Source organism: Ovis aries, chromosome 1 (genome assembly GCF_016772045.2).
Source record: "Ovis aries strain OAR_USU_Benz2616 breed Rambouillet chromosome 1, ARS-UI_Ramb_v3.0, whole genome shotgun sequence".
Classification (NCBI taxonomy): domain Eukaryota; kingdom Metazoa; phylum Chordata; class Mammalia; order Artiodactyla; family Bovidae; genus Ovis; species Ovis aries.
This window is the reverse complement of record NC_056054.1, coordinates 99093364-99343386: the sequence shown is the minus strand read 5'-3', so window position 1 is coordinate 99343386 and position 250023 is coordinate 99093364. Positions and strand designations below refer to the sequence as shown.

The 250023-nt window shown below is 43.5% G+C and overlaps 13 protein-coding genes and 3 long non-coding RNA genes across 44 annotated transcripts; 10 read left to right on the top strand and 6 right to left on the bottom strand.

Moving 5' to 3' along the window:
* Positions 1-12269: 12269 nt before the first annotated feature.
* On the top strand, positions 12270-18963 carry HJV (hemojuvelin BMP co-receptor). 6 transcript variants are annotated; one of them, XM_015092214.4, is made up of 4 exons: positions 12270-12400; positions 13690-13876; positions 14289-14851; positions 15336-18963. In XM_015092214.4, exons 2-4 carry the CDS (start codon positions 13780-13782, stop codon positions 15957-15959), a joined length of 1284 nt encoding a protein of 427 aa, XP_014947700.2. In that variant the 5' UTR covers positions 12270-12400; positions 13690-13779; the 3' UTR covers positions 15960-18963. The 6 variants fall into 6 exon arrangements, with proteins under 6 accessions (XP_014947700.2, XP_014947701.2, XP_014947703.1 ...); XM_015092215.4 differs by having other exon boundaries at positions 13672-13876; XM_015092217.4 differs by lacking the exon at positions 13690-13876 and having other exon boundaries at positions 14289-14325.
* LOC132659544 (uncharacterized) lies at positions 16475-26788 on the bottom strand. Of its 2 annotated transcripts, XR_009600080.1 has the most exons (4): positions 26589-26788; positions 23853-24003; positions 21306-21420; positions 16475-19216 (listed from the first exon to the last, which is right to left on the bottom strand). It is a non-coding gene; the product is annotated as an uncharacterized LOC132659544 (long non-coding RNA). The 2 variants fall into 2 exon arrangements; XR_009600081.1 differs by lacking the exon at positions 26589-26788 and having other exon boundaries at positions 23853-24532.
* A 4328-nt stretch (positions 26789-31116) lies between these two features.
* On the top strand, positions 31117-35292 carry TXNIP (thioredoxin interacting protein). Of its 2 annotated transcripts, XM_004002420.5 has the most exons (8): positions 31117-31632; positions 32124-32196; positions 32310-32457; positions 32666-32768; positions 32902-33158; positions 33263-33419; positions 33531-33682; positions 33814-35292. In XM_004002420.5, the coding sequence occupies exons 1-8, from the start codon at positions 31383-31385 to the stop codon at positions 33847-33849; spliced, it is 1176 nt and encodes a 391-aa protein (XP_004002469.1). In that variant the 5' UTR covers positions 31117-31382; the 3' UTR covers positions 33850-35292. The 2 variants fall into 2 exon arrangements, with proteins under 2 accessions (XP_004002469.1, XP_060269694.1); XM_060413711.1 differs by having other exon boundaries at positions 33531-35292.
* POLR3GL (RNA polymerase III subunit GL) lies at positions 35145-58018 on the bottom strand. 4 transcript variants are annotated; one of them, XM_060413714.1, is made up of 9 exons: positions 57934-58018; positions 51676-51831; positions 48936-49103; positions 48466-48595; positions 47553-47621; positions 47175-47231; positions 46868-46941; positions 46625-46738; positions 35145-36175 (listed from the first exon to the last, which is right to left on the bottom strand). In XM_060413714.1, the coding sequence occupies exons 2-9, from the start codon at positions 51676-51678 to the stop codon at positions 36008-36010; spliced, it is 783 nt and encodes a 260-aa protein (XP_060269697.1). In that variant the 5' UTR covers positions 51679-51831; positions 57934-58018; the 3' UTR covers positions 35145-36007. The 4 variants fall into 4 exon arrangements, with proteins under 4 accessions (XP_060269697.1, XP_060269699.1, XP_012035438.1 ...); XM_012180048.4 differs by lacking the exon at positions 35145-36175 and adding an exon at positions 44173-46052; XM_060413716.1 differs by lacking the exon at positions 51676-51831.
* Positions 58019-60182: 2164 nt separating this feature from the next.
* Positions 60183-63345, top strand: ANKRD34A (ankyrin repeat domain 34A). Of its 2 annotated transcripts, XM_042253554.1 has the most exons (3): positions 60183-60354; positions 60457-60520; positions 60906-63345. In XM_042253554.1, the coding sequence occupies exon 3, from the start codon at positions 61022-61024 to the stop codon at positions 62504-62506; it is 1485 nt and encodes a 494-aa protein (XP_042109488.1). In that variant the 5' UTR covers positions 60183-60354; positions 60457-60520; positions 60906-61021; the 3' UTR covers positions 62507-63345. The 2 variants fall into 2 exon arrangements, with proteins under 2 accessions (XP_042109488.1, XP_027829804.1); XM_027974003.2 differs by lacking the exon at positions 60457-60520.
* A 1421-nt stretch (positions 63346-64766) lies between these two features.
* On the top strand, positions 64767-87891 carry LIX1L (limb and CNS expressed 1 like). The gene is made up of 6 exons (XM_027976361.2): positions 64767-65147; positions 74128-74291; positions 77195-77335; positions 82496-82591; positions 83152-83229; positions 83551-87891. The coding sequence occupies exons 1-6, from the start codon at positions 64856-64858 to the stop codon at positions 83791-83793; spliced, it is 1014 nt and encodes a 337-aa protein (XP_027832162.2). The 5' UTR covers positions 64767-64855; the 3' UTR covers positions 83794-87891.
* Positions 87892-89075: 1184 nt separating this feature from the next.
* Positions 89076-92863, top strand: RBM8A (RNA binding motif protein 8A). 4 transcript variants are annotated; one of them, XM_027973979.3, is made up of 6 exons: positions 89076-89200; positions 89483-89542; positions 89671-89745; positions 89932-90068; positions 90341-90477; positions 90590-92863. In XM_027973979.3, exons 1-6 carry the CDS (start codon positions 89134-89136, stop codon positions 90633-90635), a joined length of 522 nt encoding a protein of 173 aa, XP_027829780.1. In that variant the 5' UTR covers positions 89076-89133; the 3' UTR covers positions 90636-92863. The 4 variants fall into 4 exon arrangements, with proteins under 4 accessions (XP_027829780.1, XP_027829772.1, XP_042109458.1 ...); XM_027973971.3 differs by having other exon boundaries at positions 89668-89745; XM_042253524.2 differs by having other exon boundaries at positions 89076-89237.
* Positions 92864-93477: 614 nt separating this feature from the next.
* Positions 93478-96313, bottom strand: LOC114116810 (uncharacterized). Of its 2 annotated transcripts, none has more exons than XR_003590596.2 (2): positions 96223-96313; positions 93478-95358 (listed from the first exon to the last, which is right to left on the bottom strand). It is a non-coding gene; the product is annotated as an uncharacterized LOC114116810 (long non-coding RNA). The 2 variants fall into 2 exon arrangements; XR_003590598.2 differs by having other exon boundaries at positions 96228-96313.
* Positions 96314-96381: 68 nt separating this feature from the next.
* On the top strand, positions 96382-101974 carry PEX11B (peroxisomal biogenesis factor 11 beta). The gene is made up of 4 exons (XM_027973962.3): positions 96382-96464; positions 97268-97383; positions 97787-97988; positions 100771-101974. The coding sequence occupies exons 1-4, from the start codon at positions 96409-96411 to the stop codon at positions 101171-101173; spliced, it is 777 nt and encodes a 258-aa protein (XP_027829763.1). The 5' UTR covers positions 96382-96408; the 3' UTR covers positions 101174-101974.
* An 811-nt stretch (positions 101975-102785) lies between these two features.
* Positions 102786-119490, top strand: ITGA10 (integrin subunit alpha 10). Of its 6 annotated transcripts, none has more exons than XM_042253496.1 (30): positions 102786-102874; positions 104348-104459; positions 104659-104768; positions 105346-105437; positions 105652-105766; positions 106672-106799; positions 106973-107121; positions 108342-108492; positions 108642-108807; positions 108944-109017; positions 109265-109409; positions 109616-109764; positions 109991-110134; positions 110269-110472; positions 111198-111301; positions 111710-111876; positions 111962-112104; positions 112528-112641; positions 112844-112929; positions 113083-113224; positions 113383-113475; positions 113636-113712; positions 113871-113960; positions 114394-114478; positions 114647-114760; positions 115027-115107; positions 115258-115371; positions 117064-117159; positions 117436-117549; positions 117845-119490. In XM_042253496.1, the coding sequence occupies exons 1-30, from the start codon at positions 102823-102825 to the stop codon at positions 117908-117910; spliced, it is 3477 nt and encodes a 1158-aa protein (XP_042109430.1). In that variant the 5' UTR covers positions 102786-102822; the 3' UTR covers positions 117911-119490. The 6 variants fall into 6 exon arrangements, with proteins under 6 accessions (XP_042109430.1, XP_004002463.2, XP_060269683.1 ...); XM_004002414.4 differs by having other exon boundaries at positions 111171-111301; XM_060413700.1 differs by having other exon boundaries at positions 112844-113224.
* Positions 119491-122588: 3098 nt separating this feature from the next.
* ANKRD35 (ankyrin repeat domain 35) lies at positions 122589-138856 on the top strand. Of its 5 annotated transcripts, XR_006060627.2 has the most exons (15): positions 122589-122702; positions 128107-128237; positions 129300-129388; positions 129762-129826; positions 130831-130888; positions 131081-131151; positions 131456-131562; positions 132203-132387; positions 133013-133050; positions 133198-135207; positions 136833-136922; positions 137157-137222; positions 138006-138103; positions 138537-138566; positions 138653-138856. XR_006060627.2 is itself a non-coding variant. In XM_015092210.4 (14 exons), the coding sequence occupies exons 1-13, from the start codon at positions 122664-122666 to the stop codon at positions 138063-138065; spliced, it is 3009 nt and encodes a 1002-aa protein (XP_014947696.3). In that variant the 5' UTR covers positions 122589-122663; the 3' UTR covers positions 138066-138103; positions 138653-138856. The 5 variants fall into 5 exon arrangements, 3 of the variants coding, with proteins under 3 accessions (XP_014947696.3, XP_042109410.1, XP_042109412.1); XM_015092210.4 differs by lacking the exon at positions 138537-138566; XM_042253476.2 differs by having other exon boundaries at positions 138006-138856.
* On the bottom strand, positions 129964-139459 carry LOC114116806 (uncharacterized). Its single transcript, XR_003590591.3, has 3 exons — positions 139334-139459; positions 133405-133549; positions 129964-130214 (listed from the first exon to the last, which is right to left on the bottom strand). It is a non-coding gene; the product is annotated as an uncharacterized LOC114116806 (long non-coding RNA).
* Positions 139460-144392: 4933 nt separating this feature from the next.
* PIAS3 (protein inhibitor of activated STAT 3) lies at positions 144393-154564 on the top strand. Of its 3 annotated transcripts, none has more exons than XM_012179957.4 (14): positions 144393-144515; positions 147141-147558; positions 147717-147801; positions 148045-148095; positions 148337-148427; positions 149140-149274; positions 149480-149585; positions 150280-150353; positions 150488-150648; positions 151975-152108; positions 152189-152357; positions 152491-152624; positions 152821-152858; positions 153380-154564. In XM_012179957.4, exons 2-14 carry the CDS (start codon positions 147144-147146, stop codon positions 153644-153646), a joined length of 1860 nt encoding a protein of 619 aa, XP_012035347.2. In that variant the 5' UTR covers positions 144393-144515; positions 147141-147143; the 3' UTR covers positions 153647-154564. The 3 variants fall into 3 exon arrangements, with proteins under 3 accessions (XP_012035347.2, XP_027829743.1, XP_042109418.1); XM_027973942.3 differs by lacking the exon at positions 144393-144515 and adding an exon at positions 145108-145229; XM_042253484.2 differs by lacking the exon at positions 144393-144515 and adding an exon at positions 145108-145229 and having other exon boundaries at positions 147093-147558.
* On the bottom strand, positions 151424-156996 carry NUDT17 (nudix hydrolase 17). Of its 2 annotated transcripts, XM_027973947.3 has the most exons (8): positions 156786-156996; positions 156436-156622; positions 156179-156204; positions 155937-156029; positions 155586-155684; positions 155341-155477; positions 154816-154968; positions 151424-152344 (listed from the first exon to the last, which is right to left on the bottom strand). In XM_027973947.3, exons 1-8 carry the CDS (start codon positions 156975-156977, stop codon positions 152341-152343), a joined length of 891 nt encoding a protein of 296 aa, XP_027829748.1. In that variant the 5' UTR covers positions 156978-156996; the 3' UTR covers positions 151424-152340. The 2 variants fall into 2 exon arrangements, with proteins under 2 accessions (XP_027829748.1, XP_042109421.1); XM_042253487.2 differs by lacking the exon at positions 155937-156029.
* Positions 156997-158507: 1511 nt separating this feature from the next.
* On the bottom strand, positions 158508-171850 carry POLR3C (RNA polymerase III subunit C). 2 transcript variants are annotated; one of them, XM_004002411.5, is made up of 15 exons: positions 171673-171850; positions 170523-170689; positions 169665-169920; positions 169369-169554; positions 168206-168294; positions 166131-166235; positions 165906-165998; positions 164004-164084; positions 163725-163776; positions 163171-163231; positions 162591-162741; positions 161444-161545; positions 161285-161334; positions 160712-160861; positions 158508-159195 (listed from the first exon to the last, which is right to left on the bottom strand). In XM_004002411.5, exons 2-15 carry the CDS (start codon positions 170667-170669, stop codon positions 159114-159116), a joined length of 1605 nt encoding a protein of 534 aa, XP_004002460.1. In that variant the 5' UTR covers positions 170670-170689; positions 171673-171850; the 3' UTR covers positions 158508-159113. The 2 variants fall into 2 exon arrangements, with proteins under 2 accessions (XP_004002460.1, XP_060269665.1); XM_060413682.1 differs by lacking the exon at positions 158508-159195 and having other exon boundaries at positions 160788-160861; positions 161285-161363.
* Positions 171851-172026: 176 nt separating this feature from the next.
* RNF115 (ring finger protein 115) lies at positions 172027-249697 on the top strand. The gene is made up of 9 exons (XM_004002410.6): positions 172027-172273; positions 194044-194102; positions 198853-198895; positions 215512-215723; positions 238257-238307; positions 239485-239557; positions 240476-240569; positions 242689-242804; positions 243481-249697. The coding sequence occupies exons 1-9, from the start codon at positions 172172-172174 to the stop codon at positions 243610-243612; spliced, it is 882 nt and encodes a 293-aa protein (XP_004002459.2). The 5' UTR covers positions 172027-172171; the 3' UTR covers positions 243613-249697.
* The last annotated feature ends 326 nt before the right edge of the window (positions 249698-250023 follow it).

The following is a 250023-nucleotide window of genomic DNA, read 5'->3' as shown; positions in this document are numbered from 1 at the left end:
CGTTTGGAGCTTCAGAAATTTCAAATATGAAGAAGGAAGAAAGGGAGAGAGGAGAAAGAAAAGAAAACTGGAGTGCATACCTAGACTGAAGGAATCTTAAAAACCATACCCCTCAATGTATGCAAATTAGCTTTATAGGAGACAGAAAGCAAATATGGCAAAATGTTAACAGTGAATCTTGGTGAAGGGTAATTGAAATTTTATTATTTTAAATTTTCGTACGTTTGATATTTTCCAAAATAAAAATTTGAGAAAACCAAAAATGAAAGAGATAATCAAGTCTCCTCTCAGACATTTTTTGGTCCGAAGACTGCACTGTGATTAATTCTCTGCACATAAGTTCAAATATAAAGTTTAAAAACAACCTCCACAATTTAAGATCAGAAAACACTTTTGATAAGTGAAAAAGAGAACTAAAAATTGAAGCAAAAATCAGCAGGACCTGATAGAAAAAATGAATGGTAGGATGCCAGATGTTTATGGGGAGTTTATTGCTTCGTTTTGCTTTCAAAGTGTCAATATTAAAGAGTTGTGTAAGAAAAGTGTAAATCCTCTGGTCATCCAATCCACACTTTCCTAGGGAGAAGAGTAACTAAACACTAGACATTTATTTTTACAAAACCCAAGTAATCCTGGTGTCACAAGTCATCAAGGAACCCAACAAAGCCCACTTTCTTTTACTCCATCTCTGTTCCCACTGGGCAGCTACCTGTATTCAAATGCTGGGGAAAAAATCTAACTCTCAGGGCAACATTTTGGGATTGTATCAAGGCTGGGTACAAGGCAATCCAGTTTATTTTTCTGTGTCACAAAGGAAATGAGCCTCCTTATGTTTTGGTCAACTGTCTACTTTCATCAGTTATTCTGCCACCTGCTGGTAATTTTCAGTAATATGGAAAACTGGGAAGTACTGCAGTAATAGCTCTTGCTTGGAGCAAGCCTCCTTTCTCAACCTCAAAGCACCAGGAGAAATCTCATCATTCAGAATAGGATTAAGCCTCCTCTTTCCTGGCACCACACACCTAAAGATGAATGAGGGGGAGTGCAATTCATTTACTTCATTCCATGTTCTATTTTCTTTTTCCTTTTTGCAAACATTTACAGATTATGTGCCAGAGTAGGTACTGAAGATACAAAAATATACGTAAAAAGCTCACAATCTAGAGGAAAGCCAAATAAACAAGTGAATAAAAGAGAATAGATCGGAGGAGATTGAGCAGATGTATTTTCTTCTGTTCTCTCTGCTAATACCACTAAAAACCCTGGACATTTCATATAGAACAAACATATGAGACTCTGAAAAATAGAGGCAGACTAGCAAGGGGCCTCAGAGCCCAAGGAACCACACAGTGATGATTTCCTGGGTTTTCTTAGTGCCTCATATATCCCAGACTTGGAGGTGAAGAAGCTGGCAACCTGGAAATGCAATGGATGCAGCCAAATAAGACCAAACAAAACCAAAACAATAACAACAACAAAAGCCTGCTCTCTCTAGTCAAAGGACTGGGAAAGAGGTAGCCTAGCAAAATAAAAACTTTTAGATAATAACTGCTCTATTCCAGCCAAATGCCACAGAAAGAACTGTGGCCCACATCAACCCACACCAGCAAAGACTGAGTGGGATACCTAGATTTCCATTCTCAGCAGGCCTGTAAGGAAGTATTCCTCCTCTTCCTTGCCAGATTGCTATCAGAGGAAACATGGTACTTTCATGGTACTTTCACCAACATTTGCTGATAACAAATCCTGCAGTGTCAGTGGAGGCCACGTGGGAAGCTGGAACTCCTACTCCTGCCCATCAGTAATGAGGAACCCCTCTCCTCAGGTGTTAATGGAGACCAAGTGGGAACCTGGAATTCTACACGTATGTGGTTTTCACAAGACATCTCCCCCACCACTTCCTCTACCTGATGAGTATCAGAAGCAGCCAACTGAAACAGAAGGTTTAAATAAGATCCAGGGTCCCAAATGTTCAGGCTTTAATTAAAAAGCATTCATCATATCAATAAGAAAGATCTTGAACTGAATGAAAACAGACAATACCTAGATGATTGAGATGGCTGAATTAACTGACAAAGATTTTAAGGCAGTCATCATACAAATATTTCAGCAAGCAATTATGAACATGCTTGAAACAAATGAAAAATTAGAAAGTTCCAGCAAAGAAAAGTTTAACCAAAGAAATAGAAAATATAAAGAAAAACTGAACAGAAATTTTATGACTAAACCATACAACAAAAACTCTCAATGGATGGGCTCAACAGCAGAGTGGAGGGGACAGAGAAAAGAATTGGTGAACTGAAAGATAAAAAACAGGAATTACTCCATCTGAGTAATTTTTAATTCCATCCAACAGAGAAAATGGAATAAAAAAAAAAGCAGGGTCACAGGTACTTGTGGGATTATAACAAAAGATCTAACATTTGTGTCATCAGATTCCCAGAAGGAGCAGAGAAAAAGAACAGGACTAAAAAAGGTACTAAAAGAAATAATAAGTAACTCCTCAAATTTAGCAAAATTCAAACCTACAGATTCAAGAAGCTGTGCAAACCCTAAAGAATATAAACCCAAAAAAATTCATGCCAGGACATCATCATCAAATTGCTGAAAACTAAAAACAGAAAAAAATCTTGAAAGTGGTGAAAAATGACACCTTGCCTACAAGGGATAAGCAATTTTAATTACAGCAGATTTCTCTTCAAAGACCACAGAGGCCAGAAGAAGTGTCACAATTTATTTCAAGCACTGAAAGAAGACTGTCAACCCAGATTCCTATATCCAGCAAAAATATCCTTTAAGAATGAAGAGGCTACCACTCAACAATAAAAAGACAAACAACTCAATTAAAAAATGAGCAAATGATTTGAATTTAATTTCTCCAAAGAAGATATTCAAATAACCAGCAAGCATATGAAAAGATGCTCAATGCCATTAGTCATTAAGGAAATGCAAATATATCACAGTAAGATACCACTTCACACTTTCCAGAAAGGCTATAATTTTTAAAAATGGAAAATAACAAGTGTTGGTGAGGATAAGATGAAATTGAAAGCTTAATCCACTCGTGGCAGGAATATAAAATGTTGCAGCTGCTGTGGAGCACAGTTTGGCAGTTCCTCAATATGCTAAACATAGAATACAATAAAGTAATTTCTCTCCTTGGTATAGATCCCAAAGAACTGAGAGCAGGTATTCAAACAAATACTTGTACATGCACACTGATAGCAGCATGATACTGCTGCTGCTGCTGCTAAGTCGCTTCAGTCGTGTCCGACTCTTTGCGAGCCCATAGACGGTTGCCCACCAGGCTCCCCCGTCCCTGGGATTCTCCAGGCAAGAACACTGGAGTGGGTTGCCATTTCCTTCTCCAATGCATGAAAGTGAAAAGTGAAAGTGAAGTCGCTCAGTCATGTCTGATTCTTAGCGACCCCATGGACTGCAGCCTACCAGGCTCCTCCATCCATGGGATTTTCCAGACAAGAATACTGGAGTGGGGTGCCACTGCCTTCTGCAGCAGCATGATACTAGCAATAGCCAAAAGGTAGAAATAGCCCCAGTGTCCATTGATGAATAAATGGATAAACAAACTGCAGTATATACATACAATGGTATACTATTTGGACATAAGAAAGAATGAAGGGACTTTCCTGGTGGTCCAGTGGTTAAGAGTCTGCCTTCCAATGCAGAGGATGTGGGTGGGTTTGATTGCTGGTTGGGGAGCTGGGATCTCACATGCCGCGCAGCTGCTAAGCCCTGGTGCCACGACTAGAGTCCAGTGCACTGCAATGAAGGACCTGCATGATGCAGCAAGGACCCTGCAGCAAGGCCACAGCTGGGACCTGACACAGTCAAATGAATAAATATTAGACATTTAAAAAAAGAAAGAATGAAGTACTGACATGCTACTACTTTGATGAACCTCTGAAACATGCTAAATGGAATAAGCCAGACACAGAAGGTCACATATGATTTCATTTATATGAAATGTCCAGAACGGACCAGTCCATAGAGACAGAAAGCAATCAGTCATTGCCAGAAGTTGAGGAATGACTTCACAGTGGGAACAGGGCTTCTTTTGGGGTGATGAAAACGTTCTGGAACTAGATAATGGTGATGGTTGCATAACATTTCAAAGGTACTAAATGCCACAGAAATGTGCACTTTAAAATGGTTAAAATTGTGAACTTTGTGTTTTATGTATTTTGCAACAATTTAAAAGTTAGTAACAGGGAAATCCTAGCAAGATTTTTTTTGTAGCCATAGACAAAATCATTATAAAACTTATATGGAAAGGCAAAGGAACTAGAATAGCTAAAACATGTTTTGAAAAAGAATTAAGTAGGAAGAATCAGCTCATCCATTTTCAAGGTTTGTTAAAAAGCTATAGCAGTAAAGATGGTATGGTATTGGCAGAAAAATAAATATCAGATCAATGAAACAGAATAGCAAACTCAGCAGCAGACTAAAACAAATATGCCAGTTTATTTTCTTTAACAAAGGTGAAAAAGCAATTCAATGGAGAAAGAATAGCTTTTTCAATATATATTGCTGAAGAAATTGGATATCCATAGGCAAACAAATAAAGAGCAAACAAACAAAACTTTCAACCTAAGTCTCATACCTTATAAAAAAACTAACACCAAAGTGGATCAACAGTTTAAATGTGAAGCATAAAAATTTTAGAAAAAAACAGAGGAGAAATTCTTCATGATCTAAGGCTAGACAAAAATTTGACACCAAAAACATAATCTGTAAAAGGAAAAATTGAATAAGAAGATGTCATCAAAAATAAATATGTTTACTCTGCAAAAGATACTATTATGAGAATGAAAAAGACAAGCTAACTGGGAAAAAATATGTGTAAACCATATACCCAAGAAAGGATTATTGTGTAGAATATATAAGAACTCTCTAACTCAACAATACAAAAAAAAAAATACAATAAGAAAATGATCAAAAGACATGATGGAACATTTCCCCAAAGAGGATATACAGATAGCAAATAAACACATGAAAGGATGTTCAGCATCATTAGCCATTAGGGAAATATAAATTAAAACCACAACTAGATATCACAACATACCTATCAGAATGGCTAAAATTTAAAATGACAATCTCAAATGCTAGTGAGAACAATGAAGAGAAACTGGATCAGTCATACATTGCTTGTGGGAATGTAGAACAGTACAACTACTGGGGAAAACAGTTTATTTACAAAAAAAAAAAAAACCATAGTTTATTTAAAGAAAAATCCTAACTATGCAATTCTTACATGATCCAGTGTTTACACTCCTGGGCATTTATCCCAGAAAATAAAAATTAATGTTCACACAAAAAAACCTATGTGCAAATCTATTAATGAAAAGCCAAAAACTGGAAACAGCACAGATGTCCTTTAACAAGTGAATGGTGGTACATCCATAGCATGGAACAGTACTCAGCAATAAAAAGGAACAAACTATTGATAGACATACAACTTGGATGAATCTCCAGAGAATTCTGCTGTGTGATAAATGCCAATCCCCAAACGTTATATACTCTAACCTGTTTATATAGCATTTTTATAGAAATGGAGATCAGATTAGTTGTTGCTAGATATTAAGGTAGAGATGAAGATAAGAGGGAAGTGAATGTGGCTACACAGGGGATCCTTTGATAGAAATGTCCTGTATCTTGCTAAAGCAAGGATAGTCCCTATAGAGAAAAGACTTCTGCTAAACCAGTTTAGGTCATGGTAGTATGAGACCACCTAGGATTGAGAATATCTGGCAGTATTCTTCAAACAGAGTGGTACCACCTTCTGGGGGGCTTTTGGAAACATGTAGGGGAATTTAAAATTTTACATTGTCAATTTTACATTGACATTTAAAATTTTACATTTACTAAAATTTTACTTGACAGAGGAAGGGAGATAAGAATGCTAAATGTACTGCACTGGGCAGGACAGTTACACACACACACACACACAAAATTATCCCCATAATGTTAATAAGGCCCCATTAAGAAACCATGAAGGCAGTTTTATACTCAAGGTCCCTATGACACACCTCAGTATGCTTTGAGCTCTAATCTCCCTTTTTCATTACTTTCACTGCCTCTGCTCTACCCATCTCAGATTCTCAAATCCACCTTCATGATAGAGAGGATAATCCTTTTTCAGATGTTAGAAGATCCACAGTCTCCATGGAGATCAGGAGCCTCTGGACCATAAAATAAATAAACAAGTATGCTAGTGATCCAGATGCTGCATACACAACAAAAGAAACATGAAATATAAAAACACTTTACGGCAACATGACAGGATTTTCTATCCAACTAGTTAATTCTCTCCCCTATAAGACCTCAAGGTAGAAATTAATATAAACCCAAATAAACAAAACACAATCTGTGAGGGCATATACCATAGTGGATATTCTTCAGCAACTGGGGTAAGTTTTTTAGAACTACTCGATGCATACCGCTCCCCAACCCACCCCCACCATGGGGCTTTCCTGCTGGCTCAGTGGTAAAGAATCTGCATGCAATGGAGAAGATGCCAGATTGATCTTTGGGTCAGGAAGATCCCCTGGAGGAGGAAATGGCAACCCCACTCCAGTACTCTTGCCTGGAGAATCCCATGGACTGTGTAGCTTGGCTGGCTACAGTCTATAGGGTCGTCAAGAGTTGGATGCAACTGAAGGGATTTGCATACTCGCACAATAGCCATAATAGAATTGCTTCAAAGAGAATATAAAATACACTTGGAGCAGGAAAAGCACAGACATACTTGAGCATTCTCTGAGGACGGGGCTTATATCTCTCATTAGATTTTCAAGAGGAGTTTGTGATCCAAAAAAATTAAGAACTATTGATTTATAAATTCTTAATCTCATTTGGCCACCATCCTAAGCAGTTCAACGAAAGAAAACCTATCTTTTGCTCACTTGCAGTCTTTGATTTCAGCAACACTTTATTTTTGGAGCTCTCATCTTAATACAGGGAAATGCAAACACTGCATTCTTCACCTTCGCAGGAATTGATAAAAACATTAAATGTGAGGTGGCACAAAGAATACGTCTTTATATAATAGCGGCAAATGAGTAAAACAGCAACATCCCAAACCCACTGGAGTGGGTTGCCATTTCCTCCTCCAGGGGATCTTCTTGACCCAGGGATCAAGCCCACATCTCGTTCATTGCAGGTGGATTCTTTACTGCTGAGCCCCTGGGGAAGCCCCTACATCCCTCTATTCTACATCAAAAACCCTGGGTTATGGGACTTCCCTGGTGGTCTAGTGGTTGAGAATCTGCCTGCCATTGCAGGGGAAACAGGTTTGATCCATGGTCTGGGAAGTTCCCACATGCCACAGAAGAACTAAGCTCCAAGTGCCACAACGACTGAGCCAGTGCTTTAGAGCCTGTGAGCCACAATCCCTGAGCCCCAGGAGCTGCGACTACTGAAGCCCATGTGCCTAAAGTCTGTGTTCTGCAACAAGAGAAGCCACTGCAATAAGAAGCCTGCACCCTACAAGGAAGAACATTTAGCCCCACCGTCCCCAGTCACAACTAAAGTCTATGCACAGCAATGAAGACCCACCAAAACCAAAAATAAATAATTCTTAAAAAAAAAAAATCCTGGTTCACAAAGACACTAGCATTATTACTCATTTGTTTTATCCAATAGTATACCCACAGTCCTTAAGGATCACATCCTGGTTGAAGCAAAGGGGCTTGCATAATTCAATGAAGCTATGGGCCATGCTGTGCAAGGCCACTCAAGAAAGATGGATCATAGTAGACACTGACAAAATGTGGTCCACTGGAGGAGGGAATCTCAAACCACTCCAGTATTCTTGCTGTGAGAACCATGAACAATATGAAAAGGCAAAAAGATATGAAGGTGTCCAATATGCTACTGGGAAAGAGCAGAGGTCAATTACTAATAGCTCCAGAAAGAATGAGGAGACTGGGCCAAAGCAGAAACAATGCTCTGTTGTGCATGTGTCTGGTGGTCAGAGTAAAGTTTGATGCTGCAAAGAATAAAACACAGGAACCTGGAATGTTAGGTCCATGAATCATCATAAATTGGACCTGGTCAGACAGGAGATAGCAAGAGTGGACATTAACATCTTAGGAATCAGTGAACTAAAATGTATAGGAATGGGTGAATTTAATTCAGATACCATTATATCTACTACTGTGGGCAAATATCCCTTAGAAGAAATGGAGTAGCTCTCATATTCAACAACAGAGTCTGAAATGCAGTACTTGAGTGCAATTTCAAAAACGACAAAATGATGTCGGTTCATTTCCAAGGCAAACAATTCAACATCACAATAATCCAAGTCTATGCCCCAACCACTGATGCCAAAGAAGCTGAAATTTACCAGTTCTATGGAGACCTACAAGACCTTCTAGAACACCAAAAAAAGATGTCCTCTTCATCATAGGGAATTGGAATGCAAAAATAGGAAGTCAAGAGATACCTGGAATAATAGGCAAGTTTGGTCTCGGAGTACAAAATGAAGCAGGGCAAAGGTTAACAGAGTTTTGTCAAGAGAACACAGTAGTCATACCAAATTCCCCTTCCAACAACACAAGAGATGACTCTACACGTAGACATCGCCAGATGGTCAATACCGAAATCCAATTGATTGTATTCTTTGCAGCCAGAGATGGAGAAGCTCTATACAGTCAGCAAAAACAAGATTTGGAACTGACTGTGGCTCAGACCATTAGCTCCTTATTGCAAAATTCAGACTTAAGTTGAAGAAGCTAGGGAAAACTTACCTAGGCCATAAGGCCAATCCCTTATGATTGTATGGCAGAGGTGACAAATAGATTCAAGGGATTAGATCTGGAAGACAGACTGCCTGAAGAACTATGGACAGAGGCTCATGACACTGTACAGGAGGCTGTGACCAAAACCATCCCCAAGAAAAAGAAATACAAGAAGGCTAAGTGATTGTCTGAAGAGGTTTTACAAATAGCTGAGGAAAGAAGAGAAGGGAAAAGCAAGGGAGAAAGGAAAAGATATACTCAACTGAATGCAGAGTTGCAGAGATAGGAAGGAGAGATAAGAAGACCTTCTTAAATTAACAATGCAAAGTAGAGGAAAACAATAAAATGGGTAAGATTTCTTCAAGAAAACTGGAAATATCAAAGGAACATTTCATGCAAGGATGGACATGATAAAAGACAGAAACTGTAGGGACCTAACAGAGGCAGAAGAGATTAAGAAGACTGGCAAGAATACACAGAAGAACTATACAAAAAAGGTCTTAACGACCCACATAACCATGATGGTGTGATCACTCACCTAGAGCCAGACATCCTGGAGTGTGAAGTCAAGTGGGCCTAAGGAAGTGCAACAAATTCTTGCAAATTCTATTTTCATTTTTATTCTATTACAAATATTTTCTAATTTCTCTTGTTATAGCCAGTGGAGGTGATGGAATTCCAGCTGAGCTATTTTAAATCTGAAAAGATGATGCTATTAAAGTGCTGTACTCAATATGTCACCAAATTTAGAAACTCAGCAGTGGCCACAGAACTGGGAAAAGTCAGTTTTCATTCCAATCCCAAAGAAGGGCAGTGCCAAAGAATGCCCAAACAACCAGACAATTGTACTCATTTAGCATGCTAGTAAGGTTATGCTCAAAATCCTTCAAGCTAGGCTTCAGAAGTACTTGAATTGAGAACTTTCAGATATACAAGCTGAGTTTAGAAAAGGCAGAGGAACCAGAGATCAGATTGTCAGCATTCAGTGGATAATAGAGAAACCAAAGGAATTCCAGAAAATCTTCTGCTTCATTGACTACATGAAAGTCTTTATGTGGATCACAACAAACTGTGGGAAATTCTTAAAGGGAAGGAAATACCTGACCACCTTACCTGTGTCCTGAAAAATCTGTATGCAGCTCAAGAAGCAACAGTTAGAACCTTACATGAAACAACTGGCTGGTTCAAAATTGGGGAAAGAATACAACAAAACTGTGTACTGTCGCCCTGCATATTTAACTTCTATGCAGAGTCCATCATGCGAAATGCTGAGTTGGATGAATCACAAACTGGAATCAAGATTGCCAGCAGAAATATCAACAACCTCACATATGGAGATGATAACACTGGCAGAAAGCAAAGAGGAACTAGAGCCTCTTGATGAGGGTGAAAGAGGAGAGTGAAAAAGCTGGCTTAAAACTCAGCATCCAAAAAACTAAGATCATGGCATCCAGTCCCATCACTTCATGGGAAGTGAAAAAGTGGGGAAAAAGAAGGGGAAAAAGTGGAAATAGTGAAAAATAGTGGAATAGAAGGGGAAAAAGTGGAAGCAGTGACAGATTTCATTTTCTTGGACTCTAAACATCACTGTGGATGGTAACCACAGCCATGAAATTAAAAGACGCTTGCTCCCTGGAAGGAAAGATATGACAAACCTAGACAGCATATTAAAAAGCAAAGACATCACTTTGCCAACAAAAGTCTCTATAGTCAAAGCTATGGTATTTCCAGTAGTCATGTACAGATGTGAGGACTGGACCATAAAGAAGGCTGAGCAGTGAAGAATTGATCCTTCGAATTGTGGTGCTGGAGAAGGCTCTTAAAAGTCCCCTGGACTGCAAGGAAATCAAACCAGCCCATCCTAAAGAAAATCAACTCTGAATATTCATTGGAAGGTCTGATACTGAAACGGAAGCTCCAATACTTTGGCCACCTAATGTGAAGAGCTGACTCGTTGGAAAAGACCCTGATGCTGGGAAAAGATTGAAAGCAAAAGGAGAAGTGAGCAGCAGAGGATGAGATAGTTAGATAGCAACACCGACTCAATGGACACGAATTTGAGCAAACTCCGGGAGATACCGAAGGACAGGGAAGCCTGGCATTCTGCAGTCCGTGCGGTCACAAAGAGTCAGACACAACTTAGCGACTGAACAACACCACCGCCTAGAATACTTTCAGAATAACAATACCAATTTTACCACCAATAATATGACTACTTAAAATATCTTTGCACTTCTTTTTGTCCTTAAAAGTATATACCACTTGGGATGTCACAGCCAAATTATTGTTTTTAAATCACTTGGATAGTTTGGGTGGAGTCATTGTACATTTCTGTAATAAAAACCCTTGTGATATGGCTTTATGTGATAGAGAGAAAAAAATTTTCAGATCTGTATGTATAAAAAAGAGAAGAGTACTCTGTGGACTTCTGAATTCTGAATTAAATGTAGAGCAAATTAGTGCATGTGCCTTAGTGACACTATTTGAAATCAGTCCTTGTGTTAATTTCACTTGGCAAGTACTAAGAAACGATGATCCCTGATGCCTATGGCTGCAAAAATACGTGGCTAAATTCTTTGGTTGCAATCTCTTCAAAGGTCACAAGATTATGTTACTCCACAAAAGTATCTTTCTGAATCTCTTTTTCTCTCACTTTATCTCTCCAAGTTCCTCTCCCCTTCAAAAACTTGTATCCCCATTCCTTCTTTCCCTCGTTGACTTTGTTAGCCTCCTCCCTCAGAAACTCAGAAGCTTGTGTGTTTGTGTGTATACCTGCAAAGAGGAGCTGCTATATAAATAAGGTAATGAAAATGGAGGCCGTTGGGGAATAGACAGCTGCGAGGATCTGATCTGGTAGACTGAAACACACACTCATCCTAAACCACTCAGAGCTCAGATTTCTTCTCTAGACAGCTGGCTTTTTAAGTCCTTCTGAAATACTCTACAAAGATGGGGGAGGGGCTGTGAACTACCTCTGCTATGGACCTTATTTAAAGTCAGCTATCTCCTAGATATGTTCTGAAGAAACTAAATGCAATATTCAGTATGGCAAGGATGAGGGTGCTGAGCTAAAGGTATACAACTGTCTAACTGTCTAAAGGCTAGTCTAACTAGACTAAAAAATTAGTCTAATTTTTAAAGGCCAGAGGGCTTTTAAATTATTGACAGTGCTGGAGGGCTGCTTGGAGTAGGCAGTGACTAGAATCATGTAAGCTCAAACTGGATAACTGATTTGCTGGTCATATTCCTATCCCTTCTCTGCCACTTGGCACCCTATACCCCATATTCTTTCTAATCCTCCTACCCTCTCCACCCTCCCCACCTTCTCGCCAACACTCCAACACCCTACCCCCATCAACACTCCTGGAATTTTGGACTTAGCTATTTTTAAAACAGTCAACTCAGTAGCCACCTCCCTCCCCCGCTCAGCTGTCCAGTACTCCGGCCAGCCATCTAGTCCCCCTTCCCCCCACACCAGACCTTCTCTGGTTCCCTGACCTCAGTGAGACTGCAGCCTGTCTGGGGACCTAGGGGAGACATGGAGAAAGAGACGGGGGATCCCCTGGCTGGAGCTGACTGATACAGTAGACAGTCATGGCTGGAGAATTGGATAGCAGACTAATGTTTGACCTCTGGAAACAGTAAGTCAAAATTAATTGCAATTCCTTTAAAAATCTTCTAAATTGAAGTTAGAATCTCATAAAATTATGACATAAACTTGGATGTCTCTGGTGCAAATCTAGGATCTCTTCCATACCAAGGTGCCCCAGTCTCCATTTCTCCTTCTGTCTTAAGCTTTCTGGCCTCTGGCCACTAGAAGTTTAAACCTCCATCTCTCCTCTGGGAGTCTTAGCTGGCTCCTCCTATTACCTCAAGACTTCTGATGAAGTCTCCTTCTTTAGTAGAAGTTTCCTACACCTCCTATTCTGTGGTTTTCTCACCAAGGCCAAATTTAGCTTCAGATGATTAGTCACTGATACCCTCTATCTTGTTCCTATTTATCAGTGCCCTTCACATTGGGCTTCCGAGGGTGAGGCTTACTCCTTGTTGTACATGATTTCTGCCTACAACTCTAGCCCCATCATCTTGTTCTCCTTCCTGCATGACTCTCCCTCAATCATATCCCTAACTCCAGAGAGACTAGTTTGGCAAGAGGGAGTTAGCCCCTCCCCAAGCCTTGTCCTCATCAAAAGACTGACTTCCAAACTTGCAAAGTTAAGATCGATGGAAAGGTAAGATCAATGGAAAGGGTGGTTCTTCAGTCAGATTTGAAGAAAAGTTGACTCATGAAGAAGAAATGTTGACTCATAACAAATATTGATTTGCATGCTTGGTTTGCATCCATTGTTCCATGAGACAGAGGGATAATTTTAGCTCTCTACAGTAGATGAAAGAGACTGGTTCCCTTTTCATTTGAATACTGATTCCAGAGATGGGATGTGTATCCCACCCTTACTCCTCCTTACTGAAAATTCTGACACAAAGGAGGAAAATCAATGAATGACCTCTGGAGGGTGTCCCCTCCTGATGGGGAAGGGTGAATAAGCGGTAGTCTCTGATGTATTTTCAGATCCTAATTCTGTTGGGGAGCCCACTGGTATGACTGAGATCTGATCTATCCACATGGTTCCTCTTTTTGACATTCCTGCTGTTTGATAGCTCAGAATGGGGCAATACAGTGGACTCTGCCCTCCGAGTCCACTCAACCTTTCTTCCACCCCCACCTAGGGGTATTGCATAAGGGGCCTGAAAGTGGTCACAAAAGCAGGGCACAGAGGCTCAACAGCCTCGTGTTTAGTTCAGGGAGACCCATTTCCCCTAAACTCCAGTTAGCTCATTCTTTTCTTGATCTTCCCAGATTCTCTTCACATCATTCTGAACAATCTTCAACTCTTCTCTTCCCCATGCCCAGCCACATTTCTTTTTTCAGTCCCTTACAGGACGTCCGGTCAAAATTCACTAGGTAGGAGGGTCATCAGCTGGAAAGAACCGGAACCTGGGGGGACCTGGCTGGATAGGTATGGGGGATCCAGGCCAGTCCCCTAGTCCCTGGTCCCCCCATGGCAGTCCCCCAACTCTAAGCATTCTCACTCTCCTGCTGCTCCTCTGTGGACATGGTAAGGAAGGGTTAGGTAAGGCTTTGGGGGATCTAGGGGGTAGGCTGCTATGTAGGGGTGGGCATGTGAGCTTGGGTGAATGAGATGAGATGGGTGCTGAGGGGTCCCAGTCACTCGCCCCACTCTCAAATAGGTATATTTTATTCACCATTCAACTTGGGAAAGGGCACTGGGAAAGCCCTTGATCCACAGGCGGGAGAGATCTAGCAGGGCTTACCCATCTTTAGCAAGACTGAATGAGGACAAGACTAGGAAGCTGGGGGCTGGCGGCTGGGGACTGGGAATTGGGGGAGGCTCTCAGTTGGGTTTTAGGATCCGCTGCTATCCCCCCATGAGACCTGGGAGAATTATGGTTGAGGTTGCGCGGGGATCCGGGGACCAGCTCACACTCCTCTCTCCCTTCCGCCCTCAGCTTATTCTCAATGCAAGATCCTCCGCTGCAATGCTGAGTATGTATCTTCCACTCTGAGCCTTAGAGGTGGGGGTTCACCAGGAGCCCTTCGAGGAGGAGGCCGAGGTGGAGGGGTGGGCTCCAGCGGTCTCTGCCGAGCCCTCCGCTCCTACGCGCTCTGCACTCGGCGCACAGCCCGCACCTGCCGCGGGGACCTCGCCTTCCATTCTGCTGTGCACGGCATCGAAGACCTGATGATTCAGCACAACTGCTCCCGCCAGGGCCCCACGGCCCCTCCCCCACCCCGAGGCCCCGTCTTTCCGGGCGCAGGCCCGATCCGCGCCTCTGGCTCCCCAGCCCCGGACCCCTGTGACTATGAAGGCCGGTTTTCCCGGCTGCACCGACAACCCCCAGGCTTCTTGCACTGCGCCTCCTTCGGGGACCCTCACGTGCGCACCTTCCATCACCACTTTCACACGTGCCGTGTCCAAGGAGCTTGGCCCTTGCTGGATAATGACTTCCTCTTTGTCCAGGCCACCAGCTCCCCTGTGGCACTGGGGGCCAACGCCACCACCACCCGGAAGGTCAGGGACTCAACTGCTCCTCCATGGTCACCCCAGGGTTCCACTCCCATGCCAACCCTACTAGTTTTCAGCAATGCAGCTCTATTCCCTTTCCTCCTGAACCACTCTCACATCTTGAATCACTCCCTCCTACCGAACACTTGCTCCTGTAAATCACTTTCCCTCCGTGGGAATTTCACTCCAATGCAGAAAAGAGCTGGGGAGAGGAAAGTTGAGAAGCTCTGGGTTGAGAAGTTACAGAAAGGAAACTTCCTTCTCCTATGGGAGCAGCTGAAGTTGAGCCCAAACAGGAAGGAAAGGGATTGCGCAGGGATGAAATAGTATTGGAACATAAAGACAGGATCAAGGAGTGAGGACTGTGATAAGCCTTGCATCTCTGCTGGGATCAGATCCCTGATTATGTACAATAATGAGGCCTAGCTGATGGAAGAGGGGAGGGTTGCACTGAGCCCCAAATAAACCGTTTTCCCTCTTGCCCTTACAGCTTACCATTATATTTAAGAACATGCAGGAATGCATTGATCAGAAGGTCTACCAAGCTGAGGTGGACAACCTTCCCGCGGCCTTTGAAGATGGTTCTATCAATGGAGGTGATCGACCTGGGGGCTCAAGTTTGTCCATTCAAACTGCTAACCCTGGGAGCCATGTGGAGATCCGAGCTGCCTACATTGGCACAACTATAATCATTCGGCAGACAGCTGGGCAGCTCTCCTTCTCCATCAGAGTAGCAGAGGATGTGGCCAGGGCCTTCTCAGCTGAGCAGGACCTGCAGCTCTGTGTTGGGGGATGCCCTCCAAGTCAGCGACTCTCACGCTCAGTGCGTAGTCGTCGGGGAACTATAACCATAGATACTGCCCGACAGCTGTGCAAGGAAGGGCTGCCGGTTGAAGACGCTTACTTTCATTCCTGTGTCTTTGATGTTTTAATCTCCGGTGACCCTAACTTTACTGTGGCAGCTCAGGCAGCTCTGGAGGACGCCCGAGCCTTCCTGCCAGACTTGGAAAAACTACACCTCTTCCCCTCAGATGCTGGGGTTCCTCTTTCCCCAGCAACCTTCCCAGCTCCACTTCTTTCTGGGCTCTTCGTTCTATGGCTTTGCATTCAGTAACCAGGCCAGCATTCAGTAACCATGATGGGTCTAGAAGTGATTTGCGGAGAGAGATTGGCAAGGGAGAACGTAAGAATCATTGAAGGGAAACAATGAGGGTAAGAAACACATGAAACAATAACTTTTTTCCAGAGTGAGAGAAGGCTGCAGTCTAGGGTTGAAATGATCACAGCATAAGGATTTTGGGCAAGGTTTCTGCATTCCAGACTTCAGTAGGGGCTCTTCACTAATTTTCCAAGTCTTGTTAACAGGAAACAAATTGTTCTAGTCCATCTCCTCCTGAAATCACCCCTACAAGCTTAGAGGTTATGGGGTCCTGAGGATCAGTAGAAAAATCAGTAGAAAACTTAAGGGTTGAGACTTTTAATAGAGAAGAACTGAAAGAGGAAGACATGATCATCACCCATCAGAAACTCAAAATCGAATGATATTTTCTCTTGGAAGGTAGAAAGAGGAGGAAATGATGAGGAAAAGAATCTATTTGATAAGTATAATGTGGGTAAGATGTGTTCTGCTTTCTTGGTTCATAAATGAATTGGGAGTTGTTTGGATTTTGGGTGAAGAGAATCTCTGTCTTTGGAGAATGACACAGGTAGGAAAGAAGCTATCATCCCCAACCCTAACTAATCTGATATTAAAGCTATGGAGTCTTCACATTGTTGTCTATGTTGAATCTCTTTATAGATGCTTAAGATGGCATGAAGTCAATGTGTTCACTCCACCGAAAGAGGGCTCAAAACCGTGAGATATTGTTCTGCCTTCAGGAAGTTTACAGGCTATTAGGGAGACAAACTGACTTACATGAAGGAGTGATGAGTGTGTAATTATTCACTAAATTCCATGATACTGTGAATTCAAATGGGAAGATGATTGAGAAGAACTCAAGAAATAATAAATAATAAGAGGTAATAGAGTAGATGAGATCGGAAGTGATCTTTGAAGACTGGGTAAGATTGGATTTGAATTAAGGATCTTCCAGGCAGGGGAAACCATCTAGACATTCAGATTCATGATTCAGTGAAGAAACCAGCAAAACTCAAATGAAGTAGATGAGAAGTAAGGGCTAGATGGATAGAAGCCAGATTATGAAGTGCCTTGAAAGTGGGGCCAAGGAGTTTAAATTCAATTAACAGCTAACAGTTATTGAGAGCTTAAAACCTGCCAGGCCATTTTCTAAACAATTTAAAATTATTAATTCATCTAATACTCACAACTCTCTAAGGGAGGTAACTTTCTTATCTCTACTGTTATATAAGGAAAATGAGGTACAGGAAGACTAAGCAATTTTTCCATAGTAACGCAGCTTACAGATGGTAGAGCTAGAAACTGAACCCAGAGAATTTGGCTTCGGAGACTTAACTTAATCTCAACACTACACTGTTCTGTCAAGGAAACAGCCACTGAAGATTTTAATTGTGGATGAGGCAGGGAAAGGGAGCTGCAGGCAGTGGCTGCCATCACAAAAACTATTTTCTTCTTTTGTCATATGAAACCCAAAAGGGAGAGCTGGAAAGTAGGGGGAAGCCCCAAATAGAAGGAATCTAATTTGTAGAAGAAAAGAAAATAGAAGCTGTTCTAGTCCAGGATGTTCTAAAGTAACAGTGCTTTACTCTTCCCTCTTCTCTCAGTTTCACCCATCTAACCTTTATATTGGTTAACTCCCCAGGACACACATACACACCAGCCAGTGCTTACCAGACAGAGCGTCCTTTTGGTCTGCTCTTTTAAATTTCTTTTGCAATTCTTTATCTTCTATTCCTGACTCACTATCTTCTCTAAAGACCGCAGCCACTCTGCCATTCCCACAAAGCACAGTCTCTTTACTTTAAAGGTGACCTGCTTCCCTGGTGGCTCAGATGGTAAAGAATCTGCCTGTAAGATACGGGTTTAATCCCTGGGTCAGGAAGATGCCCTGGAGGAGGAAATGGCAACCCACTCCAGTATTCTTGCTTGGAGAATTCCATGGACAGAGGAGCCTGGTGGGTTACAGTCCGTGGGGTCACAGAGAGTCGAATGTGACTAAAACACTTAGATAATCCAGAAAACAATCTGTTCTAATGGAAGAAAATTAGAGGAAATATATCCATTGCTGTTCTCACTTACAGATAACTTAGGCATTTTAATTCAAAACATCTTTTTGAGAAACTGCTCTTTATATTGGTTAACTCAAAAGAGTACATAACTTCATTTCTCAAAATTCCCTTGTGGGAATTTCAAGTAGGTTAAGAAGAATTTCATAGCCAACTGGGGAGTGAGATTCTTTTATGGCACCTGTCATTTGCCCAAACTCAGGGTTAACCCTATTATCAATGGAGTATTTGAAAATGAGTAGTTCAAAATAAGTACATGAAAAAATGTTCAACATCATTACTTATCATGGAAATGCAAATCGAATTTGAAAAACAAGGAGAAAACGCTACATAACCACTGGAATGGTTCAAATTAAAAAGACTGATCATATCAAGTGTTGGCAAATCGTGAAGCTCTGACATGCTATTGGTGAGAATGTAAATTAGTACTACTACTTTGTAAAATTTTTGGCAGTTTCTTCACAAGTTAAGCATAAACTTACCACACACTCTAAACAGTCCACCTCTAAGTATTTATCCAAGAGAAAGGATAAAGACTTATATACAATACCACACAGCAATAAAGTGAAATAAACTACTGATACACACAATAATAGGATGAATCTCAAAATAAGAATGTAAGCGAAAGAAGCCAAACAACAACAAAAAAAAGAGTACATACTGTATGTTTCCATTTGTATAAAATTATAAAAAGTGTAAACCAATATATACTGAGAGAAAAAAGATCAGTGGTTGCCTGTGAATGGTCAGGGGAGGGAGAGAGGGATGGTTTACAAAGACACATGAGGAAATTGGAATAGAATGTTCATTATCTTGATTGTGGCAAAGATTTCAAAAATCATGAAACTATACACTTCAAATATGTGCTGTTTATCAAACATTAGTACATCTAATAAACGTGTAAGTAAAATAAATAGGTAGCTGATCTTTCCTTCTTCCTTTGGTGGGTCAGTCAAAGGAAAGACTATTGTATGAAAAGGAAGATTATAACAGAATTTCCTTCTTCTAGGAAAACACAGGAAAGAAGAGGATGACAAGGCAAAGAAAGAGAGCATTTAGGGACTTCCCTGCTGGTCCAGTGGTTACGACTTCGCCTTCTAGTCCAGGGGGTGTGGGTTTGATCCCTGATCTGGGAACAAAGATTCCACATCCCTTGGGGCCAAAACACTAAAACATAAAACAGAAGCAATATTTTAACAACAAAACATAAAACAGAAGCAATATTGTAACAAATCCAATAGAGACTTTAAAAATGGTTCACATAAAAAAAGAAGGAAAGAGAATATTTAAATATTCTATACTCTCTCTTCTAGCATAAGGACCATATTCCTTCCTCCAGATTCTCAAGGTCAGGGATCATGGAAAGGACATTTTGTGGTTTAAAAACAAACTGGTGCTTCATTTTTGTCTTTCCCCTCCACTAAGTCAGCAGATGGCGCTGATGACTAAAAAGAATTACCCAGTGGGGCTGGAGCAAGTCTTTAGGAAAAAGAAAATGAATTTCTTAGATTGTCTAATATGTTGACCAAATGAGAGAAAATATTAATAAGTATTTGACAGAATTGGCATTTCAGAAATAAACTTAATGGAGGCAGGTTCAAGAGGGAGTGGACATATGTATATACTTATGGCTGACTCACGTTGCTGTACGGCAGAAACCAACACAACACTATAAAGCAATTACCCTCCAATTAAAAATAAATTAAAAAAAGAAATAAACTAAATGTAGGTGCATAATAAACTAAATAAATTGCTTAAATAATTATGGGTTCATAACAAATAAAGGGTTGTTCAAGACATGAAACAGTCAAAATATACTACTTGACTCCACAATTGATGTTATTTATAGTGATAATATATAATTAATATAGTCGTAATTGAATTGTGGTGCTGGGGAAGACTCCTGGGAGTCCCTTGGACTGCAAGGAGACCAAGACAGTCAATCCTAAAGGAAATCCACCCTGAATATTTATTGCAAGGACTGATGGTAAAGCCCTAATACTTCAGCCACCTGATGCAAAGAGCCAACTCACTGGAAAAGATCTTGATGCTGGGAAAGATTGAAGGCAAAAGGAGAAGAGGGTGGCAGAGGATGAAATAGTTAGATAACATCACCAACTCAATGGACATGAATTTAAGCAAACTCTGGGAGATAGTGAAGGATAGGGAAGCCTGGCGTGCTGCAGTCTGTGGGGTCACAAAGAATTGGACACTTAGTGACTAAACAACAACAATAGTGATAATAATGTAAATATTGACTACTGATTTGGCCAAAATTGTGATATAACTCTATCAGGAGGATGAGGTAGGAGGAATGGGAAGGTAGGGATAGGGAGTATGGTGTAAGATACTTAAAATTTCAAATACTGTAGCAAAAAGACAGTATGATATGTCTAATATTGGGCTGCCCTGGTGACTCAGATGGTAAAGAGTCTGCATGCAACGCAGGAGATCCGAGTTCTCTCCCTGGGTGGGTAAGATCCCCTGGAGAAGGGAATGGTTATGCACTCCAGTATTCTTGCCTGGAGAATCCTATGGACAGAGGAGCCTGGGGGCTACAGACCAAGGGTCGCAGAGTTGAACATGACTGAGCTACTGACCCTGTGGACTGCAGCACGCCAGGCTTCCCTGTCCTTCACTATCTCCCAGAGTTTGCTCAAATTCGTGTCAATTATTTATAAATTAAGAAATAAAAGAAGAAATATATAATTTAGAAATATGAGAGGCTTCCCTGGTGGTCCAGTGGTTAAGAATCTGCCTTGCAATGCAGGGAACGCTGGTTCGAACTCTGGTCTGGGAAGATCCCACATGCCAAGCAACAACTAAGCCTGTGTACCACAACTACTAAAACCCGTGCACCTAGAGCCTGTGCTCCTGTGCTGCCACTGCAACAAGAAGGCGGTGCACTGCAGCTAGAGAAAGCCCTGTAGCAATGAAGACCCAGCACAGCCAAAATCAACAAATTAATTATTAATTAATTCATAAAAAAGAAATATGAAGTATATACCAGATGAAAAAGTTGAAATAATGGAAAGATAAATAATTAGAGTGAACTGAGAACTGCTGTTTTTTTGTGTGTAAGAATTAAAATTATGGGATTTTTGACTAAGTTATATTACATTATTTTGATTTTAAAAAAGAGACCGCATTTCTACCTTGGCCAGTCCTGAGTATTTCCCCTTAACTTCTTATACTTGTGGACACTTCCATCATTCTTCAAACCCACCCAACCCCCTTCCTACCCACTTCACCTTACCTTGTATACTTCATGGCAAGTTCCTTCCCACATTTCTTCTCAAGGAAGCAGAGATCATTTCCATGGTCCAGTAATGGCAGGTTCTCCAAATCAGTGCCAAGAAACTGCAGCAGCACTAAGGAAAGGAAGGAAGGCAGAACATTAGAAAATAATAGGACTTCCTCAGTTTTCCTGCCTACACCCAAACCAAATTATTCATCATCCCCCTAATAGTTATTAGGAAGAAATAAGTCACATATGTTTCCTGAGATATAATCTATTCGTGCTTGAAGGGTGGGCTTTGAGAAAGTGAAAGAGAAATCAGGAAATATAATTGGATTCTGCCCCTACTGCAGGGTTACTGTGGAATCATTCTTTGCTACTGGTTCCAAAAGAATCAATCTTTTGAATATCAAGGGTTTTGTGGACTTCCCTGGTGGTATAGCAGATAAGAATCCACCTGCCAATGCATGGGACACAGCTTCCATCCCTGGTCTGGGAAGATTCCACAAGCCTCAGAGCAACTAAGCCTGTGGGTCTTCACTGTAGAGCCCACAAGCCACAACAACTGAAGCCCATATTCCTAGAGGCTGTGCTCTAAAACAAGAGAAGCCAAAGGTAATGAGAAGCCTCTGCACTGCAATGAAGAGTGGTCCCTGCTTTCCACAACTAGAGAAAGCCCTTGCACAGCAACAAAGGCCCAATAAAAACTGTGATTGGTCTTTGATACAGCACTCTTCTTTTACTTCTACCTATGAGGAACTATTAAGTTGAATTTTAAAAAAAATTAGTCTTTCATCCTGCCTTCCAACCTCACTCCAGCAAAGAATCAAAAAGTCCTTCGCTGAAAGTGTAGCGCCTGAAACAGAAAATGTTCTGCCATGGTTTAATTTTCTCTTTATGGAGGTCACTGCCCTGCATCTTGGAGAAGGCAATGGCAACCCACTCCAGTACTCTTGCCTGGAAACTCCCATGGACAGAGGAGCCTAGTAGGCTGCAGTCCATGGGGTTGCTAAGAGTTGGACACGACTGAGTGATTTCACTTTCACTTTTCACTTTCACGCATTGGAGAGGGAAATGGCAACCCACTCCAGTGTTCTTGCCTGGAGAATCCCAGGGATGGGGGAGCCTGGTGGGCTGCCGTCTATGGGGTCGCACAGAGTCGGACATGACTGAAGCGACTTAGCAGCAGCAGCAGCCCTGCATCTACCACGACCAAGCCTACAGGGAGAATACCATCATTGCTGGAGAAGAAACCAAAACCAGAAGGATAGGCAATGGGATGGGCTAAATATGCGACATATTAGCTGATCAGGCTAAAATAATCCTACGGATTGACTTTGACGCTTATTTAGAATTTTTGGAACACCTAAATTATGCCAGGCCATAAGACAACATGGCTCCTATCTTTGGGGAACTCAGTTTAGTAGGGAGGAACAAATAAACAGATATATGATTAACATTTATAATACAGAGAAATACATCCAATATGCTATTGAGAACACAAAGAAAGTGACAAATCTGCTTGTAGAAATCAGAGACATCTTTACAAAGGAGGTGACTTTTTTTTTTTTTAAGGATCAGAGATGTGCTAGGCAAGATTTTCAAACCATAAATTAGATGAATTTCATCCTAGTTCTGTGAATTAAGCAAGCCTCTTGAGCTCTCTATATTGCAATATTCCTTTCTGCAAAAATATCTGCCTATCCGGTAAGAATCAAATGTTTGTGTAATTGCTTTATAACACACATGTGTATTTAGCTGTATGTACACTTTAAAATGCATTAACACAGAAAGTTCTCTGAAATGGATGAAAAACAGAAAACTGTTTTAATATGTAATTCCTTCCTTTCAGTCATAAACACCTTCCTCTGCTCCTTCTCGAGATCAAAAAATCATCTTCCTCACTCAGGGAGCTGTCTGGTCAAGTTTCTAGTCTCAGAAACGCTTCTGTGTGGACTAAGGATCTCGATTTTGTTGTTGTTGTTCAGTTCGCTCAGTCGTGTCCAACTCTTTGAGACGCCATGGACTGCAGCACTCCAGGCTTCCCTGTCCTTCATCATCTCCCAGAGTTTGTTCAAACTCATGTCACTGAGTCAGTGATGCCATCCAACCATCTCGTCCTCTGTCGTCCCCTCCCCCTCCTGCCTTCAATTTTTCCCAGCATCAGGGTCTTTTCTAATAAGTCAGCTCTTTGCATCAGGTAGCCAAAGTATTGGAGCTTCAGCATGAGTCCTTCCAATGAATATTCAAGATTGATTTCCTTTAGGATTGACTGGTTTGATCTCCTTGCAGTCCAAGGGACTCTCAAGAGTCTTCTTCAACACCACAGTTCAAAAGCATCATTTCAATTCTATGCCACTTAGGTTTGTCATAGCTTTTCTTCCAAGGAGCAAGCCTCTTTTAATTTCATGGCTGCAGTCACCATCTGCAGTGATTCTGGAGCCCAAGAAAATAGTCTGTCACTGTTTGCACTGTTCCTCTATCTATTTGCCATGAAGTGATGGGACCAGATACCATGATCCTAGCTTTTTGAATGCTGAGTTTTAAGACAGCTGTTTTACTCACCTCTTTCACCTTCATCAAGAGGCTCTTTAGTTCCTCTTCGCTTTCTGCCATAGGGTGGTGTCATTTGCATATCTGAGGTTGTTGATATTTCTCCCAGCAATCTTGATTCTGGCTTGTGCTTCATCCAGCCCGGGATTTCTCATGAGGTACTCTGCGTATAAGATTAAATAACCAGGGTGACAATATACAGCCTTGACGTACTCCTTTCTCAATTTGGAACCAGTCCATTGTCCCATGTCTGGTTTTAATTGTTGCTTCTTGACCTGCATACAGGTTTCTCAGGAGGCAGGTAAGCTGGTCTGGTATTCCCAACTCTTTAAGAATTCTACAGTTTGTGGGACTTCCCTGGCGGTCAAGTGGTTAAGACTCTGTGCTTCCACTGCAAGGGGTGCAGGTTCAATCCCTGGTCAGGGAACTAAGATCCCACATGCCATGCAGCAAGGCCAAAAAATAAATAAAAATAATTAAAAAAAAAAAAAAGAATTCTACAGTTTGTCCTGATCCATACAAAGACTTTAGCATAGCCAGTGAAACAGACGATCTCGATAGTACTTTATCCACTGGGTGGCAGGGCTGAGCCAACTGGATTACAGAATTGTGTAAGAAAGAACTTCTCAGAAAAGGGGAAGTTGGGTTAAGGACAAAATGTCCCATCTCCCTCATTTTTATAAACATCAGTACAGTCCAACTTTCCCTCATAGGAAAACAAACCATCACCTCTCACCGCCTCACCACCCTTGCTCTATACATAACTGGGCCATAGGCTTTGAGGAAGAGGGACTGGTTATGTTCAAGTGTAGCAGAAGGAACCGAGATTAGGTTTCTTATTGTTAATAAGATACAGTACTAGGTTCTGAATTAGTGGCATATTCTATTGCAAAGATATATCCCAATCTATCAATTTAATTTATATTTAATAACCTATTTTCTCTATGAAATGTACTTTTCTAGATGCTATGAAGAATAAACATATTTAAAAGGACACAGATCCTGCTCTCTAGGAATTCATTCCATAGGACAGAAAAGAAACTTTACATGTAAGTTCCATATAAGAAATAGTTTAAAAATATGGAATGGAGTATTCAAAGAGAATGGAATTCTATTTGGTTATAAGGTGAGAGATAAAGGGATTTGGGAATCAGGAAAGGTTTCATAGAGGAAAAGTTATTTGGCTGTCTACTGAAGAGTGGGTTCAGTTCAGTTCAGTTCAGTCGCTCAGTCGTATCCGACTCTTTGCGACCCCATGAATCGCAGCACACCAGGCCTCCCTGTCCATCACCATCTCCCAGAGTTCACTCAGACTCACGTCCATCGAGTCCATGATGCCATCCAGCCATCTCATCCTCTGTCATCCCCTTCTCCCCTGCCCCCAATCCCTCCCAGCATCAGAGTCTTTTCCAATGAGTCAACTCTTCACATGAGGTGTCCGAAGTAGGATTTAAAAAAGTAGAGATGGGGAGGAAAGTCGGGCATTCCAGGTAGAGAGAAAAGTATAAGCAAATGCAGAGAAGGATATATTAAGGGAACGCGGTGTACTCAGGTTTGGCTGAGTAGAATACATTTCTGAGGAAGTAGTGGGAAATGAGACTGGAAAGTTTAGTTGAGGTCACTTTGTGAAGGCTTTAAATACTAGGTTGAAGTATTTTAATTTGATTCAGTAAGCAGAGGGTTTGGGAACATCACAGAACAGATAGGAACTCAACTGTGTAAGATTAATCTAGTTGAGGTTTATGGATTACAGCAGAAAGATCAGTTTAAAACTATCAAAAATAACTTATGCAAAAGTGTTAATAACAAGGATATGAATCAGAGTGATGGCAATAGAGTAAGAAATAACAGCTTCTAGAAAAACAATGGAATGATGGCCTCTTCAGAATCTGGCAATTGACTGAATGTGAGGAATGTCAGAAAAGAAGGAATTGAAGACAGTTTTTAGATTTTATGCCTCGATATCTAGGGGAACATATAATGGTCCCATTAAAAGAAACAAGAGTAAGAAGCGAACTTGAGCACAGGGAGAAGATTATGAATTCTACTAGACAAGTTGAGTTTGATGCCAACTAGAACTTTCAAGACAGGCCAGACGTTTCCATGAGTGATGTACAGATGGGCAAACTGAACAGCAAAGACTGAAGACAGAAAAGGAGAGAGCCAAGCAGAAAAGCTTTCAGTAGGGGAGAGAAGAAAGGAACTGCTGACAAGGGAGAAAAGGATAAAGTCCAAAAGAACATTTAAATTTACAAAGATGGCAGTTTTAAAATTATATAGAAGTCAAGGGGAATATGGCCTAAAAAATCACCATGGTTTCCTCTGGAAACTTAAGGAAAACCATTTTAGTGACAGAAGAAGCCAGGCTACAAAGGGACAAGTTTAGCCAACAGATAAAGTTGGTATAAGTTACTCTCTTAAGAAATTTAACAGTAAACAAGAGAAAACATGGGTGACAGCATGAAAAGGGAAAAAAATCTTTTGTATCATAAGGCTACCTTAAGAAATATCTTAAAGGCGTCTGCAGTAGCTTTGAACAAATTAATTCACCTCCTCTCTCTATCTTTCCCTGAAGTTGGACAACTCTCAGATCTTCTTTCCTTCCTCAACATAGTAGAAAAATAGAGACACCAATAAACATAAAATATGGACTTCAAGATGAGATGATTTCTTTTTCTTTAATGGCTGTTCTGGGTCTTCTAAACTGCTGGGGCTTATCTTTAGTCGAGGCAAGTTGGGGCTACTTACTAGTTGCAGCGCTCAGACTTCTCACTGGAGTGGCTTCTTTTGTTGCAGAATACAGGCTTCAGTAGTTGCAGCTCCTGGGCTCTAGCACACAGGCTCAACAGTGGCCCACAGGCTTAGTTGCTGCAAAGCATGTGGGATCTTCTCAGATCAGGGATTGAACTTGAGTCTATAACATTGGCAGGCTGATTCTTTCCCACTGAACCACCAGGGAAGACCCAAGATGAGTGTTTTTTAAATTTAGGTATGATTGACATACAACATTATATTAGTTTCAAGTGTACAATCTAATGATTGACATTTAGATATGTTGCAAAATGATCACCACAATAAGCCTAGTTAACATCTGTGATCATATTTAATTACAGGATTTTTTTCTCGTGATGAGAACTTTTAAGATCTACTCTCTTAGTAACTTTCACATAAGCAATATAGCATTATTAACTATAGTCACCATGCTGTGCATTACATCTCTATGACATTTATTTTATGACTGTTAAGTTTATACCTTTTGACTCTCTTCACCCACTTCACCTACTCCCTAACCCAGTCAACCAGCAATCTGTTCAAATGAAGTGGTTTTTTGTTGTTGTTGTTGTTGTTTTAATAATTAAACTGAGAAACAAGAATCTTCAGAAAACAAACTAGAGACAAGATTCTAGAAAGTGTTAAGAATCCTGAGTTTGGAGAGTGGCTCCACCAGTTACTAGCTATACATCCTAGAGCAAGTCTGCTGCTGCTGCTAAGTTGCTTCAGTCCTGTCCATCTCTGTGTGACCCCATAGACGGCAGCCCACCAGGCTCCCCTGTCGCTGGGATTCTCCAGGCAAGAACACTGGAGTGGGTTGCCATTTCCTTCTCCAAGAGCAAGTCTACTTAACTAAAATAAGAAAGTACCTCTCTTAAAAAAAAAAAAGACTGGTAGAGTCCCCTTTAACTTTAATATTTTATGGAAGTAACTCTCTAACAAAAAAAATGACTGGTAGAGTCCCCTTTAATTTTAATATTTTATGAGTCTTATCCTAAACCCTTTACAGTGAAGATCAAACAAGAAACCATGTGTTAAAGCACTGAGAAGCAGGACAACACATTAGAAAGAGTACCTACTTAATTTATTTATTTTGGCCACACTCAAGGCATCTTAGTCCCTGACCAGAGTCTAAATCCATACCCTCTGCAGTGGAAGCAGGGATACTTAATAGTTGGGCTGCCAAGAAGTCCTCAGGAGTACCTACTTTAGATCAGACAAACCTGGGTTCAAGATTTTGCTCTACTTACAAATCGGTGACTGCAGGCAAATTACTTAACCCTCTGAGCCTGACTTAACCCTGAGTCACAGAGTTATTGTGAGAATTAAATGAAATAATCTAACCTTAAATCCTTCTAGAACAAGGTGACAGATGAATTTATAAATAAAATATTACTGAGATAATTATGTAAAGGACCTGGTCTATTACAGGTGCTCAGTGACTTGGAGGAATACCTGACGTTGATCAGCCTCAAATGCCACACTCTCTTTTAAACTTTTATTTGTCTCTAAATTAATATTCCCTAGAGGAAAATGGGAAAGATAAAAGGGAAATTTTCAGAGTGGAAATGAAAGTAGTGATTAAAAGGATAAAAAAGGGGGCTATTAGGAACCTTGAGTCTTTAGAGTCCTAGATGTTTATCAGAGCATAAGTTAAGGAAAAGAGAAATGCAAGCAGCTCCTTGTATTTAATTGGAACTGAGGGTAGAGGGCACTTCCCTCCCTAGAAGCTTTGGCTTTGCTCAACCACCTCCTGTAAAGCAAACAATTACCGCTTGGTTTCCTATTGATACTGGGATTGAAGAGGGTGGGGAAGGAACAGGTAAAGATGATCTAATCTGCAAAACTCTTGGATTTAGCCCTCCTTTGCTGTTCCTTACTGGACCTGCTGTCTTCCTCCCTTGCACCCCACAAATGTTTGTACTCTGTTTTCAGGACAGAAGTTTGTAAGATTTTTTTCTTCTTTGGCACAGGAACTGAGAAAAAGAATCAGAAGGCACGTTTTTATCAGAATACCAGGTTATAAGGTGAAAGGTTGTAAACAACTCTGTCCAGGACAACTCCATTTCAGAACATGTCTTGGCTACAGGCCTGGTAGGCAGCAGCTGCCAAAGTGAAATCTTTTTCTGGCATTTAAGGGAACCCAGGCACAAAACAGCACAAACAAGTGGTCTGCACCAAGTTTTGCAAAACGGGAAAGAAAGAAGAAACTGGAGCCCAAGAGAGGGACTTAAAGCAAAAGAGAATGGTATTAAGATTTTTTTAAAAAAAGCAAGTCAGTACTCCATAGCTGTGACCAAGTAAATACTGGCATTCCCCTTTCTCTAAGATGTTCCAAATATATACCACCCTGGTCTGTCACATTCACCTCTCCTGCCTGCCCCTCAACATTTATGCAGTTACACATCACACACTGTTTAATAATATTGTCATTATGTATTTATTTGTCAACATTTTGGTATTTCAGATTTACATACACTTCCACATCTATCAACCTAAAAATTCTCTCAGAAGCTACAATTAAACATTTTACAATTACTTTAGTGAGAGTCTCACCTTCCCTGCTCTACCTACTTCAACCAATATTGCTGACCAACTAAAAACAACTCAGGCCTTATTGGTTAACTTTCTTAAACAGGGTGCCGCCTCAAAACCACACACCCTAAGGATCAACATGTTCCCCTTTTTGTTCTGGGGGTTGGTCCTGTGGGTGTGTGTTTTCCAGTAGTCTTGATGCCTGATTCTTGAGCTTGCTTAATAGTGCAGTTGGGTTGTAACTTGTTAGCCTTAGGGTGTCAACCCAGTTAGGGTGTGCAAGAACAAGTAAGAAGGATCCTTCACAGCAGTGAATAGCCATCTTCTTGCTAAGAGGGCAGGATCTCTACATATTCTAATGCTTCTTGTTTACTTCCCCATCTCAGTCTTGGGAACACTGTCTTCCTCTCTCTAGCACAAGAAATGAGATAATAATCTCCTGATTTTCCAACCCATGGGGAGGAACTCAGGAATCAAAGAAAAGGGAGAAGAATTCCTGTATCTGTGCACACAAGTCTTTCTTACTGCATCTCTGAAAAATTTCTCAGGAGTCAGCTCCTAAGGCACCTCACGGCCAGCTAGGGAAAAACCCATCTGACAGAGAGCCAAATAACACAGGATGAAGAGTCAGGGTTTCTTTTAGCTTTAACATACAGTGTGCTAACGATCCTTCTGTCTTTTCTTCCCTTTCTTACCTATTTCTAAACAGTTTAGGGGGGAAAAAAAAAACTTTCCAAAGACTGCAGAATGGTTCCCTCAAACAGAAATACGGCCATCTTTCCCTGACACTTTCCCTCTGACGATTGACAACTTTCCTGCTTTTAACTAATTTGAAGGCTGTGAGGAGTGTGGGCAGCAGATTTAGAGGTGTACCTCTGATTTAGTAAGTTGGAAGGGGGAGGAAGACGAGACAGTTAAAATAACTCAGGAAAAAGATGACTAGAGTGAAGCCTTTTTTTTTTTTTTTTTTTAATTACTTTCCTGGAGAAGCAGGGAGTGAGATACTCAGAGCCCAAAGAACACACTTTAACGAAGAGGTAATGAGGTAACTGAGAGACCATAAATAAAGTGTTCCCTAACTCTGCAGATCAGGGACTGAAGAGATGACGGGATAAGTGGCAGGATGTGGATACGCCCGTACTGTACCAGTCCAGAGAACAGAGAGAACCGAGTGGAGGACGCAGGGGCAGAGGCACACGGACCGGAGCCCCCAGCCTCCAGCCCAGGGGGCTAGAAAGGGAGTGGGGGATGGCTAATCAGTCCCATATATTCACTTTGCTGTGACCGCTGAAGAGAGGTTAAAAATTTGTGACAAGTTCTCTTTTCCTTCCCACACAGCCGGGATTTTTTATGGGGGGAGCGGGGAGGAGCAGGGGGTTGTTTGTTGATTTTTGAGAGATGCGGGGCAAGAGAAGGACAAAGCGGATCTTCCTCAACAGTAACGACTGCACTCCCTGTCCTCCGCCCCATCCTCAAGTATTCTTGGAGCTCTGGGATTGTTTTTCACACGACTTGCGATTTGTGAGCCGGGAATAAACAGTCACCTCTAAATTAATTACATTGGCTGAGGTTAGGCATGGAATTCCATCATAAGCACATTTTCCTTTTACCTCAAAATAATAGCTACCACTCCAAAAGCATCCACACCCGCCCTTCGAAGACCACTGGCCTCGGATAGATTTTGGGGTCAGTGAAGCATTCCTTCCTTGGGCACACGGGAAGCCGCCCCATAGCCCCTCCGCCCCCTCCTCCCAGCCCCGCAGCGATGCACAACAACCGTTTTCCCCGCCAGGAGCACACTGTGTCCACGCGCTGCTGCGACCTCGCTGATTGGTAGGGCTCCTGGTAAACAAGGAGCGGGCAGCCAATGGGAGAGCTGTGCACGAGGGGAGCACGAGCCTCCAGGCCAGCGTTCGCGTGGACCTGCCTGCCGGGCTACTATATAAACCAGTTTCCGGCTCTCAGTTGCAAACTATCGTTTCGTTTTCTGAGGTGGAACGCGTTAAGCCTTCCCGCCGAGATCCGGAGCTGTCCTCCAGCTGTTAGAAAGAAAGAGCTTATTTTTCTTTTGCAATCTCTTGATACAACTCGCGGCTTACATTTTTGGGTGGACGTGTTTTCGAAAATTCAGTAGAGAACTGAAAAGTGAAAAAGTTTTAACTTACAGCAAAAGGTCCTTTGATTGAGAGTTTTGTTTTGTCCTCATTTTTAACTCTTAAGCAGACCCAGCCCAACATGGTGATGTTCAAGAAGATCAAGTCTTTCGAGGTAGTTTTTAACGACCCCGAAAAGGTGTACGGCAGTGGGGAGAAGGTGGCTGGCCGGGTGATAGTGGAAGTGTGTGAAGTCACTCGAGTCAAAGCTGTCAGGATCCTGGCTTGCGGAGTGGCCAAAGTCCTGTGGATGCAGGGATCCCAGCAGTGCAAGCAGACGTTGGACTACTTACGCTACGAAGACACGCTTCTCCTGGACGACCAACCAGCTGGTAAGTGACCCAACTGTTTGCTGGAGGGTGAGAGCGGATTCAAGAAGAGAATTGATACGGATAAAGCCCACACTGTAGATCCTAAATTGCTCGGGTTGTGGGGTTTGAATTTTGTGTGGCTTCTTTATCTTTTTTAGCTTTAACTTGCTAACCCCTACCCCCACCCCCAAAAAAGGGTGATTTGTGCAACTTCTCAGGGTGCTGTGTTCTGTGGGTGATTCTGAGGGATGTTGACATAGCTATTGAAAGGTTTTTATGTCTTAATAAATTGCTTGTTCTTTGCTTGCTTCTTGTTTGAGATGATGATAGGTTGAGTCTTTCAGCACTGCAGGGCTTTGCAACTTTTTGCTCAGCGAATGCATCAGAATCTCATTTAAGAACATAAGGGGTTCTGCATTACTCTTGCACGCTGCCCAAGAATTCCTTATTGCATAGAGGCATTTTAAGTATAACAAGAAACCTAGAAGCTTCTCCTTTTTCTCTTCCTTCAGGTGAGAATGAGATGGTGATCATGAGACCTGGAAACAAATATGAATACAAGTTCGGCTTTGAGCTTCCTCAGGGGTAGGTAACTAAATGCATCTGTGATCTTATCTGTCTGTAAAAATCTTTCCCTCTTTTGATCAGTTACTCTTCTTGGAGAGCATTTTAAAATTGTTTCCTTTTTCTTGATAAAGGCCTCTGGGAACATCTTTCAAAGGAAAATATGGGTGTGTGGACTATTGGGTGAAGGCTTTTCTTGATCGTCCCAGCCAGCCAACTCAAGAGACAAAGAAAAACTTTGAAGTGATGGATCTAGTGGATGTCAATACTCCTGATTTACTGGTGAGATTCATTTTAAAAGTCTCTTCTTCTGGGTTTCAGAGATAAGTAGTTAGGTTTTTAGGGCATTAAAGTGAAGCCCGTCAGGGAATCAAGTCCTTAAGTCATCAAGGTGGGAGAGAAAACTACCTACTTTAAGCAGTGGAAAGAGAAGCAGAGAAAGGATCTCTAGAAATTCTCAAAACGTCTTTTTCCACTTCATTCTATATAGGAACCTGTGTCAGCTAAAAAGGAGAAGAAAGTTTCCTGCATGTTCATACCTGATGGGCGGGTGTCTGTCTCTGCACGAATTGACAGAAAAGGATTCTGTGAAGGTAAAAATCTAGTGCAGAAAATGAGAGACCCTTAAAACAGGAACTGTGGGTTTGGGAGTAAGGGCAGGAGGCAGGGACAGATTAAAAGTCATGGATTGCACTGAGCATCAGTTTTCATCTTTCTCATTGCCAGGTGATGAGATTAACATCCATGCTGATTTTGAGAATACGTGTTCCCGCATTGTGATCCCCAAAGCTGCCATTGTGGCCCGCCACACTTATCTTGCCAATGGCCAGACCAAGGTGCTGACGCAGAAGTTATCATCAGTCAGAGGCAATCATATTATCTCCGGAACCTGTGCATCATGGCGTGGCAAGAGCCTTCGAGTGCAGAAGATCAGGCCTTCTATCTTGGGCTGCAATATCCTGCGAGTTGAATACTCCTTACTGGTGAGTGGGTGGATGGGGTTGGAGAAAGAAATTGTTCATTGGTCTAAACGATAGTGGTGTTTCTCCAGATTTCTAGCCTAACAAACTGATGTCTTCCTTTCTAGATCTACGTTAGCGTCCCTGGCTCCAAGAAAGTCATTCTTGACCTGCCCCTGGTTATTGGCAGCAGGTCAGGCCTCAGCAGCCGGACGTCCAGCATGGCCAGCCAAACCAGCTCCGAGATGAGTTGGGTAGACCTGAACATCCCAGATACCCCAGAAGGTGAGCCAGACACCTGATCTCATTTTTTTCCCTCTGGCCTGGGTGGGTTTGTAAAATTGTGGTTAGGCTTTTCTTGGCTGGGCTTCTTATCTCCATGCTTTCTCTCTCTAGCTCCTCCTTGCTATATGGATAGCATTGCTGAAGATCACCGGTTGGAGAGCCCCACTACTCCTCTGCTAGATGACACAGATGGTTCTCAAGACAGCCCTATTTTTATGTATGCTCCTGAGTTCAGGTTCATGCCACCACCTACTTACTCTGAGGTGAGAATTGTCATTTACCACTACATTTGTCCTAAGCCTTTTATAGGAAGTTAATTTCTTGGGATTGCCAGACTGGATTGTTGTGTTTTTTCTTACCCAAACTAAAATACTCTTTCTTTTCTTCCTCCCAGGTTGATCCCTGCATCCTGAACAACAATGTGCAGTGAGCATGTGGAAGAAAAGAAGCAGTTATACCTACCTGTTTCTTTTCATCTCTCTTCCTGGACTCTTTGATTTTTTTAGAGACTCAACAGTCTCCACAGTGGGGTACAGGTCCACCCCAGCCTCTGACTCTCCAGTGTAGGAGGTGATCAGCAGGCAATCTCCTGGGCCTTAAAGGGTGCATATTCGTCCTCAGCCAGCGAGATGATGTGATACAGAGTTTTTTGCTAGATGGGTTTAAAAACACATTAGAAAAAAAACTAAGGCCCATCCCATTTTCTTGAATCTCTTCGAAAATTGAGGCATTTTCAGTAGTTTTGAGTAAGGGGTAGAAATGGCATCCTGGAATGGTGTTCCCACGGTAAAATTGAGGGGATTATATAATAGAGATACTGTTATAACAATAGATCTTGAACCTCTGCCATGTGGAGGAGAGCCAATTTAGCAAACTAAGTTAGTGAAAAGAAAAAATGGTCATGGCCAAAACTTTGGGAAAAGGATATTCTTAAAATCATTGTTCCCCACTGTTTGTACACTTACAGAAAAAGAAAAGCCCTCCAGAATTGATTGGGTTTGGACTCTGGAGCAAGCTTCCCATGTGAATTAAAGGGGAGGAGCTTTAAGTTTCATTGTTTAGAAAGTAGTTTTAATCAGTCATAAAGCAGTAGTAACTGTGCCCCACCAGAGGTCTTAAAAGCCATTTTTAGAGCTTGTTGCACTGTGTTCTCCTGTTGGCAAACATTTTTATGTGGGAGAATGTTTTTTTCTTTTCTCGTGTGACTCCTTGGAATTGATTCTGAGGCAATGTCCTTAGCACTTTAGTTTGTGTCAAATTTGGGGTTTTTTCCTTTCTCAGATGTAAGCTAAAACTGGTCTACTATGTCTCTAGGGGTAAGCACAATGACAGGGAAAAAAAAAAGTGTTCCTGCTTTTGAGACTTTGTCCCAGTGTACAGAATTCTGCATTTCTGACACTGATCACATGAGAAGGGTTGCTGCTATCAGCCTTGCCCACTGTGACTTCTCCAAACCCAAGGAGGAACCCTAGATAAAATGCCCCAGCACTGTGATGAGAGCATCCAGATGTTGCCATGAGAAACCAGAAGGCAGATCTTCACAGAAGCCCCAAGGGCTCACTTCCTGCCCAGTGTTAGGAGACAGGGTTGTTGACAGCCCCTGTCTCACTGCAGCCTCTAGCACTTGGTCAGTCACTCTCCGCCTTAGCACTTTGTTCACTGTCCTGTGTCAGAGCTCTGAGCTCTATCTACCCTTTTCTGAAAAAGTATGTGGGCTGAAGGTGGTTTCATTTTTTGTTTTTTAATTGTATATCTTTTTGTATGAGAAAAACTATATTTTGTACTTAACCAGATATATTTTTCACCCCAGGTGGGGGTATTCTTTGTAAAAAAAAAAAAAAAGAAAATAAAAAGTTTTTTAATGGCAAAAAAATGTTTCTCTTCTTGTCTGTAAGATAATATTGAAGTTATTAGAAAGAAAATGTGCCTAAAGGAGCTTTCCCCCTTACTTCACAACTCAGATTGTTGAAAACCCTATAGAGAAACCATTTCTTATTGATCCTAAGGACTATGGTCAGAATGGGGGTGAGGAGGGAAGGAATTTGAGCTACATTGTCTTTTGTCCGATTCACTGAAGAACTTCAGTGAATAGTGGGGTCTTCTGGTGGTCTGATCTGGTTTTCTACATCTTTAGTTAATCATTACTAAATTTCTTCAGCTTTGGAGTATATAAGGCTTTTTTTGTTTGTTTATTTGTTTAATGAGCTCCTAAAATACAGAGAAATGAATTTTGTAAGGGCATTTGGGAGGAAAGTGTTATGGTACTTTTATTTCTTATTTTGGTTTCATCATAGTTTCTTGCCAGTAAAAATGTGGTTTATATGTAGGAAGACAAAACAGGACTAAAGGATTTTTACAGTTAATGAATATCAACTTTTTTGAAGACAGCTACCATTTTTTTTTAAATCTCTGCAGCTCCTAGAACAATTCCTATTCAGGCACATGATCATAACTCAGTAAATGTTTGCTGAACATTCAAATCCACCTTCCTCGTTAGGGTATGGTTTACAGTTCCTGTTACTTCTTTGTAGAGTAATAACAACAGATTGATACCACAACTCCACCTCTAATTGAAATGATTATTATTCCTAAAGGAGTGACTTACATTGATAAACCCTGAGATGGCAGAAGTTAACATACTTTCTGATTTCTGTTTCATTTAAACTTCTGCAGACAAATTTAGTCTTAGCCTTTATTGGGAGAGGGGTGTTGGCTTTTCTGTGGATCTCCACGTAGTAATTCCCAACTTCAGACTCCTAAAAGTTCATTAAAAATGAAAGTGTTAGTTCAGTTGTGTCTGACTCTTTATGACCCCATGGGTTGTAGCCCACCAGGGTCCTCTCTCTCGAATTCTCCAGGCAAGAATATTGGAGTGGGTAGCCCTTCCGGACCCAGGGATTGAACCTGGGCTCTGCATTGCAGGCAGATTCTTTACCGTCTGAGCCAACAGCGTTCATAAAATCAATGTAAATTGAACAGAAAGTGAGATTGAAAAGATTCTTTTGCAGTTGTCTTTGTGTCTAGCTTTCATTCTCAGTAGTTGTTTTGCGCCTCCTGTTTTTTCTTTATCAAGGCATCAGGTTCTAGCTCTGTTGCCATGGTGACTGTCACCTTCACTCTCACCTTTGCCTCCTCCATTTCTTACCTGTTCACGAATTTAGAGCCTCCTCCCTCTTTCAAATCTGTGGCCAGATTTGAAACCAGGTCAAAGTTGATGGAAAATTTTTCTGGAGCTTGTTTTCCAGGGACTGGAGGGGTGGGGCAAGGACAAGAGCTGGCCAGAGGGCAGGACAAAGAGAAGGGGAGACCATGGAGCACACAACTCTGGTTGTGTACACAGCCTGGCTACTGGAGTGTGATACAAGGGGATGGAGAGGGTAGATAACTTACAGCCAAGGTCTGATAGAGACTTGAGCCTTGAAGGGCCAGAACATATGCACCCTCTCCTGATAGCATAATAGCTCAAATCCAGCACAGTCCAACAGAACTTCTGTAATGATGGAAAGGTGGTACATTTGCACTAATACAATAGGCACTATTCACACGTGACAAGTGCTCTGAAATGTGTGGCTGCTTTTACTGACAAACTGAATTTTTATTTTTGTTTGTTTTAAATTTAGTTAGCTCTATGTGACTAGTAACTGGCACAGAAAAATCTGAGGAAGGAAGGAACCAGCTATAGCTCTTCACCCAGAGGAAATACATCCCTCCCTTAAAGCACAAAAGTCTCTACTGGACTTCCTTTTGACTTTGATACACAACTCCTACTTCACCTCAGGACATCTGCATATGGGCTCACTTAAGTAGTCTTCCTTGGGTCCTAGCCCAGCTGTTTCTCCATTTAAGTGGGTGGATATTTTGGGTCTTCCTTTCCCATACTCTTCTCTTATGTCTATTAATTTTTAAGGAACTATAACCTACATATACACCCATTAAAGGAGATCCAGTTCTTAGTATCATTTATTCATTAGGTCTAATCTGGTATTGGAAGATTTAAAAGAAGACAGAAAACTAAAGAGAGAAAATAGAGAAAGTAAAATTAATAAGAAAAGAACTGATACTTCTACAATCAGGATCCTGGACCATCTTGATAACTCTGAACACACTGGAAAAAAACAAAGATATAATTTGGGAGGGAAAAGTATGGAGATCTGACCAAGCACCTGGTCAATAAAAAAATCACACAAGAGCTAAAGGTTATGAAGTGGGCTGAAGAAGTGACTTTTGCCCAGTTTTTTCACTACTATATAGACCTTTTCCTAGAATTCCTTCCATGGACTATCTCTAGGTGACAGAATGCATAAGATGGATAAGGAAAATGTTTTGCTGACCCTCCAGTAGCCCAGCCCTTGTCTCAAGCATCCTGAACTCAGTAGTTCTGGAGTGGAAAAAAAAACAAAGCAACTTTTGTCTCAGTTTCTGTTCTGTCCCTACATCCATCTCCATTTCCTAAGCTGAAAAACTCCCTCTCAGAGATAGCTACAGATCCAGGGCTGCGGTCCTGGAATAGGTGAGTCTATAGCCTAGAAAAAGTTCAAGACTAGCCTTCTTATTTAAGGAGAAATAGTATAGTGTGGTAATTAAGCACATGTACCCTGGAGTCAAGCTATCTAAATTCAAATCCTACTTCTACCACTTAACAAACTGTATGACCTTGCAATTTGTTTAACCTGTGCTACAGTTTATCTGTAAAATGGAAAATAATAACAGTATCTACCTTAGAAGATTGCTGTAAGGATTTTAAAAATCTATGGGAAGTGTTTCAACAATGGCAAACAAGTGCTTTTTTAAAATTTTAAATATTTATTTTGCTGTGCTAGGTCTTCATTCTTCCATGGGCTTTCTCTAATTGCAGAGAGCAGGGCCTACTCTCTAGTTCTGGCACACAGGCTTCTCATTGTGGTGGCTTCTCATGTTGCAGAGCATGAGCTTTAGGCGCACCGGCTTCCATAGTTTCAGCTTGTGGGCTCTAGAGTTAGGGTTCAGTGGTTGTGGCAAATGGGCTTAGTTGCCCTAAGGAAGATGTGGAGTCTTCCTGCACCAGAGATTGAACCTGTGTCCCCTGCATTGGCAGGTGGATTCCTATCCACTGTACTACCCGTAAAGTCTAGAAACAAGTGCTCATTATCTAAGATATTGCGAAGGCATATTCTCCACCACCACCTTGATTAGCTCAGTCCCAGGCATGTCCCCAGAACTGTCTTCCTCTGAACTGTCATAAATAACACCATTCTCTCTTTATTCCTCTGAATTCCCTTCCTGTGTTAGGGGAACAAAAGAGTCTGAGAAGAGGTCAGGGTACAGAAGCTGACTCCACCTTAGTTAATTTGGTGGTGGGAGAAAGGTGGCCCATTATTGGGACTCTCAACCACTGGGCCAGGACAGGCCCTCTGCACACCCTCATGGTATAGTTCTTTCATACTCCTGCGTGCTTCACAGGCCTCTGGAGTAACTCTGTTACTCCACCTTCTAGAAATTAGTTAATTGAGCTCTCAACTTTTCAGTACTATGGGACTGCCAGAGTCGGACAGGACTCAGTAACTAAACAACAACAAACTTTTCAGTACACAATTTCAGGGGAAAGATTCCCACCATTTGAAGTGATCAGCAGAGAAAGAGGGAGTGATGGACATATAATGTGACCCTACAAAGAACTCTCAGACTCCTCATTTGAAGGCATTGCATTTCATTTATTTCCCTAAGGTAAATGCATGACTGAGTAGCACAAAAACCAGTGGTGGTGAGCTCCACTGATGAAGCCCAATTTAGCCAATTTAGGCTATTCCTGTCTTGTCTTGACCCTTCCCTTGGTGTGACCCTGTTGTGTCCCCTAGGGAGCCTGTTATGTAAGGAGAAAAGAATGGACAGGTTCTGAAGGCTGGGGTTTTTCTGACTACCAATTGGTTGGTCATCTTCAGGTAATAGAGTGATGGGAGAAGGAAGAGGAGAGGAAGAACATGGGGATGTAACTGTGAAACCCACAGGCTTTGAGTCCTGAGATGTCACTCAGGGTCCATTCTTATTCCTTGTTGAGTGATGGAGCTGCTGACCACCTCTCCAAGTCAATCAAACAGTCAGTAAACAGGTTCTTGGAAATGTCTGGCTGGGTACCCAGCTCAGATATTTTTAACCTCTTGGATAGATGGACAGTGGAAGGATTTAGTTGCTAGGAGGAGAGGTGGGGTTCAGGACTGTGAGAACTGTGTTTCCCTTGTATGGTTCTGTGGCTAAAGCCCCTCCCTCTCCAGTCCACCTGTCTATATTCCAACTTCCTCCTTCGCCTATCCAGGCTCAGTTTCCTTCCTTCCTTTGTCTCCTGTTCTCCCATTTCTCTCTCTGTTTCATCTTTCATGCTTGCCTCACCTTCCAGCTCTGAGGAATCTTTGATTTCTGTTTCAGATCCCAGTATGTTTTAAGCTCCATATCCCTGAAGATCAGGGGAAAGGTGGTTGGGTGGTGACCAATGGCTCCTTTGCTTTTGCTGGAGAAAATGTTGCCTGCCACTGGGTACCCAAAGGCTTCTCCTTAGTTCTACTTCCTGAGCTGTCCTGTAGGAGAGCTCCATTCTCTCTTGCAGCCTCATAAACCTTACTGCCCCCAGCTCTTGGGAACAGAATTGGAGGTCTTGGAAGGCCAGGTTTGGGCCACACATACCTTTGGAAAGTAGAAGAAATGTTGGTAGAGGTCAGAGGCAGCAAACCATGGGCCCATAGGTGGAATCAGCTTGTAAGCATTTAGACATTTCTATAGTTTCTTCTTAAATATCAATATTTGAAAAAAAAAATCAATATTTGAATTAGTTGTAAACATTAAACACCCTGGAGGAGGGCATGGCAACTCACTCCAGTATTCTTCCCTGGAGAATCCCAATGGACAGAGGAGCCTGGTGGGCTACAGTTCATGGGGTTGCAAACAGATGGGACACGACTGAGCAACCAAGCACAGCACAAACATTAAACAATCAGATGTCAGTAAAATCTATTGTCTAGCTCCCCTTAAAAAGTAACCATCTTTGGTAACACTGAGACCACATTCCTTGATGGCATCAACCCGCTGGAGCTAAAAAAGTTAGGCAGAATCATATTTACCAGTTCTCGCCATCCCCTATTGCATTCCACTCACCTGCTTCACTTCTTTATACCCATCTGGTGTTAAGGTTTGTCTTAGGTTGTTACCTCTGGTCTAAGTAGGGCTTCTCTAGTATTTCCTCTGAAGGACCTCCAAGATTACAGAGACTGAATTTCCCCCCCAGGGTTCCAGAACCATCCAAAGTAACCTGTCCCAAGCCAGATATGTCTTTGAAGTACCTGTTTTATGTTTAAAAACTACAAGTTTTGATTTAAATGGCATATTTGTGTCATTTTAGTATAAGAATAGTGTACCTTCCCCCACCAAATCTTAAAAGTAAAATTGACATTCTGGAAGATGTGCCATGTGTAGTCTGTGGCTCCAAATATATTCACCATATCACCCGTTGGTAAACTAATTGCAGTAGCACGATGCTAAAGACATGAGGCAAAAAGAGACACGGAAATAAAGACGTGGCTAGAGAGTCAGAAAAGGAAAGGAATCTGAAAGACAATGAGTTGGAGGGACAAGTTGCTTTCTGGCTCTTAGCCACCCCTCCTGACCTAGCCCAGCCCAGCTCCTGAGAAGTTTGTAGACATCCCTGATACCTCTGGACAGGTGTAGAGTGGTGGCTCAGGGTGAAAACCTAGTGTCAAAGCAGGGGCCAAGCATGGGAGAGGTGAGGGGCCAAGACCAGCCAAGTGTGGTCGGACAGGAAACATTGTCCAGGGGCCAAGGAAGAGGCTTGCAGACAGGAAGTGGAGGGCTGAGAAAAGGACTGGTCAGCATTTGTCCTTTCTCTCACTGAGCCCATCTTTGTTTCACATCCTCTTACCCCACCCCTGCCCAAGAAAAAATGAGGCAAAGAGTTAACTTGACCTCCTGAGAGGTAGGAATTTCTTCTCTGGAATGGCTGTTTCTCTGGCCACAGAAGAATATAAGGAGGATGAGCACTGGGACTCCTTTCCCCGTCCACATGGGATGTCATCTATTCTCTCCAAGATAGGAAATACCCCAGATCTGTGTCCCTGACTCAGCTTAGTTTGTTTCCTCCACTTCTTTGGTGGTAAAGACAGGTCTAACCTCCCTCCTATTCTAGCACTATTAATGCTGTTGTGGTTGTGGTTTAGTCATTAAGTCGTGTCCAACTCTTTGCGAACCCATGGACTGTAGCCCGCTAGGCTCCCCTGTCCATGGGATTCTCCATGTAAGAACACTGGAGTGGCTTGCCATTTCCTTCTCCAGGGGATCTTCTAGACCCAGGGACTGAACCCACGTCTCCCATGTTAGCAGTCAGATTCTGTACTTCTGAGCCACCAAGGAAGTCCACTATTAATGCTACCCTGACTGCAACAGAGACTGGTAGAGACACAATTTGGATATTTCTCCTTGTCCATTTTATATTAAGGGAAATGGAATTACAGGGTGGAGAAGATTCAAGGAGAGGCAGGGGTTCAAGTTTTGGGAACTCCTAGTCCACAACTGAGACTCCCAGGAGGAGAAGTTTGAGAATGGAGAACAGTCCCAGAATCAGAGGTCACTGGGGCACACCACCCCCTGCATTGGTCAGGACTGGATTGAGGAATCCCTGGATTCCTTTCCCAAAAGTCTTGGTGCCCAGGCTGCTCACACGTAGCCTCTCATGTCCTACAGTTAGGGTTGGATCACCCTCTTTCCACTGACTCCCATTAGAGTTGCAGAGGGAACCTCCTTTCCCTCCAGAATACAAAATGGCAAATTAAGTCCTGTTGGGGATAAGGCAAAGCCCTTTTTGAGGTGATTCTAAGAAACTAGAGCTTCTTATTTCCAGCTTTCTAGTCCCAAATGATCTTGGGGAAAAAGTAAGTCTCAGTAGGGGAAAGGTCAGTGAAGAAGAGGTCACCACTGTTCTGGCCGGATTAGCTAAGCGAGCTATTTCTGTTTAGCTCATTTCTCCTCTTTATCCTCTGGCCAGACATGCTACTTGAGGGGGATAGAGGAGACCTGCCCCATAGGCCCCTTCCTCATCAGTCAGAAATTCCCTAGGAGTCTCCTTGAGTCCAGGCTTGCTGGTTGTGACCTTGAACTCTTCTTCCTTGCTAGTTAATGGAATTACTGATCCTCCGGCTATTTGGGCTGAAGCAGTTTCGTGGAAAGGACTGCTAGATGCCTGAGGTATCTTAAGCATGTCCAGCTGAAAATGAGGTGGGGAAACCCAGCGGATGGAATGAGTTCAGCAAAAGTTGGACCCATCTTCACCTTTGTTCTCAGGAACATTTATTTGGATACTTGCAGCGGATCAACAACAACTTGAAAGATTCCTTGTGGATGTCTAAATTCTAATACATGAAGAATTTGAGACTCGTAGACTGAATATGTGGAGAAGGAAATGGCAACCGACTTCCCCAAGGGCACAAAGCTATGAAATGGTGAAACTAGGACCACAAATCAGTGCTTTGCCCAGCTGAAATGGCAGCTTTCCCCCTTGGCTTAGTTCTTAAACTAGCCTACACCTACAAGCCACCCTTCCTTCCTTTCAAAGTTCAACAGCAATAAAAATGAATTGAGGGGACTTCCCTGGCGGGCCAGTGGTTAAGACTTCTCCTTCCAAGGTGGGGGTGGTTGCTGGGCTTGATCCCTGGTTGGGGAGCTAAGATCTCAGATGCCTGGTGGCCAAAAAATAAAACAGAAGCTATATTGTAACAAATTCAACAAAGACTTTTAAAAAATGGTCCATATTAAAAAAAATCTTTAAAAAATGAATTGAGGAAAATATGTGTCCTTTCCTCACCAAATCATGGGTGTTCTGGGCATCCAATATTTGAGCCTCTAATTTTCTTCAGTTTCCACTCCGTATCTTCTAAACTGCATGTTGCATCTCCCATTCAGCACTCCTTCAAATCACCTGAGTCCCTGAGCCTAAACCTGCAGACCCCAATCTCAAGCTTCTGGCCCAAGATGGGAGGGGAACAATAGGCTATGGCACATAGGGTAGGGAAGGATACTATTCTTGCCCAAGAATCTACCCTGCCTGGGACCAGTGCGGCCTAGATCATGGGCATGGGAACAATCTGTTCAACACAGGCAAACACGTAATACAGGGCTGAGCAAGAACAGTGTGAGGCCTCTCTAAGTGTTTGTAAGCTGTGTCTTGACTTCAGCCCCTTCAGATGGTCCTCCAGAGGACTAGCAGCCCCCCATGCCATGTACTGAGCCTTAGGCTTCAGCTTCAGCCTGTCCAACAGGGTCTATGGAAAGTAGGGGAAAGGTCAATGGAAACAGTCTAGCTCATTCCTGGAACCGTTCCGGAATCTGGGGAAGCTGCTGGGTCCCTTGTCTCTGGCTTTGTTCAGCAAGGTCACCTGCCAGGAAGGACAGGAGGCCAGATAGGAAAGAGTCCAAGAATGGACTGATCTCTCTTGACACTTGGTCTTTGAGGCAGTAGAGCAGATTCCCCAGAGGCCACTCTAATCTTTATCCTTTCCCCTATTTCATGGGAAAAGGATGTACGTGTATAGAGGCAGACGGAGGTGTGTGTTCAGTCTCTCATCTAGAATTCTTCTTTGTTCCCACTCTTTTGAAAGTACACATGCTGGTATTAGGTGGGATTTAGGAGGCCAGCTGTGCCCCCTACAAAGACACAGATCTAGTTAACCAGATAAGGTCTGGTGTGTGTGTATATGCAAGTGAGTTAGGCAAAAGGAGATTTTCTTCAGGGTCTTTTATTTTTGTTTCTTGCTGATTTCTTCCTAGCCACAATCATTGTGTATGTCTATGGAAAACCCCTGAGACAGGTCCCTTAGCCCCTCCCTCCAACACAGTCACACAATACCTCAGAGAATTAGAAAAGGAAACACACCAATCATCACAAATTGCTCAATAACTCTGGAATGTTCTATTTCAGTTTCCTTCTCTGTTCTCGTGGCTGCTTCTTCCTATCACACTTACTACCTAACACTTACTACCACACCCAAACCTGGCTTTTAAGGTGCTTTCCCTCAATGGAGTCACAGCCCCTGTTCCTTCTTTACAATGGGGTCAAAAATATCTAAGAGTAGATTGCCAGTCTCTATCACTTGATGCCGCAGGGAATTCAATCTGCCTGCCTAAATATGGCTGGGGACTTTCTTGAAGTTTCTCCCGCCTCCCATCTTTATGGCTTTCAAATGTTTAGTAAGGTCGCTATGACAGCATCCACAGCTCTGTGCCTATCTCCTTATCCAGTCCCTATTCTGGACACGCAGCTCGCCCGTGACTGTTGCATGTCAAGTGGCTGGAACCAATCAGTACGTCTAAGGCTTCCTCAGAAGCCAATCAGAGCCTAGGGAAGTGACCTCACCCAACGGGAGGACTGTGTGGGCGAAAAAGCACCTCCTAGAGCTGAGTGTCCCTAAGTCACTCCCTTCCTCCGCACCCTCCTTACTTCCTGTAAAGCAGTACTGCCTACCCCATCCCCCTCCACACCAAGTGAGTGAGAGAAAGGCTAACTAAATTCCACAGAAGAGAAACTGCAACTCAGCCACACAGCAGCTTCTGCAAGTGGAGAATAAGATATTAAGTAAGCTCCGTCTTCACAACACACCCTTCAAAGTGGGGTTCCCAGGGTCTGGAAGAGGGTGAGTGAGTGCGCTAAAGAACAATCAGCACCTCCTCCCTCCCCACACCTGGTTTTCTTGACTCCACAAAAATAGCTGTAATCATTCCTTGTAAACAAGGACAAGATCAAGGTCAAGTGTGGGAACGTGAGAGCCTGTGTCCCATGAACACATGTGAACAGAGACAATCACGTCCGCATTGCCTGAGGACCAGAAGCTCAGAAACCAGCTGGTCTTCAGGGCATGGGCTGTTTACAGCTCACTCCGTGTTGCCCTGCAGATGAGTTCCGAATGTTCCTTGGCAGAGCTATGTTGGGACTAGGTGTTCCACCATGGGGGTAGAAGGGAAGGGGCAAAGAACAGGAAGGCTGTAGTGCCCAGTGTGTTACACTGGACTCTCAACAGGTAAGGAGAGAAGAAAGGTTTACTAGGCATCCCCTTCATTCCTCCAGCCCTCTCCCAACTAGGCCTCACCCTGGACAGAGAGACAGATAAAAACATTTTATTGAAACTGTAAAACTGCCCTTATTCCTCTTAACTGCTCACACCCAGAAAGAACTATAAAAAATAGTAGGGGCATGTGTACAGCTACCTCAGCTCTAACAATTCCAGTCCTCGTTTTGACCCTCCTTTTTTCCTTTCATACAACTAAGACACTGGTCCTTTGCCCTTTTCCCCAAGATATCAGAGGAGATACCACACCACAGGAGAGAGGGAGGGTAAGTGCAGAAAAGAGAGCTATCTACTGTCACTCTCCATTTCTGTCTCCAGGGACCAAACAGGTTAGCTGGATTCTAAGCAAAGGATTTGCTTGTCCACAAAACCAAATAATAGGGGCCAGTTAGTCTCTGTGTCCTAAATCAAGAAAGATATGAAGGTCCAGGGTATTGTTTAGAGCCTGTCTTCAGTATATAGCCTCATCCATATTGTCATCACTGTCACCCCCAAAGTCCTCCCCATTGTCAAAATATGACATGATGTAATCAGTTTCCTGAAAGAGAAAAAAAGGAAGGGAGGAAGAAAGGTTAGGTCAGGCATGCTTTCAGCGTTCTCCTTTCTCCCTAGGTACCAGTTTCCTCTCCTCCCAATCACAGCACTCCAGGCTTGGGAGGTCCCTGCAAGCTATCGTTCACTTTTAAGAAGAGCTTAAAGTTGAAACTCCAGTACTTCGGCCACCTCATGCGAAGAGTTGACTCATTGGAAAAGACTGATGCTGGGAGGGATTGGGGACAGGAGGAGAAGGGGACAACAGAGGACGAGATGGCTGGATGGCATCACTGACTCGATGGACGTGAGTCTGAGTGAACTCCGGGAGTTGGTGATGGACAGGGAGGCCTGGCGTTCTGTGATTCATGGGGTCGCAAAGAGTCAGACACAACTGAGCGACTGAACTGAACTGAACTGAAAGGACAGATAAAGCGGCGGGTACTATCCTTTGTGGGCAGTATCTCCTTTGGCCCTCCAGCCCTCTGAGGAGAACATCCCTGGTCGACAGAGTTGAGATCCCTAGAGCTTATGAGTGGAAAAGACGGCGGTCTGAGAATGAAAGGTGGTTCCCTTTACCTCTTCATGTTCTTCTTCATCATATTCCTCTTCTTCTTCCTCTTCCTTCTCTTCTTCTTCTTCTTTCTCCTCATCTTCCTCTGAAGTCACTTCTTCCTCCTTCTTCTCCAGAGTCTTATGTGAGGATGAAAAGAAGATAAACCAGACTCAGCTCACAGAACGGGGAGAACTGAGGCACCCATGGGCCAAAGCAGAGGAATGAATCTGGGGCCCAGATGGCCTCTACTCATACTTCATCCTTACCTCTAGTTTCTGTATTGTTTCCTCCTTATCTTCTGTGGTCTTAGGGGGTCTCTTGGGGAGTATAATGGTGGTCCCTGGTGAGAGGATCACAAGGTGAACCATGAGAGAGCAAGCTTCCTTCTTGGCTGTCACCTCTTGCATAGACCATGTCACTTTGCTGCCCTCCCGTGGCCACCAGAGCACCCAGCAGCCATACTGGGTAGATGGGGTAGGTAGGCATCGGAGAGCAGGCAAGACCACCCGCAGCCTTGGCCCTCCAGTTGATGAAGGAAATCTCGACTTTCCCTCCTTTTCCAGATACACTCACGTTCCTTCTGTAGCTTCCGCACTCGGATCTTTAGCTCCCGGGGCAGACGTCGCCAATCTAGAAACAGCAGGAATGTAAAAATCAGCCAGACTCTGCCTGGGGTCTGCTATGAATGGTGACTCTTTTAAAGGAGATAAGGATCAAGGTAAGGGCGAGGAAGGAAAAGTTTGGGTCAAAGTTGCTTGGAACAGAACTATGGTTTGGATACCTCCAGAGGAGTAGGGGACATTTACCAGGTTTTTAGATAGAGTCTGTGAATACGCTGGAGCACATGTAAGTCTTCTGAATAGGGTGGAGGTTGGGGACAGAGGAGGGTGGATAGGGTGGTGGCTCAAGCATTTGAAAGAAAAGAAGTCAGTGAAAGGGCCCATCACCTACCAGGGTTCCAATCGATGGCATTGTCAATCGGCCCTGACATCTGATATTTGTCTGAGTAACGCTCCACATCTGAGGGATCAGAGGTCAAGGGTCAAAGTTTTATCCTATCAGAACCCTCGGGTTCTTCCTGAGGGTCTAGCCCTCTCAAAACTCAGAAATTGTCTTCCTCACCCCAAACCTAGAGCCCAGGGAGGGCAGCTTCAGTGAAGACCTTCAATACTCTTTTAACCTGTCTTTTCACCACCCCAAATTGCAATGTTTTTGCTATCTCTCTTAACCCCAAGGCATGGCTATATTGACTGGGAGTGTGTTACAGTGGAAAGCATACTAGAGCAAGAAAATAGGGTTTCTGTCTTCCCTCTACTCCTTGTTCACGGGACTAACTTGGGCAAGTCTTTTAACTGTCTGAACTTCAGCTTCTAGAGCTTTAGGAGGAAAGTACCAGTTGTCAATACACTGAAATACTATACTTCCACACCAACTGGTAACTACCCACTATCCCAGGCCTCCCTAGTATGCCCCCTTCTCCAGTTCCTCCTGGCTTCATGACCTCTCCATGAGCCACAAACCAAAGGGCTAATATTTTAATTTGCAGGGCTTCTCAGAGACCCCTTCTCAACTCCTTCTGACTGGTTAGTGCCTGTAATATCCAGATTGTTAAAAATTTTTAATACACCTCCCCATGTATATCTGTAAAATGGGAACCTTAATACTTAAGCTCTTACTGTCTAAGATTATTGTGAAACTCAAAACAAACCATGGATACCATAATGCATTTCAAATGCAGGGGTAATTACTATGATCTCCCCAGCTAGCCAGTGAGCTTTCTGTGTCTCTTCTGACCTCTCTGGGGCCCCAGTGGTGCTAAGTACAGGGCACTACTCATGAAAGGCACTCAGAACATTCAACTGACCTCTCTTGGGGACAGCAGGCCGGATGAAGTAGGGGAGCTGTCGCATGGCCCCTCGAAGCTCCTGCTTCAGGGCCAGGACATATTCCCCTTCCTCTCCTGAGGGCAGAGGCACTGGGCGGAACTCCAAGGGCTAAGAAGGCAGAGGCAATGGTCAGTTCAGAGAAAAAAATGCTGGAGTATAAATCTAGGAGGGCCTCTCCTCTCCCCACACTTCTACCCAATGCTCCCACTGAGCAGGGGACCAAAGGCAAATGCTGGGAGCAACACAGCATTTTGAAAGCTGGGGAGCAGAGGGTATAAAAAGTAAGGGCAGACACTTCCTAGTCTGGAAAACATCCCATGTAAGTTGCAAGTACAGAGACAGGGAGGGGCCAGATGAGGATGATTTTGATGACCCAGGAGGAATCCAGGATCACATACAGTCAGTCAAGGGCATAAGGGAGTCTTGGGAAAGGGGGGTAGACACTCACAGGGAAGAGCGGAGAAGGCTGCAGGGTGGGTGGGGGCAAAGCATCCCCCTTCCCAATGCCCACAGCCTCCACGTTGAAGGTCAACTGGCCCCGGCCACAACCCCGGCCCCCACCCCGGCTGGCCATGATGGAGGGGGCCTGGGGATTCAGACATCCAATGGGAAAAACCTGATAAAGACAAAAACAAAGAGAAAAAGTACAGTAGAATGGACAGGAAACCAGGGAGGTACAAGACACTCAAATCATTTCTCCCAGAGACCTGAAAAGCCAGTTTAATTCAATGAATTTTGAGAAGGCATGGTGCCAGGCAAAGTATTTCTGAAAATATAAATAAGGATGAGACATGGTCCCAACAGGACAGATAACTGCAACATGGTGTAACTGGTGTAACTGAAGCACAAGGAGGAAAGTGACTAGACACTTGGATAAAATTTCCCTATGTTCCCAAGTTAACTGGATGTTTATCATCAGCTGCATATCTACATATGATTTTTGAATTCTTTCTCTCCCTCACTTTCCAAACCTAACTAGGCCCCAATTCAATCTAATGCAATGCATTTCAGCAAAACATTTATTAAGCATCTACCATGAAAAAGGTAGTGTGCCAGACACTGTGAGGGAACAGAAATGAGTCATCAGTCTCACTGTCAATTGGTTGGGGGTGGGGTGGGGGGCTGTGTGAGAAGAAATATTACACTCAAACAGATCTTTTTAAACACCACTTGGAAACACAGAATCTTAGAACTGGAAAGACATGTGGAGTCTTCTGGCTCAATAATCCTCCCAGTACAGTACTACCTTCTGTAAACTGTCAGTCACTCAGCTTCTGGTGGCATTTTCCTAAAGAGATGGTGTCCATTTTCCCCCAAGGCAGCCCTTCCATGTGATCAACAGTGATGAATTGAAAGTTCTTCCTGCTACTGTAACTGAACTCTGTCTCTTAACATCATTTTTGAAAAACCAGGCAAGATAGGATGGGGAATAAAGAAAGTCATCAAATGAAAAAGAAATTTGAAAGAAATTATATGTCATAGCAGGGAAGATACCTAGCACCCAGATCTTGGCTTCTCATACCACTCTCCAGCAAAAGGAACCAGGGCTTCTTGGAGAAATGCAGCTTCTCCAATGGGGCAGGAAATACACAAGATGAGATTGAAGTATCTTGTAGTGCCAGAAAGTAAGAAAGTGCTCAAAAAAACAACACACACATTGATGGGGCTCTGTCAAAGGTACATAAGAGGCAAATGAAAGAGCTCCCAATGGCCAAAGTCTGAATAAGTTGAACCACAAAATAAAGCAGCATTGGAATGCAATATCAAAGTATAAGATAAATATAAAGAGACTATACTGATATAAACATTTGAACAAATTAATACATGGGAGAGAAAAAAAATCCCACGTGCAGAATTCTAAAGAAATCATGTAGAAAGAAAGTGTTAGTTGTGTAGTTGTGCCTGACTCTAAAATCTCGTGAACTGTAGCCCACCAGGCTCCTCTGTCCGTGGAATTCTCCAGGCAAGAATACTGGAGTAGGTTGCCATTCCCTTCTCCAGGGGATCTTCCCAACCCAGTGATCAAACCTAAGTCTCCTGCATTGCAGGGAGATGCTTTACCATCTGAACCACCAGGGATTATACCCTAAAAGGGGAAAGTGTAATTCCTCACTGCTTAAGTATGGCCTGTGCATAGGGAATTTTGTCCAAATCAATTTTGGAAAGGTGTGGGGGGGGTGGTAACTTTATGGTATAGAAATTGGACAAGCATTACTTCAGTCAGGTGACCAAAGTCAACATGAACAACTTTAAATCATATCATTAGTATGTACCCTTGTGTGCTCAGTCATGTCCAACTCTTTGTGGCCCCTTGGACTGTAGTTCACCAGGCTCCTCTGGCCATGGAATTTTCCAGGCAAGAATACCGGAATGGGTTGCCATTCGTTCTCTAGAGGATCTTCCCGACCCAGAGATTGAACCTGTGTCCCTAGCGTCTCCTGCATTGGCAGGCAGATCCTTTACCACTAGCAGATGTGATATCTTCCTCCCCGAAACTGATACCCCAGTCTATAAACAGGAGGAAAAAAGCAGATACATTCCAATGGAGAAGCATCTTATGATATACATGACCAGTACTCTTCAAAACTGTCAGGGTCATCAAAAACAAGAAAAGTTCACACTTCCATTGTAAAAGAGAGCTGTCCTAGTGGTAGCATTCTTAAAAAAAAAAAAAAATTCCTTTTGTTTTCTAATTACAGAAGTAACAGTAAGTAAAGTCGCTCAGTTGTGTCTGACCCTTTGTGACCCCATGGACTGTAGCCTACCAGGCTTCTCCGTCCATGGGATTTTCCAGGCAAGAATACTGGAGTGGGTTGCCATTTCCTTCTCCAGGAGATCTTTCCAACCCAGGGACTGAACCCAGGTCTCCCACACTGTAGGCAGAGAAAAATGGCACCCCACTCCAGTACTCTTGCCTGGAAAGTCCCATGGACGGAGGAGCCTGGTAGGCTGCAGTCCATGGGGTCGCTAGGAGTCGGACACGACTGAACGACTTCACTTTCATGCATTGGAGGAGGAAATGGCAACCCACTCTAGTGTTCTTGCCTAGAGAATCCCAGGGACAGAGGAGCCTGGCAGGAGGCCGTCTATGGGGTCACACAGAGTCGGACATGACTGAAGCGACTTAGCAGCAGCAGCAGCAAACTTGAAAAGATACAAATGAGGTATAAAGAAAAATATCTACTAACCATGATGTAGTAATAATCATTACGAACATCTGCATATGCATCCTTTCAATTCCACTTCTGTATTATATATACAGTTTTGTGCATTATAAGTGTCTATATATATAGACATAATAAGGCCATGATAACTAATTGTACTGTGGTATCCTGGACAGGATCCTGGAACAGAAAAAGAGCCTTAGGTAAAACTAAGGAACACCAAATCAAGCATAGACTTTACATAATTACAATGTATCAATATTTATTCATTAATTATAACAAATATACCATATTAATATATTATGTTAATAATAGGGGAAACTGGTGCCAGGGTGTATGGAAACTTTTTGTACTACCTGCTCAGTTTTTCTGTAAATCTCAAAGTGTTTTAAGAAATAAAATCTATTAATAAAGAAAGAAACATGAGTATCAATTCAAAATTCACAGTTCTCTGACCTTCCTTGGTTTTCATTACCCTGACAATTTTATTAAAGATTACTGGTCAAATATATTATAGGATGTTCCTCTATTGGAATTTTTCTGAGGTTTTTCTCTTGATTAGACTGGGGTTGTGGATTCGGAGGAGGATGATCAATAAGATAAAGCGACATTTTCATCACATCATATAAGCGTACATACTAATAACATGTTAGTTACGGAACAATAAGAGACAATATAATACATAATCATGACCTCTCAAATTAGTGGTTCATAATAAAATTGTTCCCACAGTCCAGAGAAGAGAGGAAGCTAAGAGGACTAGGATGGTGAGGGGAGGCTTTAGGAATCACAAGGTCCCAAGTTTGGATCAGACCTTAGAAATCGTTTCCTTTCTTTCTTTCAACAAATATTTATTGAGCATCTACTGTAATCTACTGTAACTTGTAGCTCAGTTGGTAAAGAATTTGCCTACAATGCAGGAGACCCAGGTTTGATTCCCGGGTCAGGAAGATCCCCTGGAGAAGGCAATGGTAACCCACTACAGTATTCTTGCCTGGAGAATCCCATAGACAGAGGAGCCTGGCAGGCTACAGTCCATGGGGTCGCAAGAGTCAGACACGATTTAGCAACTAAACCACAACCACTACCACTATAAGCCAGACATAATGCTAGACAATGGAGATCATGGTGAATCCTTTACTTTAGACATTCAGCTTTCCTTTGATAAACCATATCTAGTAAGCTGTTATCCAGCTTCAATTTAAACTTTTTAGCAAATCTTTTTATCTCACTTTACAAGTCATTCCATTTTGGGATATTTGTTCTTTAATCAAAATCAAAAAAATAAAACAAGAAATATATGACTCAACAAAATGCACTCCACAAAAGATTAGTCAGGGAAAAAAAGATTTTAAAATATATTCAAGGTAATCTATTTTGTCAGACTTATACACACCCATACATATAAGTAAAAAAGTTGTTCTTTTTCAAAAAATTAATTTATTTTTAATTGAAGGATTAACTGCTTTACAGAAAAGTTTTTCTTAAAGGGTATACAACAAGAATTAACATTGGTTAATTTAAGGTGATGGGTTTTGGAGATTTTTTGGTAATATACATTTTAAGCATTGTTTTTCCTCTGTACCAAAAAGGTATTACTTTTATAATAAGAGGAAAATATTCATTAGAAAATTAAAAATATAGAACTGAATAGTAGATGAGATTAACAATATGTAGCAGGAAGGAGAGGGTAGGGAAATGCTTGCTTAAGAAATCTGGAAAGCTTCAAGTCTAACTGCCATGAAAAATGTGAGGAAAAGACAGCTGTTAATGAGGTACCACCTCATATTAGTCAGAATGGCCATCATCAAAAAGTCTACAAACAATAAATGCTGGAGAGGGTGCGGAGAAAAGGGAACCCTCCTACACTGTTGGTGGGAATGTAAACTGGTACAGACAATATGGGGAACAGCATGAAGATTCCTTTAAAAACTAAAATTAGAACTACCATATGACCCAGAAATCTCACTCCTAGGTGCATACTTGGAGAAAACCATAATTCAAAAAGATACATGCACCCCAATGTTCACTGCAGCACTTTCTTCGATAGCCATGATATGGAGGCAACCTAAATGTACATTGACAGATAAACAGATAGAGACGGTGTGATACATACAATACAATACAATGGAATATTACTCAGGCATAAAAGTAATGAAATTCTGCCATCTGCAGAGACTTGGATGGACCTAGAGACTGCCATATGGAGTGAAGTAAGTCAGAAAGAGAAAAATCAATATCATACATTAACACATATATGTGCAATCTAGAAAAATGGTGTAGATGATCTTATTTGCAAAGCAAAAATAGAGACAGACATAGAAAACAAACATAGATACCAAGGGGTAAGAGGGTGGGTGGGATGAATTGGGAGACTGGGATCAACATATATACACTGTTGATACTATGTATACAATAGAGAACTAATGAGAACCTACTGTACAGCACAGGGAACTTTACTCAATGCTCTATGGTGATCTAAATGGGAAGGAAATCTAAAAAAGAGAGGATATATGTATACATACAGCTGATTGACTTTGCTGTGCAGCAGAAACTAACACATTGTAAAGTCCAATAAGAAGTAATAAATAAACAAAAAACAGCTGTTAGTTAACAGATTAAACTGTGATCTGATTTAAAGAACACATTAGGTAAGAGATCCTGTCTTATAGATGTGAGAGAGGGAGCAAGAATTTGCCATTGTGTTTTCAGGCCCTTTCAAGGGAAAACACTCTTAACTAGCCGGCTTAGGTATTCCTGCATCTGATAGATACAGTTCTATCAGTGGAGACAGGAGCTGTTTTGCTGCAAAGCAGTGAGGTGTTAAGAAAAGGCCATGAGCTTTGAGGTGAGACAAATCTAACTCCATTTCCACATACTGACCAAGTGACCCTCAAGAAATGTGGGGTAAAAAGAAGACAAAACTTTAATTAAAGCATTAAACTGGTGGTTAGGAAACTGTAAACCACCCATCTGTACCCTACTCAGCTTAGGAATCTACAAGGCTCTTCTATGTAAGATTATGATGAAGTGATTGTGATTCTTGAAGATGTTCAAGGTTTCCTATAATCTGGTCCCAAACTACCCCTCCATAAACATCACACATTCTCCTTCCCCCACAAACAACATCCCACATATATTATACTCATTCCCAACTGTGCCATAACTGTTTTAATATGGTAGAAGTTACTAAAAAGCCTTTCTTAAATTTGATGTTATTGCTTTTCTGTATTTTTCTTTTTTTTGAAAACTGCTTCTTAGTAACTTCTACTACATTACACAGTTCGGCACAGTTGGGAATGAGTATAATATATGTGAGATCCTGTTGTTTGTGGGGGAAGGGGAGTACAAGAGTGAATAATAGGGAGGGTTGATGTTTCCTTATCTGTAAAATGGAAATAATAATAAAAACCATCTTAATTCATTCAACGAATATTTACTCAGTTCTTATTCAGTGTCAGGCACTGTTCCAAATGCTAGAGACGTAGCAGTGAACAAAATGGACAAAAACTGCTGCACGCATGGAGTTTAAAAGGAGCTTGCATTGTAATGGAGGTCTCAGTATACAGATGGTTCAAGTCATGAGACTAGGAGAGATTCCTAAAGGAGTGGATGTGAAGAGAGAAAAGAAGAGATCCAGGGACTGAGGCTTGGAGCCCTCTAACATTTAGAATTTGCTATATTTGTAATAAATAAGACAAAGATTTAACACTCTTATTATATTAGAACTCATGGAAATGAAGAAAAATCCCAATAGAATAAATATGCAAAGAACATGAATAGGCAATTAACAAAAGAATGGTTAATCAAACTATTTTTTAATCTATAAAATTGGCAAAGATTTAAAAATCAGGCTTCCATGAATTTTTTTGAAGTGGACACTCTCATACCTCACTGGAAGAATTATAAATACAATATTTTGGGTGAGCAATTTGACTCTTTGGATCTACAGCCTTTTAAAAGTTAATATCCTTAATCCAGTAATCCCACTTTTAAAACTTATCCAAAGAAATCATCAGGGAGGGGGTTCAGGATGGGGAACACATGTACACCCATGGCGGATTCATGTTGATGTATGGCAAAACCAATACAATATTGTAAAGTTTTTTTAAAAAAATTTTAATAAGTAAATAATAAAATTATATGTCAAAAAAAAGAGAGAAATCATCAGATACATAGTCAGAGATATAAAAGCATGTTTATCAAAGAGCTATCCATAGTAGCACAAATTCTGAAATAACCTAAATAGTCCAACAAAAAATGAATGGTTGGGGCTTTCTCACTGGAGAAGGAAATGGCAACCTACTCCAGTATTCCTGCCTGGAGAATCCCGTGGACAGAGGAGCCTGGTGGGCTGCTGTCTATGGGGTCGCACAGGGTCAGACATGACTGAAGCGACTTAGCAGAAGCAACAACAGCAGCAGCAGCAGCAGCAGCAGCAGCAGCAGCAGCAGCAGCAGCAGCAGCAGCAGCAGCAGCAGCAGCAGCAGCAGCAGCAGCGGCGGCTTCCTCAGTGGTCCAGTGGTTAAGAATCTGCCTTGCAACACAAGGGACACTGGTTCAGTCCCTGGTCCTTAAGATCCCACATGCCATGGAGCAACTAAGCCCATCTGCCACAACTACCGAGCCCAGGCATTGCAACTTCTGAAAGCCATGCGCTTAGATCCTGTGCTCCTCAACAAAAGAAGCCACTGCAATGAGAAGCCCACACACCGCAACAAAGAGTAGCCCCCACTTGCCATAACTAGACACAACTAGAGAAAGTCTACTTGAAGCAACAAAGGCCCATCACAGCCAATAAATAAATAAATCTTAAACAACAAAAAAAGACCTAATGACCAACTTCAATAAGTGGGCTTTATTTTTAAAAAGATGAACGGCTAAAAAAAAATCAAATATCTATGTTAGACTATTATGTATACATAATAAAAATTTCAAATAATATTTAAAGGCAGAAAAATGTTCACAATATGATATAAAGTGGAGAAAGCATGATAAAAGGTTGTATTTGTTGTATGGCCCTATGTGTGTAATACACACACACACACACATATATATATATACATATGTATACACGCAGGAAATAAATTGAAGGGATTCATTGTCATGATGTAATAGACATTTTATGGTTTTCTAGGATAAATGTATATTACTTCTATAAACAGAAAACAAAGAGAAGATTTTCTTTATCTTTAAGAATGTTACCATTAGGACAGTTCTGTCTCTTTTACAGTGAAAATGTGGAATACATTTTGTTGAGCCATATATTTCTTGTTGTATTTGTTGGATATTGATTGAACAGCAAAGTGAGATAGGAAGTTCTCTTACTAAAAAGTTTAAACAGAAGCTGGATAATAATTTACTAAATATGGTTTATCAGAGGAAGGATGCATATCTAAAGTAAAGGATTAACTATGATCCCCATTCTCCAGCATTATGTCTGACATATAGTAGATGCTCAATAAATATTTGCTGAAAGAATGAATACATGACTCCTAAGGTCTTTTCCAAACTTGAGACCTTGTGATTCCTAAAGGCTCCCTTCACCATCCCAGTCCTATTAGCTTTCTCCCTTCTCTGGACTTTGGGACCAATTACATTATGAACCACCAACTTAAGAGGTCATAATGATATACTGTATTGTATTTTACTTCGTGTTTTATTAATTGCTCCCTAATTACATCAGAAGTTTAAATTCTTCCTTTCCAATCAATTCCATCCAATTAACTTTTCCTGGGCACTGTGCATTTAATACATAATACATTGTATTGTATTAAATACTAGAACTTGCCCTATAAAACTTTATATTGAAACATTAAAGAGGGAGAGGGCACTAAGGCTCCAGTAAAAGTACACATAAAATGCTATCATCAGACTGAGGAACAATTAATCCTGAAGAAAAAAAAAAAAATTGGTCCAGGAAAGCTACAGGTAGGAAGTAATATTTCATCAGAGTTTTGATAGACAACGGGAGTCTGTCAAGCTCTTAGTACTAATAGATTTAGGGGAAGCTGGTTCACAGTAAAGAGTCAGAGGTACCAGAGAGTCTTCCACTTTCTTCTTTAATATATCTCCCCTCTGCGCGAAGGAAAACTACAGTGCTCCAGTGTATAATCAACACAGCAAAGGGAGCCCACAGGGAGAGGGTGCGGAACTAGAAGGGGGCAGATCCAACAGGCTGCCGGAAAGCGTTGTCTCTCTAGCTAGCAGCTGGTCCCTGGTGAAGTAGTTCGGGAGGTGCGGGATGGAACCAGGTCAGAGCCACCAAGTCGGGGGCCTTACCTGCTGCCCCTCCCCCACGCGGAAAACACGCCGCAGCCAACTTGAAATTTGCTTGTCTTCCTCTAGCTGGTGGCGTTCTAGGTCCGCCTCCCAGAGCTCCCCATTGGTGAGTTCTCCCAGCCAATCTAGGGGAAGCCGAGGAGGTCCGCCCTCTTGAAGCTGAGGAGGGGAGGGAGGGAGAGAGTTAGCCGGAACTCAGGCTAGCCAAGCTGGGTGAGTAGAAAGATGGGGGTGCAGAACCAACCCGGGGGTCAGTCATTTCAGACCTCATCTCAGATGGAGGACCCCTTGGCCTGGCGACGGTTCACAGAGGGAAGCTGATCCTTAGATTTCACCGAGGGACTCTATAGAAAGAGCTTCCACAGAGAAATAAAACTCCCTTAGGGATCATTCTTTTTGTGGCTTCACACTTGGCCTCTGCTCCATTCCTCCAGTCTTCCCTTCAGTTCTGCGCTGCTTCCCTCCAGCACCACCCATGAGTATTTCTTTTCTAGAAAAATGTTTTCCTGTAGGTTGCTGCCATGTCTGTGAGAAGATGGAAAGAGGCTTTGGGAAAGGAAGGATTAGGAAATCAGATAACCAGAGTTGGGGAGACAGGGAAGGGAGTCCAGTGTTTACCCCATTTTCCACCTCCTTCCAGCTCCTCCTAGCCTTTGGTTAAAGAGGGTGGGGTTGGGAGGAGGGGTCCCACTTTTACACACGCACACAAAAACAGAAACAATGGGGAAAGAGATCAGAGTAGAGATAGAATCTAGAAGTTAGTCAAGAACAATAATCCTGATGTCAGAGAAAATGGCCCTGGGAGTGAAGCCTCTGGACTGGGAAGGCTGTTGGTGGAGTGGCAAGCACCCATTCTCTGGAATAGGACAGAAACAGAGCTGTGAAGCTTTGGAGAACTGCTTAATTTTACTAAGTCATAGTTTGTTTATAACAAGAAAATAATTCCTACCTTATAGCATTGTTGTGAATTGGCACATAGTTGGTTTCCAGTAAATGGTGTGTGCATGCTAAGTTGCTGCAGTTGTGTCCAACTCTTTGTGACCCTGTGGACTGCACCCTGCCAGGCTCTTCTGTTCATGGGATTCTCCAGGCAGGAATCCTGGGGTGGGTTGCCATTTCCTTCTCCAGGGGATCTTCCCGACCCAGAGGTCGAAACATGGTACCTAGTAAAAATGGGTAGCTTCCCTGCAAATATTTCTCTCTCCCCCCTTTTCAGGAACATTATATCTTGTGTCTGGTGGCCTCCAGCCTCTGAATTATCTCAAGTGAGTTTTCCAAATCCTTAGGACTTTTTCCTCACCGCCTCCCACCCCCCACACACTTTCCCTGATGCCTTCCAGCTGGACACAAACTCATTCCTAAAATATGCAGATGGAAGCTATGGTAACCATGGAGACAGGGCAGGTGGTGAGGAGAGGCAGAGACAGACACTGAGAGAAACCGACTGCTACAGATAGGGAGAAAGAAGACTTTAAGGAACGATTCTAACAGAGACCTTCAAACAAGATGGGAAAACGAGCCTAAGCAAGACCGAGAATAAACAGATGCAATGACAGAGAATGTGTTACAAAGTTCACTCTTCTCTGCCCCTTTTCTCTCTCCCTTCCATCCCTCCAAAAATATGGGGAGGAGGCATCTGGGAATAACCCCTTGCTGTATCTAAAAACGACCCCAACCTCCGCATACTTATCTAAGTCTGTATAAGGGAGCTGAGGTCCAAGTTTATTTGTGATGCATGTTCCGGTTGCGGGGAGGTGTAATGAAGATGTATCGCTGTGTCTGACTCCAGCTCCCCCTGACATTTAAACTAGGAAAAGGCAGCCAGATCTCTTGCCTCCCTTCTGTACAGTAAGGACTCCAGCTGTGGATCCCATCGCCTCTCTCTTCACCTCTCTATATAGTGTACCGTGTACCGTGTGGCAGGTCAGACCTGGCGCACAGGCGCGCATCAATGCACGAAGAGCGGAGAATGGGGATCTGCTGAAGCTAGACGAAGAATTGGGATGGTCCCAGTCTGGGTCGCGGAGGAGTCTCTTGAGGAACATTTAGGTTTGTTGTGACTGAGGGGCTAAGAAAGGGAAGTCAGGATTGGAGCCTCTAGCTTTTGAGGGTTTATGTGTGCATGGGTGGGGTAATGGTTTGGTGCCTGACGCCCCCACCCGCAGAGACTAGGCTATAAATAGAGAACCATAGCTCCGCCCCCCCCCCCCCAAGCTTCTCTCCTCCGGAGCCGGCGCTGTGCCCGGGGCGCACAGGGAGGAGGGACCAGGATTCTGTGCCCGGGCGCAGATACTGACACCAAGGGAATCCGAGTGCCCACCCCCACGCCATGTGGGCCCCCAGGAACCCGGCTCCGCCACCCCAGCTGCCCCGTGGCCCTGGCCTCAGCCCTGGCCGGGAGGAGATTCTGCGGACTTACAGGTATCTATTTGGGTGCACAACCTGGGAGGGGAAAGAGCAAGGAGTGATGAGGAATATAGCAGGAGCAAAAGAACCCCCCAATTCTCCCCCCACCCTTTTTAGGTCCCAAACGCAAGCTGCCTCCCTCCCCCCATTCAGTTTGTGGGGCTGTGGCAACCTAAAAGAGGTTAGGAATGGGACTGTGTGTGTGAATGTATGGGTGCATGTGTGTGGGTGGGTGGCGTTCAACATCTTAGAAAGGGGGATTCCAAGTGCGGATAAGAAAAGGGGGATGCTGGAAAGGTCTGATAAGCCGTGGGGTGAGGGTGGGGGTGCGGATATCCCTGCGCGTGCACGTACGCGTTTGCACGCGTGCTCGTCCTTCAGTGCGGGTGCACCCTTCTCATCTCCTCAGGCATGCGCTGGGGGGATGAGGGCGGCTCAGAGGCATGAGTTAGAAGAAGGACTGTGTACCATGCCGTGGAGATCTCCCCCATCCCACGCGGGTCCTTCCACCTGTGCCTCAGTTTCCCTGCCTGAATCAGTAAATAAGATCTTTCTCTTTTTTGCAGGGATTGGCTTCGCCCCTGAGCCCGCAGGCCTCTACCAGCCACTACCCTCACCCCCCTAGGCGTCCTCGGCAGGTCCCAATCCCGGCTCCAACGGTGCTTTCTCCCCAGCGGCAGCTATGCTGCACACCGAGGGCCACGCTCTTCTTCGGGCCGTGGGTCAGGGTAAGCTACGCTTGGCCCGTTTGCTTCTGGAGGGGGGCGCCTACGTGAATGAGGGTGATGCTCAAGGGGAGACTGCGCTAATGGCGGCCTGTCGGGCCCGGTACGACGACCCCCAGAACAAGGCACGCATGGTACGCTACCTTCTGGAGCAAGGCGCGGACCCCAACATCGCAGATCGCCTAGGGCGCACGGCGCTCATGCACGCTTGCGCGGGCGGCGGGGGCGCCGCGGTGGCCTCCCTGCTCCTTGCCCATGGCGCGGACCCCTCAGTCCGAGATCACGCCGGCGCCTCGGCGCTTGTCCACGCCCTGGACCGCGGGGACCGAGAGACCCTTGCCACGCTGCTGGACGCCTGCAAGGCCAAGGGCACGGAGGTCATCATCATCACCACTGACACCTCTCCCTCCGGCACCAAGAAGACCCGCCAGTATCTCAATTCCCCACCGTCCCCGGGGGTGGAGGACCCCGCTCCCGCTCCTCCTAGCCCCGGGGTCTGCACGTCGCCTTCGGAAATCCAACTGCAGACTTCAGGAGCGGGAGGACGAGGATTGTTATCCCCTCGCGCCCAGGAAGAAGAGGAGAAGAGGGACGTATTTGAATTCCCTCTTCCTAAGCCCCCAGATGACCCCTCCCCTTCCGAGCCACTCCCCAAACCACCCCGCCATCCTCCAAAACCCCTCAAAAGGCTCAACTCGGAGCCCTGGGGCCTAGTGGCCCCTCCTCAACCTGTCCCGCCTGCCGAAGGGAGGCCGGGGTTCGAGCGCCTGACCGCGGAATTCAACGGCCTGACCCTGACAGGTCGACCGCGTCTTTCCCGACGTCACAGCACCGAAGGCCCAGAGGACCCGCCCCCGTGGGCGGAGAAAGTGACGGGTGGGGGTCCTCTCTCTCGCAGAAACACAGCGCCAGAAGCTCAGGAGTCTGGCCCCTCTTCAGGGCTGAGGCAGAAACTGAGCCGCATGGAGTCGGTGGAGCTCGATACTCCCGGAAATCTTTGCCCCGACTCGCCCGAGTGCAGCCGCCCGTCCCTGGAGCGCCGCAGATACAGCGCCTCCCCGCTGACCCTCCCTCCAGCGGGCTCGGTTTCCTCCCCGCGCCAGTCCCAGGAGAGTCTTCCTGGGGCTGTATCTCCGCTGAGCGGGCGGAGGCGGAGTCCCGGGTTGCTGGAGCGGAGGGGCTCGGGGACGTTGCTTCTGGACCACATCTCACAAACGCGGCCAGGTTTCCTGCCCCCGCTCAATGTCAGCCCCCATCCTCCCATCCCCGACATTCGCCCGGGAGGTCGGGCGCCTTCGCTGCCCGCCCCTCCCCAGGCGGGGGCGCCAGGCTCTCCCAGGACCAAGCGCAAGTTGGTGAGACGCCACTCCATGCAGACTGAGCAGATCCGCCTGCTAGGGGGCTTCCAGAGTCTAGGCGGGCCAGGGGAGCCTGGGCGCTGAGAGGAGTGAGAGGAGCCAAGGTGGGTGGGGATCAGGACCTTGGGACGGGTGGGAAAACCAGTTCACACACACACACTATGGACATAGAGGTCTCTTGCATGTGCTCATGGGCACGGTGCACACATACATGGGTAAACGTGTCCACAAGCACAGTACTCGTATTTACAGAGAAGGGTAAGTACTCTATTTATTGGGCATATAGACTCATGCATTCATGCCCTGGTCACTTCACAGTGCATATGGGAATTTCTCGTGCCCTTGGACACAGCGCACACAGGACCACTTGTGCTAGGGCCCCCAGCGGGTCCCAAACTCAACTTGCATTTGTTCAGAAGCATTAGGGAGCCCCTACTTATGGGTAATCTCCAATCTCTGCCCTCCTGCAACAGTAATCCCTTGCTTTCCATGTATGCCCTGCAACACAGCCTGCTCATGATTTCGGACACGCTACCCTCTTCGTGAATATCCCAATCCATTCTGCAGGTCTTGCTTTTCAATCCAGGCCTGGCTCCTTGTTCACACCCTGCTTCCAGCCCTAACCACTTTTCAGGATAGCTTCTTTACTCCCCTTGGGAATATCCTGCAGCAATCCCCAGCCTCAGTTCTGCTGCTGCCCTCCCTGCTCTCAGCTTTACTTCTCAGCTTCCAGCTTTTTCTTCCCAGCCCATCCCCCTAACCAAAACACCAGGTTGTTTCATTTTCCCAGGAGGTGGGTCATGGGCTCTAAGCTGCTCTTCGGTCCATCTGAGCTTATGAACACCCCAACAGGTTGACATGGGGAGTAACCCTAAATCATTCCTCTCTCCAGTTGATATATCAAATAAATGTGTTCAGAAGTCTCTGTTTTGTCACTTCTGCTGGGAGTGGAGGGTGTGGGGGAATGAGGACTAGGGAGGGAGGGTGATGCTAACTATAGCTAGCTATAAAGATCGAGGGGATACTTCAAGGCTCCATCCACCTTCTTTCCAGGAAACCAACTGTGGTTGTAGAAGAAGAGGCAAGGGTCCCATGTCTTGAAGATTTTAAGGCATCTGATAGGTTTTCATTTCCCTCAGTCTCCCCTATGTCCATCCTTAAATTCTTTAAGATTCCTACAAAGAATTTGCCCCCTCCACCATCAGCAACTATATTACAATAGATTAACTGTCCCTCTTTCAAGCTTCCTGCTTCTTGACCACTCATAGTTTTTCCTTGGTGGGGGGCTATCTTTCATGTCACCAACTGCATTTCATCCATTTTTTTTTTCTATTTCTGTTTCCCCATCCTTGATTTCTGAGGCCCTGTTGGGTGGAGAGGGAGGGAGAAAGAGAAATAGTATAATTTCCACCTAAGTAAAAATGGTGATATTCAACAGACAAAGGGTGGGTGTATGTGTGTGCATGTGTGTAGTGTGTGTGTAAGAGTAACAATAATTGGAGGAACCCAGCCTGAAAGGTTCTATGAACCAAGGTACCTGTCTTAATTTGCCCCCTGGACCTTTCAGCTTGCTGGTTTTCTTCCTATACTCTAACTCCTCCTTGCTCTAATGATAGGTAAGGGAGCAATTCTACTGTTTCTTCCTTCAACATAGAATTGGTGAAATCAGAAAATTACCCAATGGTGCGATATAACAAAAAGATTAAAATATTGGAAATCAGAAGACCTATTGCCTAAACCAACTTTTGCTACATCCTGGCTATTTAATTTTGAACAATATATCTAGCCTGTCAATTTGCTTATCCATAAAATAATAAAATCTAGTTAGTGATTGCAATTATTAGATAAGACAGTCCACTAAAGTACATTGTATAGTGTCTGACGTACAGTAAGTATGTGCTCATTAAATGTCAGTATCTTTCCTTCCTTTAGCTCTACTATAAATTGCATATGATCTTGAACAAGTCATATCACTTCTCTGAGTCAGTTTCCTCACCTACATCTATGAAATGAAATGATTGGACCAAGACTAAGAATCTTGTCATTCTGTCTACAGTTCTCCCCAGTCATGCATCCAGGCCCCGCTTTTTTCCCCCTCTAGCCTCGCCCTAGGAGTCTGGCCCGCTTTCTAGTACTAGCAAAGATGCGCCGGAGCTAAGCTTCTCCAGGGTTAGAGGTATCGCTTTTTCTCTTTGTAATTGGTTGCTCAGAACCTCCGCCCTCAATAATTTGCCTATGGTGGAGGGGCAGCAGGCCAGCTCCCGCCCCATCTCTGGTGATTGGCATAGGACTTGGCTCGTCCCCGCCCCCGTTTGACTGACGGCTGGGCTCCAGCACCTCCTTCAGTCCCTGGGCGCTCGCTGGCGGGGGCGGCTGGGACCGTTAGCTCGCCAGGCTGGCAGGCTCCGGGCCGCTACTCCACTAGCGGCTGGGATGGAGACCTTGCGAACGCAGCGACTGCAGCCTGGAGTGGGCACGAGCGGGAGGGGCACTCTGCGAGCGCTTCGGCCCGGAGTGACTGGGGCCGCGGCTGCCACCGCCACACCCCCAGCGGGCCCCCCGCCGGCCCCGCCGCCCCCCGCACCGCCCCCGCCGCCTCTGCTTCTGTCCGGGGCCGCCGGGCTGCCGCTGCCCCCCGGCGCCGCAGGCAGCCCTGTGGTACTGCGGGAGGCCGTGGAGGCCGTGGTGAGAAGCTTCGCCAAACACACGCAGGGCTATGGCCGAGGTGAGTCTGCGGGGTCTGGCCTCCTCCGGGACACCCTCTCTGTAAGGGAGCTTTGCTCCCACAGTCCTCTGGATCGCTTTTCCTGGCTCAGAGCCCTCACATGCATTTCCTTTTGGGGAGTTTCCTTCAGAGCTGCACACACAGAGACATGCACACGCACAGACGCGCATATTCATACACACGTTTAAGCCTCTCACCCCTCCCCTTTATTGAGTTACTACTATATTCTCCAGGGACCCGTTTTTACAGATGTAGCCTTCTTTTCTTCCCAATCTTTTCCTCTTTAGAAATTGACTTTCTCCTGTAGCTTAGTGCTTTAACATCTCTCTGCCTTTACAGACCAGTCCCCATTGTGTGGGATCCTATCCTTTATCTCAGAACCAAGACATTTCTCAGCCACATCCTCTCAGTCTTTCTTCTGTGATCTCAGCAATTCCTGGGCTCCGGCTAATTTACTCTATCTCCTTAACCTTGACTTTTAAATTCTTTTCTTACTTATGTCACTCTGAGATTTCCAGTTCAACTTCAGATTTACTGGGAAATTAGGCAGGGCTTTCACAAGTCACCTGTAAATTGTGCTTTTAAATTTGGACCCCTGCCAGCTTCCTGTGACTTAGTGCCCTGCTTCGGTGTCTTTTTAAGTATGGAGCCTCACAATTCCAGCCTCTCTGTCTGTCTGGCTCTGTTTTCCTGGCCCTTGCCCAGGAACTGAGGATAAATCCCAGGTCTTGGCTCTCTCAATGTTAAATTCAGTGGAAATGAGCCAGACAGAAACCCTATTTCCTTTAGAAATCTTCATCTTAAACATGCCTAATTTCCCAGGTTTCTGAAAAGGGGGATATGAGGATTTTCTTTGTTGTTTGTGTTTAACCAGTGCAGGATATCATGCGTTTGAGTTCCAAGATTTATAGTGTAAAAAGAAATATATAGTAAGGGATGTGGGGTACAGAATTCACGTCTGAAATTTCTGAGACATCACTTTTCTCTGCATGGTTAAGTCCTGCTTGACCTGGAAGTGACTGTGTCTCTAACTTTCTAGTTTGTCTCTTTAGGACAGAGAGAGGTTGCAGGGCTTTCTCGTAATGACTTTTTTTTCTTCCTGAGAAAGTGCAGTGAGAGGAGCATACACAAAGGCTTTGGAGTCAGACAAGTCTGGATTAAATCCCAGATTAAATCTCTGTCACTTGCCAGCTATGTCTCTGTGGAAGAGACTTAACTTCACTGAGCTTTGATTTCCTTTGGGATTATTGTCTCAATAAATGATATATTGCACCTGACAGATATAATGTGTACTTTAAAAATGATAAATATCCTCTCAAGCTTATTGGTTCATTTCTTTGGAAAGAATACATATTTTCTCTCACTGTTAAATCCTAACAGTATAAAACCAATGATTCCTATAAAAACATTTTAAGATCCATTTTGCTTTATTTGCACAATGATACATTTCCCATCAGTTTCCCTTTGTTCTTTAACATTTTAAACTGCTACCAAGGGGCTGGCACTCTCCTAGATGCTGGGAATACAGATGCATATTATCTTGAAATTCATCATGAGGGAATTTAATTGTTTTTTTCTAGTTTAACACCTGGATTTAACAGGGCAATGAAATTGCCATTAGCTATTGTCCTGTTACTTCATGCCTCTTTTAAATTGAGACCAAAGGAAGGTCTTTGCTTCTGAGCATAGGAATAGCAACCCTAAATCTGAAGCCTTCTTCCTAGAATCTTATAGGTGTTTATTAAAATTGTAGAGGAGTGACTTTTTTTTTTTTTTTTTTGGTCTGTGTTACCTCAAGAGGCTATGGTTTAAACTGAGCATCCTGTAAAAACTTTTTCATTTCCTTAGAAAGGATGAGGGTGAGAATACAAGGGAATTATACTGACAAAGAGCAACTGGTTAGCACTCAGACTCTCTAGCAGTTCAGTCCTCCAGCTTGCCTACCTCCCACCACAGTCCTCATTATTTTTCAGTTTCTCATTTCCAGTCTGGGTGTCCAGCCAGTACTTTGGGAAAGTTTGGCAGATAGTTCAGCTTCAGGCAAGCAGAATCTCTGCCGATTTGGCTCAGAAGACTTTCACCACATGGAATCACTTACTCTGTTTCAATTAATAGGCAAAACTGCCACTGGCCTGTGTCCACACACCCTTGTGACTGATGGCATGATATTTGGGGGCTGGCTCTATTCCCCTGCATAAAATTTACTTTAGTCTTTGCCCAGACCAGTCCTCAATCCAGCAATGCTTTACTCGATTATCTTCAATTCAGATCTTTCATCTTCCTCCTGACTGCTCCAAATTCACCTTTTCCAGGCATGGTCTTTAGATTTACCTTCACTCCTGTAGGCTCTCAGCACTAGATTCTTCTGTTATCTCACTTATTTGTCCTGTATCTCTCCCTGCAGTCCCCACTCAAGATGCACACCTAGCTCAGTATGCTGTAGGATCTTAATCAGTTTAGTGCACAGGATTTGGAATCAGAATCTGGCCCTGTCAAATAGTGGCTGTGTAATCTTGGATATGGCAACCCACTCCAGTACTCTTGCCTAGAAAATTCCATGGATGGAGGAGCCTGGTGGGCTACAGTCCATGGAGTCATAAAGAGTCGGACATGACTGAGCGACTTCACTGTACTTCACTTTTAATCTTGGATAAATTACTTTCTCTCTCTAGGCCTCACCTTTTCCATTCATTCAGTTAATGAATATTTATTGATCACCGGGGTGAACAAGAAACTCAGTCCCTATCTTCATGGCGCTCAGAGTCCACTTTATAGAGCATATATGAGAATTAATGATGCAATAAAACAGGACAGTACAGCAGAAAGAGGACTGGTTTGGGAGGCAAACAAACATTGGTTCTAAATTCTGGTTCTACCACTGTGGTCTGTTTCCAAACTTGTTCACCATTTGTTCAGTGGGTATTACAATGCCTATCTTAATAGTTCTGTGTGGATTAAATGAATGCATCCAGCAGCTAGTTAGTACTTAATGGGTGGTTCCTATTATTATGCATGTGGAAATGCTTTGAAAGCTGTGCATTTGATAGGTGCTGTTAGCATTACCATTTCATTTACCCCCTTTCCACATGGCATAGACCCCTTCTTCTAATGACTCACAGCTGGTAATCTCTAAGCTGGCGCAATTGCCTGAACAACCAAGTTGCTTTCCTTGTTCTGTAACTTCTGTGTTACCCTCTTCAAACCTATTTTTAAAAAAATTATTGCTGTCCCATGGGACTTTCCTGGTGGTCCAGTGGCTAAGACTTCTCACTTCCAATGCAGGGAACCAGGTTTTGATCCCTGGTCAGGGAATTAGATTCCCACATGCTGCAACTAAAGATCCTCTGCAGCCAAATAAATAAAATTATTGCTATCCTTTTATATCACATATGGTTACATGATTGGAAATTCAGCCCAGCTACTCCACTAGGTTGAACAAATGAATCTTATGTGGTATTTTCTGTTTAGTTGTTCCTTTTCCTCAGAATCACAGGCAGCTTCTTTGTTCTAAGTGACAATGTAGTTATTAATGAAATGATTGGTCTGGATATTTCCAATGTTTGAAATGTAGGATTAGACCCTGTATTCGTTTCCTGTGGCTGCTCTAACAAATTATCACACACTTAGCTTAAAACAGAAGAAATTTATTCTCTCATAGTTCTAAAGCCCAGAAGTTAAAAATCAGTATCATTGGGCCACAGTCAAGGTGTCACATCGGGCCTGTGTTCCCTCCAGAGGCTCTAGGGGGGAATCTGTTTCTTTGCCTCTTCCAGCTTCTGGTGCTACCAGAATTCCCTGGTTTGTGACAGCATCATTCTAATCCCTGCCTCCATGTTCCTGCTGCTTTCTCCTCTTCTGTTTTTCATCAAGTCTTCTTCCCTAAGGACCCCTGGGATTACATTTAGGACCCACCAAGGTAATCCATAATAATTTCTCCATCTCAGATCCCTAACTTAATCACATCTGCAAAATCTTTGCCACATAAGGTAACATTCACAGGTTCCAAGGATTAGGACACGAACGCCTTGGCAGGGTGCATAATTCCACTTACCATAGTCCTCTCCCAAAGTCACTGTCACTTTTCAGTCCCTCCCTTCTGGAGACTGTGCAGTGTGGGCTATTCAGGGGTACCTTCTACAAACTGAAATAGGAAGTCAGATGAAATATTGTTAACCAGTTTCCCTATCTTCATAGTAACGTGAATTAAGCCAGGTCACACTATTCTTACAAATAGCTGTGAAAAGAAGAGAAGCAAAAGCAAAGGAGAAAAGGAAAGATATAAGCATCTGAATGCAGAGTTCCAAAGAATAGCAAGGAGAGATAAGAAAGCCTTCCTCAGCGATCAATGCAAAGAAATAGAGGAAAACAACAGAATGGGAAAGACTAGAGATCACTTCAAGAAAATTAGAGATACCAAGGGAACATTTCATGCAAAGATGGGCTCGATAAAGGACAGAAATGGTATGGACCTAACAGAAGCAGAGGATATTAAGAAGAGGTGGCAAGAATACACAGAACTGTACAAAAAAGCTCTTCACAACCAAGATAATCACGATGGTGTGATCACTCACCTAGAGCCAGACATCCTGGAATGTAAAGTTAAGTGGGCCTTAGAAAGCATCACTACAAACAAAGCTAGTGGAAGTGATGGAATTCCAGTTGAGCTATTTCAAATCCTAAAAGATGATGCTGTAAAAGTGCTGCACTCAATATGTAAGCAAATTTGGAAAACTCAGCAGTGGCCACAGGGCTGGAAAAGGTCTGTTTTCATTCCAATCCCAAAGAAAGGCAGTGCCAAAGAATGCTCAAACTACTGCACAATTGTACTCATCTCACACGCTAGTAAAGTAATGCTCAAAATTCTCCAAGCCAGGCTTCACCATGGAAGTGATCTGTGAATTTCCAGATGTTCAAGGTGGTTTTAGAAAAGGCAGAGGAACCAGAGATAAAATTGCCAACATCTGCTGGATCATGGAAAAAGCAAGAGAGTTCCAGAAAAACGTCTATTTCTGCTTTATTGACTATGCCAAAGCCTTTGACTGTGTGGATCACAACAAACTGGAAAATTCTGAAAGAGATGGGAATACCAGACCACCTGACCTGCCTCTTGAGAAACCTATATGCAGGTCAGGAAGCAACAGTTAGAAGTGGACATGGAACAACAGACTGGTTCCAAATAGGAAAAGGAGTACATCAAGGCTGTATATTGTCACCCTGCTTATTTAACTTCTATGCAGAGTACATCATGAGAAACGCTGGGCTGGAAGAAGCACAAGCTGGAATAAAGATTGCCAGGAGAAATATCAATAACCTCAGATATGCAGATGACACCACCCTTATGGCAGAAAGTGAAGAGGAGCTAAAGAGCCTCTTGATGAAAGTGAAAGAGGAGAGTGAAAAAGTTGGCTTAAAGCTCAACATTCAGAAAACGAAGATCATGGCATCTGGTCCCATCACTTCATGGGAAGTGGATGGGGAAACAGTGGAAGCAGTGTCAGACTTTATTTTTTGGGCTCCAAAATCACTGCAGATGGTGATTGTAGCCATGAAATTAAAAGACACTTACTCCTTGGAAGGAAAGTTATGACCAAACTAGATAGCATATTCAAAGGCAGAGACATCACTTTGCCAACAAAGGTCCGTCTAGTCAAGGCTATGGTTTTCCAGTAGTCTTGTATGGATGTGAGAGTTGGACTGTGAAGAAAGCTGAGCGCTGAAGAACTGATGCTTTTGAACTGTGGTGTTGGAGAAGACTCTTGAGAGTCCCTTGGACTACAAGGAGATCCAACCAGTCCATCCTAAAGGAGATCAGTCCTGGGTGTTCATTGGAAGGACTGATGGTATAGCTGAAACTCCAATACTTTGGCCACCTCATGCGAAGAGGTGACTCATTGGAAAAGACTCTGATGCTGGGAGGGATTGGGGACAGGAGGAGAAGGGGACAACAGAGGATTAGATGGCTGGATGGCATCACCAACCCAATGGACATGAGTTTGAGTGAACTCCAGGAGCTGGTAATGGACAGGGAGGCCTGGTGTACTGAGATTCATGGGGTTGCAAAGAGTCGGACACGACTGAGTGACTGAACTGACTAACTGACTGACTGACACTATTCTTACCATCTTGTATGATCAGAGAGAACCTTCTCACTCACTTAATTTCATTATCTATTTATCCATGCTGCCCCACTATAAAATTGTTTATTTTTATAAAATTTTTTATTATAGTTTCATGTGTTGTTTTAGTATTTTTACTCTGGTGTGTGTGCACTCTCTCTTACCACTTAGACATTCATCTAATATTTTATCTCCTAAGGGAAAAACCAAAAGTATTCTCTTTCATGTTTTGTTCAAAATTATGGTACAAGCACTTAAATATTCCTCACTACCTTGGTCTTTCCTGTCCCTTTTAGCCCAGAATCTATCAGTGACCTCCAAATACCAATTGTAGCTGTCAGATGTGTATGTCTCAGTGATTGCTACCCTTCTACCTCACTGACCTTTAGCCATCCTTATGCAAGCCATTATATCCATGGTTTGTCACTGAAAATCTGATAAAAACTATGAGCATTCTCCTACCATGCGCATGCACACACACGCACACACAGAGACATGCTTAATTTTACTTAGAGTTTTGAAGGTCTTGTGAACCCCTATGAAGTTCAACCACCGAGTGGACTTTGGACCCTGGGTTAAGATTCCCAAGTTGGAAAAAACATTGGCATCAGGTTCTGCTACAGCTGTGTGACCTCAACAAATCACTTACCCTTCCTTAGCCTGAGATAGACTAGATAACCTCTCAAGTCCCTTTTAGCTCTAGAAATGAATGGGCCTCATGGGCTTCCCTGGTGGTTCAGACGGTAAAGAATCTGCTTGCGATGCCGGAGACCCAGGTTTGATTCCTAGCCAGGGAAGATGCCCTAGAGAAGGAAATGGCAGGGAAGATTCAATATTCTTGCCTGGAGAATTTCATGGACAGAGGAGCCTGGTGGGCTACAGTCCACGGGATCGATCGCAAAGGGCTGGACACAACTGAGCAACTAACACTTATGAGCATTTTCAAATGCAGATCACAATTCATTGCCTTTTTCCCTGATCATTTGCCCAATTTCTCATTTCATACTCACATTTCTGAAATAAGACTCCCTATTTCATTTGGCTTTGAGTAATTTTTTTTTAAGCCCTATACTCTATGCCAAAAGGGATTTAACTGGATAGAGAATGGTCATGTGCTTTTTAATAGGACCTTCCCCATTATAGCAGTCTTCTCCCCTTCCTCTTTATTTCAGTATTCTCCTTGTTGTTTGCATGTCATAGGACCTGTCACCCAGCACATTGTGCTAGATTGCCTCAAAGAGGGAACTGAGCCTGAAAAGATCTCAATGAAAAGAACAAAGGTGGCTAAGCTTTCTGGGCAGCAGTGACCTTTGAAGAGTCCCTGCTAAAACTAAGGGTGGGAAAGAGAAAGTTTCCTTTTCATGCTGTGTTTTAATGGAAGAATGAACATTTTAAAAAGTCAGTTAAATATAGGGTATTAGTTAAGAGCTTATGCTGCTTTTCAAACCCTGGTTGGTACATGGAGTGCTTGCTTCAGTTGCAGAGCAGTAAGATAAGTTATTATTGTCCATTTTGAACACCTTCATGGCAAGAAACGTGTGTTACTCGTCTTGGCATCTCTAATGTCTGGAATAGAGCTGTGCATCTATTGAGTGCTCAACATTTTGCTCAGTGTGTAGGTGGCAGCCATGAAAATGTGCTGGTTAATATCTGGTGCTGCAGGGAGCATAATTGACTGACAGCCTTAAACTGCTGTCCCCTCTGAGTTCATCACCAGGTTTGCATTGAGGCCATACACCCTGTCGGCTGCTCTGTCAGTGGCTGAGCGCAGCAGGGGTGCTAACTCAGGCACGTCCTGAGATGTGGGATTCCTTTGGTTTGAGTACCTGGCCAGACCTTTCTTGGAACTGTGCTGCAGTCTGAGACTCTCATATCCACACTTCCTGCCTTGCCTCTCTTCTTCCACAGGTGTCAGACCGTGAACCTGGTCTGAAGGCTCTCCCTTCTTCTTCCTCCCCAACAAATTTCTTGCATGTCTGACTCATCTTGGTGTCTTCTCCTTGTCAGACCTTAACTCACATAATATAGTAGAATTAACAAGTCCGTGTTGTAACAAAGAGTGGAGAGTGGTCATGGAAGACATTGGTGAATGTGTGTGATCATTTATTGCTATGAGGCTTTTAGTTAAAGTCATTTGAAATTTTGGCACTCTCGAGTCAAAGAGATCCTTTCCAAAGGCAAACTGATTTTATCCTGCCATCCATTTAAAAACCCTTCAGTAGCTTCCCATTGCTCCAGGATAAAGCCAGTATTCTAACATGACCCATCACATCTGACCTGATCTGGCCCTGGCTTTTTTTTTTTTTCTCTTGCAACCTCATCTTGCATTATATTACCCCTCACTGTCTCTTTTCTGGCCATACTAGTCCCCTTACTCATTGTACTTCCTGCTGCTACAAAGCCATTGTCCATGCTATTTCTTCTGTTCAGAGCACTTTTCTCTGACCTTTTTGCCTAGTGATACTTATATCCGAGCTTAAATACTACCTTGTCAGTGTAATATTTAATATTTATTCTTAGCCAGCTGACTAATTGTGGAATAATCTACTTGTACTTCGTCAGGTAGTAATGGTATGCTGACCTTGGAAACTCTGGCCTCCAATATTTATGCTATTCTCTTTTGGTGTCTAAGACTAACCAAAATGTGAACTAGAGAGGTGAGGGAAGTATATTCTGGTCTTCCTATACAAATGAACTCAATTACAGCCTTGGCTTATTGATTTAAATGCTTTTAAATGGTGATAGGTGGGGATCTAGGAAGGAGTAGTCTCTTAACCTAAGTACGGGTTACAGATAGTGTATTGAAGCAGAGCACCATGTGGAAGCATTCTTATTGCTGAACTGAACTACTTCTCTTTTTATAGTGAATGTGGTGGAGGCACTTCAGGAATTCTGGCAGATGAAACAGTCACGAGGGGCTGACTTGAAGAATGGGGCCCTAGTGGTTTATGAGATGGTTCCCGCCAACAGTCCTCCCTATGTCTGTTATGTCACCCTGCCTGGGGGAAGTTGCTTTGGGAGTTTCCAGGTAAGAGCTGGGAGGCAAATGTAGCAGAGATAAATCCGTAGGTGCTAGTGGTGGCTTTCTCTATCACTTTGGTCATTAAATCTCGGTCCAAAGTCACCTATTTGAGGACTTGGACCAGTTCTGGGTAAATCATTCTAATGAGTATCTGAGGCTCATTTGATCAGAAAACAACCTTGGTAGCATGCTTTTCTTTTTAGTGTGTGCGCTAAGTCGCGTCAATCGTGCCTGACTCTTTGAGATCCTATGGAGCCTGCCAAGCTCTGCTATTCATGGGATTCTCCAGATAAGAATACTGGAGTGGGTTGTCATGCCCTCCACCACTGGGTTTGAGGTTTTTTTAAATTTATTTATTTTTTAATTGAAAGATAATTGCTTTATAGGATTTTGTTGTTTTTGTCAAATGGGTTTGAATTTTTGAAAGCTGAAAGAGAAGCAAACTACTGGCACCTAACTCGTGTTCTGATCTGGCTTCCAGGTTCCTGCTCTCTCTTTTTGAGGACATAGGATAATATCCATCGCCCGCACTACTTCTTCATAGGCTGTGGCCAAGGAAAGCAGTGTTTGAGTTCTCTAAGAAATCAAAGGAGAAGGACTATGTATGGTGGAAATAGTACTCATCTAAGAGTTAGCAGATCCAAATTCTCATTCCCCTGACTGCTAGCAGGGCAAGTCAAGTAATTTCTATGGGCCTTGGTTTCTCCATCTATAACATGAAGGAGACAGAGTAGATTATTTCTAGCCAGTATTTCTGGTACTAACATTCTACAATTATATAAAAGACTTGTATATGATGATGAAAAGAGTTGATGCTATTGTAGGGTAACAAGAAATTTGACCAGTGTGAATATTATCATCAAAGACGAATTTTTCACATTGTAGACAGGAAAGTAGCTTCCTGAAATGTCAACTTAGAGCCTGAATAGGAATTTAGGGAGGAGACTAGACACTTTTGCTCTGTTTTCCGTATGGCTTGAATAACCCTTAGACAAAGTTATACCCTCTGCTATGTGCTTCCATAGCACCTTGAACTTCCCCTGTCAAATTACTTACCACAACATATCGTTATTGAGTGTTTCTCTCTCCTAGTGGACTATGCTCTATGGTGGCAGAGACAGTGTCTGTCTTCTGTCTTCTTTCTTATTCAGTTTTAAATCTCTACCGTCCAACTCAGTGCCCAGCACAGAATAGACATTCAATAAATCTGTTGCACGAATGAGTGCCATTGTAGCTCAGTTGCAGTTTCAAATAGAAACTGTCCAAAGGGAGCTTCATTTCAAATCGGGTGACTAAATGTTTCTCTCAGAACCCCAGCCATTTCAGAGAAATAAATATGTGCCCAAGATAACTAATTTTTATCTTTTGCTTCTAGAAAATAAGATCTTTCCTTCATACCGTTGAATAAAGATTTAATAATCTTATGGTGATGCCACAAGTGAGTGGAAGTCACTCAGTCGTGTCCAACTCTTTGAGACCCCATAGACTATAGTCCATGGAATTCTCCAGGGCAGAATACTGGAGTGGGTAGCCTTTCCTTTCTCCAGGATGCCCCAAACTGGGGCATTCAATTTCTGTTATTTCCTGAAAGAGTAGAATTATCTCTCTTGGCCTCTTTTAGCTTATATCTTTTATATCCACTTTGGCAGGTGAGATTTCTCCTGCTGGTTTTCTTCATAGATGATTTTTTGGAAAGAGCACCATACAGTAGGATGGGCAGCAGACTAATAAATAGTGAGAGAAGCGGAAACAGAAACTGCATGAGCAAGAAGCTGTAGGGTTAATGTACCAAACTCCGTATGTTGTCTCAGAGAGACCTGTCAGCCAAAAGAAATTGGGAATTACTGAAATTAAGGATGGCTAAGTAGCAAACATAAAATGGTCTACTTTTAAAAATTACATCACGTTCTTTACTCTAATCCTAATCATAAATGACAAAGGCCACAGAGGCCTTTGAAACAGCCAGTAAAAATGAATTTTAAAGGTGGCTAGGGATGGCAGCCCATTCCAGTATTCTTGCCTGGAGAATCCCAGGGACGTGGGAGCCTGGTGGGCTGCCGTCTATGGGGTCACACAGAGTTGGACACGACTGAAGCCACTTAGCAGCAGCAGCAGGGATCTGAAGTTGAGTGATTCAAGACTTTTGAAAATCAGACTTTCTTTTTGATACATATGTTGGATACAGTGTAAAAACATGAGTTAATTTTTAATTTATTCTTGTTTTCCTCGAGTCAGCTTTCCTTTCCCTAGCTACCTCTCTTCTCTTTGCCTCCACTAGGAGGGGGTGGAGGAGAGACTATAAAATCCTTCCTCAGACCTTAGACTCCATTCAGGGATAGTTAGTTCCCTGGCTCACTGCATTAGTGGGGAAACTGCCTGCACATAGCTAAGGGTAAAGTCCAAGAATCCTAAATGGGTCCTTCGGATAGAGACTAGAGGGCTCCTCTGCAGAAGCAGCCTAGATACAGCTTTGTTCTAATCTTAGGTTATCTAGAGGGATAAAAAAAAATCTTGCCCATCTCGTCTACAGAATAAAAGTACACGATACAGATTTCTAACAGACTGGCCAGAATCTGGCTTTTGAGTAATTAATTCGGTTGACAGCTTAAACAGAGGTACTTTTCGTATCCAGTGATTATATGCTGACTTCAGCAATCTTCTCCATCCTGCCTTCAATTTGGTATGAGCTACAGCTGTCTCCAGTTCCTTAATGACTCCAGGATGTTGAATCAAACTTATGCTTCCAAGTGCCCCGACCATTTTACAATAAAAACTTTGGAGGGTGTGTAGAACAAACTGACTTTTGCAAAGAGTATCCAAGTGTTGTCTGTGCCAAGTGTTTCCCTCCACTTCTTCCTTCCTCTCTCTCAGATACACATATACACATATTTTCTCTGTTTACTGCCTAGTTTTGTCCCACAAAAGCTGAAGCCCGGCGGAGTGCTGCAAAGATTGCACTAATGAACTCTGTGTTTAATGAACATCCTTCCAGAAGAATCACTGATGAGTTCATTGAGAAGAGTGTCTCTGAGGCCCTGGCATCTTTCAATGTAAGTTACTTGGAGTTGGAAAGGAGGAGAGTGGGGGATGGGAGAATTGGCTGATTGTGAAATCTTGTGTATTACTAGGAAACAGGGCATGAATTCTTAGTTTTCTTTCCTGTCTAAATTTCTGTTCTGTTTATTTTCTGTCAGTCTTTTGTATTACATGCTCCAAATGCTTCAGTCTCTAAATCTGTGTATGTCTTTGTTATTTTGTCTCTTTCATTATGCCTCTGGTATCTAGAAATATTTATTTCAAGATGTATGGACTTTTAGAGATATTATAAAATAAAAATTGAACCAGAATTTCACTTTTCCCAATTTTGGTTTAAGACCTTACTCCCTTTTTCCTTCACTCTTTTTTTATACAACTGTTTTTATTGTCACTTGTTTCCTGCCTCCATTACTTCATCTTGTTAATAAAGAACATGTTACAGTATAAGTGTCTTGTCTTTTCATGTTTCTAGGAATGTGGAGGATAATTTATTTACTCTCTTTAAAAAGAACATCTTTTCTTTCAAATGATAATGACAATGATGATAACCATAGCAAATGGTTAACTACTGAGTACTTATTTTGTACCAGGGACTATTCTAGGGGATTTATATGTAGTTTATCTCATTTCATCGTCACAACAGTCCTATGAGGTATGGTGGTGGTGGTGGTGGTTTAATCGCTAAGTTGTGCCTGACTCTTGCGACCTGGTGGACTGTAGCCTGCCAGGCTCCTTTGCCCATGGGATCCTCCAGGCAAGAATACTGGAGTGGGTTGCCATTTCCTTCTCTCAGGGCATCTTCCCAACCCAGGAAATGAACCTGGGTCTCCTGCATTGCAGGCAGATTCTTTACCAACTGAGCTATGAGGGAAGCCCTCCCTATGAGGTATAAGTACTATTGATACCCCTCTTTTACAGATGAGGAAATTATAAACACAGAAGTGAAGTTTTGCCTAAAGTAATATAGCTTGTAGATGGTAGAACCAAGACTAGAACCCAAGTCAGCTTACAAACTTTTCTAGCTTAGAGGTACATCTTTAAAATTAGCACTGCTTTCATCCTTCCTCTCAAAAGACCATTGATAGGGAGATAAAGTCAGATCAATTTTCTGTTTCTGTTTTCTTTACATTTAAGATGTAATTACATATACTAAACTGCTTCACTTATCTGTTTCGGAGATTAGTGTTGAACACTTTGACTCATAATCCTTCTGTTACCTAGGACCCATCTGTTTTTCTCCTGTTACCCTGTCAAGCAGTGTCTGCAGGGAATAAAACATTTTATATTAATCAAATCAGTTAAAGCACATTTTTCAGTCTTAAATCATCTAATGTATTGACATTATAAAATGAAACAGTTTGGATTATAGAAAACAGTGCTTATGAGCATGGGCTCTGAATTTATTTTGAAATTTTGCTTCTACTTGTTATGTGACTTTGAACAAGTTAGTCTTTTCCAGTTTCCTCATCTGTAAAATAGGATAACAGTTATACCTTTCACATAGGATTCTTGGATAAAAGAGATTATGCTCCAGCATTTAGCACATGCTATCTGTTTAGGTGCCTTTGGATGCAAATAATAGAAAAATCTCATTTCAAATTGACTTAATAAATAAAGGAAGGAAATTTATTACCTAACATGATAAGAAGTCTAGAAGCAGGGCAGATTCTAGGACTGGATGATTCCATGGATTAAGAATGTCATCATTTAGGACAGCAGCTCCAACCTGGACTTCAAGCCTGAAGACCAGTCCCATTTTGACATAAAGGACAAGTTCTGTTGTCCCATCTGCAGGAGCACACTCTTGGGAGGTTGAAGTGGGGAGATACTCAGGTGTAAAATTTCCTGCAAAATAGCCGTCTGGGAGTCTTGATCACCAGATCTGAATGAAGCAGACGGGTTTTTTTGGTCTGTACTGGGTCTTCATTGTTGTGCACAGGCTTTCTGTAGTTGTGGCAAGTCTGGGCTACTCTCTAGTTGTGGCGCGTGGGCTCTTGGCAGGTTAGCTCAGTAGTTATGGTACATGGGCCCTAGAGCATATGGGCCTCAGTGGTTGTGGAGCACAGGCTTAGTTGCTCCTTGGCATGTGGGATCTTCCTGGACCAGTGATCCAACTGAGCCCCTGCATTGGCTAGCAGATTCTCAACACCTGGACCACCAGGGAAGTCCAAAGCAGGCTTTAAAGCCATTTTATTTATTTATTTATTTACTTTTGGCTGTGCTGGCTCTTTGTTGCTACACAGGCTTTTCTCTAGTTGCAGTGAGTAGGGGCTACTCTCTGGTTATGGTGTGCGGGCTTCCCCCTGGGGTGTTTTCTCTTGTTGCAGAGTACAGTCTCTAGGGAGAGCTGGGCTTCAGTAGTTGCAGCTCCCAGGCTCTAGAGCACAGTCTCAATAGTTGTGCTTTGTTGCTTTGTGGCATGTGGGATCGTCCCGGATCAGGGATCAAACCTGTGTCTTCTGTATTGGCAGGCGGATTCTTTAGCACTGAGCCACGAGGGAAGCATCAAAACAGACTTCTAACCTGGAGGAAAAAAAGAAAAGAGTATCATCTACTGGCCAAAATTCTTTCCATCTTTCTACTCAGCCATCTTCTAGATATTGGCTTTGCCCTTGGGCTGACTCCCCTCAGGGTACAAGACAGAGACAGAGTTCCATTTATCAAATACAGAGAAAACTACATTCAGAGACAGAAAGAGACTGTCTTTTCTAGTATCTCCTTAGTAGTAAGGACTCTATTCCCAGAGGCTCTCCAGCAGACCTTCCCTCTATCACCCATGCCCAAATCAGTTACAGGCAAAGGAGATTAGGGTTTACCCACTTGGAGTTAGGATAAAATCACTCTTCCCTGAGGTAATTGGGAGATGCATAGGCCCTGTAGTATGGAAGGAAATAGACATTGGGTAGGTCACCCACAGTATCTGCTACAAAGTGTTTAAGAAATGTAAACTATTATTATTTTCTTGCCACTATTCTTTTTTTTTTTAATTAACCTCTCAAATTGAGAACTTAGTGGATGTCTCATTAATATCCCAGGGAATTCCCCTTCTCCCAAAAAAATAATTTTCATTTGGTCTTAGCCATGGGTAAAGAGTGATGTCCCCATTTTTTGCTTTTAACTTTTGTCCTTTAAAAGTCCTGAATCTGACACTACATTCTGTCTTTTGACAAATCACCTAGCCTCTGTGGTTTTGAATTTCCTCATTTGTAAAATAAGTAGATTAAATTAAATTAATTCTAATTCCTTTCCAATTATATTCTGATGTTCCTATCACTAATCAAGTGTTCTGTGATTAAATGTTTATTGAATAAATGGAGTTCATTTATAACCTTGTTAGGTATAGAAGTATCCTATGAGACGGAACTTGCCAATGTTGGGTCATGCCATTTGGTATACTCCAGATAGTTTACAGATGTGCCATGATACTGATCCCCTCAACTCTCAGGGAAACTGAGAAAGGCATGAGGCAGATGGACTCCTCTGCCCCGCAGCCTCTGCTGGTAGCTGTTCTGTGCTGTATCATGGAGGCACGGAATAAGGTATTGCAGTGAACAATTCTAGATAAGAACGAAGATGCTTGCTTCAGAGCCCTAAATGCTAATAATGAAAATCACCACCTTTTCCCTCCCTTCCTCTAGATTTTCACTTCTAAATCCAAAGTTTATGATCTTTGTTTCACCACAAAGATTTAACCACGCATGACATGATTATTTCTCATGAGCCACAAAACAAAGTGGGTTGATTTTGAGTAGTTCTGACTTCTTGTTGATTCTAGTACAGTGAAAGCAAAGAATGATAATAAACTAGCACTTATGGTATGCTTACTAAGTGCCTGACATTATTTAAGGTGTGATACATATACAGTAAAACCCCATGATAAAGTATCCCACAATAAACTGAATTTGGATATAACTTAATTGGCTCCTGACCTCCACCTGATCCCTTTGCTCAAAAAGAGCAGAATAAAGTTCATATCTTGGGAGTTTGGGGATGTATGTGTGGAAATGGCTAGAAAGAGCAGGAAACCTCTTAGGAAGCAAGAGGAGAAAGCTGGATCCCTGTGTTCCCAGTAGTCTCCTGGCCTAATGTTTCTAGATCAGGGTGACAAAAAGGATCACTAGTAAACCAGGAGATGCCTTCATTTTGGAAGTCCCTGCAAGACCCTGGAGCTAGAATTATCTTCAATAATACGAAACCACCAACCAAATAGCACAAACCAGAGCCTGTACCAGAATGGATTTGGATTGTGTAACTGGATACCAGGTCCAATATGATAATGCACCTACATGATATGCTTAGAATTGGTAGACTAAATTTATCTTTTTTTAATTTAAAGTTTTAAAAGAATATCTGTAATCCTTAAAATAATCCTGTAAGATAGATCTTTGATTATCCTCATTTTACAAATAAGGTAGCTGGGGAACAGAGAGGTTAAATGACTTCACCAAGACCATAAGAGTAGTCCAGTCCATGCTCTTAACTTCTATACTGTATTGTTTTTCATACACTCTAGGCTTACAGGTAGGTCAATGTATCTTAACTCCACCCTGGCAGGGTCATGTTGCCAGTAGAAGACACACGAGGCAAATGTCCAGGAGGCCAAACTGCTACCCAGAATTTGCCATGCTTATGATTTTTACAGTCACTCTTTAAAATGCATTTGCTAATTGTCCTCTAGGTTAGTCCAGTCTTATATGCTGAACTCACTCTGTTATTTTAGCTAAATCAAGACTCTCCTCTATGTTTCAGTGCTCTCCCTTTTCTAAAATAGGGAAAATCAGATTGGCTTGTCTCTATCACTTAAGTTAAAATGTGTGATGGCTCCAGAGGCCTCTAGGATTGCGCTGAGCAGCAGAATAGCCACTAGCCACATGTAGCTATTGAGCACTTGAATTGAGATATGCTGTAAGATGAAACAGACACCAAATTTTGAAAACTTAGCATAAGGAAAACAATGTTTCATTAATAAATTTTATACTAATTATAGTTGACATAATATTTTAAGTATATTAGGTTAAATAAAATATGCTATTAAAATTAATACTATTTGTTTTTACTGTAATATGGCAACTAAATTAAACACATGACTTGCATTATATTTCTCCTGGACAGTGCTGCTCGAGGTGATAATCCTGACTGAAAATCTATTGTCTTTTCTTTTCCTCTGTTACCAGGGCAACAGGGAGGAAGCTGACAACCCCAATACAGGGATTGGTGCTTTTCGATTTATGTTGGAATCCAACAAGGGCAAGTCAATGTTGGAATTTCAGGTACTATACTATTCCACCTACTTCCCTAGCTCTGATAACATGGATTAGACTGTACACACACACAGACACACACATACACACACACACGCCTCATACTAAGACTCAGTTGGAAAGGAAAGGAGAAAAGGTTATAGAATGTTTTTCAAAATATAAATATCTTCCTTCCCCCAAGGTCCCAAGGACATAGCAGAGTTGGTATAAGGCATGCTCCCACAAATACATTTTGTGAAAGTTTCCCCATTTAATTATTTTTTAAAAAATCAACATTTAATTGTGTATTTGGGTGCCTCAGGTCTTAGTTGCACCATGCCGGATTTTCATTATGTCATGTAGGATCTTTTGTTGGGGTGCGTGGACTCTCTAGTTGTGGTGACCAGGCTTAGTTGCTCTGTTGCATGTGGGATCTTAGTTCCCTGACCAGGGATTGAACCTGCATCCCCGGCATTGCAAGGCAGATTCTTAACCACTGGACCACCAGGGAAGTACTCCCCGCCCCATATTTAATTCTTATGCAACCTCCATATACCACTGTCCTGGCACTTCATATTTTCTTCCTCCAGGAGCTAATGACAGTTTTTCAGCTGCTGCACTGGAATGGCAGCCTTAAGGCCATGAGGGAAAGACAGTGCTCTCGGCAGGTAAGAGTTCCTGTGGATGAGGGGAGACTGGCAGAAGGGCTGTTTTGAGGTGGCTGTTGTGTTATAAATAAGCAGGCCTACCAGGTTGTGAGTCTTGAAAAGCTTACGTAAAGTGTCCACTTCATTCCTATAATCTTAACTGTGATTCTTTTACTCGCCTTGCTTCTCCCACCAGGAGGTTTTCCTGTAAGACTCTCCTCAGAGGACACCAGTGCTGACTTTGGTTAGGACTCAAAGGCTGAGAGTTCCTAGTCCCAGTTGGGTTAATGAGGAATGAACCTTTACTTTGTCCGTGACTTTCACATTCCTCTCCCCCTCCAGGAAGTGTTGGCTCATTATTCACACCGAGCCCTAGATGATGATATTCGCCACCAAATGGCATTGGACTGGGTGAGCCGGGAGCAGAGTGTGCCAGGGGCACTGTCTAGAGAGCTGGCCTCTACTGAGCGGGAGCTGGATGAAGCCCGGCTGGCAGGCAAGGAGCTGCGCTTCCACAAGGAGAAGAAAGATATTCTCATGCTGGCTGCTGGGCAGTTGGGCAATATGCATTCCTCCAACTGCTAGGCATCTACCCACATGCTCGCATCATCTCCAGGCCTGTTTTTTATATGTCCTTTCTAAGACGTAGTGTGATTTCTGTACATACTTTCTCAATTTTATACTTTAAAATATAGATATATATATGTGTGTATGTATAAATTCTACACCTAGATTCCTATTTGCTAAGATATCCCTTTTCTTACTTCTAGTTTTTGGATGTAGTTGCTTTTGAAACATATCCACACTGCTTTACAAGAAGAGCAGGCTGTCTTCAGAGCTTTGTGGGCTCTTACACTGCCAGTAACTCTGTGTAGTCATTTCAGTTGCACAAAATGACTTACTAGGTGTTCATGTCTCCTTTTAAAATAACAAGGAGCTTGAATAAGGACTGTGAGCCCCACCCTTACCTTCATTCCTACTTTCTCTTGGACCAAACAGAGCATGCAAATGAAAGCTTTGGCTTTGGTTTCATCTTGAGCTGGGCCTACTTGGTACCAAGTTGTTCCCTCAGCAACTAGGTTATTTCATAACCTACACCACACCACTCTACCACCTTACTTCTCTTCTGCCTCCAAACAGTACTTCATTTTAGGGCTTCCTCACTTTATTATTTGAAAGGGAAGTGGAGAGCTGGTGGTTTCTTAATTTTAAAATCATTGCTGAGAAACTTCCCAGGAAGAAGAGAGGAATTATAAACACAGCCTGCAGGGGTTTATCACCTGTTTTGCTTCTGGGGCATAGATGCCATACCATACCAGAATCTATTGAATGGGTAAGGGTTGAAGTTATCTTTCAATATTCTCTTTTCACTCCTCCCCTGCTCACCAAGCTTAGTTAAACCCTGTCTATAGATCTTTCTGCTGCAAAGATTGGTAGAAGGTAAAACATATTTCCCTTTCTTAAAAACCTCCTCCTATCATTTTGGTTTTTGGAAACATCTGTCCAATTTGGTGAGGGCTATGTTCCTCCTACTCCCATGAAGTGGCTACTGTTTATGACCTTAGATGTATATAACTAGATTCACATTGGTGTTCCTCTTTTCTTTCCTTTTCCTCCACAATGATTATTAGAGCATGAGCTGATCAGGAAAATTAGAAGATACTTTGGCATAATGGCACTTCCTAATAGGAACCATGAGAAATTTCAGGAAGGGAAAAAGAATCAATGATCAGCTACTTATGTTTTTAATATGAATACTATTCTCTTCCCTTACCTCTTTTCTGGGTAAAATAGGAGAAAGATGATCTGGAGTATAGCTAAAGCATTCCCCTTTGGGAGAATTTTTTGTACATCTCTCTAAGATATATTTTCTTCTTGTTTCTGTAATCACCTTTATACTTTACTATAGCTCAGTGCACTTCCTAAACTGAGTTTGGGAAATTTAATATTCCTGTAATTACACTTTCCGTTTAACAGTTATACACTTTGCTTTTAGAAATAGGTTAGGAAACAGGCTACAATTTGCACATTTGGATCAGATAGGGAAAAGATGAAAGTCTGCTTTCTTGCTTTTGAAATCATCTTAGTGACCAGTATATATGGGATCAGAGGTAAGGAATCTAACAACAGTTGTATTAGTACTTGAAAGGGATTTCCTTGAATTCTCCAAGCCCCATCTCTGTATTCCATGAAACACATGTAAGGTTGGAGCAGAGGCTCACTGCTTTTAAATAATAGGTGTGTCTATTCAGTTTGTATTTATGTTTATAATCCAGAAATCACAAACCCTCATTTCTCCTTTGCTGATTTCTCTGGGAAGGGGTGTGAATTATGGAAAGAACTTGTCTTTGCATCTCCTTGATTATTTTTCTCAAATACCAACCAGTAAGGTCCCAAAGAACTTGGAGAAAAATTCTTCCCTGATATGTCCACTTTTGGTGTTAAATTTTTACTTACCTTTTTAGTACTCTCTATGTATTTTATATGTATAATTTTATATAATTAAAAATAGATTTTTGTCTAGTGAGCCATATCGACTCTTTCTTGAGACCCATGTATCAGAGAAGTTCTAAAATGACCCTCTTTAAAAAAGTTCAAAAAAGAACTTTTCTTAGTATTTTTAGGGTGGAAGAAATAAGATTGTACTGCTGGGAGAAGGCATCTGCCTCCCCTTCTCCAGAAATTTGAGGAGCCTGAATTTGGTTCTTGACCCTTTCTCCTCAAGTTCTGCCCTTTTCCACTAGCAGTCACACCCACTGTGGTGGCTTAAACTCTATCATACACACAGTTCTCAAACCTGTTCCTTCCACCCCAACTTCTTTTGAGCTTTTACATCTGTATTTCCACACATTGCACATTACCACCTGAATGACACAAGCTCTTTGAACTTACTTACCTAAAATAAAACCCATTTCTCCATACATGCTCCTCTTTGACTCCCCACGTTACTGAAATTACTGCCTAGGAATCTAACCTAGAACTTCAATTCTCCTTGAGATCCTTCAATTCCTCTTTGCCATCATCTAGTCAATCACTTACTGTTGAGTTTACCCCTATATAAACTTCTAATCTGTTTTGTCCATATATACTGAATTGGTTCATTCCTTTAGCATCTCAGGGCTGGACCACTGCAATTATCTCTACCTTCATTCTTCATGTCCTCTACATTACTATCGGATTTCTTTCTAAAATACTTATCACTGTACCACTCCCTTGCTTAAACTATCATCTAGCTATCTTTACCTTTAGCAGAACTTCCCAAAGTTTTATATGTGAACCCTTGGCATTATCTGACAAGATTTTAGGTGGTAGATGGCCAAACATTTTTCATTTTTACTAGTTATGCTTTTATCTGAATTTGTAATAGAAAAATATGGTCTCCACTGATGGCAGTGATATTTAAACAGTATAAATTTGTTTGGGGCTTCCCTGATAGCTTAATGGTAAAGAATCCTACCTGCAATGTGGAAGACCCAGGTTCAATTCCTGGGTTGGGAAGATCCCCTGGAAGAGGGCATGGCAACCCACTCCAGTACTCTTGCCTGGAGAATTCCATGGACAGAGGAGCCTGGCAGGCTACAGTCCATGGGGTTGCAAAGAGGTGGACATGGCTGAGCAACTAAGCACAGCAGAGCACATAAATTTAAAATGCCAGTCTATTTAAGGAAAAAGTCAAAAATAGTATGAGGGCTACTTGCAAATGTTAAAAATTATGAATACTAAAATATTGAATTAAAAAAATTTCTTGCCTATAGGGTAAGTTCCAAATTTTTAGCATGACATACAGTTTGACCCTAAACTATATTTCCAACTTTGTTTTCTAATTAGACAGCATCAGGCATAAAAAATTTCTTGCCCTCCTGATATTCATTGGATATGTATTTAGCAATTGTCTGCTATGGATCAGGCACTGGTCTGAACTTTGAGGATATAGTTGTAAATAAGAATCTCTGCCAATGCGAAAGACAGTAAACAAACTAGAAAGTAAACAAAGTAATTCAAGATTTGATTTTAAGTTCTGTGAAGGAAATAAGAGTGAAGGATAGAATAGAGAAGACTCCTTTGAGTGACAGCAGGATTTCAGGGAGACCTACAGGATGGGGTTGAACCAGCCATGTGAAAAGCTGGAGGAAGCTCATCAGGGGCAGAAAGTTACAAAATGTCCAGAGATGAGAAAGTGTACAACACAATTGAGTATAGGGAGTAAACATAGTTGAGAAAAGTATAGTAAAGTAATAGGTGAGAGGGAAGAATGGTGGTGAAACAGTCTGGAGACATAGGCAGATCAGGCTGTGAGTCGGAATTTTATTCTAAGTGCAAAAATAAGTAAGGGGGATTTCAGTAGAGATGTGACTTTTTTTTTAAAGATCATACTATGTACTGTAGAGAATGGATTAATGTATCTTAGTTTCAATACAGCTGTTTTGCCTGGAAAGCAAAACAGCCTTACAAGCACAGTTTAAATGGAAGCCCTCCCTTAAATGCACTCTCCTTAATTCCAGTCCTATTAGAAACTTGTATTGCTGTAGTACCTTGTAATAGCAATGATCACTTTCATAATATTATTATAAAGTGATTGTTGATGCTGTACTTCCCCTTGTATTGCTAGCACCTCTACTATTAGACACACATATAGGCATTCACAACTGATTTTAAAATTAATAAATGACTACTTATCCACTACTGTTTTTTAAGGCCTATGTCGGATTCCAGAATGTGGGGGCAATATTCTTTTTCCTCAACTCCTGGGTTTTTAAACGTGAAATATCTGTACTATCCTCAAAGAAGCTAAAGCCTCTGTTTTCTTTAAAATCACTTTTTCTTAATTCCCAGAAGCGGTGGGTAGAATTTAAGAGACTATTTTTAATTTGGGGGGCGGGTGCGTGACCCCGGGTTTGCAGGATTTTAGTTCCCCCACCATAAACTGAACGGGGCCCCCGAAGTAAAAATGCGGAGCCGCCAGGGAATTTCCTGAGACATTATTAAATAAAAAAAGAAAAGTTGATACGTGTCTCATCAATAGTATTTCACGGGAAACCAGGTCGGCTGATTTTCTTGAGAGAAAGCCGATGCTGGGAGGGATTGGGGGCAGGAGGAGAAGGGGAAGAGAGGATGAGATGGCTGGATGGCATCACGGACTCGATGGACGTGAGTCTGAGTTAACTCCGGGAGTTGGTAATGGACCCGGAGGCCTGGCGTGCTGCGATTCATGGGGTCGCAAAGAGTCGGACACGACTGAGCGACTGAACTGAACTGAACTGAACAGTACGTTCCAGACGCAGCTTTTTGAGGTAGCATTGCTGACTTAACTTTTTTTTTTAGTGCTTCCATCAGAGATCCGGCTGCTCTTCGGTACAGTACAGGCCTGCAAGTTTTTAGAGAAAAAACTTTCTTCAGCTTCCAGTTCCTGGTATGGAAAGAAAAGAGACGAAAAGCAACCCGCTAATAAAAATTTGGCTGGGCTTCACAAGGAAATGGCAACCCCTTCCAGTATTCTTGCCTGGAGAACTCCATGGACAGAGGAGCCTGGCGGGCTACAGCCCATGGGATCGCAAAGAAGTGACACGACTTAGCGACTAACACTTTCACTTTTCACGTCAGTAGTTACTTTTCGATGCTTAGTGTTAGGCGCTCAGTCATGTCCGAAGCTCTGGTTAAGAGGAACTCACTAGCCCCACCCACCCCCTACCTCGCCGCCCACGGGCGCCGCGGTCTGCTCTTGACCCGCTCAAGATGGCTACAGTAACACTTCCGTTATCTTCCCTAACTAGGCCCGCCTCCATTGCGTATTTTTACCGCGCAGAGGGCGGGACCTAGTGTTAGTTTTTGATTGGTCAACTTGATTGATGACCTTTTCCTTCCGCGACAGTTTCCCGAGGAGCCAAGTGCCTGAGCGGCACGGACGAGAGTTGGAGGGAAGGAAAGATGGCGGACGTACTTGATCTTCATGAGGCTGGGGGCGAGGATTTCGCCATGGATGAGGATGGGGACGGTGAGGACAGTGGAGGCGGCTGCGGGAAGCGGGGAAGGTGCGAGAGAAGGACGTTTTAGGAAAATATAATCTTTGTCCCCAGTAGGGAGGAGACGAGCCAGGGACGAGCCAGGGAACCGGGTTCTGTTGGTTGGAGACTCCGCCCCCTTTGGGAGGAAGAGGGGCGGGCCGGGAGGGACAGCCTGGAGGTGGTGGGGTTTGCTTTCAGATAATGTCTTGCAGAGAGAATATTGTAAACAACTGTTACCTTTCTCACTTATTCCTTTTCTTCTGGGGCTCCAGAGAGCATCCACAAACTGAAAGAAAAAGCGAAGAAACGGAAGGGCCGTGGCTTTGGCTCCGGTGAGTGTTTGTGGGTGGAATGGGGTCGAATGGAGAGAGCTACGAGTTTTGGAATCCCCATTCAGACCTACGGTGAACAGTAGGAGAAGGGGGATTTCCGGTGATCTGCTGTGTGTTTCTAATAGAAGAGGGTTCTCGAGCGCGGATGCGTGAGGATTATGACAGCGTGGAGCAGGATGGCGATGAACCCGGACCACAACGCTGTAAGTAAATGGAACCTGTAGGGATCTGTCTGTACAGAGTTAGGGACCAATGAAGTAAAACCCAGTAGGCATGGAGTCAGAGGTCGCTTAACCAATCTCTGTGGAGCCTGCACACACACTACTTATGTGATCTCGCTGAAGTGTTTGTTGTGCTCAAACAACTTTCCTCTGTTCCCCTACCTACAGCTGTTGAAGGTTGGATTCTCTTTGTCACTGGAGTCCATGAGGAAGCCACAGAAGAAGACATCCATGATAAATTTGCAGAGTATGGAGAAATAAAAAATATCCACCTCAATCTGGACAGACGTACAGGATATCTAAAGGTATCCTGAGCCATACTCCATTGCTTCTCTTCATCCATAACCCTTAGACAGCATTGGTAGTTCTCCCACGTTGGCTGTGGTTGGCCAAGAGTTGAAATAAAATGAGATTGGGAATTGATTGTTAGACATAGCAAAGAGGCAGAAACAGACAGACAAGTTGTATGTATAATAGGGATGTGACGTGCATTTGTTGTTTAAGGTTGATAGATTTTCCTAGTTGAGTAGAAAAGAGCTTGATGGAGTTTTGATGATCTGTTTTTTTCCTGTTCTAGGGGTATACTCTAGTTGAGTATGAAACATACAAGGAGGCCCAGGCTGCTATGGAGGGACTCAATGGCCAGGATTTGATGGGACAGCCAATCAGCGTGGACTGGTGTTTTGTTCGGGGTCCACCCAAGGGCAAGAGGAGGTAAAGTGCAGAGGGCAAAACATTATCTTAGTGGAAGGAATATGAGCAAAGCAGAATAAGGACATAGTATTATGTTCCTCTCATGGACCCTGCCCCTTTTCCTTCTTTCTAGAGGTGGTCGGAGACGCAGCAGGAGTCCAGACCGGAGACGTCGCTGACCCATCCTCTGTTGTTCAGGTGTTCTCTCCAGAGATTCCATTTGACCATGCAACCTTGGAGAAATACAGCTGGGGTGGAACTCACTGTGTTTATATTTAATCTGTTACACTGTTTAGTGTTTCTTTTGAATTATGAATAAATGTACAATTTTTGTTTTCTAATTACTTTCCTTTTCTAATATTGCAAGCTCTGGAGTACTATTTACAGTGAGACAGTATGGGTCACTGTGAAGATATTTCTCCCAGGGACTGAATTCTGTGTGAGTTTCTACGTTAGATACAGTCTCCAGTGTCAGGGTCAAGTAGAGACACTGCTCAGTATTTCTTTTTCTTTGAAGCTAAGAGAGCAAGGGTAGAAGTAAGATGTTCTCATGACAGTAAGGAATAATCATTCATTCTGTTCCTATATATGCTGTCCTGAGCAAGTGGTATCATAGAGATGTCTCTTTTTTCTCTCCTGCCTTTCTTGTTGCTACATTTGTTTGTACTTCCATCTGTCTCAGAGCTTGAATCTCCTGTTGGGGCACTCTTCCAGAACCTCCTTCCCTGGAGGAGTCTATACTATGTTCTTGATGCCGTCTTTGGCGCCCAAAGGTGAAGGCCCCACAGAAGAGAGGATCCAGAGGAGCACTGAGGAGGCCAAAGAGGAAAAGGATGTGGCTGAAGCTAGGAGGCACTTCAGTTAGCATGGTGGGAGAGAACCAGTACCAAAGACCCAGAAGGTAGTAAGGTGTCCAGCAGAAGATGAAGGTCAGCAGGACAAGTAGGGCCAGTAGTAGGGCCCGATGACGAACATGGGAGTGATTGTCTAAGGAGCGGCAGACGGCAAATTCACCTGCAGGGGCTGGGAATTTAGAAAATACACTCGAATTCAGAACCACTTAGCTTCTAAATTGATAGGCAGAAATTGTGAGATAGAGCTCTTCCCTCTATAAGAGAATGCTGCAAGCCCTCCTCCCCTTCCCAGCCTGGGACTATATGCTCCCTTCCCATCAGAGATTATGACAGACAAGCTGGAAAAAAGGTTTCAATTGAGGTGCTGTGGTACATGAAGCTACAAAGTCTGTTTGAAGTGTTGGTGTCCAAGAGCAAAGGAAAATACTGATCTCCCTTCTCCTTAATTCTTGCCTAGCTAACTCAACTTCAGAGAGTGATGGCTAGTGGCTGGTTAGAATTGAAAGCATTCAATGAAGTTAGTGTGGCTTTAGCTGCTAGAGATACAGTTTGTTGTTAGTCGCTAAGTTGCATTGGATTCTTTTGTGACCCCACAGGCTAAAACCCACCAGGCTCCTCTGTCCATGGGATTTCCCAGTCAAGAATACTGGAATGGGCTGCCATTTCCTTTTCCAGGCGATCTTCCCAACCCAGGGATTGAACTTGAGTGTTCTGCAGTGCAGGCAGATTATTTACCACTAAGCCACTGGGCAAGCTCCTTGGTTTGATAGATAGCTATCGTATTAATGAGGCTAGACAATAGTTTTAGGGTATGGGTTAGGGCCTGGGGGTTGGAGTCTCACTGTGGTTCCCCTTCCTTGTCTGAGGAGTGGACACACTGCAGACAATGCGGCTATAGCAGATGGTCATTGCAGTCAGTGGCCTCAGAAAGAGGCAGCAGAAGGTGAAGAGGTTATAGATGATCTCTTGCCATAGAGACTTGGACAGTGTGGAACAGGAACAGCTAGATTGGAGTCGAGGACTATTAGAACTGGTCTCCCTTCTCCCCTGCCAAGCTACCTACCGATTTAACACTATCTCCTCCTGATTCATTCATTCGTTTTTGTGTGTGTGATTGTTAAGAAATTTGGGAGCTAATACAGTGTATAATCTCAATCCATTCTTAATTCCCTTCAGTGCTGAGTAATGGTACATCTGTGGTGTCATATTTAAAAGGTTAGAAATGTATCTTGAAAATCCCTATTTTCCTCTTAGGCTATGCTTATTAAATCCAGGACTTAAAAGAATCCTGTCTTTTGAGTACTATCTACCATTTATAAGAGGATATCTCTACCACCTCACCAACATTTTTTTTCCCTCACCGTTTTTAGCTGAAATTATTTTCCTGATGTGTCTGTGATTAATTCTGTGGGAAAAATAAATCTTGTATAAAATGGGAGGTGCTAGAGTTGCAGGCTATTTTGCAGTCACTCTCTAAAGTGACTTTAGTTATAGTCCTATGTACAATAATTATAATGGTAAAATAACATTAATAAAATTTAACATTTTCCAAATGCTGTTGGCTGCCCCTCCTTTTTTTGGTAAACTAGTTTTTGGTTTGAATCAGTAAAGAGCATTTTTCAATTGAGAGCTTCAGGGTTTGTACCTTAGTTCAGGTAAGGTAGATTGAGTCAGTATTAGTTTGATAAAAGGCAAACTTAGTAGGTATCAAATTCCTAGATATGAGGCCTTTCAGAAAGGGATTTCAGCTGGCATGAGGGACTTTTAGGAAAAGTGAATAGTATTAGTCGGAGACATGATTTTATGAACTGCTTGGAGTTATGACCAGGCTGTTCTACTTGGGGAGTGGTCTTTCCTTTACCCCTATCTTGAGTCCATGTATTCCTGGATGGGTTTTTGTTTTTTTTTCTTTTGGTGGTGGGGCTTCGTAGCAGGCAGGGAGAGTGGTGTGGTGAGGGTGGTGTGTGTGCATGGCTTGGCACTATGCCTAGAAAACATCTGACTTGTGAGAAGAAGGTTTAAAAACAGGCAAGGTTCAGGGACTTATATTTTAGTCCAGCCTCTTGACTATTTTATATGCATTTCATATTTTACTACCTACTATAGAAACCTTTACTTCTGATACTTGGAAATGAGTCTATGAAAATAATTTCTACCTACACCAATATTCCCTTGACCATGCTAACAATTTTTAATTGACATTTTAAATGCAACATATGGGCACTGCAGAATTTATACAAGAGGTTGATAATTTTTTTTTAAAGAGGTTGATAATTTGGAACCCAAAATAACACCTTTTGCACCTGAATCATGTTACCATCAGTTTGCAATTGAAGCAAATAGAAATTGCATTGTTGGACTGTCAGGCTCCAAGGAAGGATGAAATTCATCTATTCCATAATCTTGTGGTCTGTGCATTTCAAGTGATTTAGCCAAAGTTATCCAGTTAGTTAGTGGTAGAGCCTAGACTCAGAAAAAACAGAGCAAATTAATACAAACAACAAAAACAGTCCTAATTCTAATTCCCAGTCCACTTCTAAAATTAATTTCATATAAACCTAATTAATTTCTTTTGCACTGAGGCAACAGGCAAAGGGGTCCTGTTTACAACATACTGTTGGAAGCAGTATTTTTTGTTTGTCTTAGAACTGCAGTCAGACTAATTTTGGTAGTTACATTTCTAATATTTGAGGATTTAAGAATCCAATCTTAAATGTGACTACAATGCATTATTCCAGAGACTGAAATGTTAACCCCTCTCCCTGACATAATCCCAACCATAGGCTCAGAGATGCTGCTTTACACCCTTTCCCCAGATGGTGTTAGTGGTTTTGTTTTGAAGGAATTGCTCCATATTTAGCTTTTTTTTTTCTTCTTCTAGATTTATAGTTTGTTTTCAATACTGAGATTTGATTAATTGGTACTCAAGTTCAGATGCACCTTTTTGTTTCAGTTTTGACACAATAAAGCTAGAGTAAAAAATACAAATCTGATTATGTTACCCTCTGCCTTTTACTTTAGTGTTTCCCCACTGCCCTTAGGATAAAGTACAAGCTTAATATTTGTGAAGTTGGCTCTTCCTTCCCCTCCAGGCTCATTACTTGCCATTTTCTAGCCCTCAACTTTAACTGTGATTACTTTTGAGATTTTCTACCCTCCACCTTCTCCAGCATTCCTCCTGCTTTGTCCTAACACCTATCTTTCAAGAATGAAATTTTGATATCTCTGGGAAGTCAGGAAGCTTTCCCTGAATGACCAAAAGTGGGTCAGACACCCCTCATTGTTCCTTAGCTCCTATGCTTAGCTTTAGCATAACACTTAACTGGACATTATATTGTAATTGCCTACTTATTTGACTCTGCACTCCTCTATAAATTTCTTGAAGGACTTTGTTGCTCTATCCTTAATAGAGCATTTAATGCACTTGGGGGAACTGCATTATTTTTTTTTTAATTGATGAATGAAGGTATCACAAAGTTTTACCCAAAGTCCCGGATTTCACTCTTTTTTTTTTTTTTTTTTTAGTTTTCTTGTCACTGTCTTCTTAATGTCTTCCCTTGGAGGAAACTCCATGCTCTGAAGCTTTCCTGCAATAATCTGAAGAAGGTTGGGACTACGATGATGCAAAGAGGTGGAAGCCAAGTGTAGTAAAAACAGACTCAATAGAAATACAAATTAACATGCAATGATCGTAACTTGCAAAAGAGCAGAGGCTCCCACCCTGAGGATTAATGTTGACTATGGCCAAGCACACCCCTTGAATCCGAAGGCTCATGTTATGTACTCAAATTCTTGTCCAGTCTAACCCTGAGTCCCAAGTCACTCACCTGGGGCAAGGTGAGCAGGAAGCTGAGTCCCCAGGCTACCCCAAGAAGTTTCCTACCAGCTGAGCGCAGTCCAAACGGGTGGAGTACGGCTGCTTGGTGGTCGAGCCCAATAATTACAGGCAGGAAAGCTGCGGCCTACATGGCTACTAGTTTCAGGAACGTGAGTGTACGACATGCAAAGTCCCCGGCCAGCCATTGAACAGTGATATTCCAGGTCGCAACTTGGGGCATAACCACAAAAGTGACCAGTAAGTCGGCAACTGCTAAATGGGCGAACAGTCGTACCGGAGAGGGACGGAGCTGGCTGGGTTGCGGCCGTGTCCCTGACCACACCACGGCCAGGTTCCCTCCAGCCGAAGAAACAAACAGCACGACAGTCACTCCCACTCGCACCTTGGCGGCAACTGAGAAGGTGGGCAGCTCTGCGCCCTCCACCTCTACTCCTGATCCTACCCAGACCTCCTCCCCCGCCGCTGATGACCCCCAAGGGGTGACGTTGCCTGCAGACATTGTGACCTGGAAAGAAAAGGGGCGGGGCGATGAAGTGTGGGTCTGAAGAGGTGAGCTGCGTCCAGTTTCTTCTTCCTCCTTAGGATCTGAGATGGTTATTTTGCGAATTTCGTCCACTAAAGCCTCTATCTCTGGAGACTCCGTCTGTAATCTGGAGGTCACCTGTCCAACTGTCAGGGGCTTGTAGGGACTAGGAATCTGGTGCTGGTTTCTACTTCCGCAGACTCCTTTAGCCCCCTGGAGCCCTGAATTCGATAGAAGCGTGAGAGTGAGTGTGTGTGTGTGTGTGTGTGTGTGTGTGTGTGTGTGTGTGTGGCGAGTGTTCCGCTGTAAGCACCCCTGGGTCAGGGGCAACCCCATCCTAGTGGTCCTGGAGAGAGCACTGCGGCGCCTTCTCGCTCCGCCCCGACTCCTGCAAGCCTCGCCCTTGGTCCAGAATATTTAAAGAAGACTGTGCCTCTGGAGGCTTGCTCATGAAATAGAGATCTTGTGATTAGAGAACGAGACGACGGAGACCACGCACACAGACACACACCCCTCCACCTCCCCCAATCCCCCCTGCCAAACACACAAACCATACAGATGTAGGCCCAGAGACAAGTGCTTCTCGTTCTGAAATTCCGTTTCAGGGGCCGGTTCCACTCGCTTCAGTTTCTGATGATGTTTGTCCCTCGTGCGGCACCGTTGGGTCGTTCGGGAGGCGTGACTAGGGGCGGGAAGCGAGGCGGGAGCGGAGCTGCAGAACGGGTGCCGCCGCTGTCATGGACGCCTGGGTCCGCTTCAGCGCCCAGAGCCAGGCCCGGGAGCGACTGTGTAGGTGCGGCCCGAATAGGAAAGGGGGACGGGCGGGCGGGCAGAGGAAGAGCCTCGTGAGGCGAGGTCAGTTCACACTACGGGGGTCAAAAAGGGTCAACTCGGGCTACGGGGGCCCGGACGGACCGCGAGGGGCTGATTTGAGCCGGCCGCGAGGCCTTGATTCGTTCCTGCTCGTGAGAAAGATGGGGAAACTGAGGCACGAGTGGGCCAGCGGGCAGGCGGCTCAGGGTTGTGTGTTCACAAAAGACCAATACTTTCCTCCCTGGGCGACGGTGGGACGAGGAGCGTTCTCCCCGTGACAGATAGAGATCTGGACTGTGTCCTCAGAGCTAAGGAGGCACTCCTGAGTTCCTGTTATCCCCTTTACCCTCCGCCCTCCACCTCCGCCCTGCCTTCTAGTCTTCATTCATCTCAAGGGCCTTGAAGATCTCTTAGTTCACCTATTTTGAAGACTAACCTGTTCTCCAGCCATCTCCCGGCCCTTCACAGGACATTGCACACTCACTGAGGTGCTTGTGGTCTTGCGATGGTCCTCCTGCCTTCTTCACTCTCCTCTTCAGGCTGCATCATTGTTAAATCTCATTTCCTCAATTCGAAGTAGTGTTCCCCAGCCCCTACTAGGCTCTGTTGTATCCTCAATGCCTTTCTCTTCCCTTGGCCTGGGGGAGAAACTAAGATATAGGCCTGAAGAGGAGGAAAGGGAACGGTCTCAAACTGGGAAGGGGGTGATCCATGGTTGCCTTTTGGAGGACATTTTTGAGGGGGAGATAAAGGAGGTCTCTACCTTACCTCTCTCTCCTCCAGGGCTGCCCAATATGCTTGCTCTCTTCTTGGCCATGCACTGCAGAAACATGGGGCCAGTCCTGAGTTACAGAAACAGATTCGACAACTGGAAGGTCATCTGAGCCTAGGAAGAAAGCGTAAGTAACTAGGCCTTTCCTTTTATTAGTCCAATACTTCTTCCATCCCCAGCCATTATTCCTTAGTCCCTCCTTCCTATTTTTGACCAGTGCCAATGCATCGTGGTTTGCCTCTGTACTTATCCTGTGCAGGCCTCCCAGCTGAGATAAGACAGCAGGGATAAGGTCAGTGAGGGATTGGAGAGAATGAGGCAGATTTGAGAAAGCTAAACTGGGACACAAATTAATAAAAAATTTGAACTAAAAAAGATTAAACTTTCTGCTGTTTTTTAAAAAGTTGTTTATTATTGTTTCTATCACTTGCCTGACTTTCATTCTCTTGCTTTCCCTCTTTCTCTGTATCTTGTTCTGTGTCTGCCTTTCTACTTTCAAATCCTTGCTTTCCGTTGCTAATCTCCACAAGTTCTACGCCTTGGTAACTCAGCAGATGCCCTTGAGTCAGCCAAACGAGCTGTGCACCTATCAGATGTTGTCCTGAGATTCTGCATCACTGTTAGTCATCTCAATAGAGCCTTGTACTTCGCCTGTGACAATGTCCTGTGGGCTGGGAAGTCTGGACTCGCTCCCCGTGTGGATCAGGAGAAGTGGGCCCAGCGTTCTTTCAGGTTTGATATTCTTTTATCCTACAAGGTCTATCTATTCTTCATACTGCCTACCTTGCCTTTCATGAGAGAACAATCTTTTAAGGTCTTCCCAGAATATACACGTCTGAATCACTTGGCTTCAGATCTTCATTTAGATCTTATACCATCAGAGAATAATGAATGGGGGCAGATGGAAGAGGGATGCTCTTTCATGGCGAATGACTAAGATTGGACAAGACTAGATATTAATTATATTGCTTTAATTCTTCTTCTGTCTATACCACAGATTTATGCCCCTCATTGTCTACACATTCATTCATTCTAAAAATACTTAGTAGCTGCTTACTGTGAGCCAGGGAATAAAGCAAAGAGCTAAGTAGATATGGTTCCTGCTCTCATGAAGCTTCTAGTTTAGTAGGGGAGTCTGATATTAAAACAAATAATCACCAAACCAAATATTTGTGGGAAAGTATAGGATGTTAGCCCCTGGAGGAGGGCATGGCAACCCACTCCAGTATTCTTGCCTGGAGGATTCCATAGACAGAGGAGCCTGGCGAGATACAGTCCATAGGGTCAGAGTCGGACACAACTGAAGCGACTTAGCACATACGTAGGATATTAGAGCTTTATAACGGGGGTGCTAATATAGATATAAAGGTCAGGGAAAAGAGAACCCTTTGAGAAAATGAACTTTTATTTCAGACCTGAAGTCTGAGTAGAAGTTATACAAAGCAAGCAGTATAAAGAAGAAACAGCAAATGACTTATTCTAAGGCTTTGAGGCAAGAAAGACTTCTTAGAATTAGAGCGGTGGAAAGAAAGCCAGTGTGGTTGACAGTACTGAGGAAGGGCACAAGTTCAAACTGGAGAGGTAGACCAGGGCCAGATCATTCATGCAAGGTCGTCTAGGTGATGGTAGGATTTTTTTCATTTAGTTTTGTTTAAATTTTATCCTAAGTCCAGTGGTTCTGAGCAGGGATGTGACATGATTCAAACTGCATTTAGAAGATCTGTCTTTCTGTACTGTGGAAAATGGATTGCAGTAGAACTAAAGAGGAGAAGATTCTTTAATGTGACCATGAAATGATGTTGGCTTGGATTAAAGAGCAGGCTGGTAGTGAAGGTGGAAAGGAATATGATTTGAGAATAAAATTTTCTGTCTATATATCACCTATATTTGTTTTTTGCTTCCCTATGATTTGCTTTGTTATTTTACATTATATTGCTTCTTTCCATCTCTGCTTATGTCTTGCTTTTCATCTTTCTCAGTGATTTACAATTATAACAAGGCTTATGGTATATGAAGGATGGGGGCAGAGGCATGGATAGAATGGTGTGAAAAAGCAACTCTCTAGAAGAGTTTCTATGCCGTGTCTACTCTTTCATTCCATAAATATTTCTTCAGCTCTTACTATGTGCTAGGCGTAAGTCTAGACACAAAGATGCAGTGGTAAAGACAAACAAGAGCCTTGCTCCTATGGAGCTTACATTGTAATGGGAAGGGACAAAGACACAGTAAATAAGAAAAACGTCAGAGAGTGGTAAATGCTGTGCAGGAAATTAAAGTAGGGTCAAGTGATAAGATGGTAAATGGCTTGCTACTTTAGAATGGGCGGTCAGAGAAGACCTTCCTGAAGGGGTGACATTTAAGCTCAGACATGAAGTGCAAGGAAGAGCCAGCCATGTGAAGGTTTTGGAGGGAGAATATTCCAGATCGAGGGACTAGGTAATGTAAAGGTCCTAAAGCAGGAATCAGCTGAATGGGATCAAAATATAAAAAGAAACCAGTATGGTTGGAGCCTAGTGGTTGAGGGAAAGAATGGTACAAGATAGAGTTAGAGAGGCAGAGTCACTTGTTGAGTTCTGTAGTATTTTATTCTAAATGTGATAGGAAGGAAACCATCGAGAGTTTTAAGAAGGGGTATAATGTGATTTACATTTATGTCAGCTGCTGTATGAAATTAGATTGTTAGGTGTGGTGGGCAAGAGTGACCATGGGGAAACCAGTTAAAAGACTAAAGTAGTAGTTCAAGCAAGAGATGATGGTTGGTTAGACTAGTGGTCCCCAATCTTCTTGGCACCAGGAATCAGTTTTATGGAAAATTTTTCCACAGAACAAGGGGGTGCAAGCAATAGAGAGGGGCTGTAAATACAGATGAAGCTTCGCTGGCTTACCTGCCACTCACCTCCTGCTGTACTGCCTGGTTCCAGGGATTGGGGACCCCTGGCTTAGACTATGGTCTAAGTATAATAGATAGATGTGATTGGATTCAGGGTCTATATTAGAGGTAGGACAGTTATACTGAATACAGACCACTATTTTCAGAATGGATTTTAAAAAATTTTTTGATGTAGGCTGTTCTTAAGGAATTTATAATTAAAACATTTGGCAAGCTTGGCTTCTTTTTTTTTCTCCCCTTTAACAAAAGGATTGGATTTAAATTATGTGTGTGAATCTTTGAAACAACTGAAGCTGTTCTTCTAAAAAAAAAAAGTTGCATTATTGTAGTTCAGGTTCAATGCATGTGTGCTAATGGGTTGCCAAGTGGAAGAGTGAAATTTGAGGTTAATCTTGAACTATTTCATGATCTTCATTACTTTTAAACCAGGATCTTAAGGTACACATACATAAACACATTAGTTACAGAAAGGTGAAAGGACATTTCTAATGGTAATAATATTTACTTCTGATATTCTAATGTATAATCTATTTGCACTATGAGGGAAAAAAGTTTAAGTGTTCTGTTGGATTTGCTAGGTGGGTATATGTACCCGTCCTGACCCTTCTTCCCTGTGTATCCCAGGTACTATCTGTTTTCCCTCATCATGAATTTGAGCCGTGATGCTTATGAGATCCGCCTACTGATGGAACAAGAGTCTTCAGCTTGTAGCCGGCGACTGAAGGGTTCTGGAGGAGTCCCAGGAGGAATTGAAACTGGAGGACCTGGGGGTCCAGGGGTTCCAGGAGGAGGTCTGCCCCAGGTGGCTCTGAAGCTTCGGCTCCGGGTCCTGCTGCTGGCTCGGGTCCTTCGGGGTCATCCCCCTCTCCTGCTGGATGTAGTCAGAAATGCCTGTGATCTCTTCATCCCACTGGACAAACTAGGCCTCTGGCGCTGTGGCCCTGGGATTGTGGGGCTTTGTGGCCTCGTGTCCTCCATCTTGTCTATTCTCACCCTAATCTGCCCTTGGCTACGACTCAAGCCCTGATATGCTGGTACAGGATAAGGAGGGGACCTGAATTGGTGAGATGGAATTTTATAGATCATCCCTGTGTCCCAGCGTCATTCTAACTCCACTCCTTGGTTAAAGTTAAAAATCCAGAGATTTGGGAATAAAAGGAAGGAGCTTTGGGGAAGATGAGATGAGAAAAGGTGAATTGTGAAATCAACTGGATGATTCAGACGTTCAGATCTGCTCCAGCTTTTGTTCTTTTCCTCCTTCATTGCACTGTCTGTGTCTCTCCTGACTCTTCTTACTGCCTCTTAAGTCTGTTTAAGATTCTGTCTCTGTATCCCTTTTGTACCTTCTCAGCCCCCTGTCATAGGAATTTAATCAGCAGAGTTACTTTTTGGTATGGGAAGTAGAAGTTATGGTCTGTAAGATTCTAATTGTCTTCTTCCTTTTCCTCACAAAAGTGACTTGTGGCAGTTATTTTTGCCTCCAGACTCCAGATCATAATTTTAAAGGCTTTGCGTCCCAGTGGGCTCTTCCCACACGCACCAGAAGTAGTTTCATGCTTCCTTTTCCTCGCTCATGTCTACCTCACTACCTTCCCTCATGATTTGCCATTCCCCTTCTTTCTACTCACACTGCAAGTTTCTGCTTACACTTTGATTTCATGGCTTTGTTCTAGCCTTTCCATACCCCTTCTTTGCCTATCCAGAATGATGCTATGTTTAGCATCTTGTAAATATTGTACAATGATTCTGTGTAAATAGTTGAGGCCTAAGCCCATGATGGACAGCAAGCCTTCCAGGTTAGCAGATTAAAGATCAATTTGCTCATTGATATTTGGTCTGGTCCTGTGTGTTCTGGTCATCTGAGGCCCCTATTTCTGTTACTTTGGTTTGGGTTTTCCATGGGATCAGCCACTGGCATCATTACCTGCAGACTTTTATTGAGTATCTACAGTATGTAGGCCATAATACTAAGTGGTAAAGATATAAAAAGCTAAGAGGCACCATGGTCCCAACTGCAGAAGTTTATAACCTAGCTGCGGAGATGAGGGTATAATGGTAAAGTAATTATATTGGTTCCACAAAACATACCCTATACCAATTTATGGTTTATATTTCCTCCAAAAGCTATAATACCATAGGTAGCATAGGCCAAGAGTCACAAGCAGAACTAAATGGAGTGGGTGAGTCTTGGTTTGTGGGTGGGCTGTGTCTTCACTTGTTCGAACTCTTTGAGTAGGTGGGGAAATGGTATCACTGTTATCAACTCTTTCATTTTCCATATTCCAGATTGAGATAAGTAAGGTTAGGAAGTAAAAAGAATCTATTTCCCAGTCCTATCTTCTATTCCAAACTCGGGGAAAGCATTATTGCTTCCAACAACAAAGGACAGAAAAAAAGGAATAGAAAGAAATGACAGAAAGAGTTATGGTCCCTTTGGAAACTGAGATGATGCCTCCAGGGGGCAGCACCAAGGCAGAGAAATACACTAAAATCTCATTCCTCCTTTCCTTGGGCTAGGGCTCCCCACAGTTCCCCACCATCACTCCTCCCATTCCTTCCAACTTTATTTTTAGCTGCCAGTGGGAGGGGGCAGGATGGGAGGGAAAGTAAAGAAAACAGAGAAGGAGAGGGACAGAGGCATAGAGGACTTCTCACACGGACAGAGAACATCAAGGCATGGAATTCCCCCTCATCCCTCACCTGTTCTTGCCCCTGACGTTCCTGACAGGTGAGGGAGGTTAACTTCTTGGTTTCTGGTGGGAATGGAAGATACACAGATTTTTGGCCTTGGGACCTTTATGGTTAAAATTCTTTGGGAGTTAGGTGGTGAGGTTAACTGGTTCTATGTTGTGTGTGTGTGTGTGTGTACATGTGTACATGCATGCGCATGCATGCATGGGTTTGCATTCTTATGTCCACACATGACTGCCTGGCAAAGGCTGAGGCTGTCCACTGCCTTGTGTAATATTTGTGTCCAATTATATAAAACTTTGTCCTTAACCTTGGATTCGACCAAAACGAAACATGATGTGAACTTCCACGTGGCTCGTCTGATTACTATTACCTGCCCCCACCCCTCCCTAATTTCTGTCCTTGGTGGTCTCTGGGCTCCTGAGGCATAACTAACTAGCAGTGTGGTCAGAACTCTGGGTTTATCTAACCAATGAGCTACAGTTACTGGTCATGCAGCCCTACCAGCTTCCCAGATGCAATAAGGCTCACATACAAAACACCTTTCTGAAAATGAGCATGTTTGAGACAGAGCAATCGCCATTGGTGAAAGTGGTGGTGGGGTGGCCTGAGAGGGGCCACTTGAAGGAGCAAGTTGCAGGGAAAGAAGCATGGGAGGGACAAGAGGCCTGGAATTTTTCCTCATCAGTGCCCTATAATCTTTGTTTCCTAAAATACCAGCTCTGATTTTAAGCGGGTTGGGGTTGGGAGGGAAGAGTCAGCCAGGACATGATTGCGGGGGTCTTCAGAGTGGGCTGAGAGTTAAGGAAGAAATGCAAGCAGGCAGGGGGTGTCAGGAGGGGGATGAGTTAGGAAGCAGATGGTGAGAAACTTTGGGAGTGATGGGACCCTTGGAAAGGATGGATGGCAAACCATGTGTGTAGGCAGGCAAGTGGCTCCACCCAGTTAATTGCCACTGAGGTTTTCCAGGGCTGGAATCAACCAGAGACCTAGACACTGGAGAAAGAGTGTGAAAGAGTAACAGTGATACTGGGAGTCAAGAAGAAACGAGACCCAAACATGCAGTGTTCTCTAACTTTCTCTTGTTCTCCCTATGGTCCTGGATTTGGGTAGAGTTTGGAAAGAATAGTTTTTCTGGGGCTGCAGAAAGGCAACCCTCACTTGGCCTGGAGAGGAGGATGTGTAGGAGGAATGATGTAGAAAAGAGGAAGTTGCCTCTTCCAGGCATGTCTGTGAATGAGATTTCAAGGATAGGAATGGAAATACAGCTGTGCAACAGCATGGCAGAGGGCCACAGCTTAGACATCTCTACCCAAACACAGGAAGGAAATCATCCTTGCTTGGAGCTCTGAGTGCATGACATTGATGGAGTCCAGGGCAGCTTGTAAGACGAAGGGAGTTAGGCTGAGATCAGTATGTTCCCTTTGCGGCTTCTCGCTAGCTTTTCCTCTGTGTACTCATTAGCCTTTCTGACTGCTTCCTGCTAACCGTATGATCCTGGCCCCACCAGGTCTCTGCCTCCCCTTTAACCTGGATGTGCATCGCCCACGCCTATTTCTAGGCCCACCGGAGGCTGAATTTGGATACAGCGTCTTACAACATGTTGGGGGTGGACGACAATGGTGAGGAGGAAACTAGAGGGCCGAGGGATTGGGACTGGAGTAGAGCTGTTAAAGGGGAGGCAAAGTTGCTGGAAATATAAACAACCATGGTTCTTTGGAAGTGACTGGGGCTCTAGACTTGCCATCACCACGCCCCTTCCCTCTGGCCTATCTTAAGTGTCATATTCACACTGTGCTTGTATTCATTTCCTCTCCCCAGGATGCTGGTGGGTGCCCCCTGGGATGGGCCTTCAGGTGACCGAAGGGGGGACGTTTATCGCTGCCTTGTAGGGGGCTCCCACAGTGCCCCATGTGCCAAGGGCCACTTGGGTAAGAAGATGCCTCACTCTCCTAACCTCTAACCTTAATATACTAGTGGCTTTGATCCCTTACATCTCACTTCTTTTTAAAAAAATTTTTTTGGATTATAATTAATTTACAATGTTGTGTTATTTTCAAGTGTACAGCAAAATGGTTCAGTTATACATACACATGTATCCATTCTTTTTCAGATTCTTTTCTCATATAGGTTATTACAGAATGTTGAGTAGAGTTCCCTGTGCTATACAGTAGGTCCTTGTTGGTTATCCATTTTATATTAAGTGTGTGTATGTTAATCTCAAGCTCCTAATTTATCCCCCACCCTACATTTCCCCTTTGGTAACCATAAATGTGTTTTCTAAGTCTGTAAGTCTGTTTCTGTTTTGTAAACCAGTTCATTTATATAGTTAAAAATATTAGATTCCACATATGAGTAATATCACACCTCATTCACCTCCATATCCCACACACTCCTCGTTCCTGACTTGATCCTGACCCCTTCTCATCCTCTTCCAAAATCACCTTGAACTCAGTCACCCCATCTGTGACCTCGTGACCTCATGTTGTTCCACTCCCCTTCAACCAGGTGACCATCCACTGGGAAATTCATCTCGTCCTGCTGTGAATATGCACCTGGGGATGTCTCTGTTAGAGACAGATGGCAATGGGGGATTCATGGTAAGCTAAGGAAAGAGTCTCTGAAGGTTCGTGGTAGAGAAAAGGGCAGTCTGGCAAGGGAAACTGGTCTATGGGGAGAAGTCAAGGAGTTAAAAACCTAGAAAGCAAGAAGGGAAATCTCGAGGAGTGGCCTCACTGCCTCCTTTGACGAGGAGCATATTCTGAGGGTGCCCTCGCAAGCCTTGGAGTAACTGTTTGCCTTCCCAATCCCCAGGCTTGCGCCCCTCTCTGGTCTCGCGCTTGCGGCTCATCTGTCTTCAGTTCTGGAATATGTGCCCGTGTAGATGCTTCGTTCCGGCCCCAGGGAAGCCTGGCACCCACCGCACAACGTGAGCCAGGAGAAGGGCCCAAGTCCCCAGAATAGGGGGTGCAGGGTGGGAAAAAGATAGGGCCTCAGTGTATGATGCTTGACCAGGGACCTACATGGCTATCCTCACTGCGACCTAACGTGTGTGAAGGCTCCATGTTTCCTAACAGATTAGAATTCAGACTCTTTACCAGGGTATGAAGACTCCATGAACTGATTTAGTTCAGTCACTCAGTTGTGTCCGAACTGATTTAACCAACTTCAGAACTCAACTCTCACTATATTCCTCCATACCCTACACCTTAGCTATAGCCTTCACTTCACTTTTCTTGTATATGCCATCTCCTTTTATTTAAAGTGTTCTCCACCCAAATGCCTTTCCTTATATTCTCCTCAAACATCTCCAGTCTTCAATATCTTCTCAGCTGCTGCCTCCTTTTATTCCCCACCATCAGAACTGATCCTCTATTGTTCTCTCACAACATAAAATGGTGCTAAGTTTCTACTTGCGCTTAATTACATCTTCGTTGTTTTTGAGTCAAATGTATGTATTCCCATCTTCCCTTTTATTCAGTTCTATATTTACCTAGGACTGGGTAATCTTCCTTGTATGTAAGAAGTGCCTGATAGTTTGAATTAAATGTGCCCTCATGTGACACAGAGGTAAAGAACCTTGCCAGTGCAGGAGACGTGGGTTCAATCCCTGGGTCAGGAAGATCCTCTGGAAAAGGAAATGGCAACCCATTCCAGTATTCTTGCCTGGGAAATCCCATGGACAAAGAAGCCTGGTGGGCTATAGTCTATGGGGTCATAAAGAGTCAGACACGATTGAACGATTAACACTTTCCTGTGACCTCTTTCCTTGTTGCCCCCATGCCCAGTATCCTTTGCCCCTCTGTTTCCCATCACCATTACCCCTTCTCCTAGGCTGCCCCACATACATGGATGTCGTCATTGTCTTGGATGGCTCCAACAGCATCTACCCTTGGTCTGAAGTTCAGACCTTCCTACGAAGACTGGTAGGGAGATTGTTTATTGACCCGGAACAGATACAGGTAAGAGAAGGTAGGATGGATGGGCATGGAGGGAAGAATCGGGGAGAGAGAAGATAACTGTAGGCAGTATCTTCAGTAGTATCCAGGTGCTCATCTCCCCTCCCTCACATGCTTTCTTCTCCCTCCCCATGCCCATTACACACACTCCCTTAGAGTGCACACTTTATTCTCAGGTGGGGCTGGTACAGTATGGAGAGAGCTCTGTCCACGAGTGGTCCCTGGGAGATTTCCGAACCAAGGGAGAAGTGGTGAGAGCAGCAAGGAACCTGAGCCGGCGAGAGGGACGAGAAACAAAGACTGCTCAAGCAATAATGATGGCCTGGTGAGACACTGGGAAGGGGAGTTTGGGCGGCCAGAAGGGGTAGGGGAAGGTTTGGAGTGCAGTGTGTACATCCTGACATGTGTTGCTTGCTTATGTTTGTTTGCATGCTAATGGTAGGTGGGGTGAGTCTAAATTGCCCATCATTGCATTCCTCATTGCCTTTCTACGAAGTGTCTGTCTGTGTCTCTCCATGATTCTGCTTTACGTCTGCAGATGGAATTCTGTCTGTATACCTCCACTCCCCCTTTTTTAAAAAAAAGATTTATTTGTTATTTTTTAATTTATTGATTGACTGATTGATTTTTGGCTGCTCTGGGTCTTTGTTGCCACATGCAGGCTTTCTCTAGTTGCAGCGAGCAGGCACTACTCTTCGTTGCAGTGCACAGGCTTCTCACTGTGGTTACTTCTCTTGCGGAGCACGGGCTGTAGGGCTTTTGGGCTTTGGTAGTTGCAGCTCTAGAGCTCTGGAGTGCAGGCTCAGTAGTTGTGGCTCATGGGCTTAGCTGCTTTGTGGCATGTGGAACCTTCCTGGACTAGGAATCAAACCTGTGTCCCTTGCATTGGCAGGCGGATTCTCAACCACTGAGCCACCAGCGATGCCCCTTCACTCCCACTTTGATGTTGGCCCTTGGGTTCTCCACCACTCATGTCCTCACCCATTTTCCAAACTCGCCAAAACTCATCTCTGGGAAGACTCCCCTGACCTGACCATTCTTTATTCTACGTACTGGTGGCTCAGCTGGTAAAGAATCTGCCTGCAGTGCAGGAGACCTGGGCTCATTCCTTGGGTTGGGAAGATCCCCTGGAGAAGGGAATGGCAACCCACTCCAGTATTCTTGCTTGGAGAATTCCATGCACAGAGGAGCCTGGCAGGCAGGCTACATGTTCCATGGAGTCCAAAGATTTGGTTGTGACTAACACTTTCACTTTTTTCCCTCACCCTTAATATTTATCCCCCTAAATACAATATTTGCTGAATGAATCTGTGAGTGGATGGATTTTACACTTATGTGCACTAATGATATGCTGCTCTGTATGTTATAGGACACCCCGACACTTGAGCTTTTATTACTGTGTGCCAATCTATTCTAGACAGTTGGGGAAATGGGCTAAAAGGCAAAAGGTCTGACCTCAGTGAACGGCTGACAGTGTTAAGTACTGGATATGTGTATCTATCTGCACACATCTGATTACAGCTCACTCCTTGTTTCTCTTCTCAGCACGGAAGGATTCAGTCAGTCCCACGGGGGCCGACCAGAGGCTGCCAGGCTACTGGTGGTTGTCACTGATGGAGAGTCCCATGATGGAGAAGAGCTTCCCACAGCACTACAGGCCTGTGAGGCTGGAAGAGTGACACGCTATGGGATTGCTGTGAGAATCAACTCTGGATCTGGAAGGATGGAAGGGGGTGGGGATGGTAACACTGAGGACTGGGAACTTAAGGAAAATGGATATTGATAACTTCCCAGACCAGTCACAACATACAACTAACAGACTCTACCTTTATCTCCTGACCCCAGGTCCTTGGTCACTACCTCCGGCGGCAGCGAGACCCCAGTTCTTTTCTGCGAGAAATCAGAGCTATTGCCAGTGATCCAGATGAGAAATTCTTCTTCAATGTCACGGATGAAGCGGCACTGACTGACATTGTGGATGCGTTAGGGGACCGGATTTTTGGCCTTGAGGGTAATGATTACCCTGGAGAAAAAGAGGACAGGGCAGGGGGAGTTCTGGGGTATAGGTGGGGTTCTGGAAAAAGTTTATTAGGTTGAAGGGGGAACCATCTTCCCTTATATTGCCTCAATGTTTTCTTACACTCCAGGGTCCCATGGAGAAAATGAAAGCTCCTTTGGGCTGGAAATGTCTCAGATTGGTTTCTCTACTCATCAGCTAAAGGTTGGACAGACTCTGACCTCCCCCACCCATGACCCTTCTCAACATCTGACTCCTTCCAGCCTCTAACTCAGACAACTTCAATCCCAGTGCTCTTCTACGCTGCACCTTTAACTAATGTCCATGCTGACCTTCCCATGCCTTTCCAACCGACCCCAGTCTTCCCTCAGGGACCCTCTCACTCCTGCAGAGTTTTTTCTTCTTATTCCCCACTGTCTTTTCAGCGACCCCATCTGGTTCTGCCCTACAGGATGGGATTCTCTTTGGAATGGTGGGGGCTTATGACTGGGGGGGCTCAGTGTTATGGCTTGAAGAAGGTCGCCGCCTCTTCCCACCACGGACAGCCCTGGAAGATGAATTTCCCCCTGCATTGCAGAACCATGCAGCCTACCTGGGTGAGTAGCAGAGAGCTGCAAAGGATTAGAGGGTGGCGGGGAAAAATGCTTCCCCAGTGGGGGCTATCAGGTACTTACTGCTAACTCATGCAGTTTCTCACTGATCTGCTACTTTTCTTGGGACCCCCTTCTGTGCCTTTAGGGAACCCTCCTACTCTGACCCCATTTTCTTTCCCTTTCACCCCTAATTCCTTGTCCACTTCTAGGTTACTCTGTTTCCTCCATGTTTTTGCGGGGTGGTCGCCGCCTCTTTCTCTCAGGGGCTCCTCGGTTTAGTCATCGAGGAAAGGTCATCGCCTTCCAACTTAAGAAAGATGGGGCTGTGAGGGTCGCCCAGAGCCTCCAGGGGGAGCAGGTAGGGCATCCAAGGTGAGGGATGAGGCCCGTGGGTCCCCAGGGACTCCAGACTGTTGGGGGAGGGACTCCAGGCTGTGAGGTGAAGGGGCAAGAGAGGGGCCTTAGAAATGTGTGATGAATTCTGGTTGTCAGGGGTGTGAGGACCAGATCGGCAGGTGCTTCCCACTTGTCCATAATCTTGCCTTCCCTTCCCCCTGGGATCACCACTGCCCACCACTCTCCAGATTGGCTCGTACTTTGGCAGCGAACTCTGCCCACTGGACATCGATGGGGATGGAACAACTGATGTCTTACTTGTGGCTGCCCCCATGTTCCTGGGGCCTCAGAACAAGGAGACAGGACGTGTTTATGTGTATCTGGTGGGCCAGGTGAGATGTGCTGGGATGCCCTAGAACTTGTCTGTGGGGGGTAGAGGGGGAGAGGAGGCACACACATTTGAGGGCTGGCCGACAGGTCAGGACTCTCTGATCAGCACTGTCGGTCTTCTCCTCACTGCCACCAGCCGTCCTTGCTGACGCTCCAGAGAACACTTCAGCCAGAATCCCCCCAGGATGCTCGGTTTGGCTTTGCCATGGGTGCTCTTCCTGATTTGAACCAAGATGGTTTTGCTGATGTGGCTGTGGGGGCGCCGCTGGAGGATGGGCACCGTGGAGCCCTGTACCTCTATCACGGGGCCCAGAGAGGAGTCAGGCCACGTCCTGCGCAGGTCAGAAGAGCCCCGATGAAGCAGGGTGTGGTGAGGGGAAGGGGGTACACACCCTTTTCTTATCATTGTTCTCCTGGGCTTGAGACCCAAACTGAACAAGTGCCTTTTTTGATTGTTTATTTTTATTTATTTATTTTTGGCTGGGCTGAGTCTTTGTTGCTTTTGTAAGGGCTTTCTCTAGTTGTGGTGAGTGGGGGCTACTCTTTGTTTAGGTGCTCGGCCTTCTGACTGCGGTGGCTTCTCTTGTTGCGGAGCACGGGCTCTAGGCTCTCAGGCTCAGTAGCTGTGGCTCACAGGTCCGAGTGTGCGGGCTTCAGTAGCTGCAGCACGAGGGCTCAGTACTTGTGACTCTCGGGCTGTAGAGCGCAGGCTCAGTAGTTGTGGCACATGGGGTTAGTTGCCCTGCAGCATGTGGAATCTTCCCGGACTAGGGATTGAACCCGTGTCCCCTGTACTGGCAGGTGGAGTCTTATCCACCTGGGAAGTCCAACAAGTGCCTTTTTTTTTTTTTTAATCAGTAGTCAAAAAGGTGAGGTGATGGGGGCAGGAAACATATCGCTATACTAGAGACTCCCGAACACACTCAAGTTTTTCTCCTTCCTCCTCATGCTTGAGGGGAGAATTAGAAAAAGCCAGATAGGAGGCCTCAGAAACCAGGTATGTGAGTCCCTGTTCAGTCTCTCCTCTCTCCCTCTCAGCGGATTGCTGCTGTCTCCATGCCGCAGGCCCTCAGCTACTTTGGCCGAAGTGTGGATGGCCGGCTGGATCTAGATGGTGATGACCTGGTCGATGTGGCTGTGGGTGCCCAAGGGGCAGCCATCCTGCTCAGGTGAGCAGTTGCAGCTCAGGCAGCAGTGGACAACATGGCACAGCTGTTAAAAGCAAGGGCTTTGGAGTCACAGACTTATATCTGGCTTCTTGATCAACCTACTCTGCACCTCCATTCTCCTAGTTTATAAAATAGGAATAATACCTATACCTGCCTTATAGGTTTGTGGTGAGGATTAAATGTGATAATCCGTACAAAGATCTAAACACCATGCCTAGAGCACATGGCAAGTGCTTATTGAATATCAGCTATTAGCTTACTTGTGTCCAAAGGTTCAGGGGAGGCTGGCTCATGTGTCGCCCAGCTCCTTATTCTTTCCTTTGACCTCAGGGAGGCAAATACTGGGGATCGCCTTTCTCTAAGGGCTTTCCTCCCATAGCTAGACTTTCTTTACCACCCTGTTCCCAGCTCCCGGCCCATTGTCCGCCTGGCCCCTTCACTAGATGTGACCCCGCCGGCCATCAGTGTGGTTCAGAGGGACTGTAAGAGGCGAGGCCAGGAGGCAACCTGCCTGTCTGCAGCCCTTTGCTTCCAAGTGACCTCCCGCACTCCTGGCCGCTGGGATCGCCGATTCCGTGAGTGACTGGGCAGCAGTCCAACCCCCTCCCTGCCCTAGTCTTGGGACCCCTCTCCACCTGCACTCTTGCCCACCCCATTCAGATGTGCGGTTCACAGCATCGCTGGACGAGTGGACAACCGCAGCCCGGGCAGCATTTGACGGCTCTGGCCAGAGGCTGTCCCCTCGGCGGCTCCGGCTCAGTGTGGGGAACATCACTTGTGAGCAACTGCACTTCCATGTGCTGGTGAGGAGAGGGCAGGAACTGCTTGCTGTCAGGGCCTGGGAGTGAGAGAAAGGCTGCATCAGAGGAGGAGATTCTGTTGGATCAGCAAGAAATCTGAAGTGGGAGAAGTGAGAGAGTTCAGACTTTGGAGGCAGGCTGATCTGGGTTTGAATCCTGCTCTGCCATTTAGCACCTGTGCATTCTGGCAAGTCACATCACCTACAAACCTTAGTTTCCTTGCCTGAAAAGGGGAGATTAATAATAACAATGTTATAGGAGTTGTCTTAGAATTAAATGTAATAGTATTGATAAAACCTTAGGACAGTACCTAGCACACAGGAAGTACTCAGTAAATGATCAGTGTAATTATCACATTCTACCAAGATTCCTGGGTCGTCTCCCTTACCCTGGTTCCCCATGAGCCTTCACTCTGGTTTCTCTCAGGATACGTCAGATTACCTCCGGCCGGTGTCCTTGACTGTGACCTTTGCTTTGGACAATACCACAAAGCCAGGGCCTGTGCTGGATGAGGGCTCACCCACCTCCATCCGAAAGCTGGTCAGCAGTGCCAAGCCCTGCCCTGCCCCCGCGTTGCCACACTGCGCTTCTCAGTGAATTCAAGAGAAAGGGGTGGGGGCAGACATGAGATCACAGTGGGATCTGACCTAGGCACCCACTCTTCTCTTTTCACTTGTCCTCCAATCCCATCCCTTTTTCCCATGCCTTCCTCTCAGTCCTCAGCCCCTTCTCTCTTCTCTAGGTCCCCTTCTCCAAGGACTGTGGCCCTGACAATGAATGTGTCACAGATTTGGTACTTCAAGCTAATATGGACATCAGAGGCTCCAGGTGGGATGGACATGAACGGCCAAACCGGGCTGACTTGAGGCAGACCAGAAGGGACTTGAAGGGAGATGGAGGGCTGTTTCTTGCCCAGGAAAACAGAAATGAGGCTTCTGGCTCTCCTTCAACTCTGGGCTGCCCTTTATCCACCACTCCTAGGAAGGACCCGTTCGTGGTTCGAGGGGGTCGGCGGAAAGTGCTGGTGTCAGCAACTCTGGAGAACAAGAAGGAGAATGCCTACAACACTAGCCTGAGTCTCAGCTTCTCCAGAAACCTCCACCTGTCCAGTTTCACTCCTCAGGTGCCCTTGGGGAAGGGAGTTCAGGGGAATCAGGGAAGGAGGAGGACAGCTGGAGTGCTGGCTATGAGGGCTTCTGGGAAAGGTTGTGTTTAGAGGCTGCAGGCAAGAGGGCAGTCGCAGCCCCAGCACAGCCTTCACCCTGCTTCCTCTGTTCTCAGAGCAACAGCCCAGTGAAGGTGGAGTGTGCAGCCCCCGCCCCGCATGCCCGGCTCTGCAGCGTGGGGCATCCTGTCTTCCAGATGGGAGCCAAGGTGAGTCAGGGCCCAGGATGAGAAGGGGGCTTTGAGAGATCAGGGGCTGGAATCTGTGGGGCCTGGGAGTTTAGGGAAGGAGGCTCACAGATGGGCTCCCATTCCTCTGCAGTTGTCCCATGAAGAGAAACCTACCATGTCCCCATGTCCCCGCCCCTAGGTGACCTTCCTGCTAGAGTTTGAGTTTAGCTGCTCCTTCCTCCTGAGCCAGGTCCTTGTGAGGCTGACGGCCACCAGGTGAGAGGAGTGGGCATCTCCTCCCAGCCCTCTCCTGTTAGGTCTTGATGGGGGTGGTGTGGGAGTGAGGGTGCCGGTGGAAGCAGCATGACTCCCTCTCTCCAGAGAAAGGGGGTCTGAGACAGGGCCGGGATGTGAGCCTCCCCTTGACCCTACAGCAATAGCCTGGAGAGAAACGGAACGCTTCGTGATAACACAGCCCAGACCTCCGCCTACATTCAGTATGAGCCTCACCTCCTATTCTCCAGGTATGGCTCAGCTCCTCACTGGGACCCCATTCGGACCCCAGACTCGTCCTCTTTATGTTCGCTCCCTCTCCCTCCATGTGCTTCAGTGTTTCCGAACACCAAACCCCTGGGGTTGCCCCATCTTTTTGGCCTTAATCCCACTCATGCTAAACCTTCTCTTTAAAGCATTTCTCTTTCCTAGGTATGGGTATACCTATACATCCTAGTTGTAGGGCTTTGCTGGGCCCTGGGGGGTGGAGCTGGGGTAGTGGGATGTGGCCATAAAGTTTATGCCACGTCCGTGTCATATTTCATTGCTGTCTTCGCTGTGTATCCCCGTATCTTTATCCATGTGCTGGCCCTTCCTACCTCGAATCTGTCCGTGTGCTGATCGTGTGCCGGGTTTCTGTGTCATGGCTGTGACCGTGCACTTCCTGACTTGGTGTTCACGCAGTGAGTCCACTCTGCACCGCTATGAGGTCCACCCATATGGAACCCTCCCAGTGGGCCCTGGCCCCGAATTCAAAACCACTCTTAGGGTGAGAAGCCAGAGGGGCCTTGGCATGAGCAGAGGGATGGAGAGGAGTCCTGGGAAAAGGATGGGAAGGGTCTCTCTTAGATTTCAGTGGCATCGAGGGTAAAGCGGAACAGGTGAGGAAGGGTTTTTCTCTGTCTCTCACCTCTTCCTTTTCCAATCCTCCTTTTAGGTTCAGAACCTTGGCTGCTATGTGGTCAGCGGCCTCATCATCTCAGCCCTCCTTCCAGCTGTGGCCTATGGAGGCAATTACTTCCTGTCACTGTCTCAAGTCATCACTAACAATGTGAGTCTGGCCTGGGGGCCTATGGAACCCTGCCACCTTTATCTGGTGGACTCACCCAGCTCCTCATCTGCTGGGTCTCTGCTCTCAGAGATCCTCCCTCTCTGGGGGAGGAAGGGGCTTTCTTTTCCATATGTACCTTCTTTGAGAAGAAAGAAAGGGGTTACCCAGGGAAGAACTTCAAGAGTGTGGATGGTGTGCTCCTGCTCAGCCTGGAGGGGCCGGCCTCTCGCCATCCAGGGGATCCCTCAAGTTGGCTCTTCCTCTAGGCAAGCTGCACAGTACAGAACCTGACCAAACCCCCAGGGCCCCCTGTGCATCCAGAGGAGCTTCAGCACACAAGCAGGCTGGTATGAGTCACAGGGGGGTGAAGAAGGTGTCCAGAGCAGGAATGCAGAGGAACAGTGGAGTTCAGAGCTTTGGGTGGAAGGTAGAGCCCGGTGTGGGGCATGGGGATTGTTCCCCCTCCAGGGTCCTGATCTGTCTTTCTCTTCCGATAGAATGAGAGCAATACCCACTGCCAGGTTGTGAGGTGCCACCTTGGGCGGCTGGCAAAGGGGACCGAGATCTCTGTTGGACTACTGAGGCTGGTTCACAATGAATTTTTCCGGAGGGTAAATATTTCCTTTTCTACTACTCTCCCCTGCTGCTGCTATCTGGGACTTTAGCATAGGCATTTCGGAGATAGACTCATGTTCAGGTTTGAGCTTCTCCTCCTACTGGCAAAGTTATTTGATTTTTCTAACCTTCTTTCTCCTCATCTCTAAAATAAGGAAGAAAATATCTACTTCATGAGGTTGTTGTAAAGAACAAACTAATGAGATGCACTCACTCAAAGCTAGTTACTGTTTTTGTATTTTCCTCCATTTATCATCTCTTAGTGTTATTATCACTAAGGTATATAGGATACCTAAATTCAATCAATCCATCAAATGCCTACGATATAAAAGGTCCTGTTTTATATATAAATTCCCCTGTGACTAAGGAGAATATCCCCAACATTTAGCATCATGGCTTCCCAGATGACACTAGTAAAAGGTTCCCAGGTAAAGAACCTGCCTGCCAATGCAGGAGATGTAATATATGCGGGTTTGATCCCTGGGTTGAGAAGATCTCCTGGAAATGGAAATGGCAACCCATTCCAGTATCCTTGCCTGGAAAATTCCATGGACAGAGGAGCCTGGCAGGCTACAGTCCATGGAGTTGCAAAAAGTCAGACATGACTGAGCATGTCTAGTTAACTCATTATAGTGATTTAATATATTTTTATTAAATGAACCAGTAAAGAGTTGATATTACATGTAGGATGTGCATGGAGGGTAGTGGGAAGTGATATTGTATAGTGAAAGGGATCTAAATCATGAAAATTCTTTAAAGCTGAGGAGTTGAATTTAACATGATAGGCAGTCAGGAGTCAGTGTGAGTTCCTTAGCAGAGCAATGACATCTTAATTATAACAGCTGTTTAGTACTAGGGGTTTATATTGTACTTTCCTGTGTGCCGTCTACTTTGAATAATATAAGATCCCTGGGATGTGGGCATTTTCCAGGACAGTTAAGTCTGACAGACCATCCTTCCCTAAGTCCAGTTCTCTCTTTATCTCTCTTTGGTATCCTTTTTTCATTCACTTATTTACTCTTTTAACAAAGGTTTATTGAGAAGTTGTGCTAGGCACTAGGGACACATAAGTTACTAACACTTGACCTCAAGGATTTTATAGTTCAACAGACATGAAAGAGAAATAAACAGAATATTATAACCTAGTCCAGGGTGATGGGGGTTAGGAGGAAACACTTTTCTACTTCCCAGAGGGGATGACATCTAAACTTCAACCTGAAGGAAGGGTAGGAGTTAGCCAAAAAAAGAGGGGTTGAATGCATTTCAAGAGGAGTAGAGCATGCAGAGTCCATGAAGGGCCACAGGCTTTCCATCTGTTACCTTTCTTCTCTTTCGCTATTGCTCTCCAACTGTTTCCTCTGGTCTTGAGGGTCCTGGAAGTTATCCCCCCAGCCTCATCTTTGCCATTAGGGTTCTGAGACCTGTTCCACCTGATGATGTTGTAGTTGTTAGTCACTAAGTCGTGTCTGATTTTTTTGCAACCCCATGGACTATAGCCCATCAGGTTCCTCTGTCCATGGGATTTCCCAGGCAAGACTACTAGAGTGGGTTACCTTTTTCTTCTCTAGGGGATCTTCCTGAACCAGGGATCGAACCTCACTCTCCTGCATTGGCAGGCGGATTCTTTACCATTGAGCCACCAGGGAAGCCCAATCATGGCTCACTTTAAATCTCTTTGCATTCCACAGGCCAAATTCAAGTCTCTGACAGTGGTCAGCACCTTCGAACTAAGCACTGAGGAGGGCAGCGTCCTACTGCTGACTGAAGCCTCCCGGAGGAGTGAGGTGGGGTTGGAGACTGAGTTTAAGAGCTGTGAAACTAGCAAGGGTGGCAATAGCATCAGGGCACCCGTGAGCTTGTTCACAACAGGGGTGTCTTCATTAGGCAGCATTCAGGGAGTCAGAAGTGATCAGTCAGACTGGTGGATCCCCCTGCCTCCATTCTGACCTCAGTTTCTTCCCTTTTATTCTTCTGTTTGGGGGCTGAGTTTGCTACAGTGTGGGGTGAAGCTAACTGGGCAAAAGGGTGCAAGTAAAAACCAGCTGTCCTCTCTATGGCAGAGCCTCCTGGAGGTGATTCAGTCCCGCCCTGTCCTCATCTCTCTGTGGATCCTCATTGGCAGTGTCCTGGGAGGGCTGCTCCTGCTTGCTCTCCTTGTTTTCTGCCTTTGGAAGGTAAGCACTGCTAAAGTGGACAGTATGGGGCATAGTGCCCATGAGTTAAGGTAGCCTTCATTATAGCAGGGAAAACTGGGTTTGTGCTGGGCAACTAAGCAGGCTGTGGGTGTCTCCAGATCTCCTTCACTGTCCTCCAGGAATCTTAGCTGAATTAAACCAAAGCCAAATAAAATAAATTTGAATCTCATTTTTGGAAGCAGAACAAAACTGAAGGCTTCAGATACCTCTAAGGGCCTTTGGCAGGGTCTCTAGGCAGGGCATTTGGTGATGACTCTTATCTCTTTCCCTACAGCTTGGCTTCTTTGCCCGGAAGAAAATCCCCAAGGAAGAAAAGAGAGAAGAGAAATTGGTGCAATGAACGTAGAATAAAGTCCATAAAGACCTCTCTTGCAGCTTCTCCAAAAGACTTGCCTAAGAGCAGAAGTTTGGGGGCTCAGATGGTGCAAGAGGAAGAAAGCCTCTGGACTGTCTCCCCAGACCTGCAGCCTGACTTGACTTTTGAGTCATGAGGATGCTGCTGGCAAGAGATGACAAGAAGGGCTGGCACTAAAACCAGGAACATTCCCACCCTGTGCTTCCCTCCTAGTGATCCTGGCTCCAGAGCTTACACTGGGGCCTTAGTGTAGGGCCCCTTTTTTCCCCTGTCCCTGGGAATCAGCATTGTTTTGCTTAGGTCCCTGACTTCTTTCAGACTCCGCCACTACATCCTCCCTCACAGTTTGGAAAGGACTAGGGTTATCTTCCACCATTCCCCTACCTCTCACCTTCCTGCCTTCTCCCCACTCCACAGGAGAGCGCTGACGTTGGCTTGCACGAAGTAAAGTCAACATCTGCTGCTTTCCTGTGGAGTCTGGTGATTCAGAGGGCCGGATGGGGAGAGTCAACAGGAAAAAAGGAGGGAGGAGGAAAAGCCACAAGAGACATTCTGTACAATTCCAAGAAACAGAGAAGCCTTTAGACAGGCAACTGCCATTCCCCCTGAAACCTGAGACTTTCGTGGTGCACTCGCCTGCGCTTGCCCGCCCTCAGGTGCTAGTGAAAGGGAACTGCTCCAGGCCTGCTGGGCAAGGGTTTCCCAGCTCTGCAGCCTTCCCTGGGAGCAAAGCCAGAGCTGGGTGCCACATTCTCTAGAGCCAGGGGCCCCCATGTGGCTAGAGCTGGAATAACAGGGAAGACTGGATGCCCTAGGCAGTTTTTTCTTCTTAGGCCACACACCCTCTTGAGCCCTCCTTGGAGCCTCCTTATAGAAACTAGAGAGAAGGGACAGGGTTGCTGCTTGATGGTAGGAAACCCTTTCACCTTACTAGATTTGGGAGGCAGCAGTGCCAAGGAGTCTGAACAAGTAGGGTCTGAATTAAGGAAGAAGCTGAAGAAGGTGGCAAGAGGTCTCTGGGAAGCTAGCCCTTACTGGTTTGGCACTGGTTATATAGCACAAATAGCTCCTAGGAAATATTTCTGGGGCATCTCCAGCCATACCTTGTGAGGCTTCTCTGGTGGCATCAGTTTACCAGCCCTGCTTGAAGTTTACTGGAAATTCCCAAGTTAATTTCTATCTCTGAACAACCCCTACCCTCCACCCCCCGACCCCCAACTTTTTGGTCATGGCCAGTAAAGAGAAGTGGATTCTCCTTGACAACTGGGTAACTTGCAGTTCTTTGTAACCAAGACTCTGAATACCAAAGTCAGATATTGGGTTCCAGAGAGCAGCTCTGACAGCCACTTGAAGAATCAACACCCATTTACAGCCCAGGAGAGAGGGGACCTGACCGGGCAGTTGACTAGCAGCCACAGATTCTCCTCCAGGGCTATTCTTGAGATCTGGTGAGAGGGTTTATTTTGACTTATCTCTGACCTTTTACAGACAGCATTGTCTCTGTTTCCTAATAAGGTGGACAGTTTATTAGATGGTCAGAACAAATAAAGTTCAGTATCAAATGACTTCTGATTCTTCTTGAGTTCCCTGGGATATAGACTGCTCACAAATTGTGAGAGGTGGAGCCTTGATTCACCTGAGACCCTACACAGTAAAGTCCCTGGAAGATGAAGTTATGAAGGATTTGAAGTGATTTCTGTGACTCTCCTACTGGAGATGTGCCCTAGCCTCCTGCAATCCTCACCTGCTTACGTGAGCATACAGTGTAAAATGTGTAGGTTTGGTTTGGTAAGCACATAGGCCTAGATTGAAATCCCAGGTCTGCCATTTATGAGCTATATGGCCTTGAGCAAGCCATGACTAGCCTGAGGTTCAGATAAGAGGCTGTATAGAACAGTGGTTAAGAATGAAGACAGACTTGAGTTTAGGCTATACCACTTGAAGGGCTTCCCTGGTGGCTCAGTGGCAAAGAACTCATCTGCGAATGCAGGAGATGCAGGCTCGATCCCTGGTCCAGAATGATCCCCTGCAGAAGGAAATGGTAACCTGCTCCAGTATTCTTGCCCGAGAAATCCCATGGATAGAGGAGCCTGGCGGGCTACTACAGTACATGGGGTTGCAAGAGAGTTGGACATGACTTATCGACTAAACAACATACCACATAAAACCTATTGGACATTGAACAGATTTAACTTCTCCAAGTCTTGACTTTCTTGACTTTAAACTTATTAAGGTTCAGACTTCCCTGGTGGTCCAGTGTCTAAGACGCCATACTCTCATTGCAGGGAGCCAGGGTTCAATCCCTGGTTAGGGAATTAGATCCCACATGCTACAAGTAAAGATCCCACATGCTGCTACGAGGACTGAAGATCCTGCAAGTCAGTTAAGACACGGCTCAGCCAAACAAATATTTTAAAATAAATGTATTAGGATTGTGAGAACTAAATGAGGTGATTCAAGTAAAGTGAACATATATAGTAAGTACTCAATAAATCGTAACTACTGTTATAAAAATAATTTGTTATAAGATAACCTACCCTACATAACCTGCATTGTGAGGACTGAGGAGGTATATGGAAGCACCAAGTGATGCTCATGATCTGGTGACTTGCCTTCTCTTCACAGACTCTCAAGATTTGTTTTCCTATGTGTTATTATCTCCTGCCACTAAATCTTACCCTATGCCTCATCCCCTTTGAAATAAGCCCTCAGGTCCAGAAAGATGATAATTAGGTGATTAACTTAAGGTTCTAAAGGTAGAAATCCGATTGATTAGATTTCTTTAGACACCCAGGGTTCTTCTGTTATCCTCATGGTACATGGGTTCTTCAGCAATGGGCTTCTAGAGACCATGTCTCTGTCTTTGTTGCCTAACCCTGAGAATAGTGGCCATTCTAGCTTATTAGGCAGGGACAATCATTCTGTGGCAAGCTGGTGTAATTTTGTAGCTGGAGGATCCACGGTGGCCCTCAGCACATAGGCTATCGTTTCATCAACCTTTATGGAGCACACTTTCTGGGTCAGGGACTGAGGCCATGGTTATGTTGACAGATTCCCCCTCCTTATCCTGAGTCAGCCCACAAAGGGAGTTGGATATCCTCAAAGACTGGTTCATCTCATTCTCTCTCCACATGATTAATATTTTTCTCCACCTAGAGATCCCTCTCCTCTCTACTGCTCAGCTCCAGGATGGGACTTTCTCTAACTCCAATCTATTCTTCTATAAGCCTGTTACCTCTTCCTTTGAAGCACAGCCAGTTTGAGAAGCATCTGTAGAACAACAGGCTTGCCTCAGACACACAGAAAGGTGTTGCTTTCTTCTCATTGTTGCTCCTTTGTGCCTTCATTCATTACTTTGTTTATTCACTCATAAGACGTTAAGCACCTAATATGTGCTAGGCAATGAGAATAATATAAAATGCAGCCTCTACCATCAAAGAGCCCAGTCTAGTAGGGGAAACAAGCATGTAAACAAATAATGGCAAATACAGAGAGCTTGTTGCTAGACAATAGTCGCACACAAGGAGTGTGTCACATACAAGAAGCATACTTTTTTTAGGTGGGGTTGGCAGGACTTTAAAAGTTTACAGAAAAAAAATTTTTGTGTCTTGAGGGGCCAGCAAATGTGAAGGGCCACCAAGTGTGAGAGGAGATAATCCAGGGAGGATTAATCACCAGTTAAAAAGGGAACTGTAGTAGATTAGAACAGCCTCAACATTAGGTTATTTGTGAAAGTAGTGAGAGATGAGACTTGAGAAGGTAGGGTGAGGCTCCTAATAAACCTTGTAAATCACACTGAGAACTCAGCTTTATTCTGTAGGCTTTCCTATGCACTTGAGTGTGCTTTCTTTGGATGAAGGAGAAGAGACAGGTAGACTGGTTGCAACTGACCAAGCACAAACTGCTGAGAATCTGAATTTAAAGGGCAGTGGAAACAGTGAAGACAGTTTTGTGAGTATTTTTGTGGAACGGGATGCTGAGACAACAACAACAACAAAAAACTCCTTCCTTTCCCTATGCCTTTTTCTAATTTAGAGATGTGTTAGGATATTAAGCCTGGTCCCCCGTCTTCAGGTTGCGGTGGGTCATCCTGCTCAGTCCTTGGCTCGTACCACAATCTCCTGCCCTTTCCAAAACGCTCTCTTCAAAACCTTTTTTGTGCCTGGGTTTTGGGCCGGGGAAAGGAGGGAGGAAGCAAAGGTAACTATGTTGGCAAAGGTCTCTGGATAGAATCAAATCGTCGTCACGAGCGGTTAAATGCGACAGTTGCTAAGATCCAAGCAGACGCGGAGAACCGTGAGTTGGTGCTCGGAAGGGCGGGCCCTAGGCAGGGCTTGAGGGCGGGCCCGCAGCGTGGAACTGCGGGGAGGGGCGGAGCCAGGGGAGGAGATTTAGCTGGAGCCCGTGGCGTCCCTTTTGGGATTGAGCAAGTCAGAGCTGGGAGCGGGTTCGGTTTGGGAGAGCGAGGTTTGAGACCAGGCCCACTTCTCGGGCGGAGACTGCAGGACTTCGGCCTCCGCAAAGACCGAGCAGACCTGGGCGAGGGGCGGAGTTTTAAGCCCAGCCCTCGGGTTCTAGTCTCTGATTGAACGCGGTAGGTCTTGGGGCGGGTCTGGGGCGGATCCCGTTCTGCATTTGACAGCTCTCTAACACAGCTGCCGCCGAGTCCTGTGGGTTCAGGAACCCGTGGCCCGGCTCTCCGCGCGTCCCCGTTCCCCCCGTGGCCCCGGCCCCGGCCATGAAGCGCATCTTCTCCTGCTCCAGCTCACAGGTGGCGGTATGTGCTAAAATGTCTGGGAGGCTGGGCATGGGGCTGGGGTCCAAGCCCTATGGTGACAGAGTCCTGAGTCCCGACTCCACGCATCATGGCCTTTTATCTCTATCCGTCTTTCTAGCTCTTCCACTCCCATAGTGCAGCCCTCCAGCCCTGCCTTCCTCAAAACCCTGTCCCTTAACCTCTGACTTGCCTTCCTAACCTCTGCCCTCCCCAAGGTTCTTTCCCTTGACCCTTTCTTTCCCTCCTAGAATCTACGCCCCAACTTCTGATATGTTCCCTGCAGCCCCTGGTTCTCTCGTAAAGGCGCTGTTTTCTACTTCTACCCTGTTTCCCAGTATTGAACTGCCATCAGGCATTTGTCCTATCCCCAGCCTGGGCTCAGCCCCAATCTCCCCTCACGACCCTGCTCTCCTCTGTGGTCCTATCCTTGCTCTCAGTCCAGCAAGTACTTGCAGCCCTGTGCCTTCCCTAGACCTTCTTCATAGTGTTCTCTGTCCTTGTCCCCATCTTACCCCATAACCACTTCCACTTCCATTCTCTCATCGCCACCACTGGCTCTCAGACAACACTCCAAACCTCTTTCCAGCTGGGACTCCCATAGCAGCAGCCTTCTCCTGTTCTCCCCCTTCAACCTCTGCCCAGCTCTGTCCAGTGGTGGTTCAGCTCCCCGATCTCTTTGTACCTGCTCTCTGTGGGTTAATCTTGCAGTCCAGTCTGGCCACACTGAGAGGCACTGCCAGAGGAGGCACAGTTGCCTGGCTGCTCCCCAAGGAATGGGTAAATTGTCCGCAGATTCCACTCTGGCCAGTTCACTGCAGTGCCTGGTCATCAGACGGGTTCTTGGGTCAGTCAAGGCCTTTTGCCTGCTTCTCCCCAGAATCTTCCTTCATTCTAAACCCTCACCCAGTTGTTGGTAGGGCTTGTATTCTGCTTCCTTTGACTCAGCTGGGGAACGGTGATGGTAAGAGAAGAAGAGAATAAAGTGGATTCACTCTGAGAGTTCCTAGAAGTCAATCCCCTCCCTTGACTCCCAGAACAAAGGTTCTCCCAGAACAGGACACAGGGAGAAAGTCTACAGAAGGGAGTGGCTAAGGGAGGGTATAGGTGCTTCTTTTTCTGAAGATCTCTTACAGACAGACCTCCTATCAGGGGATGAAATTTTCTGTGGACCCTGAGATGGTGGCTCATTTAGAAATAATGTTGCCAACTACCTGTAGTAACATTGCTTAGCCTAACTTGACTTAGTGTTGTCACTCATTGAGCAAACGTGAAAAATGCTCAGCTTCTTCTGCAGGTCACAGAAATCTGAAAGCAAGCTATGAGGCAAGAGTAGGTACTCTGTTGAGGCCTGTTCTCATCCCACTTATGTTTGCTTCCCCATTAGTTTCCATGCATTAATCAACCAATCAAAAGGCATTATTGAATCACTATTAAAGGTACCAGAAACTGAGGCAACCCAGAGTGTCTTAACTCATGATGATTTTCTTATTCACATGGACTCTTCTTTAGTTACTGAAAGTCCTCCACATTGCCCTTCCCTTTCAGGTTTGTGGACCCTGCCTATCCTTAGGAATGGGGAAACTGTTTCATTCTTCCTGATTCTCTAGTTGTTGGTCCATGCCTCCTTTTCAGGAAGCTGGGGTGAACAATGGGGTGAATATTGAAATTGGAAAGCATCCCTCTGTCCTTCTTCATCCCAGCTATACAGAGGTTTGGCCATGAAGAATTTCTACCCATTCTAAACTCTTCTTAGTACAACAAGATTATAGGTAGCAAATTAGATGGATTTAGAACTACTTAGCTGAAAAGAAAACTGTTTCCTCAGTCAGGGTAGGGATCCAATAAGATTGAAAATAGACTAGTTTAAGCTGTAAATTGTTTCCTCATGAAACTTCCCCACACTTCTCATGATAAATTCCTCCACTCCCTGGGTGGCTAACCACTCTGAACCAGTTTGTCAGAGAAGTAGTGTCACAGCCTTCCTGACCACTCCCAAAGCCTAGCTTCCTAGTCATGGCAGAAGATTGCCCCTTTCCATCCTCTCTCCAACCCCTGGGTTCAGTGTACCCTCAGACTGAGATGAGAACTGAAGGATCAATGCTCATTTAAAAATTAATCTAAGTCATCCAGAATACATATAGGAAGTTCAAGAAACAAACAAAAACTTAACTCCGATGATCTCATTTTGTTTTAGTCCCAAGGAGTGTCTTCCATGTTAGTGTTGTAGGCGATAAACCAGAAAATAGCTTTAAATCGTAGGCACTGAATCAAGTTAGAGAAATATCAGTTGCATTTTATTTAAAAAAACTATTTATTTACTTATTTGGCTGCATCGAGCCTTTGTTGCAGCATATGGAGTCTTTGATCTTTGTTGAGGTGTGCAGGTTCTTAGTTGTGGCATGTGAACTCTTCGTTGTCATATGGGATCTAGTTCCCTGACCAGGGATCAAACCTGGGCCCCCTGCATTGGGAGCACAGAGTCTCAGCCACTGGACCACCAGGGAAGTCCCTCAATTGCATTTTAAAAATTGAGGGTCAACTCCTGGTTTCTACAGGGCAGCAAAACCATTTCCTTTCACCCATCCTACACAGCGGTAGCCATTCTCTCTACTGTTGGCGTGTTTCATCTTCATAGGACGTTCATGGGCACACAGCCAGAGATAAGAAGAGGCTGCAATTACTTCTACAAAGGCACCCCTAGTCTTGGCTACAGAAATACAAAGCGTATCCTTGTTTTCAAGTCTACTAATTAATTTGGTGATTGCTCCCTTGAGGCCTTGATGGTTATTCAGTGCCTCTTTCCCAAGGTGCTGGGGTGAAACATAGACTAGATCTTGCAATTCAGATTCAGAAGCATCTTTCTGTGTGTGTGTGTGTGTGTGTGTGTGTGTGTGTGTGTGTTTTGCCACACCATGCAGCCATATGGGATCTTGCTTCCCCAACCAGGGATTGAACCCATGCCCCCTGCATCGGAAATGCTGAGTCTTAACCACTGGACAGCCAGGGAGGTCCCTCTCTGTTCTTCTTCACGCTAGCTCTGCAGAGGTTTGGCCATGAAGAATTTCTACCTATTTTAAATTCTCTTGGTATAACAAGATTATAGAAAGTAAATGGGGGTAGATTTTAAAACTATCTAGCTGGAAAGAGAATTATCTACATTGCTAAGAAATGCCATTACCATCTATACAGCTTGACTATTGGCCAGTAGGAGCAAGAGTCCTTCCTCCCACTCCCCTGGATGGAGAATTCTGAGCCCAGGAATATCCAAAATGTGCCCAGCAAGTTTGAGAAGGACAGTGATTAGGACTAATATTTATTGTGTACCTCCTATGTGACAGACAGAGCTAGGTGCTTTATATAGTGTTATTTTATTAGGAAACTGTGGTTCAGAGAAGTTGTTACATGCCTTAGTTCACAAGGATAGAAAGTGTTAGAATTATAATTTTAAACAGAGAACTTCAGATATGAGGTCAGCTAATGATGGTGTCCTGTGGTGGAGGTGTAGTTCTAGCTCTCTGCCTTTTCTGAGGGTGCCATAGCCCCCAGGGGACGTTGGATAATATGTTATTACATCTCAGTCTGTTGAGCAGTCATTTTGCTTATTTTGTCCTTTGAGAATTAACCTGTTTGGAGACTCTTCCTCTTGCAAGGATTAGTGTCTGAACGTGGGTGGCTTTACCCTGGAGGCGGTCTTAGACTGTTTATTTGAAAATAAATAAACCTTCCATAGCTCTGTATTAATATGACCTGGTGGTGAGAACTAAGATAGGGCATCCGGTGGCCTGGGTTCTAATCTCAATTTTACCACTATTCTGTGGTGTGCCCCTGGACAGTTATCTAACCTCAGTGCACTTCAGTTTCTTTTCTGTCAACTAGATACAATTTATCAGCCCTAACTACTTTCCAGGAACATTGAGAGGCTAATTGAAATAGCACTTAAAAGGGCTACAAGGAATTACCTCAGGAGTGTTACCTCAGAAGCCACTTACCTTAGATAATTTTATGGTGTCAGCATTTAAAATCTTTCCTGTTCTTGATTAATAATTTGCCCTGGCTATGTAAACAGTATTTGAAACTGAGCTGGCTTCCAGAGACTCTATTTTTCCCCACCGCCTCCTATAGCTTCTTTCTTGTTTCGATCACACCTCGTAAAATGCAATGTGCCACCACCAATCCCCCACCACTTCCTGTTTTTTTTTAAAATAAGGATGCCATATACTTGTAAGGCTTTTTACAGTTTACAAACAGATTTTATATATATTAGCTCATTTCATACAACATGATGAAGCAGTAATTAGTTTCCACATTTTATAGATAAGGAAACAGGTTAGAGGGGTTCAATGGCTTACTCTAGGTCACATAGCTGAGGAAGTGGTCGAACCAGGCCCTGAACTTAGGCCTGCTGACAAATATTCGCCTAGGGCTCTTGTCACCATTCCACAGATTTCTGTATCCTTTCCTCCTTTCCTTTCTCTTCTCCGGAGCAAACAAGGCTTTTCTAGGCTTTCGGCTCTGGGTGCTTATACACAGCTCTTTCATGCCCTGTAATACTTCAATTATTGTAATTACCCCACCACCTGAAAGAGTCAAGCTGGCATAGTAGAACAATGCATGCCCAGGTGTGGCTCTTGTCTGGAACAGCTGCTCTCTGCCAGGAAAATGAGGAGGGATGGCAGGGTGGAGGAGGCCAACTGTCTCTTCTGCCTCCTCCATAGCTGGAGACCTATCTTGGCCTTTTGGTTGGTGTTGCCAGGGAAGGGGAAGAGGGACTAGCCAAAGGGCCTGGGTATGAGAAGGGAAAATGGAAACTTTGTGCGTCTCTTCCAAGTTTTGCACCCCAAAGCCAATGGGTAGAGATGGTATGGCTAGGTATTTAGACTCCTAACTGTGACCCAAAGCTAGGTGCCTTGGTTTCTCAAATATCTGAGAACAAAAAACAAAGCTGCACAGGGGATTGAGAGGCAAAGTGAACCCAAGTGTGGAATGGTCAGTTTGGTTCAGTTTGCTCCAGCAAGACCTAACGACCAAAAGGGAAGGAGTCAAGGCTAGGACTGCTCAGGAGGTTGTGCATCTAAAAATAATCAAAATGCTGATTAAAAAAAAAAAAAGACATTTGAAATACTAGCATTCAGGACTCAAACAATGATTTTTAATTCAGTACTCCAAGCCCCTTTTGGTCCAGAGCAGGCAGTAACTGGCAGTAGTCCCCAGTGGCATGTGAGTTGGTGAGTATTGAACTGGCCCAACTATGAAGCATTCAGTGACCTAGGGTGAGTGACTTGTGGAACACTGAAAGGACCTCAGGGATGTCCCTTTTCCCTTGCTTGGCCTCCTAACCATCTTTTTTTCTTCCTCAGCTCTATCCCCACCTCTTAGATTCTCACAATGTGTTGCTCTGGTCCAGGTGGAGAGATGGAACCGCCGTGATCAGAAGCTGCTGGAGGCGGTGCAACGGGGGGACGTGGGACGCGTGGCTGCCCTGGCCTCCAGGAAATCTGCCCGACCCACTAAGCTAGACTCGAACGGCCAGTCCCCGTAAGTCAGTCCTCTTGATCCCCACCTTGGTATGTGTGTCATGTTCAGCTGCTAAGTCGTGTCTGACCCTTTGTGACCCCATTGACTGTAGCCCTCCAGGCTCCTCTGTCCATGGGATTTCCCAGGGAAGAATACTGGAGTGGGTTGCCATTGCTTTCTCCCCCTTGGTATGCAGTTCTCTTTAAAAACCTCAAACCTGAATATGATGTAAGACTAGGAAACATCTATAACTTCAGAGCCCTTTTTTTGGTCTTAATTAGCAAGTATATCAATAAATCTTCACTACTTCTCAAGTGCTGCACAAAGTGAGAGAAGAAGAGATTGTCCTTGAGGTCCTTACACCACATGACCCACATCAGCAAAACTGACCGAGAGAGGAATAAAGCCATGAAATAAATGGAAAACTGAAACATACACTAAGTAGGGTATTTCTTCATTGCACAAGTTGGAGGGCATGTATGCTTGAGGCGCTAGGAGTACCGTGGTGGCCATGAGCATCATGTGGCTGGAAGAGGTGATTAGTACAAGAGGGATAGTATTCCTTGTCTTTGCCCAAGTCAGCCTGCAAATGTCCAGCCCTCTGCTCTGGCCAACTCTTTCTGTGACATTTCCAGACTGCTAAGGGTATTGGGCTCAGAGTGACAGATAATTGTGTGTTCCCTGGACACCCTGAGATACTCAGATTGCTCAAGACCCATAGCTCTTCTTTCTACCTTTGCTTCTAGCCTCCTCTGATGTTATAACAGTAGGCCATTTAAATAAGCTTCTCTTTTTCAGAAAGTCAGGCTAAGGGAGCTTTCCTTTCTGCCTTTGGAATTGGCTTTGGGTTGATGGAGCATAGCAGGCAGGGCTTAGAAGATTCTCCCAGGTGGGGAAGATCCCCCGGAGAAATGAATGGCAACCCACTCCAGTATTTGTGCCTGGAGTATCCCATGGACAGAGGAGCTGACAGGCTACAGTACATGGGGTCACAAAGAATTGGACATGACTGACTGAGTAAAACCATTCCTCATCTTTATGAGGTCCCTTTATCTTTCTGCCTCCTGGCCTTGACTCTGGCAGGTTTCATCTGGCCGCCTCCAAAGGCCTGACAGAATGTCTGACTATACTACTTGCCAATGGGGCTGACATCAACAGCAAGAATGAGGACGGTGAGTTACACTGAGCCCTGGGTCATGCTGCTTGCTTTTCCCTTTATAGCAGCAGTGAGGGGCTGGGGTGTGGCAGTGCTGGGCCCTGCTGGGCATTCAAACTGTAGTCCTCCCTGCTTCTCTCCTTGTAAGTCCCAGCCAGCCTGCTTTCAGGGGTTCCCCTCCTTGCAAGCTGGGCCTACCTCACTCTCACTCCCACCTCCACTGTGGGTACCAGGCACTTGGGGAACAGGAATTTCTGGCCCCATGTGGCTGAGAGTTTCTCTCTCTAATCTCCCTCTGATTATCTGTGCGTCTCTCGCCTTCCCTCCCTGTGAGTCATCAGCATCCATGGGGCCACCTACCCGCTTTCCCTGCTTCTTTCTGTTTCTAGGCAGCACCGCCCTGCACTTGGCCACCATTTCTTGCCAGCCACAATGTGTCAAGGTCCTGCTGCAGGTAAGAGAGACCCCTGATACTACTCCTATGAAAGGAAGAAGTGGACCCAGAGACTCCTGACTTTGTCTTGTACTCACCAGCAACATTTGGTCAAATGTACCCCTCACATCCCCAGTAAGAGAGCTGGTAAACTCTCATTCATTAATTCGTCAGTATTTATTTAATATCTGCTATGTGCAGGCACCCAGCTTAATGTTGCCCTCCAGGGCAATCAAAAAGCAGCATTGCTAGGGACTGACATCCAGTCAGTCAATATGTGTGTATCGAGTTTCACCATTGGCAGAGCCACTGCGGAGACTGACTGCTGTGATGATGGGCGGGTGGAAGGATGGCAGAGGCGTTCATGTTAAACCCCAAATCTGCTGTCAGTTCTTGAGGAGTTTGTAGTCTAGGAGTACAAAGAGAGATATACATGTGAAATGACATGTGGACAGTTCAGAGATAAGCTTCTCAAAGTTCAAAAGGCCCAGTTCAACCAGGCCATTGTGCCAATGGATATTCTGCTTTGTTCTTCCTAGCTCTTTCCAAGATTCTCATTTAGGATCCTAAAGTACCAGACATGGACTCAGGCATTATTGTCCTTAATGTGTTTATTTACCTATAATCTGATTTTTCTTAGGCCCTAGGTTTATCAACCAGGGCTGAAATTCAAGGCTGCCTATAGTCTGCAAGGAATAAACTGGACTTGCCTAGTAGTTGGGCTTCCCTGGTGGCTCAGAGGTTAAAGCGTCTGCCTCCAATGCGGGAGACCCGGGTTCAATCCCTGAGTTGGGAAGATCCCCTGGAGAAGGAAATGGTAACCCACTCCAGTATTCTTGCCTGGAGAATCCCATGGACGGAGAAGCCTGGTAGGCTACAGTCCACGGGGTAGTTGGCCATAGCCATGATCCCTCTGCCCCTCCCTATAGTACGATGAAAGCTGGTTTTACAACAGATACAACAGGGTGGGAGATGACAGTGTTAACACCATGCTCCATGCTGATTCCCTTTGTGACTGTTTGCAGCATGGTGCCAATGAAGACGCTGTAGATGCAGAAAATCGTAGTCCATTGCACTGGGCAGGTGTGTGCCAGGGTACTAGTGGGAAACGGGGCTGCTGGGACCAGAAGGAGGGGAGGGAGGGGAGGATAACGTTTTGGAGGGAAGGGCAGGCCAGAGTTGACTGCTGAAAGGGTTGGAGAGGATCCTGCATCATGGTCTGAGAGGTGTCCTTCAGGCTTCTGCTTAACCCAATCATCCTGTAACCCTCCGTAGCCTCCTCTGGCTGTGCCTCAAGTGTGCTCCTTTTGTGTGATCATGAAGCCTTCCTGGATGTCCTGGATAATGTAAGTGTTGGCAGGGCCCTATATGGGGAGGCTGCTGCTTTCTTTGAGGTTAATTAGCCAAGTTCCATGACCCGGGGTTGTGGGGCACCACCTCTTCTTCCTTCTCCCTCTGCCCCTCCTCCTTTGCCACACAGAGAGGTTAAGGCTTATCTTCTGGAGAGTTTCCAACCCTCTGAGAAGGAGTATTTAGCTCCAGGATTGGCGCTTTTTCCTGGAGAGGTGTGGCAACAGGGGAGTTGGTAGGACGTGCCGAAGCCCTGGTTCCCCTGTCTCCTCACGAACCCCGTTCCCACAATCTGTGCAGGATGGACGTACACCCCTGATGATTGCCTCACTGGGCGGTCATGCAGCTATCTGCTCACAGCTACTGCAGAGAGGTGCCCGGGTCAATGTCACCGACAAGAATGACAAGTGAGCCCTCTATCATCCCATCCTGTAACCCAACCCTGACAATCTAAAAAGGAGCCACTGGGCAAAGTGTGTGTGTGTGTGTGTGTGTGAGAGAGAGAGATGGAGAGACTGGTCTCTGTTTTCTTGGGAACCTCCTTCCTTCCCAGTGGTGGTTCAGAAGAGCCCTGCTTGGGCTTCACTGTTTTCCTCTTGGTGAGTTAAGAATGTTTTCCTTATGCTTTCTTATTCTGCTGCTGCCAGCCCCATCCTTCTAGTGTAGATGACTCTGGAATTAGAATTAATATTCCTGGAACCACTATTTTAATTGACTGGCTTTCAAACTATGTTCTAAGACATAGAATCTGTTTACCCAGTAAAGAACTTATATGGAACCTCAACATATAAAGCAGATGAAAACGGAGCCCCTCAGATGGGCTCCCCGCTTCTGATGTCACAGCTCCTGGAGTGACATCTGAACAGGTCTGGTCTGGCCTGATGCTTTGTCACTGACTGGTGACGATCTGTGGTTCTCCTGACCACAGTGAGTGAGAGCTGACCTTGCAAGTGGATTTTTTTTTTGTTTTTTGTTTTTTTTTTTTTGAAACCAGGACTCCAGGATGTCATGAGAAAAGCCTATGCTCAGATTTGTCTCACCCCACAGATCGGCTCTGATCCTGGCCTGTGAAAAAGGCAGTGCTGAGGTGGCTGAACTGCTCCTGAGCCATGGAGCAGATGCGGGGGCAGTGGACGGCACGGGGCATGATGCTTTGCATTATGCCCTACGAACACAAGACAGGACACTGTGGAGGCTGCTGCGGCAGGCCCTGAACCGGCAGGGCAGAGGGGGTAAAGCCAATCCGCTTTTGTGACTCCAAGATGCTCCTTGACAGCCTTAGCATCCAAGAAGCTTCTTAGAATCCCGTTTGTTTCCATGGAAACAATCCATGTGATAAATAACTGTCACTTTAGTGGAGAATTTACTTATTGCTTTTGCTATGAGATGACTCCCACTTCCCAAAAGCAAGGTCACAAAATTCTTTAATGCAACCTTGTCTCTCCCTGAAGGCAACTCTGGCTAGCACTGTTGCTAGCATTTATAGTTGTAATTGTTCATCTATTTGTGTGATTCGATGGTCAATCTGTCTCTTGCCCCTACTATACTGTAACCCCCTCAGATAACCTCCTCTGTTTTGCTCACCATTGGCTCCTGGTTTCTATCTATAACAGTGCTTATTGGCACAGTGTCCAATACATAAGTGAGTGAAAGAAATAAATGAGCCAACATATCTCTGGGACAGGGAACCAACATTGCTGGCTACTTAGGGATTCATCAAATAGAGGTGGCTTCTGTCACCAGAAACACACGTGTGGTTAAGGATGAACACGGAAGGGCCACTCCTTTCAGAGAAAGTCTGAAGCCAGAGTGTGGGCCCTGTCTCCTCTCTCATTTCCCCCATGTCTTTTCATGTAGGTCAGGGGCCAGTTCAACACCTGAATCCTGCATCCCAGGTAAGACCCTAAGTACCTCCTCCTTTTGCTTCTGACCCACCCCAGTCTTTCCCGCTGGGATGTCTGGGATCATTGGGGCATCAAGACAGCCTAAGAGAAGAAAGGCTAGCTGCCTGGGTTGATGTCACTGTTCCTTTTTCTACATAGGCCTCTCCCTCTGAGTCTCAGGTGGGTGCTTCACCTAAGAGCCCATGGAGGGCAGAGCCTGAGGAGGAGCAAGAGGAAGAAGAGGATGAGGATCCATGTTCAGAGGAGTGGAAGTGGAAGTATGAAGAGGAGAAGAGAAAAGTTTCTCAGTTGGAGCAGGAACTGCTGCAAAAGATGGAAGAGTGCAAGGCTCAAGCTACAGCTTACCTGAGCCTGGAGAATCAGATTCAAGAACACGTGCGGGAGCTGGGGCTCCTCCTGTCCCAAGAGCCCAGAGCTCCAGGGGACCAGGGCTCTAGTCTCCGGCCTGGAGGAGACGGCATGGAACAGGGTTGTGCTCTCAACCTGCTGGCTAAGCACATACAAGAGCTGAAGAAGCATCAGCAGGCCACAGCTGCAGCGGCAGCCAACCCAGTATTAGCTTCCAAGAAGGCTGATGATTCAGTCTCAGGGGAGATCCAGTATGAAGCCCAGGGAAGGTCCCAACCAGAACAGGAGCCACCCCAGAGCCCAAAGTCTGAAACTGTAGGGGAAACTACAGGACAGCAACTGACCAACAGTGATGGGCAGGCCCTTTGCCTTGATCATACTGACCAGCTGTTTGCTGGCCAGAAGGAGAGGCCCCAGGCTCCAGGGTCTGAACCCACAAGCACAGTGGCTGAGCCAGTGGGCACAGCAGCCATGAATCAGCTCCTGCTACAGCTGAGGGAGGAGCTGGCTGCGGTGTGGCGAGAAAAGGATGCAGCCCGGGGGGCTTTATCAAGACCCGTCTTGGAGGGAGCTCTGGGGACACCCCGGGCTGAGGCTGCAGCAGCTGCCTGGGAGAAGATGGAGGCCAGGTTGGAGCAGGTGCTGGTGAGACTGGATCGAGCAAAAGCAGGATTGCAGATGAAACCCCAGGCCCCTGCCCAGGAGCCCAGAGAGGAAGCACCCAAGGCACTGCCAGGGACCATCACCCAAGAGGATGAAGAAAAGGAGAAAAGGGTCCCCGGAGCCCGGGGAGAACCTCTAGGGGCTCCTGGAGGGGATCAGATGGCAGGAGGAGGCCAGGCCGGGGGACAGCTGGAGAAGGAGGTGTCCGCCCTGAGACTGAGCAACAGTAACTTGCTGGAGGAGCTGGGGCAGCTGGGCCGGGAGCGGCAGCGGTTGCAGGGGGAGCTGCAGTCCCTGAGCCAGCGGCTACAGCGGGAGTTTGTGCCCAGGCCGGAGGCGCAAGTCCAGCTACAGCAGTTGCGGAGGAGTGTGGAGCTGCTGACAGATGAACTGGCCCTGGAGAAGGAGGCCACCGAGAAGCTGCGGAAGCGCCTGGCCTCCCAGAACAGAGGCCTCCAGGGGCTGTGGGACTGCCTGCCCCCAGACCTGGTAGGCCAGGGGAGTGCACGGGGCACAGCCGAGCCCCTCGAAGACCTGCAGGCCTGCATCAGTGCCTTGGTGGCCAGGCACCGCGAGGCCCAGCAGGGGCTGGCTCGGCTGGAAGAGGAAAACCAGCAGCTACGGGGCTCCCCTTCCCGCCGTGGGGAGCCAGGCGTCTCCACGAAGGGCTCGGCCTCCCCTCAGGTGGCGGCTCTGGAGCAAGACCTGGGGAAGCTGGAGGAAGAGCTGCGGGCAGTTCAGGCCACAATGAGCGGGAAGAGCCAGGAGATCGGGAAGCTGAAGCAGCTGCTCTACCAAGCCACTGAGGAAGTGGAGGAGCTGAGGGCCCGGGAGGCGGCCAGCCTGCGGCAGCACGAGAAAACTCGGGGCTCCCTGGTGGCCCAGGCCCAGGCTTGGGGCCAGGAGCTGAAGGCTCTGCTGGAAAAGTACAACACTGCCTGCCGGGAGATGGGTAGGCTGCGGGAGGCGGCGGCCGAGGAGCGGCGCCGGAGCGGGGACCTGGCCACGCGCGCAGCGGAGCACGAGCGCCAGGCCAGCGAGATGCGCGGACGCTCGGAACAGTTCGAAAAGACGGCGGAGCTGCTCAAGGAGAAGGTGGAGCATCTCATCGGGGCTTGCCGGGACAAGGAGGCCAAGGTGAGCAGGCCAGACAGCCAACCGAAGGGAGTGTCAGGGACGGTTTCTGCGTGCTTAGGGTCTGCAGCCCTGAAACTGGAACTTCCCCGGTGGCTCAGCGGTAACGAATCCGCCTGCAGTTCAGGAGCCTCAGGAGGCCCCACGGTTCGATCCCTGGGTCAGGAAGGTCACCTTGAGGTAGGCATGGCAACCCACTCCAGTAGTCTTGCCTGGAGAATTCCACGGACAGAGGAGCCTGGCGAGCTCCAGTCCACGGGTCGCAGAGTCGGACATGACTGACGACTTGGCAGGCACGCACAACCTGAAACTATCTTTGGCCAATCAGATTAATAGCCGAAGCTGAACCAGTCAATTGCAAGGACCACACAATGCTCTCCTGGGTCTGAGGGGGTTTGGGGTTGAAGCTCACTTCAATCAGAGTAGGTTTTACAAAAGAGTTTCATTGGCAAAGAGGGTGCCATGCAGAGGAAAAAATTTGAAAACCATTGTGTTAGATACTCGAGTTTCCTAATGATTGCTCCAAAAGTGAATATGTCTATATATTTCTAAAAGACATGTTTTTATGAATTCTAAAAACATCAATTTACAAATGAATTTAGTAATTCTGGAACTACTTGTGCAATGAGTGAGTTCAGACTTATTAAAATTTGTGTACATGATCAAATTTAGAAAGATTAAAAACTATAGGGAGTTACATTTGACAGAATATAATGTACATAAATGTAGAAGGAATGTTAGATAGAATAGGAATCAGTGTGGGGTGGGGCTAATTAAAGAAGGAATTTTATGTTGGTGTTGAAGATGATTAGACAAATGAGCAAAAGAAAATAGTGTAGTGGGCTCTTAATTGAGATTGCCTTCATTTGAATTTCAATTTCAAAACTAACTGATTGAGGGGCTTCCCTGGCAGGCCAGTGGTTAAGAACTGGAGCTTCCACTGCAAGGGGCACAGGTTCAACCCCTAGCCTAGGAACTAGGATCCTGTATGCCATGAGCGGCCAAACAAACAAAAAACGTGAACTGATTGACCTCGGGTGAGTTATCTAAGCCTCAGTTTTCTCATATATAAAATGAAGATAATAGCAGTTGTTATGAAGATTACATTAAATAAGATATTACAAATAATTTTGGCAAATGGCTAATACCCAGTAAAAGTTAGCTACTCCTGCATTCCTGCCACCATTCCTATTACAGCTGGTTATCATTAACTGCATTTGTGTCTCAACCTCACGAACCACAAAAACTCATCTCCATTTCCTTCAGTGATCAGCAGCCAGAAGTCGGTCAGGATTCAGTAAGGAGCTAAGAGTGTGGACAATGAATTCAGAGAAATCTTGATTCAAAATAAAATCTTGATTTCATCACTTATCAGCTGTGTGATTTTGACAAATTACTTAACTCTGGCTCCTTATCTACAAAATGTGAATGATAATACTTCCCTCAGAGAAGTATTGTTTTTCTTAGAACAGATGAGTTGTTTTGAGGATTAAATGAGACAATGTGTGTAAAAGCACATGGCAGATATTAAATACCCAATAAATGGCAACTGACCTTGACTTTGAGTGGTCCTGGGGTGGGAAATGACTGGGGCCTCATTGATTCCCTTCATTTCCTTTTGGCCTCAGATCAAGGAATTGTTGAAGAAGCTGGAGCAGCTTTCGGAGGAGGTTCTAGCTGTTCGGGGAGATAACGCTCGCCTTGCTCTACAGCTGCAGGTATGTTTGGTCCTCGGGAGATGGGCACTGCTAGAGAGGAGCGTGCAGAGTGGCAGTGATGTATTTGTGGGAGAGATTCTGGGGATCCAGAGGCCTGGCCAGGCAGTGGTCTAGGCTGAGGCGCTCAGGGGCCAAGGGAGCCCACCTGCCGCAGCCGACCACTTCCCTTTGTTGTTCCTCATGCTTGGGGGAGGAGGGTGAGTCACATGACCTCCCACTGATGCTCACTCCTAGGATTCCCAGAAGAACCATGAAGAGATCATCTCTACCTATAGGAAGCATCTGCTGAATGCTGCTCAGGTGAGCCTGGGGGGAGGTAGAGGCAGAGAGCTAGCCAGGGGGCGTTGCATTTGCGCCTCTTCTCTTAACTGCAAAGACATCATCTCTCAGAAAGCTGGACTTTAAATGTTCTAGTATCAGGTTTCTGGACCTCATGAGGCAGATCAAGAGTATGAATGTGAAGGGAAGAGGTGTTTGCCCCTCCTTTCCAATTCCCTGACTGAAAGGCTTTTTCCTGTCCCTATGCCCTTTCTTGGGGAGTTTCCCAGGTGGCGCTAGTGGTAAGAACCTGCCTGCCAATGCAGGAGATGTAAGAGATGAGGGCTTGACCCCTGGGTTGGGAAGATCCCCTGGAGGAGGATATGGCAAGCCGCTCCAGTATTCTTTCCTGGAGAATCCCATGGACAGAGGAGCCTGGTGGGCTACAGTCCATGGGGTCACAAGAGTCAGACACGACTGAAGCAACTTGGTACACAGAACATGCCCTTTCAGTTTCCTCCCGAGCCAGCTTATCCCTCACCAAGGAAGAAGAGGTGGGTGGCTTGCTCCTTTATTAGGAACAATAATAACTACAAAGAATCGAACCCTTAGTTTTGTACCCGGTGCTTTGCTCCACCATATTCACAATTGTAACCCTCACAGCAGTCCTGAAAAGTTGATGTTATTATCTTCCTTGTAAAGATTAGGAAACAGCTATGGAGAAGTACTACTAAGTGAGGGCACATAGTAAGTTGCATTCTACCGCAGAAACTCTCCCTTTCATGTTCTGTTCATCTCCTTTTGTTTCTTTCCTGCTACCTACAGGGCTACATGGAACAGGACGTGTATAATATCCTCCTGCGAATCCTCAGCATACAGGAGTGAAGCAACCCGTGCCCTAAAGAATATGGGATCTCTCTGTTGTGAGTTATGGGCTCAGGTTGATGAGGGAAGGAGCCTGGGAGAAAGGGGGCTTAAGGATAGGAATTGGAGTCTCCTTTTGCCCCAGGTGATAGCTGACACTGGGGAGATAGAGTGGGACATATCTTGTGGGGGCATAGACTGTTTGAGGTGAGGTCACTTGAGAAGACATGATATGGGGAATTGCTGGGTGGAGTCAGGAGTCAGCAAGCAGATAGACTGAAGGGGCCTAACTTACGGGGTAAGAGATGGGAAAGAGGAGTTGAGTGACTTTCCTAGGGTCTGGGGTGGAGAGAAGCCAGTGAAAGATGAGTGATGGTGGGCCAGCGACGCACAGTTGTTTCCTAGAGTGGCATTCTGCAGATTCCGGAATCTCCTTCCCTCCCCACCCTTATTCAAAGTGTAGTCATCCTCTCTCTTCCTCCTGACCCCCAGGCAGCTGGCTATCTTCTCCAGTCCGGATAGGTGAGGATCATTAGCCTCTTGGCATGGTGGGAGGAGACTGAAGGTATAGAAGTGTGTGCATTTCATCCTTGAATTTCCTCTTTCAGGGAACAGAGCATCCTGGTTGGCAGAGGCTCCATCAGGCTGTGGTGGGTGGTTGGTTGGCCACTGGGGGTGGTGTGGGTGGAGCTTCACCTGACATTATGGACCCCCAGATCTGAAAACCTGGACCCTGGAATGAGCATGGATGAGATCAGAGGAGGTGTGGGTGGAAGCCAGGTCTATGGAGAATAAAGCGGGAGGCAGGATGGTGTTGGGTGTCATTGTTCCTTCTAAAGGGGGCATGGGAAAGGAATCTTTTCATTCTTTTTTGATCACAAATGGCCCTGTAAATTAGCTGCTTTCAAACTTTGATTATGATCCAAAGTAAGAAATACATTTTACATCCTGTGTGTACATACCTGAAATAATATTTACCCTTATTATTTCTATTCTATTCTATATTCCATCAAAACATATTGGTTACATCCACTAATGAGTCAAGACCCAGTTTGAAAAACAGCATTCTCACAGTTGGAAAAACAGCCCTCTGTAAAAATGGATATCGACACTCCTTTCTCTAACATCTGTTTCTTACTGACTGAACAGCTCTAATCTTTCTCTCTACTTTGGGACTTCTCAGTTCACTATCTTTTTAAAGAAGAGATTGAGAGGCCTAGATTTACTTCAGTATGTACAGTCTAAAATATTCTATCATATGTTAAACTAGGTGTCTAGATTTGAGGTACCTGGTCTCATGAAGTCACTGTTCTTTGCCCGAGGTGCGGAGGGTTGAAAAGTCTGATTCCTGGAAAAGGGATGAAAGGATACTCAGCTTTGGCTTCTTCCCTCCAGTTCTGTCCTCAGACTGATACAAATGTATCTCTGGGTCACTTTCCCTGGGTCTCCGCCCCTTCCCACCCCTCCACCAGTCAGACTGCTAGGTGAGAAGGAGGCGGTCAGTTACTCAAATATCTGGAACTGCGGTTCGGTAGCCCCCACATTGATCCCTCCCAATTCCTTCTCTCAGCCCGCCCCCTGCTGGGTTACGCTGGGTCAGGCAGCAGCGGTTTGGCAGTAAAGAGACTGACTGGGTTGAGAGAAGGGTGGGGAGGGGCTGTCGTGGAAGACAAGGGGCCACGCAGGGGTGCAGAGCCTGTCTCCAGGGTTTGGCCAGGAAAAGGGCAGCTATGTAGATTAGGTCCTAGAGAAGATGAGGTCAGTTTCAGGGTTTATGCGGATGGGCACAGGACTGCTTTAAGCTTGGGAGAATGAAGAGAGGAGGAATTGATGGGAAAAAGAAGAGCATCAGAAGGTCAAAGTCATTTCTATTAAGGGGAACAGAACTTCTTTTCCTTCCTGCCCTTCCAGTTACCACAGAATAGAAAAGGAATATTACATTCCTTATTGTATATGCAGTGTGGGGTGGGAAGGATGAAGAGACTGCTGAGAGAAAGGTCCAGAGACCGAGAGATCATTTTGCTAAGTTCAAGTCAGGAAACAGTTCTGGTAATGGAAGTCACGCCTTTGGGTTCCTCTGGGGTTCCTGGAAGCTGATCCCAGGATGGCTGAGCTGTTAGAATGATCAATGATGTTAAAACACAGAAGTAGAAACTTCTCCAGCCATGGGTCTTCCTAAGCAGTCTCCCTTTATACAACCCCATAAACTGTTACCCCAACAACTCAAGCCCTGAAATTTTCCTGGATTTCATAAATAAATCTTTCTTTCTCAAAGTAACCCTAGTCTTAATGTTCCCATCTTTCTTCCTGGACTGTCTCTTTAGTAGAACTTCAGTAGGGACTTAACTATTCCTGCTTCACTTCTCTCTCCTTCTCCAGATGGGGTGTACACATGAGAGGAGGTGAAGCTTGGTGAGCCCTGATGGAGTTTGAACCCCAGACCATGTTTTTTGAATGCCCTCGATCTGAAACTTGGTTCTGATGTGCAGTTCACCTCCTTTGTCTGGTCACATAACTTTATTACACTGATGTGAAGAGGGTCTACTAAGTGCCAGGCACTGGGGATAGAGAGAGCTTGCAGGCAAGATCAGACCCAGGAGCCCTGGTTCCTAGTTCTATGTTATCCTATAGGGATGCTAGAACTTAAAACGGCAATGAACTTTTTTTTCTCCCCTTGTGAATTTGTTTTTCTTGAGATATAAGGGATGGGTTGGGGAATATCTCCATGAGTTATGCCCCATCAGGGAAATGTCCATTCTAATCTCCTTGGGATAGCTTTTGGAACATTTTCTTGGAGCTGCTGCTCTTGCTACTGTTACGGAGTCCAAGTTCACTCTCCCTCATGACAGGCCAAGGACTCTGAGACAAAATGTTGAGGCAAGGAATTTTATTTGGAAAGCTGGTTGATCCAGAAGATGGCAACATCTCAAAATAACATCATGTTCTGGGTCTGGATACCAGGTTCTTATGGATCAGAGATGGGGGGCGGTGGTAGGTGAGGAAACAAAGTAAAAAAAAGGCCATTAATCTTGCAAATATCTCCTAGAATGGCAAGCCTCAGGCAAGGGGATGTGTTAAATTTCTTTCTTCTTGCAATTCACAGGTGGACAGGGTTATGAACAGAGGCACTTTCCCTTAACAGTGAGGTAAGGGCAGAATTCTCTGAAGTAGGGCTTTATGTATGATTATAATAACAAAAACAATGGAAGGCAAGTGAAAGAAACAGTTCCAACATGGAGTCAGAATTGACTTCTCCCTGCAACACTACCAGCAACCTCTTCAAGTCCATTGCTGAGCAGCTCCTCCTTGGAAGAGCGTTTCCTCTTTTTCTTGGGGATTCAAATTAACTATTATAGGAGATCCCGCCTTTATTAAATTACTAGCAATCTGATTCTCCTTGCTCCGCTAGATCTAGCTCTTCTTTCACTGTTCTCTTTGAGCCTCGAGTTATATGTGCCTTGTGCTCATTTCTTGCTATGCCTGCCTCTCTTCTTTTTCTCTTTGAACTGTCACCCGTTCCCCTTGTTGGTTTGACATTTCACCTTTTCTGATACTGGCTACCCTTCTGCTGTTTCTACCCTTTATCTTGCATATTTCTCTTTTCTACATATTCTTTGTGCCTTTCTCTGGCCATTTTCTCTTTTTTCCCCATGCTTTGTGTGCCCCAGTGTCTCTTTGTTCTTTGTGGTTTTCAGTTTCAGCATTCATCTCTGTTCTCTTGGTTCTTCTCTCCTTTTGCCTTTCTATTCACTTTTGAGTATTTCTTGAGATTATGTCTTCCTCTCTTTGATTTCATGCAATTCTGTCTCCTTGCATTTTTTTTTGTGCGTGTGTGTGTGCTCTTTTGCCTGTTTGTAAAGGCGCCTCCTAACCCCTTCCAGTAGGTGCAGAGTGTCAGCTATCAAAATAAGCATTGCAGAGCTGTTCCTTATGCCAGGCCCCCCTGTGAGATGATCCCAAACCAACAGAAGATCCAAGGGTCTAGACTGGAGTTGGATAGAAGACTCAAGTCTCAGTGAGACAGAAGGCCAAAGACCCAGGATGGGATTAAAAAACCTTATCTTGAAGACCTGTGACCCAAAAGATGGAAGTGCCCTAGCACACATAAAGACCCAGGACTCAAACCTATCTATATAAGACAGAAGGCCCAAGAGAGACAGATATTCAAGACTAAATTAGATGGGAAACTGGAGGTTCATGACAGAGATAACCAGGAAAGAAAGAAGCCCCAGGACCAAAGGAAATTCCAAGATGAGAATCTTAAACACCAGCTCTTTTCTATTGCTCTTTTCCCTACTCTTGGACATTTTCAGTTCTCCCTTCCTTCCTTCTCATGTCTCCATTTATATCTACTTCTTTTGAGATGTCCTTTTTGATGTTGCTGTTACCTTTAAAAAAACCGTATCTTTAGATCAGTAAAAAAAAAAAAATTACTAGCAATCAAGGTGAGGTTGCCTTTTTTCCTTTATATTTTTACAGCTTTATTGAGGTATAACTGACATACAAGAAGCTGCATGTAAAGTGTACAGTTTGATCAATTTTGACATATTTATATACCCATAAGGGGCTTCCCTGGTAGCTCAGCCACTAATGAATTCACCTGCAATGCTGGAGACCCCAATTTGATTCCTGGGTCAGGAGGATCCCCTGGAGAAGGGATAGGCTACCCACTCCAGTATTCTTGGGCTTCCCTGGTGGCTCAGACAGTAAAGAATCTACCTGCAATTCGGGAGACCTGGGTTTGATCCCTGGGTTGGGAAGATCCCCTGGAGGGCATGGCAACCCACTCCAGTATTCTTGCCTAGAGAAACCACATAGACAGAGGAGCCTGGTGGGCTATAGTCCATGGGGTCATAAAGAGTTGGACACAACTGAGCGACTAAGCACAGCACATACACCCATAAAACCATCACACCAAGATGATGAACATACCCGTCAAAGACTTTCAAAAAGACTTCCCCCATCTCTCTCTCTCTTTTAATCTTTCCTATTCTCCTTCCCCTGAAACCAGTGAAAATTCTAGATGATATAAACTAGTCCATAGTAACTTTTGATTTGTTGCTGTTGTTCAGTTGCTCAGTCCTATCCAACTCTTTGCGACCCCATGGACTGCAGCAGGCCAGGTTTCCATGTCCTGCACCATCTCCTGGTGCTTGCTCAAACTCATGTCCATTGAGTCGGTGATGCCATCCAACCATCTCATTCCCTGTTGTCCTCTTCTCCTCCTTTGATATAGAGGACTTAACAAAAAAATGAGCTCAGAGCCTGATGAAGGCTGAAGTGTTAGAGGGAGCAGCTGGGATTTAGAACCAAATATTTGAGATTGAGGTTCCACTACTGCCAGCAGCAGAGCAGCAAGGAAAGAACCTGAATGTCTGGAGAGGGCAGACATCCTCCCTACGGACAAAACCCAAAGTAGTTGGGCATGGTCCAGTTCAGCAGGTACCTGGGGGTGTTGGTAGGCTGGCACCTTCAATCTTACAGTTTTGGGGTTTCATGGGAAGGGTTATATTGAAAGTAAGCAAAATAAGATTATTCATATTATTTACTAAAGTACTCTTTCTGTATGCCAGTTATTGGTTTAACCATCTGGCTGCTGCTAGGCTGGAAGCTCCTGCAAGGATTTTATGTCCTCACCACCTAACAATCTTTGAACAGTAATCAAATATTTATTGAACAAATGACATTATCACTTAGGTCCCAACCAAGTGCAAAATGCTGTGTATTTTTCCAATACCTAGTTTGGGTAAACTGCTCTCAAGTTGGTATTTTCAAGGGAACTGGGTCTATGGCTTTGGAGGAAGGAGAGTAGGCAGTTCAGAGAGAGGCAGAAAAATTGCCCTTTCTCGGTGAGAAAACCTCCCCTCCATTCACCTTCAACTACATTAAAGCTCTTAAGTCTCTGGTGACAGTCTGTGTATTTGAGGTAGGGAGTAGGGGACCACAGGTGGAAGTAGGGTTTAGGTACACTTCGGATTTTAGCAGTTCATGTTTTCTTTCCCGTAGGGAGAGACTCACTGTAAGTAGCTACCTCTTTAAGCGATCGGATTTCTGGTCCACACCGTCTTATTTGCAGCTTACTTCCACTCAAAACACATAGAAGGGTTTGCTTGCAGGGAGTCAGAACAGTAGTGAGAATGGTGAAATCAAAGAACGTCTCTCCCATCCACTCCCTAGAGGAGTTAATTTCTCCTCCGCAGGCTCAGAGTCCCGCCCTCTCCCGTCTCAGACTCCGCCCCTCCCCACTTCTCCGCTGTCCTGGCGGGCTCATCCAGGAGGGGGCGGCCCCAACCCTAGCGCTGGGCCGGGCCGAGCTCCCGCCCGGGCGGAGCTGCGGCTGCAACGTCCAGCTGCCGGACCGACCTCCAGCCGTGCAGACCTTGGGAGCAGCGCCGGGCCCCCTCCCCCCCATCTCCCCAGCCCACCCTCTGAGCGTCCCGAGTCCCCTCCCCGCTCCCTGCAACTGTGCTGGTAAGTCCCACTCTCGGCACGAAACTTTTTTGCTGGCGAATTTGAGCCCTGCCGCGGGACCATGAAATACAATGTAACCGGGGCGGGGGGAGGGGGTGAAGAATTGAGAATAGCCGTCTTGAAATAAACTATTTACGACTCCTTGGCGTCCCTAAAATGGATCAGGTCTCACCCATTTCCCGAGTTGGTGGAACTCTTGAATTTGGCTGGTTAAACTTGTAGATAGGGAAACGAGGGGGTTTGCTCCAACTTCGCTTCCCCCTCCCCCATTTCTCTGAGATTAAGCCCTTCTCGAGACTTTTCCCTCCATATCCCAAATATCTTTGGCTTTCTCAAAGCTCATCCCTTCCCGACTCCGGCGTGGCAAGGCCCCCCTCCCCCATGTACTTCGGGTTCACCTCCTCTCCCATGCCACCGGGGACCCCGCGATCCTTCGGGCGGCACACTCCCTCCGGGTCTACGGGTCTGGCACCGCGGCCAAAGACGTGCAGCGGCTGGGTCCGGCTGTGGAGGGAGGGGCTGAGGCCGGGGTTCGTCCGAAACCCGGCGGGCGGGGCCGGGAAGGGGAGGTGTAGGGGGCCGGACGGGGCGGAGCAGGCGGCATTTGCGGCCGGCGCCGGGGTGGAGAGTTGTGCGCCGGTCCCTGGGCCTGAGCTCCGGCTCGGGCTCGGGCGCCTGCGATGTCTCAAGATGGCGGAGCTGGGCGAATTAAAGGTACCGGCCCCCTCCCCCATCCCCATCTGGACTGAGCCGGGCTGTACGCCGAGTCTGGGAAGCGACCGAGACTGGGTGCTGAGGGCTCGGGTGGGGGCTGGAGACGTGGTGGGGACTGGCTGCTGGGGATGGAGAGAAGTGGCTGTGGCGAGGAAGGGGCTGCGTGGGGCTCCGGGGGCGGGGCCGCGGGGCAGATGTAGGGGTGGGGCCGAGGGGAATTGCAGCTGTTGGGGGCCGAGGCTCAGGGGGCGGGGACGCGGGGTAGAAGTCGAATTTGGTAGTAGGGGCAGATGTAGGGGTAGGGCGGGGAGGAAAAGCTGCTGTGGAGGCACAGCGGGCGAGTCGATCGAGGCCTAGAGAGGTGACAGTAGGGGGCAGGTGATGGGAATGGGGCTGGGGGGCCGATTACCGGGAGGCTCCTGGGGGAAAGGCGCTGAGAGGATAGTGACTTTGGGGCTGCTGTTGGGATCTGAGCCTTGGGAAGTACCAGTAGGTGGCTGAGATCTAGGGGGCGGGGCTGTACGGGGATAGATCGAAGGGGTGGGGCAGAAGCATCCTGGAGGCTGAGAGGAAGGTCCTGCCTTAGTGAGTCGGTATCTCTGGGCAGAGAGAGAGAAGTGTTAGACTATGGGATTGAAAAGAATTTCTTGACAAAGCTAATGGAGAAATAAAGACAGGACCGAGGAGATAAGGATGAGGGTAAAGGTAGAGGAGCAAGTTTTTAATTATATTCCTCAAAAGGGGCCCAAAGCCATAATGCCTCCATAAGAATTGCAGATGATTAGCAAGATTGGCCCGTGGCAGGGTCTCCTGGAGATTCACAGAAGTGAGTTCTTTAAGCGGAGAGCTTACCACTACCAGAATCTTGAGGATAAATAACCATCTTGCAGAACCTTTAAAAACCATGGGGTTCACCCCCTTGCTCCTGGCTTTATTCTGCCTTTTGAAATGGAACCAGAGTCATGGGAAGGCCTGAGGTCTAGTCACTGGTTCCAGTTTCCTAGGAGAGCATGCAGTTCTGCAGTCTGGCTCAGGGGCTGATCACCTCCCTATTCTTCCAGGGGCTCTCTTTAGAGCTTTCCCCTCGTTTCTTCCACCCCTGTGGAGGAAGGGAAGAATCACTTACTTTCTCTGGGTAGGAGAGAAGCAGGTTATTAGTTCCTGGCAGATGGAGTAAACAGGTAAACAGGAAGGATACCTGGACTCCACAATTCACTGTTAACCCCTCACCCCAAGTTTTACTCCTGTTTCTCTCCCAGAAAAAATAGGACTGAGGGATGAGTAGTTATGTAAATAACACCAAGGAAAGGTTTGGGAAGTTATAAGCATTGAACCCTGACCTGGCCACAAAAGCTTGGGGAAAATAGCTGAGGTAGATTGAGGGGTGGAAAGGAGTTGATTTTGAGGCACAGTCCTCCAGCCACCTGGCCCCTTTCTTCTCTGTGGGGCTGTCTGGCCTGAATCCTCTTCTCCCCTTCCTCCCCGTCTCCTGTCCCCTTCCCAGGAGGCTAGGATGGGTCTGAGAGTCTGCGAAAGAGCAGGAGAGGAGATAAGCAGCTTAAAGGAGAGTCCAGGCTCAAGGCAGGGTGGTGGGAGGAGGCTGTAGTGGACTCAGAGGTGTGCTGTAGGGTGGCAGGCACCCTGCGCCCACATGGTCAGCTGATAAGATGGGGAGACAGGATTGTTCAAGCCTGGGGGGGTAGTGGAGAGGTGACCTGAGGGTTGCTAGGATGGGAGCTAGATGTCCTTTTGGCTAGGTGGGCAGTTTGGCAGCAATCCACTGGCTGCAAAGCATCTTTCAGATCAGTGCTGGAGGGAAAGCACATTCCCCACCTAATAGCTCAGCCCTGGTGTCTTTGGCAGGACAGGCCTGTGCAAGGTAGGATCCTCAAGCTTCTCTGATCTCCACAGCACATGGTGATGAGTTTCCGGGTGTCTGAGCTCCAGGTGCTCCTCGGCTTTGCTGGCCGGAACAAGAGCGGACGGAAGCACGAGCTGCTGGCCAAGGCCCTACACCTCCTCAAGTCCAGCTGTGCCCCCAGCGTCCAGATGAAGATCAAAGAGCTTTACCGCCGACGCTTTCCCCGCAAGACCCTGGGGCCCTCTGATCTTTCTCTGCTCTCCTTGCCCCCTGGAACCCCTCCTGTAGGCTCTCCTGGTCCTCTGGCTCCCATTCCCCCGGCCCTCTTGGCCCCTGGCACCCTGCTGGGCCCCAAGCGTGAAGTGGACATGCACCCTCCTCTGCCCCAGCCTGTGCACCCTGACGTTACCATGAAACCATTGCCCTTCTATGAAATCTACGGGGAGCTCATCCGGCCCACCACCCTAGGTATGGCTCTTTGTGGTCCCTGGGTCTTCCTGGCCTCCCTGCTTCTTCCTCAAGCCTTTCTTAGGCTTTGTCCTGTGGGCTCAGCAAACTGGAATAGGGGCCACTTCTGTGGCCCCCTGGGCACGGGCTTGGGAATAACTGCCCCTTTGTGTCCTCAGCATCCACTTCTAGCCAGCGGTTTGAGGAAGCGCACTTCACCTTTGCCCTCACCCCCCAGCAAGTGCAGCAGATTCTTACTTCCAGGTTTGTCTCTTTGAGTCCTCCTGCCTCATCCTTGGGTGGTTACCCTGAGACTCCGCTCTCTGACTTTCTTCTTTTCTTTTTTGCCCTCCTTCTCACCATTCTCCTGCACCTGCTCTGTCCCTCATTCTCTTGTGTGTCTCGTCTCTATCCCCTGGACATCTAACTCTCTGTTTCTCTGTTCACCCCTGCGCTACCCGCCAGGGGCCATACACTGACATGTCTCTCTCTCCCTCCCTGTTTCAGAGAGGTTCTGCCAGGAGCCAAATGCGATTATACCATACAGGTGCAGTTAAGGTGAGTTGATGCTGTCTCCCAGCAGGACTCCCACTGAGGGTGGGAACGAAGTGAGGGTGTGAGCGCTCCTATTGGGAGACACCCCTGCTCCGTGACACCCGCCCTAGCCCTGGAATTCTTGTTTGGAAGCTAAAGGCTACAGATACCCTTGACTGATTTTCTGAGATTGCCTACCTCTCTTTGTCAGATTTTGTTCCAGAAACTGCCTCCCACACTTTCATCTTCTCTTATCTGTTACCAGGTTCTGTCTCTGTGAGACCAGCTGCCCCCAGGAAGATTACTTCCCCCCCAACCTCTTTGTCAAGGTCAATGGGAAACTATGCCCCCTGCCGGTAAATGCTCTTCTTCTGACAGTCACCCTTTCTTTGTTTCAGTTCTTCAATGTTAGCTACACATCTGTTATGAAAGAGACGTGCCTAGCACAGTGCCTGACACATAGTAGGTGCTCAGTTTACTGCCTGAATCGATATAGTCTAGCGAGAACTAGGATAGGGCTGAACGAAAGTTCTCTTAGAACCCAGAGGAGGGACATTGTTGTTGTTCAGTCGCTAAGTTGTGTCCAACTCTTCGCGACCCCAGGGACTACAGCATGGAAGCCCTTAGTGTCCTTCACCATCTCCCGGAGTTCACCCAGGTTCATGTCCATTGAGTCATTGTTGCCATCCAACTGTCTCATCCTCTGCTGCCCTTTTCTCCTTTTGCCTTCAGTCTTTCCCAGCATCAGGAGGAATATTAGTTCAACCCAAAGACTCAGAGAAGATTCTCAGAAGTGATGATCCTAGAGTTGAGGGTTAGAAGAAATCGGGTATCCCTACTCTTCCTTTTTAAGAAGGCAGTGAGCAGGTTCCTTTATCTTTGGTCAGTGAATAAGCTCTCCTTTTCCCCCAGGAATGAACCTCACTCCCAACCCTAGATAGTGCCCCAGTTTTTTGAATCACTGAATGGGCCCCCATCTCCTTGGTCAGAGAGTGAGCTGACCTTTTCTCCAGAAAGTGAGTAACCTAAGACAAGATGTGTTGACCAGTCTGCCCCTCCGTCCTCCAGGGTTACCTTCCCCCTACCAAGAACGGGGCTGAGCCCAAGAGACCCAGCCGCCCCATCAACATCACACCCCTGGCTCGTCTCTCGGCCACTGTTCCCAACACCATTGTGGTCAACTGGTCGTCTGAGTTTGGACGGGTGAGCATGGTTGAGGCAGGGAACCTGGAGAAGCCTGCAGGGAATGAGAGGGGACCACCAAGTGTCTTGGGCTGGGGAAACATATATCTCTTTGTGGGTCTCTCTCCCTCAACTTGCTGCCTCTGGCCCTTGTGTGACAAAGTGGAGACGGCGGTAGTGGTGGTGTACAGTGCAGAGGCTAATTGTTTCCCCTACCTCCAAGTAGAATTACTCCTTGTCCGTGTACCTGGTGAGGCAGCTGACGGCAGGGACCCTGCTACAAAAACTCAGAGCAAAGGGCATCCGGAACCCAGACCACTCCCGGGCACTGAGTGAGTAACATCTTGCCCCTCTTCCCTCGACCCAGATGCAGTTTTTCCTGGCCCTCTGGCCTTTATAGTTAAACTTATACCCTTCTTGTGACAACTTACCTTGTTACCTTTTACATGAACCCTAAAACCCTTGCGGTACCCCTCTTACCAGTCTTTGTGGTTGAAAAGTGGGGCCACTCCAGGCGTTGAGTGACACTCTTGCATTCCCAGTTATACATCTGCTTTGTACCTCACAGACCCTAACTGTTGGAATATCGGTTCTCCAGACCAGAAAGTCTTTTTTAAACTTAAAATTTTAATTTATTTATGGCATGCAGGTTTGGTTCCCTGACCAGGGATTGAACCTGTGCCCCTTGCAATGGAAAAATGAAGTATTAACCACTGACCATCAGGGAAGTCCCTAGAAAGAGTCTTAAGTATTGTCTACTCCAACTGTCTTGGCGATGCTTCAATTCCCTCTAGGTCGTCTCTGCCAAAGATGCTGAAGATTAAGCATCTTTAGGGACTGGCAGATCCCCTTCCCCCACCTTCATAATGCAGGTCCCAAGCCACTCCCATATGCTATCCCATAGGCTCCCAAAGCCTCTCTCCCCAGCTGCCTCTCAGCCAGGGTCATCTGCTTCTGGCTTCAGCATCTCCTGGGTCTCTCTCCAGCCTTGCTGACCCCGTGGCTCTGGCCCCACTCTTGTTTCAGTCAAGGAGAAGTTGACTGCTGACCCGGACAGTGAGGTGGCTACTACGAGTCTCCGGGTGTCACTCATGTGCCCGGTGGGTACCAGGGAGAGGAGAAGGGGGAGGAGGGGTGGGATGAACTTCTGGACGCAGATGAGGGTTCTTAGGGAGGTTGGCATAAAGCTTTCTGGGATATGGGGACTCTGACCAGAGAACTTGTCTCTCCTCAGCTGGGGAAGATGCGCTTGACTGTCCCTTGCCGTGCCCTCACCTGCGCCCACCTGCAGAGCTTCGATGCTGCCCTTTATCTACAGATGAACGAGAAGAAGCCAACGTGGACATGTCCTGTGTGTGACAAGAAAGCTCCCTATGAATCTCTTATCATTGATGGGTAGGACCATTCTGCATTCCGCTTCCTTTTACTGAGGATGTCTGCTAGGACTGCCCCTCTCCTATATATAAATCCATATCTATAACTTACTTCCCCTCCCTTGAACCCGCTTACCTGTCTATTTTATATAAATATTATCTATCTTCCCACATTGAGGACTCACTACACATTGTGCTGAGAACTTTGCATGCCTTATCTCATTGAAACCTGTGAGATGCCAATAACCCTGTGAGATGGGTACTGTCGTCATAGGTGAGGGAAGCTGAAGCCTAGAAAGATGCAGTATCTTGCTCAAAAGTTATACTGTAAATAAGTGGCAGAGCCAAGTATACGAACTGTTACATAGAACAATTACCTGACCTCTTACTGTACATAGCAGTCAGGTTCTTTTGAGGGCCTGGATGTGCTGATCTAGCGAGTCTTAACTCTCTTCCAGATACTCTGTTTTGGTTCTTGTTCCCAGTGCCTTTTTTGACGTGGTTTATAGCAGCAGCAGCATAGAGTTCTGTATAGCGGGCTTTCCTGGTGGCTCAGTGGTAAAGAATCTGCCTGCAATGCAGGACACCCGGGTTCAATCCCTGGTCGAGGAGATCCCCTGGAGAAGGGAATGGCTATCCACCCCAGTATTCTTGCCTGGGAAATCCCATGGACAGAGGAGCCTGGCGGGCTACAGTCCACGGGGTCACAGAGAGTGGGACACGACTGAGCGACTGACGCTTTCATAGTGTTCTGTACCTCTGCTTGTTCTGTCTTGTCCCTAGTACCACACGAAACAGATTTTTTAGCAGGTATTTATTTTAAAACTTAGCATTTAAAGTTTTTGCAGCTCTTTTATATACCTTGCGCTTCCCTCATAGCTCAGTTGGTAAAGAATCTGCCTGCAATGCAGGAGACCCCGGTTCGATTCCTGGGTTGGGAAGATCCCCTGGAGAAGGGATAGGCTACCCACTCCACTATTCTTGGGCTTCCCTTGTGGCTCAGCTGGTAAAGAATCTGCCTGCAATGTGGAAGACCTGGGTTTAATCCCTGGGTTTGGAAGATTCCCTGGAGAAAGGAAAGGTTACCCACTCCAGTATTCTGGCCTGGAGAATTCCATGGACTCTAGTCCATGGGGTCGGAAAGAGTCAGACATGACTGAGCAACTTCACTTTCACTTTCTTTGTACACATTACTTTGATTCCAACAACCCAGAGAGGTCAGGAAGGTGGATAACAGCCCTAATTTACAGATGAGGAAACAGGTTCAGGAAGGTGAGTCCCAGAACTCTGTGGCCACTGTTCCAGCCACCTCCCAGCCACGTGAATTCCCATCTTTCCTCTCCCCCAGTTTATTCATGGAGATTCTTAATTCCTGCTCGGATTGTGATGAGATCCAGTTCATGGAAGATGGATCCTGGTGCCCAATGAAACCCAAGAAGGAGGCATCTGAGGTTTGCCCCCCGCCAGGGTATGGGCTGGATGGTGAGTGACCCCTTGTCCCCCAGTTGAGCTAAATCTTGTGTGGCTTCTTCTCTGAGACACAGCCTTCTTACCGCCCACAGGCCTCCAGTATAGCCCAGTCCAAGAGGGCAATCCATCGGAGAGTAAGAAGAAGGTTGAAGTTATTGACTTGACAGTAGAAAGCTCATCAGATGAGGAGGACCTGCCCCCGACGAAGAAGCACTGTCCTGTCACCTCAGCTGCCATCCCGGCTCTACCTGGAAGCAAAGGGTATGAAGAAACAGGCTGAATCTACAGCACAGGGCACAGAGGGAAAAATCAGGAATGGGCAAAGCCTGGGCAGAGAGGGGACTTGGGATGCTGAACTGGGTGAGGGCACCTGATTCCATCTCTTTTCCCACAGAGTCCTGACATCTGGTCACCAGCCATCTTCGGTGCTGCGGAGCCCTGCTATGGGCACGCTGGGCGGGGATTTCCTGTCCAGTCTCCCACTACACGAGTACCCACCCGCCTTCCCCCTCGGGGCTGATATCCAAGGTATGACATGGATCACAACATGGGGCCCTGGCCTGCCACGTCCACTCCCAAACCAGTTCAGAACCCTTGCTCCTCTTCAAAGCGTTTTGGCTGTTTTGCAAAGGGCTACAATCTAGGGAACTTCTTTGAGTTTGTGTGTTGTGTGTGATGAAGTGTTCAGATACGAGGTTGATTTTAATTTTTCTTTTCCTACCAGGTTTAGATTTATTTTCTTTCCTTCAGACTGAGAGTCAGGTAAGTGGTCCCTTCTCCACCTCAGATCTCTGAAGCTTCCTCTCTAGGAACTGACGGGGCCCCTCAATTTTCCCAAGAGACCTAAATCGGCTTCTTCATGAAGGGCGGGGCAGTACGGGCAGTTTATTTCCCTCTGAGGCCCTGCCTGGGACTTCCTCAGATTCTCACCCGAGTTTTCCTCTGTCCCATTACTGTTTGTCTCTAGTTTTTAGTGTAGTTCTGCTCTTGTCTGCTCACCCCCCACCCTGCCCCCAACCCACGTGCACTTGAGTGCCGTGGCTGCCCTAGCCGGACATTCCACACATTTCAGACGCCCACAGGGCCAAGCTGGTGGGGCTGTCTCAGGGCAGGGAAGAGGGCTGGGGTGTAGGGGAAGGAATCAGAGGAGAGTTCTCCTGCTTCTTAGAGAACTCTTTGGGATTCTGACGGGTTGATTTATCCCATATGGTATTTGTGAGATGAGGGAGGCGGGTAAGGAAGGTCCGGATAAAATCTTACACCGCACTCTTGCTTCCTCCTAGCACTATGGTCCCTCCGTCATCACCTCACTAGATGAACAGGATGCCCTGGGCCACTTCTTCCAGTACCGAGGGACCCCTTCCCACTTCCTGGGCCCGCTCACCCCCACGTTGGGGAGCTCTCACCGCAGCGCCACGCCGGCACCCCCTCCTGGCCGTGTTAGTAGCATTGTGGCCCCTGGGGGGACCTTAAGGGAAGGGCATGGAGGACCCCTGCCCTCAGGTCCCTCTTTGACTGGCTGTCGGTCAGACATCATTTCCCTGGACTGAGTCTCCCAACACTGAACAAGTATGCTGTGGAGTCTAGACTCCTGGTCGCTCTGACCCCTTGGGGCGGGGGCAGGGGAGCTTTGGTCAAAGGCCAGAAATACCTTCATGGACACCGGTTTTTTGGCCTCATCTCTGCCTGACGAGGCTAGCACCCAAAGGGTTAATATTTAACCTCTTTAAGGACATTTGGGGTCTGTTTTTGGAAACGTTCTTTGACATCCAGCACATTCCTTTGGGTCTGTTAACCTAGGCAGTGGGAGGCAGATGGGATGGGATGCGAGTTGGGGAAAGGGCTGAGTAGTCCTCAGCCTTGACTGTCTAGGGCCTCGTGGGGAGGGGGCTTTTCTTGTGTCCCCCAGATGCCCTCTCTTCCCAGCCCCCACAGCCGGCTCTGCTCCTTCCCCGCATCCATCATCTCTTCGTGTCCATTCCGTGTCCATTCCGTTTTCTTTGGCCAAACAGACAGGTGGAGTGACTGAGATAGGCAGACACATGGACGGAGAATTCTATTTTGGGTTGCAGATTTTTTGTGCATAAACAAGAAAAACCAAAATATTCCAAAGATGACCTTCCTTGCCTCCTACTGCCCAGTATGACTGAGGAGGAGATAAGGCCTTAGCCCGGATCCCCAGGCGTTTGGGAGAAGGGCCTGGCTGACTGCCTGGGTCTCTATTTATATATTTAAGTTCACAACGTTGCTTACGCTGACCAGCCTGGGGCCTGAGCTTCCACAGGCTGGTGGCCCTGGGGTTAGGTCTGGTTCATTCTGCACCTTTCCTGGGAGGTGGGAGCATCCTTGTGCTCTCTCCTGTCTCCCTTTTCAGGCTCCTCTGGGGCCCAGGATCTATGTTGTAATTTTACTTTTTATTTTCACAGTTGTAGCAAAGTTCTTACCCATAATAAAGGTTGTGAATGTTCTGTGAGTGTCACGGAGGTGGGCTGGGAGGTGATTAAGCACTCGGCTTTCTAGATCCCTAGTGTGGGGAGGTGGGGAGGGAGGTCCACACTCTGTTCTTCCTTGCTGGCCCTGGGTCCAAGTGAGCGCTGGGTGTTACACTGAGGACTTGCCAGGGCAGTTGTTCTTTTTCCCTTTCTTTGCCCCAAGCCCATAAGCCACTGGCCGCTTCACCCCAACACCGTGGAGCCCTTATGTCCTTCCTCATCCTTACCTGCCCAGATGTTGCAGCCAGAGCGTGAGGGCGAACTTGGTGCCAGTGCTGACCCTCTCTCTGCTGTCTGCCGTGGCTGGGGTTGTCCGCAGCAGGGTGGATGTGGGCAAGGCCAGAGGCTGGACTCCTCCATTCTCTTTTAGTTCCACTGCACTGCAGAATGACAGCTCCTGTCTGGGCTGTGCCTTGTGGCTTAGCCCCACTTCCATATCCATTAGGTCATATGATCCTCCCAACAACCACAGGAGAGGGGTGGGTGGGGGGATTAACCTCATTTTACAGAAAGGAGGGTAAAATGACTTGCCCCAGTGAGAGTGTGGGGCTGAAACCCAGGCAGCCTGTTAGACAGGAACCCTTAGGAGTATCATAGGCAGTGTCTTTAAGCTATGTGCTCTCTTCATTATCAGTTGACCCATTCCCTCCCTAAATCTCCCCCACAACACATATCTTCCCCTGAGGAGGAAGGCAGAAGGTGAACTTCTCAATGTCTATGTGTTGGAGGGACAGGGAGAAGTTCCTACTTACGGGACAGAAGATGGTAGGTCCTGGGGAAGATGTTTGGGGGTCTCTGTCCCATCCTCTGTGGCAGCCACTGCAGCTGCTATGTCTGGTCCCAGCCACATGAAGGCACTCACCTCTCCTGCATTTGGTTGAATCCGGGCCTGGGGCCAGACATGTTGATCCTTTAGTTCCCCCCACCTAAGTCATCGTTAGAACCAGTCTGTCTGGGCCTCCTCAGCCACATTTCCTTTCTTGACTGCCAGCCCTACCTGGAGCTGCTGCTGTGACTCCTGGGAGATGACAAGTATGTAGAGAACGATGTGATGGTATTTGGGGAGACCCCAGCTCAGCTTAGGGGGGTAGGCAGACTAAGAAGAAAAAAAGAGAACTTCCTGTCCCTTTTTGAGACTTTGAAAATGCAGCTGAGGAAGGGGAGAGTATAAATGGTGTAGGAAGGACGTGGGTAACAGTCATGGGATTGGGGACTCCAAACCACCCACACCCCATCAGTTCCCCAGTGGTCAAGGCAAGTAAGGCTGTTCTGTGGGCTTTGGTGGGTTAGTAGTTATTAAGTGCTCTTGGTTAGGTAGGAAGGAACCTCTCCCAGGCCCCTGTCTCACCTCCCATAACCCCAGAGGGACCCAGGAGAACTGGCCCTGGGGCAGCTGGAGTCCACTCTCCTCCCAAAGCTCTCGAAGCCCCCCATCCAGCAGCTGGGGGTGAGAGGATAGGAGGTCAGAGAGGCCAATGCCTGGCTCCTACAAGTCCTGTGTTTGGCCTTCCCCCAGCCCACACCCCACATGGTCCCAGACAGGGTCTCTCCTTTGGCAGAGGGTGCAGTTTGGCTCAGTTGATTGGTTACCTCTTCATCAGGTTCCACATGCCCACCTGCAACAACAGTGGGGCCAGTTGGTGAAAGGTAGTGTTCCTGTCCAGGGACCCCCACTCACTATGCTTGCCCCCTCCTCCAGTGGACACAGGTGCAGTTGTAGCCCCTTGTGATTCTGGGACCTACCATACGTCTGGGCCTACTTCTGTCATTCTGAGACTGGGAAAAGCGCTGTAGGGTAGAGGCAGATTTCTTTCCTGGACATTGGGCCTTGTCCTCAGTTCACTCACCTGGGGGTACCCAGAGGTTGGGCGAAACGTTGAGGGTGCTTGTCCTTCGCGTCAACAAGACAGTCTGATCGCTGGACTGCAGAATGACCGCCACACCCAGATCCACACCTCGACCATTCGGGGGCAGCTCGACCCCCGGAGCCCTGGGCTGTTGGTCCAGGGCCGCAAAAGGGCAGAAAGGGGGTCGCTGGCGGGAGGGAGCCACTGGGGTTAACATCGCAGAAGAGACAAGGAACTGGAGGAGCCCGAGGCAGGTGACCAGCCCAGGCCTCTCGCTTCCAGCTCCCACCCTCTCCCGGTTCCTTCCTTCGGTCCTTCAGCCGCCCTATCGCGTCCCCTCCTCTCCCCACCTGGAGCGGAAGCCTGGCCGACGCGCCTGGGAAAGGCTTGTCCGAGAGGACCAGTTGTCCCCGCTTCAGGCCGCAGTGCGTGGGCCACGGCCCGAGCCCCGACCCGGCGCCCAGGAGGCCGCACACACTCTGCGCGAAGCTCACCGACTCCGGGCGCCCGGAGAGGAGTAGCAGCACCCGTGCCGCCGCCATCACGGGCTCCGGCGCACTTGGCGCCCTCTGGTGGCCCAGCAGCGCTTCCCTTCCGAGCCTTCCGCTGCCTCGGAAGGAAACCGGGCTTCCGGAACGTCCCAGGGGGAAACTTAGGGAAGAACCTTGGGGATGATCCAGCAGGCTATAAGTAAATGACAAAGCGGAACGCCTCTAGATCCTCAGCTCCTCTTGTCCTCCCATCTTCTGTTTAGGAAAATGATCCCTAGACTGAGAGTGATTTCTGGACTCGTGTGTCATTTCCCACCAGGCATGGGTGGAACTATGTAAGCAACCCTCAGGGCACTCTGCACACCTGTGCTAGCAGGTAACACCTCGGATTAATTACATCTATCTCTTAGCCAGACACCCAGGAAACATTCTTGACACCTTCTCTTTCTTTTCACTCAAATGGCAGCCAAGTCCACCAGATTCTACCTCCTTAAATGTTCTCAAATCCGTGTCTTAATCTCCAGCTTCCAGTGCCCTAGTTCAAGTCTTCCTCATATTCTACCTGAGATATTACTACATATCTGTACGTAGTCCATCCTAAAAGAAATCAGTCTTGAATATTCATTGGAAGGACTTAATGTTGAAGCTGACACTCCAATACTTTGGCCACCTGATGCAAAGAACTGACTCATCTGAAAAGACCCTGATGCTGGGAAAGATTGCAGACAGAAGGAAAAGGGGATGACAGAGGTTGAGATGGTTGGATGTCATCACCAACTCAATGGACATGAGTTTGAGTAAACCCTGGGAATTGGTGATGGACAGGGAGGCCTGGTGTGCAGCAGTCCATGGGATCACAGAGTCGGACACAACTGAGTGACTGTACTGAAATAGTCCTGCCCCCGCCAATTCATTCTCTACAGTTCAGAGTGATCTTTCCAAAATACAAGTCTGCTCATTTTGCTTCTCCGTGCTCTCAGGATAAGCTAAGCTACTTACCACAGCACAGCAAGGACCCACCAGTTCTTGCTCCTGCCTGTCAATTCTGGTAGGATTTATGCCGTTTTCTAGTCATATCATATTTGTGGTTCCCCTAAGAAACAGGGTCTGCTTCCCTCTGGGGTCTTTCCCCCTTTCACCTGGTAAATCCCTATCTTTCAAAATACAGATTGTGTCACTTCTCTTTGCCTCCTTTCTTGCCTGACCCTTTCCCCCTTCACTTCTATACTACAGCCCCCCAACACATCCTTGTACTTATTTGTCTCCTTTCATTACGTTTGTGCTAGAGGGTATTCATCTTTGCATTCTAGTACTAACTTGTGCTCAAAAATGGCGGTGTCTTGAAGGCAGAGATGGTATTGTATTAAGAGTTATCTTTGTGTATTGTCTCTACAGTTAATTGGCATTCCAATGTTTAATGAATTAGGACTAACACTTGGTAGGAGCAAACTGAACTGATTATGAAATAGGACCTAACTGCTTTAAATGAAATGAAGCTGCTGGGACAAATTATACCAACTAGTCATCTATCCACAGTACTGAGAGAGGGAAGTTACAATTGCCAGTTTTTAGGAATAGTGGTGACGAGAAAGGCAGTGATTTATTGAGTGCTTACCATATGCCAAGCACTGTGCTAAGTTTCACACACATAATTTCAGATGTGTTAGAAGCCCAGAGCTGGCAAATGTGCCATTTATCCATAGATTCTAGTATGACTGCTTGGGCCAATCCACCTGCTAGCCCTAAAAATAGCTTTTATCCCCCTCTCGTGGTAGTCTTTCACATTCTCTACACTGTGTGTGTGTTTAATATTACAGTTTAACAAAGTAAAGAACAGGTGCAGCTTTTTGAAAATGGGATAAAAAGCTTAGGAAGAAGTTTTTCTCATTGTCAGGGATGTTCAAACACAGCTTTAGCTGACTTCTCGGTGGGAACTGATGCATCTAATAGGTGATTAATCTAGTTGATTTAAGGTTCTTTCTCCTGGCAGGATTTGATGAGGGTAGAATATAAAGATGGTTCTAAAACAGGATCAGCAAACTTAAAAAAAAAGACAGGTCACACTCTTTCTGGTGTACTCCGGGTGGTAGGGAGAGGGAATGTCAGCACAGAATCTGGATCTTCTCCTACTCCTTTATTCTTCCTTCCAATCCCCTCAGATCTTTGGAGGAAGACTTTTCTTCTGGGTCACTGTCTCTTCATGGTGCTCTCGATGTATGACTCCAGCAGGAAGATGGTTTCATCCACCTGGATCTCACAGGCATCCAACCTGAGTGAAATAAATGAGAGCATTTGTCCAGACTGAACATTTATCAGCACATTTAAGATTAGAGGCTGGACTGGTTATCCTCGAAAGTACTGGGCAGAAAGCAAGAGAACTAATAGCTCATTCTCCCATTGACCAAGCATCTTGTGTGTGCTAGGCACTGTGGAAATTGATGAGGATTCAAAAAACACCACCTCTGTCCCAGGAGAAGTTATAGTCTAATTTGCAAGGAGGAAAAAGCACACAGCAAAGGCACAGGTGTAAAAGGACCTAGTGTATTTTAAAATAGAAGCTGAGAGTGGCTGAGGCTGAAAGTGATTAGGAATAGAAGGGAATACCACTTCTACTGATAATACTGATAAAAATCATCTATGAAAAACCCATACTGAGCATCATACTTAGTGGAGAACAACTGAAAACTTTCCCTCTATGATTAGGAACAAGACAAGGATGCCTGCTTTTTACTTCCATTCAACATTTCACTGGAAGTTCTAGTCTGGAAATTAGGCAAGAAAAACAAACAAAAGGCATTTAGATTGAAAAGAAAGAAGTAAAGCTCTTTCTAATTCACAGATGACATAATCCTATAGACAGAAAAAACTCAAAGGATCCACAAAAAACTTACCACATCTAGTACATGAATAGGCAAAATTGCAGGATATAAAATCAAAACACAAAAATCAGTTCTATTTCTATATATTGGCAATAAACAATTCAAAAATGAAATTTAAGAAAACACTAAAACAGCATCAACAAAGAATAAACAGGAATAAATTTAACAAAAAAAACTATAAGACTTGAATACTGAAAACATCAATGAAAGAGATTAAGGAAGAACTAAGTAAATGGAAAGACCTTTCATATTCATGGGTTGGAAGATTTAGTATCATTAAGATGGCAATCTTCCCCAGATTCAAAGCAATCTCTATGAAGGCCTATGGTGACGAGTGAAAGGAAATGAGGAAGAAGGGACAGGCTAGTAGGAGACCATGAAAGGACTTGTATGTTACACCAAGGAGGCTGGTCTTTACGCTGTAAATAAGAAGTCAATAAAGCATTTAAAGTAGAAGAGTGCTACTATCAATCCCTTTAAAGAAACTAACTTTGAAAGCATTATAAGAAATGGTTTGAAGGGGGAGGTGACTGCAAAGGTCTTGGAAAAAGGTGAGAAGGGCATGCATGGAGAGCAAGATGAAAGGCCAAATTTGGGACACCTCTGCTGAAGTAACATCAAGAGTTGCGGTGAACATGAGACAGAGAGAGAGAGAGAGAGAGGAGAGAGAGGAAAGAGAGGAAAGAGGAGAGGAGAGAGAGAGGTGAGGGAGAGGTGAGGGAGGAGAAGCTGAGAATATCTTCAGAAATTTGAGCTTAGGGAAATAGGTGGATTAAATTCTGTTAATTGAGGTGAGGAGGAAGATAGTGAGTTTCAGTTTGCTCATGTTGGAGGGGTGGGAGGACATCAAAGTGGATTTGTTTGGAGGGCATTTTGAACCAGAGCTTTGAAGTTTGTGAGGCTTACTTGTTGACGTTGCGCTTCAGGGTCTCTAGCTGCTGGCGTTCGGGGGCTGTGATCATCTCCTCAATTTCCTGCAGTTGCGCCTCCTCTGCGCCTGTAGCCTGCATAGATGCAATGATGGCTTCTACCCTCTGAGACTTTTCTAGTAGACGTCTGTCAGAAAAACACAACTCTGAGGCATGTCCCCTAGCCTTGGAGATTTCATCTCATACACCTGGGGCATATCTCCCCCTTTACCATGTTCCTGGTCAAAGTGGACAATGTCACTCTCTAAGGATGTTTCCTACAAGTTTAATTAGAAATGTGACTTTATTCCTGAAACTCTTGCTGCTTCTCACTTGTACTTAAAGTTTGGTGCCAGTTTATATGTTGCCCATAAATTTAATCTGCAAAACTATTTCACTGGGGATATCTGACAAAAGTGTATATGAATGCATGACCTAAGCCAACCTAAGCCAATAATTCAGTGCAACCAGACAGGTTATTATCTCTACTGGTTTCCATTTCTGTAGGAAATTTCCCCATAAGCTTTTTGGCCTTGAAATATGTAATTACTCAGCTGAAAATGTTACTCACTTGTTTTCTTTGGTTTCAAATTGTCTCCTTTCTATTAAGTTGGCTACACTCTGAGGAGAGAGAAGAAATGCACATAGTTCTACATAAGTAGCTCAGGCAAAACAGCTAAAGGGCACGTGAGGCTGAGACAGCTCTGTAGAGGGAATGCGGAGGAGTTACCTTGTAGCACCTGTGCAGCAACATTCGGGCAGCTGACAGGATGTTCACAGTATATAAATAGAAGGTCCGGGATGGGGCATGGTCTGGTGTTTTGGGAATTTCCTATTTGTCCACAAAAAGAAAAATAAGAGACATTATACTTTCCTTCAGAACTGGCAAAGTAAATACCTGTGCCATCTGGAGTTACTAAGCCCTCTCTTTCACCTATATTCCCTCTTCCCCAGTCATATAGCATCTGTGTTTATAGCATAATCAGCCATATGGAGGGCTGGGATGTCCTGTTTTTTCCTTTGATTGTCAACATCCTGAGTGAGGAGGAAAGAGAAGGCACTTAACATTTATTGAGCAACTCTTATGTGCCAAGTAGACTGCATTTGATTTTTACAACAAACTATATTATTTCTGGAGAAGGCACTGGCACCCCACTCCAGTACTCTTGCCTGGAAAACCCCTGGACGGAGGAGCCTGGAAGGCTGCAGTCCATGGGGTCGCTGAGGGTCAGACGCGACTGAGCGACTTCACTTTCACTTTTCTCTTTCATGCATTGGAGAAGGAAATGGCAACCCACTCCAGTGTTCTTGCCTGGAGAATCCCAGGGACGGGGGAGCCTGGTGGGCTGCTGCCTATGGGGTTGCACAGAGTCGGACACGACTGAAGTGACTTAGCAGCAGCATATTATTTTTGTTACCTCCATCTATCACCATTTTGTAGGTGGGAAAAAGGACGGTAGGTAATTTGCTTAGTGTAACTGGGTGACAGGCGGAGCTGCGACTCTGATTCCAAAATCCATTCTATCTTACTTCCTTTTAGGGTAGAGTACATAGCTCTGCATGCAGTGAGGACCCAACAGATGCTATTGATAGACTGACCGGTAATAAACTTAAGACTTGAGGAAAGGATAAATCATAGGAACAAGGAGCTAAAGAAAAAAAGGTACAGTGATTCTGGGGTAATTTCTTGGCTTTGCCTCTTTTTCACATGGCCAGATAAAGCTCCACAGTTATCTTGCAAGTGCTTGCTATGTCTTTGTCAATCTTTTTTTTTCCTTTTGTCTCAAAGACAGATACAGAGTTTGTTTGATGTTCAGAATATTTGCTTTAGCAATTTCTCTCATCCATTACCTCTGCTGGTTGGCAATTACTGTTACCTGCAGTGATATGAAATTTTCTGAGAGCATCTTATAAAGCATATCCTTTGCCTCCTTCGCTGGAATCATTGCAAAGTCTTCTACCTGCTTCTGCTCCAAGTGTTTCTTTTGTAAAACTAGACGGAATATTCTGGCACAGCGAGATCCAAATCTGGAAAGGAATAAAGAAAGCAAATGGCATGCCAACATAAATTAGCTTTAGTTCTTAGTCACAGAGGGTTGTTTAGTTCTATGTGTGGAGCAAAGACCTGAAAGGAACAGCAATCAGAGAATCCTTCCTAACTCCACTGATCAATGACAATAAGAGTCACCAACTGCTGACTCGAATGCCTCAGTTCCTGCATTTGTAAGGAAAGGTGTTAGGAAGGCTGATGAATTGGCATCCCTGGGAATTAAGCAGCAGGGTATTTAGGGTAAAGAGCAGTAATAGATGGGATCCATAGTAGTCCAGTGGAAAATGGGGCAAGATGTGCCAAGGTGTGCCTATACTGGTTGGTTACCTAGTGATCAAATCACTTGTTCAAATGGGGTATGGAAAGGAACTATCTGACCCCCCACCCTTTCAGGGTAACCACCTTACCTCTCTTGTACGACGGACTCCAGAGTGGCCGTGGCTAGAGATCCTAGGGCCTTATGCAGGTCTTTATGTAGACAGTAAAGGTCACTCCATAATGTTTTGGCCTGGATATTGTGCTCTTAGTTTTATTCCCAAGTATTTAATTTAAAATTTAAATACTGTTTTGTTTTTCACATTAGTCTCATTTATGTTATGTGTTTCAAAACCTTAATTAACTAAAGGTGCTTAAGTCAGGGTTTTGCTTAAGTAAAATTTAGTTGGTTAAAAGTCTGTTTTACTTCTTTATCATCAGTGTTTTAGTTCAATTTTCTAACTTACTTAGTATACTATATGTGTGTGTTAGTCGCTCAGTCGTGTCCAACTCTTTGCAACACCATGGACTGTAGCCTGCTGGGCTCTTCTGACTGTGGAATTCTCCAGGCAAGAATACTAGAGTGGGTTGCCATTCCCCTCCCCACTTAGTATACTAAATATCATCAAATCTTTTCTAAAGTCACCCTTCTGTTTCATAGTTCAGGCTGCCTGACTGTTAAGGAAATAACCACCAATAAGGATACTGATGACATACATTCCTCCACCACTGTCGCCAGACTTTCCAACAAACTCTAGCTATTGAAAAAAGAGAGAACTTGTGTTATCTGAATGGAAAGTCCAATGATTCTGTTTCCAGAAGAGCAAATCTGGTCGAGTCGGTAGGAGGAAGCTCTCCCATCAGGTGATGGTAGAGAAATTGTCTGAGCTGGTAAGGTAGAGAATGAAGCTGCAGAAGACTCCTACCAGCTATCAGCGGCAGAAATTAATTCTAAACACAACAGAAAAAAGAAAAAAAAACTTACTGGATCATCTGCCAGCAGAGTGAGATACTGATCAAGAACTTGCTTAGAGATGTTATAGCCAACAGGGAGGGATCTGAAGATCTATGGAGCAAAAAGACACAGTGAAAATGAGTTTGGGAACTTAGAACTGGTGACATTGCAAGATATCACAAGTATAAAAATGTCCCAAAGCACAGCAGCATTGTTGGTAAGAGTAAAAAACTGGAAAGAATTCACATGTCCAATAATAAGGAATTCATTAAGTACAGCATGGCCACATTAAGTGGAATGTGATATGGCCATTATAAAGAATGAGACAGATCATGAAAAGGAAGTTTGTATATACTGTCATATGAGAGAAGCAAGTTTAGAACAGTATGCAGAGTATAACCCCTTTTAAAATTTTTGTTAAAAAATATACATATACCTACATTTAAGTGAGACTATATATAAGAAGTCTGAATAAAGATATGTATCAAACTATTGACAAAGATCTCTGGGGTTGGGATTATCCAAAACTACATATGTATTTAAACTACAGTATGTTACATACAAGAAGGACAGATTGTAAGGATTCAGTTTAATGAGTGTTGATAATTTTATATACCCATGTAACTACCATCTACAAGATACTTGCCTGCCACTTCTGAAAGTTTGGGGAACCACAACTTTGAAAAACTATACACTTCTAGGGACTTCCCTGGTGGTCCAGTAGCTGAGACTCTGTGCTCCCAAAGCAGGGTGCCCACGTTTGATCCCTGGTCAGGGAACTAGATCCCACATGCTGCAACTAAGAGTTTGCATGCTGCAGTGAAAGATCCTGCATGCTGCAACAAAGATCAAAGATCCCACGTGTAGCAACTAAGACCTGGTGCAGCTAAATAAATAAATATTAAAAAATAACTATAATTTCTAAATACTGGTCATATAATTATTTTTGTCATCAGAAAAACATTTGCATTTAAATTTTTGTTATATAATAACTTAAAATTTAAACACTGTAAAAATACAACTATATTTAATATGGATAAATATTGGTATGGTTAAAAAGTAACAATATAAAGTATTTGATGTATTAAATATTTTTTCAATCAAAACTTAATAAACAAAACATTAAAAAATTAAAATAAATATACTGAAAAAAACAAATACAAGCAGCCAAATAATATCCTGAGCACTAAGGCTCAGATTCCAAACAGTGAATACTTAGAATAATTAAGAGTAATCTGTACCATATATATACAACGAAATACTACTCAGCCATGGATTAACCTAGAGGTTATCATACTAAGTAGAGTAAATCAGAAAGAGAAAAACAAATACTACACAGTATCATTTATATGTGGAATCTAAAATATGACACAAATGAACTTATCTACAAAACAGAAACAGACTTACAGAGAACAGACTTGTAGTTGCCAAGAGGGAGGTGGGTAGGGGAGGGTTTGGCTTGGGAGTTTGGGATAAGCAGATGCAAACTATTACATATAGAATGAATGAACAACAAGGTTTGCTGTACAGGGAACTATATTCAATATCCTGTGATAAACCAGTAAGGAAAAGAACATGAAAAAGCAAAGAGTGTGTGTGTGTATATATATAAAACTCAATCACTTTGCTGTATAGCAGAAATTAATGCAACGTTGTAAATCAACTGCACTTCAATAAAATATATTCAAAATGAAAAAAAAAAAGAATTACATGTACTTTGACTAAAATAGTGGTTTAGGTTTTTAAAGGTTGAATTCCCAAGAGACCACATATTTCATTACCTACCACCTGGGGATAATCACTGTCTCACCTCAAACGGCAAAAACCCTTTCTTTCAAGGTCCAGACCTTAACCTAATCCCAGGCTCTACATATAATAATTATAACATCCAAGAGTCTGTCAGAAAACTAGTATAAGAAGCATGCAGCTCACCTCGTTGGAAGACAGTGGCTGGGTGAAGGGGGCACCAGAGGGAGTGGTGACCTCACTCATCCGGAGCATGGTCCTCACGATCTCACTACTGGTCTAGGTATGAACAGTGAACTGGAATTCAGAATTCACTCTGCTGCGTGGGCTCTGGCTACATGCCAGTGGCCACATCTGGTAAACAGTGTAATGTTCCTGATAGCCACTGTCCCGCCCACTTAGATCTATCACCTGGTCCATCCTGTTGGCAACTGCACTGACAATGGCTTGGTCACGGAAGTGCTGATGGAATCTGTCAAGGTTGGCTTGCCAATAAATCCCATCATCTGGAATGGGCTGAAGAGGAGAAAAGTATTAGAAAGAAACATTTAGATACAATGAAGTTTTCTAGGAGGAGTTTGGATTTTACTGTTCCTTTTCCTATACAGTAGTGACTAAATTGGGTGGAGAACAAAACCATTCAATTGTGTGGATTTAGTGAAGTGAAGGTTGCTCAGTTGTGTCTGACTCTTTGCGACCCCATGGACTATAGAGTCCATGGAATTCTCCAGGCCAGAATACTGCAGTGGGTAGCCTTTCCCTTCTCCAGGGGATGTTCCCAACCCAGGGATCAAACCAAGGTCTCCCACATTGCCGGCGGATTCTTTACCAGCTGAGCCACAAAGGAAGCCCAATCAGAGGTCTACTTTTCTTTATCCTGTCATTACCTTATTTTAGGCTCTAATCTTGACTCATCTGAATGACTGTAAGTAGCCTCCTAACTAATTTTCATTTTTTTAAAATGAACACTATAAAAGAGAATAATTTGGTTTTCTGTTTTTAATCTTTTTCTTTTTGCACTGTTCTCCCCGTTTCTCATAGAGCTGTGCTTTTCCAGCTTTTGGGGTACAATCCCCCTGAAGAATCTGAAAAAAGCTATGAGTACTCTATAGAAAAATGTACAGATGAACAAGTACAGGTAGACTCTCTGAAATGCATAGTAACATTTCTAAATCGTAAATCTAGCTACTTCATTCACATGTCTAAAATTCATCAACGACTCCCCCTTATCTTCAGAGTGAAGTATAAACCTCTTAGTCGATCAAAAAATATTTACTGATGTTATGCTAGTATTCCAGGTACCAGGGTCAAGATTTGTCCTCAAAGAGTTATAGTCTATTGGGAGTACAAATAATAAATAATTTCATCTACCTTTAAATGCTGTGAAGATGAAATGGGAAAATGTGGTAGAGAATGGAGTAGAGAGTGGGCAATGGTGCTCGAGCTCTTAAAAAACAGCATTTGAACTGAGATTGGAACGATGAAAAAGAGGAAACTACATGAAGATCTGAGGAAAAGTATTTGAAGCAGAAGAAATCCTAGGGACAAAAGCCAAAAGCCTAGAAAGAGCACATATGACCTATTTGAGGGACGGAAGGAAGAGCTGAGATTGGAGAGCCTTGTCTCCAGCATATCATGCCAAGTCTTAGTTCATGTAAGGGATAAGAATCCATGGTAAAGATCTGGATTGCTTCTAAGAGTAGTGGGAAGTTATTAAAGGAGTCAAAAATCAGTGATGGGTTTTTTTTTAAAGAACAATTTAGCAAGTCATTTTGGCTCTTATGTAGGTATGAAAGTAGGAAGGGAGACCACTTAGGAGAGCGTTGGTGAAGTCTTGACTACAGTGATAGTGGTTTGGACTAAGGTGACTGGGAATGGTAAGAAACAGTCAGATTTGAATTGATTTTTGAAATTGGGTTGACAGGTTTTACTGTAAGGTCAGATGGCTCCCAGGACTTTGGTCTAAGCAAATGGTATCCAAGGTGATTGGTCTTGGTGATGTTCCTAAGATGAGGAAAGCTTAGGAGGGAGTAGATAGCTAGGAATGAGAATCAATTACTCTGTTTTAGTCATACTACTTTTGGGATGGTTATTAGACATCTTTATAGGGATGCTGAGAAGGCATTTGAATGTAAGAGCTCAGGCCTACACATATCTTTCTAGACTCATTTGTGACCACGCATCCCTGTGGGTCTCTATAGTCCAGCCACAATGATCAAGTTGAACTTTTTCTAAGCCCTTTATTTGTGCATAAGCTACTACCTCTGTCCAATGAGGTTAAGCCTCAGAAGGGAGACAGTAATGGGCAGTATAGAGACAGTAATGGAGTGCCTTCTTTGTTAGTCTGTCCCTGGCCAACATTTGATGAAGTTCATAATCCCACTACTTCTCAACCCAAGAACCTTGAAGCTCTTCAGGGCTTGGTATCTCAGTGCTCTTCCTGGCTGGCCTCAGGGTGAGGACTCCAAGTCCAGAAGCATCATTACCTCTTTGTTATCTGTGCTCTGTTTTGGTCTCTTGGCCTTGGGCTCCCCAGTAGCATCTTCGTCAGACGATCTCCTCCTTTTACCTTTCCCTGCCAAACAGAACAGTTGCACTGATAGGCTACATCTCCTATGATGACAGGAAATTGTGGAAGGTGACAGCAGGTGTCGCTATCCCAAAGACATCTGTAGTGGCCTCTAGGCAAGAGATGTTGAGGAGACGGAGGAACTACAAGAAATTCAAGTTAATGATGAAGTCACCTGAAACTCAACATGTTCAAAAAGAAACTCATAGTCTCTCTCCCTCAAACTGCTCCTGTTCCAAGGCTTCCTTTCACAGTGAATAGTATGCTCATCCTTCCATTACGCCAGCCAGATGTCATTCTTGATTTCTGTTTTCCTCATCCCTTCTATGCCTAATTATTCACTGGTTTGTCTACATTTACCTTTGCCCCTTCCTTTTTGCAGACAGAAACATATTTTTAAAATGCAAATTAGATCATGTTACTTCCTCTAAAATCCTTTAGTAGTTTTCTTTCGCATCTAGGATAAAGAACAAGTGCTCTATGAGATCTTGCATGATCTATTCCTTGCCTATCTCTCTAACCTTATCGTATGGCTCTCTTTCCGTTGCTCTCTTTGCTTTAACTACACTGATCTTCTTTTAATTCCTCAAATATACTGTTTTTTCCCTCACTACAAACAATTCCTTTTGCCAAAAATGCTTATCTTCTGTACCTCTTCACACCTTACCTCACTGATTGGCTCCTACTTCTGCTTCAAATCTTGGTTCAAATGCCATTTTCTCAAAGAAGCATGTGCCCTAAACTCCCAGGGAAATCTGATCCCCTGTTATATATTTTCATAACACTCCTAACACACTTTTCATACTTTTCCTTCACAGTACTGATCACAGTTTGTTAGTTACATATCCATGAGTCTATCTGATTAATGTAAGCTTCCTATACTAGACTCAAGCTCCATAAGGGCAGGGACCATAATGTTTTTTTCATCACTTTATACCATAGTATCTGGCATAGAGCAAATCCTTGGTAACTGCTTCATTGGTTAACAATGAAAACATTCATTTAACAATCACTATGAAACGTTCAAGAAAGAATCTACAATTAGGGCAAGTCACAGATCTCAGGGTCAAAATTCCTTACCTATCAAGCTCAGTTTAGGAACGAGGTACATGTCCTTTTCATTGATGACAAGAGTGGGGGCAGGTGGTGGTGGCCCAGTATCTGAATTCTCAGTGGCAGGCACCAAAGGGCAACGCTGCACAAAGTGTGTGTCCACTAGTCGCACAAATGTGTTTGATACCTCGGCATAGTCCATGGTCTTGCCATCTGTATGACAGGAGGAAACAGGCAAATGAGACGGCCTCAGGTAGCTAAGGGTTCACTCCTGCATCCAGTCAACCTATACTTTTGTTAACAACTGTGGATACAGTACTGACCCTCCATAGTCTCTGTGAGCCTATCTGCTACTTTCTTCACAACAGCTGACATTGTCATTTTGCCATTCAACAACAGCTCCTCAACAATCAGCTCTCCAGTATCACTGTATAGTGTTTTGGCGGTGTAGATGTACCGGGGATACCTAAGCATTCGCAACACCCGGTTGCACTGGGCTTCATACTCCACCACACCACGTTTGTGCACTTGATATATCACCAAGTTGTGCTGGATGAGGACACAAAGGGCTTTTTTTACCTAGAGAGGATATAAAAGAGAAGAAAAATCTGAAGATGCAGTTCATTATTGCTGGCAAGTTTTGTCCAACAGTTTCCTAAACATCAAGAGACAGCTGCAAATTGCTCCCTCTCTCCACTGGAATAGTTAGTGAGAATCGAATGTCAGTGGAAAAAATCAGGAAGATTCCTTACTATGATGTTCATATTTCCTCCAATCTTTATTTTTCAAAGTACAGTTTACTTTCCCTATATTATTCTCATTCTTAAAATGTAGTACTGAGATTAATAGACTCATTATGAATAAATGAAGTATGGGATAGGAGGAGCAAAGATTTGCCTAAGAAGCCACAAGGAGCCAGAACACTTTGAGAAGCAGAACCTTGGGCCCTATGTCTCAATCTCTCTCTCCTCTCAAATAACACCATTCTGATTCTAGGGCAGACTTTGCTCTTTTCCATTTTGTGGGGTTATCCGGTCTCTTACTCATGTCTGACTCTTTGCAACCCTATGGACTGCAGCACATCAGGCTCCTCTGTCCTTGTGGGGCAGGCAGTAACAATATTAAAGGGTAGGTAAAACAAATTAATGAAATGAAAGCAAATTGATGTGATCCAAACTTACCTGATCTAGTGATGTTCCTGTGTCATGGGCAATAACTCTTAGGGGCTGGCTGCCAGTTCTGATTAGGTGGACTCCAATTTTTTCTACAATCTCTCCAAAATGCTCTTGCAGCAACAAAGAACAGAGTTTAATTTCTGCTTGAGTCATTATGCTGAGGAGTCTCAGAGCTAGAAAAAAAAACACAACAGTATGATGGGAAGTTTTTCTTTTATGTTGGGAGCAGAATTGCTGAATGTAAATTCATGTTCTTTCTAGATGGCAATTTGACAGTAGATATACCAAAAGCCTTAAAATCTTGCATCTCTTTGACCTAATTCTTTTGTTTTAGATATTCTGTTCCAAGGGAATGATAAAAATATGTCACGTCAGAATACTGATATTCTGGGAACCTAATAAGTGATTATTTCAATAAATTATGGTATATGCATGCAATGGAATTCTATGCCAACATTCACAATACAATATGTATTAGTGTAGGAAATTATTCTGTAACTGAAAGATGCGGGTTACAAAGCAAAATGTAGAGGAAAGTTCAATTACTGAAAAAATCCCCACATGCATGCATGGAAAAAGAAGACTGGAAACCTATGTATATGAGATTTATCTTTATGGGATCATGTATGATTCTAATTTTCTTGAAAGACTGGGTGTAGATGGTTTTGCGATCTATCACAGACTTTAGATTCTATACTTCATTGTTTCACTCCTATTGGGAGTGAACAGGCAATGACAACTTTGCAAAGTAAGTTAGGAGGTAAATGATAGCTTTTCAACAGGGTGTTTCAGATAGGAGATGAAGTATGTTGTTAGCAGGGCAGTACTTAATTTTGAAATTTCGATTTCTTGACTAAGTAGACACAAAAAGAAACAGACATGGTTGACTATATAATCACAAGTGCTATCAAACACTGGTTTGTTCATCTATTTCTCCCAATCCCTCAGAAGCCAACCAAGACTATGCCTTTCAGCTTCACTATCCCCATCCACAGGTCTTTGGGGACACATCCCCAGACCCTCTGCCATCCTCGAAAAGGATTTCTAGGGAGCCTGGCTCCTGGCTCTTCACTCCTTTCCTGCTGGTTCCGGTTCCGGAGTGGATGCCCGGGTCCAGAGACAGGGCTGCCTCGTTCAGACAGCATTTTCCACTAACCTCTGGGTCAATGCAACGTAACGCCGCCGAGTTCCCCACGACTGCTTTGTGAGGTTCCCGCTGACCGCCCGGGCAGAGGGGGAGCCCAAGGTTCTTTGGCGCAGGAGCACGGCCACCGAGGAGGACCGGCGAAGAGGAAAAACATGTGCCGATCTACCCCAGCGTTTCGGTGGTTTCCGGGGACGCTCTTTCCTTCTTCTCGGTGGGAGTTTGGAGGACCGACGAGGGGCTGTTTGAAAAGCCGGCCGGCGGGCGGCGGCGGGCGGACTCTCCTTCCTGCGCCTCTTTGGTTCTGGGAGGCGGGCCGCGGGGTCAGCCGCCGCGCCACCGCCTCTGTGGGCCGGGCGGACTCACGTGACTCGCGCGGGCTCTGGAGAGGCTGGCAGCACTGAGGAAGCGGCGGAGGCGGCAGAGGAGGCGACAGCAGCCGGGAGCCAGCGGCCTGGCGAAAGACCGGCCGGCTGCCCTCTCGGACGGACAGCCGTGGCGAAAGAGAAAAATGGCGGAGGCTTCAGCGGCCGGGGCCGGCGCGGGCTCTGCGGTTGCCGCGCACCGGTTTTTCTGCCACTTTTGCAAGGGCGAGGTCAGCCCCAAACTACCGGTAAGAGCCCGGTTCCTCTGCCCTCCGGCATCGGCCCGGATTCCTCTCCCAGATGGCCTGGAGTGGGGGTTAAGCTTCCCACACAACCCGGATTCACCTGACATCGGTCTCTCAAGTACCCTGCTGCCCGGGCGTCTCGGCCCAGGCTCCGCAACTCTCGCTCGGATGTTCCACCTGCCCTTCACTTTCTCTCCCGTCTTGACCAGCTCCTCCCATCCCCCCCGCCCCCCCGCGCTCCATTTTTAATTTTTTTTGCCTTCTTTATTTAGCAAGTTCTCTTCTGACACGTCGCCTGTTTTCATGCACTCTTCTTCACCTTGTCTCCTTCCCACGATGACCTCTCTTTTCCTGCATTCCATACTCTTTCCGCTGTTGCCTCTCACCTTTATTCCTTTTCCACTTTTTACCAGATCCCCCCCCCCCTTCCCTCTTCTCATTAAAGCAAAATAGCGGATTGCTGAGAATTGCCCTTATTCGGTCGTCCCTAGGAAAGGAAGCAAGAAAACGCGGAGAGAAAGAGAGGGTTGGAAGGTAACTGGGATGGAGAGGGGGATTTTGCTCTTCAGGGGTTTCCAGTATTCTTCTGAAAGTGAAAACAGCAGTGTGCTAATGACTTGCAGACTGCCTGCGCTCCCTATCACTATTGAAGGAAATGGCTTTAGGAAGAAGGCAGAACATATTGTTTCAACTTGCATATTTTGATTGTCATGCTGCCAGTGTCTTTAGCACCACCTGCCTTACTCACCCTTCCTCCTCTGGTTCTCTCTCTCCGCTTAATAAAAAAGATCTAGGACAGAATGCTGGGGACTGCATCATCTAATGTAAAATTGGTTTTCACTACTCTCTGCCAGATTTTGTTAGTCCCTAGAGAGGTAGTGCTATGGCTGTGAAAAAATGTGCTTCTGCAGCAAGCTCGCCAGCTAAACACCCAAACCACACAGGCTTTTTTGGCTTGGGCTATATCTACCACAGGGAGACCCACCAGGATGAATGTTAATCGTGCCTTTGGCCAGTCATCTTTAGCTAGTTATGATTGTTTTTCTCCTTAGAAGTATCTGTGTTCAGCCTTAAGTCAGGGTGCCTAACAACTTCCCTCAGTGTTTACAGCGTCTCTGATAAAATCTGTAAGAAAGCCTACTAAAGTGTGTCTGTATATCTTATTTCTTAGAAATACCAATGGAGGCCAGGGAAAAAGTGTCTAAAGGTATATAGCCTTTTTGCCTAAAGGTTGTGCTTTTTCAGGCTCTTACAGCATTTTCTTTCTTCACTATTTGCCCCACCCCCAATTTTGTAGTCATAGTTTTATCTACATGCTGTTTTAGTTTTGTTTGCTGCTTTTTGGCTGTGTTTACTTTTTGCCATGGACAGAGGAGCCTGGTGGGCTGCAGTCCATGGGGTCACTGAGAGTTGGACACGACTCAGTGACTTCGCTTTCACTTTTCACTTTCACGCATTGGAGAAGGAAATGGCAACCCACTCTAGTGTTCTTGCCTGGAGAATCCCAGGGACGGCGGAACCTGGTGGGCTGCCATCTATGGGGTCGCACAGAGTCGGACACGACTGAAGCGACTTAGCAGCAGCAGCAACTTTTTGCCATACTGCTCCTTACTGCTAATCTCCATCTATCTATCTCAACTTCGTGTGTTTTTGATTTGGATCCTCTCAGATAAGAAGACAAATTTCTTTTAGAAAGGAGATACTAAGAAATGAGGGGGAAATCGTGAAGGGAATTTTATTTTTTATTTTTTCCTGGAGAAAAGTTTAATAACATGTATACCTCCTATATACAGGGGAGATGCCAGGGAAAACTGAATCTCTCCCTGAAATGACTTTTAAGCCATCCCTAGAAACAGAAGACTTTGGGGAAGAGGGGAAACCAGTTTTAGCAGATTATCATGCAAAACACGGTAAACAAGCGTGATTGTTTGCAGATTTAAGTCAGGACTTCTCCATTGATAAGAATTGAGATTTCATTGTCCTTGTATTTCTGGTGCAAAGAGGGACAAACCCTTACAGATGGAGATTTCTCTGTTGTTAAGTGTTCTTCACAAAAGGGCAATGGCTACTCAGTTTTTTTGAGATTTTAGAATGAAAATACTATTCAGTGGTATTGTTAGGTTTCAAAAAAGTCTTCATTCTAGAAGTGAATAATGATTTAGGAATTTTCTTTTTTTATTAAAAATGATTCCCTGTTTACAGTGAAAATGGTTTTAGTAAAATTTAGTGAATACTAAACTTGGATTTTATTTTTAAATTAATTAAATTTTTTGGAGAAAGAAAGAGTGGCTTTATTACTTTACCAGGCAAAGGGGGATAGTAGGCTAGTGCCTCAAGAACTGTGCCTTCCTCCCTGGTGAGTTGTTGTTCAGTCACTAAGTCCTGTCGACTGCAACCCTGTGGGCCGCAGCACTCCAGGCTTCCCTGTCCTTCACCATTTCCCGGAGTTTGCTCAAATTCAGGTCCATTGAGTCAGTGATGCCATCCTACCATCTCATGCTCTGTTGGCCCCTTCTCATCTTGCCCTCAGTTTTTCCTAGCATCAGTGTCTTTTCCAGTGAGTTGGCTGTTTTCATCAGGTGACCAAAGTATTGGAGTGTCAGTTTCAGCATCAGTTCTTCCAAGGATATTCAGGGTTGATTTCCTTTAGGATTGACTGGTTTGATCTTGCTGTCCAGGGGATTCTAAAGAGTCTTCTCTAGCACCACAGTTTGAAAGCGTCAGTTCTTCCTCTCTTAGCCTTCTTTATGGTCCAACTCTCACATCCGTACATGACTACTGGAAAAACCGTAGCTTTAATCATAGGGACCTTTGTCGGCAAAGTGATTTCTCTGCTTTTTAATACGTTATGTTTTTCTTCCGTATTAAAGACAGAAGTCTTTCTTCTGTCACAGCTTTTCTTCTAAGGAGCAACCGTCTTTTAATTTCATGGCTGCAGTCACCATCTGTAGTGATTTTGGAGCCCAAGAAAATAAAGTCTGTCACTGTTTCCATTTTTTTCCCCATCTATTTGCCATGAAATGATGGGACTGGATGCCTTGATCTTCGTTTTTTGAATGTTGAGTTTCAAGCCAGCTTTTTCCCTGGTGAGTAGGGAGAGGTTATGTAGTTGCTGCTGCTGCTGCTAAGTCGCTTCAGTCATATCCAACTCCATAGACATATGTGTAACACCATAGACGGCAGCCCACCAGGCTCCTCTGTCCCTGGGATTCTCCAGGCAAGAACACTGGAGTAGGTTGCCATTTCCTTCTGCAATGCAGGAAAGTGAAAAGTTAAAGTGAAGTCGCTCAGTCGTGTCCAACTCTTCACGACCGCATGGACTGCAGCCTACCAGGCTCCTCCATCCATGGGATTTTCCAGGCAAGAGTACTGGAGTGGGGTGCCATTGCCTTCTCCATTATATAGTTAGGCAGGGGTATATGATAAGGATCAAGGCAGTAACAGTCTTGCATTCTTCTGCAAGGTTTCAAGAGGGTAGGTTTGTGTGCAGGGTCTTCGGTGGTAAGTGTTCAGGTTTCCTAATCTTGATGAGCCTCTCTGGTTCCTTAATCTTGCCTCAAATGGTTCATTGGCTGCTCTTCCTTTGATTAGCAATTGTTTTGGTGTATGAAACTCAGAGAAGGTCATGGAGGCTGGAGTCTTGCCTATAAGAAATTGGGCACAAAACGGCCTCCATGTGCAGGAGCCCCACAGGACCCTGCTTGGCATCAAGCTGAAAGTGAACAGAGAAGGGTCCAGAGGCCTATGAACAAGTGCATCCAGGAAGCCACTGATAGCTTAAGAGGAAAGGAGAGGCAGATCACGTAGGCTGGGGTCTGAGTTAGGGAAGGTTTCTTGGAGGTATTCCAGCCTAGAAGAATCAAGACAAGTGGACAAAGATGGGTCAGCATATTCCAAGTGGCCATCATGGTTGGCGCTTAGGCAAAAGCAGGGCGATTCATGCGCTCTATCCTTCTTCATTCAGGTCCGCTTCCTCTTGCCCCTTTTCCTCTGATTGGCATTGGGTGAGTCGAGCCTTACAGCTGTCTTCTTTGCCGGCCCCAGATGAGTTAGGGAGGGAGAGGGTGAGTCCTCCTCTAAACTTGGATTTTAAAATAAAGGATTTTGATTATATGGTCTGAAGCCCTAGTATTTCAAGTTTATATTAAATATCATTGGGTAAATTGGTATTGTATTTTTTTGATCATCAGGTGATAGAGGAAATGCTTAAGTAACTTAAAAGTTATTTTCAGAATACAGCAGAAGCTTCTGCCTCACCTGTCTATCCATTGAGATACACTGTGAAGCCAAGACTGATGGAGTTAAGCATGCAACACTTGAGAGATGCCCCTGAGGGAAGACTGGGTGGTGCCACAGAGGACTATGTCAGGCAGCTATACTCCATACTACCCTCTCCCGTTTTTAAATCAAGGTCAGGGAATATTACCTTATGAGATTAAATTCTGTAGAGTCATTGAACAGGTGAGATAAATCTTGCAGAGTAAACAACTTTTAGTATTGATGAAACTAGGGTGGTTCCTGAGTGTTTTATGGAGATCAGAGTATCCAGACCCAGAGAGACCCATCTCATTAAGGTCTGCAAGTGTATTACTCACTTCTGAGGCTTTGCCTGAAGAAAGTAGCCAACTTCTCTCCCTCTTCGGTCTCCTTATTATATCACCTTTGGACTAATCAAATGCCATCCTTATCAGTAAGTAATATTACCTAGTTTGTTTACCAGGTACTTTACAGATCCTTGTTTTTTTGCTATACTTGTAATGACTCTACTACAGGAAGACTTTCTAACCACCCCATAAGAGAAGCTAAAAAGTAGACTTCTTAAAGACTCTGTGATTCTTAAAACTCTTAAGTTCCCTGTCCTTGCTCTTTATCTTTTTAAAATTTATTTATTTATTTTTGGTTGCAGTGGTCTTTGTTGCTGTGTGTGGGCATTCTTCAGTTGTGGTGAGCAGGGCCTGCTCTTCGTTGGGGTGCATGGGCTTCTCATTGTGGTGGCTTGTTGCCGAGGCATATGGGCCTGGTATTTGTGGCCCAGGGGCTCAGTAGTTGGGCGAATGGACTTTTGTTCCTCTGTGACATGGAATCTTCTTGGACCAGGGATCCAACCCGTGTCCCCTGCCTTGACAGGCGAATTCCTATCCACTGTACCACCAGGGAAGTCTGACCTAGAGTTTTAAAAGTGCATGGTTCTTAGGAAGATCCTAGAATGGTGTCTTAAGTAGTATTAGTAGTTTTGTTGAACTGGAGGAAGGAATCAGTGATTTGAGCTGGATTTTATAGGTTTTAATTATTTACATTTCTTAAATTCTTCTATTGGTGACTTACCATCTAAAAAGTCTGCTTGGTTATCTAGCATATTTCTGTGCTTTATAGCAGTTGCTTATTAAATGTCTCTTGAAATATTCTGAGTTGAATTGTTGTTTAGCTGGTAAGTTGTGTCTGACTCTTTTGCAACCCCACAGACTATAGCCTGCCAGGCTCCTCTGTCCATGGGATTTCCCAGGCAAGAATACTGATGTGGGTTGCCATTTCCTTCTTGAGGGGATCTTCCCGACCCAGGGATCGAACCTGCATCTTCTGCTTTGGCAGGCAGATTCTTTACTGCTAAACCACTAAGCTGAGCCATCAGGAAGCAAGCCCTTGAGTTGAATACCCAGTAGTTTTTTTTTTTTTTTAAGTAGTGGTGTTAATGGTATGAGATCTTTATCTAAAAGGCTTCGGTGGAACAAAATGCAAGCGCTGCCATGTGAAGTTTGAACATAACAATGTCAGTAATTATATTCCCTGCAGGGAGCTAGAAGAAAGACATGTGTGTTCTTATGGGTAGTCATGAAATTCTGCTGATAAATTGACTTTTATGTATATCTTGGGGAAATCTTGGGATTTTTTTTTTTCAGTATGAGGAAGAACAAAACCTTAAACTCACCACAGGTGAAATTCCTTATATTTTTAAGGGGAAGTAGCACTTTTTGGTTGCTAATACTTTTTGTTTCTTTATGTTTACTTGGCTTTTTATGACCTTTGCTTACATTAAGGGAGAGGATGCTGAGGCCTCTCAGACTGCCATCATATCAGAAGAGGAAAAACCATGTGGATTGTTTCTTATTCTCTCTAGTCAAATTAGAAGGGTCTGAGAATAAGAAGCCTGTGAATGCTGACTTCTTTTCATCTCTCCACACCTTAATTGATTAATAAAGGATATAATGTAGAGCAGTGGTTCTCAACTGGGGGCAGTTTTGCTTTTTAGGAGGAAATTTGGCAATGTCGATAGATCTTTTCTACAGCAGGATTGTTGTCACAACTGCGGGAAAGGGAGGGTTGCTAGCATCTAGTGGATAGAGGCTAGGGATGCTGCTAAACCTGCTTCAATGAACAAGGCAACCCCCACAGCAAAAAGTTATTGGGCCCAAAATGTTAAGAGCACTGTGGCTCAGGAACTCAGGTGTAGAAGGATAAAAGGATAGTCATTGTCTTGTGTCACTGGTGCTGAAGGTTTTGTCCTGGGGTAGCTTTGATTTCTAATTTTGGAATCCTATTGAGAATTTTCAGTGAGATAAAATTGAGATAATTTTAACCAAAGCCCTGATGGGAGGGATTGCTTAGAAGGTAGTTAAGTGGTATTCTATTATAGCAGTATCTCTTGGGGTCACTTTCTCTCCTTGTGGTTACTGAGACCAGAGGAATTGGATCATGCCTCTCAAGTTACACACTGTGGGGCAACTTCTAAAAGTATCCAGATTTTTTTGTCAGTTGGAAATTAATTGAAGTAGTAACACAACATGTAACTTAGTAAGATATCTGGAAATTCCAGTTTGAAGACAAAGTAGAAAGCAGACACCAAGTCTAACTTTTAGTTTTTCTATAGCTCATCTTTGCATTAATTAGGCATTACTTTCTCTGTTTCTTTTAATGTTCTTGAAAGTTTTCACGAGCTTAGGAGATTTTGTGCTTAAAATTTTAGTTTCCCCAAATTCTTGGTTGAGTTGGTGAATTGAAGTTATCAAGCCTTGTTCTAATAACTGTTCATAGGATTGAAGTTGAGTCATCTGACCCTCTCAGTTTGTCTTGGTGTATCCCACTGTAAAATAATACTGAGGTGTGCCTATTGAAAGCTTGAGTGGGCATTCAGAGAAATGGAGCTATGTAATCTTTGATTGAAAGGTTGTGTAGGAATGAGCAGTCCTTATTTGTAGAGAAATAAGGCCTTTACCATAGTAGAAACATTTTAGGTGGTTCTTATAGTTTCACATAAAGAAGTTTAGGTTAGATTCTGAAAGATGTTTTTGAAATCTTCTTTTTTTTAAATTTCAGTTTGTTATTTCAGAGTTCCTTAGAGCTATACAGATGCATGTATAATAAATAGAAGTGACTGGTGATTTTAAACAGGCACACTTTTCTTGGATGTTAAATAGATTGCCCAGCCTCTTTCCCCAAAACAGTTAGTTTTGTTTTCCTTGAAAATCTGTTAAGGTAGTAATCACTTTACTTGATGAGTTCAACAGGTATCAACAGGAAGTAGGCAAGGTATCCTGTATTCACCTACTTGCCACTCACTTTGATGCTGTGCAGATCGGAACCTAAACTACTGTTATTTTGATTGCTGATATAGTGTGAAAACTATAATTGTACGTTTACTTTTTGTTTAATAACATGTAAAAGGTAAAATCAGCAAAGTAGCTTTTACTGCTGTTTTTAATTTGCATATTTATGATTAAAAAATGTTTGGAAGTAATATTCACAAATAAGAATAATGAAAGTGTTTAATTCCCTAAACTTTTCAACCTTATTTTGCTGATCACTAAAACTATTGGCTTATTATTATTTTGTGCCAAATGTAGGTACTAATTCAGTTAGGGAGACTTGTTTTAATAATATACTAGCATTTTGTTTTAATAATATACTAGCATTTTGTTTCTTTTTTATTTGTTTTTGAAATGGAAAGTTTTATTTGGGCCAAACTGAGGATTTTAACCCTGGAACAGCCTATTAGAAAGCTTTGAGAACTGTTCCTTACTAGCATTCTGTTTTAGCATACAATCTGTATTCGGTGAGCAGATTCAGAGTTCCCAAGCTTTTTAATAAAGTTAGCAGTGTAACATTGGTCTTTCTCATCTTGCAACACTAGTGCTATAAAAGGATTCCAGAAATCTGTTACTGAGTGTGAATTAGCTCTGAACTTAAGTATTAAGTGATTGTCCCCCTGGCTGTTATTCAGGAAGAAAACCAATTTACAGAAACAAAAATCTACCATCAGGCCACAGTTTTTAGTGTTATACAAAGATAACCTATACAATTTAAATATTTGGAGAGCTGTGATTGAGTTCCAGGCCATTAGAACTGCCTTTATTTATGGTCTTATTCCCTAAGAATAGTAACATTCACAACGTTCATCATTTTGTTTCTTCATTCCAGACCTGAACGGTTGACATTATCAGGGATTCCAAACAGGAATGTATAATTAACCAACTTTCTTTGGTTCATTGTGTAACAAGGCAGAAAATCAGGTCAGGAGACAAAGTGTTACTTGATATAATTTGATCAGATGGATGGACAAGAAGCCAGATTTTCTAAGGAAAAAAAAAAATTTGACTAAACTACAAGAGTTATCAGAGATAAAGTTAACATAGTATAGCCAGAAAGGGTTTAGTTATAGTGTTCTTTGCTTGTTTACAGTAAAGGCAGCAAGAAGGGGAACAACTCAGTGGCATAGATATAAAATGGTAAATGATCCTAAAAGTTTGCCCTTAGTTCTATCATGTACCATCATAGTCTGAGGGAGAAGTTTGTCTTCTTACATTCAGTTTAGGCTGATAGACTCGTCTTACTTAAACTGACAACCTTCATTCATTCAGCAATTATCTTCTAAGCCCTACATTCTAAGCATTGTGCAGAAAGAAAAGCATACTTGGTGGGGAAAGAAAAATAACCTGGGATTAAAAGTCACTGAAATCATGTACAAAGTTTATGTTCTAATAATAAACTTCCACTTAGGGAAGTAAAGACATATAAAACAAACTTCTGTGAATATCCTGATTTTAATTATGGTTGTTGTTCAGTTGCTAGGTTGTGTTCTCTTTCACAGCCCCGTGGACTGTAGCCAGCAAGGCTTCTCTGTCCATGGGATTTCTGAGGCAGGAACACTGGCGTGGTTGCCATTTCCTTCTTGAGGGGATCTTCCCGACCCAGGGATAAAACTGGCATCTCCTGCTTGACAGGTGGATTCTTTACCACTGAGCCACCTGGGAAGCCCCCAAATCTTCAGTATTAACTCAATATAAGAGTTGAATGAATGAGACTTCTTGTTTTCCTGAAGGAGAGTTAGAAGAGACAAGTAAGTGAAGACAACATCTGTGTTCCAGTTTTACAGATGGAGAAACAGGTCTTCCCAAAGACCATGAACTGGTGGAACTGGAAATAGAACCCAGAAGTTCTGTTACTGACCTGGGTCTGTGGACTCATTAATCAATAGAAATTGATAAGAGGCCAGATGAGAAGTTCAGGCAAGGCTTTATTGGAACTTGTGCTTCAAGTAAGAAACAGACAACCCTGCTCGTTTTCTGAGGTGAGATGAGCTAGTGGTTCCTTAAATGAGGTAAGGGTATGGGTGAATGGGTGGGTTGGGCAGGAAGCATAGTTTAGGTGGTCTCCCCACGTCAGGTGATGCTGTGTGCAGGAACCATGTGCTTTTGTTCCCAACACCGCCTACATCTCCGAAAAGTCAGTCAGTGTGTGGCTTTTCTGTATCTTACTGTTCATAACTGCCCCAACTGTGCGTTTATGGAATTACTTTTCACTTCAGTTCAGTCGCTTAGTTGTGTCTGTTTGCAACCCCATGGACTGCAGCACACCAGGCCTTCCTGTCCATCACCAGCTCCCAGAACTTGCTCAAACTCCTGTCCATCGAGTTGGTGATGCCATCCAACTATCTCATCCTCTGTCCTCCCCTTCTACTCCTGCCTTCAATCTTTCCCAGCATCATGCTCTTTTCCAAAGAGTCAGTTCTTCGCATTAGGTGGGCAAAGTAGTGGAGCTTCAGTTTCAGCACCAGTCCTTCCAGTGAATATTCAGGACCGTTTTCCTTTAGGATGGACTGGTTGGGTCTCCTTGCAGTCCAGGGGACTCTCAAGAGTCTTTGCCAACTCTGCAGTTCAGAAGCATCAATTCTTCAGTGCTCAGCTTTCTTTATAGTCCAACTCTCATATCCATACACGACTGTTGGAAAAACCATAGCTTTGACGACACAGACCTTTGTCAGCAAAGTAATGTCTCTGCTTTTTATTTTATTTTATTTTTTTTCTTTCAATGCCATTCTCCCAAATCATCCCACCCTGTCTCTGCTTTTTAATATGCTGTCTAGGTTTGTCATAACTTCTCTTCCAAGGAGCAAGCGTCTTTTAATTTCATGGCTGCAGTCACCATCTGCAGTGATTTTGGAGCCTAAGAAAATAAAGTCTCTCACTGTTTCCATTGTTTCCCTGTCTGTTTGCCATGAAGTGATGGGACTGGATGCCATGATGATAGTTTTTTGAATGTTGACTTTTAAGCCAGCTTTTTCACTCTTCTCTTTCACTTTCATCAAGAAGCTCTTCAGTTCCTCTTTACTTTCTGCCATAAGAGTGGTGTCATCTGCATATCTGAGGTTATTGATATTTCTCCTGGCAATCTTGATTCCAGCTTGTGCTTCATCTAGGTCGCTATTTCACATGATGATTTCTGCATATAAGTTAAATAAGCAGGGTGACAATATACAGCCTTGACATACCCCTTTCCCAATTTGGAACCAGTCTGTTGTTCCCGGTCCAGTTCTAACTGTTGCTTCTTGACCTGCATAAAGATTTCTCAGGAGACAGGTAAGGTGGTCTGGTATTCCCATCTCTTGAAAAATTTTCCACAGTTTGTTGTGACCCACACAAAGGCTTTGATGTAATCAGTAAAGCAGATGTTTTTCTGAAACTCTTGCTTTTAGTTCCTTAGTTTGTCCAGGTGCAAGCACTCCAGTAAAGGGTCACAAGTCCCAGCCTATTTCAGATCTATTAACTTTGTTTTGGGGTTCCCTTGATGCAAAAACAAGACCAGGAGCTGACTGTGGCTCAGATCATGAACTCCTTATTGCCAAATGCAGACTTAAATTGAAGAAAGTAGGGAAAACCACTAGACCATTCAGGTATGACTTAAATGAAATCCCTTATGATTATATAGTGGAAGTGAGAAATAGATTTAAGGGACTAGATCTGATAGATAGAGTGCCTGATGAACTATGGATGGAGGTTCATGACATTGTATAGGAGACAGGGATCAAGACCATCCTCATGGAAAAGAAATGCAAAAAAAAGCAAAATGGCCATCTGAGGAGGCCTTACAAATAGCTGTGAACAGAGAAGTGAAAAGCAAAGGAGAAAAGGAAAGATATTGGCATCTGAATACAGAGTTCCAGAGAATAGCATGGAGAGATAAGAAAGCCTTCCTCAGCAATGAATGCAAAGAAATAGAGGAAAACAACAGAATGGGAAAGATTAGAGATCTCTTCAAGAAAATTAGATACACCAAGGGTACATTTCATGCAAAGATGGGCTCGATAAAGGACAGAAATGGTATGGACCTAACAGAAGCAGAAGATATTAAGAGGTGGCGAGAATACACAGAAGAACTGTACAAAAAAGATTTTCACGACCCAGATAGTCAGGATGGTGTGATCACTCACTTAGAGCCAGACATCCTGGAATGTGAAGTCAAGTGGGCCTTAGAAAGCATCACTACGAACAAAGCTAGTGGAGATGATGGAATTCCAGTTGAGCTATTTCAAATCCTGAAAGATGATGCTGTGAAAGTGCTGCACTCAATATGCCAGCAAATGTGGAAAACTCAGCAGTGGCCACAGGACTGGAAAAGGTCAGTTTTCATTCCAATCCCAAAGAAAGGCAATGCCAAAGAATGCTCAAACTACTGCACAATTGCACTCATCTCATACGCTAGTAAAGTAATGCTCAAAATACTTCAAGCCAGGCTTCAGCAATACGTGAACCATGGACTTCCAGATGTTCAAGCTGGTTTTAGAAAAGGCAGAGGAACCAGAGATCAAATTGCCAACATGTGCAGGATCATGGAAAAAGCGAGAGAGTTCCAGAACAACATCTCTTTCTGCTTTATTGACTATGCCAAAGCCTTTGACTGTGTGGATCACAATAAACTGTGGAAAATTCTGAAAGATATGGGAATACCAGACCACCTGACCTGCCTCTTGAGAAACCTGTATGCAGATCAGGAAGCAACAGTTAGAACTGGACATGGAACAACAGACTGGTTCCAAATAGGAGAAGGAGTACATCAAGGCTGTATACTGTCACCCTGCTTGTTTAACTTCTATGCAGAGTACATCATGAGAAACGTTGGGCTGGAAGAAGCATAAGCTGGAATCAAGACTGCTGGGAGAAATATCAATAACCTCAGATAAGCAGATGACACCACCCTTACGGCAGAAAGTGAAGAGAAACTAAAAGCCTCTTGATGAAAGTGAAAGAGGAGAGTGAAAAAGTTGGCTTAAAGCTCCACATTCAGAAAATGAAGATCATGGCCTCCAGTCCCATCACTTCATGGCAAATAGATGAGGAAACAGTGGAAACAGTGTCAGACTTTATTTTTTTGGACTCTAAAATCTCTGCAGATGGTGATTGCAGCCATGAAATTAAAAGACACTTGCCCCTTGGAAGAAAAGCTGTGAGCAAGCTAGACAGCATATTCAAAAGCAGAAACATTACTTTACCGACTAAGGTCTGTCTATTCAAGGCCATGGTTTTTCCCGTGGTCATGTGTGGATGGGAGAGTCGGACTGTGAAGAAAGCTATCACCGAAGAATTGATGCTTTTGAACTGTAGTGTTGGAAAAGACTCTTGAGAGTCCCTTGGACTGCAAGGAGATCCAACCAGTCCATCCTAAAGGAGATCAGTCCTAGGTGTTCATTGGAAGGACTGATGCTGAAGCTGAAACTCCAGCACTTTGGCCACCTCATGCGAAGAGTTGACTCACTGGAAAAGACCCTGATGCTGGGAGGGATTGGGGGCAGGAGGAGAAGGGAACGACAGAGGATGAGATGGCTGGATGGCATCACTGACTCTATGGACATGAGTTTGGGGAAACTCCAGGAGTGGGTAATGGACAGGGAGGCCTGGCGTGCTGTGATTCCTGGGGTTGCAAAGAGTCGGACACGACTGAACGATTGAACTGAACTGATGCTTTAAAAAGGCAGAAAGTGTAACCTGGAATGTAAAAGAATAATCATAGGAGATTATAGAAAACTTAAGGGCTTCCCTGGTAGTTCAGCTGGTAAAGAATCTGCCTGCTCTTCAGGAGACCCCATTTTGATTCCTGGGTCGGGGAAGATCCACTGGAGAAGGGATAGGCTACCCACTCCAGTATTCTTGGGCTTTCCTGGTGCCTCAGATGGTAAAGAATCTGCCTGCAATGAGGGAGACCTGGGTTTGATCCCTGGGTTGGGAAGATCCCATGTAGAAGGGAATGGCTATTGACTCCAGCTGTGGCCTGAAGAATTCCATGGACTATATATAGTACATGGGGTTGCAGAGTCAGACAGGACTGAGCGACTTTCACTTTCTCTACGAGAAAAGCTGTGTGGTTGATGTTAGAGATGTAAGTTGACATGAAATTCATGGTGTGGTGGGTTCTAGCCTAAGCAGGAACTGTGGTGTGTTTCAAACAGTTTGCATTCCTAATCCTTCTAATTATGAGTTTCTCAATAATTTGCCTTGTAATACTCTAGAGAATATGACGGAGAAGGTGATGGCACCCCGCTCCAGCACTTTTGCCTGGAAAATCCCATGGACAGAGGAACCTGGTAGGCTGCAGTCCATGTGGTCACGAAGAGTCCGATACGACTGAGCAACTTCAGTTTCACTTTTCACTTTCATGCATTGAAGAAGGAAATGGCAACCCACTCCAGTGTTCTTGCCTGGAGAATCCCAGGGATAGGGGAGCCTGGTGGGCTGCCATCTGTGGGGTCGCACAGAGTCGGACACGACTGAAGCTACTTAGCAGCAGCAGCAGAGAATATGAAGAATAGAACATGACTGACTTAATATTGTAATCTTAGATTTGGATTCTGTTAAATGACATGGAAAATAGGCTTTTCTTTTAGCTAATATAAAAAACAGACTTTGTGAACACATAGAACAACAAAGTTGTGGAATTAGAAAGTAAATAGTAAGTTTTTATATTATATTTCATATCATGAATAAACATTGGATATAAATTTGTATAAAGTTAAAGGGTATATAAATTTCACAGTATGGGATTTAATATAAATAAGTCTTGGCTTGTAGGTTATTGTTTTACCAAGACCTCACATTTTGTGATGTTAGCCCATGAAATATAAGAAGGAAAATAAAATTATCCATTAAAACCATCCTTTCCTCCTAAAAACCACAGACACAAAAAGAAAAATCCCAAAAGTCCTTTTCACTTACATTCTGAGTGCCTTGTGTCTTCTAGGACTATTCTTCTCAGTGAGTAAACCTCAGGGCTAAGCTGCACTTAGGGAGTTGTTCCTGATTCAGACTATTAATGGTGAAAAATACTTCTCTTTGTGGATATTTTTAGATGAAACAGGCAGTGGATCATCCAAAGTAGTTCATTCAAGTGTACCTGCTACTGAGTGTCTTCTCTGGAGTTTCATGTAGTAAATGTTCAGGCCCTGGAGGAAAGCAGTTAAGTTTGGAGACATGCATAGTGCCAGACCTATAGTGAGCCTTTAATTCACTTTTATCCTTGCTTTTGCCCTCCCCTCCAAAACCTATTATGCTTAAAATTTAAAACTCTGTAATCTGGATATATCAGGATGATATACTAAGACCAAGGCTTGGGTGTGGGAGGAGTGTAGAGTCAGAGACTGTTTGGTTCTTGTTTGATCTTCTTACAAATTCTCCTTAATTCATGGATGTTTCCCCAAAGGGAACTTAACATTACCTCTGAAAAAAAATTAGGAAAAATTAAAATGCCAAGTTAGCCATCTTAAGAAATGACCCAAGAGATAAATACTTAAAATCTAGTCTGGTTGTAATCTCAGTGTAGGGCAGGACTAAATTGTGATTGTAAGTAAGAAAATACAGCCAAGTAATTGTGTATTATATTCTAACAGGAGAAAGAATGTATCTATTAGAAGAAGGTGTGGAAATTGTAGATCATGAGTGAAAGAATAGAAAAAAGAGTCAGAGGTGAACATATGCTGTTTTCTTCCTGCCCAGAGGGAGAAGAAACACAGATCATTGATTTTGAGAATCTGGCTTATGCTGATTGTGGAAATGGATATATTAGGCTATCTTAGCCTGATGACACAGGTGATTATAATATGGAATAACTACAATAGCTATATTATATGTCTAATGTGGCAATCATTGAATTAGGTAATTTGCAAACAGCATAACGTTTATAATAATACAACTAATAAATAGAGATTTGAGTGTAGAATTCAGGTCTGTGATTCCTCTACTCATGTGTCTTTCCTCTCAGGTAGAATTATCTATTGAGGAAGACTGTGCTGAATAGTAAAAGTAAATGAGCCACTCGGTAACTCTTTTTGTTGAAATTAAGTTGACATTCTGGTTTTTATATACATGGCCTCTGAATTTGGGTTTATGTGAATCTTCCTCTTACGAGACAGGTCTTCTCTGAGTGCTAGATTAAATTTCTGATCTTGTAAGATAGAAGGTTTCAGACCCTGGATTGTATGTTCATCAGGGTAATGCTCTCCTGTTAAGGGAAGGAGGGGTCTGGAAGGTTGCTGAATCTCCCAAGTCCTGATTTGGCCTTGACATAAACTTTTCTATTCAATCATCAGCAAATTATAGTTCCTATTCCTTTCTTTAAAAGAGTAATTATTGTCAATCAGTGAGGTGTAATGAAAAGAATATGGGGTTTTGAATTCAAAAAAGACCAAGATTCAAAACTCTCATCCCTTGGTCAATATTCTGGTTTTCTGTTACTGCCTAAAAAGTCACCCCAAACTTTAGTGACTTGAAACAGTTATTATATTATCTTTCATGTTCTTATGGATTTACAAAGTTCAGCTCGTCAATTTTCACTTGAGATCTTTCATCTGTTTGTAGTCCACAAAACTGGAGGGAGCCGTCTGAAGGCCCTACTGGGATGGACTTCCAGGGTAGTTATTCCCTCTTACAATCCAGTCCTTTGGTGATGTCTCAGTGCTCATCTCTGTGACCTCTCTGTCCAGCAGAGTTGTTGTTTAATTGCTAGGTCATGTCTGACTCTTTGTGACCCCATTGACTGCAGCATGTTGGGCTTCCCTGTCCTTCACTATCTCTTGGAGTTTGCTAAACTCATGTCTGTTGAGTTGATGATGCCATCCAACCATCTCATCTTCTGTCTCCCCTTTCTCCTCCTGCTCTCAATCTTTCTCCGCATCAGGGGCTTCTCCAGTGAGTCGACACTTTGCTTCAGGTGGCCAAAGTATTGGAGCTTCAGCATCAGTCCTTGCAATGAATGTTCAGGGTGGATTTCTGTTAGGATTGACTGGTTTGATCTCCTTGCTGTCCAAGGGACTCTCAAGAGTCTTCTCCAGCACCATAATTCAAAAGCATCAATTCTTTGGCACTCAACTTTGTGGTCCAACTCTTATATCCTTATATGATTACTGGAAAACCATAGTTTGACTATACAGACTTTTGTTGGCAAAGTTATTATGTCTCTGCTTTTTAATATGCTGTTTAGGTTTGTCATAGCTTTTTTTCCAAGGAGCTAGTATCTTTTAATTTCTTGGCTGCAGTCATTGACTGAAGTGGTTTTGGAGCCCAAGAAAGTAAAATCTGTCACTGTTTCTACTTTTTCCTCTTCTGTTTGCAGTGAAGTGATGGGACTGGATGTAATGATGGTCTTTTTTTGAATATTGAGTTTTAAGCCAGGCTTTTCACTTTCTTCTTTCACCTCATCAAGAGGTTCTTTAGTTCCTCTTTGCTTGCTGTCCAGCAGAGTAGCCCAGACTTGTGTGACTGCTCAGTTCTTTAAGACTCAGAAAGCAGAAACTGTTAGGCAGTTAAGAACATTGTCTGGAATTAGCTCAGTATCCTATAGGTAAAGAAGTCATAGGGCTCTCCAGATTCAGTGATGTGGTTCTTAGAACTATGTCTGGGATCACGAAGAGAGAACTTGTACATTTCTCTACTCTAAATCAGTGTGATTCTTGCTTCAAGTCTCTCTTCTGTCTTCCCAATTATGATATCTACCTTCTGAAATTATTTTCTTTTTATCACAGTTCTAAACATCATTGAAAGTTCAGGATCAGTGTAGATGACCCTTTAAAGACCTTACTTACTCCATGGTGGGAATGTAAATTGATAACTCACTATGGAGAACATTATGGATAGTGCTTAAAAAACTAGGAATAGAATTGCCATATGATGCAACAGTCCCACCATTGGGCATATACCCTGAGAAAACCATAATTGAAAGAGCCATATGTGCCCCAGCACTATTTACAATACATGGGACATGGAAGCAACCTAGAGGTCCATCGACAGATGAATTAATAAAAAGTTGTGGTACATACATACAATAGAATATTAGCCATAAAAAAGACTACATTCAGTCCTATTGAGGTGGATGAATATAGAGCCTGTTATACAGAGTAAAGTAAGTCAGAAGGAGAAAAACAAATATCATGTATTAACACATATATATGGAATCTAGGAGCCTGTTTGCAGGGCAGCAGTGGCGACGCAGACATAAAGAACAGACTTGTGGACACAGTGAGGGAAGAAGTGGGTGGGGCCAACTGAGAGTGTAGCGTGGAAATATAACTTACCATATGTAAACTAGATAGTGAAAATTTGTTTTATGATGCACTGAGCTCAAATCAGGTGCTCTGTGACAGCCTAGGGGGGTGGGATGGGGTAGGAGGTGGGAGGGAGATTTAAGAGGGAGGGGACATAATGTGTACCTATGGCTGATTCATGTTGGTATATGGTAGAAACCATCACAATATTGTAAAGCAATTATCCTCCAATTAAAAATTTTAAAAATACATGTATAATATTTCTATATATACTTAATGTTGATTATGAAATAAATGTGATTCAGTTCAGTTCAGTCGCTCAGTCGTGTCCGACTCTTTGCGACCCCGTGAATCGTAGCACGCCAGGCCTCCCTGTCCATCACCAACTGCCGGAGTTCACTCAGATTCACGTCCATCGAGTCAGTGATGCCATCCAGCCATCTCATCCTCGGTCGTCCCCTTCTCCTCCTGCCCCCAATCCCTCCCAGCATCAGAGTCTTTTCCAATGAGTCAACTCTTCGCATGAGGTGGCCAAAGTACTGGAGTTTCAGCTTTAGCATCATTCCTTCCAAAGAAATCCCAGGGCTGATCTCCTTCAGAATGGACTGGTTGGATCTCTTTGCAGTCCAAGGGACTCTCAAAAGTCTTCTCCAACAGTTCAGTTCAAAAGCATCAATTCTTCGATGCTCAGCCTTCTTCACAGTCCAACTCTCACATCCATACATGACCACAGGAAAAACCATAGCCTTGACTAGATGGTCCTTAGTCGGCAATGTAATGTCTCTGCTTTTGAATGTGCTATCTAGGTTGGTCATAACTTTTCTTCCAAGGAGTAAGCGTCTTTTAATGTTTCAGCTTTAGCATACAATAATAATTGTATAATTATTACACCACCTACCATAGCTGTATCTTGGACTTCGTGATCATCCAGAACATTGCTTCTTTTGAAATCTTAGGCTTTACTATCCCATGGGCAGGCCCCAACTTCTTAAACTTCCAGCTCTTTTAGTTGTTTACTTTCACGCTAACCATTCTCTGATTGTATTAGATTCTGCTACTTTGACTCCTAGTTGTGAGGTGTGTGGCAAGAAGTTTCATGTTTGTTTATTCAGTAAATATTTATTGAATACCTGACTGTTTTAGGGATATAATGGTAAACAAAATTGATCTGAACCCTGCCTTTATGAAACTTAAAGCTTTCTGAATGGTTACAGACATTAAGAAAGAATTAAACAAATATATAATTACAAACTCTGATAAGTGCTATAAAGGAATGAATTAGGAGCCATAAGGAGAAAATAAGAAGAGGAGAGGACTTCCCTGGTGTTACAAGTGGATAGGAATCTGCCTGCCAATGCAGGTGACACAGGTTCAGTTCCTGGTCCAGGAGAATTCCACATGCTGCAGAGTAGCTAAGCCTTCTGCACCACAACTGCTGAAGCCTGTGTGCCTAGAGCCTGTGCTCCGCAACAAGGGAAGCCACTGCGATGGGAAGCCCATGCACTGCAACGATAAGTAGCCCCTGCTTGCTGCAACTAGAGAAAACTCACAGCAACGAAGACTCAGTGCAACCAAAAATAAATAAATTCTTTTTAAAAAGAGGAGGAAAGCACTTTAGACTGAATAGTGAATGAGGGGCTTTCCAATGTGACCTCAAAATGGAGACCTAAAAGACTGGAAGTCCCTTACCATGCAAAGAGTTAGGGGAATAGTGTTTTCAGTTGTAGGAGCAGAATGTGTGAAAGCTTGAGGCAGGGATCAGCTTGATGAGTTAGAATAATTGAAAGGTCTTTGTGACTGGAATTCACTGAGGCAGGTAGCCTGAAATGAGGTTGCAAAGTTAAACAGGGGCTGGCTGAATCAAGGCCTTGCAAGTCATTTTTAAGAGTTTGATTTTATTCTGAGTGTTTCTGGAAATAGTTGAAAGGTTTTAAGATGGGATGATATGGTCTGTTTTATGTTTTAGAAAGATCATTCTGACTTTATCATGCAGAACAGATGGGAAGAGGCTGGAAGAGAAGCAGGAGAGCACTTAAGAGGGAACTTATTCATTGTTTAGAGCTAGTGCTGGCTTGGGTTATGATGGTGTGGCAAAAAGGCAAGGAGTAGATTTGAGAAATGTGTTTTTTAATTGATTTTTTTCTTTTTAACTTTAAACATTAAAATAGATTTAAGGTTAGCCTTCTAAAGGCCATCTCACTTGCTTTCAGGTAACTTTCTTTGTGGGAGAGAAAGGAATGTAGTTACTGCTACCTTGGAGGATAGGGGATGAGGAGCAGAGGGAGGGGCTCAGGAATTTATATGTTCTCCAGGTTGTTACCTGCCTGGAGTAATTCACAGTATGCCCATTATTAGTGTTTCTCATCTTTCATGTGTGTAGAGAAGAAAAAAGGTTGAGAGTTTCTGCTCTACAGGATAAATTTCATGGCAATCTGAAGTTTTCCATAGCCTGATTTCAGCCTGCCTATTCACACTCATCATACCATTCCCCTCCAACCACCATGCATGCTGTATTCTATTGTTACGATTTTTAACTCATAATTTCCTTTTTTATTGAGCACATAGACTAATATTTTAAGTCTGTTTCCGATAAAGCTTTCCCTGATTCCCTCAGGAGAACTTTGGTATTTTGTTTATATTCCCAGTATGCATTGCTTAAAGCAATTGTTTTATTAAATTTAAATGTTTTTATTGTATTGACTGCTTACCAAACTAGTCTTCTTGACAGAAGGGATTGATTTTTTTCTTTATGCCTCTTTTAAGAAAGCATTTGAATGTTCGAGTTACATTTCTGACTGTCTTTGTTTGAGTAGGCAAACACAGCTTACATTTCCTTCTGATAAGACAAACTTTGGGATTTAGAAAATGTAGCGAGCAAGAAAATAGTTGAAGATGTCTTTCCCAGGTCTATTTTAATAGGTATTAATAATTAAAATATACTTTTTAAAATTGTGGTAAAGCAACCTTAGAAGTACATTCTTTCTTATCAGCCCCAATGTGTTCAGTCACGTCCAACTCTCTGTGACCCTATGGACTGTAACCTGCCAGGCTCTTCTGTCCATGGGATTCTCCAGACAAGAATTCTGGAGTGGGTAGCCATTGCCTTCTCCAGGGGATCTTCCTGACCCAGGGATCGAACCCCAGTCTCCTGCATTGCAGGCAGATTCTTTACTGTCTGAACCATCCAGTTAGATCCTTGGAGTGGAGAAATCCATCAAGATAACCCAGAAGTTCTAGACACAGATAATTGGCCCAAAAGCTTGATATTTAATTAAAAGAAAGATTCCTGGTAGTGAAGGAAATAGAAGTTGATCTAATGGAATTATTCTGGTTATTATAATTAACATGTCTATAGAATACCTGAGAATATTTAAGTTTTATTTGGAACCGTTGATGATCAAAAAATAGGTTAGAAGTGTTGCGAAACTTCACTGTAAAAAAAAAAAACAAAACTTCACTGTAAATTCCTAGTCTACAAATTGATCTATTCTGTGATTCAGTTTATGTCTCCTGTCATTGTTTAGAGCCAGTGCTAGCTTGGGTTATGATAGTGGGGCAAAAAGGCACGGAGTAGATAAAGGAAAAAAATAGTATAGCAGAAAAAAACAGCAATTTCTATACCCATTGAGTATTATAATCTTTTACTGCTCTGATACATCTCTTGGAGCTTTTTCACTAGATTTGAAGAGAAAATTAGATAATGAACTCATTACAGTTAAAATAAAGTTCAAGTTAAAAAAACCAAACTTTGACATTCTTCCCTTTTAGCTTTCACTGGGAATCACTTATGAAGCCATTCTATAATTATCACGTGGAATTCATTACTTGCCGGAGTATAACAGAAAAAACTATCCTGGGAGTCAGCAAGTACAAACAACATTTCACAACATCAGCTTGTGTACCGCATATTGTTCTGTAACTATATACTTAGCTTTCTGGTGAAAGACTCTCATTTATGTCTTCCTTTCTTTTATAGGAATATACTTGTCCCAGATGTGAATCAGGTTTTATTGAAGAAGTGACAGATGATTCCAGGTATAGTACAAGCCCATGAATAAATCAAGCATTCTGTTATCAAAATTATGTTTTTTAGCATCAACTGAATGAATATAAAGAAATTTGTTTTATAACTTACACTCTTTGTTGAGAGAGAGAAGTAGCAGGGCAAAGAGGAAGAAAAATGGGAAGATTAGGAAAATATTGTGATAGTGCTAAGTCACTTTAGTTGTGTCCGACTTTGTGCAACCCCACAGACTGTAGCCCACCAGGCTCCCCTGTCCCTGGGATTCTCCAGGCAAGAACACTGGAGTGGGTTGCCATTTCCTTCTCCAATGCATGAAAGTGAAAAGTGAAAGTGAAGTCGCTCAGTCGTGTCCGACTCTTTGCGACCTGATGGACTGCAGCCTACCAGACTCCTCTGTCCATGGGATTTTCCAGGCAAGAGTACTGGAGTGGGTTGCCATTGCCTACGATAGTAGGTGTCTTAAGATCTACTGTGGCATTCCTGGGAAACCTCTGTATCCCTATCAGAGTAAATTTGGTGAGTTTGCATATATTTCCTGAGACTTTGGGGTTTCCCTTGGACTATTGGTTTTTAGTGACTACTCTGTTGCTTGAAGGTAGATTGCTCTTATACCCATTTGGTGGGCTGGGGAGCAACTTCTGACAAAGATTACCTAGCAAGATAAACAGGCTGTTCTAGCCAGGGAAACTGAGTTGTGATTCTTGAGGAAGCTTTGGGTCCCTTGTGCTTATTAGGATTATTGTGGTTAAACATACCATCTTGCTACTGTAGTATTAGTGTGTTGGTAATGCTTGAAACTGGCTCTTGTTGCTCTTACTGATGGTATAAAACCTATAAAAGGGGAAAGTTATTTCTGAAAATGACACTGTTACATATTCCTTCTTGGTTAATATGAGTAAAGCTATGAAAGTGTAATAAAAAGTAGAATAGTGTTGATAGGAGGGCTTCTTTTAATATTGGAGTGACTTTGGGGGTTTTAATGGCAGTAAATAATTCCTTTACTGTTGCTGTTGGCAGAATATAAAGTTGAAGTTCCCCTTCCACAACCAGGAAAAACTACACATTTTACAGTATGTACAATTGGTTTAATTTTATTAATGATCAGTGATTATATGTATAATCTGACCTGGAGCTTCTGGGGCAACATATGGCATGAAGATCTAGTTTGCTACAAACACTTGATGTAATCTTGGTTTTAAATAACACAATACCAGCTCAATCTATAAGATTAGCATGATGGCAAAATTAGCAATTTTGTGTGGATGGCATGCTAACTTGGGATAGCTTTTTGTTTGTGCTGTTATAATTGCATTATATACTTGTTTCAAGCAGGGTATGCTCTGCATGTGTTATAGAGCATGTTGTTTTTTGGGGGAGCATTTTTTTCAAGGGTTTTGAATACTAATCCTGGTTTCTTCAGCCATGAGGTTGGTGATTAACTACAAGATGAATCTTTTCTAGAAGAAAACTGAATTCTGTGGGTCCTGCTCTCACTTGACTTAATCTTTTATTTGTGCGTTTGTGAGTCAAAGGTTGTCTTATACAGGTGCTATTGGTAGCAGATATTCAAATGCAAAGGTGATGTCTTTTGAAAGATCAGTGTTTTAAATAGTTGAAGAAATCTTTGCTTAGAATCACCTACTATAAAGTTTATGAACATTTGCTGATTTGAATACTTAGCAATTACAGTGTTAAGTAGTGGATGGTAAAAATGAGAGCAAGTCCTTATGTGGACATTGGATAATGGGTTCCATTTGCTGTTAGATATTCATCTGGAGGAGCATCTTGTAAATTTTCGTAAGCTTTGTAACATTTCTCAGAAAAATGTAATTGTTTTTATTATCCCTTCTCTATGATTAGCCCTATCATTCTTTTTTAAAAAATTATTTATTTATTTATTTTTGGCTGTGCTGGGCTCTGATGCTGGGAGGGATTGGGGGCAGGAGGAGAAGGGGACGACAGAGGATGAGATGGCTGGATGGCATCACCGACTCGATGGACATGAATTTGAGTGAACTCTGGGAGTCGGTGATGGACAGGGAGGCCTGGCGTGCTGCGGTTCATGAGGTCGCAAAGAATCGGACACGACTGAGCGACTGAACTGAACTGAACTGTGCTGGGCCTGTGTTGCTGTGCATGGGCTTTTTACTAGGTGCTGCGAGCAGGGGCTACTCTCCAGTTGTGGTGCTCAGGCTTCTCACTGTGGTGGCTTCTCTTGTTGTGGACCAAGGGCTCTATGGCCTATGGGCTTCCATAGTTGTGGCACATGGGCTGTAGAGTGGGGCTCAGTAGTGGGCTCAGTAGTTGCAGCTCCCAGGCTCTCCAGCACGGGCTCAAGGGTTGTGGTGTACAGACTTGGTTGCCATGCTGCATGTGGGATCTTCCTGGATTGGGGATCAAACCCGTGTCTCCTGCATTGGCAAGTGGATTCTTCACCACTGAGCCACCAAGGAACCCCAGCTCTGTCATTCTTACTATACAAAGAAATTTTAAGGAAAGGGAAGGCTGGGGGAGTTGCAGGGATAGAAGAACCCTAAAAGAAAGAGTTAATAGCTTTAATTACCAAAGATACCTGAATCCTTGAAGCTATCAATATATGGTAAAGGCAGGAAGAGCCCTGGAAGCCTGTCTAGGCGTGAGCAATAAAATGGATACACAGTGGTAATTTAATTATTTATCTAGCATAGAGGTACTGGTAATTTGGGGCTTGTTTTACAGAGGAAGTGTTTTTTACAAAAGACATTTTAACCTTTGAAACAAATAACAGTTGTCAAATGGTTTCTAATCAGAGAATAAGGCTTGAGAATGATGCCATAGATAGAGAATGGCATTAGCTTTCGTTTTTTCACTTTTCAGTTCAGTTCAGTCGCTCAGTCGTGTCCGACTCTTTGTGACCCCATGAATTGCAGCACGCCAGGCCTCGCTGTTCATCACCATCTCCCGGAGTTCACTCAGACACGTCCATCGAGTCTGTGATGCCATCTAGCCTCTCATCCTCTGTCGTCCCCTTCTCCTCCTGCCCCCAGTTCCTCCCAGCATCAGAGTTTTTTCCAGTGACTCAACTCTTCTCATGAAGTGGCCAGAGTACTGGAGTTTCAGCTTTAGCATCATTCCTTCCAAAGAAATCCCAGGGTTGATCTCCTTCAGAATGGACTGGCTGGATCTCCTTGCAGTCCAGGGGACTCTCAACAGTCTTCTCCAACACCACGGTTCAAAAGCATCAATTCTTCGGTGCTCAGCCTTCTTCACAGTCCAACTCTCACATCCATACATGACCACAGGAAAAACCATAGCCTTGACTAGATGGACCTTAGTTGGCAAAGTAATGTCTCTGCTTTTGAATATACTATCTAGGTTGGTCATAACTTTTCTTCCAAGGAGTAAGCGTCTTTTAATTTCATGGCTGCAGTCACCATCTGCAGTGATTTTGGAGCCCCCCAAAATAAAGTCTGACCCTGTTTCCCCATCTATATCCCATGAAGTGATGGGACCAGATGCCATGATCTTCGTTTTCTGAATGTTGAGCTTTAAGCCAACTTTTTCACTCTCCTCTTTAACTTTCATCAAGAGGCTTCTTAGCTCCTCTTCACTTTTGGTTCCAGACTAACCAGGGTGTGTGTGTTTTCTCAATGAGCTGAGTGCGGTGCCTGGATTGCTATTGTAATTCTGAAAATGAAAGCTGCTCTAGTAATTTGTGGACTTTGTATCATTGGGGTGAGTGTGTGCATGCTTGTGTGCTAATGTGTGTACTTTTGTGCCCTTGTATGTGTCTTAAAGTAAAAGTGATATCCAGCGATTCTTGTGGTTCTTTCTATCCCCTTTCTGTCAAAGTGTTTTAGCCAGTTTTTTCTCTTTGCAAATTTCATGGGGATGGTGGGATCTAATATTTTTTCCTGGTCTTTGAGAGGGGGTTTACACATGCAATATTAATTCAGTAACATTTTGTTTTGAGTTATCAATGCAGGATATAGTAAAGCAGTGTTATGAAAAGTGCTGAGTGCTCTGTATAATGGCTGATACATAATAAATACATATATTTGTGGTATTAATAAAATACAGTCTTTACCCTCTGAATTTTATGTTTCTGAAAGAAGGGTAAGAAGTAGAAACGGACGAAACAAGTTCTAGATATGTATAATACAAGGTCAAATTTAGGATCAAAGTCAAGAGTGCAGAGGGCTGTGGAAGAGTCTTGTTTGGTGAGTTTAGTAAAGTCTTAATGGAGGATGGCTCTGAGGGGTGGGTAAGATAATCATCATCAGAAGAAAATATTTATGGAGCCCTTTTATAAGATGCTAAATATTGTACCAGACCCCTTGCATTACTAATTTTTAATCATTTCTAGTAGTTTCAAATGTTGTGTGTTCATCTGATGGTTAGTGGTTTTTTAGTGAAATATTATTTGGAGAATCTAGTTTTATTTTTTAGCTTCTGAGAATAAATATTTTTCTTCCTTTACTCAGATTTGAGTTGCATTGCTGGCTGTAGGTCCTCTTCCTTCTCTGTGATGGCCCCTCTCTAATTTTTTTCACTTGATTTAGCCTTGATTTTGTAGTTTGTTATAGTTTGTTTTAAGTCTATTAATTTTCATAGATTAATGCAAGTTCTTCATAATTTCCTTTGTAGGTGTCACGTTGGGATGAGTTCTTTTTCCTTATTGGGATTTGTTCTCATTGTACCATTCTATATTTAGGTTCTGGGAGGGAAGCTTACTCCTGGGCATAGAAACTAGAATCACTTCTCATTGCTTTTTCTCTTCAGTTTTTTAGGTGGTGGCAGCAGCACATCAACACAGTTTTCAGAGGTAAGTTTCCCTTTGGCTCTATGGAGTCTTTAGGTAGTGGCCTCATGCTAAATCAGTGACAGATTTTCACTTGCCATTGCAATAAAACCTCAGAATGTTTAAGGAAAATGTAGGCAAGAGTAGTCCTAGAAGGATTTGTGTTCAGTAGTTGGGGCTTTGGCATGTTATTTTTAGTAAACCTTTGATTAGGTGGTGTTTCAGTTATTTTCTGCTTCTATATTGTGTATATAGTGTGAGAATGTAAAGCTTGTGTGTATTTTTTTTAATAACTGTTGCAGACTCTTAGTGGTGTGACAGTCAAGTAAAGAGCAGGGGATGAGTTCTAATTGAAGTCACATTGAGGCACAGTCTACAGTTTTACACAGAGATACTGGTTTCTAGAGATTACCTTTTATGAATATGGTAATTTGGTATATGTATTGGAATTTGGGTGCCAGATTAAGTATAAGATATTTACTTGCCTTCCAGGTCTTGAGATAGAACCTATAGTTAATTTCCAGTTCTTTATATAATGTGGGTTCTCTTACTGCAAAGCACAAACTCTGGGGCGTGTGGGCTTCAGTAGTTGTGACAGGTGGACTCAGTAGATGTGGCTCTCGGGCTCTGGAGCATGCGCTTGGTAGTTGTGGTGCACAAGCTTAGTTGCCATGTGACATGTGGGATCTTTCTGCATCAGTGAGCGAACCCGTTTCTGCTGCATTGGCAGGTGGATTCCTTACCCTGGAGCCACCAGGGGAGCCCTAAGGTTTAAGTGACATTAAGTACTTTTTGTTCATAAGCATTAAGAGACTGTATCTCACAAGGGTAGACCCCTCCGCCTATGGAAACCCTGGTTTGCTTTTGCTCCTACTGCCATATAGTTTGGCTAGCCCTAGAAAGCTAACAGATGCTAAAAGGAAAAAAAAAAACAATTAAATCCCATAATCGGAATTTCTTTGTATTTCAGGATCACATTAACCTTTTTTGGAAATAGTTCAAGTTTTGAGAACAAGCAAAACTTCTTAGTATTTATTTGTGTATAAATTAAAACTGTATTTGCAGGTGTGTCTGAAAACTGGTATTCAGTAAGAAGCCCATAAAACCCTAAGCTTCTCTCCTTTATCCTCTGAAAATTATTTTAAGACTTGGAGCTCTCAGGCTTTTTTTTTTTTTTTTTTTTTTTTTGCCACACCATGCAGCTTGTAGGATCTTAGTTCCCAACCTAGTTTGTTCCTTAGTGCCTTGACCAGGGATTGAACCCGGGCCCCAGTAGTGAAAACACCAAGTCCTAACCACTGGGCCACTAGAGAATTCTCAGCTCCCCAGATTTTTTATGTTATTAGATATATAGTCAAGAAACTTAATGTTTGGGTAATAATCCTGTTTTATTAAGGGTATTTTCTTTTACTTATGGTCTGTGGTACTTCCCAATATCTGGTATTAAGCTTTTTACTTAACTCTGAACTGACTTGGTATGTGGGTTGGTTAGTGTGATTCAAGATAGATTATGTCTTTAAGCTCCCATTTTCTTGTTTTGATGGATGAAAAAACATTACTTAAAATTGATTCTGCTCACTAGGCCTGAAAGCCTTTCCAGTTTTAGTATGTTTTTTTCCTTGTGTGTGCTATTCCTGATAACACAGATTGTCACTTACTGGTTATACATATGCAGAGGAAAAACTTCATCTGATTTTCCTTAAGTGTTAGTTCTCTTTTAGGAGATGGAAATACAAGTTTTATAGTTATGACTCACTAGGAGAAGATGCATTCAGAAGAAAAATAAATATATATATTTCGTCAGTTTCCTAACTTTAGTAATGCTAAATCTGACACTGCATGAGTTATCCTTCAGGTGTTGAAGTAATTTTGCCTAGTTATAGCCTGTGACATCATGTTCTTCAGGATTTGTAGCAAGGGTATGATTACACCCAGTTTCCCCTTGTCATCAAAGGGACTATTTCAGTTTTCTCCTTTTAAAATATTTTGCACTTATATAGAAAAAAACCTGTCTTTTAATATTGTAGAAGTTGTCAAGGATTAAAAAAATCAGCTAAGAAGTGTATGTTGAGTGCACTTCTAGCACTCTGTTAAAGTTGGAGCAAGAAACAAATGTTACAGTTGCCTTGAGTGCAAGGAACTTATAATTTAGTTGGGGAGCAAGTGCAAACATATGAAATAAGTATGAATACAAGAAAGAATGTACAGAGGGTATAGTAAACTTATTGTGGGGTGTATGTGACAGACAGTAGGAAGGACAGATTAGGTGTGCTGCAGTCTTTGAAAAGACTAAGATGTTTAGGAAAGGAGGTCAAATGACATAGTGATATGCCCAGATCCAGATTGCCTGAGTTTAAATCCTGGGTCTACTGCTTACTGACTATGTAAACTGGGCAAAATTACTTAGAATTTTTCAGTGCCTCTGTTTCCTCCTTTGTAAATTGGGGAAAATAATAATACCTACCTCAGAGGGTTGTTGTGAGGATTGAGTTGATACATGCCAGGTGTGTGGGCCAGTGTGCCTGCCGTATAGTGAGTGCTTAATAAATTTTAGCTGTTATTAATTCATGGAGAAGGTAAAACAAGGCTTCAAGTACTAGAGCCTTAAAGGGTAGGTGGAATTTAAATAAGCAAAGAGATGAGAAAACACAAACACTTTTCCTCTAGACAGTGTTCATAGGCTTTAAGTTAATAATTATACCCATATCCCTAGAGGAAAAGCCTAGAAAGAAAATTATGTTTGGAAACGAGTTATTTTTCTTTTCTATATTTCAGTTGATAATTCCAGCAAATGCTTATGCTCAGTTTTGCTCTATTTTTCTTCAGAGTTGCTTGTACAATGAAGAGATTATTTCTTAATTAGTATTTATTAATGCTGGATTCTTAAAACACTAGATATATTAGAAGAGGCTTAGTCCAAGCATATGTGTGTGTGTGTATGTGTGTGTGTGTGTATATATATATATTTTTTTTTTCTTTTCCTGAATGAGATCTGGGATGGGGGAAACAGGAAGAGTAGATGAGGATAGAGAAGAGTTGCCAGTGAAATGGGAACTATGTTTGAGTAATGTGTAAGGATTGGTGGAGAGTGAATTTAGAAATGTTGCTAACAGATTGTAGAGAGAGGGGACATAGCTATACTGAGGTCCCTGTTGATAATCTGGGGAATTGAGCCCATTGCTATCTGAGCGTTTCATTGATTACTTGAAAGCTTCTGACCGTGACCTGGTGCCAGTGAGACATCTGATCTGAAAGTCTCAGCTTTCCTGAGTATATCACTTCAGTGCAAGAGTGGCTATGGCTTTTGCTTCATAGTAGCAGAAAACAAGATAGATGGTTTTCTAGAAAAAGAACTCCCAGGTGTGCAAGAAGGCAAGGTACTCTGAGCAGCCTGATTTATATTTATTTAAATAAAAATTGTTTTGGTACATATGCAGCTATTCCACTATACATATTTCGCTATTCTAAGAGCCCCCTTTCTTTATATATTTCCTTTCAGGTTTTGTCCTGAGGCATAGATACTGAAAGATATTATAACAACATTAAGAAGATTTTTAAAAAGTCTTCCATATTATCATTACCTTATTTTTTATTTCATCCTTTCCTTCCCTCCCTTTCTCATTTTTTTTCTTCCTTTCTCATACTTTCCATTTCTCACATTTATGCTTCATAACTGTTTTCAGATATAATCATATGTTGTGTTTCTGATTTTTAAAATTTACTTAGGATTATAACAATTTTTTTTCTTATGTCTTCATAATTATAAGAGTTACATATTTTATGACTTTATACTCTTTCATGCATTCTCTATATTAAACTGTTATCCTGTATTAAAACGTGTCTGGCTATACATGATGGTTGATCATTGATCATACCTCTTCAGTTCATCTCAGAGTCTAGAACATGTTGAGAATTAAACCATAGATGCCAGGGAGATGGAAATAAGGATTTAACTTGTATTCAGTGAAATTGGAAATCACATTTGATCTATGGGCAAATGGACATCCTAAGTCTGCACAGGATGCCCCTGCTGAGAATTAGAGGCAGCAGAGCAGGCACAAATACTCAGAACACTTCTTTAGCCTTTGTACAGAGTCCTTATACATGAACTCCATCAACTGGAGAAATGTGACTTAGCAGATGTTAGGTTTTTGCTACTTACCAATCAGAGCATCATTCCTCTGGTAGGAAAGAGTAATGAGGAATGAATAAAGAGGTTAGAAGTGGTCGTGCAAGCTCTTGAGTCTTCCATGCTCACCTTTGAGTTTAGTAATTGAAGTCTGTAGTTAGCAAGGATCTGGGACTAGTAACTCTGGCAGTTAGGCGAGGAGATGAGTAGTCTGGGAGGGCAATATTATGTCTACCTTCATAAAGTCTCTCTCCAGTACCAACTATGCTCTTTTGTGTATGCTCCTGGAACCTGTGGAGAAGGCTCTGAAGTAATCAAGAACAACTTAAATTAAGCTGAGCTAAATAAAACTGTTGATATTCTATTGCCCTTGACCTACAAAGGTGATAATTTTAAATGATTAAACCTAGTAAAAAAAAGTTAAAGATTTCAAATCTTTAACTTTCTTTTCCCAAGTAAGTCTTCCTTTTAGCTGTTTGCTTTTCTTCTCAGTCTCAGCCAGAGGGCTTATACTTAAATGCCAGGTAGAGTTTGGATTCTTTGAGCAGCTGCACCCTGGATGTGATCTTAAAGCTTGAATTAATTCAACCAAATCTTTCGTCTGTCTCACTTTTTAGTATAAAGAGTTAAAAGAGCTCATTTCATAGTGCTGCCTACTTCACAGCCAGTCCATTTGGAAATATCAACTCCAGAACTCTTCAGCAGTTGTTCAAAGAATAACTGTGTTTCTCTAATTCAGTACTAAGTTCACACCAGTAATTCTGTTGCCAAGCAAAGAATGTAATGTAAACTCAATGGTAACTGGAAGAAGAAGAATGAAACAGAAAATAGTTTTGGTGTCAGCCTTGCCAGTTTTTTGTTCAGTGACTGCCAGTTGACCACATCTATAGTCTGTAAGCTTAAACTCATTTGGAAAAAAGTACTTTTCATGAGATAATTTATGGCACAGTGTTTACATTTTAAGGGGTGGGTGGGTAGTGGACATCATATTTTTTTTCTTTGTGAATAGTATTTGAATACTCTGTATTTTTAGAAAATTTAGGAATTTTATATTTGATTGAAAACTTGTATCCAGGCTATGTAGAGACCTCTTAAAATGGAATAATGAGAAAACAACCCATTTTTAGAAAACGGCAAAAGATTTAAACAATCTCCTTTACCAAAGAAGGTGTATAGACGGCAAAAGAAATCTCAACATTGTTAGTTGTTGTTTGTTGTTGCTGTTTAGTTGTGTCTGATTCTTTGTGACTGCATGGACTGCAGCATGCCAGGCTCCTCTGTCCCGCGCACTACCTCCTGGAGTTTGCTCAAATTCATGTCCACTGAGTAGTTAGGAAAATGCCCATTAAAACCACAATGAGGGAATTCCCTGGCGGTCTAGTCGTTAGGACTCTCGATCTTCCACTGGAGAGGGCATGGTTCAATCCCTGGGTGGGAAACTAAGATCCTCATGCTGCGTGGTATGGCCAAAAACAAAAAAAACAACAACTCACCAGAGTGAGCTACTACATAGTTATCAGGATGGCTAAACTTTAAAAGACTGACGGTATTAACTTTTGGTAAGGCTGTGGAGCAACTGAAATTGATTGTAAAAATGGTCCAACCACTTTAGCAAACAGGCTTTTTTTTTCTTAGAAATATCAGCCATATGATTTAACCATTGTACTCCCCTAAGATATGTACATAATTGTGCATAGCAACTATTGTAATAATAAAAATTAGAAACATTCCAAGAGCCCATCAACAGGTGGATGGATAAACAAATTGTGGTATATCCACAGTATGGAAATACTACTCAGCAATATAAAGTATGTGGAATGTGACTCAACATAAACCCTTGATTCATGTAAAAATTAGAATGAATCTCAAAATAATTAAGCTGAGTGAAAGAATACATATAGTATGATTCCCTTTACTTGAACTCCTACAAAGTATAAAAATTTGAGAAAATGCAAATCATGGAGTGATCAGTGGCTGCTTGAGGGCAGGGAGGGGCAGGAGGAGGGGATTACCAGGATTCATTAGGAAACATTTGGAGGTGATGAAAATGTCCTGTATCTTGATTTAGTGCTTTCGTAAAATTGCTTGTGAACTGTTTTCAAAATTGCATTTAAGTTCAGTTCAATTCAGTCGTTCAGTCGTGTCCTACTCTTTGCGACCCCGTGAATTGCAGCACACCAGGCCTCCCTGTTCATCACCATCTCCCGGAGTTCACTCAGACTCACGTCCATCAAGTCCGTGATGCCATCCAGCCATCTCATCCTTGGTCGTCCCCTTCTCCTCCTGCCCCCAATCCCTCCCAGCATCAGAGTCTTTTCCAATGAGTCAACTCTTCGCATGAGGTGGCCAAAGTACTGGAGTTTCAGCTTTAGCATCATTCCTTCCAAAGAAATCCCAGGGCTGATCTCCTTTATAATGGAGTGGTTGGATCTCCTTGCAGTCCAGGGGACTCTCAAGAGTCTTCTCCAACAGTTCAGTTCAAAAGCATCAATTCTTCAGCGCTCAGCCTTCTTCACAGTCAACTCTCACATCCATGCATGACCACAGGAAAAACCATAGCCTTGACTAGACAGACCTTAGTCGGCAAAGTAATGTCTCTGCTTTTGAATATACTCTCTAGGTGGGTCATAACTTTTCTTCCAAGGAGTAAGCGTCTTTTAATTTCACTGCAGTCACCATCTGCAGTGATTTTGGAGCCCAAAAAATTAAAGTCTGACACTGTCTCCACTGTTTCCCCATCTATTTCTTATGAAGTGATGGGATTAGATGCCATGATCTTCATTTTCTGAATGTTGAGCTTTAAGCCAACTTTTTCACTCTCCTCTTTCACTTTCTGCCATAAAGGTGGTGTCATCTGCATATCTGAGGTTATTGATATTTCTCCCAGCAGTCTTGATTCCAGCTTGTGTTTCTTCCAGTCCAGTGTTTCTCATGATGTACTCTGCATAGAAGTTAAATAAGCAGGGTGACAATATACAGCCTTGACGTACTCCTTTTCCTATTTGGAACCAGTCTGTTGTTCCATGTCCAGTTCTAACTGTTTCTTAAGTTAGTAATTTTGAAATCGCCCTCAGCTGACTCATCTCTAGATCATACTGGTTTTTTGTTTTTTTTTTCACCACTATCTAAGACTTTTTCATCACCCTTGGAAGAAGCCCTATATCCATTAGTAGTCACTCCTTTTTCTCCCCAATTCCCCCAACTCTAGGAAACCATCAGTTGATTTTCTGTTTCTGTGGTTTTGCCTGTTTAGGACATTTGATATAAATGGAATGAATGATACAGTATGTGACCTTTGTGACTGACTCACTTAACATAATGTTTTCTTGACATATCTGTATTTTATAGCATGAATCAGTATTTAGTTCTTTTTTATGGCTGCATGATCTGCTGTATGGATATACTACATTTTGTTTATCTGCTCATCAGTTGATGGACATTTCCATTATTTACACTTAACCGTTTTGGATAACATTGCTGTGAATATCGGAGAAGGCAATGGCACCCCACTCCAGTACTCTTGCCTGGGAAATCCCATGGATGGAGGAGCCTGGTAGGCTGCAGTCCATCGGGTCACTAAGAGTCGGACACAACTGAGCGACTTCACTTTCAGTTTTCACTTTCATGCATTGGAGAAGGAAATGGCAACCCACTCCAGTGTTCTTGCCTGGAGAATCCCAGGGACAGGGGAGCCTGGTGGGCTTCCATCTATGGGGTCACACAGACTCGGACATGACTGATGTGACTTAGCAGCAGCAGCAGCTGTGAATATGTATAATTTTTTTCTGTATGTATTTTCTGTGTTCTCAAGTATATAAGTAGGTGGGAAATTGCTGGGCCATATAGTAACTCTTTAACCTTTCAAAGAATTGACCATAATATTTGAGGTGCTCATATAATCATGGTTCAGTTCAGTTGCTCAGTCGTGTCCCACTCTTTCTGACCTCATGGACTGCAGCACACCAAGCCACTCTGTCCATCACCAACTCCTGAAACTTGCTCAAGCTCAAGTCCATTGAGTTGGTGATGCCATCCAACCATCTCATCCTCTGTCATCCCCTTCTCTTCCTGCCTTCAATCTTTCCCAGCGTCAGGGTCTTTTCCAAGGAGTGAGTTCTTCACATCAGGTAGCCGAAGTATTGGAGCCTCAACTTCAACATCAGTCCTTCCAACGAATATTCAGGACTGATTTCCTTTACGATGGACTGGTTTGATCTCTTTGCTGTCCAAGGAACTCTCAAGAGTCTTCTCCAACACCACAGTTCAAAAGCATCATTTCTTCAGAGCTCAGCTTCCTTTATGGTCCCAACTCTCACATCCATACATGACTACTGGAAAAACCATAGTTTGACTAGACAGACCTTTGTTGGCAAAGTAATGTCTCTGCTTTTTAATATGCTGTTTATGTCTAGATTGGTGATAGCTTTTCTTCCAAGGAGCAAGTGTCTCTTAATTTCATGGCTGCAGTCACCACCTGCAGTGATTTTGAAGCCCAAGAGAATAAAGTCTGTTATTGTTTCCATTGTTTCCCCATCTATTTGCCATAAAGTGATGGGACTGGATGCATGCTGTGATGATAATTTTTTGAATGTTGAGTTTTAAGCCAGCTTATTCGTTCTTATCTCTCAGTTTCATCAGGAGGCTCTTTCCTCTTCACTTTCTGCCATAAGGGTGGTGTCAAATGCATATCTGAAGTTATTGATATTTCTCCCTGCAGTCTTGATTCAGGCTTGTGCTTCATCAAGCTTGGCATTTCGCATGATGTACTCTGCATGTAAGTTAAATAAGCAAGGTGACAATATATTCAGCCTTGACGTACTCCTTTCCTAATTTGGAACCAATCTGTTGTTCCATGTTCGGTTCTAACTGTTACTTCTTGACCTGCATACAGATTTCTCAGGAGGCAGATAAGGTGGTCTGGTATTCCCATCTCTTTAAGAATGTTCCACAGTTTGTTGTGATCCACACAGTCAAAGGCTTTGGCATAGTCAATAAAGCAGAAGTAGATATTTTTCAGGAATTTTCTTGCTTTTTCGATGATCCAAAAGATGTTGGCAGTTTGATCTCTGGTTCCTCTGCCTTTCCTAAATCCAGCTTGAACATCTGGAATTTCATGGTTCATGTACTGTTCAAGTCTTGGTTCAGGTCTTGCCTGGAGAATTTTGAGCATTACTTTGCTAGTGCCTACTTGACAAGCTCTGTCTTGAAAAACTGAAAATGTTACTCTGCATTGGAAGTAAAAAGATGATGCTTCAAAAAATATGTGGGCTGAAATACTTACATGTTTTAATATAAAAAGATGGAGGGACTTCCCCAGTGGTCCAGTGACTAAGACTGTGCTCCCAATGCGGGGGGCCTGAGTTGGATCCCTGGTCAGGGAACTAGATCCCACATGCAGCATACATCCTCGCTTGGAGAATTTTGAGCATTACTTTCTAGCATGTGAGATGAGTGCAGCTTCTGTAGTTTGAACATTCTTTAGCATTGCCTTTCTTTGGGATTGGAATGAAAACTGACCTTTTCCAGTCCTGTGGCCACTGAGTTTTCCAAATTTGCTGGCATATTGAGTACAGCACTTTCACAGCATCATCTTTTAGGACTTGAAATAGCTCAGCTGGAATTTCATCACCTCCACTAGCTTTGTTCGTAGTGATACTTCCTAAGGCCCACTTGACTTTGGACTCCAGGGTGTCTGGCTCTAGGTGAATGATCACACCATCATGGTTATCTGGGTCATTAACATCTTTTTTTGTATAGTTCTCTGGTTAGCTTATAGCAAATTTTGCTGATGCTCCATATCATTTATTTCGCTGCACCAGGTCTTAGTTGCAGCGTGCGGGCAGTCTTAGCTGCATGTTGGGATCTAGTTCCCTGACCAGGGAGCCAACTCAGGCCCCCTGCGTTGGGAGCACAGTCTTAGTCACTGGACCACCGGGGAAGTCACTCCATCTTTTTTATATTAAAACATGTAAGTATTTCAGCCCACATATTTTTTGAAACATCATCTTTTTACCTCCAATGCAGAGTAACATTTTCAGTTTTTTAAGATAGAGCTTGTCAAGGAGGCCGTTTCTGTGAATCTTTTGAATGTTTCACCAAAATTTTATAATGGTATTCTTGTGATAACCTATGTGAGAAAAGAATCTAAAATAAACTGAATATCTGTTTTTAACTTGTCTTGAATACCCAGTTTTGTTGTATGAACTATTTTTTTCTCTTGGGCTTGTCTTAAGTCTGCTCAGAGGCAAATGACCTGAAGCTATTCTTATGCTTAGTGTTGATTTAGTATAAGTTTGTGTGCTGCTGCTAAGTCACTTCAGCCGTGTCTGACTCTATGTGACCCCATAGATGGCAGCCCACCAGGCTCCCCCATCCCTGGAATTCTCCAGGCAAGAACACTCTGGAGTGGGTTGCCATTTCCCTCTCCAGTGCATGAAAGTGAAGTCGCTCAATTGTGTCCGACTCTTAGTGACCCCATGGACTGCAGCCCACCAGGCTCCTCCGTCCATGGGATTTTCCAGGCAAGAGTACTGGAGTAGGGTGCCATCGCCTTCTCCAATAAATTTGTGTGGTGTGCTCTTTTTATCAGGTGCTATATGGTCAACATACAGTAATATCTTGGGACACATACATTGACTACTACTGTCTGTCTGCACTAATCTGCAGTTTCCAAACAAGTAGAAAAAGCCTTAAACTGATGTTGAAGCTGCTTCTAAGCTTGGGTTCCTTCAGAATTTTTACAAATGTTAGATGCAATAATTCATGTGTAATTATCAGTGCAGATTATTGATATTATGAGTTTGGTACTTAATTTTTCTTCTAATCAAAAATTTCAAATATTTATCCAAAGAAGACATATATATAGATGACCAATAGGCACATGAAAAGATGCTCAGTATTACTAATTATTACAGAAAGGGAAATCATAACCAATCATAATCATCACAAACAAGTCCGCAAATAATAAATGCTGAAAAGGGTGCAGAGAAAAGGGAACACTTCCACACTGTTGATGTGAATGTAAATCGGTACAGCCACTTTAGAGAACAGTATGGAGATTCCTTAAAAAACCAACAGTAGGGCTTCCCTGGTGGTCTAGGTGTTAAGAATCTGCCTGCCAGTGCAGGGGACATGGGTTTGATCCCTGGTCCAGGAAGATCCCACATGCTGTGGGCCAAGTAAGCCCATGCGCCACGACTACTAAGCCAGCCCTCTAGAACCTGTGAGCCACAACTACTGAGCCCATGCTTCATAACTACTGAAACCTGCGTACTCTAGAGCCTCTGCTCCTCAACAGGAGAAGCCTCCGTAATGACAAGCTCAGGTACTACAAGTAACGAAGACCCAGCACAACCAAAAATAAATAATCTTTAAAAAAAAAAAACCAAAAAACTAAAAAATAGAATTACCATGTGATCCAGCAATCTCATTCCTGGGCATATATCTGGAAAAGACGAAAAGTCTAATTTGAAAAGATATATGCACTCCAGTGTTCACAGCAGCACTATTTACAGTAGCCAAGACATGTGAAGTCGCTCAGTCGTGTCCGACTCTTTGCGACCCCATAGACTGTAACCTACCAGGCTCCTCTGTCCATGGGATTTTCCAGGCAGTAGTACTGGAGTGGGTTGCCATTTCCTTCTCCAGGGGATCTTCCCAACCCAGGGCTGAAACCTGGGTTTCCCACATTGTAGACAGATGCTTTACCGTCTGAGCCACCAGGGAAGCCAAGACATGAAAGAAACCTACATGTCCACTGACAGATGAGAGGATAAAGAAGATGTGAGATACACACACACGTATACATATGCACAATGTAGAATATTACCCAGCCATTAAAAAATAATGCCATTTGTACCAACATGGATGGACCTAGAAGTTTTCATACTAAGTGAAGTAAGTCAGACAGAGAAAGACAAATATGCAGATGACACCACTGTTGTGGCAGAAAGTAAAGAAGAACTAAAGAGCCTCTTGATGAAGGTGAAAGAGGAGAGTGGAAAAGTTGGCTTAAAGCTCAACATTCAGAAAACGAAGATCATGGCATCCAGTCCCATCACTTCATGGCAAATAGATGGGGAAACAGTGAAAACAGTGGCTGACTTTATTTTTGGGGGCTCCAAAATCACTGCAGATGGTGACTGCAGTCATGAAATTAAAAGATGCTTACTCCTTGGAAGAAAAGTTATGACCAACCTAGACAGCATATTAAAAAGCAGAGACATTACTTTGCCAACAAAGGTCCGTCTCGTCAGAGCTGTGATTTTTCCAGTGGTCATGTATGGATATGAGAGGACAGTATAATATAGATGGACTATAAAGAAAGCTGAGCGCAGAAGAATTGATGCTTTTGAACTGTGGTGTTGGAGAAAACTCTTGAGAGTCCCTTGGACTGCAAGGAAATCCAACCCGTCCATCGTAGGAAACCAGTCCTGGATATTCATTGGAAGGACTGAAATCCATCGTAAAGGAAACCAGTCCTGAATATTCATTGGAAGGACTGATGTTGAAGCTGAAACTCAACACTTTGGCCGCCTGATGTGAAGAACTGAGTCATTTGAAAAGACCCTGATGCTGGGAAAGATTGAAGGCAGAAGGAGAAGGGTACGACAGAGAACAAGATGATTGGATGACATTGCCGACTCAATGGACATGGGTTTGAGTAAACTCTGAGAGTTGGTAATGGACAGGGGAGGCCTGGCGTGCTGCAGTGCATGGGGTCGCAAAGAGTCAGACACGACTGAGTGACTAAACTGAACTGCACTGAGAAGGCAGTGAGATAACATATTTAAAGTGCTGAAAGAAAAAGATGGCCATCTTGAAATTCTAAATCCAGTAAAACTGTCTTCAAGAATGAAAGAGAAATTAAGACATTCCCAGATAAACAATCAGAGAAGGTGATGGCACTCCACTCCAGTACTCTTGCCTGGAAAATCCCATGGACGGCGGAGCCTGGTAGACTGCAGTCTGTTGGGTGTGAACAGTCAGACACAACTGAGTGACTTCACTTTCACTTTTCACTCTCATGCATTGGACAAGGAAATGGCAACCCACTCCAGTGTTCTTGCCTAGAGAATCCCAGGGACGGGGGAGCCTGGTGAGCTGCTGTCTATGGGGACACACAGAGTCGGACACGACTGAAGCAACTTAGCAGCAGCAGCAACAGTAGATAAACAATAGCTGAGGGAGTTCATTACTATATGCTTTATACCATCTATACAAGAAATGCAGAAGGGAGTCTTTCAGGCTTACTATAGACCTGTTGAGTTTACTTTCTGCAGTAGGACAGAAAAATATACATTTAAAAAATCAACCTCCTATAGATTCTTATACACAGAAAACAAAAAGAGAAACCTCTAGGTGATATAAGTGTTTTCTGTCTGGTAAAAACTATTTTTTAAAAAAGCCCTGTTATCAAGTGTTCGCCAGAATTTGATACAGTGGAAACCCTTCAACACTCATGGTGGATATGTAAATTGGTTCAACCACTTTGGAAAACAATTTGACATTAATATAGACCATATAAAAAGTTGTATAGACCACTAACAGAAACTTCCTATCTATAGCAGAAAACATATATAAGAATGTTTGCACGGGCTGTAATGGCAAAAAACTGAAAACAGTATGTCCTTATGTTTATTCAGGGAAGAAAAGATTTTAAAAAGTGTGGCATAAAGTGTGTGTGAAAATAAATGTATCAACATGTGGAGACAGAAAAGCAAGTGCTTTCATTAGGCACTTTCATATTAATTCATAAGGCACATTTTATTTATGAATGTGTATATTTGTGGTAAAACTATTTAAGAAATGGTAAAGAAAAAAATTGAGGGTAGTGGTTATCCCTGGAGGTTGGAGGAGGGAGGAACATAGGGTTTCAGTGGTTTTGGTCATATGAGCTAAGAGATGGTTACATGACCATTTGTTTTCCTTTTTAAAAAATTATTTATTTTTCCTTTTTTCGTTTGCGCTGGGCCTTCGTTGCTTTGTGCAGGCTTTCTCTAGTTGACGGAGAATTGGGGCTGCTCTTTGTTGCAGTGCACAGGCTTCTCACTGTGTTGGCTTTTCTTGTGGAGCACAGGCTCTAGGGCGTGCGGGCTTCAGTGGTTGTGGCGCAGGGACTTTGTTGGTTCACAGCATGTGGGATCTTCTCAGACCAGGGATGGAACCCATGTTCCCTGCGTTGGCAGGTCGATTCTTATCTTCTCTGCCACTAGGGAAGTCCTGTTTTATTTTCTTACACCTTCTTTCTTGTGTTGTTTTACATGGGTCAAATACTATATATTATAATAAGAAATGTTAAAGACAATATAAAACATAAAACATCCATACTGTGCTATTGTTGAAAAGAATGATATGCCTTTGTTCTGAGTTATTCATTGCAAGCCTTTTTTTCCTTTCATGGAATTTTTTTTTTGAACTGCTGTATTCTAATCATTCCCAGAAAGTGATTGGGACGTAGTACATGCTCAATAAGTATTTGTTGAATAAATGTGTGTGTTTGTTTATAAAACCTGGTGAATGTATGTACAGATAATTAAATATCTGGAATTCTAAAGCTCTGTCAGTGAGAATAGGGGAGTGTCGCCATTGCTGTGCTGGCCCACCGTGAAAGCTGGCATGCTGTCAGATGTCACAGACTGGGTGTTCCACTGCCCCGCTTAACCACATCCTCAACCCCCCCATCACTTGGGGCAAGGGCTTTAGGGCATAATTTAAAAAGGAGGACCTGAATCCAAACAAAGACGCAATCACAGCCTCTTATTGACTAAGAGGCTGGAAAGTGACTTAAATTTGTCTTACCATTTTTTTGCACTGTATTTTAATATTTTGAAGTTTTATTTGCTTTTGTTTCATTTGGGTTTGTTTAGTTTTTGCAGTTGTTAATATAGGACCTGTTTTGGGGGATGATTTCTCAGAGGTAAACTAAGTCTTTTCATAAACTAAGGTAGTCTTTTCATAAACTCTCTTTATATTTCTTTTAGTCATTGTGTGTATTCATCAGATAGTTCTGTCTCTATGTCCTGTCAGTTTCTATTAGTGGAATGGTGCCTATGTTCTAGAACTATAGCAAACAACAACAAAATCATAAAATATAAAGAGGAAAACAAAAGATAAAAATTTAACAATTCCCTCTCAAGAAAAAAAAAACAAACCAGATCTGGAATTCTGCATACCAAATTAACCTCTAAGTAGTTCTTTGGAATTAGGGGTAGGGTTTGGTCACAGCTGAGAGAATGGAAGCTATATTGTATTTTGTATTTTTATAATTTATATTTATTGTATACTTTTAACTAAAAAGGGAGAAGGCATCTTTGAAAATAAAGCAGAAATTATAAATTGGAAAAATTAGCAAAAAATAACATTATCGACAAATCTAGACAAACCCCTTAGCTTTAAGAATTGATGTGACAAATTATTGGAAGGTAGATTGAGAATCAGCTTAGCTTAATGTGTACCTGAGCTGCTAACCCTTCTCTGAGTATTTCTAAAGGAGGCTGTTGCTAGTACGGGGCTCTGGAAGAAAGATCCGTCTGGGGTGGAGGAGCTGTGAGGATTTTAGGATCTAAGGTCGTGTACTGAGTAGTTTAATATTTTAGTAACATACTAAAATACAATAAATAGAGGGGTTTTTTTTGCTTGATTTAAAACTTTAAAACAACACGAAAAGACCAGGATGTGACCAGAGTTATGTACTTGGTTGGATGGAATGAAGTAAGTTGTGTTCTGTGGAACTCTTGAAATATCTGATGCCCAAATAAGTAAAATTTAAATTATTTTAGAGGTAACTTGGATTTTTTCCTCTTACTCTTTGTTTAGTGATTCCTTGGCAAAACCCAGCACACACTCTCCTTCCCCCTCGCCCCTAGACATGCCTGTCCCATGCCAATACACTTTTAGTGAAAAGTGTGTACAATAGAATGGCCTTATCAGACATTCTTGCACTGCTTTGGCACAGCTTTGACACAGCTTTCTCACGTATCTTCTATAAGTTAAGTATTTTATAGACATCTGTCTTCACTTTGTAGTGTTGATGCTCTTTTTTTCCCCCACAAGTGTATACATCCATTTTATTTAATCTTGGGTTATTCTGTGGTAGACATGTGGATGTCATTGTTACAATACACACGGTTATACTGTTGATCTAGATGATTGATTGTACTTAGGACAGAAGTTCATGATCAACCTTTGGTTCATACTTTTAATTTTAGTGTGGGAAACTGGTCAGAGCCATGTGGCTATGAGCTCAGTATTAAGGTCTGGCCATTGGCTTCTTTCTATCTGAAGGGAATTATTTCTTGATATACAAAATTTTCCCCCTGTGCATACACTTGAAAGACTTCTCTTTTTTCCTCCATGAAATTGGGAAGCATACATTTTTAAAATTTGAAACTGCTGAATTTTGAAGTCTTAAAAGTTAATCCTCTCTTTTTTTCAGTATGTTTTCATCCTGTTTCCTCTGTCACCTTTTCCTGAAACAAGTAACATGTTGTTTATTTCTGGTTTTTGCTAGTTCTGGGACCGTTTGGACCCCACGATGTTTTTCCAAGATTTTAGACCCTTTCTAAGTAGCAGTCTACTGGACCAAGATAACAGAGCCAATGAGAGGAGTCACCAAACTCACACTGACTTCTGGGGACCAAGTCGGCCTCCACGGCTGCCTATCACTCAGAGATACAGATCTCGAGGAAGTACTCGTCCTGAGAGATCCCCAGCTTTTGAAAGGTGAGTGCCAAGTTGTTATTTAAATTCTTTTTAAGGGTAGTTTCAGTGAAGGGCATATTGACATAATGTAATTGACATAATAAGATTTTCATACTTACTATCTTTGTGGACAAGATGAGAATATATATGCAGAATGAAAATGAAGCCAAACTGAATGTCTTTATTCAGTTAGTACCAGTTTACCAATGATGATAAACTGAAGGATGATAAAACTAATGACATAGGTCTCTAGTTAACATTTTTATTAATATTTCAGATAAAAATCTAGGTGATATGTTTATCAAAGTTTCAGAAGATACTGAAAGTGATAGCAGATATATTGGATGACATTAGGATTCAAAAAGACCTCAATAGATTGGAGTGATGGAGTTAATGTGAAATTTAATAGGAATATAGAGTCTTGTGACTGCAAAAAGTTCACTCAACAAATACTTATTGAGTGTCTTTTATGTTGAGACACTTTACTGGATACTGGGGATATGATGGTGAGCAGAACAGATAGTAGTTCTTGATCTCATGGATACCATTTAGTAGGAATGATAAACACTAAAATTTTAAGCGTTTGCCATGTGCATAGGATTGTGCTTTGTGCTTTTTCTACTTATCTCATTTAATCCATGTAAAATGGTAGGTGTTGTTGCTGTTCTCATTTTGTTATTGTTCAGTTGCTAAATCATGTTCAACTCATTGCAACCCCATAAACTATAGCATGCCAGGCTTCTCTGTCCTTCACTGTCTCCTGGAGTTTGCTCAAACTCAGGTCCATTGAGTCTGTAATGACATCCAACCATCTCATTCTCTGTCATCCCCTTCTCCTGCCCTCAGTCTCTCCCAGCATCAGGATCTTTCCCAGAGTTGGCTCTTTGTATCAGGTGGCCATGTGTTGGAGCTTCAACTTCAGCATCAGTCCTTGCAGTGAATATTCATGGTTGATTTCCTTTGGGATTGACTGGTTTGATCTCCTTGCTGTCCAAGGGACTCTCAAGAGTCTTCTCCAACACCACAATTCAAAAGCATCAATTCTTTGGCACTCAGCCTTCTTTATGGCCCAGTTCTCACATCCATACATGACTACTGGAAAAACAGTAGCTTTGACTATACAGACCTTTATCACCTAAGTGATGTCTTTGCTTTTTAATATGCTGTCTAGGTTTGTCATAACTTTTCTTCCAGGGAGCGTCTTTTAATTCCTTGGCTGCAGTCACCATCCACAGTGATTTTGGAGCTCAAGAAAATAAAATTTGTCACTGAAGTGATGGGACCAGACGCCATGTTGAGTTTTAAGCCACCTTTTTTTGGCTTAAAGCCAGAAAAAGACAGTTTTTAAGCCAACTGTCCTCTTTCACCTTCATCAAGAGGCTCTTTAGTTCCTCTTCATTTTCTGCCATTAAGGTGGTATCTGTGTATCTGAGTTTGTTGATATTTCTCCCAGCAATCTTGATTCCAGCTTGTGATTCATCCAGCTCAACATTTCACATAATGGACTCTGCATATAAGTTAAATAAGCATGATGACAGTACACAACCTGGATGTACTCCTTTCCCTATTTTTGAACCAATCTGTTTTTCCGTGTCTGGTTCTAACTATTACTTCTTGACCTGCATACAGGTTTCTCAGAAAACATGTAAGATGGTCTGGTATTCCAGTCTCTTTAAGAATTTTCCAGTTTGTTGTGATCCACACATTCAAAGGCTTTCACGTAGTCAGTGAAGCAGAAGTAGATGTTTTTCTGAAATTCTTTTGCTGGAGTATAAAATTCTAAGAGAGAAAGAGCTGGGTCAAAGGATATGACCATTTGAAAATTGATACTGTCCAGTTGCCCTTCTGAAAGGCTATAGCGTTATATTCTCACCAATAGTATTTGAAATGTACGGAACATCCTTATCAAACTGTTATCAGTCTTTATCTTTCATGATCTGATAGACAAAAATATGCTAGTAATATGCTAAATATTACTTTTTATGTCTCTTTAATTTTTTTCATTTGATTAAGCTTCTTTTCATATAATATTAGGTATTTATATTTCTTTTATGAATCGTATATTAATATCCTTTGGTTGGTTTTCCTATTACGGAATTAAAAAATTGTTTTATAGGAGTTCTCTCTATGTAGCAAAGATCTTAATCTTTTATATATTGCTTATATATTATATATTTTAGATTTCATACCATACTTAGAAAGTCTCTCTCCTTATCTCATGATTTTATTTTATTTTATTATTATTTTTTTTTTATCTCATGATTTTAAAATATTCTCATATTTTCTCCCAGTATTTTCTTATCTAGTGCTTTTTTGTTATAATGGTCAGAATTCTTTTGTTACAAGCAATGAAATTTAATATAACTTGAGAAAATTAGAATGTGTTCGTTCATATAACTCAAGTGGTTCTTGGCTGTATCAGACCCAACATCTCTCCTTTTTTAGCAAATATGATATCATTTCTTATTATCCTGATTTGGAATTTATTCATAATCTATAAAATATAATTAAAACATCTATGCCTATATTATTATTCTCCAACTAATATAAAAGAGAACTAAAAGTAATACATAAAAAATATGTTTTTAAATTTATAAATACTTGACTATGACTGATTTGGGAGACTGTGAAATACCAGATGCTTGCTTATGTGTGGAGAATCACTAAGAAAGTGATGGTGCCTTTCTCTCTGGCAGCAGCCATTAGGTAAGCCAAGATAGGTACTTGTATTGGTACAAGTATTAATATATCCAGGAGCTATAGAGGAAGAGCAATTGACCTAATGCACTTTCTTCTCAGGGTACAGTACTGCCAGCTCGCAGAGCTCTGCAAGACTGCCAGCCCCACTTGGCTTGATAAAGTGCATGGACTGGGATACAAGGCCAAGCGAGATTATGTTGTATATTGGATTTGTGTGTATTTTAGTGGCTGTAAATGCACATTTCCTAAGGATGCATCCTATGGCAGGCCTGTCAATCAGGATGTTAAGCAGTGAAAATTTGCTCAAAGCCTTCAGTCTATTGCCAAGGAGAAAGCTAGATGCAATTGTGGGGCTTTGAGAGTCACCATGTGCAAAAGAATGAAACTGTCTTATACCATCCACAGAAATTAACTCAAGATTGGTTAAGGACTTGTACATAAGACCTGAAACCGTAAAATCCATATGAGGTAACTTAGGCAGTAAGCTCCTTGACATTGATCTTGGTGATGATTTTTTGGATCTGACTACAAAAGCAAAAATGAACAGTGGAACTACATCAAAGGATAAAAAACTTCTGCTTGGCAAAGGAAATCATCAACAAAATGAAAGGCAAATAGCCTCACAATCTGTTCAAAAAATGGGCAGAAGATCTGAATAGACATTTTTCCAAAGAAGACACAAATGGCCAGAAAGGACATGAAAGAATGCGAAGAATCACTAATCATCAGAGGAATACAAATCAAAACCGCAATGAAATACCACCTTACACCTTTTAGAATGGCTGTTTTCAAAAAGACAAGAAATAATAATAAGTGTTGATGAGGTTGTGGAGAAAAGAGAACAAAACCCTTTACACTGTTGGTAGGGATGTAAATTGGTGTAGCCACTGTGGGAAACAGTATGGAGGTTTCTCAAAAAAATTAAAAATAGGACAACCTTCAGTTCAGTTCAGTTCAGTCACTCAGTTGTGTCCGACTCTTTGTGACCCCATGAATTGCAGCACGCCAGTCCTCCCTGTCCATCACCAACTCCCAGAGTTCAGCCAAACTCATGTCCATCGAGTCGGTGATGCCATCCAGCATCCCTGTCGTCCCCTTCTCCTCCTGTCCCCAGTCCCTCCCAGCATCAGAGTCTTTTCCAATGAGTCAATTCTTCTCATGAGGTGGCCAAAGTACTGGAGTTTCAGCTTTAGCATCATTCCTTCCAAAGAACACCCAGGACTGATCTCCTTTAGAATGGAGTGGTTGGATCTCCTTGCAGTCCAAGGGACTCTCAAGAGTCTTCTCCAACACCACAGTTCAAAAGCATCAATTCTTCGGTGCTCAGCCTTCTTCACAGTCCAACTCTCACATCCATACATGACCACTAGAAAAACCATAGCCTTGACTAGACGGACCTTGGTTGGCAAAGTAATGTCTCTGCTTTTTAATATGCTATCTATGTTGGTCATAACTTCCCTTCCAAGGAATAAGCGTCTTTCAATTTCATGGCTGCAATCACCATCTGCAGTGATTTTGGAGCCCAAAAAAATAAAGTCTGACACTGTTTCCACTGTTACCCCATCTATATCCCATGAAGTGATGGGACCAGATGCCATGATCTTCATTTTCTGAATGTTGAGCTTTAAACCACCTTTTTCACTCTCCTCTTTCACTTTCATCAAGAGGCTTTTTAGCTTCTCTTCACTTTCTGCCATAAGAGTGGTGTCATCTGCATATCTGAGGTTATTGATATTTCTCCCAGCAATCTTGATTCCAGCTTGTGCTTCTTCCAGCCCAGCGTTTCTCATGATGTACTCTGCATAGAAGTTAAATAAGCAGCTTGACAATATACAGCCTTGACGTACTCCTTTTCCTATTTGGAACCAGTCTGTTGTTCCATGTCCAGTTCTAACTGTTGCTTCCTGACCTGCATATAGGTTTCTCAAGAGGCAGGTCAGGTGGTCTGGTATTCCCATCTCTTTCAGAATTTTCCACAGTTTATTGTGATCCACACAGTCAAAGGCTTTGGCATAGTCAATAAAGCAGAAATAGATGTTTTTCTGGAACTCTCTTGCTTTTTCCATGATCCAGCAGATGTTGGCAATTTGATCTCTGGTTACTCTGCCTTTTCTTAAACCAGCTTGAACGTCTGGAAGTTCACGGTTCACGTATTGCTGAAGCCTGGCTTGGAGAATTTTGAACGTTACTTTACTAGCATGTGAGATGAGTGCAGTTGTGCAGTATGAGTGCAATTTGAGCATTCTTTGGCATTGCCTTTCTTTGGGATTGGAGTGAAAACTGACCTTTTCCAGTCCTGTGGCCACTACTGAGTTTTCCAATTTGCTGGCATATTGAGTGCAGCACTTTGACAGCATCATCTTCCAGGATTTGAAATAGCTCCACTGGAATTCCATCACCTCTGCTAGCTTTGTTTGTAGTGATACTTTTTAAGGCCCACTTGACTTCACATTTTAGGATGTGTGGCTCTAGGTGAGTGATTACACCATAGTGACTATCTGGGTCATAAAGATCTTTTTTGTACAGTTCTGTGTATTCTTGCGACCTCTTCTTAATATCTTCTGCTTCTGTTAGGTCCATACCATTTCTGTCCTTTATTGAGTCCATCTTTGCATGAAATGTTCCCTTGTTCTTATGATCCAGCTATTCCATTGCTGGGTATTTATCTGAAGAAAACAAAAACGCAAATATGAAAAGATAAATGGCATCCCGTGTTTGTTGCAGCATTGTTTTCCATAGCCAAGACATGGAAACAACCTAAGGAGCCATTGATGGATGAATAGATTAGAAAAAGAAATTGTGGTGCACATATATGTGTGTGTGTGTGTGTGTGTGTTATTCAGCGATGAAAAAGGATGAAATTTTGCCATTTGCAACAACATGGATGGACCTTGATGGCATTATGCTACATGAAGTAAATCAGACAAAGAACGACAAATACTATATGATCTTATAGGTGGAATCTTAAAAAAAATTCATTAATCAGGTTCATGGATACAGAGAACAGATTGGTGGTTGCCAGAGGGATTTTAGAGTGGGAGGTGGGTGAAATGGGTGAAGGGTGTCAGAAAGGACAGATTTCCAGTTATAAATAAGTCGTGGGAATATAATGTACAATGTGGCTGCTATAGTTAATAATGTTATTGCATATTTGAAAATTGCTAAGAGAGTAGGTCTTAAAAATTCTCATGTTAAAAATTTTTAAACTGTGTGGTGACAAATATTAACTGGACTTATGTGATAATCATTTCACAAATACATACAAATATCAGATATAGAAAGCTCTTTAATTTGTTAAAACATTTTCTGCAAATTGCTTCATGAATGCATTGGGAAATTATGAAAATAAAAGTGCAATAATGTTAGAAGACTCTTAAGTGATAGTGTGTTTAATAAGATAAACAGTTTTATCTTTTACACCCCTTTACTTATTTATTTTAAAATGCAGTTAGGCCAGGAAATGGGGCCTGGGGGCAACATTAACATCATCCATACACTATGTAACATGAAGCAAAGCCTGACTGACAGCTTAATCCTGAGATTGTAAAGAATTAAAAATCATGTGGAAGCTGCTCATCCCTGGCTTTATGAACACTTTCATCTTTGCTTTATCTTATTAGGTAGTTATATGTCAGTGTTTAAAATGCTGTGTGGTATGAGAGGTGTGAAATAAAGTCTTCAAAAGAGGGGTGTAGAAACTACCCCTGTAGATTTGTTGGTGCAAATGATGAAACCTACAGCTTTATTGAGGTGATGCAGTACTCTGCTGGTTTATTCTCAAGTAACTGTTTTATAGTTTGGCAAGGACAAACTTTCCAATTATATTTTGATTAGAAATATGTAGAGTGGGAAGAGGGATCTCCTAACCTTTTGCCATGATTATATGTAGAAAAATAATGAAAGTTGACCAGTGCCCCTGTTTTTAGGTTTAATCCAGCATCCCATTTATATAACTTCTGTTTCTGAAAGGGGAAAAGTTTAAAAGGCCACCATTTTTAGGAGAATTAAATAGAACTGTTGCAGGAGGGTTCTCTTACAAATGAAACAAATCCTAGTTAACCTGGTTAGCTCAGTTGACCTCAGTCTTCACAATGCCTTTGAATTTCACATAAAAGATGAAGGCTTCTCATTGAATTCCATGTCTCCATGGGGTCTATGGAATCCTGAATTATATACAAAGTAGTAGCGGTATTCACAGTGGTATGTATTGAAACTGATGGAAATTGAACATCAGGTAAATGAGGTCCACCTTTGTTTAAAAGTATATCATTGCTCAGTTCAGTTATCAATATAAGTTCTTATTTGCAGTCTTACATTACCTTTTCTGTAGCTGTTTTTCTCATCCCTACTCTGAAAATCCTTACCATTCTATAAACTTGCCACAGGCCATCAATTGGGTCCTCCTTAAAAGCATACCACCAGAAGTTCCCTGGTGGCCTAATGGTTAGGATTCCGGGCTTTCACCGCTGTGGCCTGGGTTCCATCCTTGGTCGGTGAACTGAAATCCCACAAGCCACATGTGTGGCCCAAAAAAAAGCATACCACCATCTTCTGTTGAGTTTATTCTGTTTGCATTATGTCTTCCAGTAGAGCAGGCATCTCTTTGCTAGGGTAAATCTGAGTATGTCGGAAATATAGAAGCGAATTGTCCCAGTTCTTTCTAGTTCTGGATGTATAGAATTAAGAATAGATAGCTTGATTTAAAAATCTAAGTGCTGATTTTCTTGAACCAATTTTTCTTCTGTTTTGTTCCAGAGTCTCAAAAGGCTCAGTTAAGTGATTTCCAGAAAACATGTTACAGGCTCATCAAAGCTCTTGAGACCTTGGATTCCTTTCCACTAAAAAGAAATCTTAAATTGTATATTCTGATTATGTGTATGGATTTTTCAACTAAAGAATAAATGTCCGTAATTTTTTAAAAAAAGAATATGATAGGCAGATGGTATGAGAGTGTAATATCTGCCATCTCCGTCTACCACAAACAGCATTGCCAGAGTTGGGTACATCTGTATGTGCTCGGTTGTGTCTGACTCTTTGCGACCTCCTGGACTGTAGCCCGCCAGACTCCTCTGTCCATGGGATTTCTCAGGCAAGAATACTGGAGTGGGTTGCCATTTCCTACTCCAAGAGATCTTCCTCACCCAAGGATCGAACCCGTGATTGCTAGTGTTAGGATTTTCCAAAGTGGTGAAGACTTCCTGGGAAAGTGCTGGGGGTGGGAATGTATAATTTTCCCTTGATTTTCACGGTAGATGTGTTACTAGAAAATTCAGTTAATTCTAAATAGACATGCCCCAAATGGATGTCCAGGCAGGATGTTCACAAATTATACATGTTGGAAGACAGTTCCATGTTGGTCCTGGCTGTCTTCCCAGTTCTTGGCAGGATGACTAGTACTGCTCGCTCCTATCTGTTGAGTATGAACGGTACTACCCCATTTATTGTATCTAGCAAAACCATCTCTTTGGATTTCTCAGTTGCTGTGTGGGGACAGTATTGACCACTGATGTAAATTAGATGTTCTTAGATGGATCTAAGTGGTTGGTCAGTATGTTTTCATTATCTGTTTGTCTCTGTCCTCTCTTTGTTGGCATCATTATTAGATAGCTCTCCTATGTAAAATGAAAGACAGCTAATGGTAGTTCCAAGTTTATAAGAACATTAGAGCATTCATCCCAGTGGATATGTGCCTCCATCCACTTCCAGTGAGGATTTCTGTGTTTTGTGCACACACTTCTGGTACTGAGTGGTATTATTCTTGTGTATTTTTTGAGTTAATATGTCCCCTCCGAATATGAATATATAGTTATTTTGCATTATCATTTGTTGAATAATCCATCTGACTTGAAATGTTACCTTTGTTATGTATACGCTTTCATATTCATATCTGGACTCTGTATTATGATCTGATTTTTTTTTGTATGCTCCTATGCCTATGTCTTCTAGTATGATTTGATACCTAGTAGTGAAAGTCTATTTCATTATTATTCCTTCTTAAAAACTGCTAAGTGCTTCTCTTACATTTACTCTTTCAAATGAGTTTTAAATGTAATTTGTCAGTCTCTGACCTCTCTTATCCCAGTGGAATTTTGACTGGAATTTCATTTATTTGGGGATAGTTGGTACTTTTTATAATATTGAAACTTCTCATCTGGACCCACGGCTCATATCTCAATTTGTATAGTTTTTTTTTTTTGATGTATTGAGTAAAATTTTATAGTTCCACTTAATTTTTAAACTGATTGTTAGATTGCTATCCAATGCCTTGCTCCTTAATTTAGTTGTCTTATGTTGGCTGTAATAGTTATTCATTTTATTTTCTAAGTTTTCTAGATTAACAGGTGTATCGTTTACAAATATTGATTGTATTTTTCCCTCTGTTTATGCCTCATTATTTCTCTTATCTGTTGCATTGACTTTATTATCAAAACAAAGTTACCTAATAGTTATCTTTGTCTTCTTCTTCCTGACTTCAGTAAAAGTGAATTAGTGTTTCTTTATTAAGCACATTTGCTTTTGGTTCATAATACATGCACTATCACATTTATTTTATTCCTGATTTATTATGGGCTTTTAATTGAGGATGGCAAGTGATTTTATCAAATGCTCTTTGCAGTCCTATGAAGATGGCCCTTATAATTTTTCTCCTTTAAACAATTAGTGCATTTTATTAACTAACAGATTTTCTAACATTGAATGAACACTATGAATTCATCAGACTTTGATTAAAAACTACTTTGTCAAAGAAGCATTGATCTTTTAATCCATTGTTGGAGTTGATTTCTTCCTAATCATTTTTAGGATTTTTGCATCAATTCATACGGAAGCTGGTAATTTTCTTGTATAATCTTTATCAGGTTTTGGTATCAGGGTTATTTTAGTTTGGTAAAATAAACTGGGAAATCTTGCTTTGTTTTTATGGTTGAGAATAGTTTAAATCAGGAATTATCTATTTTTTAAAGGTTTGATAAAAGTTACCTATAATTTTTATCTGGGCCTAGCATCTTTTGGGGGACCAGATCTGTTACAACCTTTTCAGTTACTTCTGGGATCAGTGGTTTAGGGTGGCATTTTATTCATTTTTGTATTCCCAGCTTCTAGTTAGTGTCTGTTTTATAGTGAATACTGTATATATTTGTGTTGAATGAATCTTCTGGAGAAAGATATGGTAACCCACTCCAACATTCTTTCCTGGGAAATCCCATGGACAGAGGAGCGTGGCACACTCCAGTCCATGAATTCACAAAGTCAGACACCACTGAGCACAAACACACAATACACACACTATATATTTGTGTTGAATGAATGAATAATTGTAATTATGTTTCTAAGAGCTATATGGAACATATGAATTAGTAGGAGTAATAGCTAAGAGTTTGTGCCAGATAGTAGTTTGAGTGCTTTACAATTATTTGTTTAATCTTCATTATAATTCTGGATAAGTTACTATGAATATTCCATTTTACAGTAGAAACTGAGGCACAGAGAGGTTAGGTAAATTGCCTGAAGATATGAAGCCAGTTAAATATTAGAGCCAGGATATGGCAAAAATGATGATATTTGTAGTTGGTGGGATTATGAATGTTTCAAAATACTTAAAGAAATTTTAATAGTGTTTTATAGTCTTCACAATTAGGAAAAAAAAGAACTAAGCATTTGCCTAACTTTCTCAAAAATTTTCCTTCCAAGGGACACATATCAGTGTGTCAGTAAGTAAAACTTAGGAAGTTTTAAGTTCAATTTATTTTTTCTTTTCGTTCATGTAAGTGTAAATGAGCACATCTTTGGAACGTATTGCTCTGCCTTCTTATCAGGTCAACCCAGATTGCTCCACATGATTGTTATTACTTTACAGTAGTTATCATTACAATGTTACCCAGTGTTTTGAAAGTACTATACAGTTTCATATTTTATAAGTTTTTTATTGATTACATTTTGGCTTGGCTTCTTCCTGATAACAGTTTGTCCTGTTGATTTGAGAAGTAGTATAACTTTTTATCCTGCTTATCAAGTTTTCCAGAGAAGGCAATGGCAACCCACTCCGGTACTCTTGCCTGGAAAATCCCATGGATGGAGGAGCCTGGTAGGCTGCAGTCCATGGGATTGTTAAGAGTCGGACACGACTGAGTGACTTCACTTTCACTTTTCCCTTTCATGCATTGGAGAAGGAAATGGCAACCCACTCCAGTGTTCTTGCCTGGAGAATCCCAGGGACGGGGGAGCCTGGTGGGCTGCCGTCTATGGGGTCGCACAGAGTTGGACATGACTGAAGCGACTTAGCAGCAGCAGCAGCAGCAGCAGCAGGTTTTCAACCTAGAATATGTTCTCCTGAACTTAACCCTAGGTTATGGGACCATTGTTTACTGACCACTACTCAAAACTCAAATTTTAAGAATTGACTTTTTTTTAAATTTAAAAATAGTAGGTTTACTTTGTTTTGTGTTTTGGCTTGGATTGGAAAAACAGCATTACCTAGAAATTAGCCACACTTGTTTCTTGGCAACCCACTCCAGTATTCTTGCCTGGAAAATCCCATGGATGGAGGAGCCTGGTAGGCTGCAGTCCATGGGGTTGTTAAGAGTTGGACACGACTGAGTGACTTCACTTTCACTTTTCACTTTCATGCATTGGAGAAGGAAATGGCAGCCCAGTCCAGTGTTCTTGCCTGGAGAATCCCAGGGACGGGGGAGCCTGGTGGGCTGCCGTCTATGGGGTCACACAGAGTCGGACACAACTGAAGGGACTTAGCAGTAGCAGCAGCAGTTTCTTGGTACGTAATCACGTAGACCTTTTACATACATATATATGAGATACCTACATCTGTAGAGTTGAAAAGGAATCATACTATACCTATTTTATAATATCTTTTTTTAATCTTCGTAGATTGAGTATATCTTTCAATGACTATCTGATTGGGCCCCATCTTGAGGTCTTTTAAGTCATTCAGTAAACATTTGTGTATTACTGCCAAGTGCTATTCAGGATGTTGGGCATACATTAGTGAACAAAACAGTTAAAAAAAAAAAAAAAAAGATTGCCCTTGTGGAATTTAAATACTAATGGGGAATGACAGACAAGCAAAATAAACCTAATCAATAGTGTTAAACAGTAAATAATATGGAAAGAAATAGAGGAGGGTGCTTCAAAAAGTGTAGTCAGAGAAGGCCTTATTGAGAAGATATTTGAATAGATATAAAAGTAGTGAGGGAATGAGCCAGGAATGTGCCAACAAGGAGAGTCTAATGTAGAGAGAATGGAATAAGTGAGGGGAATAGTAGGAGATGAGGTCACAGAGAACTTGTTGGGGCCAGAGATCAGGAGGTGAGTCTGAGATCATGTAGCGACTGGTAGGCTATTTATAAAGGCTTTTATTCTGAGTGCAGTGGAAGTCCAGTAGGAATTTTAGGGTAGAAGAATGACGTGGTCTAACTTACACCTTTAAATGATCATTCTAACTGCTGTGTTGATAATAGAATGGTGAGTGGTATGTGTGTGTATGAGGGGCACTGGGGCAAAGACAGAAGCAGAGAAACCAGTTAGGAGGCTGTTGCATTAAAGTTAGAGATGCCAGTGGCTTGGATGAGGGTTAGTTTAAAAAAAAAAAAGCTGGATTCTAGGTAAAGATTGACTTTGGGCATGACAGGATTTGCTGGCAGATTGGATGTGAGGTGTAACAGAAAGAAGAGTTAAGGATGACACAAAGGTTTTTGTCTGAACAACTAGAAAAATGGAGCCACCATCAGCTAAGATGGGGAATGCTAGAAGGGATGGGTTTGGGGGAGAAGATCTAAGAGTTCACTTTTGGACTTAATAAGTTTGAGGTGCTTATTACACATTCAAGTGATGATGTTGAGTAGGGAGAGGTCTCGCCTGGATATAAAACCTGGAAAGTTGTTGCCTATATATGGTTCAGTTCAGTTCAGTTCAGTTCAGTCGCTCAGTCGTGTCCGACTCTTTGCAACCACATGAATCACAGCACGCCAGGCCTCCCTGTCCATCACCAACTCCCGGAGTTCACTCAGACTCATGTCCATCGAGTCGGTGATGCCATCTAGCCATCTCATCCTCTGTCGTCCCCTTCTCCTCCTGTCCCCAATCCCTCCCAGCATTAGAGTCTTTTCCAATGAGTCAACTCTTCGCATGAGGTGGCCAGAGTACTGGAGTTTCAGCTTTAGCATCAGTCCTTCCAAAGAACATCCAGGACTGATCTCCTATATATGATACTTAAATATAAAACTGGATGAAATTGCCAAAAGAGGCAAGATAGAGGAGCTCAGGGAATTGAGCTCTGAGCCCTCCTTGATTAGAAGTTTGGAAGGTAGGAAGAATAAGTAGAGGAGACTGACAAGGGAGCTAGGAGGAAACCTAGAGAGAAAACAGCTCTGGAGACTAAGTGACTACTCTTATCTGATTTTAGCATATATCTTCCCTTCCAGACCCTGTGGATTTATTTCTCTCTTCTGTGGGTTGCTAAAATTAAATACATAAACCTCTTCCCCCACCCCTTTTAGCTCCTATTACTTTAACAAGAAAGTGTTTGTTTAAAGAAAGTTCACTGTAAGTACTGTGTATGTATCTATTGAAGATAATTTCCTGACATCAGCTCATTCACTTACTGGGGTCACCTTGAGCTGCTGAAATGGAACCTGGATCTCACTTCTGGAGAGTAAGCAGCTGATAAAGGCGAAATCAGCAGCTTATCCCCTGAGGTGTCCCTGGCAATTCCTAGTATTTATATAGGGTCTGCTTTAGAGCCTCAGGGAACTGGAGTCTTTCTCTCTGTCTCTCTCTCAAACTTGATTATTACCACTTACTTATTGGTTAGTTCAAGTATGTGATCATCTGTTCTAGTTAGTCATCCCTCAGTATCTGTTGGAGGGATTGGTTCCAGGACACCCTGTGCGCCACCCCCCCCCCCCGTACCCAACTCTGAGAATTCGCATGTCTGATATAAAACAGTATTTGCAAATAACCTATAGTACATGCTTCTGTATACTTTAAGTCATCTTTAGGTTACTGTAACACTTAATACAATGCTATGTAAATAGCAACACTTTAAACAAAGTAAATGCTATATAAATAGTTGGTGTTGAACTGCAAATTCAAGTTTTGCTTTTTGGAGCTTTCTTGAGTTTCCCCCCTTCCCTCAGTAGTTTGCAGATGCAGAACCTGTGGGTACAGAGGGCCAACTGTACAGCTCCCCAGTTTCCATTGCGCTTTGCTTTATTGCGCTTAGCAGATACTGCGTTTTTTACAAATTGAAGGTTTGTGGCAACCCTGTATCCAACAAATCTGTCGGTGCCATTTTTTTCAACTGCTTGCTCACTTCATGTCTTGGAGTCACATTTTCATAAGTCTCATAATATTTTAAACTTTTTCATTATTGTATTTGCTGTGGTGACCTTTGATCAGTGGTCTTTGGTGTTACTACTAACTTGCTGAAGGTTCAGATGATGGTTAATATTTTTAAAAAATAAAATATTTTAAAATTAAGGTATGTACATTGTTTTAGACATAATGTTATCACATACTTAGGAGACAACAATAAAGTGTAAATATAACTTTTATATGCACTGGGAAACCAAAAAATTCATAGCAGTGATTTTATTGCAACATTTGCTTCATTGCAGTGGTCTGGAACCACACCTGTGATACTGCTGAGATATGCCTTTACTAGCAAGCGAGGATATACTAGTCATTTGTTGCTGGGTAAACAGATTATACTAGAATTTAGCAATTTATGGTAGAGTTATTGCTCAGTCGTGTCCGACTCTGCAAACCCCATGGACTATAAAGTCCATGGAATTCTCCAGGCCAGAATACTGGAGTGGGTAGCTTCTCCCTTCTCCAGGGGATCTTCCCAACCCAGGGATCCAACCCAGGTCTTCCGCATTGTAGGCGGATTCTTCATCAGCTGAGCCACAAGGGAAGCCCAAGAATATTGGAGTGGGTAACCTATCCCTTCTCCAGTGGATCTTCCTGACCCAGGAATTGAACCAAGGTCTCCTGCATTGCAGGGGGATTCTTTACCAACTGAGCTATCAGGGAACCCCATAGCAGCTTTTAACAACAGACGTTTATCATATCACAGTTTCTGAGGGACAGGAATTTGGGAGCAGCTTAGCTAGGTGTTTTTGGTAAAGTTTTTCATGATGTTGTAATCAAAATGTCTGCAGTGGCAGCAGTAATCTGAATACTTACCTGGGATTGGTAAGATCCATTTCAAGATGGGTGAACTAACATTACTGTTGGCAGGAGGCCTCAATTCCTCACTGTGTGGGCATCTCCGTAGGACTCTTTGGTGTCTTCATGACTTGGCAGCTGGCTTCCCCTAGAGTAAGTGATCCAGGAGAGAAAAAGGAAGAAGGGAAAACCATAATGCCTTTTATATCCTGATCTTAAAAGACAAACACTGTCACTTCAGCCATATTTTATCTGTAAGGAGCGAATCACCAAGTCTAGCCCACATTCATGAGGAAGAATATTAAAGAATTTGTATACATGTTTTTATTTACAAAATTAAAAAGATTTTTTTTCCTTAAGTTTTTGGCCATGCTGCACGGCATGTGGGGGTCTTAGTTCTCTGACCAGGGATGGAGTCTGCGCTCCCTGCAGTGCAAGCAGAGTCTTAACCACTGGACTGCCAGAGAAGCCCTGGACATATTTTTTTAAAACTACCACAATTTAACCTTTGGCCAGAAATTTCTCCCATGTGAGAAATACACTCACCTCCTCCCAAGACCCACCAGAAGTCTTGTCCCTTTATAGCATCAACTTGAAATCCAAGTGTCATTTACTTAGGTCTGAATATGGATGAGGCTCTTTGGGTTATAGACAGAATTCCTTTTGATGTGGAGATCTAGAAACCAAAGACACAAGTTTTTTACTCCTCACATATACAATATATAGTGATGGGACAGGAATATAATCAACAGGTATAGAGATTTCTGTTTAGAAAGGGAGAAGATGTAAGGCACACAGAAGTTACTGATGGATAGCAATTTTGATGTTTGTCTGGATAAATGTTGGACGGTCCTTGATTAGGACTTCGTTCTACTTCTGCCCAGGAATGCGTCTCTGTGGCTCTTGTTTCCTCCTTCCTGGCTCTTGATTCTACCCTGTGAGTCATTCTTTTCCATGAAAAGTAGTCCAGATTTGCAGCTCCATAGTTTTTTTAGCCTACATCTTGCCAGTAGAATTTTGAGGGCCTAAAAGATCTCTTTTCATTTTGTACTGCCTTTGTACTTTTCAATTTAAGCTGGTAGTGTTTCTTTTTAAAACTTTGAGTCTCCTGTGAGTATTAGTAAAGTTCATGCTGTTAACAAAAACTATGCTCGCAAGTCTTTTTTAGATACTCCCTTTTTTACCATGGACTTCTGCTGGGATTGCTGAAGGACAATACTTGTTGTGGGTAGACCTGTATACTCCACCAGTGTTCAAGTCCTAACTTCCTAACTTAGCTGTGAATATGATCTTATTTGGAAATAATGTCTTTTATGTCTGTGTGTGTGCTCAGATGCTTTAGTTTCATAAGTAAAGAACTAAGGCTGTTTGCAACCCTATGGATTGTAGCCTGCCAGACTCTTCTGTCCTTGGAATTCTCTAGGCAAGAATATTGGGTTGCCATGCCCTCCTCCAGGGGAGTCTTTCCAACTCAAGGATCAAATCCACGTCTGTTATGTCTCCTGCATTGACAGGTGGATTCTTTACCACTGAATCACCAGGGAGGCCCCTGACAGCATCTTGATTTCAGATTTCTGACTTCCAAAATTATGAGAGAATAAACTCCTGTTGTTTTAGCTACCCAGTTTGTGGGAATATGTTATGGCAGCCCCAGGAAACTATTAATAATACGACATCCACAGTTGTTTAATTGAATGGTTCTCTAGGCACTATCTTTCTGAGGTCTTCACAAAGAATTTTTATAGCCACACTCTTGGCTGCTTTAACTGTTTTCTTTTGGCAGTGCCCATGATTTGATCTTTGCTTGAAAACCATTTCTTTCTTTCTTTTTTTTTAAAGCCATTTCTTAATTTTAGTATCATTTGCCATCTGGAGAGTCTGGGAATTTTCAGAATGATCCAATCTTAACTCCTTTTTAAGTATTCTTCCTTTAATGTATTCCTCTTCTTTTGCATTTTAATGCATCAAGATGAAACCAAAAGGGACCTTCAGCATTCCTGTCTGGAAATCTTGTTAGCTAGATTATCATCCTGTTCATGAGCCATAACTTCTACTTCCCATATGATGGCAGGATTTTTCCACTACATAACAAGGATCTCTTTCCCTCCTGTTTCCTCACTTTCCCTTAAGTACTCACTCTTCCTCAGAAGCCATCAGGCATCTACTGTTTCTTCAAGGCTTTTCAAACTTTTGCTCACTGTCCTCAAAATCCTTCCAGCTCTGCCCTTTGCTGTATTTCAGAGCTATTCCCACGTTTTAGTGTTTTGTTTTTTTTTTTTTTTAACAGCAAGCTTCACAGGTGGCCCAGTGGTAAGGAATCCACCTGCCAGTGCAAGAGACACAGGAGACATATGTTTGACCCCTGGGTCTGGTAGATCCCCTGGAGTAGGAAATGGCAACTGTCTTGCAGTATTCTTGCCTGGAAAACTCCATGGGCAGAGGAGCCTGTCAAGCTACAATCCATGAAATTTCAAAGAGTCAGACACAACTTAGCATGCGTGCACTCACTTCTGGGTATCAAAATCTGTATTAAGTATCTATTGCTGTATAACAATTACCCCAGAGCTTAGAGGCTTAAACAACAAACATTTATTATCTCATAGGTTCAGTGGGTCGGGAATTTGAGAGCAGCTTAGCTGGGTGGTTCTGGCCTGGGATCTCATGAGCTTACAGTAAGTTCATTGGCCGTTGCTGTAGTTATCTGAAGAATCAATTGGGAATTACTCAGATTTTGGCAAGTTTGTTCTGGATATTGCCAGGAAGCCTTAGTTCTTTATCATGTGGGCATTTCCACAGGATTACTTGATATGGCACTTTCCCAAAGAAAGTAATCCATGAGAGGGTGCAAGGAAGAAGCCACAATGCCTTTTATGACCTCTCCTTGGAAAAGGAAATGGCAACCCACTCCAGTATTCTTGCCTGGAAAATCACATGGACGGAGGAGCCTGGTAGACTACAGTCCATGGTGTCGCAAAGAGTTGGACACAACTGAGCGACTTCACTTCCACTTCCACTTTCACTTTTGGAAGTCACAGTTATCCTCCCGTATTCTATTGTTAAGAAGTAAGTCACAGCTGATACTGATACAGCCAGAATCACTGACCAGACTCTCTCTGGAACAGGAAAGCAGAGTAGCTGGAGGACAGGATGAGATTGGAGTAATTAGCTCATAGAGCTAAATGCTCATCTACTCCAAGAGGAAATCAGTAAATCAATAAGTGAATGACTACAACTGATTGATAAAGAGACAAATGAATCATGATAGTACTTAGGAATATGAATATTTAAGAATGCCAGAAACAGCCACAGAAAGTGACTCCCTCCCAGGAGCAGGAACGGGGTTGGATAAGACAGAGAATCTTTTGTAAGAATCTGTTTAAATCTTTGTGTCTTATTTGACTTCCTTAACTTTGGTAATGAAAGAAATTTAATTTTTAATAATAAAAAAAGAAGTAAGTCAGAGTATGGTATTGGTGTGAAAATAGATATTTAAATCAAGGTAACAGAGGGCCAGAAATAAATCTATGCATATATGGTCTATTAGTTTATGACAGAGGAGCCAAGAATATACAGTGGAGAAAGAACAGTCTGTTTAATAAGTGGTGTTGGAAAAACTGGATAGCCACAAGGAAAAGAATGAAATTGGATCAGTGTCTTATACCATACAAAAGTTAACTTAAAATGGATTAAAGACTGGTACATATGATCTGAAACTGTAAAATGCCTATAAGAAAACAGGCAGGAAACTCCTTGACATCAGTCTTGGTGATGATTTTTTTCAGTTCAGTTCAGTTGCTCAGTCGTGTCTGACTCTGCGACCCCATGAACTGCAGCATGCCAGGCCTCCCTGTCCGTCACCATCTCCTGGAGTTCACTCAAACTCATGTCCATTGAGTCAGTGATGCCATCCAGCCATCTCATCCTCTGTCGTCCCCTTCTCCTCCTGCCCCCAATCCCTCCCAGCATCAGAGTCTTTTCCAATGACTCAGCTCTTTGCATGAGGTGGCCAAAGTACTGGAGTTTCAGCTTTAGCATCATTCCTTCCAAAGAACACCCAGGACTGATCTCCTTTAGAATGGACTGGATGGATCTCCTTGCAGTCCAAGGGACTCTCAAGAGTCTTCTCTGGCACCCCAGTTCAAAAGCATCAATTCTTTGGTGGTCAGCTTTCTTCACAGTCCAGCTCTCACATCCATACATGATCACTGGAAAACCATAGCCTTGACTAGGCGGACCTTTGTTGGCAAAGTAATGTCTCTGCTTTTCAATATGCTATCTAGGTTGGCCATAGCTTTTCTTCCAAGGTGTGAGCATCTTATAATTTCATGGCTGCAATCACCATCTGCAGTGATTTTGGAGCCCAAAAAAATAAAGTCTGACACTGTTTCCACAGTTTCCCATCTATTTCCCATGAAGTGATGGGACCAGATGCCATGATCTTTGTTTTCTGAATGTTGAGCTTTAAAACACCTTTTTCATTCTCCTCTTTCACTTTCATCAAGAGGCTTTTTAGTTCTTCTTCACTTTCTGCCATAAGGGTGGTGTCATCTGCATATCTGAGGTTATTGATATTTCTCCCAGCAGTCTTGATTCCAGCCTGTGCTTCTTCCAGCCCAGCGTTTCTCATGATGTACTCTACATTGAAGTTAAATAAGCAGGGTGACAATATACAGCCTTAATGTAGTCCTTTTCCTATTTGAAACCAGTCTGTTGTTCCATGTCCAGTTCTGACTGTTGCTTCCTGACCTGCATACAGATTTCTCAAGAGGCAGGTCAGGTGGTCTGGTGTTCCCATCTCTTTCAAAATTTTCCACAGTTTATTGTGATCCACACAGTCAAAGGCTTTGGCATAGTCAATAAAGCAGAAATAGATGTTTTTCTGGAACTCTCTTGCTTTTTCCATGATCCAGCAGATGTTGGCAATTTGATCTCTGGTTCCTCTGCCTTTTCTTAAACCAGTTTGAACATCTGGAAGTTCATGGTTCATGTATTGCTGAAGCCTGGCTTGGAGAATTTTGAGCATTACTTTACTAGTGTGTGAGATGAGTGCAATTGTGCGGTAGTTTGAGCATTCTTTGCCATTGCCTTTCTTTGGGATTGGAATGAAAACTGACCTTTTTCAGTCCTGTGGCCACTGCTGAGTTTTCCAAATTTGCTTACATATTGAATGCTGCACTTTCACAGCATCATCTTTCAGGATTTGAAATAGCTCCATTGGAATTCCATCACCTCCACTAGCTTTGTTCGTAGTGATGCTTTCTAAGGCCCACTTGGCCTTACATTCCATGATTTTTTTGGATGACTCCAGAAGCAGAGGCAACGAAGACAAAAATAAACAGGTGGAACTACATCAGACTGTGAAAAGCTTCTGCATGGCTAAGGAAATCAAGAGAATGAAAAGGAAACCAACTGAATTGGAGAAAGTATTTGCAAATGATATATCCAACAGGAGACTAATATCCAGAATAATACAAAGAACTCATGCAACTCAGCAACAATAAAAACAAACATCCGAATTAAAAAATGTGCGGAGGACTTGAATAGACATTTTTCTGAAGAAGACATATAGGTGGCCGACAGGCACGTGAAAAGATGCTCTGCCATCACTAATCATCAGAGAAATACAAATCAAAGCCACAGTGAGCTATCACCTCACACCCGTTAGAATGGCTTTAGTCAAAAAGATAAGAAATAACAAGCGTTGATGAGGGTGTCAAGAAAAGGGAATGAGCCCCCTATACACTATTGTTGGGAATGTAAATTGGTATAGCCAATGTGGAAAACAATATGGAGTTTCCTAAAAAAAAAAAGAACTACCTTATGATCCAGCAATTCCTCTTCTGGATATTCATCTGAAGAAAACAGAAGCACAAATTTGAAAAGATACATGCACCCCATGATCATTGCAGCATTGTTTACCATAGCCAAGGCATGGAAACAACCTAAGGGTCCAGTGATAGCCAACTGGATAAAGAAATGGTGGTACACATGTACAGTGGAATATTATTCAGCTCTAAAATAGACTGGCATCTTGCCATTTGCAACAACATGAATGGACGCTGCTGCTGCTGCTAAGTCACTTCAGTCATGTCTGATCCTGAGGACATGCTAAGTGAAATAAATCAGAGAAAGACAAATACTATATAATCTTATAGGTGGAATCTTTAAAAAAAAAAAAAAAGAATTCAGTGTCCAGGTTCATAGATAGAAGAGAACAGATTGGTTGATTGCCATAGGAAGGGGTTGGGGGATAAGTAAAATCAGTGAAGGGGGTCAAAAGATACAAATTTCCACCTATAAAATAAATATTGGGGGTATAATGTATAGCACAATGACTGTATTATCAGGGAAATGTAAATGAAACTCACAATGAGATAGATTATAGTTCATTACTGTTAATTACATTACAGTGTTGTTTTAATACTGTATTGCATATTTGAAAGTTGCTAAGAGAGTAGATCATAAGAAAGTAAAATTTTATAACTATGTATGGTAATGAATGTGAATAAGTTTTATTATGATGATCATTTGCGATATATACAAACATCAAATCATGTTGTACCTGAAAAAAAAATGCAATGTTATATGTCAGTTGTACATCAAAAAAGAAAAAAGAAAAGTCGATAAGTCCAATCTATACCCAAAAGAGGAGTATAAAATAACTTGTGAATGTCTTAGTTAGCTATCATGGAATTTTTTTTTAAAAGGCTCTTTAGGGCTTCCCTGGTGGCTCAGTGGTAAAGACTCTGCCTGCCAATACAGGAGATATGGGTTCAGTCCCTGGTTTGGGAAGATCCCACATGCCATGGAGGAACAAGCTCGTACGTCACAACTGTCGAGCCTGTGCTCTAGAGCCCTGGAGCTGCAACTGCTGACGCCCACATGTCCTAGAGCCTGTGCTGTGCAATAAGAGAAGCCACAAGAACGGAAAACCTCTAGACACAGCACCACAACTAGAAAACACCCCGAGCAGCAAAGACAACCCAGCACGGCCAAATAAAGGGATGAGCGGGGGTGCCGTACCTTTAAATAGTATTTTGCACAATGTATGCTAAGTCACTTCAGTGTCCGACTCTGTGTGACCCCATAGACAGCAGCCCACCAGGCTCCCCTGTCCCTGGGATTCTCTAGGCAAGAACACTGGAGTGGGTTGCCATTTCCTTCTCCAATGCATGAAAGTGGAAAGTGAAAGTGAAGTTGCTCAGTTGTGTCCGACTCTTAGCGACCCCATGGACTACAGCCTACCAGGCTCCTCTGTCCATGGGATTTTCCAGGCAAGAGTACTGGAGTGGGGTGCCATTGCCTTCTCCATTGCACAATGTATATAAGATATAAAAATGGAACTACTCCTGTTGCAGGGAGGTGGGTCCAGAATCCCACTGGCCTAGCATCTCTTTAAGCCTCTCATGTTGCTGCCAAGGATCCAGGAATCATAGTTTGAACACTAACCATACAGTCAGAGTCCTTTCCTGTTTAATTCATAAAAATCTAAGGAAGACAGCCATAATAGCAAAGAAGCAGTCTACCAGATAGCAGACTGATTTCTGGTTCTATTTTTTAGAGTGAAAAGCCATTGTGTTATGGGGAGGGGGTTGGTGATGAGTCAGCCATGGATATCTACAGAGTACTTTCATGAGTCTGTTGTCTTACCTATTTTTTTTTCTTCAACAGAGTACTACAACAGATCATTGCAGGATTCATTCCTGGATCCCCATTTTCTTGGTAAGTAACTAGTTGCCTTCTGTCTCAGTCTCCTGGAGTAGCGTAATTTTCAGTACTGTAGTATCTGTGCCATAATGAGAGACAAAAGGAGCTGCACAGGTGAGTGTATAGATGTGATTGGCAGGCTGTTAAAGACTGCTGTTGTCTGCTGAGCCCAAACTTAATCAGAACTTATTTTTTGTGTAGTTCAGGCTGATGAGGGCCATCCTGGTCCTGCAGGGTGTCTGATTCCATTCATACTCAGGTCTGAGGGTCGTGCTGAGGTAGGGAGTGAGGTGGTCCCTACCAAGTTTGGTGTCTGATTCGTGAGTTTCTCTTGGAGATTATATGGGAAGATTTTATTCCTTAAGAATTTCTGAAATTGAAAACGTTGCTTCACTTCCTTTTCTCAAAGTAAGATGGTTTTTTCAGAAGAAACAAAAGGGTTAAATTCAGTAACAGAGTGACAGTTACTTACTGTACAGGTTAAAGATGGAATGTCTTCTTGTCTGGACAATTATTTGCCACTTCTGACTCTACCCCAGAAGGCTTCTTTGCTCAGAGGGACCTTGGTCCTTCCACACAGTTACCCTGTTTTCCAGCCTCTAGTTTCTTTAAGCATGTTCCAGCCAAAGAGTCTGGATATCTGTCATGCAGGGTAGTATACCAACAGCTCCAGAAAGAGGTGCTGCCAAATCCCTTTTGTAACTGCTCTAAGTTGTGATTCAGAGACACTGCTATGGCTGCTTCTCTACTTGAAAGCTGCTCATTGTGTAAGGCCACAGGCTGCCCCTTAGAATGAGGGAACTTTGCTGTCAATTTTGGCCACTTAGGAAGGGAAAAATCTCCTTACAAAGCAGCTCCATCTCTGTTTAATTTAAATGGGCCCAGAGGAGACAAACTTTTAACCAACAGGCAGTGAGTCACTCTTTTTGCTCTGGTTTGTCAGGTGGTATTTTAGGTAGCTTCACATTTTATGTTCCATACAGTTAAGCAGAAATTCCTGGAGAATGAGAGACTGCCTTTGGATAATCTGTTTGACCTTGAAATCACTGAGAAATTCTTTGCCACTTGGTTCTAGAGAACTAGTGACTTGCCAGCTCTGAGAGAGAGCAGGATTCCTCTGCCAACTTTTTCTGTGGTGTAAGGCGGAGCCTGGTCACTCCATCTAATGCTGTCTGTCTCATCTCATGTATAGGAGCGGGATGCTGCACTCCAACCCTGGGGACTATGCCTGGGGTCAGACAGGGCTTGATGCCATTGTAACCCAGGTGAGGAGCTGCCTTTTGAGGGTGTCTGTTCAGTGTGTCTCATGGTTCCACAGGCTTCCTGCTTTCCTTCTGCTACTTTCTGAAATGGCAGTCACTCTGCTTTCCCTAATATTTTGAGCTTGTGGGTTTCTGTTTTACTAAAGAGATAAATGGTTTATGGGTTTAGCTCAGCATCCATGTATTTTCTTGGTCCTAGGGACTTTCTAGAAGATAGCTTCAACTCCAAAGGAAAAAACTTCTATAACAGTATTTTCTGTTTTGGCCTCTTGTTCATTCCTATGAGGATTCTGTTGACAAGTACTTCACAAAAAAGAAAGGTGTCCTCACATGTTGAAGCAGGGATTTCTGCTAGAGGGAGCAAAGTAGGGGAAGGAAGCAGAGAAAAAGGTATTCCCATGCCATGTATAATTGCTTCCACTTGTTTATGTTTATTTTAATTTAATTGGTTTTTCATTTCCCTTGTGGATTGCTGAGACTAGAAAGCATGTCATTTATATCCAGGTCTTCTTGTAGGAAGTAATTTACCTATTTCTTGGCTTACCTAATGCTACTTTCCATACTCTCACCTTTTTCTTTCTTTCAGAAAAATGAAGTTTTTGAACTGGTTAAGTATCAATTTCTGTTAAGGTGTAGTTTTATTTGTGACATCACAACCCTTTTGCTGCCTCCAAAGTTGCTTTATGCCCAGAGGTGAGCCTTGCAGTGATGGATCTGTCTGTAGGCTTATACTATTGTCACTCTGAAAATGTAAAGCAATTATTCTGGCAGCAGGAAAGGGCAAACCCAAGCGTCTCAGAGCCTTGTGGAAGCAAAAGCAACTAACATTTCTAATGTCTGTACTGTTCTCAGATGGAGCAGCTGCTCCCTCCTAGGGATAGTTTGATGTCTGCCACTTCTTCTTTGCCTTTTTTTTTGTAGCTTTTAGGACAACTGGAAAATACAGGGCCTCCCCCAGCTGACAAGGAAAAGATCACATCTCTTCCAACAGTGACAGTAACTCAGGAACAAGTTGGTAGGTTCCTTTTTTTTTTTTTGGTAGGTTCCTTTTCATGTGTGTGTTTTTGTTTTATTATCTCTGTTCAGAATCTGAGCCATGTACTATATTAAAAATCTTCTGTGAAACTGTAGCATTCCTAAAGTTCCTACCTGTGTGCTGGATATGAAAGGTACCTATCGCTTCATTAGGGTTAGTCAACAGGTAATTCCTGAGCAATTACCATGCCATTTTTCTAGCTGCCATGCAGGAAACAGAGAAGTGCAAAGGTATATAAAGCTTGATTTCTTGAAGAACTTACTAGAGGAAGCAAAACTCACCAAATTAGACATTATTATGTAAAAAGTACTTGAGCAAATGATACTCTAGGGGAAAAGGAAGAGAAAAATAGGCTAGGAATTTGTTTCACATCTACCCTATACTTAGGTACATTAGATAGATATTATTTTATGTATAAGCATGAAAAAAACTTAGTGATAAGGGACATTAGTTTGGAGTTGGAGTTTCTTTCCCCATGAATTCTACTTTAGAGAGTCAGAAGATTTTAAAAGATAGGATGGGCCATCTTAGAGAGATTATACTGTTTATGGCAAAGTATGAACCAATGAAGAATGTCAGTATGAACATGGAGTCTGAATTAGGTATAAGGAATGTAACCTCATTAGATCTGAAATAGAATCTAATTTGTGTAGTGATGGGAGGTATGTTTGAATTGGAGGTGTAATTGGATAGGTATGACTGGATAAGTCCTTGTTGCAGGGAACCCTGAAACTGGCAGAGGAGTTAGGGCTGGATGTTTTAGGCAGTAGGTAAATTTTGTAGGTCCCTAACTGGAGGAATGAGGGAATCTGAGTGATCTTTGGGGAAGATTAGTTTGGAAGGTAGTATCTAAAATAGGTTGGAAGAGGGAAGGAGCAGAAATACTCTTAATGGGCTGTTGCAGCATTCTGATGGGGTTCAGGTGATGGTGGCAGTGCTACAAAGGAAAGGGTAGACTCAGATAATTTTTGAAGAAACGCTTTCATCATTGATTGCATAAGATAAGGAGGGGAAAGGGGGAAAGATGATTCTAAAGTTTTGCAACTCTGCAACTACAGAGGTGGTGCTGACATCATCAGGGATGGAAGAATTGTGAGCAGGCCCTGGTTTGAATAAGGAGGTGATGTGATGTTTTTAATTTTGAATCTGTTGCTTTTGGGGATCCCAACTGAGAATCCAAGAAAAGATGAGCTGGGAATTGCTGTGGAGCTGGTATTAGGGAAAACTAACTGGTAGCAAAGTATAGGATATATTTGGCAGGCCTGGAGTCAGGGTTGTTACCTAAGAGGCTATTGCAGTAAACTAGGCATGAGAAGTAAAAGCTGAAATCAGGGCAAACATTGTGGGAGTAGAGAGGAGGGAGGGAATCTTTTAAGTGGTATTTTACTCCAAATGCTGTGAATACTGTGGAGCATGTAGCATACATACCCTAGCTGCTGGAGAGATAGACTAGCTGGTGTTATTAGCCAAACTTGGAATTTGCTGCTTGGTAATCCTAGTTCAGTTTGTAGCCATTTTGTCTCAGAAGAAGGTTTCCTGTCTCTGGACTTGGAGCCTGAGTTACCCTTGCAGTTCTGTCGCAGCGCCTCTTGGTACAGCTTTTAATAAACACCTGTAAAAAGGGCTTTAGGGTAACCACGATGCAATAGAATGTGTAATGTCGAAAGTAGTAGAGTGAAAGTGGCTTGACACACTGAATGAGAACTGCCAAGATTGTTGAGATGAGTCCTTTGGTTGTGGTGGACAGATTGCCAGTGTTTCCTAAGTAGAAACTGCCAGAACACATTTGAGAAGATATTTTTCCTGTTTTACTTAACAGATAATCTAAGCCCCAGTTCTTCCAACTCTTTATGTTGAAAAATAGACCTCATAGAGTTGCTGTCTGGACCTTATTGGAATGGGCCCATTCTTCAGTCCTTTTCATGTCCCTGGCTATTACCACCTCTGTCCCCATTTTGAAGTAAAATTCTGCTTCTTCTCTGCCTCCACCCTAGATGCACTTTGTTTTTTCTTTGTATACCTTTGATTATTAAAGACATTAGGCTAGGTTTTCTTCCTTCTTTTTGCTTATTTTAAAAGGCATTTCCTCCTCTAACAGATAAGGGCTTAGAGTGTCCAGTATGCAAAGAAGATTACACAGTTGAGGAGGAAGTCCGGCAGTTACCCTGCAACCACTACTTTCACAGCAGTTGTATTGTGCCATGGTTAGAACTGGTAAGTACAGACAGCTCTCATCTGTGATAGGGCCCCTGTGCCAGTCATGTCTTGGGGGGATCAGTAAGGGCATAAGTAACAGTTAGTGGAGAGCCAAACAAATCAGATTTTAGTTTCTGGCTAACTCCTAGTAGCACCATTACTGTGTTTTAGATTGTTAATCTGTTCAGAACTTCTCTGACCAGGGGTTAGCAAACTACAGCCTATAGGTTTCTGTGGCCTGGCACATATTTTTGTAAATGAAGTTTCATTGGAACATAGCTATGCTCATTTGTTTACAGATGGTCTATGGCTACTTTTGTGCTCCCTCAGCAGAGTTAAGTAGTTGCAACATTGGTGGTATGGCCTGCAGAGTCTGAAATAGTTACTAGTTTTTCTTTAACAGAGCAAGTTTGCTGACCCCTGCTTAAGTCCATCTCAGTCATTGTTTCTAGTTAGTTCTGTTTGATAGTATGTGTTAGCTATCGTTATGTTGCTGCCTTGAATTCTTTGTCAGTTCTGTTAAAAGTTCTGTTTGGGAAATGTCCTGGGGTTACACTTGAAGCCCAGCAGGTACTCTGTGAGAAGGCATGCCCTTTTTGTTTATCTACCTGCTAACTCTCAGGGTTTCTTAAATGTTTAGTTCTTCCAGCTTCTCGGGTCAGGCTGTTCACGTGGATTTATATCTTTGTTTCAGCATGACGCATGTCCTGTATGTAGGAAGAGCTTAAATGGTGAGGACTCTACTCAGCAAACACAGAGATCCGGGGCTTCTGCAAGCAACAGATTTAACATTGACAGCCAGCTACATGACCGATGGACTTTCTGAAACTAAAGACCACGTCTGAGCCAGGGCTATGGTAGACCTCCTATCACAGCTATTATTTGTATCAATGCAAAAAAAATAGTAGGTGGATTTAGGAATCACTTAAGAAACCCCAACTCATAATATTAATTCACTGAGTGTTTTTCTTCTCTAAATTTAAAGTTAGTGTCTACAGATGGAATTGTATCTAGAACCAAATGCCTCTTATTCCTGAATTCAGAGTGATAATTTTGTAAGTGTGAAACTTAATTAATATGGGTTTCCCCTGCCAGAATAGAATTGGTTAATTATGTGGGTTTCCCCTGCCAGAATAGAATTGGTTCCTTAAAGTCTACCTAGGGTCTTGCTGTCTGTCATGTTACCTGTGACGGTTGTTTCCACCTCTTTCTTCAACCTCCACCGTCGTTAGTGTACTTTATAGTAAATACAGTGGAACCAGCCGTAAAGCCCTGCTGATAAAGTGCTTCTGTTTTAATTGTACACAAGCATTTACTCTTGGCCACGTTAGCCATGGAGTAAAGTCATATTAAATCAGGAATCTGAGACTAATGATTTTTTTTTTCTGAAATCTTTAGAGAGCAAATCAAAACAAAGTTACAGTGGGAAGGCTTCTGATTGTACTCTTTGGTTTTCTCATTTTTATTTTTAAAGACTACTTGGTAAGATGCAGCTTCTGCAGAAACCAACATGACAAATGACATGTCTTAAGAGTCTTACGTTGGTAGGAATCTGATTCTGGTTCCTATTTGGGAATAAGTTGGGCAGGATAAAGGCACAGAAAGACAGATGTTTGAAATCTCTGGTTCTGAGGTTTTTTAGTGATTCTCAGCTCACTGTTTATCCTGGGGACCTTAAAGTAAGTTCCCTCACAGAAATAGGATTATTTTATTACTGCTTCTGCAGCTGATTCATGTTTTTTTAATAATTCATTGGTCTTCAGGAATTGAGACTTTATGTTGTTTCATTTTAATTTTTAAAGTGCATTTTCATCTCTGAAACCTCTTTATGTTTGCTTGGTTCTGGTTATACTTGGAGTCATATTGATTTTTGTGATCATGCGGAAACAACTTGGCCTCGGAGAGATAGGCCTTCTTTTTTCAGCCTGTGTCCCGTGTACATGTACATGCTCTTTGGTGCATTTAAGTGTTTAAAGTTGAATAAATGAAGAAGCTTAAGAATGTTGTTGGAATGTGAAAGTCTTAAAAATAAATGATGGGAACGTGTAACCACAGTTGGTCCACCAAAAAGGGTGACAAGAGGGGCACCATGGGTGTGGTCTTCTCAGCCCTTCATGGTTGGAGTGATCAAGAAGATGAGTCTTTGGTGAGTCTCTTTCTTGGTTAGTCTCTTTCTTGGTCTGTCACACTGGTTTTGGGCATGAGGGATGGGGTTAGAGAGAGCTTTGTAATTTAGTAGAGGATAGAGGAGTAGGGGAGGGAAGAGAGAAAGTGGGAGAATTTAATGCTGAATTAATAGCCCGCCCCTAAAAGTTGTGACCATAAGGTATGATTCAGGTTGAGCCCAGAGAGAATGAGATGTTTTCTCATATGACTCTTATGTTATACCTCTGTAGAGAGAGTGTTTTTGGAAAATGTAAACTGTTTACTATGGTTATTGAAGTGTAACCCAGAGATATACATTGGCTTTGAATGAGAAGAGGTGATGAGTCTGAGGGGACATAAGAGGTATATTGTGAATGGCCATTGCTTAGGTTGAGATGGGCTTGACCGAAGTTGGAGTATGTTGTGGTTTTCAAGTAAAACAATATTGACAATATCAGCTGTCTCAGAAAAATGATGTTAGCTTGGAAGTTTTGTTATTATCTGGATATGCCAGGACAGAAATGGTAGGGGCCTAACAGAAGCAGAAGATATTAAGAAGAGGTGGCAAGAATACGCAGAAGAACTGTACAAAAAGATCTTCATGACCCAGATAATCACGAAGGTGTGATCACTCACACTCACCTAGAGCTGGACATCCTGGAATGTGAAGCCAAGTGGACCTTCGGAAGCATCACCACGAACAAAGCTAGTGGAGGTGGTGAAATTTCAGTTGAGCTATTTCAAACCCTAAAAGATGATGCTGTGGAAGTACTGCACTCAATATGTAAGCAAATTTGGAAAACTCAGCAGTGGCCACAGGACTGGAAAAGGTCAGTTTTCATTCCAATCCCAAAGAAAGGTAATGCCAAAGAATGCTCAAACTACTGCAGAATTGCACTCATCTCACACAGTAGTAAAGTAATGCTCAAAACTTCTCCAAGCCAGGCTTCAGCAATATGTGAATCGTGAACTTCCAGATGTTCGAGCTGGTTTAAGAAAAGGCAGAGGAACCAGATATCAAATTGCTAGCATCCGCTGGTTCGTTGAAAAAGCAAGAGAGTTCCAGAAAAACATCTATTTCTGCTTTATTGACTATGCCAAAGCCCTTGACTGTGTGGATCACAATAAACTGTGGAAAATTCTGAAAGAGATGGGCATACCAGACCACCTGACTGGCCTCTTGAGAAACCTGTATACAGGTCAGGAAGCAACAGTTAGAAGTGGACATGGAACAACAGACTGGTTCCAAATAGGAAAAGGAGTATGTCAAGGCTGTATGTTGTCACCCTGCTTATTTAACTTCTATGCAGAGTCCATCATGAGAAACGCTGGGCTGGAAGAAACACAAGCTGGAATCAAGACTGCCAGGAGAAAAATCAATAACCTCAGATATGCAGATGACACCACCCTTATGGCAGAAAGTGAAGAGGAACTAAAAGCCTCTTGATGAAAGTGAAAGAGGAGAGTGAAAAAGTTGGCTTAAAGCTCAACATTCAGAAAACGAAGATCATGGCATCTGGTCCCATCACTTCATGGGAAATAAATGGGGAAACAGTGTCAGACTTTATTTTTTTGGGCTCCAGAATCACTGCAGATGGTGATTGCAGCCATGAAATTAAAAGATGCTTGCTGCTTGGAAGGAAAGTTATGACCAACCTAGACAGCATATTAAAAAGCAGAGACATTACTTTGCCAACAAAGGTCCGTCTAGTCAAGGCTATGGTTTTTCCAGTAGTCATGTAAGATGTGAGAGTTGGACTATAAAGAAAGCTGAGCACCGAAGAATTGATGGTTTTGAACTGTGGTGTTGGAGAAGACTCTTGAGAGTCCCTTGGACTGCAAGGAGATCCAACCAGTCCATCCTAAAGGAGATCAGCCCTGGGTGTTCATTGGAGGCACTGATGATGAAGCTGAAACTCCAATACTTTGGCCACCTGATGTGGAGAGGTGACTCATTTGAAAAGCCCCTATGCTGGAAAGATTGAGGGCAGGAGGAGAAGGGGATAACAGGGGATGAGGTGGTTGGATGGCATCACCGACGCAGTAGACATGGGTCTGGGTGGACCTGGGGAATTGGTGATGGACAGGGAGGCCTGGCGTGCTGCGGTTCATGGGGTCGCAGAGTCGGACATGACTGAACTGAACTGATGCCAGGACAGGCAGGTGTAATTTTATTTACAACTAGAGAACTAGAATGATGCCAGTTAAATGATGATGTTGTTAAGATGCTGCACTCAATATGCCAGCAGGTTTGGAAAACTCATCAGTGGCCACAGGACTGGAAAAGGTCAGTTTTCATTCCAATCCAAAGAAAGGCAATGCCAAAGAATGCTCAAACTACCACACAATTGCACTCACTTCACACGTTAGCAAAGTAATGCTCAAAATTCTCCAAGCCAGACTTCAACAGTACGTGACCCATGAACTTCCAGATGTTCAAGCTGGATTTAGAAAAGGCAAAGGAACCAGAGATCAAGTTGCCAACATCTTTTGGATCACAGAAAAAGCAAGAGAGTTCCAGGAAAACATCTACTTCTGTTTTATTGACTATGCCAAAGCCTTTGACAGTGTGGATCACAACAAAGTGGAAAGAGATGGGAATACCAGACCACCTTACCTGCCTCCTGAGAAATCTGTATGCAGGTCAAGAAGCAACAGTTAGAACCAGACGTGGCACAACAGACCGGTTCCAAATCAACAAAGGAGTACTTCAAGGCTGTATATTGTCACCCTGCTTATTTAACTTATAGGCAGAGTACATCATGTGAAATGCCAGGCTGGGTGAAGCACAAGCTGGAATCAAGATTGCTGGGAGAAATATCTATAGCCTCAGATACACACATGACACCAACCTTATGGCAGAAAGTGAAGAACTAAAGAGCCTTTTGATGAAAGTGAAAGAGGAGAGTGAAAAAGGTGGCTTAAAACTCACCATTCAGAAAACTTAAGATCATGACATCCGATCCCATCGGATGGCAAATAGATAGGGAAACAATGGAAACAGTGAGAGACTTTATTTTCTTAGGCTCCAAAATCCCTGCAGATGGTGACTGTAGCCATGAAATTAAAAGTTGCTTGCTCCTTGGAAGAAAAGCTATGACCAACGTAGATAGCATATTGAAAAGCAGAGACATTACTTTGCCAACAAAGGTCTGTCTAGTCAAGGCTATGGTTTCTCCAGTAGTCATGTATGGATGTGAGAGTTAGACTACAAAGAAAGCTGAGCGCCAAAGAATTGATGGTTTTGAACTGTGGTGCTGGAGAAGGCTCTTGAGAGTCCCTTGGTCTGCAAGGAGATCCAACCAGTCAGTCCTCAAGGAAATCAGTCCTGAATGTTCATTGGAAGGGCTGATGCTGAAGCTGAAGCTCCAATACTTTGGCCATCTGATGCAAAGAAGTGACTCATTGGAAAAGACCTGATGCTGGGAAAAATTGAAGGCAGGAGGAGAAGGGGACAACAGAGGATGAGATGGTTGGATGGCATCACCGACTTGATGGACATGAGTTTGGGCAAGCTCCAGGAGTTGGTAATGGACAGGGGAGCCTGGTGTGCTGCAGTGCATGGGGTTGCAAAAAGTCAGACATGACTGAACGACTGAAGTAATCTAAACTAGACAACCAGAAAGACTCTTGAGTGGCTTTACAAAGGTATGCAAACAAAGTGCTGGGTAGGGATTTAACTTTTCAATATAAGAATAGCATCAATGTAACTTATCAGAAATTTCCTTCACTTTTTTTTTATTCTTTTAGATAAAGAAGATAAATCTTTTTGCTGTTTCCAAGATCCCTCCTACTTAATGAATCTGTAGTGTTTCTTCAAAGAATAGGAAATGTCTCAGACTTCCAGGTTAATTTAGGTAAGGAGTGTTTTAGGGTTCTCCAGAGAAGCTGAACCGTAAGGTTGTGTGTATACATGTGTATAGAGATTTATTATAAAGAATTGGGCCACATGATTATGGATCCAAACACAGTTTGATACAGTGCCCAAAGCAGAAGTCTCCATAACCCAGATATTTCAGGTGTTCATTCCTTTACAGCCTGAAAGTTTACAGACTCAGGAAATTGGAGTCTTACTAGGAGTCAGCCTTACTAGGAGAGATGATTCAGCTTTCCCTCATTATCAAAGTGAATAGAAGAAAGTTGCAATTTCAAATCTTAGGCATTAGACTTGAGGCCTTTACATTTGTGCTAAATGGCCTACCCTTTGAGTTCCATGCAGAGATAAGCAGATTGTTTTCTCATTCATAAATGTCTTTTTTTTTCTTAATCTTTTTTCATTATAATTTGAAATAAGAGGAAGTAAAACTTTGTTAGCACTTAATTAGGAGAGACTTCCTAGGGATTGGTAGACTTGAAAGTTGAGAGGTTATGTAGGTCAGCTCCACGCTGGCCTCCGAGTGATTACTGCTTCTTGGGTAGTTTCCAGATGAATTAGAACTGGGCAGTTGGGTGGGCAGGGCAAAGTGATGAATGTTTATCTTCAACAGAGAGAAGGAATAATCCCAGTATTAACAATTAATTTTCCCTCAAAATTCCTCTTATTGCCAGTTCTCTGAAGAGTTGGGAAACCTGGAGAGTCCAAATAGCTTCCTTAGTTGTGAACATTTGCTACATAACAAATGAGTAAATACTTGTTAAATGTTTTCCTTAAGCAGTACTCTGTCTGGTCCAATAGTTACTTCTCAAGTTAGAAGGAAGATTTGGTGAGAATTTGTCCCCCCCCCCCCCCAACAAGTCTCACTTGGATTAAATAATTATTAGAAAAATTCCTTGTTTATGTCTTTTTTTTTTTTAGTTTGTTTATTTATTTATTTATTTTTAGTTTTTTATTTTTTAAATTTTAAAATCTTTAATTCTTACATGCGTTCCCAAACATGAACCCCCTCCCACCTCCCTCCCCATAACATCTCTCTGGGTCATCCACATGCACCATGTTTATGTCTTTATACTGAACATTTGTGTGTGTGTGTGTGTGTGTGTGTGTGTGTGTGTGTGTGTGTGTGTGTGTGTGTCTCCATAGGCACATGCATATATGCACATTTCACTCTGGAGGAAGAAGGGATTTGGTGGGCAGACGGGAAGCCTGGCGTGC

Excerpts from the sequence above, each read along its gene's own strand:
- HJV (XM_015092214.4), top strand. The coding sequence starts at position 13,780 with ATGGGGGATCCAGGCCAGTCCCCTAGTCCCTGGTCCCCCCATGGCAGT. Across the intron at positions 13,877-14,288 it reads GCTGCTCCTCTGTGGACATG|CTTATTCTCAATGCAAGATC; the intron begins GTAAGGAAGGGT and ends TTCCGCCCTCAG. Across the intron at positions 14,852-15,335 it reads ACGCCACCACCACCCGGAAG|CTTACCATTATATTTAAGAA; the intron begins GTCAGGGACTCA and ends TTGCCCTTACAG.
- TXNIP (XM_060413711.1), top strand. The coding sequence starts at position 31,383 with ATGGTGATGTTCAAGAAGATCAAGTCTTTCGAGGTAGTTTTTAACGAC. Across the intron at positions 32,458-32,665 it reads TCAATACTCCTGATTTACTG|GAACCTGTGTCAGCTAAAAA; the intron begins GTGAGATTCATT and ends CATTCTATATAG. Across the intron at positions 33,159-33,262 it reads GAGTTGAATACTCCTTACTG|ATCTACGTTAGCGTCCCTGG; the intron begins GTGAGTGGGTGG and ends CTTCCTTTCTAG.
- POLR3GL (XM_060413714.1), bottom strand. Across the intron at positions 48,596-48,935 it reads AGCCTTCTCCGCTCTTCCCT|CCCTTGGAGTTCCGCCCAGT; the intron begins GTGAGTGTCTAC and ends CTGCCTTCTTAG. Across the intron at positions 46,739-46,867 it reads AAACAATACAGAAACTAGAG|ACTCTGGAGAAGAAGGAGGA; the intron begins GTAAGGATGAAG and ends TCCTCACATAAG.
- ANKRD34A (XM_027974003.2), top strand. The coding sequence starts at position 61,022 with ATGCTGCACACCGAGGGCCACGCTCTTCTTCGGGCCGTGGGTCAGGGT.
- LIX1L (XM_027976361.2), top strand. The coding sequence starts at position 64,856 with ATGGAGACCTTGCGAACGCAGCGACTGCAGCCTGGAGTGGGCACGAGC. Across the intron at positions 74,292-77,194 it reads GTTGCTTTGGGAGTTTCCAG|TTTTGTCCCACAAAAGCTGA; the intron begins GTAAGAGCTGGG and ends TTTACTGCCTAG. Across the intron at positions 82,592-83,151 it reads AGTCAATGTTGGAATTTCAG|GAGCTAATGACAGTTTTTCA; the intron begins GTACTATACTAT and ends TTCTTCCTCCAG.
- RBM8A (XM_042253522.2), top strand. The coding sequence starts at position 89,156 with ATGAGGCTGGGGGCGAGGATTTCGCCATGGATGAGGATGGGGACGGTG. Across the intron at positions 89,238-89,482 it reads GGCTGCGGGAAGCGGGGAAG|AGAGCATCCACAAACTGAAA; the intron begins GTGCGAGAGAAG and ends CTGGGGCTCCAG. Across the intron at positions 89,746-89,931 it reads TGAACCCGGACCACAACGCT|CTGTTGAAGGTTGGATTCTC; the intron begins GTAAGTAAATGG and ends CCCTACCTACAG.
- PEX11B (XM_027973962.3), top strand. The coding sequence starts at position 96,409 with ATGGACGCCTGGGTCCGCTTCAGCGCCCAGAGCCAGGCCCGGGAGCGA. Across the intron at positions 96,465-97,267 it reads GCCCGGGAGCGACTGTGTAG|GGCTGCCCAATATGCTTGCT; the intron begins GTGCGGCCCGAA and ends TCTCTCCTCCAG. Across the intron at positions 97,384-97,786 it reads TCTGAGCCTAGGAAGAAAGC|TTCTACGCCTTGGTAACTCA; the intron begins GTAAGTAACTAG and ends AATCTCCACAAG.
- ITGA10 (XM_060413695.1), top strand. The coding sequence starts at position 102,823 with ATGGAATTCCCCCTCATCCCTCACCTGTTCTTGCCCCTGACGTTCCTG. Across the intron at positions 109,410-109,615 it reads GAACCATGCAGCCTACCTGG|GTTACTCTGTTTCCTCCATG; the intron begins GTGAGTAGCAGA and ends GTCCACTTCTAG. Across the intron at positions 110,473-111,170 it reads TCAGGCCACGTCCTGCGCAG|CGGATTGCTGCTGTCTCCAT; the intron begins GTCAGAAGAGCC and ends TCTCCCTCTCAG.
- ANKRD35 (XM_015092210.4), top strand. The coding sequence starts at position 122,664 with ATGAAGCGCATCTTCTCCTGCTCCAGCTCACAGGTGGCG. Across the intron at positions 130,889-131,080 it reads TAGTCCATTGCACTGGGCAG|CCTCCTCTGGCTGTGCCTCA; the intron begins GTGTGTGCCAGG and ends AACCCTCCGTAG. Across the intron at positions 131,152-131,455 it reads TCCTGGATGTCCTGGATAAT|GATGGACGTACACCCCTGAT; the intron begins GTAAGTGTTGGC and ends CAATCTGTGCAG.
- PIAS3 (XM_027973942.3), top strand. The coding sequence starts at position 145,206 with ATGGCGGAGCTGGGCGAATTAAAG. Across the intron at positions 149,275-149,479 it reads GGTCGTCTGAGTTTGGACGG|AATTACTCCTTGTCCGTGTA; the intron begins GTGAGCATGGTT and ends ACCTCCAAGTAG. Across the intron at positions 152,358-152,490 it reads GCTCTACCTGGAAGCAAAGG|AGTCCTGACATCTGGTCACC; the intron begins GTATGAAGAAAC and ends CTTTTCCCACAG.
- NUDT17 (XM_027973947.3), bottom strand. The coding sequence starts at position 156,977 with ATGGCGGCGGCACGGGTGCTGCTACTCCTCTCCGGGCGCCCGGAGTCG. Across the intron at positions 155,685-155,936 it reads TCCCTCTGGGGTTATGGGAG|TCTGCCTACCCCCCTAAGCT; the intron begins GTGAGACAGGGG and ends TTTTCTTCTTAG. Across the intron at positions 154,969-155,340 it reads GACCTACCATCTTCTGTCCC|TGCAGTGGAACTAAAAGAGA; the intron begins GTAAGTAGGAAC and ends GTCATTCTGCAG.
- POLR3C (XM_004002411.5), bottom strand. The coding sequence starts at position 170,669 with ATGACTCAAGCAGAAATTAAACTCTGTTCTTTGTTGCTGCAAGAGCAT. Across the intron at positions 169,921-170,522 it reads CAGGAACATCACTAGATCAG|GTAAAAAAAGCCCTTTGTGT; the intron begins GTAAGTTTGGAT and ends TATCCTCTCTAG. Across the intron at positions 161,335-161,443 it reads TGCTGCACAGGTGCTACAAG|AGTGTAGCCAACTTAATAGA; the intron begins GTAACTCCTCCG and ends CTCTCTCCTCAG.
- RNF115 (XM_004002410.6), top strand. The coding sequence starts at position 172,172 with ATGGCGGAGGCTTCAGCGGCCGGGGCCGGCGCGGGCTCTGCGGTTGCC. Across the intron at positions 238,308-239,484 it reads CCTGGATCCCCATTTTCTTG|GAGCGGGATGCTGCACTCCA; the intron begins GTAAGTAACTAG and ends TCTCATGTATAG. Across the intron at positions 239,558-240,475 it reads TTGATGCCATTGTAACCCAG|CTTTTAGGACAACTGGAAAA; the intron begins GTGAGGAGCTGC and ends TTTTTTTTGTAG.